The 288,358-nt window shown below is 43.0% G+C and overlaps 1 protein-coding gene across 1 annotated transcript; it reads right to left on the bottom strand.

Annotated features, from left to right (window-relative positions):
* Positions 1-83,952: 83,952 nt before the first annotated feature.
* On the bottom strand, positions 83,953-212,826 carry LOC124002170 (leucine-rich repeat-containing protein 4C-like). The gene is made up of 3 exons (XM_046309507.1): positions 211,246-212,826; positions 120,298-120,370; positions 83,953-88,502 (listed from the first exon to the last, which is right to left on the bottom strand). The coding sequence occupies exon 3, from the start codon at positions 88,444-88,446 to the stop codon at positions 86,509-86,511; it is 1,938 nt and encodes a 645-aa protein (XP_046165463.1). The 5' UTR covers positions 88,447-88,502; positions 120,298-120,370; positions 211,246-212,826; the 3' UTR covers positions 83,953-86,508.
* Between the last annotated feature and the right edge of the window lie 75,532 nt (positions 212,827-288,358).

The raw sequence follows: 288,358 nt of genomic DNA, 5'->3' as shown, positions 1-288,358 counted from the left end.
CCTCTTGCAACGAGCAATCCCGTGTCCGGGAGCGTAATCATAGCCTCAAATGCATTAGCATAACGCAGCGGACATAAATACCCCTAGAAACTTTTCCTATTCATGAAAATCGCAAATTAAATTAAATAAATATATTGAAACACAAGCTTAGCCTTTTGTTAAAAACACTGTCATCTCAGATTTTCAAAATATGCGTTACAGCCAACGCTAGACAAGCATTTGTGTAAGTTTATCATGGCATAATGCTATCCTAGCTCTGCCGGCAGCAGGCAACATTTTCATGAAAATAAGAAAAGCAACCAAATTAAATAATTTACCTTTGAAGAAATGTGGATGCTTTCACTCAGGAGACTCCCAGTTAGATAGCAAATGTTCCTTTTTTCCAAAAATATTATTTTTGTAGGCGAAATAGCTCCCGTTTCTTCATCATACTTGGCTGAGAAATCGACCGGAAAATGCTACAACTATAACGCCAAACTTTTTTCAAAGTTTGCTCCATAATATCGACAGAAACACGGCAAACTTTGTTTAGGATCCATCCTCAAGGTGTTTTTAACATATATATTCCCAAATATATCCGTCGAGGCAATTGGTTTCTCATAAGAAGCGATTGGAAAAATGGCTACCTCAGTATTTTACGCAAGATTTTCTGCGGGAGACACCATGTGACCACATGCTATATATGGTCCCTTACGGCCATTCTTCAATGGAAATGCCTAAAAAGATGTCACAATGCTGTCGACACCTTGGGGAATACGTGGGAAATGTAAGATCATTCGTAGCTCATTTACAGCCATATAAGGAGTCATTGGCATGAGGCGGTTTAAAAAATGTGGCACTTCCTGGTTGGATTTTTATCTGGGTTTCGCCTGTAACATCAGTTCTGTGGCACTCACAGACAATATCTTTGCAGTTTTGGAAATGGCAGAGTGTTTTCTTTCCAAAGCTGTCAATTAAATGAATAGTCGAGCATCTTTTCGTGACAAAATATCTTGTTTAAAACGGGAACGTTTTTCATCCCAAAATTTTAATAGCGCTCCCTAATGCATAACTGGTTATTAAGTGCCCCGTGTGAGCTGCAGAAATACCTGGCAGAGGTTATATCTGTGAGATGTGAGAGTGATCAGGGAACATTTATTATGTTTTACTGTTTTTTTTTGCATTAAACAGTCTCCATATATACTTTCAGAATTTCTTTCAACTGGTTCCCGGGGATCTTTGTGAGAGTCTAATTTTTCAATATAGGGGTCAGAATTGTTTGTGGGCCAAACCTTTCGGAGGCTACATACGATTTTGTGAGAAGACCAATTTTCACGATGTCTCATAGTCTGACAAACATCATTCTAGCACTGTCACCTTTCACCGCAGACGTGGAAATGTGACGTAGGCAGATGCGGTGGATTGAGACTCATCCAAATAAACCATATCTCTATCTTAAACTTGAGATTTGATTTATACCGCTAATTATATTTCCGCAGGCTCAGATATCAACCTTGTTTTTTTCAAAACCTATCCAAACCTATGTCCTGGCATGAAGTTGTATAGAGTCCTCTAGTGGCCAAAAGTCAATGTTAGCATGGGCATCACCATTGAGGACCCACCATTTTGATTTAGTGAACTGGGTGAGACTTCCAATTGCGGCTAAAGGGGGGCACCAGCTTCAGTGGTGTCCAGTGGTTACCAATCCAAGGTCCACTGGGGCAGAGGGGCGGCCCCGTGCTCATATATCTCCCAAGGTAGGCTTGAGTATTCCATCAACATCGTTCTCCACCAAACCCTTTGTGGTTTCCATTTCACCCTCTGGGTGTCCCTCAGGTGTTGTCTCTATAGCTCTAGTGGACACCGGTGCCGCAGGGAATTTCATAGACTAGGAACCTCGTACCCGCACTACTCTCCCAGCTCTGCTCTCCCAGTCCAAGCCCTGGTAATCGACAATTTGGATACAGCAACATTGCACACATCACAGCACCACTCACATTTGGCCTCAAATGGCACCAAAGTCAAAACTCCACCATCTCCTGGTAGAGGATGAAAATCACCACCTGGGTACCAGGATGCTGGAGGACCTACTTTCCCTTACCCTGTGATTCCTGCTACCTGCCCTCCCGAGAGCATCTACGTCCATATTGGGGTAAGGGATTGGCTGTTGACTTGGGTGTCCTCACCGCTGGACACCCAGATATCACCCGCACCTTTCAATTCATCTACGCTAAGTACTGGTGGCCAACCTTGACGCAGGATTTCACTCGCTATGTCAACTCCTGTTCCATATCTGCCCAAGCCAAATCTCCCCATCACACTCCAGCAGGAAAACTCCTTCCCCTTCCCATGCCTCAACGGCCTTGGTCCCATCTGTCTGTGAATTTAGTTACTGATCTCGCTCCGTGTGATGGTTTCACCACTATTATGGTTGTTGTGGACAGATTCTTGAAATCGTGCTGTTTTATCCCTCTCTGGTCTCCTACCACTCTCCAGTTCACTGAGCCACTGTTCCAGCAAGTCTTCCCGGGGGACATTGTTTCCGACCGTGGCCCCAAATTCAAGTTGCGGGTATGGAGAGCCTTCATGGAGAAGCTGGGGGCCAAGGCCAGCATCACGTCTAGGTACCGGCCTCAGTCCAACAGGCAGGTGGAGAGGACCAACTAGGAGCTTGGGAGATTCCCTACCTGGGCGGAGAAAGCCAAGAATTCACTTAGCCTGGTGGAGGATTGACTAACTCCCTTCCAGTGCGTCCTAGGACCTCAGCTGGCCTTGGCCCTGTGGACCCCGGGTCAGATCGAAGCCCCTGCGGTGGACGAGTGGTTACGGCATGCAGAGGAAGTTTGGAGCAGTGCCCATGTGAGGCTGCAGTGCACCGTCCACAGCCAAAAGTAGCAAGTGGACCGCCACCACAGTGAGAATCCCGTTTTCTATCCTGGCTCTCCACCAGGAACCTTCTGCTCCACCTGACCTGCCGGAAGCTGAGCCCCCAGCTCGGCCTTTCAAGGTCAATGAGGTAACATTGTTTACAACTCCCCACCAACTACTGGATCTCATCCTCTTTTCATGTTTCCCTCCTCAGGCCGTCAGTTCCTGGTCCCTTGTCTTATGCCATCCCCCGCGACAACCATTCACCTCCCCTCAATATCGATGGGATCTCTGCCTATGCCGTCAGGTCCCTGCTGTACTCCCAATGTTGTGGGTGTTGGATTTAGTACCTGATGGACTGGGAAGGGTACGGTCCAGAGGAGCGCTGTTGGGTTCCGGTGGCCGACATACTGGATCCCAACATCATCTGGGATTTCCATCTACTTCATCCAGACCGGGCCGCTCCTTTCGCTCGGGGCTGTACTACTGACTGGCATCGTCCTTCGGCTGGCATCATTATTTCACAATCCTCCTCCCCATCATGACGCACACCTGCTCCCCATCATAACACACACCTGGACCTCATCATCACCTTGATTACTCTCCCTTTATTTATACCTCCCTTTATTTAGACATTTATCCTCAGTGATCAGGCAGTATTGGTTTTGTCTGGTTCAGTACGCTTCTCCTGTTTTGTTTATCTGCCTTTTTATTATTATTATTATTCTTAAACTCACCTTCTGCATCTGCTTCCTGACTCCCATCGCAATCATTACAATTATCAACTAATGATGTTGGAGTTATAATATATTATTAAAAACCAAAAACTACGTTAAGTGAGAAGTAGGCATTTGAAGACGAAAAATAAAGGAAATTCACGAGCACCATAACACCTACTCCACCGATGCTCTACCAAGGTTTAACAGCACATAGCTTTGACCTACTGCAGTAGCTGTGATGGTCTATTAGACTGCAAACAATGTGTATGCAGGTTGTTTAGGATTCAAACCTTTTCAACGTTCTTAATGGAGGTGATCCCACAATAATGTGATTTGTATCGCTTACAAGTATTTGATTCTTCACACACCACACTAATCCCATTTCACTACCTTTTCAAGCTTTTTAACCAGAAGGGGACTAGGGTTCCAATTTGGGAACACCCCCCCCCCCACGTTCAGCTGGAAGGTGGCGCATGGAACGCAAAAATATTCCTAAAAATATTTAACCTCCACACATTAACAAGTCCAATGGCTGAAATGAAAGATAAACACCTTGTTTATCTACCCAGCAAGTCAGATTTCTAAAATGTTTTACGGCGAAAACATAGCACATATTTATGTCAAACCACCACCGAAGACACAGCTAATTTGCATAGCCAAGTTGAAAAAAATATGCAATCAACAAACGCAGGATTAAAAGAAAAATAATGCACTAACCTTTTGAAATCTTCATCAGATGACAGTAATATAACATGTTACACAGTACATTTATGTTTTTTTCAATAATATGCTATATATATCCATAAATCTCTGTTTACAATGATGCATCGTTCAAAAAATGCTACTCAAATGTCCTGAGAAATGACGATAGCTCCGGCAGATAACGTCAGCTAACAAGGAATACACATCATAAACTTTGACTAAATATGCATGTTCTACATATATATAGTTAGATACACTTCTTCTGAATGCAATCGCTGTGTTACATTTATTTTTAACGTTACAGGTTTCGTTCACTAGGCTATACTATGAGTCGGCGCTCAAAAAGTAGCATTATGGCTCCTCTATCTTGGAGTCCACATAAACCCAAATTTACCACATAAATATTCCCTTACCTTTGCTGTTCTTCCATCAGAAGACCTGGAAGGAATTATACTTACCAAAAACAGCGTTTAGTTTTGCAGTCTGTGTCTTTCGGTTCTCAAACACGACACATTTCGGTTGAAATGTAGCCAAAAGTCAAGTGGATGCGCACCAAAACGTTGAACTTACATATTATATGTCGACTAAACTTGTCAAACTAAGTTCATAATCAAGCTTTAACATGTTATAAAGGTGTACAGCAATCGTGAGGACGAACAGAAACGCATGCATTGTATAATCGATCTTGGAAAAAAGACAGGACCGGTGCAGAGCGCGCATGAGAGTGACCTGTTTTTTCGCGTGACCGAAAGGTTTCGGCCAGCCAAAACTCTCGTGAGCGCGCGATTCTCACAATGAGAATCCCCATTGAAAGCTGAGATCGCGCTGAAGACAAAGAGACTGTTCCCAGACCTGTAGGTGCTTGGGAAGGGTGGGAGCAATGACGTCAAAGTTGGGCCAACTTTTCTGATGACAAGAGAGAGTTTGGGAGAATGACTGCCCTGAGAGTTCTGCTTTACATACAGACATAATTTAAACCGTTTTAGAAGCTTTAGAGTGTTTTCTATTCAATAATATTTTTTATTTGCATATATTCGCAACTTTTGACAAAAAAAATTATGTTTACTATGGGCACGCAATTACTCCAGCGGGGGCAGTAAACAGCCCTATCCCCAACAGGTTTTAACCTGTCAATCCTACCCACTACTTTTTCGAACATTCTGTTAAAAATCGCGCAACATTTCAGCGCCCTGCTACTCATGCCAGGAATATAGTATATGCACATGATTAGTATGTGTGGATAGAAAACACTCAGACGTTTATAAAACTGGTTAAATCACGGCTGTGACTATAACAGAATGTGTGTTTCATCGAAAAGCGCAGGAAAATCTGATCACTGAAAATGGAAATATATATCCATGCGCGACTTGAACCCATTGATAAAGGTGAACCACATTTAACCTGTTAAGCCTAGCCCTGTTTACTGCCCCTTCTGGAGGAATTGGGTACCCATATAAAACAGGATACATTTTTGTCAAAAGTTGCTAATATATGCATATAAAAAATATTATCGAATAGAAAACACTCTAAAGCTTCTAAAACCGTTTAAATTCTGTCTCTATGTAAAGCAGAAGTCTCAGGGCATGCATTCTCCCAAAGTCTCTCTTGTCATGGAAAAGGTTGGCCCAACTTTGACGTCATCCTATAGGCCTTCCCAAACAACTACCGCTCTGGGAACAGTCTGTACGTGTTCAGCGCGAAGCCTGCTTTCAATGGGGCTTCTCATTGTGAGAATCGCGCGCTCACGAGACGTTGAGCGTGCCGAAAGGTCTCGGTCACGCGAAAAAAAAGTGTTCGTTTATGCGCGCTCTGCTCCCGCTCTCTCTTTTCTTCAGGATCAATTAAAAGACGTGTGTGTTTCGCTTCGTCCTCACAATTGCTGTACACCTTTATAATATGTTAAAGCTTAATTATGAACATAGTTTGACAAGTTTACTCGACATATAATATATATTTTTGACGTTTTGGTGCGCATCCACTTGAATTTTGCCTACATTTCGACCGAAATGGGGCTATTTTGAGAACCGAAAGACGCAGACTTGAAAACTAAACGCTGTTTTGGTAAGTATAATCCTTTCCAGGTCTTTTGATGGAAGAACAGCAAAGGTAAGGGAATATTTATGTGTTAATTTTGGGTTTCTGTCGACACCAAGATAGAGGAGGCATTATGATACATTTGGAGCGCCGACTCCTAGTATAGCCTAGTGAACTCAACCTGTAACGTTAAAAATAAATGTAACACAGCGATTGTATTTAGAAGAAGGGTATCTTCCTATACATATGTAAAACATGCATATTTAGTCAAAGTTTATGATGTGTATTCCTTGTTAGCTGACGTTATCTGCCGGAGCTATTTCATTTCTCCTGACAATTTAGCAGCATTTTTTGAACGATGCGTCATTGTAAACATAGATTTATGGTTATATATTGCAGATTAATGAAAACATTTTTTTTTTATCCCGCGTTTGTTGATTGCATATTTTTTCCTACTTGGCTATGCAAATGAGCTATGTCTGCGGTGGTGGTTTGACATAAATATGTGCTATGTTTTCGCCGTAAAACATTTTAGAAATCTGACTTGTTGCCTGGATTCACAACGAGTGTAGCTTTAATTCAATACCCTGCATGTGTATTTTAATGAACGTTTGAGTTTTAACTAATACTATTAGCATTTAGCGTAGTGCATTTGCATTTCCAGAGCTCTAGATGGGACGCCTGCGTGCCAGGTAGGAGCAAGAGGTTAATGGGGCTGAGGTTGCAATACCAACAGCTTCCACACGTTGTCTAGAGTCTTGTCATTTGCCTAGGCTTTGTTTCTTGGTCAAACAGACGCAAGGCAACGCCGACCGGATATTTTGGTTGAGAATTACCCGGACATTTTTTCCAGACGGACAGCTAAAGAATATACTTCGCCGTCATGATCAATTTGTTCGCTTATAAACGTTTAATAATACCTAAAGTTGCATTACAAAATTATTTTGAAGTGTTTTGTGAAAGTTTATCGTCAACTTTTTTAATTAAAAAAAATGACGTTACGTTATAAGACGCTATTTTTTTCGGTTTATCACACAGTCTTCATAGATCGATATCTAGGCTATATATGGACCGATTTAATTGAAAAAAAGACCCAATAGTGATTATGGGACATCTAGGAGTGCCAACAAAGAAGATGGTCAAAGGTAATGAATGTTTTATATTTTATTTGTGCGGTTTGTGTAGCGACGACTATGCTAATTATTTTGTTTACGTCCCCTGCGGGTCTTTTGGGGTGTTACATGCTATCAGATAATAGCTTCTCATGCTTTCGCCGAAAAGCATTTTAAAAATCTGACTTGTTGCCTGGATTCACAACGAGTGTAGCTTTAATTCAATACCCTGCATGTGTATTTTAATGAACGTTTGAGTTTTAACTAGTACAATTAGCATTTAGCGTAGCGCATTTGCATTTCCAGATGTCTAGATGGGACGCCTGCGTGCCAGGTTAATTATATGAAAGCAAGCTTTACTTTTATACTTACTAGACCATCATGATTGATTGAACAAGCTGTTTTATCTTGTAGTACTGTAGTGCCTGCCTGTATATACTTAAACATTTTATTTTAGCAATACATACTGTACATATAATAGCATTTTTGGGGGGTCAGTAGGTGCCCAACATATCAACCGTTGGTGGTGTGTTGAACTCAGTCACTCATATACAAAGTGCTATGGAGTCTGTCTCCATTCCTGATTTCTGTAACTGTTATCTTACCTGTGTAATATTGACATAAACTCGGAAACACTATGGTCAATATGGTCCTGTTTTAATAATTGCTGTGCTGATCATTGGGAAGTTCATAACATCTGTCAAATAAATGTAGCTTAAGGTTTTGTATATTTGTACAATAATGCACATTTACAATAGGCTTATTTAAAAAAATACATACAACCTAATGATATTAGCTAAGTTTACAAAACATTAAGAACACCTGCTCATTCTATGACAGACTGACCAGGTGAACGATATGATCCCTTATTGATGTTAAATCCACTTCAATCAGTGTGGTTGAAGAGGAGGAGAGAGGATAAAGAAGGATTTTTAATCCTTGAGACAACTGAAACGTAGATCGTTTATGTGTGCCATTCAGAGGATAAAATGGCAAGAAAAAATATTGAAGTGCCTTTGATTGTGGTATTGTGGTATGGTAGTAGGTGCCAAGTGCACTGATTTTTGTCAAGAACTGCAACGATGCCGAGTTTTTCACGCTCAACAGTTTCCCGTGTGTATCAAGAATGGTCTACCACCCACAGGGCATAAAGCTAACTTGACAGTTGACACAACTGTGGGAAGCATTGCAGTCAACATGGGCCATCATCCCTGTGGAATGCTTTCGACACCTTGTATAGTCCATGTCCCAACAAACATTTTTGGGGGATACCTAAAGCGGTCCTAAATTTCCAAATCGAATAGCTAAATGATCCTTGGTATGACCATCTTAAACAATTTCCATATGGGGGTTTTAATGGACATCAATTATCAAAATGAGAGCGATAAATTATACATTATACTATTGCACCTACAAACTTTGTCAATCTGATATATTTTACATTTAATGATCACTTCATGGTATAGTTATAGTCTTGTTTTAATCTGACGTATACAATTTGAGCTAGGTAGGCGCAGGAAATACACTCAAAACGTTATTGCTAATAACGCTGTTAAACTCCATTACGTGGTTCTCGGTAACTGCTGGACGGCTCACGACGAGAGGCGGTGAGTGTATTGTGTACCTCCAAGTTGATTTGCTATCGCACCCACAATAATGACGATAATGATGTAATTACAAGAATGTATGGTTTACAATCTGTTCTGCTATGTTAGGTTCTGCAGCATGTTATAAATAATCCATTTGAAGTACATTGCGGCTGAAATCAAACTTCAACGTGACAAGGTTTAAGATACTACATGAATTATGATGTACATGTTTAATCAATTAGATATGTTTTGCTTGAGTAACTCAGTCAACATAGGGACCAGAGTCAATTGCACGCTTCATTATATACACTCATACATGTTTATATATGCCATTGTTTACATGTCAGATTAACACTAGTTACGGTTAAATCACTACTCAGGGCTCAATTCAATCAGACATACACTGCAGTATTTACATGATAGATTTTTGGGGTAAATTGAATTCGAGCCGAGCCTGATCTTATTAAGTTGAACCTTTTCGTCGGTGAAACTGTGTATAGAGCCCATCAGCATTGAAAACATGTAGGTGGAGGAATGTTACTTTTGCAGCAAAGAGAGGCAAAGTGAGAGTCAGATTTGTACGCAACACTGGATTTAATATTTAGAGAGGAAGCAATTTTCTTCTCTCAGACTGTTCTGAAGGTTACTAGCTACTTACAGTGCGGGAAATACAGGGCAGTATTCCATTACTTACTGTAGCATGCATGTTGTGAGGATAGCTATTTATCTGATATACAGGACCACTGATACAGGCTCTATGCATGAATAAGGAAGCAGAATAGAGGGCTGCACAGTCCTATGGAAGTTGCGTAAGGATACAAGCCTTCACATCCCTGAGAAATGCACACATCCCTGAGAAATGCACACATTGCCAATATGTAATTGGCCACAGGAACACCAAAAGATACTTATCATGGGAATGAATAAGTCAAGCACGCACCATTTCACGCAGTTGCCCTGTGTTTAGCTCCATTCACCTGTACAGACACTCAATCATTTAGATTGACTGATGTGTGGGCATTGAATGGATTTGATATTGCACAATTTCATCATTGCTTATCTTAATAATGAAACGACACGTCTGCTGATGCTGCGTGCAATGGACAAAGCACTCTATCAACTCTCCTACAGGTCAGTTAGCATAAATAATATATACAGAGACCCTCAAAGGCTATCTAAATAATGCAGATCTATGGAGCAGGAATGGTAGAACTGAGGGTGTGCAGAACACATGAGAGAGAGCATGCTATGTCTAGAAGATGAATAGAGCTGGGACTGCACACTGAGTAGCAAAATATAGGCTAAAGAAACAAAGGCTTAATGCTATGATATCCATGTCAACATGGATGCAATTGTTTAACTAAGTGCAGTCATGTCGATCGGGTTCTCTGAAAAGAGGTTTATCTGTGTCATTAATGTTAGAGTCATTATTTGTATGATGGGTCATAGCAATTGTCTCACATTATGCAATCTGTTTTGATAAACATTGCTCATGTATTTGTTGACATTAAGACACTGCTGCTTATCTATTTGCATTCATATGTAATACCTTGCTTACGTCCACTACCAACCACTTGATCAATTGGTCTCAACTGTAATCAACCTGTTTGATTGTACACTGCTTTTTATCTTCCACATCCCCCCCAAAATACGGATGAAGATTGTCATGCAATCACCTAAAGGTGCTTACAAGTTGATTGTGGAATGGTTGTGCCACTTGATTAGTGCATTAGCCCTCAGGCTTACATCATTTCATTTATCTAAAACTGCTTAAATATTGTTTCTAAAAAAACACCTCATTAATTAAGTCTAATCCTCAAGTGTATGTTATTTACTTTGTTCTCCCCTGAGGAGCAGGGGGAGTGGTTTATACTCTCTGAAGACTCCAACTGCAATGAGAAAAGTGCAGCAAATGAATCACAGATACCCAGGGACCTGATCAAAGCCGACAGTGCGCTTGGTCTAATAAAGCTAATGAATAGGTATTATCCTCAACCCTGAGATACTGTTGTGCATGGAATTAAATCAAATGTGTGCTAAAAGACTATTGCTTTAGCACACATCTATACTAACATATACAGTGGGGAGAACAAGTATTTGAAACACTGCCGATTTTGCAAATTTTTCTACTTACAAACCGTGTAGAGGTCTGTAATTTTTATCATAGGTACACTTCAACTGTGAGAGACGGAATCTAAAACAAAAATCCAGAAAATCACATTGTATGATTTTTAAGTAATTAATTTGCATTTTATTGCATGATATAAGTATTTGATCACCTACCAACCAGTAAGAATTCCGGCTCTCACAGACCTGTTCATTTTTCTTTAAGAATCCCTCCTGTTCTCCACTCATTACCTGTATTAACTGCACCTGTTTGAATTCGTTACCTGTATAAAAGACACCTGTCCACACACTCAATCAAACAGACTCCAACCTCTCCACAATGGCGAAGGCTAGAGAGCTGTGTAAGGACATCAGGGATAAAATTGTAGACCTGCACAAGGATGGGATGGGCTACAGGACAATAGGCAAGCAGCTTGGTGAGAAGGCAACAACTTTTGGTGCAATTATTTGAAAATTGAAGAAGTTCAAGATGACGTTCAATCACCCTCGGTCTAGGGCTCCATGAAAGATCTCACATCGTGGGGCATCAATGATCATGAGGAAGGTGAGGGATCAGCCCAGACCTACACGGCAGGACCTGGTCAATGACCTAAAGAAAGCTGGGACCACAGTCTCAAAGAAAACCATTAACAACACACTACGCCGTCATGGATTAAAATCCTGCAGTGCACGCAAAGGTCCCCCTGTTAAGCCAGTGCATGTCCATGCCCATCTGAAGTTTGCCAATGACCATCTGGATGATCCAGAGGAGGAATGGGAGAAGGCCATGTGGTCTGATGAGACAAAAATATAGCTTTTTGGTCTAAACTCCACTCGCTGTGTTTGGAGGAAGAAGAAGGATGAATACAACCCCAAGAACACCCTCCCAACCGTGAAGCATGGTGGTGGAAACATCATTCTTAGGGGATGCTTTTCTGCAAAGGGGACAGGACGACTACACCGTTTGGAGGGGAGGATGGATTGGGCCATGTATCGCGAGATCTTGGCCAACAACCTCCTTCCCTCAGTAAGAGCATTGAAGATGGGTCGTGGCTGGGTCTCCAGCATGACAATGACCCGAAACACACAGCCAGGGCAAATACGGAGTGGCTCTGTAAGAAGCATCTCAAGGTCCTGGAATGGCCTAGCCAGTCTCCAGACCTGAACCCAATAGAAAATCTTTGGAGGGAGCTGAAAGTCTGTATTGCCCAGCGACAGCCCCAAAACCTGAAGGATCTGGAGAATGTCTGTATGGAGGAGTGGGCCAAAATCCCTGCTGCAGTGTGTGCAAACCTGGTCAAGAACTACAGGACATGTATGATCTCTGTATTTGCAAACAAAGGTTTCTCTACCAAATATTAAGTTCTGCTTTTCTGATGTATCAAATACTTATGTCATGCAATAAAATGCAATTAATTACTTAAAATTCATACAATGTGATTTTCTGAATTTTTGTTTTAGATTCCGTCTCACTGTTGAAGTGTACCTATGATAAAAATTACAGACCTCTACATGCTTTGTAAGTAGGAAAACCTGCTAAATCGGCAGTGTATCAAAAACTTGTTCTCCTCACTGTATATTAATCAACCAGTAATTATATTGTATATTGCATAACACATACAATTGCTTCATCTTTAACCTTAAAAATGTATAATGACACGTACACCTTGCCCTGTTTAATCTTGAACTTACTCTATCACTTTTTGAACATACATTTTCTTCGATATTGTGGTTCTTTCTTTCTTTCTAGCATTGCGCTTTAAGGAGGTTATTGTCATGTTTTGTCTTATATTGTCTTGTCATTATGCTTTCCCTTCTGTTCGTTTTCCCCCTGCTGGTCTTATTAGGTTCGTTCCCTTTTTTCTCTCTCCCTCCCTCTCTCTCTTCTCTCTATCGTTCCGTTCCTGCTCCCAGCTGTTCCTATTCCCCTAATCAATCATCTAATCTTTTCACACCTGTTCCGTATCTTGCCCTCTGATTAGAGTCCCTATTTCTCCCCTTGTCTTCCGTTTCTGTCCTGTCGGATCCTTGTATATTGTTCGCCGTGCTGTGTCTTTGTCTCGCCCTGTCGTGTCTTGTTTCCCTCAGATGCTGCGTGTGAGCAGGTGTCTGAGTCTGCTACGGTCGGTGCCTTCCCGAGGCAACCTACAGTTTATGGTCGAGTCTCCAGTCTGTCCTCGTCACTACGAGTGGAATTAGTTTTTTATGTTTTGTTTTCTGCTCCGATTTGTCTAGGAGTATTGCCTATTTTCCTTTACTGGAATAAAGACTCTGTTTTCGCCAAGTCGCTTTTGGGTCCTCATTCACCTGCATAACAGTTATAATGGTTATACTCACAATCACCAAGCTAAGTGGTTGATTTACCTCCTTTGTGGGAACAGATTTACAGTAAAGATGATATCTTAATTAAACAAGAAAAAAAGGTGTTAAAAAACATATGAGATTACTGCCCACTAACATTTAAGTATAATTTGAATTGTGATTGAAATCATAGTTACACATTGATCTTGTGTCACGAATATTACCGACGGTGACTCCCCTTCTTGTTCGGGTGGCGCTCGGCGGTCGTCGTCGCCGGTCTACTAGCTATCGCCGATCCGTTGTTCTGTGTTCGTTTAGTTTTGTCTAATTGGTAGCACCTGTTTCTAGTTTGGTTGTTAGGATAGGGTTATATATAGTCTGTTTAGCCCGCTTCTGTTTCGTGCGGGCTTGTTCGTCTGTTTTGTTGTTTGAGTGTATTTTTGTTGGCATTTGGGTTTCACGCTGTCCGTTTATATTTCTGTTCATTTGTGTTTTCACTTTTGTACATGTTATGTTTCCGGGACATTAAAGCGTGTTGTTTTTCCCACATCTTTTGCTCTCTGCGCCTGACTCCACACCTCTTCACTCATTACCGTAACATCTTGGTTTTTGCTTTAATGGCTTGAACCTGGAAATGTGTAAAATGGTATCATAACAAACACTGCCGGCTGACTAGTTTATATAGTGTCAAAGGACATACACATGTGTCTGTAATTATGGCTGGGTGTGGCCTGATATCATTGGTTAATTCTTAGATATAAAAAATGTAATGCCTCTAGCTACCTCCATAAACATAGACATCATAATTTAGGTTTGAAAACAGTTCATTTAGTCTTACCACTGGCGCTGATTTACTCAGTAGATACTTCAAGTAGAAATGTCCTGACATCTAAAACACACAAAATATTTGCTGGCCAGGTTAATATGCCTGAAATTAGAAAGTGTCTGAAAATGTCCTTGCAACATTGATATTTATGCTCTCAAACAAATTGTTCACCAATCACACACCTTTCAATGTCTGGGGATAATTAGCTGTAATGCACCCTCCTTTGGCCATTAGCTTAGAGTAGAAGAGCTGCTCTTAATTATAGGAAGCTAAGTTCACCATTAATGTCAGTCACCAAGTTGTCATTTATGCCACATAGCCTATTAGCTTTCTTCATTTAACATTTTGGGGAAAATTTGCCTTAACAATGGAACTATTGTAAATTGAATTAAGATATAGACTCTCTGTCACTAAGCCGATCATCACTTACAGAGTACCATAGCTGATTTACCGCTTCAAATGTATATCGGTCAAAACTATAGTTCACTTCTTGACAGCCACATTTAGTCAATTGGAGCATTTTAGTCATGGCGGCAGCTGTTAATAACACCACATGACCAATATGTGAGGGTGACATGCAATTGGCTCATCAACTAGTCTGACAGCACCACTGTATGATTGCCAGCCTTGGGCTCCGTGGACAGATTGAGAGTTATAGTCTTTGAGTGTGTTGTGTGCATGTGTAGTTTGGGTGTTATTAGAGTATTACTACACATTATGGAGCCTTATCAAGATGAGCATGTGGCATATTAGATACACGGAGGAAGGGAAAATAATTACCCCCACGTTGACAGAATAACATTAAAATGCATGTGTAGGAGGGATGTGAGTGTCAGGTGGGTAAGCTTTGTCTGAGTGTGTGTGTGTGCGTGCGTGCGAGCGTTTGTTTGTGTGTGTGTCGCAACCAATTTATGCGAGTAAACTACGTGTTGGATATAAAAATGTCACGACAGGTCAACTAACGGTTAGAGCATTGGGCCAGTAACCGAAAGTTTGCTTGTTCGAATCCCCAAGCCGACAAGTTGACAAATCGTGACAAAACCATCAGTTGCAAATGAGATGGAAACACAATTTCACATGGGAATTTGACTGAAAAAGTTATTTTTAGGTGCACTATGTCATCACACCTGTGTGACACTTTTTATCCACAACAAGTCAATTTGATGGAAATACATATTTGGTGGAAAAAAACGCATATATGCTGATTTAAGAATATTTGAATTTTAGAATATTAGAATATTCACAATGAAAATCTGTCGCCAACTGGATGGAAACTTGTGACTCTGTGGATATGTGCAGACTTGCTGATGTCTGAGGGAAAGAACGAGGTACAAGAAGAAGAGGGAGCCGATGCAATCAACCCACTGGGCAATCAACCCAATTTCAATAAAATTACGTTGAACCAACGTGGAATAGACATTGAATTGATGTCTGTGCCCAATGGGAACCCACTCCCACTCAACTTGCTCCAACAGTTTTGTGAAGTGGATGTTCTTTTGCACATGTCTGTGTCTGTCACCTAAAAATATTCATAGTGGGGATAATTCAGTCACAGTTCTGCATGGAGAAATGAAGTGTGGTGATTACTCCAAATACACTACATACTAACCCGATAATTTCAAATTGATTTCAAGTGCTCAGGTGAATGAATAATCACATTTTCACACATAGCATGCACATAAGTGCAGGCAAGGCAGACCCGCTGTGTGGTCAGGGAAGCCTGCCACAGGGAGGACATGACTAGAATAGAGTGGAGGGGTTTGAGATGAGAACGGAGGTTCAGGTGTTAGAGGTATTGAGATCCCCGTGAACTTAGCCTCTGATCGAAGGCAACAGAGAATACTCTTGATTTAATTCATGAATCAGCCATACCCAGACATGGACACACAACCAAGTAGTAGTGCTGAGTGATTAGTGCTTTTTGAGTTCGGTCAAAATATACTAATCATGGTTTTTGATGACTGCTGAATACAATCTATCAATCACTTAGATCATGACTTTCAGGCCGAGATACCTTGCAAAATAACTGCACTCTATCCCTCTTCATCATGCATTCTTAAGTCTGTTCTCTCTGTCCCACACAGCGGCGGTCAGTGACGTTTAACATGAGGGAGGACAGCGGCGGTCTGTGCCATTTAACATAAGGGAGGACAGCGGCGGTCTGTGCCGTTTAACATGAGGCAGGACAGTGGCGGTCAGTGACGTTTAACATGAGGGAGGACAGCGGCGGTCTGTGCCATTTAACATAAGGGAGGACAGCGGTGGTCTGTGCCGTTTAACATGAGGCAGGACAGTGGCGGTCAGTGACGTTTAACATGAGGCAGGACGAGTTGTTTTGTTAACGCGCATTGCCTTATTTCTATTACAGCATATTGGAAGACTGTCGATCATATTCCATTCACCCAGTTCAATGTAACATCGAATTATCCCTATACCCATCATGAGGTTGCTACAACCCAGCCTTTGAATGTAAGTTTACAACGTAGGTGCACGCTCTTGCCAGCATGTAGCTGATCTAGGGTGTAATCAATAGTCCAACAGTTGCAAACGAGAGTTTCGATTGGACAAATTCAGGTATGTTCATCCCTGTTTTGTTCCGTTTGCTTCTGTTTAAGAAATCCCTGATCACTTTCATTGCAGCCATGTTGTGTTCCTTCTAGCATCTATGCACTCTCCTCCTCTCACCTTTTCCCTTTGCGTGTGGACTTCAATGCATAACACATCAGCTATGTGACCAGGCGAAAAAAGCTTTCCAAGCCAAACCATATCATAACTACTACACACAGCCTACATTGTTCTCACCGTATTAGCTAAATTAACATAATAGTAAACATAGCTAATAGAGCTAACACGTTAGTAAACCTGGTACAATCATCCAGTAACATTACATTGTCAGTAAGCAGTTTACCTTGACTTGGAAGAGTTCCATTTTTGTGTTGGATAGTTATAGCCAATACAAATCAAATTGTATTTGTCACATGTACCGAACACAAAAGGTGAAGACCTTAGAGTGAAATGCTTACTTATAAGCCCTAAACCAGTGATGCAATTTTAAGAAAATCCCTACAAAATGTAAGTAAAAAAAGTAAGAGATGAGAAAAACAAATAATTAAAGATCAGCAGTAAACAACAATAGTGGGGTACCGGTACAGAGTCAATGTGTCCATATGCGGGGGCACCAGTGTCGAGGTAATTAAGATAATTATGTACATGCAGGTAGGGTTGATAAAGTGACTATGCATAGATAAAAACAGGGAGTAGTAGCAGGGTGGGGGGGGGGGTGCAAACAGTCCCAGTAGCCATTTGATTAGCTGTTCAGGAGTCTTATGCCTTGGGATAGAAACTGTTTAGAAGCCTCTAGGACCTAGACTTGGCGCTCCGGTACCTCTTGTCGTGCGGTGGCAGAGAGAACAGTCTATGACTAGGGTGGCTGGAGTCTTTGATGATTTTTAGGGCCTTCCTCTGACACCGACTGGTATAGAGGTCCTGGATGGCAGGAAGGAAGGCCCCAGTGATGTACTGGGCCATATGCACGACCCTCTATAGTGCTTTGCGCTTGGAGGCGGAGCAGTTTCCATACCAGGCAGTGATGCAACCAATCATGCAGCTGTAAAAAATAATTGAGGATCTGAGGACCCATGCCAAATCGTTTCAATCTCCTGATGGGGAATAGGTTTTGTTGTGCCCTCTTCACGTCTTGGTGTGCTTGGACCATGTTAGTTTGTTGTTGATGTGAACGCTAAGGAGCTTAATTTAAGCTCTCAACCTGCTCCACTACAACCAGTCGATGATAAAGGGGGTGTGCTCGGTACTATTTTTCCTGTAGTCCACAATCAGCTCCTTTGTCTTGATCATTTTGAGGGAGATGTTGTTGTCCTTGTACAACATGGTGAGGACTCAACCTCCTACCTATTGGCTGTCTCATCATTGTCGGTGATCAGGCCTACCACTGTTGTGTCATCAGCAAACTTAATGATGGTGTTGGAGTTGTGCCTGGCCATGCAGTAATGAGTGAACAGGGAGTACAAGAAGGAACTGAGCATGCACCCCTGAGGGGCCCCCATATTGAGGCGCGGCATGGTGGATGTGTTGGTTCCTACACTTACCACCAGGGGCGGCCCGTCAGGAAGTCTAGAATCCAGTTGCAGAGGGCGGTGTTTAGTCCCAGGGTCCTGAGCTGTAGTGAATGAATAGCATTCTCATATAAGTGTTCCTTTTGTCCTGGTGGGATCTGTTGGTACGGTATGCAAATTGGTGTGTGTCTAGGGTTTTTGAGATAATGGTGTTGATGTGAGCCATGATCAGCCTTTCAATGTATTTCATGGGTACAGGTGTGAGTGCAAGTCATTTTGGCAGGTTACTTTAGTGTTCTTGGGCACAGGGCCTATGGAGGTCTGCTTGAAACAGACTCAGACAGGGAGAGGTTGAAAATGTCAGTGAAGACAGTTGCCAGTTGGTCAGCACATGCTCGAAGTACACGTCCTGGTAATCCGTCTGGCGCAACGGCCTTGTGAATGTTGACCTGTTTAACTTCTCTAGGGAAGGGGGCAGCATTTGGAATTTTGGATGAAAAGCGTGCCCAAATTAAACTACTCAGGCCCAGAAGATAGGATATGTATATAATTGGTAGATTTGGATAGAAAACACTCTAAAGTTTCCAAAACTGTTACAATTGTGTATGAGTTTAACAGAGCTGATTTGACAGGTGAAAAACTGAGAAAAAATCTGAGATGTAAGACTGGAAGCAGGGAACAGAGTCAGAGGGGGATTTGTTTTATTTTTGTAGATGTCTATTCAATGCCATTACAGTATCCATTGACTTAGGACTCAAATTGCAGTTCCTATATGCCTTCCACTAGATGTCAACTCTCTTTAGAAATGGTTTCAGGCTTGTATTCTGAAAAATTAAGGAGTAAGAGCAGTCTGAATGAGTGGACCCTGCCGTGTCACAGAGCTTTTTCATGCCCGCGACTAAGAGAGTGCCTTTCTTGTTTACCTTTCATATTGACGACGTTATTGTCCGGTTTAAATATTATCGATTATTTAGACAAAAAAAAACTGAGGATTGAATATAAACATCGTTTGACATGTTTCTATGAACTTTACGGATACAATTTGACTTTTTAATCTGCATGTTGTGACTGCGTTTGAGCCTGTGGATTACTGAAGAAAACACGTGAACAAAAGGGAGGTTTTTGGATATAAAGAGAGACTTTATCGAACAAAAGGAACATTTATTGAATAAATTCATGTCTTCTGAGTGCAACCAAATGATGATCATCAAAGGTAAGTGATTCATTTTATCTCTATTTCTGACTTGTGTAACTCTTCTACTTGACTGCTTACTGTTCGTAATGATTTGTCTGCTGGGCGATGTTCTCAAATTATCATAAGTTATGCTTTCGCCGTAAAGCATTTTTTAAATCTGACACCGTGGTTGAATTCACAAGAAGTTCATCTTTAAACCTATGTATAATAGTTATTTATTTTCTAAATTTTATAATGAGTATTTCTGTATTTGAATTTGGCGCTCTGGAATCTCACTGGATGTTGGCCAGGTGGGACGCTCCGACATACCCTAGAGAAGTAAAGGTCTTACTCACATCGGCTGTGGAGAGCGTGATCACACAGTCTTCTGGAATGCTCTCATGTTGATGCTCTCATGCATGTTTCAGTGTTACTTTCCTCGAAGCGAGCATATTAGTTTTTTAGCTCCTCTTGTAGGCTCGTGTCACTGGGCAGCTCTCAGGTGTGCTTCACTTTGCAGTCTGTAGTAGTTTCCAAGCCCTGCCACATCCATTGAGCGTCGGAGCCTGTGTTGTACAATTCGATCTTAGTCCTGTATTGATGCTTTGCCTGTTTGATGGTTCGTCAGAGGGCATAGCGGGATTTCTAATCAGCTTCCGGGTTAGAGTCCTGCTCCTTTAGCTCAGTGTGAATGTTGCCTGTAATCCATGGCTTCTAATTGGGGTATGTACGTATAGTCATTGTGGGGACAATATCCTCGATGCACTTATTGATAAAGCATGTGCCTGAAGTAGTTTACTCCTCAAAGCCATCGGAAGAATCCCGGAACACATTCCAGTCTGTGCTAGCAAAACAGTCCTGTAGTTTAGCATCTTCTTCATCTGACCACTTTTTTTATAGACCGAGTCAATGGTGCTTCCTGCTTTAATTTTAGCTTGTAAGCAGGAATCAGGAGGAAAGAATATGGTCAGATTTGCCAAATTGAGAGCTTTGTACACGTCTCTGTGTGTGGAGCAAAGGTGGTTTAGAATTGTTTTTACCTCTGGTTGCACATTTAATTGGGATAGGGGGCAGCATTTTCACATTTGGATGAATAGCGTGCCCAGAGTGAACTGCCTCCTACTCTGTCCCAGATGCTAATATATGCATATTATTATTAGTATTGGATAGAAAACACTCTGAAGTTTCTAAAACTGTTTGAATGATGTCTGTGAGTATAACGGAACTCATATGGCAGGTGAAAACCTGAGAAAAATTCAACCAGGAAGTGGGACATCTGAGATTTGTAGTTTTTCAAAGCTTGGCCTACCGAATACACATTGAGATATGGATACGCTGGCACTTGCTACGGCTTCCACTAGATGTCAACCGTCTTTTGAAATTTGAATGAGGATTCTACTATAAAGGAGGGGCTCATGAGACCTCGTTGAGTCAATGGTCTGGCAGAGAGCCTTGGTCTCCCAACAGAGTTACCTCTCGTTCTAGTGCTTTTTCTGAAGATAAAGGAATTCTCCGGTTGGAACATTATTGATGTTGGACTGGAGGCAGGGACCAGAGTCAGAGGGAGCAAATCTGTAGCGGAGAGGAAATCAGAATCAGGCAAGGAAAACAGACACAACAGGATAACAGGCTCTGAATAGTAACAAACGGCTAGATCTGTAGACTGACTGAGCAGCGACTACGATCTGGCAGTGTGGAAGTGGCAAGGTGTTGGAGGAAATTATGGTTGAAATGACTAATTATGTATACATTCCAATCAGAACTGACTAGTCCAAATGCTATAATGTACTGTACATATTAATTTTCTCTCTTGCTCCCATTCCCAATTGTATATAATGTAGTCAGGAGTTTAGAAACAATGACGGTCTGTTCCTTGTACAAATGAATGTACTATCACCAGGTGGCAGGAACGGACTATCTCCAGACTGTCTAGAATGCTGATTTATACTGACTGACCTTGACTTCAGGCGTGGACCGACGTCATTTTCAGTTTATAACCTGTGGGAAAATGTGTATGTGCCAGTACTCTCTTGTAATAAACGCTGTTACCTGAATTTAAGACTGGTCTCGATCTACTTCATGCATAATTAATGAATTTACATCTCATTAATGAAATAGAAAGAGTGCGAATTTGGTTTTGGCTACAAAACATATAGGAATTTAGAATTCCACTACCACAAGGCTGAGTATTTGTAGAGGTCTTTATTATGGAACAGGTTGCAGCTGGTGGTGATCTGCTCTGACACCAGCACACCTGTCTCCGCCCACACAATCGCACACACACAGAGAGTGAGAGAAGGAGGGGGAGAGAGTACTTGGGGGAGAGGCGACAGGTCAAGGAGACACAGGATGAGCAGTAGATGGCATTGCAGGAGCAGATGTGACAATTGTCTGCATTTGGAGAAGAAAAAAATAAATTTAGCCGAACATCCAAAATGAGGTATAATACTAGAAAAATACATGTAAATTGGCCTAAACATAACAAAATATTGCTATAATCCTATCTCGTGGTCTCACAAACTCTCTGATGTAGGGTCCAGCATGATTTATTCCTCAATGAAATCTCGAGCCATGATACCTGAAAAAGGAGGGAACAGTGAATTATTGTGGAACACATAGCTGTCCGTGAGGTGTAGGCTACAATATTTTATGCACCTTTTGCTTTTGTAAACGTACCATAAAAAATCAAATATGGGGCTGGGCCCTGGCTAGAAATTTCCCCCCAAATAATGGAGTTTGAGGGGATGCTTGGACCTCGGCTTGCTTGATCTTCTTCCTTTTTTTCTGTAGCAGTTTTGAGCAAATTGCTCAAGGGCCACGGTTGATTCATCTGTGAAGATGACGTCATTGAATGTCTCTCCAGCTTTGATACATGTCTGGGCCTGCAGGACGCAAAGTCATTGTTTTGTCAGACAAATCATTGGGTCGAAACTACAGAACAATACAAAACAAGAAAACACACATGGTTAATGTTCTGAAAAAAATGTATATATACACTACCGCTCAAAAGTTTGGGGTCACATAGAAATGTCCTTGTTTTGAAAGAAAAGCTATTTTTTTGTCCATTAAATAACATTCAATTGATCAGAATTTAATTTACAGTGTAGACTTTGTTAATGTTTTAATGACTATTGTAGCTGGAAACTGCAGATTTGTAATGGAATAACTACATAGGCCTACAGAGGCCCATGTTCAGCAACCATCACTCATGTTTTCCAATGGCACGTTGTGTTAGCTAATCCAATATTATTATTTTTAAAAGATAATTGATCATTAGAAAACCCTTTTGCATTTATATTAGCACAGCGTAAAACTGTAGTTGTGATTAAAGAAGCAATAAAACGGGCCTTCTTTAGACTAGTTGCGTGTCTGGAGCATCAGCATTTGTGGGTTAGTTTACAGGCTCAAAATGACCAGAAACAAAGACTTTCTTCTGAAACTCATAGGTCTATTCGTGTTCTGAGAAATGAAGGCTATACCATGCGAGAAATAGCCAAGACACTGAAGATCTCATACAACGCTGTGTACTACTCCCTTCACAGAACAACACAAATTGTCTCTAACCAGAATAGAAAGATGGGTGGGTTGTCCCTGTGCACAACTGAGCAAGAGCACAAATACATTAGAGTGTCTAGTTTGAGAAACAGATGCCTCACAACTGGCAGCTTCATTAAATAGTACCCCCCAAAAAACTCAAAGTCAACAGTCTCAAAGTCAACAGTGATAAGGCAACTCTGGGATGCTGGCCTTCTAGGTAGAGTTGCAAAGAAAAAGCCATATCTCAGACTGGCCAATAAAAATAAAATATTAACTTATTGACGCACCCATCCCGTTAGCGGGATCATTTTATTCAACACCCGCTGAATTGCAGCACCCCAAATTCAAATAAAATTACTAAACATATTTAATTTTCATGAAATCACAAGTGCAATATAGCAAAACACAGCTTAGCTTGTTGTTAATCCACCAGGCGTGTCAGATTTCAATACAGCTTTTTGGCGAAAGCATAACAAGCGTTTATGTAAGAACATCTCTCTCAGTAGACAAAATATTACATACACCTAGCAAACAAGTAGATTGGTCACGAAAGTCAGAAAAGCAATAGATTAAATCGCTTACCTTTGATGATCTTCAGATTTTTGCACTCACGAGACTCCCAGTTACACAATAAAAGTTCCTTTTGTTCCATAAAGATTATTTTTAAAACCAAAATCCCTCCATTTGTTTGGCACGTTATGTTCAGAAATCCACATTCTCGAGCGGTCACGACATCGCAGATGAAAATTCCAAATAGTATCCGTAAAGTTCGTAGAAACATGTCAAACGTTTTTTATAATCAATCCTCAGGTTGTTTTTACAATATATAATCAATAATATTTCAACCGGGACTGTAGCTTCTTCAATAGGAGAGAGAGAGAGAAAATGTCTGCTCCAAGCTGTTGTGCATGGAAAAAAACGCTGCTGGCACCCAGCCATACAATGATGCGATGTAATATAATACTAATATATGCCATTTAGCAGACGCTTTTATCCAAAGCGACTTACAGTCATGTGTGCATCCATTCTACATATGGGTGGTCCCGGGGATCGAACCCAATACCCTGGTGTTACAAGCGCCATGCTCTACCAACAGAGCTACAGAAGGACCACAGTGCAGTATTTTGATGTTTGGATGAAAAACGTACCCAAATGAAACTGCCTATTTCTAAGGCCCAGAATCTAGAATATGCATATAATTGTCAGATTAGGATAGAAAAGACTCTAAAGTTTACAAAACGGTCAAAATATTGTCTATGAATTGATATTGCAGGTGAAAACCTGAGGAAAGCTGAGAGCTCTCTGTTTCATTGTCTGCCTTCACTCCATTTAAAGGGATATCAACCAGATTCCTTTTCCTATGGCTTCCCCATGGTGTGTACAGTCTTTAGACATAGTTTCAGGCTTTTATTTTGGAAAAATGAGCGAGACATCATAAACTGTGTGTGAGTAATGGAGGAGCATAGTTCTCACTTGGTCTTCCCTACAGGGTTGGTAACCTCTCCGAGGAGACATACTGCTGGTGAACGCTGCTTCTCCTCTTCCATCTCCGCCAGTGTCTCACTGTCTTTAAACAATTACTCTGCTCGCCCCAAGAGGATCAACCAAACGCTGGGAAGTGGAGGGAGACAAAATATGGATGAAATAGCGTTGGTCGGACACATATTCGGGCCTTTCCAGCTATAGCAGTGATCTCATCTCTAAGAAGTTAATCTGTTTTGGGCTTAATTGCCATGTATCTTCATGTCCTTTTTATCCTCATTGGGCCCAGAAGTTGCTTCTGCCTTTATCACTATGCAACGATAAACTCTGACCGTCTTATATTATATCATAAAATATTATATTATACACAATGAATCATTTCAAAGGATTTGAATGTCCTTGATAATGTAATGACATGCTAATATGATATATCTACATTCATGCAGGCACAGTTTGCTATAGATGAAGGATGGGCATATAGTGGGATTGGTCAGTAAATCATGGGGGAGATACTGTACAGTATGTGTATAGTTTCTTAGTTAACCTCTTGCTCCTACCTGGCACGCAGGCGTCCCATCTAGAGCTCTGGAAATGCAAATGCGCTACGCTAAATGCTAATAGTATTAGTTAAAACTCAAACGTTCATTAAAATACACATGCAGGGTATTGAATTAAAGCTACACTCGTTGTGAATCCAGGCAACAAGTCAGATTTTTAAAATGCTTTTCGGCGAAAGCATGAGAAGCTATTATCTGATAGCATGTAACACCACAAAAGACCCGCAGGGGACGTAAACAAAATAATTAGCATATTCGACGCTACACAAACCGCACAATAAAATATAAAACATTCATTACCTTTGACCATCTTCTTTGTTGGCACTCCTAGATGTCCCATAATCACTATTGGGTCTTTTTTTTCGATTAAATCGGTCCATATATAGCCTAGATATCGTTCTATGTAGACTGTGTGATAAACTAAAAAAAATAGCGTTTCATAACGTAACGTAATTTTTAAAAATTCAAAAAGTCGACGATAAACTTTCACAAAACACTTCGAAATACTTTTGTAATGCAACTTTAGGTATTAGTACACGTTAATAAGTGATAAAATTCATCAGGAGGCGATGTAAATTTTATAGGTGTCGTCTGGAAAAAACATGGCCCGAGAGAGCTCGACCAAAACATCCGGTTGGAGACTGGAGGGAAGGAGTTCCCTTGAACCGGTTAGACCAAGAATCAAAGCTGAATCAAATGACAAGACTCTAGACAACGTGTGGTAGCTGTAGGCGCTGAAACCTCGGTCTCATGTAATTCGGTTCACTTTAAACAATTCCTGGAAGTAGCGCAAGGATATTTATTTCCATTTTCAGTGATCAGGTTTTCCTGCGCTATTCGATGAAACTCACGTTCTGGTATAGTCACAGCCGTGATTTAACCAGTTTTATAAACGTCTGAGTGTTTTCTATCCACACATACTAATCATATGCATATACTATATTCCTGGCATTAGTAGCAGGGCGCTGAAATGTTGCGCGATTTTTAACAGAATGTTCGAAAAATTAGGGGGTAGAAGGAAGAGGATAATAGGCAAACATTTACTGGAAATAAAAGACAATGACTCTCAACCACTCCTCAATTGATGCAATTGGTGTCGATTGAAGCACACTGAAAATAAACATTTAAGATTAAATTCAACTCTGGCAAGAAATTGTAATCAATATTAACACTTTTACATGGAGCCACAGTGATAATATGGTTAAGATGCCATGGTTCCTTTCTGTTACAAAGCCAGTGCCAGCTACCTCAGCAGTGCCCGCGGGAAGAGAGATCCATCCAAGTAGTGGCATTAATCTAACAGCAGGTTTCTGGTGCAGACCCACAGCTGTCTGACTGTCTGTGATGACTAAACATATCAGTGTTTCTACCACGGGGGGTGGGGCAATAACAATAACCCTCCAACACCCACACACCCACCCACACACAAGCTCTGGAGGACTCACCTTGGGATGGGACAAAGAGAGGGTTTTTCAAAGTCACCCACCTTCTGCTTTCAATTAGTATTACATAACCTTCTTACTTTTCACACTCTCTCTCTATGTACACATTTTCTCTCTCCAGACAAAAATAGATTGATAAATATGTTCCCCAGTGTAATCTAGCATGGTGACAAAGTGTCACCAATCAGGACAGTTTTACAACTTAAAAGCATTATGTACTGTATGCATAGCACATACGGATGTGTGAAACTTACTCCTCAGCCTGAGTGTGTCCCCACTTGCGTCACCGAATAGCTAGCTTTTCGGGTAGCACCGACTGCGATCATGTGTGGGGATATGTGAAACACTCATGAGGAAGAGGTGGGACTCGCTAAGCAAGCAGCGTGACATTCTTTACATATGCACGTAAAAAAGGAGCGTTTCTATTAAGTTGATTTGACACATTTGACCAGTTTCTGACAGCAGAAATATTATCCTACAGCAACAGGAAATGGGTTTGATACATTTAGTTTGGGAAAATCAAGTCTGACATTTTTAAGTGGAAATTACAAACTGTAGAAGCCTTTTTAAACATCAAATACACTACAAGTTTGCAACAACAGGGCGATCAAATGAAGATCCTACATTTATAAACAAGAATACAGAAACAATGCATGCACATGAGTTACTTCAAGGCAAGAAAAGGGTTTACCTCAGGGCAAGAGGGAATGAGAAAGGTGTAGATAATGGGTTGCAGACTCCTACTCCCATTGCTTCCACCTCATCACTTTGCATTTCATGTATACCATGTATGCTCAGGTCCAACATTACTGGCACCCTTTAAATAAATTAGCAAGAATATTGTATAAATCCTCTCTGGGATAAGGGGCAGTATTTTCACATCCAGATGAAAAGCCTGCCCAAAGTAAACTGCCTGCTACTCAGGACCAGAAGCTAGGATATGCATATTATTCGTGCGTTTGATAGAAAACACCCTGGAGTTTCTGAAACTGTTTAAATGATGTCTGTGAGTATAACATAACTGATTTGGCAGGCAAAATCCCGAGCACAATCATTCCAGGGATATTTCTTCTTTAGGTCAATCTGTTTTCCATTATTTTTCTATGGCAAGCCCGTTTTAATAGAAATATGCTTGCAGTTCCTATGGCTTCCACTAGATGTCAAGAGTCTTTAGAAATTGGTTGATGTTTCTTCTTTGAGTAATGAAGAAATAGCCCTTTCCTTTCTGGGAGTCGAGCCAAGTGGACTCTTTTGTTTGGCGTTCGCGACCTGAAGCTTGCTCCACTTTGATTTTATCCGCTATTGAATACAGTTTATTCCGTCTTAAATTTGATCAATTATTTATGTTTTAAAATACCTAAAGTTGGATGAGGAAAGTTGTTTGAAATGTTTGGACCAAGATTACAGGTAACTAATTTGTAGTCATGTTTGGCATCATGTTGGGCAAGTTGGAACCGGCGTTTTCTGAATCAAACGCGCCAAATAAATGGACATTTTGGGAATTAATCAAACAAAAGGACCATTTGTGAAGTTTATGGGACATATTGGAGTGCCACCAGAAGAAGATCTTCAAAGGTAAGACATGAATTATATCGTTATTTCAGAGTTTTGTCTTGCGCCTGGCGGGTTGAAATATAATTGTCATGTGTTTGTTTGATGGGGTGCTGTCCTCAGATAATAGCATGGTTTGCTTTCGCCGTAAAGCCTTTTTGAAATCTGACACGGTGGCTGGATTAACAAGAGGTTAAGCTTATTTTGGTGTATTGCACTTGTGATTATATTAAAGTTAAATATTTCTAATAATTTAATTTGAATTTGGCGCTCTGCCATTTCACCGGATGTTGTCAAATCGATTCCGCTAACGGGATTTGATCCATAAGAAGATCAAATAAATAACACAAATAGTGAGCTACATTTTATTCTACAAAAAATGAACATTAACAAACACTATTCCTCAGAGTAATTTATTTTTTTAGCAAGAAATACTTGTTTTCTCTCAAAAAGAGGATCTCATAATGTTATACCTTATCCTGCGAGGAAAACGGCAGAGTCTATTTCACAAATGTTTCACGAGAACACATTGTAACGGATTTCTTCGTCGGATGAGGAAGAGTGGTCGGACCAAAGCACAGCGTGGTAAGGGTTCATGTTTTTTTATTGTACTGAACACTAATACAAAATAACAAGAGAATAAATTAAACTGAAACAGTCCTGTAAGGTGCAAACACTAAACAGAAAATAACTACCCACAATTCCCATTTGGGAAAAAGCTACCTAAATATGGTTCCCAAACAGAGACAACAATAGATAGCTGTCCCTGATTGAGAGCCATACCTGGCCAAAATAAAGAAATACAAAACATAGAAAAAGGACATAGAATTCCCACACAAATCACACCCTGACCAAACCAAAATAGAGACATAAAAAGCTCATCACGGTCAGGGTGTGACAGTACCCCGCCCCAAAGGTGCGGACACCGGCCGCAAATCCTGGACCTATAGGGGAGGGTCTGGGTGGACATTTCTCCGCGGTGGCGGCTCTGGTGAGGGACGTAGACCCCGCTCCACCTCAGGCTTGGCCCACTTAGGGGACCCTCGCCGCCGACCCTTGACTGGGGACCCTCGTAGAGAGCCCCGGACTGGAGGACGCCGCTGGAAGCTCCGGACCGAAGGGCGCCTCTGGACTGAAGGGCGCCTCTGGACGCTCTAGACTGAAGGACGCCTCTGGACGCTCCGGACTGGCGGGCGACACAGGAGGCTCTGGACTGGAGGGCGTCACTGGAAGCTCCTGACTGGAGGGCGACACTGGAGGCTCCGGTCTGGAGGGCGACTCTGGAGGAAGGAAACGCAGAGAAAGCCTGGTGCGTGGGGCTGCCACAGGGCCCACCAGGCTGGGGAGACCTACAGGAGGCCTGGTGTCTGGAGGAGGCACCGGATGAACCGGGCTGTGGGGAGCACTGGAGCTCTGGTGCGCAGCCTTGGCACCACTCTCCAGGCTGAATGCCCACTTTAGTCCGGCCCCTCCAGAGTCCAGGTACAGGTCGAACCGGGCTGTGGGGGAGCACTGGAGATCTGGTGCCTACCACTCACACCTCTCCCTTAGGCTCAATGCCCACTTTCGCCCGGTACAGGCGAAACACAGGCATAGGGCAAACTGAACCCTTGCAGCGCCCCGTAGACACAATACGCAGAGCCGGCGCAGGATACCTTGGGCCGAAACGGTGCCCTTGAGACCAAACGCGCTGAGCTGGCACAATCCGCCCTGGCTGGATGCCCACTCTCGCATGGCACTTGCGGGGGGCTGGCATATAGCGCTCCGGGCTATGAGTGCGCACTAGAGACACTGTGCATTTCACCGCATAACACGGTGCCTGACCAGTACCACTCTGCTTCCGGTAAGTACGGGGAGTTGGCTCAGGTCTCTCGCCTGACTCCGCCAATCTCCCTGTGTCCCCCCCCCCAAAAAATATTTTGGGGCTGCCTCTCGTGCCTGCTGCGCTGCCTTGCCTCATATCGCTGCCTCTCAGTTTTAGCTGCCTCCAGTTCTTCTTGCGGGCGGCGATATTCACCAGCCTGTCTCCAGGGTCCTCGTCCGTCCAATATCTCCTTCCATGTGCAGGAGTCCTGATCCCTCTGCTCCTCATTACCACGCTGCTTGGTCCGTTTATGGTGGGAAGTTCTATAGCGGTTTTCGTCGTCGGATGAGGAAGAGTAGTCGGACCAAAGCACAGCGTGGTAAGTGTTCATTGTTTTTTTATTGTACTGAACACTAATACAAAATAACAACAGAATAAATGAAACCGAAACAGTCCTGTAAGGTGCAAACACTAAACAGAAATGAATTACCCACAAAACCCATGTGGGAAAAAGCTCCCTAAGTATGGTTCCCAATCAGAGACAACAATAGACAGCTGTCCCTGCTTGAGAACCATACCCGGCCAAAACAAAGAAAAAGGACAGAAAAAGGACATAGAGAAGAAGAAAAGGACAGAAAAAGGACATAGAATTCCCACCCAAATCATACCCTGACCAAACCAAAATAGAGACGTAAAAAGCTCTCTGTGGTCAGGGTGTGACACACATTGGGAGGGATCTTAAACCATTTCTCCAAACATAATAATTCCAGATCCTTGGTTGGCACCCCAGATCGGTGCCATTTTCCTTGCAAGGTGATGTATTAAAAGGTACTGAAAACAAGGTTGCCAATCATTTTGAAACCTATTACTTATCATTTGATACAGTCTGTTTTGCTCGTCTTTATCTTTACCTTTGAGCTATGGAGAATGCAGAACTGACTGTGAACTGGCAAACTTGCTCCGAATTTAGATAAATACTTTTGCTAGGATGAAGCAGTTTTAAGAAAAGAGCAACATAAGAAGCATATTTTGGGGTTGAAAAATTAGCACATCCATCAATGTCATCAACTTTCTGCCAGTTTAATTTCACCACAACTTAAATATGGATTACTTTGCAAAATGTTCACTTGCTGACATAAACAATTCATCAAAACAGCCATATTGTGTTCTTGTAGACAGTCAGACGGCACTGTCTGGACAAAAAAGCATGGAAAATATTTCAATAAGATGGATATACACTGGGTGTACAAAACATTTAGAACACATGCTCTTTCCCTGACATAAACTGACCAGGTGAAAGCAATGATCACTTATTATTACAATTCCATATTGATTGGTAGTTTTAATACTTTGTTATAGGTTTAGATTACATAACTAGATATTTTTGCTTATTTGACCATCTTTCTCCTCATAGCGTAGCATGATGTTATCCCTCTCATTTACCAGCATTGCATCTTCAAGCAAAGCACACTGTGGGAAAAGTATGCAACTCCTGAGTTTTATGAAGATGCACATGTCTAGGGCCCAGATTTGAGAGGAGACCTGTGATTTGCACACCAATGCTATCAGCACTACAGAACACAATTTACATTAAATGAATTACTATACAGTATATTGTATGTTATCTTTTTTAAATTCTCAAAATAAGGCTCTATAGTTAGCATGTGTACCCAGAGGTCATAGTGAGAATTAGACTAGATTCCCAGCAACTATCTGCAGACTGGCATACATTAACTTAATTCTTAATGTACACTTGTCTATTTCCTCAATTAGATGGTGTACTGGACATACTAATAACATGTCAGGATGAGGATTTTTGATTGACAGACAAAATCTTGGATGGGAGGGGCTTACTAAGCTAACATTTGGATTTGTTTTAAAGTAGTCATACTATGGATCATTTAGCTATTTGAATTGGAATTTTAGAACCCCTTAGGTATCAAATAGAGACAAAATTATTTGATAAAATATTGAATTTGACCTTTATTGCCAACACATTCGTGAATGGAAAAACATACAGTCCAAAAATATCTCATAAGGAATAAGGTTTTGAAGTGTCTGTTGTATATTTAGGAGATACAAGAAAGCTCAGGAATTATATATCATACTTTTTTCAATACATGTAACCCCTTATTTTTGTTGCCACGAAACTACCTTCATGAGAGGGTCATACTAGTTTGTAGCTCAAACTGTTCAGACACTACAGAAGTGTGCACATCAGCATTACAGACTTCAGATGAGACCCGTGACACTTGTGCGGGTTGTAGAGCAAAATGGAGAATATCATTTTTTTCGAGAGAGTCTCCCCTTTCCATAGAGTGGTTTGGACACTATAGACTTATTTGGTGATAATACACATCTTTAGGGATGTCTCATAGTCTGACAAACAGCCACCTTTCACCGCAGATGCGGAAGGTCGACATAGGCGGATACGGTGGATGAGAAAGCCCATGCAAAATAAACTTGTTGTATTTATTTTTTACTATTATGTTACTTAGATTGGCACACGGGTGCATCAATAGACTCTTAAGGATTAAATGTCAACCACTCTACAACATATGACATGATGTCTTCTAAGGGAGAATCTTTTTTGGATGTAAAAGGTTTTGGCACAACTTGAGACTGACCGGGTATACACCCTTTGAGGTAAAGCCTAGGGCATTAGCTCTGGGAGTGAAGACAAGTATTCAGGTGTAAGGCAAGGTTATTCATCAGCATGTGAATTTATTCTACTTTGGCACCTCCACTATAAGCTGATCATTCTCCCAGAAGCTTTACTATGTCAAATCATATCAAATCTAATTTTATTTGTCACGTGTCGAATACAACAGGTGTAGACTTACCATGAAATTACTAACAAGTCCTTAACCAACAACACAGTTTGAGAAATAGAGTTAAGAAAATATTTACTGAATAAACTAAAGTTAAACATTTATTAAAAATTAACACAATAAATAACAATAACGAGGAAATATACTGGACGTACCGCTACCGAGTCAATGTGCGAGGGTACAGGTTAGTCGAGGTAATTTGGACATGTTCTATTATTTTGGTTTGGTCAGGGTATGATATGGGTGGGCATTCTATGTTCCTTTTTCTATGTTTGGTTCTCAATCAGGGACAGCTATCGTTCTTTGTCTCTGATTGACAACCATACTTAGGTAGCTTTTTTCCACAGGGTTTTTGTGGGTAGTTATTTTCTGTTTTGTGTTTCTGCACCTGAGACAGGACTGTTTCGGTTTTGTTATTTTTGTTATTTATTGTTCAGCTGAAATAAAAGTATGAACACTTACCACGCTGTGCTTTGATCCACACCTTCTTCACCTTCTTCAACAATCGTTACATGTTCAGCTGCTGCTGCTATGCTTGTAAAAAATGAATAATAATATTTTTTCCCCCTTTCCACATGTTAAAGATTCCAATTGATAAAGTGTTTTTAGCCACAATCGGCCCCACACCAATTAATACATTTGGGCACAGTCGATTGCGTGCTGGACTTAGAATGTTGAGGGTTCGAAACCTTCTCTCTGCTTTGTTTCATTACATTAGTATGCCGGTCTCAGAGCAAATAGCCTGGATTGTTACTCTCATCTCGTTCCTCGCTCTCTTCCACGCGTAATTCTCTGCCTGAGTGGCTCGCTTGTGGGCGTGCTGGCAGGATGTTTTGTTTTTTATTCTGTACATATGAATCAGCGTCATTCAAAGAATGGAGTTTGATACACCTGGTATTGGATATGATTTTCGTAAATTAACTTTATGACAAAAAAATATGCACAATTGTTTGTCTCTACATTAACTAACATATTCCTCTCAATTGTAAAAAAAAATATTATTGACTCGTTATGACGTTATAATTACTTACATTTGCTTCCACCATAATGTTTTGTCAGCCATCTTTGCTGACGAAAGTCACTAGGGACGGGTGTCTCTCGTCAAATTCGTCGTTGGAACCACTCAAAATGATTGGTCATATAAAAACCTTGGGACAAAAATGCATAATGAGTGCTCTAACTCCCCTTTGCGGTAGTCTGGAGCAATGAAGCCGTGACGCTGGGTACCTCTAAGTCCCACAGTGGAAGCTTTCACCTTTTAAGGGAGCAAACACTGTAGGTAGGGGTGAAGTGACTATTCATTGATAATAAACAGTGAATAGCAGCAGTGTAAAAACAAAGCGGGGGTGGGGGGGTAAATTTAAATAGTCTGGGTGGCCATTTGATAAATTGTTCAGCAGTCTTATGGCTTAGGGGTAGAAGCTGTTAAAACCTCTTTGGGCTAGGCGTGCCGCTAGCAGCACACCTTGACAACATCCGGTGAAATTGCAGGGCGACAAATACAAACTACAGAATTGTAAATATTTAACATTCATGAAAATACACATGCAATACATCAAAATAAAGATGAACTTCTTGTTAATCCAGCCGCGGTGTCAGATTTCAAAAAGGCTTTACGGCAAAAGCATACCATGCGATTATCTGAGGACAGCGCTCCGCACACAAATGCATGAAAATTATTTTGAACCAGGCAGTTGCGACACGTAAGTCAGAAATAGCGTAATAAAATATGCCTTACCTTTGAAGATCTTCTGTTGGCACTCCAAAAGGTCCCAGTTACATACAAATGGTCCTTTCGTTCGATAAAGTCCTTCTTTATATCCATAGAAACTCAGTTTAGCTGGTGCGCTTCAGTCAATAATCCACTGTTTTCCCTCCCTGAAAATGCATACAAAATGAATCCCCAACGTTACTAATAAACATACCCAACAAGTCAAACAATGTTTATAATCAAACCTAATATGTAAATAAACAATATAATTTTAAGACGAAGAATCGTTATTGTCTTTACTGGAGATAAACAAAAATAATGCGCACTTGTCCATGCGCATGGAAACACTACTTGCCAAAATGGGAGCAACTTAGAAAAACTACAACTTCTACCTCATTTTTCCAAAAACCAGCCTGAAACTCTTTCTAAAGACTGTTGACATCTAGTGGAAGCCCTAGGAATTGCAATCGGGGAGGATTTTGCCTCATAAAAGTGACAGCCATTGAAATCAGTGGTAGGATTAACTGTTTGGGTGGTTGGTTTGTCCTCAGGGTTTCACCTGCCATTTCAGTTCTGTTATACTCACAGACATTATTGTAACAGTTTTAGAAATGGTAGTGTTTCTTCCATCCAAATCTACCAATTATATGCATATCCTAGCTTCCTGGCCTGAGTAACAGGCAGTTTACTTTGGGCACACTTTTTATCTGGACGTGAAAATACTGCCCCCTAGCCCAAATAGGTTACTAAGGAGCCTTTTGGACCTAGATTTGGCGCTCAGGTACTGCTTGCCATGCGGTAGCAGAGAGAGCAGTCTATGACTCTGACAATTTTTGGGGCCTTCCTCTCATTCTATCTCTAAGGTTTCCAGCTGTACACCTAAGGACTAGTACTGTACATTATGTTTATCCTCAGCATGGTCCATATGCACAGGTAACAAATGGCCTATAGAGTAATGTAATAAATGTAATAAGTAATGTAATAAAAAGCCACGCCATTGATGGCTAAATTAATTGGAGGACAATATATTATTAGCCTACCAATGACATGTATATATATATATATATGTGTATATTTGTAGCTCAGCGCTTCCTCCTCCAAAGTCAAAATTAAAATGTTTTGCGGAGAGTAGGTCATTAATCTCTCATAACAAATGTGCGCTGTTACCTCCGTCATTTCTAAGTGTTCACCAGCACTTAGTCATTCCTGTCCCTCAGACGGTTTGCTGCTTCTCTCATTAATCTGTCCCTGTCTGGTTGCTTGGCTGCGGAAGCAGCACGTCCAATTGTCTGCGATAGAGCTATGTTTGAAGACTATGCTCATTTCTGCAGTTGGGTCACCTGATAATCTCCTCCCTTCCACTGGCATACTGCTATGTTCAGCTGATTTTTCTTTCTCTTTCTGTTTTCTTTCTTTCTCTCTCTGGACAACCCCTCATTCTCTCTCTTCCTCTCTCTCTGTCTCTCATCAATTAATGTCACCCTTCCAGCTCTTACTGACACCTACCCATGAGCCCCCTCTCTTTCCATTTGCTGTAACCAGCATCCTCAGCCACTGAGCACCGGCCAACACAGGACTTTTTAAAGTAGTTGAAATTTGGTCAGTCAGCCCTGGCCTTGATTTCATTGATGTCTATGATTGGTTCAGATTTGGTCCGGTCTGAATTTGGTCTTGTTTGGTGACGCAACTCATTAAGATAATAGGAAGTGTCTAGAATAACACCCCAAAATGCAAAGAGGATATTGCATATTTCTATCTTTGTGTACCCATTTAGGATACATCACCATTCATATCCATAATTATGCATTTCTATGTAGTACAGCTCAGGGACCCATGATGGAATTCCATTCCCACAATTCTGTTACCAGATGTAAATCGACTTCACTTACAGTAGTTCAATAAACAAAATAAATGTTTCCAAAAGTTAAGGTGTCATGTCATAGCTGACACCCCATTCTTTCTGCGGACATCTTTGAGTCTTAATTTGGAGCAGATATTTAATTAACAGAGTTTTTGGAAATAAAAAACTGAGGGAGATTTTACCTACATTATGCAACCAAATGTTGCATTTTGCACAGTTCTTCCAGTAAATGTGTTTTTGTAAAACATTCTGCATAATTTGTTAATTATTAAAGGTAGTCCATGTATGGTTTGTTAAATAACACTTTATTTGGATAGTCCATCTGTAGCTGCTCTACAGACCACAGGAGGTTGGTGGCACCTTAATTGGGGATAACAGGCTCATGGTAATGGCTGGAGCGAAATGAGTGGAATGGGATCAAATACATCAAAGATATGGTTTCCATGTGTTTGTGGCAATTTCATTTGCTCTGTTTCGGCCATTATTATGATTCAACCAGTGTGTAACAAGTGGGTAGCTTCCCCTTTTTCCATGGTTATTGAAAATGTATAGCCCACTATAAATGCAGAGTAGAGTTCAGTACAGCACAATAAAGTGAATTACACTCTACTATACTGTTGTTGTGAAGGGTTATGGCACCCCAACAGGACTCCAATTGCATCCAATTACCATAGGCAACACCCCTTCACTCCACCCCTGTTTCCAATCTCTAATTGCCTCCTCTCCACCTTGTTCAACCCTGTCATTCCCCATATAAACTCGACGCTCCTTCCTACCTATCAGTTCAGTTTATGCTTGGTGATACCTTGTCTTTCCATTGTGAATGTAAGATGAAGGGCCGATGGTTATTATATCATTTGGAGAATGTAAGTCCTAAATAATATATACTTGGTACATTTGAAGTCAGAAGTTTACATAGACCTTAGCCAAGTATATTTAATGTCAGTTTTTCACAATCCTGAAATTTAATCCTAGTAAAAATTCCCTGTGTTAGGTCAGTTAGTTTAGTTATTTTAAGAATGAGAAATGTCAGAATAATAGTAGAGAATTATTTATTTCAGCTTTTATCTCTTTCATCACATTCCCAGTGGGTCAGAAGTTTAAATACACTCGATTAGTATTTGGTAGAATTGCCTTTAAATTGTTTAACTTGGGTCAAATGTTTAGGGTAGCCTTCCACAAGCTTCCCACAATAAACTGGCTGAATTTTGTTCCATTCCTCCTGACAGAGCTGGTGGAACTGAGTCAGGTTTGTAGGACACCTTGCTCGCACACACATTTTGAGTTCTGCCGACACCATTCTTTATAAGATTGAGGCCAGGGCTTTGTGATGACCACTCCAATACCTTGACTTTGTTGACCTTTTTGCCACAACTTTGGAAGCATGCTTGGGGTCATTGTCCATTTGGAAGACCCATTTGCAACCAAGCTTTAACTTCCTCACTGATGTCTTGAGATGTTGCTTCAATATATCCACGTAATTTACTTCCTCATTATGCCATCAATTTTCTGAGGTGCACCAGTCCCTCCTGCAGCAAAGCACTCCCACAACATGATGCTGCCACCCGTGTTGCTTCACATTTCGAAAGGAGAACTTCAACTTGCAAGCCTCCTGTCATGCAGGTGAAAGAGGACCCAAAAGCGACTTAACAGAAACAGAGTTTATTCAAGTCCAAACAGAAAACGACAAATCCTGAATCCTTAACAGGAAATGTCCAAACAGGGAATAACAGAAATCCTCTAGTCTGTAGAGGGGAATAACAGGAGAAGCGGCCACAGACTGCAGGTCGCTTCGGGTAGGCGCAGGCCGTAGCTGACAGAGACACCTGCTCACACGCAGCATCTGATGAAGGCAAAAACACGACAGGACAGGGCGATACACAATCACAGCACGGTGAATTCTAAACAAGGAACCGACAGGACAGGAACGGAACACAAAGGAAGAAATAGGGACTCTAATCAGGGGAAAGGATCGGGAACAGGTGTGGGAAGACTAAATGATGATTAGGGAATAGGAACAGCTGGGAGCAGGAACGGAACGATAGAGAGAAGAGAGAGCGAGAGAGTGAGAGAGGGAGGGGAGAGAGAGGGATAGAAAGAGGGAAAGAACCTAATAAGACCAGCAGAGGGAAACGAATAGAATGGGAGCACAGGGACAAGACATGATAATAAATGACAAACATGACAGTACCCCCCACTCACCGAGCGCCTCCTGGCGCACTCGAGGAGGAATCCTGGCGGCAACGGAGGAAATCATCGATGAGTGAACGGTCCAGCACGTCCCGAGACGGAACCCAACTCCTCTCCTCAGGACCGTAACCCTCCCAATCCACTAAGTATTGGTGACCCCGTCCCCGAGAACGCATGTCCATGATCTTATGTACCTTGTAAATAGGTGCGCTCTCGACAAGGACGGGAGGGGGGGAGGGAAGACGAACGGGGTGCGAAGAAAGGGCTTAACACAGGAGACATGGAAGACAGGATGGACGCGACGAAGATGTAGTCGCACAGCGACAGGATTGACGACCTGGGAGACACGGAACGGACCAATGAACCGCGGAGTCAACTTACGAGAAGCTGTCGTAAGAGGAAGGTTGCGAGTGGAAAGCCACACTCTCTGGCCGCAACAATACCTTGGACTCTTAATCCTGCGTTTATTGGCGGCTCTCACAGTCTTCCCCGCAGACAAAGGCAGACCGGTAATGAAGTCTAAGGCGATGTGAGACCATGGTCGAGAAGGAATGGGGAGCGGTCTGAGACGACCGGCAGGAGGAGAGTTACCCGACTTAGTCTGCGCGCAGTCCGAACAAGCAGCCACGAAACGGCGCGTGTCACGCTCCTGAGTCGGCCACCAAAAGCGCTGGCGAATAGACGCAAGAGTGCCTCGAACACCGGGATGACCAGCTAACTTGGCAGAGTGAGCCCACTGAAGAACAGCCAGACGAGTGGAAACAGGAACGAAAAGGAGGTTACTAGGACAAGCGCGCGGCGACGCAGTGTGCGTGAGTGCTTGCTTAACCTGTCTTTCAATTCCCCAGACTGTTAACCCGACAACACGCCCATAAGGAAGAATCCCCTCGGGATCAGTAGAAGCCACAGAAGAACTAAACAGACGGGATAAGGCATCAGGCTTGGTGTTCTTGCTACCCGGACGGTAAGAAATCACAAACTCGAAACGAGCGAAAAACAACGCCCAACGAGCTTGACGGGCATTAAGTCGTTTGGCAGAACGGATGTACTCAAGGTTCTTATGGTCTGTCCAAACGACAAAAGGAACGGTCGCCCCCTCCAACCACTGTCGCCATTCGCCTAGGGCTAAGCGGATGGCGAGCAGTTCACGGTTACCCACATCATAGTTGCGCTCAGATGGCGACAGGCGATGAGAAAAATAAGCGCAAGGATGAACCTTATCGTCAGACTGGAAGCGCTGGGATAGAATGGCTCCCACGCCTACCTCTGAAGCGTCAACCTCGACAATGAATTGTCTAGTGACGTCAGGAGTAACGAGGATAGGAGCGGACGTAAAACGTTCTTTTAGAAGATCAAAAGCTCCCTGGGCGGAACCGGACCACTTAAAACACGTCTTGACAGAAGTAAGAGCTGTGAGAGGGGCAGCAACTTGACCGAAATTACGAATGAAACGCCGATAGAAATTAGCGAAACCTAAAAAGCGCTGCAACTCGACACGTGACCTTGGAACGGGCCAATCACTGACAGCTTGGACCTTAGCGGAATCCATCTGAATGCCTTCAGCGGAAATAACGGAACCGAGAAAAGTAACGGAGGAGACATGAAAAGAGCACTTCTCAGCCTTTACGTAGAGACAATTCTCTAAAAGGCGCTGTAGAACACGTCGAACGTGCTGAACATGAATCTCGAGTGACGGAGAAAAAATCAGGATATCGTCAAGATAGACAAAAACAAAGATGTTCAGCATGTCTCTCAGAACATCATTAACTAATGCCTGAAAAACAGCTGGCGCATTGGCGAGACCGAACGGCAGAACCCGGTACTCAAAATGCCCTAACGGAGTGTTAAACGCCGTTTTCCACTCGTCCCCCTCTCTGATGCGCACGAGATGGTAAGCGTTACGAAGGTCCAACTTAGTAAAGCACCTGGCTCCCTGCAGAATCTCGAAGGCTGATGACATAAGGGGAAGCGGATAACGATTCTTAACCGTTATGTCATTCAGCCCTCGATAATCCACGCAGGGGCGCAGAGTACCGTCCTTCTTCTTAACAAAAAAGAACCCCGCCCCGGCCGGAGAAGAAGAAGGCACTATGGTACCGGCGTCAAGAGACACAGACAAATAATCCTCGAGAGCCTTACGTTCGGGAGCCGACAGAGAGTATAGTCTACCTCGAGGAGGAGTGGTCCCCGGAAGGAGATCAATACTACAATCATACGACCGGTGAGGAGGAAGGGAGTTGGCACGGGACCGACTGAAGACCGTGCGCAGATCATGATATTCCTCCGGCACTCCTGTCAAATCGCCAGGTTCCTCCTGAGAAGTAGGGACAGAAGAAACGGGAGGGATGGCAGACATTAAACACTTCACATGACAAGAAACGTTCCAGGATAGGATAGAATTACTAGACCAATTAATAGAAGGATTATGACATACTAGCCAGGGATGACCCAAAACAACAGGTGTAAACGGTGAACGGAAAATCAAAAAGAAATAGTCTCACTGTGGTTACCAGATACTGTGAGAGTTAAAGGTAGTGTCTCAAATTTGATACTGGGAAGATGACTACCATCTAAGGCAAACATGGGCGTAGGCTTGTCTAACGGTCTGAAAGGAATGTTATGTTTCCGAACCCATGCTTCGTCCATGAAACAACCCTCAGCCCCAGAGTCAATCAAGGCACTGCATGTAGCACCCGAACCGGTCCAGCGTAGATGGACCGACATAGTAGTACAAGATCTAGATGAAGAGACCTGAGTAGTAGCGCTCACCAGTAGCCCTCCGCTTACTGATGGGCTCTGGCCTCTTACTGGACATGAATTAACAAAATGTCCAGCAACTCCGCAATAGAGGCACAGGCGGTTGGTGATCCTCCGTTCCCTCTCCTTAGTCGAGATGCGAATCCCTCCCAGCTGCATGGGCTCAGTCTCAAAGCCAGAGGAGGGAGATGGTTGCGATGCGGAGCAGGGAAACACCGTTGATGCGAGCTCTCTTCCACGAGCCCGGTGACGAAGATCTACCCGTCGTTCTATGCGGATGGCGAGAGCAATCAAAGAGTCCACATCTGAAGGAACCTCCCGGGAGAGAATCTCATCCTTAACCACTGCGTGGAGTCCCTCCAGAAAACGAGCGAGCAGCGCCGGCTCGTTCCACTCACTAGAGGCAGCAAGAGTGCGAAACTCAATAGAATAATCCGTTATGGACCGTTCACCTTGGCATAAGGAAGCCAGGGCCCTAGAAGCCTCCCTACCAAAAACTGAACGGTCAAAAACCCGAATCATCTCCTCTTTAAAGTTCTGGAACTTGTTAGAGCAATCAGCCCTTGCCTCCCAGATAGCTGTGCCCCATTCTCGAGCCCGGCCAGTAAGGAGTGAAATGACGTAAGCAACCCGAGCTCTCTCTCTAGAGTATGTGTTGGGTTGGAGAGAGAACACAATCTCACACTGCGTGAGAAAGGAGCGGCACTCAGTGGGCTGCCCGGAGTAGCAAGGTGGGTTATTAACCCTAGGTTCTGGAGGCTCGGCAGGCCAGGAAGTAACAGGTGGCACGAGACGTAGACTCTGGAACTGTCCAGAGAGGTCGGAAACCTGAGCGGCCAGGTTCTCCACGGCATGGCGAGCAGCAGACAATTCCTGCTCGTGTCTGCCGAGCATGGCTCCTTGGATCTTGACGGCAGTGTAACGAGCGTCTGAAGTCGCTGGGTCCATTCCTTGGTCGGTTCCTTCTGTCATGCAGGTGAAAGAGGACCCAAAAGCGACTTAACAGAAACAGAGTTTATTCAAGTCCAAACAGAAAACGACAAATCCTGAATCCTTAACAGGAAATGTCCAAACAGGGAATAACAGAAATCCTCTAGTCTGTAGAGGGGAATAACAGGAGAAGCGGCCACAGACTGCAGGTCGCTTCGGGTAGGCGCAGGCCGTAGCTGACAGAGACACCTGCTCACACGCAGCATCTGATGAAGGCAAAAACACGACAGGACAGGGCGATACACAATCACAGCACGGTGAATTCTAAACAAGGAACCGACAGGACAGGAACGGAACACAAAGGAAGAAATAGGGACTCTAATCAGGGGAAAGGATCGGGAACAGGTGTGGGAAGACTAAATGATGATTAGGGGAATAGGAACAGCTGGGAGCAGGAACGGAACGATAGAGAGAAGAGAGAGCGAGAGAGTGAGAGAGGGAGGGGGAGAGAGAGGGATAGAAAGAGGGAAAGAACCTAATAAGACCAGCAGAGGGAAACGAATAGAATGGGGAGCACAGGGACAAGACATGATAATAAATGACAAACATGACACCTCCCCCTTTTTCCTCCAAACATAATGATGGTAATTATGCCCAAACAGTTAAATTTTTGTTTCATCAGACCAAAGAACATTACTCCAAAAAGTACTAGCTTTGTCCCCACGTGCAGTTGCAAACCATAGTCTAGCTTTTTTATGGCTGTTTTGGAGCAGTGGTTTCTTCCTTGTTGAGCGGCCTTTCAGGTTATGTCGATATAGGACTGGTTTTACTGTGGCTATAGATACTTTTGTACCTGTTTCCTCCAGCATCTTCACAAGGTCCTTTGCTGTTGTTCTGGGATCGATTTGCACTTTTCGCACCAAAGTACATTAGTCTCTAGGAGACAGAACGCGTCACCTTCCTGAGCGGTAGGACGGTCCCATGGTGTTTATACTTGCATACTATTGTTTGTACAGAATAACGTGGTACCTTCAGGCGTTGGAAATTGCGCCCAAGGATGAACCAGACCTGTGGAGGTCTACAAAAAAAATCTGAGGTCTTGGCTGATTCTTTGGATTTTCCCATGATATCAAGAAAAGAGGCACTGAGTTTGAAGGTTGGCCTTGAAATACATCCACAGCTACACCTCCAATTGACTCAAATGATGTCAATTAGCCTATCAGAAGCTTCTAATGCCATAAAATAATTTTCTGGAATGTTCCAAGCTGTTTAAAGGCACAGTCTACTTAGTGTATGTAAACTTCTGATCCACTAGAATTGTGATACAGTGAATTATTGTAACGGCGTTCGTCTGTTGAAAGAGGAGCAGACCAAAATGCAGCGTGGTGGTTACTCATGTTCTTTAATGAAAATTTGAACGATACATGAAATAACTAAATATACAAAAACAACAAACGGAACGTGAAAACCTATACAGCCTATCTTGTGAAAACAAACACAGAGACAGGAACAATCACCCACAAAACACACAGTGAAACCCAGGCTACCTAAATATGGTTCCCAATCAGAGACAACGAGAATCACCTGACTCTGATTGAGAACCGCCTCAGGCAGCCATAGCCTATGCTAGACACCCCTACTCAGCCACAATACCAATGCCTACTAAAACCCCAATACGAAAACAGAACAAAATAAACCCATGTCACACCCTGGCCTGACCAAATAAATATATAAACACAAAATACTAAGACCAGGGCGTGACAATTATAAGTGAAATGATCTGTCTGTAAACAACTATTGGAGAAATTACTTGTGTCATGCCCAAAGTAGATGTCCTAACTGACTTGACAAAACTGTAGTTTGTTAACCAGAAATGTGTGGAGTGGTTGAAAAACAGTTAGGTTGGAGTCATTAAAACTCGTATGTAAACTTCCGACTTCAACTGTGTATCCATGCCCTCATTTTGCAAATCATGCTAAATGCTATGGCACCTTTGTTCTAGTTACTGTATGTATGTGTGTGTATATATACAGTACCAGTCAAAAGTTTGGACACACCTACTCATTCAATGGTTTTTCTTTATTGGTACTATTTTTAACATTGTAGAATAAAAGTAAAGACAAACTATGAAATAACACATATGGCATCATGTAGTAACCAAAAAAGTGTATTTTAGATTCTTCAATGTAGCCACCCTTTGCCTTGATGACAGCTTTGCACACTCTTGCCATTCTCTCAACCAGCTTCATGAGGAATGTTTTTCCCCAACACTTTAGAAGGAGTTCCCACATGTGCTGAGCACTTGTTGGCTGCTTTTCCTTCACTCTGCGGTCCAACTCATTCCAAAACATCTCAATTGGGTTGAGGTTGGGTGATTGTGGAGGCAAGGTCATCTCATGCAGCACTCCATTACTCTCCTTCTTGGTCAAATAGCCTTTACACTGCCAGGAGGTGTGTTTTGGGTCATTTTCCTGTTGAAATGTTCCTGTTTATCACTGCGGAATGTTGTGGTAGCCATGCTGGTTCAGTATTTCCTCAATTCTAAATAAAGTCACTGACAGTGTCAACAGCAAAGCACCATTAAAACTCCATCATGCTTCATGGTGGGAACCGTACATGCAGAGATCATCCAATCACCTACTCTGCGTCTCACAAAGACACGGCAGTTGGAACCAAAAATCTAAAATTAGGAGTGTCACAAAAAAATGCGATTCGGTCCCCCCCAAAATATAGTCCCTTCCAAGGATAGCTTTTCCACTCCCTATTTAATTGTGTCTTGTGACTGACTGGGTTAGAACCAGTTGAGGCATTGTTGGAGAGAAGTTATTATTGAAGAACAGTTCCTCTTGTGGTTAATGATGGTTAATTCATCTTTCAGCAGGACAATAACCTAAAACACAAGGCCAAATCTACACTGGAGTTGCTTACCAAGAAGACAGTGAATGTTCCTGAGTGGCCGAGTTACAGTTTTGACTACTTACAGTTAAAACCTGTTGGGGACACCCGTTCCCAGCTGGGACCTCCCCCCCCACACCCTCAGCTGGAATGAACGCAAAAATATTCCTAAAAATATTTAACCTCCACACATTAACAAGTCCAATAGCTCAAATGAAAGATAAACAAGTTGTTTATCTACCCAGCAAGTCAGATTTCTAAAATGTTTTACGGCGAAAACATAGCACATATTTATGTCAAACCACCACCGCAGACATAGCTCATTTGCATAGCCAAGTAGGAAAAAATATGCAATCAACAAACGCAGGATTAAAAGAAAAATCATTTTGCTAACCTTTTGAAATCTTCATCAGATGACAGTAATATAACATGTTACACAGTATGTTCATTTTTTTCAATAATCTGCAATATATATCCATAAATCTCTGTTTACAATGACGCATCGTTCAAAAAATGCTACTAAAATGTCAGGAGAAATGACGATAGCTCCGGCAGATAACGTCAGCTAACAAGGAATACACATCATAAACTTTGACTAAATATGCATGTTCTACATATGTATAGGAAGATACACTTCTTCTAAATGCAATCGCTGTGTTACATTTATTTTTAACGTTACAGGTTGCGTTCACTAGGCTATACTAGGAGTCGGCGCTCCAAAAGTAGCATTCTGGCTCCTCTATCTTGGAGTCCACAGAAACCCAAATTTACCACATAAATATTCCCTTACCTTTGCTGTTCTTCCATCAAAAGACCTGGAAGGGATTATACTTACCAAAACAGCATTTAGTTTACAAGTCTGCGTCTTTCGGTTCTCAAAAACTACACATTTCGGTCAAAATGTAGCCAAAAGTCAAGTGGATGCGCACCAAAACGTTGAACTTACATATTATATGTCGAGTAAACTTGTCAAACTAACTTCATAATCAAGCTTTAACATGTTATAAAGGTGTACAGCAATCGTGAGGATGAACAGAAACACATGCACCGTTCATTCGATCTTGGAAAAAAGACAGGACTTGACCAGAGCGCACATAAAAGTGACCTGTTTTCGCGTGACCGAGAGCTTTCAGCACGTCAAACTCTCGTGAGCGCGCGATTCTCATAATGAGAATCCCCATTGAAAGCAGGGATCGCGCTGAACACGTAGGAACTGTTCCCAGAGCTGTAACTGTTTGGGAAGGGTATTTGCGATGACGTCAAAGTTGGGCCAACTTTTATCATGACAAGAGATAGTTTGGGAGAATGCATGCCCTGACAGTTCTGCTTTACATAGAGACAAAATGTATACGGTTTTAGAAGCTTTAGAGTGTTTCTATTCGATAATATTTTTTATATGCATATATTAGCAACTTTTGACAAAAATTTATCCTGTTTAATAAGGGCACCAAATTCCTCCAGTAGGGGCAGTAAACAGCCCTAGCACTGACAGGTTAAATCTACTTGAAAATCTATGGCAAGACCTGAAAATGGTTGTCTGGCAATGATTAACAACCAATTTGACAGAGCTTGAATATAAAAAAAAATACTGGGCAAATGTTGCACAATCCATGTGTGGAAAGCTTTTAGAGACTGACAAATGTTTTTCTATAAAGCATTGACTCACTGGTGTGACTAGTATTGTTACATTTCATTTGCTCTATTAAACTTACCCTTTGGAATTACTTTGAAAGCAGCAGTGGTTATATTTTTATTATTAAGAGATCTCTCAATAATCATTCTCATGATAAAACATTGGTATTAGTCAGTGACAAATATCGAAGCTAAGCAAGGGTGGGCTTGGTTAAAACATTGGATCTAAGACCAAATGACTAGCTGTAGATAGATCAACAGTCAAAGAGAAGGTGCTGCCCAGCCTATAGTTTTTTTCTGATAGGGGTTATAGCATTGAAGATCTGATAATGTTTCAAAGGTACAAATTAAACATGTTCTATACAAGGTTTGTCTATTATGACGGCCCTGAATTTGTCTGAACCGTCTCTGTGCTTCTCCTCCCCCATGGGGCACTTCCCCTTCACTTCCCAATTTAATAGCCAGCATCAGCTGCGCAAAGGGGGTGCCAGTGGTGTGAATGAGGAAGTGTTTAACCCTCATTTCCAGAGCTCATTGACCCTGTTTTTATTATGTTGTATTTAAAATCGTGTATTGAACCGTATCGCAAGATCAACAAGGATCGAATCTACTAATGACTATTGTTGTACTATGTATCTCAGTTGGGCTCTGTGGCCTTTCTGTTCTTGGTGGATTGGATTGACTGACTGACAACTTTTTCCAACCGGTATTTCATTTATTTGATCGTGATTTACACCATGTTGGTTTACGTGTTCAGTTGCTGTGGGGGGTGCTACCTGGATGGATGATACAACACTGTGGTCACGGACCATTCCTCCCTTGTGTGGGCATTGACGACCAACAAACCAAGACCGCCTTCAAATGCATTTCATTTCAATGATAACCAGCTAGCTGAACATTTGTCTCGTTTCAGGAAACTAGGCGTATGTCGCGCGTCACTACTTCACAGGAGACCTATTTGAATGTAAACATGTTTTTTTACCAATGTATTGTTGGACATACATGCCTTCTGGAACATGTGAACTTAATAATAACAAACATGTATTCCAACCTTAAATAATAATACAATTGTTAAATTACGAGCCTAGGTGGTTAAGCCACAGAAAAGACAACATTCCCGCTAGCCATGATTGGCTGAGTTAATGTAGGGGCTGAACATGCCGGGAGATTGGTTTCGATTGGACTGCCATGTAGCATGCTTGTGTCTATAAATATGAGCTGCTTAATATATGTCGATTGTTATTTCTGAAAGATAAAATGTTAGCCATCAAGAACTACAAAAGTTTTATGGCTTTTCTGAACAACATTGATGCCGTGAATTTAGCAGGCGCTAATCGACAGATCAGTTGGAAAAACTGATGGGCTACATTCTGCACATGCCACAGTCAGTGTGAACTGGAGTGACTTGAGACAACGCTGACTAAACAAGATGTAGCTACAAACAAAACACAGTTAAATGGTTCCATTCTGCCGTGAAGCACTCATCCATGTATACGGGTAAGAGTCTAATTACATTTTCAGATATTGTACATTTAAAATTTTGTCAAAAAGACATTTTCCTTACAAGTTAAAGCGTAGTGTTAGCTAGCTAGTGAACATTAGCTTGCTGGCTTGCTAGCTGACGTTACGTGTATGATATTTTCAATAATATTATTCTAATCAGAATTCCATTTGCATTGCTATCTATAGCCTAAAATTTGTTAAAACCTCTTAAGGATCCGCCCCTTTTTTTCAATTTTCACATAAAATGACATAGCAAAATCTAACTGCCTGTAGCTCAGGACCTGAAGCAAGGATATGCATATTCTTAATATCATTTGAAAGGAAACACTTTGAAGTTTGTGGAAATATAAAATGAATGTGGGAAAATAACACATTCACTCTGGTAAAACATAATACAAAGAAAAAAGTATGCGTTTACAAAAAATGTTTCCATCATATTTGAAATGTAAGAGAAAGGTCAATATGTGACTTAGGAATCTAGGCACAATTTAGATGTTGGCCACCAGATGGCAGCAGTGTAAGTGAAACGTTTTAGACCGAGCCAATGAACCATTGCATCTCTGTTCAAAATGCTGTATCAAGACTGCCCAAATGTGCCTAATTGGATTATTAATCATTTTTGAAGTTCATAACTGTGCACTCTCCTAAAACAATAGCATGGTATTCTTCAATGTAATAGCTACTGTAAATTGGACAGTGCAGTAAAATGAACAACAATTTAAGCTTTCTGCCAATATCAGATATGTCTATGTCCTGGGAAATGTTCTTGTTACTTACAACATCATGCTAATTGCATTAGCCTACGTTAGCGCGACTGTCCAGCCGGGGGATCTAATGATCCCATAGAGGCTAGCTGACATTGAACCTAGTTGTTCGCTTTCGCTACCTGCAGATTCATACTACAGCTAAGACAATGTTTGTGTTGGTAATAGTATGAGTTGGGATTATGCCGGTTTGTTGTTTAGCTAGCTACATGTTTAATATCCCAGTATCTGGTGGAAAGCAGACTGAAATAGGTTTTCCTCTAGGATTTTGCCTGTGTTTAGCCCCATTCTGTTTATTTATTTTCCTGAAAAACTCCCCAGTCCATAAAGATTACTAGCATACCCTTAACATGATGCAGTCACGACTATGCTTGAAAATATAGGGCGGTACTCCTTGAATTGGATTTGTCCCAATAATAACACTTTGTATTCAGGACAAAAAGTGAACTGCTTTGCCACGCTTTCGCATTATTACTGTAGTGCATGTGTTGGAAACAGGAGGCATGTTTTGGAATATGTGTATTCTGTACTGGCTTCCTTATCACTCTGTCAATAAGGTTGTTATTGGAGTAACTACAACTCTGTAACTGTTTTAATGGTGAAATCCCTGGGTGGTTTCCTTCCTCTCCGGGAAGTGAAAAATGATGCCTGTATCTTTCCAATGACTGGGTGCATTGATACACCATCCAAAGTGTAATTACAGTTTTGTTTGAATGCTTAAACACTAACAATGATTCTTGAAGCACTATCTCTGAAACCATTAACACTTGTAGCCAATGCATTTACCAGTGCATTTACCAAGTGTACCAAGTTTATCAGTTTTCAATTTAGTAACACACTTCTAGCAAAACTGTAAACATTAGTCTCTGCATTGCTACACTATTTCACCAATTGCCTTTCCACATTGACACGTGAAAACACTTAGATAATGAGTTCCCTTACAAATCAGAGCTTGAGCGCTATAAATAGGCCACAAGTAAACATTGTGTTTGGACAACAGTGAAGGCCAATATTGGACAGAGAATATGAGGGGTGTGAACTAGAGGCGGACGAGGAGGGGGACAAAGAGGACGAGGTGGTTAAGAAGTAAGTGGAGGAGGAAGAGGTAAAGTAGGATGGGGGAGAAGGAGAGGGTGAGGAAGATGAGTCAGGAACACAATAACTGGGATGAGCATGAGGGAGGCTGGACAACGGCTTCAACCAAATCTGAGCCGCTATTATGTTGCAGGTATCATCCGGATATTTCTAAATGAGAACCGTAACTGTAAGTGCTGTAGTCTTACTGGTACAGTAATATGTACTGTACTTTCATAATGAGAAGGCTCTATCACTATAACCATTCAAATGTTTTTACAGAACTTCAAGAAAACCAGTATATGGTGGAAAAGGTTGACTGTTCACCCCAGAGCAGGAGACCCACACTGTAAATATGGTCATTGCAAATAACTGCATCAGACCACATAATGCAGATAACACCATATTCCAAAATGTCAACAACGTGAGTCTCTCTGCACTGTCTCGTCTACTGAAATGCAATAGAATTAGGATGAAACAGCTGTACAGAGTCCCATTCGAAAGAAACTCAGACCATGTAAAACAACTGAGATATGAATATGTGCAGGTAAGCTATATTATCCTATCATTGGTACTGGATCAGGAACTGTATGGTGCTACATCATGCTGACTGATCCCTGTCTTTTCGTACTGTGCTACATTGTTTTGTCTTGTCTCTTTCAGAGAGTCATGGAGCTAGAAGCAGATGCAGTGCATCATGAGCTAATATATGTGGACGAGACTGGTTTCAACCTTGCAAAAACATGGAGCCATGGCCGAAATATTACTGGACACCGTGCCATCATCAGCATCCTGGGACAACGTGGTGGCAACATAACAATGTGAGCGGCTATTAGTCAAAATGCCGTCTTCCACCATCATGCAGTCCTAGGCCCATACAACACTGCACAAATAATCACATTTCTGGACACTCAGTAAAACAGACTAATCTCTAATGACCAGGGGCCAGAGCAGCCCAGGTACGTTATCATCTGGGACAATGTTAGTTTCCACCGGGCTGCTGTGGTCTGCAATTGGTTCACAGGTCACCCACTTTCCATCGCACTCAATCACACCCCATACTCTCTGTTCTTAACTCCAATTGAATAATTATTCTCTGCATGGCGTTGGAAGGTATATAATCGCCAGACACACCAACGCATACCCCTTCAACAGGCAATGAAGGAGGCTTGTGGAGACATCGATCAGGGGACATGCCAGGCTTAAATATGACACTCCAGGCGATACTTCAAACGTTGCCTAACTCAAGACAACATCGCATGTGATGTGGATGAAGTCTTATGGCGAGACCCACAAATAAGGCGAGATGTAGCCTACTTTTTTTCTATTTTCTTTCTAACTGCACAGCGGGACAAAGATGGTACTTTTTGGAGAAAGGTCCTCTGGTCTGATGAAATAAAAATAGAATTGTTTGTTCATGATAACCATTGTAATGTTAGGATATATAAAGGGGGTGGTTTGCAAGCTGAAGAACACCATCCCAAGTGTGAAACACGGGGGTGGCAGCATCATGTTGTGGGGGTGATTAACTGCAGGAGAAACTGGTGTACTTCACAAAATAGATGCAATGATGAGGGTGGAAAATGTTGTGGATATATTGAAGCAACATCTCAACATCAGTCAGGAAGTTAAAGCTTGGTCGCAAATGGATCTCCCAAATGGACAATGACACCAAGTGTACTTCCAAAGTTGTGGCAAAATGGCTTAAGGACAACAAAGTAAAGGTATTGGAGTGGCCATCACTAAGCTCTGACCTCGATACTATACAAAATTTGTGGGCAGAACTGAAAAAGTGTGTGCGAGCAAGGAGGCCCTCAAACCTGACTCAGTTACACCAGCTCTGTCAGGAGGAATGTGCCAAAATTTACCCAACTTATTGTGGGAAGCTTGTGGAAGGCTACCCGAAGAATTTGACCCAAGTTTAACAATTAAAAGGCAATTCTATCAAATACTAATTAAGTGTATGCTAACTTCTGACCCACTGGGAATGTGATGAAAGAAATCAAATCTGAAATAAATAATTATCTTTACTATTATTCTGGCATTTCACATTCTTCAAAAAAGTTATAATCCTAACTGACCTAAAACAGGGAATTTTTACTTGGATTAAATGTCAGAAATTGGGAAAATCTGAGTTTAAATGTATTTGGCTACGGTGTATGTAAACTTCTGACTTCAAATGCATCTTAGAGTATAAGTCGGGAGGTAAAAAACCTTTCCCGTGGTGCCCCAAATTCTTTGAGTTAATAATTACATGATTAATGTAATCTAATTACAATTCAATCAAATGTATTCATGAAGCCCTTCTTACATCAGCTGATGTCACAAAGTGCTGTACAGAAACCCAGCCTAAAACCCCAAATTGCAAGCAATGCAGGTGTAGAAGCACGGTGGCTAGGAAAAACTTTCTAGAAAGACCGTAGCCTACAGAGGAACCAGGTTATGAAGGGTTGCCAGTCCTCTTCTGGCTGTGCCGGGTGGAGATTATAACAGAGCATGGCCAAGATGTTCAAATGTTTATAGATGACCAGCAGGGTCAATTAGTAATAATCACAGTGGTTGTAGAGGGTCAGGTCAGCACCTTAGGAGTAAATGTCAGTTAACTTTTCATAGCCGATCATTCAGAATATCTTTTCCGCTTCTGCTGTCTCTAGAGAGTTGAAAACAGCAGGTCTGGGACAAGTTAGCACATCTGGTGAACAGGTCAGGGTTCCATCGCCACAGGCAGAACAGTTGAAACTGGAGCAGCAGCACAACCAGGTGGACCGGGGACAGCAAGGAATCATCAGGCCAGGTAGACCTGAGGCTCAGGTCCACAGACAGACAGACAGACAGACAGACAGACAGACAGACAGACAGACAGACAGACAGACAGACAGACAGACAGACAGACAGACAGACAGACAGACAGACAGACAGACAGACAGACAGACAGACAGACAGACAGACAGACAGACAGACAGACAGACAGACAGGCAGGCAGGCAGGCAGGCAGGCAGGCAAGCAGGCAGGCAGGACACCGGATAAGACGGGAGAAATACTCCATATGTAACAGACTGACCCTAGCCACCCCCTGACACATAAACTATTGCAGCATAAATACTGGAGGCTGAGACAGGAGGGGTCGGGAGACACAGTGGCCCCCTCCGGCGATACCCCTGGACAGGGCCAAAAAGGCAGGATATAACATATGACATATGACAACTCCATTGTGTCCTCCTCCCAGAGCGCTAAGAACCTTGGCGTGATCCTGGACAACACCCTGTCGTTCTCAACTAACATCAGGCGGTGGCCCGTTCCTGTAGGTTCATGCCTACAACATCCGCTAGACCCTGCCTCACACAGGAAGCGGCACAGGTCCTAATCCAGGCACTTGTCATCTCCCGTCTGGATTACTGCAACTCGCTGTTGGCTGGGCTCCCTGCCTGTGCCATTAAACCCCTACAACTCATCCAGAACGCAGGTCTGGTGTTCAACTTTCCCAAGTTCTCTCACGTCACCCCGCTCCTCCACTTTCTCCACTGGCTTCCAGTTGAAGCTCGCATCCGCTACAAGACCATGGTGCTTGCCACCGGCACCTCAGTACCTCCAGGCTCTTCAGGCCCTACACCCAAATAAGGGCACTGCGTTCATCCACCTCTGGCCTGCTCGCCTCCCTACCACTGAGGAAGTACAGTTCCCAGCTCAGCCCAGTCAAAACTGTTCGCTGCATGGTGGAACAAACCCCCTCACACGCCAGGACAGCGGAATCAAGATGGAGACACCTGAAATATCTGACTTAAATGTAAATGTAAATAACCCCACCCACTTTACCAAAGCACAGCCCCCACAACACTAGATGGATATCTTCAACCACCAATATACTATCCTGAGACAAGGCTGAGTATAGCCCACGAAGATCTCCCCCATGGCATGTAGGTAATTATTAGCTAAATAACAGTCATTACATTAATAATAGTCACATCACGACATCTTGGAGCCCTGTGTGCAGAATATAAGAATTGAATGAGGCCTTCGTGTTGAATTCAGCCAATATGAAATTGGGCATCAGATTATGTTATACACCCAGATTACGTTAGACACTATTAGAGCTGTAGAAAGGAATTGTTGAGGTGTGTGGGTTTCCATTTGAACGCGATACGTAGAGATTGCCTCCTGCTGTTGTTTCTCTGACAAAGTCAGTGTGTAGGTCCATTTGCTGAATGCTTTGAGCCAGGACATACTATATGGGCCGGCCGACATAGGTATTCTGAGAAATAGACTAGCTGGGCCAAACGTAGTACATTTTCTGTCTCTCGCGTTTCAGGAGCGACTGGACTCTGTCATTTTAAATTTCTTGAGGACATATAAGCCAGCCTTTTATATAGAAATTTGAGTAGATAAATTAGCTTAACCGAAGTGAGTAAGTATCTCTCCATCTCTTGTGTTTCAGAAATGTGAGTAGATCAAGGAATATTTCTATACGTTTCCGCACGTTCCGGTAAACATCGTGAAAAATAGCGCCTTAAAGGGTGAACGTGAGACGTCATTAGTAAACCCAAGTAGCTTTCCACTAGAGGTTACACTTATGATATTCAGCCAATCTCAACTGATTGGATATCATTGTCTTACTCAATTTAATAAGAAAGTTAAATTGCTGGACAAACCTTTTCAAGTCGATCATTTGGATACAGTCCAAATTGATTTGTTTCAACAAAGGAGACATGTTAAACTTTTCCGCATTAACCTAGATACAGCAATGCTTTCAGGTTAATTAAGGTTTACATTCCCAGATAGCCTATATTGGTATGATTTATCATTAACATTGATTAATCAATTACATTTGTTTAGCCAGCTCATTGGAGCCAACTCCCACAGGATTCATCCAGTATTGCCTCCGCCTGAATAGCTTGTAATTTCATCTTTCACCCCTGGTGGTATATTTGGTTTATGATAGTCACATCACAAAACAATAATTTGACACATAATAACTCACATTTCCTGTTGCTGCAGAATTATTTTCCTGTTGTAGCAAAATGGCTCAAATTAAGATCCTTAAACTGTAGAAGTGAATGCACTCGCAGACAACACTGCAACCTTGTGATGCTCAAACCTGGAAATTCAGATTCAGGAGAGGACATTATGATATTCGTACTCTGGAAGGAAAGGCAGTGGAAGGAGGAATTGGCTTTGGGGGTGACCAGTGAAATATACCTGCTGGAGCACGTGCTGCGGGTAGGTGCTGCTATGGTGACCAGTGAGCTTAGATAAGGTGGGGCTTTACCGAGCAACGACTTATAGATGACCTGGAGCCAGTGGGTTTGGTGACGGATATGAAGCAAGGGCCAGCCAACGAGATCATACAGGTTGCAGTGGTGGGTAGTATCTGGGGCTTTGGTGACAAAACGGATGTCACTGTGATAGACTGCATCCAGTTTGCTGAGTAGAGTGTTGGAGGCTATTTTGTAAATGACATCGCCAAAGTCAAGGATCGGTAGGATAGTCAGGTTTACTAGGGTATGTTTGGCAGCACGCGTGAAGGATGCTTGTTGCGAAATAGGAAGCCGATTCTAGATTTAATTTTGGATTGGAGATGCTTAATGTGTGTCTGGAAGGAGAGTTTATAGTCTAACCAGACACCTAGGTATTTGTAGTTGTCCACATATTCTAAGTCAGAACAGTGCAGAGTAGTGATGCTGGATGGGTGGGTAGGTGTGGGCAGCGATCGGTTGAAGAGCATGCATTTAGTTTTGCTTTCATTTAAGAGCAATTGGAAGGCCACGGAAGGAGAGATGTATGGCATTGAAGCTCGTCTGGAGGTTAGTTAATTAACACAGTGTCCAAAGAAGAGTCAGAAGTATACAGAATGGTGTTGTCTGCATATAGATGGATCTGTTATGCAGGTGAATGAGGACCCAAAAGCGACTTGGCGAAAACAGAGTCTTTATTCCAGTAAAGGAAATAGGCAATACTCCTAGACAAATCGGAGCAGAAAACAAAGCATAAAAAACTAATTCCACTCGTAGTGACGAGGACAGACTGGAGACTCGACCATAAACTGTAGGTTGCCTCGGGAAGGCACCGACCGTAGCAGACTCAGACACCTGCTCACACGCAGCATCTGAGGGAAACAAGACACGACAGGGCGAGACAAAGACACAGCACGGTGAACAATATACAAGGATCCGACAGGACAGAAACGGAAGACAAGGGGAGAAATAGGGACTCTAATCAGAGGGCAAGATACGGAACAGGTGTGAAAAGATTAGATGATTGATTAGGGGAATAGGAACAGCTGGGAGCAGGAACGGAACGATAGAGAGAAGAGAGAGAGGGAGGGAGAGAGAAAAAAGGGAATGAACCTAATAAGACCAGCAGGGGGAAAACGAACAGAAGGGAAAGCAAAATGACAAGACAATATAAGACAAAACATGACAGGATCAGAGAATCACCAGCAATAAGAGCAACATCATTGATGTATGCAGAGAAAATAGTCGGCCTGAGGATTGAACCCTGTGGAACCCCCATAGAGACTGCCAGAGGTCCGCACAACAGGCCCTCCGATTTGCCACACTGAACTCTGTCTGAGAAGTAGTTGGTGAACCAGGCGAGGCAGTCATTTGAGAAACCAAGGCTGTTGAGTCTGTAGATAAGAATGTGCTGATTGATAGAGTCGAAATGTGCTGATTGATAGAGCCTTGGCCAGGTCGATAAATACAGCTGCACAGTATTGTCTCTTATCGATGGCGATTATGATAGCGATTATGATATCGTTTAGGACCTTGAGCATGGCTGAGTTACACCCATTACCTGATTGCATAGTGGAGAAGGTATGGTGGGATTCAAAATGGTCGGGGATCTGTTTGTTAACTTGGTTTTCAAAGATCTTAGAAAGGGAGGTTAGGATAGATATACAGTAGGTCTGTAGCAGTTTGGGTCTAGGGGGGATGACCGCGGCAGCTTTCCAATCTTTGGGGATCTGAAACGATATGAAAGAGAGGTTGAACAGGATAGTAATAGGGGTTGCAACAATTTTGGTGGAAAATTTTTTGAAAGAGAGGGTCCAGATTGTCTAGCCCTGCTGATTTGTAAGGGTCCATATTTTGCAGCTCTTTCAGAACATCAGCTATCTGGATTTGGGTTGAAGGAGAAATGGGGGAGGCTTGGGCAAGTTCCAGTGAGGGGTCCAGGGCTGGGGTAGGTTTAGCCAGGTGAAAAGCATGGCCAGCCTTAGAAAAATGCTTATTGAAATTCTCGATTATCGCAAATTTATCAGTGGTGACAGTGTTTCCTAGCCTCTGTGCAGTGGGCAGCTAGGAGCAGATACTCTTATTCTCCATGGACCTTACATTGTCCCATAACTGTTTGGAGTTAGTGCTACAGGATGCAAATTTCTGTTTGAACAAGCTAGCCTTTGCTTTCCTAACTGCCTGTGTATATTTGTTCCCAACGTCCCTGAAAAGTTGTATATCGCGGGCGCTATTCGATGCTAATTAACCAAGGGCTATATCTGTTCCTGGTTCTACATTTTTTGAATTGGGCATGCTTATTTAAGATGGTGAAGAAAGCACATTTAAAGAATAAGCAGGCATCCTCTACTGACGGAATGAGGTCAATATCCTTCCAGGAAACCCAGGCAATGTCGATTAGAAAGGACTGCTCGCTGAAGTGTTTTAGGGAGCTTTTGACAGTGATGAGGGGTGGCCGCTTGACCGCAGACTCATTACGGATGCAGGCAATGAGGCAGTGATCACTGAGATCCTGGTTGAAGACAACAGAGGTGTATTTGGAGGGCAGGTTGGTTAGGATGATATCTAAAATCAAATCAAATCAAATTGTATTTGTCATATACACATGGTTAGCAGATGTTAATGCGAGTGTAGCGAAATGCTTGTGCTTCTAGTTCCGACAATGCAGTGATAACCAACAAGTAATCTAACTAACAATTCCAAAACTACTGTCTTACACACAGTGTAAGGGGATAAGGAATATGTACATAAGGATATATGAATGAGTGATGGTACAGAGCAGCATACAGTAGATGGTATCGAGTACAGTATATACATATGAGATGAGTGTGTAGACAAAGTAAACAAAGTGGCATAGTTAAAGTGGCTAGTGATACATGTATTACATAAGGATGCAGTCGATGATGTAGAGTACAGTATATACATATGCATATGAGATGAATAATGTAGGGTAAGTAACATTATATAAGGTAGCATTGTTTAAAGTGGCTAGTGATATATTTACATCATTTCCCATCAATTCCCATTATTAAAGTGGCTGGAGTTGGGTCAGTGTCAATGACAGTGTGTTGGCAGCAGCCACTCAATGTTAGTGGTGGCTGTTTAACAGTCTGATGGCCTTGAGATAGAAGCTGTTTTTCAGTCTCTTGGTCCCAGCTTTGATGCACCTGTACTGACCTCGCCTTCTGGATGATAGCGGGGTGAACAGGCAGTGGTTCGGGTGGTTGATGTCCTTGATGATCTTTATGGCCTTCCTGTAACATCGGGTGGTGTAGGTGTCCTGGAGGGCAGGTAGTTTGCCCCCGGTGATGCGTTGTGCAGTCCTCACTACCCTCTGGAGAGCCTTACGGTTGAGGGCGGAGCAGTTGCCGTACCAGGCGGTGATACAGCCCACCAGGATGCTCTCGATTGTGCATCTGTAGAAGTTTGTGAGTGCTTTTGGTGACAAGCCGAATTTCTTCAGCCTCCTGAGGTTGAAGAGGCGCTGCTGCGCCTTCTTCACGACGCTGTCAGTGTGAGTGGACCAATTCAGTTTGTCTGTGATGTGTAAGCCGAGGAACTTAAAACTTGCTACCCTCTCCACTACTGTTCCATCGATGTGGATAGGGGGGTGTTCCCTCTGCTGTTTCCTGAAGTCCACAATCATCTCCTTAGTTTTGTTGACGTTGAGTGTGAGGTTATTTTCCTGACACCACACTCTGAGGGCCCTCACCTCCTCCCTGTAGGCCGTCTCGTCGTTGTTGGTAATCAAGCCTACCACTGTTGTGTCGTCCGCAAACTTGATGATTGAGTTGGAGGCGTGCGTGGCCACGCAGTCGTGGGTGAACAGGGAGTACAGGAGAGGGCTCAGAACGCACCCTTGTGGGGCCCCCGTGTTGAGGATCAGCGGGGAGGAGATGTTGTTGCCTACCCTCACCACCTGGGGGCGGCCCGTCAGGAAGTCCAGTACCCAGTTGCACAGGGCGGGGTCGAGACCCAGGGTCTCGAGCTTGATGACGAGCTTGGAGGGTACTATGGTGTTGAATGCCGAGCTGTAGTCGATGAACAGCATTCTCACATAGGTATTCCTCTTGTCCAGGTGGGTTAGGGCAGTGTGCAGTGTGGTTGAGATTGTATCGTCTGTGGACCTATTTGGGCAGTAAGCAAATTGGAGTGGGTCTAGGCCCTAGGGTGTCAGGTAGGTGATATGTGTCAGGTAGGTGATATGGTCCTTGACTAGTCTCTCAAAGCACTTCATGATGACGGAAGTGAGTGCTACGGGGCGGTAGTCGTTTAGCTCAGTTACCTTAGCTTTCTTGGGAACAGGAACAATGGTGGCCCTCTTGAAGCATGTGGGAACAGCAGACTGGTATAGGGATTGATTGAATATGTTCGTAAACACACCGGCCAGCTGGTGTGTTTAAAAGTGATTCCACTTTGTCTCTGTACTGACGCTTAGCTTGTTTAATAGCCTTGCGGAGGGAATAGCTGCATTGTTCATATTCGGACATGTTACCAGACACCTTGCCCTGATTAAAAGCAGTGGTTCGCGCTTTCAGTTTCAAGCGAATGCTGCCATCAATCCACGGTTTCTGGTTTGGGAATGTTTTTATCGTTGCTATGGGAACGACATCTTCGACGCACGTTCTAATGAACTCGCACACCGAATCAGCGTATTCGTCAATATTATCATCTGACGCAATACGAAACATGTCCCAGTCCACGTGATGGAAGCAGTCTTGGAGTGTAGAGTCAGCTTAGTCTGACCAGCGTTGGACAGACCTCAGCGTGGGAGCCTCTTGTTTTAGCTTCTGCCTGTAGGCAGGGATCAGCAAAATGGAGTCGTGGTCAGCTTTCCCAAAAGGGGGGCGGGGTAGGGCCTTATATGCGTCGCGGAAGTTAGAGTAACAATGATCCAAGGTTTTACCACCTCAGTCGGCGCCGGAAATCAGAAAAGCAATCAAATTAAATCGTTTACCTTGGATGAGCTTCGAATGTTTTCACTCACGAGAATCCCAGTTAGATAGGAAATGTTCCTTTTTCCAAAAATATTATTTTTGAATGTGAAATAGCTCCGTTTGTTCTTCACGTTTGGCAAAAGATATCGCCCGGAAATTGCAGTCACGAAAACGGCGAAAAATATTCCAAATTAGCTCCATAATATCTACAGAAACATGGCAAACGTTGTTTATAATCAATCCTCAAGGTGTTTTTCAAATATCGATTCGATAATATATCCATCGGGACAATTTGTTTTTCAATAGGACCGATTGGAGTAATGGTTCTTGCTTTGGGACAGGGATGAGGAGTGGCCAGGAGTGGCCACTTGGATAGCAGCTAACCAGCTGCGATGATCCAAGTGAAAAAGGTTCAGAGCTTGCAATAGATATCCGGAGATATGGTGGTAGCTGATGACCGCTAGCAGTTGCTAGCTGACTACAAGCTAGTAGCTGGCTAGCTTCTGTTGTGGATTCTGGTTCAGAGGACGGATCAGCAGGGCTCTGTGTGGTAAACCAGGACAATTTGTCATGTTTTGTCATATATTGTCATGTCTTGTCCTTGTGCTTCCCCTTCTGTTCGTTTCCCCCTGCTGGTCTTATTAGGTTCTTTCCCTCTTTCTATCCCTCTCTCCCTCTCTCTCTCTCTCTCTCTATCGTTCCGTTCCTGCTCCCAGCTGTTCCTCATTCTCCTAACTACCTCATTTACTCTTTTCACACCTGTCCCCTATTTTGCCCTCTGATTAGAGCCCCTATTTCTCCCCCTGTTTTCCGCTTCTGTCCTTGTCGGATCCTTGTATGATGTTCGCTGTTCTGTGTCCTTGTTACGCCCTGTCGTGTTTTACCTTCTTCAGATGCTGCGTGTGAGCAGGTGTCAGTGTCAGCTACGGCCGGTGCCTTCCCGAAACAACATGCAGTCTGTGGTCGAGTCTCCAGTCATTCCTCTCTACTGACGAGTGGATTTCAGTTTTCCTGTTTTGTTTTCACCTTGATAATATCCAGGATTATCACTTTTGTCTAGAACTGGAATAAAGACTCTGTTTTCGTTAAGTCGCTTTTGGGTCCTCATTCACCAGCATAACACAATTGGCAAAATTGGTATAGTGGCCAAAGAATTTGTCCGATGGGTCTCTTAAGCTAACAGTCCGATGTGCTCAAGACAGCTAGCATCTAGACATTCAGGGACGTCGCGACAGAGGAGCCAGTTGAAAAACCCCCATTGACCCCCAAAAACCCCCATTGACGGATTGGTAGTCCAGTTGTGATGGGCCGGCGGAGGTTCATTCCAATTGGCAAAGTAGGTATTGTAGCCAGAGGAGTGGCTGATGGACCTCTTCGGCTAGCCGGGAGATGGGCCTGGCAGATGGGCCTAGCAATGGCTAACTGACTACTAGCTAGTAGGCAGCTAGCTTTTGATGGGGGTTCCGGTTCTTAAGTATACAAATAGCAGATCCGTACCTCATTGGGTGAAGCGGGTTGCAGGAGAGTATATTCAGTCCGTAGATGGAAAGTGATGTTAAAATATATATGAAATATGTAAGAAAAAACTATTTTTACACTGGACAGGACGGGACAAGACAAAACAAACGTCTGACTGCTACGCCATCTTGGAATCATTTAGAACTTCTTCTGTATAACTGGTTCAAGGACATACATCTGGTGTATTAAAAGCAAATATTGTTTCCATGATTGTCTTCTAATTTTTTTTTACATGAAGATTGACCCCAAAAATTGCCATTTTCCCATTTACTATAATGGGGATCCTGTTATCTGAACAGGAAGCCACTTCTGTGGCTTCAATGAGAGGGGGCAGTCGTTCTCCACTGGGTTTGTTCTCATTTCTTGAATTGATATTCATTAACATTTAGCATTGGTCATTTTCTAGGTTGCTATACCAGGGTTGCATTCAATACAACAGAAAGGAGTGCATTGTTGAATTCAACGGAAACAGTACTGTAGTGAATAACCAGTTGAAAAACGTAATTATAGTGGCCTAGAGTGAAATTACTTTAATTAATATTACAAGCAGTGGGAAATAGACACAGCTCGAATTTAGGACATTCCTAAGCAATGAAAATATTTGATAGTTTGTTTCAAGGGTGAAATGTTATTTTACTCTAATAATAATTTATTTTTTATCCATCATCACACTAGACTACTAGGGCCCAGAGTGTTCCTCATCAGGAGATGTGGTTTTGAAACTCAGGACCCTATCCCTATCCATCATGAATCCTTTCAATGCCCTCAATTTGGCATACTGTAACTCTCCAAATCCTGTACATGTACTGTATGTGGTGTATGGGTTTGTTTATCAGGCTGACTCCAGCTTGGGAAAGATCACTATCCAAATGCACAGCAAGCGGATGATGGCTGTCTGTCAGTCCCCTGGGAAAGAGACTGCTTCTTCTTTTATAGATTGTTTTAAATTTCACCTTTATTTAACCAGGTAGGCAAGTTGAGAACAAGTTCTCATTTACAATTGCGACCTGGCCAAGATAAAGCAAAGCAGTTCGACGCATACAACGACACACAGTTACACATGGAGTAAAACAAATATACAGTCAATAATACAGTAGAAACAAGTCTATATACGATGTGAGCAAATGAGGTGAGATAAGTGAGGTAAAGGCAAAAAAAGGCCATGATGGCGAAGTAAATACAATATAGCAAGTAAAACACTGGAATGGCAGATTTGCAATGGAAGAATGTGCAAAGTAGAAATAAAAATAATGGGGTGCAAAGGAGCAAAATAAATAAATTAATTAAATACTGTAGGGAAAGAGGTAGTTGTTTGGGCTAAATTATAGGTGGGCTATGTACAGGTGCAGTAATCTGTGAGCTGCTCTGACAGTTGGTGCTTAAAGCTAGTGAGGGAGATAAGTGTTTCCAGTTTCTGAGATTTTTGTAGTTCGTTCCAGTCATTTGTCATGTTTGTCATTTATTGTCATGTCTTGTCCCTGTGCTCCCCATGCTATTCGTTTCCCTCTGCTGGTCTTATTTGGTTCTTTCCCTCCTTCTATCTCTCTCCCCCTCCCTCTCTCACTCTCTCGCTCTCTCTTCTCTCTATCGTTCCGTTCCTGCTCCCAGCTGTTCCTATTCCCCTAATCATCATTTAGTCTTCCCACACCTGTTCCCGATCCTTTCCCCTGATTAGAGTCCCTATTTATTCCTTTGTGATCCGTTCCTGTCCCGTCGGTTCCTTGTATTGTATTCACCATGCTGTGATTGCGTTTCGCCCTGTCCTGTCGTGTTTTTGCCGTGATTGTGTATCACCCTGTCCTGTCGTGTTTTGTGCCTTCATCAGATGCTGCGTGTGAGCAGGTGTCTCAGTCGACTACGGCCTGCGCCTACCCGGCGACCTGCAGTCTGTGGCCGCTTCTCCAGTTGTTTCCCCTCTACAAGTCTAGAGGATTTCTGTTATTCCGTTTTTGGACTTTAATAAACTCTGTTTCTGTTAAGTCGCGTTTGGGTCCTCTTTCACCTGCATGACAGAAGGAACCGACCAAGGAATGGACCCAGCGACTTCAGACGCTCGTTACACTGCCGTCGAGATCCAAGGAGCCATGCTCGGCAGACACGAGCAGGAATTGTCTGCTGCTCGCCATGCCGTGGAGAACCTGGCCGCTCAGGTTTCCGACCTCTCTGGACAGTTCCAGAGTCTACGTCTCGTGCCACCTGTTACTTCCTGGCCTGCCGAGCCTCCAGAACCTAGGGTTAATAACCCACCTTGCTACTCCGGGCAGCCCACTGAGTGCCGCTCCTTTCTCACGCAGTGTGAGATTGTGTTCTCTCTCCAACCCAACACATACTCTAGAGAGAGAGCTCGGGTTGCTTACGTCATTTCGCTCCTTACTGGCCGGGCTCGAGAATGGGGCACAGCTATCTGGGAGGCAAGGGCTGATTGCTCTAACGATTTCCAGAACTTTAAAGAGGAGATGATTCGGGTTTTTGACCGTTCAGTTTTTGGTGGGGAGGCTTCTAGGGCCCTGGCTTCCTTATGCCAAGGTGAACGGTCCATAACGGATTATTCCATTGAGTTTCGCACTCTTGCTGCCTCTAGTGAGTGGAACGAGCCGGCGCTGCTCGCTCGTTTTCTGGAGGGACTCCACGCAGTGGTTAAGGATGAGATTCTCTCCCGGGAGGTTCCATCAGATGTGGATTCTTTGATTGCTCTCGCCATCCGCATAGAACGACGGGTAGATCTTCGTCACCGGGCTCGTGGAAGAGAGCTCGCATCAACGGTGTTTCCTGCTCCGCATCGCAACCATCTCCCTCCTCTGGCTTTGAGACTGAGCCCATGCAGCTGGGAGGGATTCGCATCTCGAATAAGGAGAGGGAACGGAGGATCACCAACCGCCTGTGCCTCTATTGCGGAGTTGCTGGACATTTTGTTAATTCATGTCCAGTAAGAGGCCAGAGCCCATCAGTAAGCGGAGGACTACTGGTGAGCGCTACTACTCAGGTCCCTTCATCTAGATCTTGTACTACTATGTCGGTCCATCTACGCTGGACCGGTTCGGGTGCTACATGCAGTGCTTTGATTGACTCTGGGGCTGAGGGTTGTTTCATGGACGAAGCATGGGCTCGGAAACATAACATTCCTTTCAGACCGTTAGACAGGCCTACGCCCATGTTTGCCTTAGATGGTAGTCATCTTCCCAGTATCAAATTTGAGACACTACCTTTAACTCTCACAGTATCTGGTAACCACAGTGAGACTATTTCTTTTTTGATTTTCCGTTCACCGTTTACACCTGTTGTTTTGGGTCATCCCTGGCTAGTATGTCATAATCCTTCTATTAATTGGTCTAGTAATTCTATCCTATCCTGGAACGTTTCTTGTCATGTGAAGTGTTTAATGTCTGCCATCCCTCCCGTTTCTTCTGTCCCTACTTCTCAGGAGGAACCTGGCGATTTGACAGGAGTGCCGGAGGAATATCATGATCTGCGCACGGTCTTCAGTCGGTCCCGAGCCAACTCCCTTCCTCCTCACCGGTCGTATGATTGTAGTATTGATCTCCTTCCGGGGACCACTCCTCCTCGAGGTAGACTATACTCTCTGTCGGCTCCCGAACGTAAGGCTCTCGAGGATTATTTGTCTGTGTCTCTTGACGCCGGTACCATAGTGCCTTCTTCTTCTCCGGCCGGGGCGGGGTTCTTTTTGTTAAAAAGAAGGACGGTACTCTGCGCCCCTGCGTGGATTATCGAGGGCTGAATGACATAACGGTTAAGAATCGTTATCCGCTTCCCCTTATGTCATCAGCCTTCGAGATTCTGCAGGGAGCCAGGTGCTTTACTAAGTTGGACCTTCGTAACGCTTACCATCTCGTGCGCATCAGAGAGGGGGGGGACGAGTGGAAAACGGCGTTTAACACTCCGTTAGGGCATTTTGAGTACCGGGTTCTGCCGTTCGGTCTCGCCAATGCGCCAGCTGTTTTTCAGGCATTAGTTAATGATGTTCTGAGAGACATGCTGAACATTTTTGTTTTTGTCTATCTTGACGATATCCTGATTTTTTCTCCGTCACTCGAGATTCATGTTCAGCACGTTCGACGTGTTCTACAGCGCCTTTTAGAGAATTGTCTCTACGTAAAGGCTGAGAAGTGCTCTTTTCATGTCTCCTCCGTTACTTTTCTCGGTTCCGTTATTTCCGCTGAAGGCATTCAGATGGATTCCGCTAAGGTCCAAGCTGTCAGTGATTGGCCCGTTCCAAGGTCACGTGTCGAGTTGCAGCGCTTTTAGGTTTCGCTAATTTCTATCGGCGTTTCATTCGTAATTTCGGTCAAGTTGCTGCCCCTCTCACAGCTCTTACTTCTGTCAAGACGTGTTTTAAGTGGTCCGGTTCCGCCCAGGAGCTTTTGATCTTCTAAAAGAACGCTTTACGTCCGCTCCTATCCTCGTTACTCCTGACGTCACTAGACAATTCATTGTCGAGGTTGACGCTTCAGAGGTAGGCGTGGGAGCCATCCTATCCCAGCGCTTCCAGTCTGACGATAAGGTTCATCCTTGCGCTTATTTTTCTCATCGCCTGTCGCCATCTGAGCGCAACTATGATGTGGGTAACCGTGAACTGCTCGCCATCCGCTTAGCCCTAGGCGAATGGCGACAGTGGTTGGAGGGGGCGACCGTTCCTTTTGTCGTTTGGACAGACCATAAGAACCTTGAGTACATCCGTTCTGCCAAACGACTTAATGCCCGTCAAGCTCGTTGGGCGTTGTTTTTCGCTCGTTTCGAGTTTGTGATTTCTTACCGTCCGGGTAGCAAGAACACCAAGCCTGATGCCTTATCCCGTCTGTTTAGTTCTTCTGTGGCTTCTACTGATCCCGAGGGGATTCTTCCTTATGGGCGTGTTGTCGGGTTAACAGTCTGGGGAATTGAAAGACAGGTTAAGCAAGCACTCACGCACACTGCGTCGCCGCGCGCTTGTCCTAGTAACCTCCTTTTCGTTCCTGTTTCCACTCGTCTGGCTGTTCTTCAGTGGGCTCACTCTGCCAAGTTAGCGGGTCATCCCGGTGTTCGAGGCACTCTTGCGTCTATTCGCCAGCGCTTTTGGTGGCCGACTCAGGAGCGTGACACGCGCCGTTTCGTGGCTGCTTGTTCGGACTGCGCGCAGACTAAGTCGGGTAACTCTCCTCCTGCCGGTCGTCTCAGACCGCTCCCCATTCCTTCTCGACCATGGTCTCACATTGCCTTAGACTTCATTACCGGTCTGCCTTTGTCTGCGGGGAAGACTGTGATTCTGACGGTTGTCGATAGGTTCTCTAAGGCGGCACATTTCATTCCCCTCGCTAAACTTCCTTCCGCTAAGGAGACGGCACAAATCATTATTGAGAATGTATTCAGAATTCATGGCCTCCCGTTAGACGCCGTTTCAGACAGAGGCCCGCAATTCACGTCACAGTTTTGGAGGGAGTTCTGTCGTTTGATTGGTGCGTCCGTCAGTCTCTCTTCCGGGTTTCATCCCCAGTCTAACGGTCAAGCAGAGAGGGCCAATCAGACGATTGGTCGCATACTACGCAGCCTTTCTTTCAGAAACCCTGCGTCTTGGGCAGAACAGCTCCCTGGGCAGAATACGCTCACAATTCGCTTCCTTCGTCTGCTACCGGGTTATCTCCGTTTCAGAGTAGTCTGGGTTACCAGCCTCCTCTGTTCTCATCCCAGCTTGCCGAGTCCAGCGTTCCCTCCGCTCAAGCGTTTGTCCAACGTTGTGAGCGCACCTGGAGGAGGGTGAGGTCTGCACTTTGCCGTTACAGGGCACAGACGGTGAGAGCCGCCAATAAACGCAGGATTAAGAGTCCAAGGTATTGTTGCGGCCAGAGAGTGTGGCTTTCCACTCGCAACCTTCCTCTTACGACAGCTTCTCGTAAGTTGACTCCGCGGTTCATTGGTCCGTTCCGTGTCTCCCAGGTCGTCAATCCTGTCGCTGTGCGACTGCTTCTTCCGCGACATCTTCGTCGCGTCCATCCTGTCTTCCATGTCTCCTGTGTTAAGCCCTTTCTTCGCACCCCGTTCGTCTTCCCTCCCCCTCCCGTCCTTGTCGAGAGCGCACCTATTTACAAGGTACATAAGATTATGGACATGCGTTCTCGGGGACGGGGTCACCAATACCTAGTGGATTGGGAGGGTTACGGTCCTGAGGAGAGGAGTTGGGTTCCGTCTCGGGACGTGCTGGACCGTTCGCTCATCGATGATTTCCTCCGTTGCCGCCAGGATTCCTCCTCGAGTGCGCCAGGAGGCGCTCGGTGAGTGGGGGGGTACTGTCATGTTTGTCATTTATTGTCATGTCTTGTCCCTGTGCTCCCCATGCTATTCGTTTCCCTCTGCTGGTCTTATTTGGTTCTTTCCCTCCTTCTATCTCTCTCCCCCTCCCTCTCTCACTCTCTCGCTCTCTCTTCTCTCTATCGTTCCGTTCCTGCTCCCAGCTGTTCCTATTCCCCTAATCATCATTTAGTCTTCCCACACCTGTTCCCGATCCTTTCCCCTGATTAGAGTCCCTATTTATTCCTTTGTGATCCGTTCCTGTCCCGTCGGTTCCTTGTATTGTATTCACCATGCTGTGATTGCGTTTCGCCCTGTCCTGTCGTGTTTTTGCCGTGATTGTGTATCACCCTGTCCTGTCGTGTTTTGTGCCTTCATCAGATGCTGCGTGTGAGCAGGTGTCTCAGTCGACTACGGCCTGCGCCTACCCGAAGCGACCTGCAGTCTGTGGCCGCTTCTCCAGTTGTTTCCCCTCTACAAGTCTAGAGGATTTCTGTTATTCCGTTTTGGACTTTAATAAACTCTGTTTCTGTTAAGTCGCGTTTGGGTCCTCTTTCACCTGCATGACATCATTGGCAGCAGAGAACTGGAAGGAGAGGCGGCCAAAGAAATAATTGGTTTTGGGGGTGACTAGAGAGATATACCTGCTGGAGCGTGTGCTACAGGTGGGAGATGCTATGGTGAACAGCGAGCTGAGATAAGGGGGGACTTTACCTAGCAGGGTCTTGTAGATGACATGGAGCCAGTGGGTTTGGAGACGAGTGTAAAGCGAGGGCTTCATACTTCATTCATACTTCTGGTGATTCTTCTTCTGATTCTCTGTCCACCTTCACCGCCCACCCAATGTTGCAGCGTATTCAACACAGAATTCCAGTTAAATATTGGTTCTCCTAATTAGAAGCAGAAATGGGTTCTAACTATATGAGCTATTCTTTACATTGCATTGTGCAAATCCTCTGGCTTGTTGATGAATTGTTGAATACTGGTGACTGCTTTGATCAATGTTAGGAACAGTAAATTGATTTTCAAGTGTTTTTTAAAATCAATTTAAAGATAATTAATGGGATTATGGGAACACAATACAATAGAGAGTACCTTGCTTTTTGCAACTGACTTCTGCCCAGCATGGTCTCAGAGGCATGTTGGGTTTTTAAGAGCAAGGCTAACTAAGCAGTCCTTCAGCTCAGTAATTAGCTGGCTATGCTTGGGCAGTAGTGAACTCAGCTCCACCATGGATCACCACTGTTACTGTATAACCACACTGGAGGAGAGAGGTAAACAATAAGATGGAAACAGAGCTTTGGAAGACATGCTGAGCAATCACAGAAATAAAGATATACAGGTACTGTACATACATATGCAGATCTTTGTATACAATAGTTCATACTGCAGATTGTACTTAGACTGTACTGTTACCTGAAGCTGCTTTTTTATGTCATCATATCCCCACTCTCTTCAATAGCAAAGCAAACGTATTAATATCTGACGACTTACAGTAGTGTCATGCTGTTTTGAGAGCTCAAACATGAGAATAAAATGATTGGGTACATTTAAACATTTCTAACAGCACATTAGCCTGCTGTGTTGTAAGGCAGCTAGCTGTAAGCTCTCCTTGCAGGCTCAGACAGCAGCTCACGCAGTGCTTACTGATGCACTGGTCTCGCATTCAACAATGCCTCCAGAATGTAGTCAAGGTGTTAGATTACAAAATCTGGTCACAGGCTGGTAGGCACCACGTGTATGGCTTCGTGTGAGCGAGCGGTTTGCTGATGTCAACATTATGAACAGAGTGCCCCATGGTAAGGTTATAGTATGGGCAGGCAGGCATTAGCTATGCACAACTAACACAGTTGCATTTTATCGATGGCAATTTGAATGCACAAAAATACAATGACGAGATCCTGAGGCACATTGTGAGGCCCATTTGTTTTTAAGGTATCTGACCAACAGATGCATATCTGTATTTCCAGTCAATTTAAATACATAGTTTAGGACCTAATGAATATTTAAATTGACTGATTTCATCATGTGAACTGTAACTCAGTAAAATCAATGAAATTGTTGCATGTTGAGTTTATATTTTTGTTCAGTATATATAGTGGATTCGGAAAGTATTCAGACACCTTCCTTTTATGCACATTTTGTTACATTACAGCTTTATTCTAAAATGGATTAAATAAGTAAAAAATCCTCATCAGTCTACACACTATACCCCATAAAGACAAAGCAAAAACAGGTTTTTAGAAATTTAAATACCTTATTTACATAAGTATTCAGGATGTTTGCTGTGAGATGTCATGTTTTGTCTTAGATTGTCTTGTCATTTTGCTTTTCCTTCTGTTCGTTTTCCCCCTGCTGGTCTTTTTAGGTTCGTTCCCCTTTTTCTCTCTCCCTTCCTCTCTCTCTTCTCTCTATCGTTCCGTTCCTGCTCCCAGCTGTTCCTATTCCCCTAATCAATCATTTAGTCTTCCCACACCTGTTCCCTATCTTTTCCCTGATTAGAGTCCCTATTTCTCCCCTTGTTTTCCGTTCCTGCCCTGTCGGATCCTTGTCTATTGTTCACCGTGCTGTGTCTGTGTATCGCCCTGTCGTGTCGTGTTTCCCTCAGATGCTGCGTGGTGAGCAGGTGTCTGAGTCTGCTACGTTCAAGTGCCTTCCCGAGGCAACCTGCAGTTCATGATCGAGTCTCCAGTCTGTTCTCGTCATTACGAGTGGAATTATGCTTTATGATTGTAGATTTACTTTACTGGATTAAAGACTCTGTTTTCGCCAAGTTGCTTTTGGGTCCTCATTCACCTGCATAACAGAAGGATCCGACCAAGAATGGACCCAGCGACTATGGATTCTCTCTACTCTACTCTCGAGTTCCAGGGAGCGATGCTCGGCAGACACGAGCAGGAGTTGTCTGCTGCTCGGCATGCCGTTGAGACCCTGGCCGCTCAGGTCTCCGACCTCTCAGGACAGTGTCAGAGTCTTCGTCTCGTGCCACCAGCTACTTCCGGGTCTTCCGAGCCTCCGGAACCTAGGGTTAATAACCCACCATGTTATTCTGGGCAGCCCACTGAGTGCCGCTCCTTTCTCACCCAGTGTGATATAGTGTTCTCTCTCCAACCCAACACATACTCAAGAGAGAGAGCTCGGATTGCCTACGTCATATCACTCCTTACTGGTCGGGCTCGGCAGTGGGGCACAGCTATCTGGGAGGCAAGCGCTGAGTGTACTAACAATTATCTGAACTTTAAAGAGGAGATGATAAGGGTTTTTGATCGTTCAGTTTTTGGGAAAGAAGCTTCCTGGTCCCTGTCTTCCCTATGTCAAGGTAATCGATCCATAACGGATTACTCTATAGAGTTTCGCACTCTTGCTGCCTCCAGTAACTGGAACGAGCAGGCGTTGCTCGCTCGTTTTCTGGAGGGACTCCACGCTAAGGTTAAGGATGAGATTCTCTCTCGGGAGGTTCCATCCAGCGTGGATTCTTTGATTGAACTCGCTATTCGCATTGAACGACGGGTAGATCTTCGTCACCGAGCTCATAGAAGAGAGCTCGCGTTAACTGTGTCTCCCTCTCTCCGACACTACCATCTTCCCCCACTGACTCAGGTGTTGAGCCCATGCAGCTGGGGGTATTCGCATTTCGACTAAGGAGAGGGAACGGAGAATCACCAACCGCCTCTCTCTCTATTGCGGTTCCGCTGGTCATTTTGTCATTTCATGTCCAGTTAAAGGCCAGAGCTCATCAGTAAGCGGAGGGCGACTGATAAGCGCTACTAGACGGTCCTCTCCGTCAAGTACCTGTACTACCGTACCGGTCCATCTACGCTGGACCGGATCGGCAGCTTCCTGCAGTGCATTAATAGACTCTGGGGCGGAGGGCTGTTTTATGGACGAAGCCTGGGCTCGGGAACATGACATTCCTCTCAGACAGTTAGGGAGCCCACGGTCATGTTTGCCTTGGATGGTAGTCCTCTCCCCAGTATATTATATGAAACACTACCTTTAACCCTCACTGTATCTGGTAACCATAGTGAGACCATTTCTTTTTGATTTTATGTTCACCTTTTACACCTGTTGTTTTGGGTCATCCCTGGCTAGTGTGTCATAATCCTTCTTTTGATTGGTCTAGTAATTCTATCCTTTCCTGGAACGTTTCTTGTCAAGTGAAGTGTTTAATGTCTGCTATTTCTCCTGTTTGTTCTGTCCCCTCTTCTCAGGAGGAACCTGGTGATTTGACAGGAGTGCCGGAGGATTATCATGGTCTGCGCACGGTCTTCAGTCGGTCCATAACCAACTCCCTTCCTCCTCTCCGGTTGTATGATTGTTGTCCTGATCTCTTCAAGAAGCGTTTTGCATCCGCTCCTATCCTTGTTGCACCTGACGTCACTAAACCGTTTATTGTTGAGGTTGACGCGTCGGGGGTGGGCGTGGGAGCCATTCTGTCCCAGCGCTCCGATACTGACGATGGGGTCCACCCTTGTACGTATTTTTCTCATCGCCTGTCACCGTCGGAACGTAACTATGATGTGGCTAACCGCGAACTGCTCGCCATCCGTTTAGCCCTAGGCAAATGGCGACAGTGGTTGGAGGGGGCGACCGTTCCTTTTGTCGTTTGGACTGACCAAAAGAACCTTGAGTACATCCGTTCTGCCAAACGACTGAATGCGCGTCATGCTCGTTGGGCGTTGTTTTTCGCTCGTTTCGAATTCGTTATTTCTTATTGCCCGGGTACTAAGAACACCAAGCCTCATGCTTTATCCCGTCTCTTTAGTTCTTCTGTGGCTTCTACCGATCCCGAGGGGATCCTTCCTGTTGGGCGTGTTGTCGGGTTGACTGTCTGGGGAATTGAGAGACAGGTTAAGCAAGCACTCACGCACACTGCGTCGCGCGCGCTTGCCCTAGTAACCTTCTTTTCGTTCCTGTTTCTACTCGTCTGGCTGTTCTTCAGTGGGCTCACTCTGCCAAGTTAGCTGGCCATCCCGGCGTTCGGGGTACGCTTGCTTCTATTCGCCAGCGGTTTTGGTGGCCTACTCAGGAGCGTGACACGCGCCGTTTCGTGGCTGCGTGTTCGGACTGCGCGCAGAAGAAGTCTGGTAATTTTTTTCTGCTTCTGCTCCTGGTCTTGCTGGGTCTCAGTCTGTTCCCTGCCATCGCATCTCTCCTGTTCTTGTTCCTGCCCTTGCTGTGTCTCAGTCTGTCCCTAGTTGTTACTCTCCTGGCCTGTTTGGTCCTGTTTGCTCTAAAGCTTTCAGTTCTCTACCCGTGTCTCATTTTTTTTTTTAGAGTAGTACCCTAGTTTCCCTTTTTTTAGTTTTTCCGTTACGGTCCTGAGGAGAGGAGTTGGGTTCTTTCTCGGGACGTGCTGGACCGGTTGTGATCTATGATTTCCTTCGTTGCCGCCAGTGTTCCTCCTCGAGAGCGCCAGGAGGCGCTCGGTGAGTGGGGGGTACTGTCATGTTTTGTCTTAGATTGTCTTGTCATTTTGCTTTTCCTTCTGTTCGTTTTCCCCCTGCTGGTCTTTTTAGGTTCGTTCCCCTTTTTCTCTCTCCCTTCCTCTCTCTCTTCTCTCTATCGTTCCGTTCCTGCTCCCAGCTGTTCCTATTCCCCTAATCAATCATTTAGTCTTCCCACACCTGTTCCCTATCTTTTCCCTGATTAGAGTCCCTATTTCTCCCCTTGTTTTCCGTTCCTGCCCTGTCGGATCCTTGTCTATTGTTCACCGTGCTGTGTCTGTGTATCGCCCTGTCGTGTCGTGTTTCCCTCAGATGCTGCGTGGTGAGCAGGTGTCTGAGTCTGCTACGTTCAAGTGCCTTCCCGAGGCAACCTGCAGTTCATGATCGAGTCTCCAGTCTGTTCTCGTCATTACGAGTGGAATTATGCTTTATGATTGTAGATTTACTTTACTGGATTAAAGACTCTGTTTTCGCCAAGTTGCTTTTGGGTCCTCATTCACCTGCATAACAGAAGGATCCGACCAAGAATGGACCCAGCGACTATGGATTCTCTCTACTCTACTCTCGAGTTCCAGGGAGCGATGCTCGGCAGACACGAGCAGGAGTTGTCTGCTGCTCGGCATGCCGTTGAGACCCTGGCCGCTCAGGTCTCCGACCTCTCAGGACAGTGTCAGAGTCTTCGTCTCGTGCCACCAGCTACTTCCGGGTCTTCCGAGCCTCCGGAACCTAGGGTTAATAACCCACCATGTTATTCTGGGCAGCCCACTGAGTGCCGCTCCTTTCTCACCCAGTGTGATATAGTGTTCTCTCTCCAACCCAACACATACTCAAGAGAGAGAGCTCGGATTGCCTACGTCATATCACTCCTTACTGGTTGGGCTCGGCAGTGGGGCACAGCTATCTGGGAGGCAAGCGCTGAGTGTACTAACAATTATCTGAACTTTAAAGAGGAGATGATAAGGGTTTTTGATCGTTCAGTTTTTGGGAAAGAAGCTTCCTGGTCCCTGTCTTCCCTATGTCAAGGTAATCGATCCATAACGGATTACTCTATAGAGTTTCGCACTCTTGCTGCCTCCAGTAACTGGAACGAGCAGGCGTTGCTCGCTCGTTTTCTGGAGGGACTCCACGCTAAGGTTAAGGATGAGATTCTCTCTCGGGAGGTTCCATCCAGCGTGGATTCTTTGATTGAACTCGCTATTCGCATTGAACGACGGGTAGATCTTCGTCACCGAGCTCATAGAAGAGAGCTCGCGTTAACTGTGTCTCCCCTCTCTCCGACACTACCATCTTCCCCCACTGACTCAGGTGTTGAGCCCATGCAGCTGGGGGGTATTCGCATTTCGACTAAGGAGAGGGAACGGAGAATCACCAACCGCCTCTCTCTCTATTGCGGTTCCGCTGGTCATTTTGTCATTTCATGTCCAGTTAAAGGCCAGAGCTCATCAGTAAGCGGAGGGCGACTGATAAGCGCTACTAGACGGTCCTCTCCGTCAAGTACCTGTACTACCGTACCGGTCCATCTACGCTGGACCGGATCGGCAGCTTCCTGCAGTGCATTAATAGACTCTGGGGCGGAGGGCTGTTTTATGGACGAAGCCTGGGCTCGGGAACATGACATTCCTCTCAGACAGTTAGGGGAGCCCACGGTCATGTTTGCCTTGGATGGTAGTCCTCTCCCCAGTATATTATATGAAACACTACCTTTAACCCTCACTGTATCTGGTAACCATAGTGAGACCATTTCTTTTTTGATTTTATGTTCACCTTTTACACCTGTTGTTTTGGGTCATCCCTGGCTAGTGTGTCATAATCCTTCTTTTGATTGGTCTAGTAATTCTATCCTTTCCTGGAACGTTTCTTGTCAAGTGAAGTGTTTAATGTCTGCTATTTCTCCTGTTTGTTCTGTCCCCTCTTCTCAGGAGGAACCTGGTGATTTGACAGGAGTGCCGGAGGATTATCATGGTCTGCGCACGGTCTTCAGTCGGTCCATAACCAACTCCCTTCCTCCTCTCCGGTTGTATGATTGTTGTCCTGATCTCTTCAAGAAGCGTTTTGCATCCGCTCCTATCCTTGTTGCACCTGACGTCACTAAACCGTTTATTGTTGAGGTTGACGCGTCGGGGGTGGGCGTGGGAGCCATTCTGTCCCAGCGCTCCGATACTGACGATGGGGTCCACCCTTGTGCGTATTTTTCTCATCGCCTGTCACCGTCGGAACGTAACTATGATGTGGCTAACCGCGAACTGCTCGCCATCCGTTTAGCCCTAGGCAAATGGCGACAGTGGTTGGAGGGGGCGACCGTTCCTTTTGTCGTTTGGACTGACCAAAAGAACCTTGAGTACATCCGTTCTGCCAAACGACTGAATGCGCGTCATGCTCGTTGGGCGTTGTTTTTCGCTCGTTTCGAATTCGTTATTTCTTATTGCCCGGGTACTAAGAACACCAAGCCTCATGCTTTATCCCGTCTCTTTAGTTCTTCTGTGGCTTCTACCGATCCCGAGGGGATCCTTCCTGTTGGGCGTGTTGTCGGGTTGACTGTCTGGGGAATTGAGAGACAGGTTAAGCAAGCACTCACGCACACTGCGTCGCCGCGCGCTTGCCCTAGTAACCTTCTTTTCGTTCCTGTTTCTACTCGTCTGGCTGTTCTTCAGTGGGCTCACTCTGCCAAGTTAGCTGGCCATCCCGGCGTTCGGGGTACGCTTGCTTCTATTCGCCAGCGGTTTTGGTGGCCTACTCAGGAGCGTGACACGCGCCGTTTCGTGGCTGCGTGTTCGGACTGCGCGCAGAAGAAGTCTGGTAATTTTTTTTCTGCTTCTGCTCCTGGTCTTGCTGGGTCTCAGTCTGTTCCCTGCCATCGCATCTCTCCTGTTCTTGTTCCTGCCCTTGCTGTGTCTCAGTCTGTCCCTAGTTGTTACTCTCCTGGCCTGTTTGGTCCTGTTTGCTCTAAAGCTTTCAGTTCTCTACCCGTGTCTCATTTTTTTTTTTTTTTAGAGTAGTACCCTAGTTTCCCTTTTTTTAGTTTTTCCGTTACGGTCCTGAGGAGAGGAGTTGGGTTCTTTCTCGGGACGTGCTGGACCGTTTGTGATCTATGATTTCCTCCGTTGCCGCCAGTGTTCCTCCTCGAGAGCGCCAGGAGGCGCTCGGTGAGTGGGGGGGTACTGTCATGTTTTGTCTTAGATTGTCTTGTCATTTTGCTTTTCCTTCTGTTCGTTTTCCCCCTGCTGGTCTTTTTAGGTTCGTTCCCCTTTTTCTCTCTCCCTTCCTCTCTCTCTTCTCTCTATCGTTCCGTTCCTGCTCCCAGCTGTTCCTATTCCCCTAATCAATCATTTAGTCTTCCCACACCTGTTCCCTATCTTTTTCCCTGATTAGAGTCCCTATTTCTCCCCTTGTTTTCCGTTCCTGCCCTGTCGGATCCTTGTCTATTGTTCACCGTGCTGTGTCTGTGTATCGCCCTGTCGTGTCGTGTTTCCCTCAGATGCTGCGTGGTGAGCAGGTGTCTGAGTCTGCTACGTTCAAGTGCCTTCCCGAGGCAACCTGCAGTTCATGATCGAGTCTCCAGTCTGTTCTCGTCATTACGAGTGGAATTATGCTTTATGATTGTAGATTTACTTTACTGGATTAAAGACTCTGTTTTCGCCAAGTTGCTTTTGGGTCCTCATTCACCTGCATAACATGAGATGCGAAATTGAGCTCAGTTGCATCCTGTTTACATTTATCATCCTTGACATGTTTCTACAACTTAATTGGAGTCCACCTGTGGTAAATTCAACTGATTGGACATGATTTGGAAAGGCACCCACCTGTCTATATAAGGTCCCAGTTGACAGTGCATGTCAGAGTGAAAACCAAGCCATGAGGTTGAAGGAATTGTCCGTAGAGCTCTGAGACAGGATTGTGTCGAGGCACAGATCTAGGGAAAGGTGTCAAAAAATGTCTGCAGCATTGAAGGTCCCCAAGAACACAGTGGCCTCCATCATTTTTAAATTGAAGAAGTTTGGAATCACCAAGATTTCCTAGAGCGGGCCGCCCAGCCAAAATGAGCAATCGAGGGAGAAGGGCCTTGGTCAGGGAGGTGACCAAGAACCCGATGGTCACTCTGACAGAGCTCAAGATGTCCTCTGTGGAGATGGGAGATCCTTCCAGAAGGACAACCATCTCTGCAGCACTCAGGCCTTTTTTGTAGAGTGGCCAGACGGAAGCCACTCCTCAGTAAAAGGCGCATGACAGCCCGTTTGGAGTTTGCCAAAGGGCACTTAAAGACTCTCAGACCATGAGAAACAAGATTCTTTGGTCTGACGAAACCAAGATTGAACTCTTTGGCCTGAATGCCAAGTGTCACATCTGCAGGAAACCTGGCACCATCCCTACGGTGAAGTATGGTTGTGGCAGGGACTGGGCGACTAGTCAGGATCAAGGAAAAGATGAAGGGAGCAAAGTACAGAAAGATCCTTGATGAAAACCTGCTCAGGACCACAGACTGATGCGAAGGTTCACCTTCCAACAGGACAACGACCCTAAGCACACATCCAAGACAACACAGGTGTGCCTTCAGGACAAGTCTATGAATGTCCTTGTTTAGCCCAGCCAGAGCCCGGACAGACCTGAAAATATCTGTACAGAGACGCTCCACATCTGACCTGACAGATCTTGAGAGGATATGCAAAGAAAATGGGAGAAACTCCCCAAATACAGGTGTACCAAGATTGCAGCGTCATTCCCAAGAAGACCCGAGGCCGTAATCACTGCCAAATGTGCTTCAACAAACTAAAGGATCTGCATACTGTACTTATGTAAATGTGATATTTCAAAAAATGTTTTCTTTGTCAAAGGGTATTGTGTGTAGATTGATGAGGGAAAAAAACTATGTAATCCATTTTAGAATAATGCTGTAATGTAACAAAATGAGTAAAAAGTTAAATGGGTATGAATAGTTTCTGAATGCCCTGTAATTCCTTCTCAAATATGCTACGCTTTCTCCTTCTCTCACCTTTTCCTTTCGCTTGTGGACTTCATGTGCAACACATCAGCGGTCTGTGACCAGGCAAAAAAACATTCAGAGCCAAACCTTCATATCATGACCGCTATCCAGTCAACATAGCTACTAGAACTAACACATTAGTAAACCCGCTACAATCATGCAGTACAGTGTACAGTCAGTAAGCAGTTTAGCAGTTACACCAGTGGGCCCCGGTGGCAATAAATTAATTATACCCACAGCTTACCTTGACTTGGAAAAGCTACAGTGTTGGATAGCAATGCCAGCTAACATAGCATCCCTATTTGTTTGAGCTGGGTGTTTGAGTAGGCTAAACAAGCTAACTGCATTCAATGATAACTAAGTTAGTGAAAGTGAACAAAAATATAATACAAAATATAGCTATCTCTCTCTCTTGCTTCTCCTTAATTTTGGAAGAAATTCATTTGTTCGGAACTGTTCAACTATTGTATTTCTCTCTCTTTGAGTCAACTAATCACCATGTGTTATGCATTACAGTGCTAGCTAGCTGTAGCGTATGCTTTCAGTAGTAGATTCATTATCTGATCCTTTGAATGGGTAGACAACATGTCAATTCATGCTGCAAGAGCTCTTTGTATGGAGGAAGTCCTCCGGAAGTTGTCATAATTACTGTGTGAGTCTATGGAAGGGGGTGAGAACCATGAACCTCCTAGGTTTTGTATTGAAGTCAATGTACCCAGATGAGGACAGAAACTCGCTGTCCTCCGGCTACACCATGGTGTTACCCTACAGTGCTGTTGAGGCTACTGCAGACCTTCATTGCAAAACAATGTGATTTATTACATTTTTGGGTGACAAGTGAATATACATTGGGGAGAACAAGTATTTGATACACTGCCGATTTTGCAGGTTTTCCTACTTACAAAGCATGTAGAGGTCTGTCATTTTTATCATAGGTACACTTCAACTGTGAGAGACGGATTCTAAATCAAAAATCCAGAAAATCACATTGTATGATTTTTAAGTAATTAATTTGCATTTTATTGCATGACATAAGTATTTGATCACCTACCAACCAGTAAGAATTCCGGGTCTCTCACAGACCTGTTAGTTTTTCTTAAAGAATCTCTCTTGTTCTCCACTCATTACCTGTATTAACTGCACCTGTTTGAACTGTGCACACACTCAATCAAACATACTCCAACCTCTCCACAATGGCCAAGACCAGAGAGCTGTGTAAGGATATCAGGGATAAAATTGTAGACCTGCACAAGGCTGGGATGGGCTACAGGATAATAGGCAATCAGCTTGGTGAGAAGGCAACAACTATTGGCGCTTTTATTAGAAAATGGAAGAAGTTCAGGATAACGGTCAATCACACTTAGTCTGGGGCTCCATGCAAGATCTCACCTCGTGGGGCATCAATGATCATTAGGAAGGTGAGGGATCAGCCCAGAACAACACATCAGGACCTGGTCAATGACCTGAAGAGAGCGGGAGACCACAGTCTCAAAGAAAACCATTAGTAACACACTACGCCGTCATGGATTCAAATCCTGCAGGTCCCCCTGCACAAGCCAGCGCATGTCCAGGCCCGTCTGAACTTTGCCAATCTGGATGATCCAGAGGGGGAATGGGAGAAGGTCATGTGGTCTGATGAGACAAAAATATAGTTTTTGGTCTAAACTCCACTCGCCGTGTTTGGAGGAAGTAGAAGGATGAGTACAACCCCAAGAACACCATCCCAACTGTGAAGCATGGAGGTGGAAACATCATTCTTTGGGGATGCTTTTCTGTAAAGGGGACAGGACGACTGCACCGTTTTGAGGGGAGGATGGATAGGGCCATGTATCGCGAGATCTTGGCCAACAACCTCCTTCCCTCAGTAAGAGCATTGAAGATGGGTCATGGCTGGGTCTCCAGCATGACAACGACCCGAAACACACAGCCAGGGCAACTAAGGAGTGGCTCTGTAAGAAGCATCTCAAGGTCCTGGAATGGCCTAGCCAGTCTCCAGACGTGAAGCCAATAGGAAATCTTTGGAGGGAGCTGAAAGTCCTTATTTTCCAGCGACAGCCCCGAAACCTGAAGGATCTGGAAAAGGTCTGTATCGAGGAGTGGGCCAAAATCCCAGCTGTAGTGTGTGCAAACCTGGTCAAGAACTACAGGAAACGTATGATCTCTGTAATTGCAAACAAAGGTTTCTGTACCAAATATTATGTTCTGCTTTTTTGATGTATCAAATACTTATGTCATGCAATAAAATGCAAATTAATTACTTAAAAATCATACAATGTGATTTTCTGGATTTTTGTTTGAGATTTCGTCTCTCACGGTTTAAGTGTACCTATGATAAAAATGTCAGACCTCTACATGCTTTGTAAGTAGGAAAACATGCAAAATCAGCAGTGTATCAAATATTGTTCTCCCCACTATATTTATTGTAGTTGTATCTAAATATGATAACTTTCTTTATGTTTCAGCATTTTTATTTTTATGAAATTCAGTGAGGAGGATGGTCCTCTCCTTCTTCCTCTGAGGAGCCTCCACTGTTGTACACCCTGTTATTACAGAAACAATCACACACACACAAAAATACGCCGCAGCCCATCTAGTGTTCAACCTTCCCAAGTTCTCTCACGTCACCCCGCTCCTCCGCTCTCTCCACTGGCTTCCAGTTGAAGCTCGCATCCGCTACAAGACCATGGTGCTTGCCTACGGAGCTGTGAGGGGAACGGCACCTCAGTACCTCCAGGCTCTGATCAGGCCCTACACCCAAATAAGGGCACTGCGTTCATCCACCTCTGGCCTGCTCGCCTCCCTACCACTGAGGAAGTACAGTTCCCGCTCAGCTCAGTCAAAACTGTTCGCTGCTCTGGCTCCCCAATGGTGGAACAAACTCCCTCACGACGCCAGGACAGCAGTCAATCACCACCTTCCGGAGACACCTGAAACCCCACCTCTTTAAGGAATACCTAGGATAGGATAAAGTAATCCTTCTCACCCCCCCCTTAAAATATTTAGATGCACTATTGTAAAGTGGTTGTTCCACTGGATGTCATAAGGTGAATGCACCAATTTGTAAGTCGCTCTGGATAAGAGCGTCTGCTAAATGACTTAAATGTAATGTAAATGTAACAAAAATCCATCCATGTTGCAGAACATTTTAAAATGCATTGACTTTCATTGCTAATGCTTCTTCTCCTCCCCCGAAGTATCTGAATCTCCAGTTATGTAACATGTGCTAACATTAGACTCGCCTCGATTATCTGGAATTACAATCAGATTCTGTGATTAATTTAATCCTAATCTCATAAACCTTGGTGTGAAAAAGTCAAGAGCAGTTGGAAATCCAGATCTTCTCTCCGCCCATTAGAGTAGTGTAAGGACATGTGCTCACTAATTGCTGATGGTGTGGGTTTTAGGGGAATGGTAACAATGTTTTCACTATTATGGTTGCTAAATCAGAGTTCATTATTAAAGTAACACCACAAGCCTTTTATTTTGAGAGGCACCTTGTATCATTTTTACCTTGTTACATTTTCCTGTTCCTCAGCAGATTGTACAATAATTCAACCATCATCAGTCACACTTTCCAGGTCTTTAAAATGACACTTAGCAAAGACAAAAGCTTGTGGTAATTTGATAATCATTCCCACTGTAGATAATCAACCATTTACAATAACATTAGTCATTGTGGTAACCTGCTGACAATCTCCTTAATTATAGGCTGAGACTGTGATCCTATATGCAATGAATAGTAGGAGGAAAGGCAATTATCAGTCTGTACTCATCTGTCAGATTCACTTCCTTATAGTGTAACATCAACGGATGACCTTCTTTGCATATAAAACACTTCTGGGTGGTATGTGTTGTGTTGTGTTGTGTTATGTCACTACTATGAAAAGAAACAATAAAAAAACAGTACTACTATCGAGAAAAAAAACTATGTTAAAAAACAAAAAAACTAGCATTGAAAAAAACGATGTAAAACATTTTTGTAAATAAGAACCAGACCATACATAAAAAAGAACAATAGTTTATTTGTAACATATATGAACTACAAACTCCTGGTTTATAATCGATCTTCATATATTTTTTTAAGGTCATGAAAGTATGCTAACATGAAAATCAATGTCTTACTATTTTACAGTATGTTTCTATTTTTCACTTTAATAAACAGGTTGTTGGCACATGTAAAATTAAAATTTAAAACGTTTTTATTTTTTATTTTTATTTTAAAAATGTGTTTTTATAGAAATCTACCACTAGAACAGTATTCCTTCTCAGAGAAAATAATGTGGAGCTAAAAGAATCTTGTCCCTCCTATCCAACCAAAACATTGAGATACAATACATAAAGAATGATAGATTTACTAAATTGCATTAAATGCACCATAAAAGTCTCCAAATGATTTACCAACCAAATGAAAGAGAAGGGATGATGGACAAACTCTCTTACTTAAAAATGTGAGATCCAGATCCCACCATGATCACCCCAAACACATTGTCAATGACTCACAACAGAGATGGTTTACGTCTGTGCTAAACTCCATGTAAACATCTTTAGTTATTGTATTGGCAGAGATGCCACACTGATGAACATGTTTGTTTCATGTTGACTAAAACTGTGTTGAAGAAGCTCATGTAAGATGGAGTTACCTGAATTATAATTAGGTCATAACGTGCCACATGACATTAAAACAAGTTATTCATTCATCTTTGAGGAGTTAGTCTTTCTGTCCAAGTATACAGTAGAAGTGACGTTTAAAACTGATGACGGGATTTCTATTCCCCGATTCTGCATCCTTTACTGTCTGGGTTTAAGTGGAAAAGCAACAAGGGTGACGCTACATATCATTATAATCTGTGACAACCTCCATACTCTGCTGTTTAATACCAAACACTGGTCAAGTACAAGGGGATGAAATGCTACTACATCACTGTAAGCATATTGTTTCATAGTTGAGGTGCATTTCAAATAACACTATCCACAGACATACCATTTTCAATTGACTCTGAATAATGTTAAAGCATCTAGCTAGCCAATGGCCTGAGCCCTAGGACCATGCCACAGGACTACCTGACATGATGACTCCTTGCTGTCCCCAGTCCACCTGGCCATGCTGCTGCTCCAGTTTCAACTGTTCTGCCTTACTATTATTCGACCATGCTGGTCATTTATGAACATTTGAACATCTTGGCCATGTTCTGTTATAATCTCCACCCGGCACAGCCAGAAGAGGACTGGCCACCCCACATATGCTCTCTCTAATTCTCTCTTTCTTTCTCTCTCTCGGAGGACCTGAGCCCTAGGACCGTGCCCCAGGACTACCTGACATGATGACTCCTTGCTGTCCCCAGTCCACCTGACTGTGCTGCTGCTCCAGTTTTAACTGTTTTGCCTTATTATTATTCGACCAAGCTGGTCATTTATGAACATTTGAACATCTTGGCCATGTTCTGTTATAATCTCCACCCGGCACAGCGAGAAGAGGACTGGCCACCCCTCATAGCCTGGTTCCTCTCTAGGTTTCTTCCTAGGTTTTGGCCTTTCTAGGGAGTTTTTCCTAGCCACCGTGCTTCTACACCTGCATGGCTTGCTGTTTGGGGTTTTAGGCTGGGTTTCTGTACAGCACTTTGAGATATCAGCTGATGTACGAAGGGCTATATAAATACATTTGATTTGATTTGATTTGAATGGGAGCTCTGATAGCGCATGCCTTTCTGCTTAAGGTCATGGTTTCCATGGTGACTGAGTCAGCCCACTCCTGTATTTGACATCATATCATTAATAGTGCTTCCTCCCAGAAAATAACTAGATGACATCTGTGTACCCTCATTCTTCTGGAGAATTTAAAATAGAACACAATCATTTATTTCTCAGAAACAAAATGGACCCGAAAAAGAAAAAGCACTGTTGCATAACCTTTCTTAGATGTTTAACATTATGGAGGGAGTGGAGACCAAAAAGAAAAGCAGGGGGGGTGCTATGCTGACAAATGGAATTGTTTTAAGATGGTCATACTATGGAGCATTTAGCCATTTGATTTAGAATTTTAGGACCACTTTAGGTAGCAAAGAAATATATTTAAAAAACGATTTAATAAAATATTGATTTTGGCCTATAGATACGCATTGAATAACACATTCAAAAAGGACAGTCAAAAAAGAAATCATAAGAAACAAGGTTTTGAAGTGTATGTCCTAAATCTCGTCTATCATTTTTTTAAACTCAGGAAATATATGTACTGAATATATATATTTTTTATAGATATTGAACCCCTTTTTTTGGGTAGGCACAAAACTACCTTAATACTTCCATTCGTTTTTTAAACCGTTTACCTTCAGATGAGTTCCGTGACATTTGTTGGGGTATCCACTTTCCATAGAGTGGTTAAATTAGTCAAACCGTTCTGGCGCTTCAGACACAAAAAACTGATATCTCTAGCTTAAACTGGTGGATTTTGATGGGAATTTTTTGGTTTAGTAACTTAGATTGATGCACAATCTATAAAAAGACTCCTGGGGTATGTGGCTAAGCCTTGGATGTGAAGGGTATTTGCTTGGCCTCTTTATTTATGGCACCATATTTTACTGTGGGGCATTTTTAATGTTTTTCCAGGGAGCAGGTGCCTGTGAAGCACTGTCCACCCAAAGCCCTGAGGGTATGTCGATTAAAATAGAAATGGTGTCATGGTTGAGGCAGAGAGATGCAGGTGTGACCTGAACATCTGCTCGAAGCCACACACCTCATCCCTAAACCCTCTCTCTCTCTGCATGAACCCTGGCACTCTGTCCTCTATCCCTCGTCCTGAGCTTGGCAGGGGCATGTTATGAATCTGGGCCTGTCGTGCCTATGTGCCCAATGTTTGAACAGACAATAAATAGGCAATGTGCTAGGACAGCTATGTTCGGTGTCCTTAGCCACCGTTCCCACTCACCAGTCTGCTCCTTGCTGCCCTGGTTGAAGTCAGGGGTCATAGAGAGTTAACACAGGAGAATCATCAGTATCCTTGGTGGTGTTCCAGGGCTCTTTTTTAAAATCAAGTCACACAAATCAGTATTTCTCTTAACACCTGGAAAAGTATTTGTGTCAGGAACCACATTAATATCATATAGCACGTTTCAGAGATTTGCATTGAGACTGCAGATAAGATGACCTTGAATAGCAACCATATCTGTGATGATATGGTAAACCATCATAACAGCTGATGTGGGATGGGAAAAGGCGGTATGACATTCAGGGAGCTCTCATATGCCTGACTGTATTTGCCAATGCGATCTCCATGACTCACAAAGTTATGATGGATCAGAGCAAGTGGAATAGAGAAGGAATCACAAATGGTATGAATACACAATGTGTAAATGAGACAAACACTGTGTGAAACATGATTTTCTGGCGTAATACACACAGTGAGATAACTATGAATCACTTGTTGCTAACAGTTGGCCATGGTATAGTTTGGATCACACTTCCGTCGTTTAACGTCCCTAATCTATTGATGGCAGAGCCAAGAGCACATCTGTATCTAATTTGAGTGGCAGATTTAATGAAATAATGTGTTATCAGATTTCATCACTGAGAGTCCCAGCATTCACCCTCAGATAACGACCAAGCTTTTAATCCATCTAAACTAACAGATTTTCACAAAATATTTAATCAATTAATTTGTGGCAGGAGGAAATCTCTAATGTGATCTAGAAATTATCTAAGTATGTGGGGTAAAAAGAGGTTGCCAACTTGCCATCACTTACATATTGGGGGAAACCAGAACATGGTTAGCTTGAGATTCACATAGAGTTTGTAAGCATATTAGTAAACCATCCTCCCTCAAATTAAGAAAACTAAACATCTGATGAAATAAGTTCTGAAAAAATAATTGCAGAATACAGTTTTTTCTTGATTTAGCCACAATAGATGTTTTCTTAAATAAATAACTTCTTTTTTGTAAAGACATTTTTTGAAACATTAGACATACCCTAGTTCCCAATGTCATTGAATAAACATCATCAACCACTGATTCGCTGGACAGACAGTGAGTCAAGTCCTCCACTTCACATCCATAATCCTCATAACTAATATCCAATAATGTCCCTTTTGTAATTTCATCAGTTCGTCTCATTATGAAAAAATTGTTAGATCTGAGTCTCTTGTACATTGTCTTTCGAACTGGCCCGGATTAACAAAGGTTCGTGCGCCGAGCTGTGTATGGAGTTGATAGTGGAGACGTGGTTGTACGCAGACTTATAGGTGTTGTAGTGGTTCAGGTGCTCATGCTCCAGCGGGGGCAGATTCAGGTGGCCCTCCATGGCCGGCCCGCCTGTCACACAGTCCTCGTCTACATTGATGATCTCAATGGTGCGCTGTGGCGCATGGTGGTTCTGCTGGTGGTGCTGCTTCCTCATCTTGTAGAAGATGATTAGCATAACGGCGGCCATGAGGGTGATGGCCACGAAGCAGCCGATGATGATTTTGGTGGTCTTCATCACCTCATCCAGGCCGGTCATGGAGCTGTCGTTCAGGTCCGTGACAGGGATGGTAAAGGTCTTCTCTGTGGCCCGGGTGGAGAGGGGCGTCCGGGCCGTTGTGGTGGTGGTGGAGGTGGACGACACAGTCTCCCAGGATCCGGCGGAGGGGGTGGGGCCCAACTTCTGCCACACGGTGGAGCGCCCCTCGTCGTGCACTGGCTCGATGGTCTCCACTGTTACTGTGGTAAAGTAGCTGAGGACGTTCTCTGTGGAAGACACGTTGAGAGTGGCAGATGCTGTGGTATTGCCTGCTGAGTTGCTTACCATGCAGGTGTAGGTTCCCGTGTCTTGCATGGTGACATTGGTGAAGTTGAGCGTGCCGTCGTTGAGCACAGAAATGCGGATCTTGTATGCACCGTGGGTCATGATGGAGCCATTGGGCGTAATCCAACTGACTGAGGTCAGAGAGCTGGCCCTGCACTTCAGCTCTGCAGCCATACCCTCTGTCACGTTCAGGTCCGCTGGTGGCTCCACAATAACAGGTGCGTAACAGTGGAAATAGTTCTGGTCCAGCTCACCTATGTAGCGTCCCTTGTGGCTGGCTGGGGAACTGCAGCGGGCACAGCAGCTGGTGTTGGCTGGCACCATCTCTTTGAGCCACCAGCTGAGCCACAGGATGTCACAGTTGCAGTTCCAGGGGTTGTGATGGAGGTGGACTCTCTCCAGGTGGTGCAGGGGGGTGAAGAGATCATGGGGCAGCAGGGTGAGGTTGTTGTGGGCCAGGTTGAGCTCCACCAGCGACTGCAGGTCGTCAAAGGAGTTCCTTTCAATGGTTTTGATCTGGGCATGCATCATCCACAGCTTCTGCAGATGGATCAACCCTTTGAAGGAGCCAGGTCTGATGACCGTCAGCTGGTTCCCTGACATCTCTAGCTCGTCCAGCTTGACCAGTGGGATGAGGTTGGGGATCTCCTTCAGATTGCACATGCCCAGGTTCAGGTAGCGCAGGTTGCCGAGGCCCTCGAAAGCCCCCTCTGAGATATATGAGAGGCGTTTGAGTTCCCCTAAATCCAGCCGCCGTAGTGAGGGCACCCTGTTGAACGCATACGAGGGAATGCTCTCGATGGGGTTGTTCCTCAGCCACAGCTCCTTGAGCTTGGAGAGGTACTCAAAGGCCCCATTGGGGATTGTGGTGAGGCGGTTGTCAAACAGCTCCAGAGTGTTGAGACTAGCCAGGCCGTTGAAGGCCCCGATCTCAATGTTTCGGATGTGGTTCTTGCTCAGCTGCAGGATCTCCAGGTGCCGCAGGTGCTTGAAGCTGTCCACCTTGATCACCTGGATAAGGTTCTCCTGCAGGTTCAGGTAGCGTGTGTTGGTGGATATGCCATCGGGGACCTCACGGAGCCCCCGCCGCGTGCAGATCACCTTGCTGAACTGGTTGCTGCAGGAGCAGACAGAGGGGCAGGTCTGAGCGCGCACCAGGCCTGCCACCGCCAGGAGCTGGAGGGCTAGAAGCAGCACAAATAAAGGGTCGGACAGGGCCCGGTTCCACCTAGGACCTCTCATCGTCTGCTGCTGCCGAGAAGAGGTCATCTTGTTCAACATTCATAATTCATTGGCTGGGTTGTCCACTTTTCGGGAAGAGGCGGTGTTGGAGTTGGCTGAAATGAGAAAAGAAAAGAGAGAGGAAGGATGGGTTAGAAGGGAGGAATGTAAATGCAAGACCATCATGTATTATAATTTGTTTACAAGATATAAACATCACGTGTATATTGGTTTTTAAGTGATGACATATATTCATTGTAGCCTGTTAATGTGTTTATTGTGCAAGGAGACATTACAAGGATAAACCATATATAATCTGTCTGAAAAAAAGGCTTCAGAAATCAATAGAGATACACACACACACACACACACACACACACACACACACACACACACACACACACACACACACACACACACACACACACACACACACACACACACACACACACACACACACACACACACACACACACACACACACACACACACACACACTAAAACTCACGTATTAACACCATCACTGTGTGCCACAATATGAATAAGCGATGATCTTGGCAGTGTGTTTTATATTGTTTTCTGTTTCTGAGTGTGTCGCCCCCTACACTCTCAATCTTAGTCACATAAAACAAAATCACAATATTGCCTCCAACTTCTGTGCTGTATCTCTACATTAGTTGGGAGGAGTGGGGGCAGGCACAGTCATGTCTGAGGCTGTGGTGTGAATTATATTTCAGACTGGGGGGACATAAATAACAGGATGCTTGCCACCCATCAGTCCTTCAATCAAGCTGCCATATCAGGAAACTTTGGATTGCATCTCGTAGTGATGCTCAGATGTATGTATGTGGCTGGACTGTGAAAAGGCAGAGGCACAAAGATAGCAGGGAATGATGATTTGTCTGTATCATATGTCATGCTGTTAGGTGATGTGTGTGCTGTACTATGCTGTAGAACCCTTTAAGGAACAATTTTTGGAATCCAGGTTGAACAATTTGGTTCCAGGTATGATCCTTTTTGGTTCCATGTTGAACCCTGTCAACAGAGGGTAGTACATGGAACCCACAAGGTGTCTACCTGGAACCAAAAAAGTTTCTCATTTGGGGACAGCCAAAGAACCATCCTGACACCCTTTTTTCTAACTTCAATGACACTTGACTTCAGTGGTGCAACCTACAGCATTTATGAGGGAGCCATACTAGTGCACTTAAAGAATCAAAAATTGTATTTGTCACATGCGCCAAATACAACAGATGTAGGCATTACCGTGAAATTCTAACTTACAAGCACATAACTTCTTATGGCTGGGGGCAGTATTGAGTAGCTTGGATGAATAAGGTGCTCAGATGTGCCCAGAGTAAACTGCCTGCTACTTAGTCCCAGTTGCTAATATATGCATATATTTGGATAGAAAACACTCGGAAGTTTCTAAAACAGTTTGAATGATGCCTGTGAGTATAACAGAACTCATATGGCAGGCAAAAACCTGAGAAAAAAATCTAACCTGATCTGGGAAATCTGAGGGTGGTCGTTTTTCAACTCATTCCCTATTGAAGATACAATGGGATATTGGTCATGTTGCACTTCCTAAGGCTTCCATTAGATGTCAAAAGTCTTTAGAACCGTGTTTGATGCTTCTACTGTGAAGTGGGGGCGAATGAGAGGGGAATGAGTCAGAGGTCAGCCAGAATGCATTGAGCTCGTGACGCTCGTTCACGTGAGAGCGAGCTCTGTTCCATTGCTTTTCTACAGACAAAGGACTAAGCATGCAACCCTGCGTTTCCCCAATGTTGAGGATCAGTAAGGCAGATGTGTTGCTGACTAACCTTACCACCTAGGATTGGCCCGTCAGGAAGTTCAGGATCCAGTTGCAGAGGGAGGTGTTTAGTCCCAGAGTTCTTAGCTTAGTGATGAGCTTTGTGGGCACTATGGTCTAGAATGCTGAGCTGTTGTCAATAAACAGCATTCTCATATACAGTTTAAATCGGAACTTTACATACACCTTTTCCAAGTACATTTAAACTCAGTTTTTCACAATTCCTGACATTTAATCATAGTAAAAATTCCCTGTTTTGGGTCAGTTAGGATCACCACTTTATTTTAAGAATGTGAAATGTCAGAATAATAGCAGAGATAATGATTTTGGCCCATGCCTCCTGACAGAGCTAGTGTAACTGAGTCAGGTTTGTATGCCTCCTTGCTCGCACAAGCTTTTTCAGTTCTTCCCACAAATTTTCTCGATTGAGGTCGTGGCTTTGTGAAGGCCACTCCAATAGCTTGACTTTGTTGTCCTTACACAATTTAGCCTGAACTTTGGAAGTATGCTTGGGGTCAATATCCATTTGGAAGACCCATTTGCGACCACGCTTTAACTTCCTGCCGAATGTCTTGAGATGTTGCTTCAATATATCCACATAATTTTCCTTTCCTTCATGATGTCATGTATTTTGTAAAGTGCACCAGTTCCTCCTGCTGCAAAGCAACCCCACAACATGATGCTGCCACCCGCGTGCTCCACGGTTGGGATGGTGCTCTTCAGCTTGCAAGCATCCCCCTTTTTCCTCCAAACATAACGATGGTCATTATGGCCAGACAGTTCTATTTTTGTTTCATCAGACCAGAGGACATTTCTCCAAAAAGTACGATCTTTGACCCCATGTGCAGTTACAAACCGTAGTCTGGCTTTTTTATGGCGGTTTTGGAGCAGTGGATTTTTCCTTTCTGAGCAGCCTTTCAGGTTATGTCGATATAGTACTTGTCTTACTGTGGATATAGATACGTTGTACCTGTTTCCTCCAGCGTCTTCAGAAGGTCCTTCGCTGTTGTTCTGGGATTGATTTGCACTTTTCGCACCAAAGTACGTTCATCTCTAGGAGACAGAACACATCTCCCTCCTGAGCGGTATAACGGCTGCGTGGTCCCATGGTGTTTATACTTGCACACTATTGTTTGTAGAGATGAACGTGGTACCTTCAGGCGTTTGGAAATTGCTCCCGAGGATGAACCAGACTTGTGGAGGTCTACAATTTTCTTTCTGAGGTCTTGGCTGATTTCTTCTGATTTTCCCATGATGTCAAACAGAGGCACTGAGTCTGAAGGTAGGCCTTGAAATACGTTCACAGGTACACTTCCAATTGACTCAAATTATGTCAATTAGCACATCAGCATCTTCTAAATCCATGACATAATTTCTGGAATTTTCCAAGTTGTTTAAAGTCACAGTCAACTTAGTGTATGTAAACTGCTGACCCACTGGAATTCTGATACAGTGAATTATAAGTGAAATAATCGGTCTGTAAACAATTATTGGAAAAATTACTTGTGTCATAAACAAAGTAGATGGCCTAACCGACTTGCCAAATCTTTAGTTTGTTAACTAGAAATGTGTGGAGAGGATGAACAATGAGTTTTGATGACTCCAACCTAACTGTATGTAAACTTCTGACTTCAACTGTAAATATGTGTAACAACCCTCAGCACGTGAATGTGTAATTACACATTCCTGGTTCCAATTGCTTAATAACTGATTTCAAAACAACCCTATTACCATGTAAGTAGAGTACAACCTATGTAACAACTATGTTGTTGTAACATAGTAATAGTGGCAACTTAATTTAAAGTGTTACCCAAATCAAATAATAGATAAATAATAATTTGTTATATTATTAATAATATATAATCTCCAGGTTCATCTGCTGTAAATAATTGGTGTCTAGTAACATATTGTCCAATGAAGACAGCAAACATTCGCATAAACATGTTTGGGAAAGTAGTCCCTCTTTCAGAAATACAGAATTATAGTAGCATAAAACAATATTTACAACAGAATACAATATTGTTATTTCAGAGAAGAACGTGGCTCGATCCAGTGCAGCATAAGCATTCCATTTTGTGATCTAGATTTGAGGATATAAATCAGATGGATTGTTGCCCCAATGGTAGCGGGGGGCGTGAGTAAATTACATTTCCTATTGAGTCACTGGACAGTGAGTCACTTTGTTATTTTAATTCAGAATCAGGGGAGAAAGAAGCAGAGGAGGAGAGGAAAGAAACCACTAAAAAGATTGATGTCTGACAAGTATTTTCTCTCCTCTGACTTTGAGGAGGTGGTGAGTTATATAACCATAGTCTCTACTGGTGAATAAAATAAAATACAAGTATAAAGTGTACACTGGCTTGCGAATGTAATCACCACCCTTGGCATTTTTCCTATTACAACCTGAAATTAAAATATATTTTTGGGAGGTTTGTATCATTTGATTTACACAACATGCCTACCACTTTGACGATGCTAAATGTTTTCTATTGTGAAACAAACAAGAAATAAGACAAAAAAAAACAGAAAACTTGAGCGTGTATAACTATTCACCCCCCCCCAAAGTCAATACTTTGTAGAGACAACTTTTGCAGCAATTACAGCTGCAAGTCTCTTGGTATATGTCTATTTAAGCTTGGCACATCAAGCTGCTGGGATTTTGACCATTCTTCAAGGCAAAACTGCTCCAACTCCTTCAAGTTGGATGGGTTCTGCTGGTGTACAGCAATCTTGTTCCACATATTCTCAATTGGATTGAGTATTGTTTCCTCTAGCATTTTCACAAGGTCCTTTACTGAACACGTCTCCTTCCTGAGCGGTATGGCGGCTGTGTGGTGCCACGGTGTTTATACTTGCATACTATTGTTTGTAAAGATGAACGTGGAAGCTTCAGGCGTGTGGAAATTGATCCCAGGGTTGAACCAGACTTGTGGAGGTCTACAATTTTTTTCTGATGTCATGGCTGATTTCTTTTGATTTTCCAATGATATCAAGCAAAAAGGAGTTTGAAGGTAGGTGTAATGATCTTCTTCATCTGATGAGGAGTATGAAAGATCAGACCAAAACGCAGCGTGGTAAGTGTCCATTTTAATGAAATATACTGAACACTAAATAGAAAAGAACAAGAGGAATAAATAAATAAATAAAAACCGAAACTGTCCCATATGGTGCAAACACTGAAACGGAAAACAACTACCCACAAACACCAGGTGGGAACAGGCTACCTAAGTATGGTTCTCAATCAGAGACAACGATTGACAGCTGCCTCTGATGGAGAACCATACGAGGGCAAAACACATACAACTATAACACATAGAACAAAAACATAGAATGCGCACCCCAAATCACGCCCTGAACAAACTAAAATATAGATATAAAAAGGAACTAAGATCAGGATGTAACAGTAGATGTCCTAACCGACTTGCCAAAAATATAGTTTGTTAAAAACCTCTTTGGGCTGCAATCCCGTTAACGGGATGATAAGACAACAGCCAGTGAAAGTGCAGGGCGCCAAATTCAAAACAACAGAAATCTCATAATTAAAATTCCTCAAACATACATGTATCTTATACCGTTTTAAAGGATGTCTTGTTGTTAATCCCACCACAGTGTCCGATTTCAAATATGCTTTTCAGGGAAAGCACCACAAAACCACAATAAACACAGCCATTTTTCCAGGCAAAGAGAGGAGTCACAAAAAGCACAAATAGAGATAAAATTAATCACTAACCTTTGATGATCTTCACCAGAATGCACTCCCAGGAATTCCAGGTCCACAATAAATGCTTTATTTGTTCAATAATGTCCATTATTTCTATCCAATTAGCTAGTTTTGTTAGCGCGTTTGGTACACCTATCCAAACGCTGGTGCTGGTCGACCATTTTTTCAGACAAAAACTTCAAAAAGTTATATTACAGGTCGAAGAAACATTTCAAACTAAGTACAGAATCAATCATTAGGAGGTTTTTATCATAAATCCTCAATAAAGTTCCAACTGGAGAATTCCTTTGTGTCTTGAGGTGGAACGGAACGCAGGAAGATATCATGCGGTATGCGCGTGACCTGGAACTGGCTCTCTGCCAGTAGTCAGACTCATGCCCCTCTTATTCAGTCCCACAACACCGTAGAAGCATCATTCCAATTTCCATAGATGGTGACATCTAGTGGAAGCCCTAGGAAGTGAATCTTCATTCATATTGCAATGGGATTTCAATAGGGAATGGTTCGAAAATATACCAATCTCAGATTTCTCACTTCCTGTTTGGATTTCTTCTCAGATTCTTGGCTGCCATATGAGTTCTGTTATACTCACAGACATCATTCAAACAGTTTCAGAAACTTCAGAGTGTTTTCTATCCAATACCAATAATATGCATATATTAGCAACTGAGACTGATGAGCAGGCCGTTTACTCTGGGCACCTTTCATCCAAGCTACTCAATAGTGCCCCTGCAGCCTTAACAAGACATTTGTGGAGTGGTTGAAAAACAAGTTTTAATGAATCCAATCTAAGTGTATGTAAACTTATGACTTCAACTGTAGGTGTAGGTGTTCCTTTTGTCCAAATCAATCAAATCAAAAAGTTCATTTGCACGTGCGCCGATGATTACTTACAGGCTCTAACCAATAGTGCAAAAAAAGTATTAGGTGAACAATAGGTAGGTAAAGAAATAAAACAACAGTAAAAAGACAGGCTATATACAGTAGCGAGGCTACATACAGACACCGGTTAGTCAGGCTGATTGAGGTAGTATGTACAGTACATGTAGATATGGTAAAAGTGACTATCCATATATGATGAGCAGAGAGTAGCAGTAGCGTAAAAGAGGGGGTTGGCAGGCGGTGGGTGGGACACAATGCAGATAGCCCGGTTAGCCAATGTGCGGAAGCACTGGTTGGTCGGCCCAATTGAGGTAATATGTACATGAATATATAGTTAAAGTGGCTCTGCATATATGATAAACATAGAGTAGCAGCAGCGTAAAAAGAGGGGTTGGGGGGGCGTTGGGGGGAACACAATCCAAATAGTCCATGTAGCCATTTGATTATCTGTTCAGGAGTCTTATGGCTTGGGGGTAAAAACTGTTGAGTAGCCTTCTTGTCCTAGACTTGGCTCTACGATACCGATGTGGTAGTAGAGAGAACAGTCTATGACTGGGGTGGCTGAGGTCACTCTAGTTTGTTTTTAATGTGGACACCAAGGAACCTGAAGCTCTCCACCTGCTCAACTACAGCCCCATCGATGAGAATGGGGATGTGCTCGGTCCTCCTTTCCTGTAGTCCTCAATCATCTCCTTAGTCTTGGTTACGTTGAGGGATAGGTTGTTATTCTGGCACCACCCGGCCAGGTCTCGTCGTTGTCGGTGAACAGGCCTACCGCTGTTGTGTCATCTGCAAACTTAATGTTGGAGTTGTGTCTGGCCATGCAGTCATGGGTGAACAGGGAGTACAGGAGGGGACTGAGTACACACCAGTACACTGGGAGCTCCAGTGTTGAGGATCAGTGTGGCAGATGTGTCGCTACCTACGCTCACCACCTGGGGGCTGCCCGTCAGGAAGTCCAGGATCCAGTTGCAGAGGGAGGTGTTTAGTCCAGTGGTCCTTAGCTTGGTGATGAGCTTTGAGGGCACTATGGTGTTGAACGCTGAACTTTAGTCACATTCTCACATCGGTGTTTCTTTTGTCCAGGTGGGAAAGGGCAGTGTGGGAAAGGGCATTGTGTAGTGCAATAGAGATTGCATCATCTGTTGGGCGGTATGCAAATTGGAGTGGGTTTAGGATTTCTGGGATAACGGTGTTGATGTGAGCCATTACCAACCTTTCAAAGCCCTTCATGGCTACGGACGTGAGTGCTACAGGTCTGTAGTCATTTAGGCAGTTTGCCTTTGCGTTCTTGGGCACAGGGACTATGGTGGTCTGCTTGAACCACGTTGGTATTACAGACTCAATCAGGGACATGTGGAAAATGTCAGTGAAGACACCTGCAAGTTGGTCAGCACATGCCCGGAACACACGTCCTGGTAATCCGTCTGGCCCGGCAGCCTTGTGTATGTTTGTCTTATTTAAAGGTATTACTCACATCGGCTACTGAGGGCGTGATTACACAGTCATCCAGAACAGCTGATGCTCTCATGCATGCCTCAGCGTTGCTTGCCTCAAAGCGACCATTGAAGTGATTTAGCTCGTTGGGTAGGCTTGTGTCATTGGGCAGCTCGCAGCTGTGCCTCCCTTTGTCGTCTGTAATACTTTGTAAGCTCTGCCACATAAGACGAGCGATGGAGCCGTGTAGTATGATTCAATCTTAGCCCTGTTTTGACGCTTTGCCTGTTTGATGGTTCGTTTGAGGGCATAGCAGGATTTTTTGTAAGCTTCCGCGTTAGAATCCCACACCTTGAAAACGGCAGCTCTACCCTTTAGCTCAATGCGAATGTTGCCTGTAATCCATGGATTCTGGTTAGGGTATGTACGTACTGTCACTGTGGGGATGACATCCTCGATGCACTTATTGATAAACCAGTGACTGACTCCTCAATGCCATCAGAAGAATCCCGGAACATGTTCCAATCTGTGATAGAAAAACAGTCCTGTAATTTAGCATCTGCTTTATCTGACCACTTTTATATAGACCGAGTCACTGGTGCTTCCTGCTTTAATTTTTGCTTGTAAGCAGGAATCAGGAGGATAGAGTTGTGGTCGGATTTACCAAATGGAGGGCGAGGGAGAGCTTTGTACGGGTCTCTATGTGTGGAGTACAGGTGATCTAGAATTTTTTTCTCTGATTGCACACTTAACATGTTGATGGAAATTTGGTAGAACTGCATTAAAGTCTCCGGCCTCGAGGATCACCGCCTCTGAGTGAGTGGTTTCCTGTTTGCTTATTTCCTTATACAGCTGACTGAGTGCGGTCTTAGTGCCAGCATCTGTCTATGGTGATAAATAAACAGCCACGAAAAGTATAGATGAAAACTCTCTAGGCAAGTAGTGTGGCCTGCTATTTATAACAACATACTATACTTCAGGCGAGCAAAATCTAGAGATTTCCTTAGATTTCGTGCACCAGCTGTTGTTTACAAATAACGGCAGCTTTCCCATCCTGACCAGGCATCAGGCATCATCTTTGTCGTCTATACCTGCATCTCTTCCTCTTGCAAATACCCCCTTGATGTCGGTCCTGTGGGGTGTTTGGAGAATGTCTCGTGTGTCTTGCTTGAAGAAAATAAATAATATTAGCTTTTTTTTGCCGTAAGATACGGTTGCAGAAACATTATTTACAAAATAAGTTAGAAATAAAGTGAAAAACAACACACAATTGAATGGGCGCCCGTAAAACTGCTGCAATTTCTGCTGCCAGTGAGTGCTATGGGGAGGTAGACATTTAGGGAGATTACCTTGACTTTCTTGTGCACAGGGACTATGGCAGTCTGCTTGAAACATGTAGGTATTACAGACTCGGTCAGGGAGAGGTTGACAATGTCAGTGAAGACACTTGCAGATGGTGCTCTAAGTATACATCCTGCTCTGAGTTTTTTACAATTTTTTAGTTTTACTAGGCAGGTCAGTTAAGAACAAATTCTTATTTTCAATGACAGCCTAGGAACAGTGGGTTAACTGCCTGTTCAGGGGCAGAATGACAGATTTGTACCTTGTCAGCTCAGGGATTCGAACTTGCAACCTTTCGGTTACTAGTCCAACACTCTAACCACTAGGCTACCCTGCCGCCCCTCAGCTACACTGCATTCTCCACTGTGTGTGTCCAGCCATAGGGCTAGCTCTGGAACAAAATACTTCCGTTTTTTGCTGGAGGATGGGTGGGCTATTACTGTAACTACCAATTAATTGCATGATTACCAAGACCAATAATGATTTAATTACCAAACTCCAATTCTGATCAGCCCAAAGCCTGAGGGTGGACATAGTGGTTTTTCTGTGCAGGGAACCAGGCAAATGTGACAGGGATCACACACAAGACTGAAAATCACATTCCATTAAAGCTAATGGATCTAATTTGTTGGAATAAATGCCATGCAGAAAGGAATTGACCATGGGTAGAATTTAGTGTGACTTTATTTTGGGTCGCCTGGTTTCTCTCTCAGAACTTATTGGTTACCATGGCCCGTGGATTGACAGTGTATTGGAGGTGAATATTGGGGGGATAATTTCAGTGCAATACATTATTATGTAAGCTTTTTTTCCAATAGATACATTAAGACTCACTTCCTACACACCACAATTTAAATTAGTAGCTACTTTAAAATCACCCCATAGACAGCTATGTCCTTTATATCCTTATGCAATGACATTCTCCACTTTTTTCCTCATCCCCACATTATCCACCAATAGAGAATTGAAATAAATTAAACAAAGAAATCAGAGGTACACAATCCAATTCATGACAAGGGAGAAAATAAGATGAAGTTGATTTACGAAGCAATCCATCTCCTCGCTGACAATGCAAGCAGTGAAATTGGATTTAGAGCAAGGAGGGAATTAGATGGAGAGCAGGGGAAACGGCTAAATCGTGACTCAGGTCGGCACCGATATCTGTTAATTTCCTGTGTAGCTGACAATAGGGAGAACATACCAACAAAGGCTTTCAGGAGTTGAAAACATGACATTTCTGTCATGAATGGAAAAGGGCTCCATAATGTCAACAATGAGGCCATTCCAGAGAGATATGATACGAAGCAAGCTAGATCAACGCAGGGTTTTCTAAATCTAACCAGTTTCAGTTGACTTCACATTCCAGCTCAGGCTTCATTGGTAATACGATGGTAGATATTCTTCTTCCACCTGCCGCTAACTCTAGGAGGCTTGTAACTGCACGTGCCCATCGCACATTGCTAGTCGAATGCCAAACTCTTCATTGAGACAATATGAAACAATAATCCATGGGGCGAGCCAGTGCCACATTTTCAGTTATGCTGAAATCAAAATGAAAGAAATGTTATCTTACAAATTCAGCAAACTATGGTGTGAAATAGACTTTTAGAAGTGCAGTCTTTATTTTATTAATCCTCGTTAATGACGTCTTTGGTGTGCTTTGGTGTGTTTATCAATGCACAAGCATCTTTTTTCTCAAGTCGTACAAAAGTGTTACATTGCGTGAAGTTTAAAATTCATTCTGTCATTACTATACTGAACAAAAATATAAATCCAACATGTAAAGTGTTGGTCCCATGTTTCATGAGCTTAAATAAAAGAACCTAGTAATGTTCCATACGTACAAAATATGTATTCCTCTACATGTTTTTACAGAACTTTGTTTACATCCCCGTTACTGAGCATTTATCCTTTGCAAAGATAATCCATCCACCTGAAGGTGTGGCATATCAAGAAGCGGATTAAATAACATAATCATTACACAGGTGCACCTTGTGCTGGGGTCAAAAAAAGTGCAGTTTTGTTACACAATGCAACAGATGTCTCAAGTTTTGAGGGAGCTGCTTGAAACATGTAGGTATTACAGACTCGGTCAGGGAGAGGTTGACAATGTCAGTGAAGAAAGCTGATGACACTGTGGGTTTGCACAACCAAATAATTTCTGCACAAACTGTCAGAAACCGTCTGCCTCAAGGAAGCTCATATGTGTGCTCGTCATCCTAACAAGGCCTGATCCATTATTTATTTTAACTGGTCTAAAGAAGTATGATATGAAGAAAATGTAGTCGTTTTCAGAGAACAGAATGGCATACTCTGAGTTTTCCGAAGATCGAATCGTACTACACCAGCTCCAGAGAAACACAGTCGAGAGCTGCCCAGTGACACGAGCCTACCAGACGAGCTAAACTTCTCCTATGCTCGCTTCGAGACAAATAACACCGAAAAGTGCACGAGAGCACAAGCTGTTCCGGACGACTGTGTGATCACGCTCTCCGCAGCCGATTTGAGTAAGACCTTTAAACAGGTCAACATTCACAAGGCCGCAGGGACAGACGGATTACCAGGATGTGTATTGTGAACATGCACTGACCAACTGGCAAGAGTCTTCACTGACATTTACATCCTCTCACCGTCTGAGTCTGTAATACCAACATGTTTTAAGCAGACCACCATAGTCCCTGTGACCAAGAACACCAAGGCAACGTGCCTAAATGACTACCGACCCGATGCACTCATGTCTGGAGCCATGAAGTACTTTAAAGGCTGGTAATAGCTCCCATCAACACCATCATCCCAGAAACCGTAGACCCACTCCAATTTGCATAGTGCCCAAACAGATCCTCAGATGATGCAATCTCTATTGCACTCCACACTGCCCTTTCCCACCTGTAAAAAAATAACACCTATGTGAGAACGCTATTCATTGACTACAGCTCAGCGTTCAACACCATAGTGCCCTCAAAACTCATCAATAAGCTTAGGACCGTGCGACTAATCATCTACCTGCAACTGGATGCTGGACTTACTGACGGGCCGCCTCAGGTGGTAAGGGTATTTAACAACACATCTGCCATGCGGATCTCAACACAGGGGCCCCTCAGGGGTGCATGCTCAGTCCCCTCCTGTACTTCCTGTTCACTTATGACTGCAAAGCCAGGCACAACTCCAACACCATCAGTAAATTTGCCGCTGCAACAACGGTGTTAGGCCTGATCACTGACAAAGATGAGACAGCTTATAGGGAGGAGGTCAGAGACTTGGCCGTGTGGTGACAGGACAACGACCTCTCTCTCAACGTGATCAAGACAAAGGAGATGATTGTGGATTACAGGAAAAAGGGGACCGAGCAAGCCCCCATTCTCATTGATGGGGCTGCAGTGGAGCAAGTTGAGAGCTTCAAGTTCCTTGGTGTCCACATCATCAACAAACTAACATGGCCCAAGCACACCAAGACAGTCATGAAGAGGGCACGGCAACCTATTCCCCTCAGAAAACTGAAAAGATTTGGCATGGGTCCTCAGATCCTCAAAAGGTTCTAGAGCTGCACCATCGAGAGCATCTTGACTGGTTGCATCACTGTCTGGTATGGCAACTGCTCGGCCTCCGACCGCAAGGCACTACAGAGGGTAGTGCGAACGGCTCATGACCTCACTGGGGCCAAGCTTCCTGCCATCCAGGACCTCTATACCAGGCGGTGTCAGAGGAAGGCCCTAACATTTGTCAAAAACCCTAATCACCCTAGTCATAGACTCTTCTCTCTGCTACTGCATGACAAGCGATACCAGAGCGCCAAGTCTAGGTCCAAGAGGCTTCTGAACAGCTTCTACCCCCAAGCCATAAGACTCCTGAAGATCAAGTCAAATGGCTACCCAGACTATTTGCAGTGCCCACCCCTCACCCCCTCTTTACACCACTGCTACTCTGTTGTCATCTATAACTCTATAATCTATAACTCTTTAATAACTCTACCTACATGTACATACTAATATATATAATATAATATAATAGAAAGGATATTTCCTCCAAACGATTTGAGGGAGACAATATTGAAACATCAATCCATGGGCGAGTCAGTGCCACATTTTCTGCTGAAATCAAAACTAAAGAAATGTTATCTTGTAAAATTCAGCTATGGTGTGAAATAGACTTTTAGAAGTGCCGTCAGCCCACATAGGGCTATTCTGTGTTGAGCGGTTAACAAATAAATAGGTATTCCTATACGCTTAATTTAGAGTTATTAATGTAACTTTAGTTGTTCGACAATCATTGGGCTATATGTTTTGATTTTTAATACATTTTAAGGCTGCATGATGCGACAAATAATGATTTGAAAAAAGTTGGTTGAAAGGCATGAGCTCTGCTTTGTTTCTTTGCGCAGGCTCTACACACTACATCAGTCACTCTGTAACCGCAGAGTTCCTCCTCTTCGTCTACGCAGCGTGGTAAGTGTCCATATGGTTTATTATAAAGCATAATCTGAACACTAAGAAAAACAAAACAATAAAAGTGAACATGAACGAAAACCAAACCCAAACAGTCCCGTGTGGTGACAGACACAGAAACAAACACCCAAAATCCAACAGTGAAACCCAGGCTACCTAAATATGGTTCTCAATCAGGGACAACGATAAACAGCTGCCTCTGATTGAGAAACATATCAGGCCAAACAGAGAAATAGAAAAACATACATAGACTGCCCACCCCAACTCACACCCTGACCATACCAAATAAAGACAAAACAAAGGAAAATAAAGGTCAGAATGTGACACACTCATTCACAATTTGACAGTCACTTGACTATGCCTAGAATTTCACAGCGGCATCTCCTTTGTGTGGCCTTAACGCAATGCCTTTTTTGGCCAGTGTGCCCTTCTCCCTGAGTGCTGCGCGCTCAGTATCACCTCTCACTCACATGGCTCTCCATCACATGATCGGGTCTTTCTCACAGACTACATGTTAAGACAGACACATCCGGGACGCAACTGCGTATTGTCCTTATCATAATTCCAAGGTGCATGTTGAAGATTTTGGATGAACTGACTAAATTTACACTATGTTCAAATGTTTGGGGTCACTTAGAAATGTCCTTGTTTTTGAAAGAAAAGCAAATTTTTTTGTCCATTAAAATAACAATTGATCAGAAATACAGTGTCGACATCTTTAATGTGGTAAATGATCATTGTAGCTGGAAACGGCAGATTTTTTAATGAAATATCTACATACAGAGGACTATTATCAGGTCACGTTGTGTTAGCTAATCCAAGTTTATAATTTTAAAAGGCTAATTGATCATTAGAAAATCCTTTTGCAATTATGTTAGCACAGCTGAAAACTGTCCTTCTTTAGACAAGTTGAGAATCTGAAGCATCAGCATTTGTGGGTTCGATTACGGGCTCAAAATCACCAGAAACAAAGTCCTTTCTTCTGAAACTCATCAGTCTATTCGTGTTCTGAGAAATGAAGACTATTCCATGTGAGGAAATGGTGTGAAGCTAAATATCTGGTACAGAGCTGTGTACTACTCCCTTCACAGAACAGCGCAAACTGCCTCTAACCAGAACAGAAAGAGGAGTGGGAGGCCCCGGTGCACAACTGAGCAAGAGGCCAAGTACATTAGAGTGTATAGTTTGAAAAACAGATGCCTCACAGGTCCTCAACTGGCAGCTTTATTAAATAGTAACCGCAAAACACAAAGTTCCTCTGTCCAGTGTTGAGTTATTTTGCTCATCTTAATATTTTTTTTTTAGTTGGCCTGTCTGAGATATGGCTTTTTGTTTGCAAACCTGCCTAGAAGGCCAGCATCCCGGATTCGCCTCTTCACTGTTGACGTTGAGAATTTGGCAATTTCTTGAATAGCCTTCATTTCTCAGAAGAAGAATAGACTGACGAGTTTCAGAAGAAGGTATTTGTTTCTAGCAAGTTTGGTAGGTACCTGTCTTCCGTTCTGCATCATAACCAACTTCAGTAGGAAAATGCTCACCTTCGATGATCAATGGTTCACTGTAGTTTGGTTTGGTCTTCACGGATGAATCCCATTTTCAACTGTACCGGGCAGATGGCAGACAGAGTCTATGGCGTTGTGAGCGTTTTGCTGATGTCAACATTATGAACAGATTGCTCCATGGTGGCCGTGTGGTTATGGTATGGGGAGGCATAAACACACACAATTGCATTATATCTATGGCAGTAATCTACCTCCATCACCTTATGTCAACCATTAAGCATGTTTGGGATGCTCTTGATTGACGTGTATTGACAGTGTGTTCCAGTTCCTGACAATATCCAGCAACTTCGCACAGCCATTGAAGAGGAGTGGGTCAACATTCCACAGTCCCTCAATCAACAGCTTGATCAACTCTGTGTCACGCTGCATGAGGCAAATGGTGGTCACACCAGATACTGACTGGTTTTCTGATTCTCAGTCATGTGGAATCCATAGATTAGGGCCTCATTTATTTAAATTGACTATTGTCCTTATAGCAACTGTACCTCAGTCAAATCTTTGAAATTGTTGCTTGTTGCGTTGTTCCGTGTAAATGTGTAATGTGATATATTTTAACATTACAATTTTTTTAACACAAAAAAAACATTTGATTAATAAATGATTTAATCTGTCATCTTCCTCAAATTAAGGGGATGGTGAAATATTTGAAAGAAGGAGGGAATCTGATTTCTTTGGTTCTCAACTCACGATAAAACCATCTGATTCCTAGAGCTGGACTGCAGAGGCCAATTTGAAAGTCGAATAAAAACAGTGTCTCTTTGTACTGATATTATGGCCTAGGATCATGGCCTAGCTTCATGCAGTCGCGCTCCTTGGGAGTCCTCTGGCCACACTGCACAGTGGGTGTGATGGCACATACAGTCTATGTGCCATCAGGCAGCAGGGGAAGAGGCCATCAATGTAGCAATGTCATGGTCATGGCTGTAGGGAACCATGCTAGGCACCATGGCTGACGGAGCTATGGGATTGCTCATGCTGTTGCTCAGTCTCTTTATTTTGGGGATTTACAGTATATGCCCATTGGAATGGCAAAACCAAATGTAGCCAAAGGCTTCATATGTTTTTTGACTAAATCACATGCCATCAGACAGCAGGAAAAAGGAACAGCTTGGCAATGGAGAACTAGTTCAGAGCAATGATTGCATAGTATTTTGAGGTTAGGGATCAGAAAATGTACATAGCATCAGACAGGAATACAAATACTAGGGTAAAAAAGGTCAATCTTTTATATAAGGAGTAACCACTGGAATACATGTTTTACTGAAATAATAGCAAAAGCACAGGTCACTAGATTGCACTCCTAGTTGGTCTCATGCATTGAAAATAGAAATGTGACTCAAATAGACTGGGCTAGATTGAGCAGATTTCAAAGCACTGGTCACTTCTATCTGTATCCAGACACTACTATTACAAATAAAAACAGGACCACACATCATCAGCCAGTGGAACAGATCTAGCAACATTCATTGTTGTTTATTATATTTAACGAGGGAAGTCAGTTAAGAACACATTCTTATTTACCACGATGGTCTACACCAGCCAAACCCAGACGACGCTGGGCCAATTGGGTGCCACCCTATGGGACTCCCAATCACGGATGGATGTGATACAGCCTGGGTGATGCCTCTTGCACTGAGATGCAGTGCCTTAGACCACTGCGCAACTCGTGACCCCAAAATTCAAAGAGCAAAGACTTGAAAATGGGCACCTGGGAGCCAACAACACCTGCAGATTGAAAAAAAAAACACATCGCTAGATAAAGCTAGTATGAGGTCTAAAAGACAGCTCATAGGATTAGCCTAGAGTCAAAGCATAGCATGTATATACAGATCTTTGAGGAAATTAGCCCACATACAGCTGCACCAGGAAGGCTGCGTTTGTTCATTAGGGGATATACGCGATCAAGCTTTTGATCTATTTTCAGATGAGCCTGATGTTTAACATGGAAGCTGATTATGCAGTTTCAAATATGTAGTTCTAACCAAATGTTTAGGAATGTGTTATCTTCTTCATCCTGTTGTTGGAGTACCTCATAGTAATTTCTAATAATTTCTAATAATTTGTAACTGTATGTTTTTCAATGGTTGAGGCAGCAAATTAAATGCTGCAAAGTAAGAAAAGTGGTGGTGAAGATATATTATCCGCTATCATTTGAACCCATGTCCATTTAACATTTGATATAGTCTTTACTTAAGGAGCAGAGTAACACATAACTACTGTCCATAGGAGCATGCATACAGTGTCTGAAAACACTGCCATTTATATTACATCATACAGGACACGGCACAACTACTCACAGCATCCTGGTATGAACCCGCTTCACACCCACTCCCTCTCTCTTTCTCTTTCTTCCCTCTCTCATTCGTTTTCTCTTTCTCCCTCTCTCTCTCTCTCTCTCTCTGGGTCTCTCTCTGTGTCTGTCTCTTTTTTTCTCTCTTTCTCTCTCTGTCTCTGTCTCGGTCTCACTCTTTCGCTCTCTCCCCCTCTTTCTCTCACTCTCTCTTTCTCCCCCTCATCTCTCTACCCATCATTGTGCTTTCTCTTTTGGACATGTTAGGAGGCAAAATGAGGACCTGTCAACCAAGCACCTGAAGGTAACCAAGAGGAAATAGACTTTGGCAGCAGCAGAAACAAAAGGCCCATCTTTTGCATGATACACCAAATCAATATCGCTCCAGTGGAGGGTCTCATACTGTGCAAACACAAAAGATAGCTCAGCCTGCCCTGGCTTGTCAGATACCCTCCTCGATGAGCCTGAGAAATAAGGAAACACACACACACACACACACAGACAGACAAACGCACACAAACACACTAATTCACACACATCCTCTCCAGCCCCCACAACAGCCGAACATAAAAGTGTCAGGGGTGTCTGCTTCTACCCCAGGCGAAAAGCACAAAGTAGAATGGCTTTTTATTTTTTTTGCCCACAAACGTTCCCTTTCTCCCTTCGCTGCAGCCACATTCACAGCTTCCATGGAGCAGGGAGAAAAGGAGAGAAAAATCTGGCAAAGAAACGTTGCTGAGTCTTCTTTCACTTGGTTATCGCTTCAGTGCGCAATCATTATGAGTTTTTTGTGATGGCTGCCAGTCACATGGTGGGGCTTTGACAGAGCTTGGCATGTGATATGGATGGCATGGGGGGATGGGAGAAGGCGGACGTTGGGAACCTTCAGGCAGGGGCTGGTGGATGGTGGAAGGGAATGACATAATGCCAGTCTGTGAGGGAGCTACAGAAAGACACACAATAATGAGATGCAGAACGGAATCAGGTCAGCTCCTGGCAGAGGCTTGAGTTTTAGACAAAGCTCCAATTAAGAGGAAGAGAGAACGGGACCAAAAAGACCCAATCAATCAAATCCTCAATGCAGTATATATGCAGGAGCTGTTTTTCTCATGGTCAAAAAAACACCAGGTAACATTGTGTAAACATTGCTGTGGTGAATTTGATTGAATTGCAACTGCAGGCAAACTAGTCGCTCAATGTCTGTTTTCTGGGTGGGATAGCCTCTGAGAAGGATTGCTACTAGAAGTGTGGTAGCTGATGTACATACTTGCACCACTCCCACTCTTCATCTCCCATAACTGTGAGTAGAAGCTGAACATGAGCAACAACAAACTGTGACCAATGCAATGAATGGGATTACCATAGATGTTATCGCTGGCATTGGTTTGCTGCTGTTAATCTTAAACATGTTTATGGAGAGCATCTGACTGGTGGAAAGAGAGGGCACACTTTTCCTTCACTACAAAGTCTACAGATTAAAAAACAACCCAGGTTATTGCTGTTGAGCAAATCCAGAGAACTCGTTTTCTGCATGACTACAGCAAGCATAGCAACAGTGCTGGAATTTTGCTATTTGTTCAAGCACAGTGAATGATTTGGAGAAACCATAGCAGATGACTAAAGGTAAACAGCACCAACCCATTCAAAAAATGTTTATAGTTTACTTATAGATTGTCAGATATGAGAACAAAGAGACATTGAAAACAGTACAAAATAAATGACTTAAATGTAAATGTAAACATCACCAGTCCCTCATCCCTAACACCCGCCCCACCAAAAAAGTAAATTAAATAAAAATTAAATAAAAATAGACAATGATAGAAACATGAACAAAATAAAAACTATGGTAATGATAGTAATTGCTGACACTAAGAATTCTGGACGGAATGTTGTACTCTAACAGTAGCACCAACAACACTGTTCTCTCCTCTCTGCACAGACCATACAAACGCTCCTCACCGCGTGGCCGCGGCCACCCTACTCTGGTGGTCCCAGCGCGCACGACCCACGTGGAGTTCCAGGTCTCCGGTAGCCTCTGGAACTGCCAATCTGCGGTCAACAAGGCAGAGTTCATCTCAGCCTATGCCTCCCTCCAGTCCCTCGACTTCTTGGCACTGACGGAAACATGGATCACCACAGACAACACTGCTACTCCTACTGCTCTCTCTTCGTCCGCCCACGTGTTCTTGCACACCCCGAGAGCGTCTGGTCAGCGGGGTGGTGGCACCGGGATCCTCATCTCTCCCAAGTGGTCATTCTCTCTTTCTCCCCTTACCCATCTGTCTATCGCCTCCTTTGAATTCCATGCTGTCACAGTTACTAGCCCTTTCAAGCTTAACATCCTTATCATTTATCGCCCCCCAGGTTCCCTCGGAGAGTTCATCAATGAGCTTGATGCCTTGATAAGCTCCTTTCCTGAGGACGGCTCACCTCTCACAGTTCTGGGCGACTTTAACCTCCCCACGTCTAGCTTTGACTCATTCCTCTCTGCCTCCTTCTTTCCACTCCTCTCCTCTTTTGACCTCACCCTCTCACCTTCCCCCCCCTACTCACAAGGCAGGCAATACGCTCGACCTCATCTTTACTAGATGCTGTTCTTCCACTAACCTCATTGCAACTCCCCTCCAAGTCTCCGACCACTGCCTTGTATCCTTTTCCCTCTCGCTCTCATCCAACACCTCCCACACTGCCCCTACTCGGATGGTATCGCGCCGTCCCAACCTTCGCTCTCTCTCCCCGCTACTCTCTCCTCTTCCATCCTATCATCTCTTCCCTCCGCTCAAACCTTCTCCCACCTATCTCCTGATTCTGCCTCCTCAACCCTCCTCTCCTCCCTCTCTGCATCCCTTGACTCTCTATGTCCCCTATCCTCCAGGCCGGCTCGGTCCTCCCCTCCCGCTCCGTGGCTCGATGACTCATTGCGAGCTCACAGAACAGGGCTCCGGGCAGCCGAGCGGAAATGGAGGAAAACTCGCCTCCCTGCGGACCTGGCATCCTTTCACTCCCTCCTCTCTACATTTTCCTCCTCTGTCTCTGCTGCTAAAGCCACTTTCTACCACGCTAAATTCCAAGCATCTGCCTCTAACCCTAGGAAGCTCTTTGCCACCTTCTCCTCCCTCCTGAATCCTCCGCCCCCTCCCCCCCTCCTCCCTCTCTGCAGATGACTTCGTCAACCATTTTGAAAAGAAGGTCGACGACATCCGATCCTCGTTTGCTAAGTCAAACGACACCGCTGGTTCTGCTCACACTGCCCTACCCTGTGCTCTGACCTCTTTCTCCCCTCTCTCTCCAGATGAAATCTCGCGTCTTGTGACGGCCGGCCGCCCAACAACCTGCCCGCTTGACCCTATCCCCTCCTCTCTTCTCCAGACCATTTCCGGAGACCTTCTCCCTTACCTCACCTCGCTCATCAACTCATCCCTGACCGTTGGCTACGTCCCTTCCGTCTTCAAGAGAGCGAGAGTTGCACCCCTTCTGAAAAAACCTACACTCGATCCCTCCGATGTCAACAATTACAGACCAGTATCCCTTCTTTCTTTTCTCTCCAAAACTCTTGAACGTGCCGTCCTTGGCCAGCTCTCCCGCTATCTCTCTCTGAATGACCTTCTTGATCCAAATCAGTCAGGTTTCAAGACTAGTCATTCAACTGAGACTGCTCTCCTCTGTATCACGGAGGCGCTCCGCACTGCTAAAGCTAACTCTCTCTCCTCTGCTCTCATCCTTCTAGATCTATCGGCTGCCTTCGATACTGTGAACCATCAGATCCTCCTCTCCACCCTCTCCGAGTTGGGCATCTCCGGCGCGGCCCACGCTTGGATTGCGTCCTACCTGACAGGTCGCTCCTACCAGGTGGCGTGGCGAGAATCTGTCTCCTCACCACGCGCTCTCACCACTGGTGTCCCCCAGGGCTCTGTTCTTGGCCCTCTCCTATTCTCGCTATACACCAAGTCACTTGGCTCTGTCATAACCTCACATGGTCTCTCTTATCATTGCTATGCAGACGACACACAATTAATCTTCTCCTTTCCCCCTTCTGATGACCAGGTGGCGAATCGCATCTCTGCATGTCTGGCAGACATATCAGTGTGGATGACGGATCACCACCTCAAGCTGAACCTCGGCAAGACGGAGCTGCTCTTCCTCCCGGGGAAGGACTGCCCGTTCCATGATCTCGCCATCACGGTTGACAACTCCATTGTGTCCTTCTCCCAGAGCGCCAAGAACCTTGGCGTGATCCTGGACAACACCCTGTCGTTCTCAACTAACATCAAGGCGGTGGCCCGTTCCTGTAGGTTCATGCTCTACAACATCCGCAGAGTACGACCCTGCCTCACACAGGAAGCGGCGCAGGTCCTAATCCAGGCACTTGTCATCTCCCGTCTGGATTACTGCAACTCGCTGTTGGCTGGGCTCCCTGCCTGTGCCATTAAACCCCTTCAACTCATCCAGAACGCCGCAGCCCGTCTGGTGTTCAACCTTCCCAAGTTCTCTCACGTCACCCCGCTCCTCCGTTCTCTCCACTGGCTTCCAGTTGAAGCTCGCATCCGCTACAAGACCATGGTGCTTGCCTACGGAGCTGTGAGGGGAACGGCACCTCAGTACCTCCAGGCTCTGATCAGGCCCTACACCCAAACAAGGGCACTGCGTTCATCCACCTCTGGCCTGCTCGCCTCCCTACCACTGAGGAAGTACAGCTCCCGCTCAGCCCAGTCAAAACTGTTCGCTGCCCTGGCCCCCCCAATGGTGGAACAAACTCCCTCACGACGCCAGGACAGCGGAGTCAATCACCACCTTCCGGAGACACCTGAAACCCCACCTCTTTAAGGAATACCTAGGATAGGTTAAGTAATCCCTCTCACCCCACCCCCCCTAAGTTTTAGATGCACTATTGTTAAGTGACTGTCCCACTGGATGTCATAAGGTGAATGCACCAATTTGTAAGTCGCTCTGGATAAGAGCGTCTGCTAAATGACTTAAATGTAAATGTAAATGTAACACCAGCAGCACCAACAACATCTACTTTATATCAGCGCCCCCCAACCCTGGTCCCCGGGGACCAAAATGGGCACACACCCCGACCCCAGCCACCACATCCGATTTCAATCAAAGGCTTGATAATGATTTGGTAAGTTGAGTAGAGTTCACTATTGCGAAGGAAAGAACAAAGATGTGCACCCTCCGGGCCCCCAGGACCAGGACTGAGATGCATAGGCCGACACGGCAGGCTACAGAAAACAGTAAGGCAGCATCGGAAGACACGGTCGAAAAATAATTATAGAGCATAACATTAAACATAAAAAAAACAGGGATCATACATTTAGTGTAATCTTCTCAGCACAATATGGCCACTAGATCAGACATGACCGCTTACTGTGTGCACAGGGACCAGGTCAAGTCAAACTTGTACCTAATATTTTCTAGGGGCAGAGATGACTTCCCCTCCTTAACCCACTGAATAAAGTATGGTGGTTTTGACTACTTCCAATAAAAGTGGACAAGACAGCAAGCTAGCAGCGAGGCAAATGATATTGCACTCACCTGATGAGTGGGAATATTATGATCTAGGGGGAAGTAATAGCAGTGAACGGGTTGTGGCTAATAGTTTTGTCACACGTGTGAGAATTGTAGTGGCCAATCGATTCAAACATGACACGACCAAGAACTTGGAATTCAATGATAGACTTTTAATACACCCGTATCATAAGTCGGAGAGCCCCGCGGGACTCACGGGACGCACACCTTTTCCAGAGCCCTGGCTCCAGTATTTATCCACATATTACATATAAGCCCATCCCACATGTAAATTGCGTTACATTCCAATCCGTGCATCCTGCTTGTTCAGCCCAGTAACGCCCACATCTGCTTTCGGCCAGATTATATGATGTCAAGACCCTTCCTTTGACCTAAAGATAATATACATCCCCCCTTCCTGTGGCCTGTGCTCAGATCCTGTAATTAACCCCATGTGTCCTTTAATTCTAGTTTTTAGTGTGTTCAGTTGCCCTGGTCGCCTTCTCTCCATATGTTTGTCTAAGATGAAACAGACTTGTTTCCCCTGTGATGCAATTTATGTCTGTAATCCATCAGTTGGTCATTTGGCTGACCCCGTCCTTAGAAATCCTCCAATCTTTGTATGTCCAGCTGGTCTAGGAATGTTTCTCAGCTATCCTGGCAGCTATGTCACCTTTCCTTCATGTAGTCTGTTTTTAGTGTTCAACTATTCCATATATCTTATGCATTTGTCTATGTGTTATACCTGCAACCACAGAATGCATCAAAAATGGGGTGCCAAAAGTCACTCAAAGATTGGAACGACTCCCTCCCCCGAAAAATCGCTGGAAGATATTTTGGGGGTTACAATCTTTTATTTGTTTCTTTTTTAAACAATACAACAGACACATACAAAAGACAACATACAGATCCACACAAACATCAACGACATCACACCTGCCCAAACCCACCTGTGATATGAAAGTCTGCATTGGTCAGTCCAAAATTGGTTATAATTCTGTCATGGAAACAAATGTATTTCCTATTACTAAGTAATTTATGGTTCCTATACCTTTAGCTTTCCATGTGGACCAATTTATCACTCCCTTCTGAAAATCTATCCAAGGATTTTTCCATTGGGTTGTATTTTTGGGTAATTATATTGGTTCTTTTAGAATCCATAACATTTTCTTCCATATTGTTTTAGTGTTCATAACTATGAAGTTGTTAATGTTCTTAGCTTTATCCTTTATGAGGGTGAACATGCACATCTTCAAAAATTACCCATTGTTCCTATTTAGGGAATTTAACAAGATGTTGCAAATAAAAGCCTTGGGTGGCGAGTTGATAGAATTCCACCCTCAGACTTAGGGAGGTGTAAAATGTTCATTTTTATTCCATGAGTTTTATTTGCACATATAAAGTCTGTTATGGCCAAGTATACTTATTAAATAATGTCTTCAGCGGGGTAATTGGTATTTCCAAGAATAAATATAAAAACTTTGAGAGCCATGCCATTCATTCTACCTGTAAGATTCATGGGAGGATTGTTCCATTTAAATAGAGCTGCTATATTATTGTTGAGTAATGGGATAATGTTATTTTGTATATATGTATTGTTTTTTGTCACTTATTAAGCATCCTACGTTTTTGAAATGTTTTGTGTTCCACTTAAAGGATTGCTGTAGATTATGAGTTATAATTTGTATTTTTCCTCCTGACATTATTTCAGTTCATTCTAAGATAATTGTATATACTGAGAATCTAGAGTATTCAGAAAATATTTTTAGCTAGGAGGGCTTTCCATATTGATCAGGTATATCAGGAGATCAAATACGTTTAGTTGCTATTCATGTTTACCAATACTAATACCTGTTACATTTGGGTCCTGACTAATTCTTTCTGCAAGTGTTTCAATTGCCAGTGCAAACAGGAGGGGAGAGAAAAGACATCCCTGTCTTGTGCCCTGTTCTAAAGCAATTTAATCAGATTATGTATTATTTGTGTATATTTTTGCTTTAGGATATTTCTATCCTTCTAAATCACTGACCTTTTTTTCCAATTTTCACCTAAAATGACATACCGAAATCTAACTGTCTGTAGCTCAGGCCCTGAAGCAAGGATATGCATATTCTTGATTCCATTTGAAAGGAAAAACTGAAGTTTGTGGAAATTAGAAATTATTGTAGGAGAATAAAACACATTAGATCTGGTAAAAGATAAGAACAAAAAACATGAATTGATTTTGTGCTGCATTCTTTATTATTCCCTTTTTCCCAAATATTTTGGTATCCAATTGGTAGTCACTGTCTTGTCCCATCACTGCAACTCCTGTATGGAGACGGAAGGTCGAGAGCCATGCGTCCTCCGAAACAACAACCCAGCCAAGCCGCACTGCTTCTTGACACAATGCCCACTTAACCTGGAAGCCAGCCACACCAATGTGACAGATGAAACACCGCACACCTGGTGACTGTGTCAGCGTACATGTGCCTGGCCCGCTACAGAAGTCACTAGAGCGCGATGGGATATGGACAGCCCGGCCGGCCAAACCCTCCCCTAATGATGCTGGGCCAATTGTGTGCCACCCCATAGGTCTCCTGGTAGCGGGCTGCTGCTTCAGACCCTGGACTCGAACCAGGAACTCTAGTGGCACAATTAGCACTGTGATGCAGTGCCTTAGACCACTACGTCACTCAGGAGGCCCTATTCTATCCTCTTTGAAATGCAAGAGAAAGGCCACAATATATGCTTCCAGATTAGGCACAATTTAGATTTTGCTGCTGTAAATTTGACAGTAGAGTTAGATTAATAAGAAAATACACTATGCAGTAACAAGTCTGGTAAGACTTTTGCCATTCTATTGCTTATGAGCTTTGTTATTATTTTCTTTACACAATTTATTAAACTGTAATATTAATTGAATTCAAGATTTTCCTGATTTTAATATAATTGAAAAAACTGTTTGATACATGGAACTAGGAAGTACTGAATTGAGTGAAGTGTGTTGTCATTTGTGTAAATAAGGGTGCTACTTTGTTCCAAAATGTTAAATGAGGATGCCACTTGGTCCCAAAATGTTAAATAGAATTCTATGGATGGGAAAGCTGTCCATTCCTGGTGCTTTTCTCCAAGCAAATGTTTTAATGGTGTCCAATATACATTTTTTTGGTGATCTCTATTTTTAGCGGTTGTTTTCCTAACTGAGTCAGGTTTGTAGGCCTGCTTTCTTGCAAATATTTTTTCAGTTCTGCCCACAAATTTTCTATGGGCTTTGTGATGGCCAATCCAATACCTTGACTTTGTTGTCATTAAGCCATTTCGCCACAACTTTATGCTTGGTGTCATTGGTGTCATCACACTATTTGGAAGACCCATTTGCGACCCAGCTTTAACTTCCTGACTGATGTCTTGAGATGTTGCTTCAATATATCCACATAATTTTCCATCCTCATGATATCATGTATTTTGTGAAGTGCACCAGTCCCTCATGCAGCAAAGCACCCCCACAACATGATGCTGACACCCCCGTGCTTCACAGGAGTGGCTATGGAACAAGTCTCTGAATGTCCTTGATTATCCCAGCCAAAGCCCAGACTTTAACCCGATTGAACATCTATGGAGAGACCTGAAATTAGCGATGCAGCGACACTCCCCACCCAACCTGACAGAGCTTGAGAGGATCTGCAGAGAAGAATGGGAGAAACTTCCCAAAATACACATGTGCCAAGCTTGTAATGTCATACCCAAGAAGACTTGAGGCTGTAATCACTGCCAAAGGTGCTTTAACAAAGTACTGAGTAAAGGGTCTGAATACTTGGGATAAATGTGATTTGAGTTTTTGTTTTTGATTCGTCATTATGGGGTATTCTGTGTAGATTGAGTTTGTGTAGATTGATTTAATGAATTTTAGAATAAGTCTAATGTAACAAAATGTGGAAAAGGTCAAGGGGCCTGAATACTTTCGAGATGCACTGTAGGTATTCACTCCCTTTGGATTTTTGTTCCCATTTTGATCCATTACAAAATGGGATTAAAATACAGTGCCTTCAGAAAATGTTCACACCCCTTTACTTTTTCCACATTGTGCTGTCTTACAGCCTGAATTTCAAATCGATTCACTAAACACTAAACAGATGAGCCAGGATCATATCCATGGGCAATGTCTACAGCTCTGAGCCAACCACAGAGCCGGAACACTCGGGTGATTCCCCCAAGCTACACATTTTCCTGAGAAATGAGGCGCAGTAATTCCGATTGGTCTCTTCATACACGAGTGTGGACCGAGAGCTCATTTTTGACAGCTGGCCCTGAAACACATGCAGGGCTACAGCGACATGCACATGCATGCACACATGCACGCATACACTCATGAAATATACGAATATACAGATACACTGACACACCGACACACACACAAACAGAAGGCAAAAAGATTTGTGTCAAGATAAGTTCACATTCTGCTCACACACAGGCTGATTCAAACCGACATTACACACACATAAACTTTCTGTCAATATTGCCCTTTCTTTCACTTGCACACATTTTCTTTGTCATTGCTATTGTGTATATCTCTCCCATTTCCCGCCCAATTTCTGTTGTTGTAGTCTGATGTCCTTTCATCCCGCTGGGAACACCATGTCATTTCAACTTGGAAATGTCGATCATTTTTGGTTGAGACATTGATCAATGAGATTTCAACCTTTTTCCACCAACTTCAAAAGAAATCCAGAAGTTTGTTGAATTCCCAATTCCCACTCCACTTTAAACCATTTAAAAGCACAAAAAGTTAAAATGGGAATACAATGTCAGATATTTTGTATTTATACAACAACTTAATGTGTTATTACTCTACTTCATCTAATAGCAAAGCCAGATCACATGGAATGTAGTTGAGATTACATTAACGTACGTACAGTGCCTTCAGAAAGTATTCATACCCCTTGACTTATTCCACATTTTGTTGTGTTGCGGCCTGAATTCAACATGGATTATATTGTTTTTCACACATCTACACACAATACCCCATAATGACAAAGTGGAAAAATAGTTTTAGACATTTATGCTAAATTATTGACAACAAATAAAATACAGAAATATCTCCTTTAAATAACTATTCACACCCCCTGACTCAATACTTTGTAGAAACACTACTGGCAGTGTTTATAATTAAAGTGTAGCAGTAAAATAACAATAGCGAGACTGTATAGAGTGGGGTACCGAAACAGAGTCAATGTGCAGGGGCACCGGATAGTTGAGGTGGTATGTACATGTAGGTAGAGTTATTAAAACGAATATGCATAGATGACAACAGAGAGTAGCAGTGGTGTAAAGAGGGGGTGGTGGGAGGGAACTGCAAATAGTCTTGGTAGCCATTTGACTTGATCGTCAGGAGTCTTATGGCTTGGGGGTAGAAGCTGTTTAGAAGCCTCTTGGAATTAGACTTGGCGCTCCGGTACGGCTTGCCATGCGGTAGCAGAGAGAACAGTCTATGGTCTCTGGAGATTTTGACTATTTTTAGGGCCTTCCTCTGACACCGCCTGGTATAGAGGTCCTGGATGGCAGGAAGCTTGGCCCCAGTGAGCTAGAATGGGGGCGTGCTCTGTCCTCTTTTTCCTGTAATCAAGAATCATCTCCTTTGTCTTGATCACGTTGAGGGAGATGTTGTTATCCTGGCACCACACGGCCAGGTCTCTGACCTCCTCCCTATAGGCGGTATCATCATCATCGGTGATCAGACCTACCACTGTTGTGTCATCGGCATTCTTAATGATGGTATTGGACTCGTGCCTGGTCGTGCATTCATGAGTGAAAAAGGAGTGCAGGAGGGGACTGTGCACGCACAGCTGAGGGGCTCCCTTGTTGAGGATCAACATGGCAGATGTGTTGTTACCTACCCTTACCACCTGGGGGCGACCCTTCAGGAAATCCAGGATCCAGTTGCACAGGGAGGTGTTTAGTCCCAGGATCCATAGCTTAGTGATGAGCTTTGAGGGCACTATGGTGTTGAACACTGATCTGTAGTCAATGAATGGCATTCTCACATAGGTGTTGCTATTGTCCAGGTGGGAAAGGGCAGTGTGGAGTGCAATAGAGATTGCATCATCTGTGGATCAAATTGGAGTAGGTCTAGGGTTTCTGGGATAATGGTGTTGATGTGAGCCATGACCAGCCTTTCAAAGTACTTCATGGCTACAGACATGAGTGCTACGGGTCGGTAGTCATTTAGGCAGGTTACCTTAGTGTTCTTGGGCATTGGGACTATGGGGGTCTTCTTGAAACATGTTGATATTACAGATTCAGACAGGGAGAGGATGATCTTAGTCCTGCATTGATGCTTTACCTGTTTGATGGTTCATCGGAGGGCATAGCAGGATTTCTTATAAGCTTCCTTGTTAGAACTTCACCATGCACAAAATATATTCAATATCAGCTTTTTTTATTTTCACCCATCACCAATAGGTGCTCTTGTTTGCAAGGCATTGGAAAACTTCCCTGGTCTTTGTGGTTGAATCTGTGTTTGAAATTCTCTCCTCGACTGAGGGACCCTACAGATATGTGTGGGGTACAGAGATGAGATAGTCATTCAAAAATCATGTTAAACACTATTATTCCACACAGAGTGAGTCCATGCAACTTATTATGTGACTTGTTAAGCAATGCTTTACTTCTGAACCTATTTAGGCTTGTCGTAAATAAGGGGTTGAATAGTTATTGACTCAAGACATTTCAGCTTTTCATTTTTAAATATAATTGCACTTTGACTTTATGGGGTATTGTGTGTGGGACAGTTCAGATTATATGTATCGGTATAAATCAATCACCCTATACAGTTAATTTCACAATCAATATCAAAAGCTCTATCACATAGGCAAGGACAGAAGCCCCAAGTGTGTCCTGTGTGCATCCTTGCGTGTGTTTGTGTGTGTGTGTGTGGATTAGCATGGTACAATAACAACTACATGCATTTCTGTTTTAGAATATAAACCAGAGGCATTTTTTTCATGGTTGTTTTCATCTTGAAGTGTCCGTTGGTGAGCTTAATGACTCATGCTGAATGAGCTACAATACACCTTTAGAGGAGTGGACGATGACAAAAAGAGAACGAGAGACGCATTACAGTTAACTGAGAAATCCAGACACCAAGCCTGTGGCCTTGTGGGGATGGAGGAGTGTCATTCCCACAATAGAGTGCCTTTATTAAGTTAATAACAACTAAATGAGCTCTCTCATGCCCTGTTCAGTATGCACCGGTGCTATTGTTTGTGTTCTGCCAGGTTTACCTTTCGAACGCGCTGGGGGACATTAAAGCAATGACACTGATGTTTGTTATTGCGCTACAGCTGAGCTCATGGTGGTTCTGGATTTAGCCAATCAGTAACACACAAGAGGAGCACACAGACACACATATACTGAAACATGCACACACTCAAACACACACTTCAACTACAAAAAAATGAACAAAAACATGGGTGATCAGAAATGATGCAAGACATGTTACTATTCTGTCTGCTAGTTTCATAGCTGATCAATCAACTCAGACAAACAATTCAAATAACATGCTAATTACCTTCAATCCATCAGGATCTGGTGTACAAATGAGAATTGTCTGAGGGTGGTGCCATAGAAACTAAGATGAGCCTCTCAGAGGATGTGTACTAAGTCTTACTTGTAACATTTAAGAAAGTCAGCTTAATTTACTTGCTTTAGTCAACACCACATCAAGAAGGCTAAGACAGCTTCCCACCTAGCACAGACGTCAGTTCAATGTCTAGTTTTGATTTACATTTGGTTGTTGTCAACTAACGTGAATTCAATGTGAAACCAACAAAGAAAGTACACCTTGTCATTTTATTTAGGTAAAAAGTTGGGTTAAAAAAAAGATCTTACATTGATTACTTTTTCAGTGTTCAGTGTTCAATGCTGATTCAATATCATCCCATATCATTTTGTTGTTTATATGACATGTAAACCAGTTTTTGCACAGTTTGTTGGGATGGGAGCATTCTCGATTCAATGTCGCAATCTGCCATTTATAAATATGACTCCCTCACGGGGTCTGGAGGAAAAGGACACATATTGCAGAGGAAAACAAACATCTATTAAACCAATTCGTTATCTTTTTAATCTGCTGACCTGAGCTGTGTCCCAGGGAACTGCAGAGCTGGGGTGAGTCTAGAACCCTTGCTAGCTATTATTCACCTGTCAAACACAGCAGCACCATTACAGAGGGGACAACACAGACAATGAGGAGAAATGTATTGCTATCAAAGAGCTAAGGAGTGTTACCCATCAAGGGGCTAACTATAGACAACATTAACTTGCTTAGTAAACAAAAGTAGAATACTTGAATATGATACAAATGTTTTCTGTTGCAAGAGTTGTTACAGAATCATACTTCCACAATGAGTAACTAATTAGAGGACCTTTGGTGTTACTGTATGCTTTGCTAGGAAGATTTTTGGAACTAAGATATCCATTTCATTGTGATAAGATGCCACTACGCTCCTAGAAAAATGGTTCCAAGAGTTATGCAGCTGTCCCCATAAGAGAACCCTCTTTGGTTCCAGGTAGAACACTTTTAGGTTCCATGTAACCCTGTGTGGAAAGGGTTATATATGGAACCCAAAAGAGTTCTACATGAAGCCAAAAGGGATTCAAATGGGTCTCATATGGGGACAGCCAAATAACCCAGATAATGTTTTGGTTCAGATAGCACGTTTGTTTACGAGTGTACTTGGCAAAGACCATCCCAAAACCCAGTCCTAGTTTCTAAGCCTTAACATTGAACATGCCATGGCAATGAAGGAATATCACTGTAACTCAAACTCCCATCCTCATCTGATAGAGCAGAATCAGGCCCTGAGGATCAGGATGATCAAGCATCAGCCTGTAGCCCTGGTTGTCTCTTTCTCTCATTTTGCTCTCACCTGCCAACTCATTCGCAATCCCTCTGGTTTCTCCCCATCCTCAAGTTTGCTCGTTTTCGGCTGCTGGCTCACCCTGAAAAGAGAAGAGAGGAAAAAATTACTCAATATGAATACTTTAAAAAATGTGTTTACAATGACAAGCTGCTTGGATGACACTCAGTTTTGTTGTTTCCTCACTTGGCAATGGCGGCTAGCGGAGGGCATTGATATCGAGGAGAGTGTGCCAAGGTCTTTGTTGAAGCGGGGCGAGTGTAGCCCGCCAAAGCAAGGGCTTAGCAAATGAAAATGTTCTACCAGATAGGCATGGAATCGCAATGAATCATATTAGTACACCCCACTCCAGCTATAGACCGACACAGAATACAGTCTAGGCCTATATCGACTATGGCTGCAGACGATGTTGGCAGACTGAACCAGTTTTCATCAAAATCATGCTCCTGAACTTTGGGGTCAAGTAAGTATTTTTTAACCACCTGCTTTTGGGCTGGGTGTGTCAATGTGTAGTTAATACAGTACATGCATAATCTGTGAGCAGAATTAGTCTTACCTAGCCACAAAATCATTGGTATTGAAAGCAACTTTTTTTCTGGATTCTAGGGCCAGCCCCCTAGCAATTTGAGTTTTAGCCAATGAGCTTCATACCCTCGCCATTTGAGTGACAGCTAGCAAGATGCACAAACAGCAGAACGAGAGAAAGAGCAATAAAGTGGTGCACATATCTGCAAAAGTGTGATGTGGCACGCAATTCTTGGAGAACACTTGGCTCGTCAGCGCTACTTTTAGTACAACTGGCAAAAAAGTGTACAAAACTACCGGAGAATCTCTCACCTCCCAAGTGGCGCATTGGTCAAAGGCACTGCATCACAGTGTTGCAGCGTCACTACAGCCTGGGGTTTGATCGGATAGGATGTTTAGAAGAGTGGTTTGTCGGGTCATGTTTCGGAGGACGCATGACTCAACCTTCGCCTCTCCCGAGCCCGTTGGGGAGTTGCAGCCACATCGTAATCATGAAATTTGGGAGAAAAAAGGTGGTAAAAATTACGAAAATATATAAATAAAAGCCAGGCCTCGAGGGACCCCCCTTTGAGCCAATGAGGAGTCATTTTGACTTAAACACTATAACCGTCTAATATACGTATATATTTCACATTTTCTATAAGAATACTTATCATTTGGTTGGGTTTATGAAGGTCTTGGGTAACATCAGAATATGAGAAAAAATATAAATAATCTAAGATCACAGTAGCATTTTCATTAGTTTATGTCACTGTAGGTTATCTGTTGTCACATTCTCACGTGTGGAGCATGGAACAGTGGTTATTTGCTGTGCTTGAGTAGCGTCACCTCAAATGTTCTACTGCTTTAGCTCGTTCCCCTCTTATAGAATATTGTCTCAAGTATTGTGGAACTGCTCCACCTAAATGTAAACAGTACTGTAACCCAAAATGAGTTCCGGCACCTTTTTCAGCCCAAGTCAAGGACTAATTCTTGGAAAAAGTAATATTCTAAAATAGAGTTAATCTCTTCAATATTGAATTACTTGGAAATGGTAAGGGTTTTGGAACCTCCCAATCTGATCTTTCTGATACTATACTGAACAAAATTATAAATGCAACATGTAATGTCCTGGTCCCATGTTTCATGAGCTGAAATAAAAGATCCCAGAAATTGCCCATACGCACAAAAATCTTCCTTCTCTAAAATGTTGTGCACACATTTGTTTACGTTCCTTTTAGTGAGCATTTCTCCTTTGCCAAAATAAAGTAATCCATCCATCTGAAATGTGTTCTATGTCAAGAAAATGATTGAAAAGCATGATCATTACATAGGTGCGCCTTGTGCTGGGGACAATAACAGGCCACTCTAAAATGTGAAGTTTTGTCACACAACACAATGCAACGGATTTCTCATGTTTTGAGGGAGTGTGCAATTGGAATGCTGACTGCAGAAATGTCCACCAGAGCTATTGCCAGATAATTTTAAAGTTAATTTCTCTACAACTTTCTTTTAGAGAATTTGGCAGTACATCCAATCGGCCTCACAACTGCAGACCATGTGTAACAACGTCAACCCAGGACCTCCACATCCGGCTTCTCCACCTACATTTACATTTACATTACATTACATTTAAGTCATTTAGCAGACGCTCTTATCCAGAGCGGGATATGGTCAGCTGATGAAACTGTGGAGTATTTCCACGTATAATAAAACTCTTTGGTGTGGAAAAATTCCTTCTGATTGGCTGGGCCTGGCTCCCAAGTGGATGGGCCTGCCTGCCTCCCAAGTGGATGGGCCTGCCTGGCTTCCAAGTGGATGGGCCTGCCTGGCTCCCAAGTGGATGGGCCTATACCTCCCAGGCCCACCCATAGCTGTGCCCCTGCCCAGTCATGTGAAATCCATAGATGTGCTGGCTGGAGTCGTGTAAAGCTTGCCACCATTGGAGCAGTGGAAATGCATTCTCTGGAGTGATGAATCACGCTTCACCATATGGCAGGAGAACGCTACCTGCCCCAATGCATAGTGCCAACTGTAAAGTTAGGTGGAGAATGAGAAATGGTCTGGGAATGGCCCGCTAGGCCAGTACTTCCAGTGAAGGGAAATCTCAACAGTACAGCATACAATGTTATTCTAGAGATTCTATGCTTCCAACTTTGTGGCAACAGTTTGGGGAAGGCAATTTCCTGTTTCAGCATGACTATGCCTCAGTGCACAAAGCGAGGTCCATAGAGAAATGGTTTTGACGAGATTGGTGTGGAAGAACTTGCCTGGCCTGCACAGAGCCCTAACCTCAACCCCATCGGACACCTTTGGGATGAATTGGAATGCCTACTGCATATCAGTCCTAATTGTCTAACATCAGTTCTCGACCTCACTAATGCTTTTGTGGCTGAATGGAATCAGGTCCCTGCAGAAATGTCCCAACATCTAGTGGAAAGCCTTCCCAGATTAGTGGGGGCTGTTAGAGCAGCAAAGGGGTGACCAACTATATATTAATGCCTAAGATTTTAGAATGAGATTTTTCGAGGAGCAGTGTGCACATACTTTTGCTCATGTAGTGTACCTCTCCAAACCACTTCCTTCTCTCATCATTGCTCTCTACATTCCTGGTTCTCCTGCCCCCTCCTCCTCTCCCTCTCCTCTCTGCTGAGGCAGGTTTCGTGCTTTTGAGGAAAAAAGCTTTACAAAACTGCTTAACTGGGATAGTAACCGTCCAGCTGGACCAAAAAGCAGGCTTTCTACTCAGTGGACGGTGGTCTACTCCACATACCCCAGGGACAAGGGACAGCCACAACCAACCACACACAGAGAGAGGAGAGGGAAAGAGGATTTGCCCAATTAATAAATTATGGAGGGGAAAACCCCCCCAGATAAAGCCCTCTATCTATCCATTAGTGCTAAGGGGTGAGTGTAAATAAGGGAGTATTTGATCCTCAGGAACAGTGGTTCCCAAACTTTTTATAGTCCCATACCCCTTCAAACATTCAACCTCCAGCTCTAGCACCAGGGTCAGTGCACTCTCAAATGTTGTTTTTTGCCATCATTGTAAGCCTGCCACACACACTCTTTACAATACATTTATTAAACATAAGAATGAGTGTGAGTTGTCGCAACCTGACTTGTGGGAAGTAACAAAGAGCTCTTTTTGGACCAGGGCACAATAATAATCAATAATTTTTCTTTTTGTTTAGCCATCTTACATATAAAACCTTCTTTGTTCGTTGAAAATTGTGAATAACTGACCACAGGTTAATGAGAAGGGTATGCTTGAAAGGATGCACATAACTCTGCAATGTTGGGTTGTATTGGAGGGAGTCTCAGTTTAAATAATTTCCACACACAATCTGTGCCTGTATTTAGTATTCATGCTAGTGAGGGCCGAGAATCCACTCTCACATGGGTACATGGTTGCAAATGGCATCAGTGTCTTAACAGCGCAATTTTCCAAGTCAGGATCTCTGAGCGCAGCCCATTCCAGAAATCTGGCAGTGGCTTCTGATTTAAATTCATTTTTCACAGAACCGCTTGTTGCAATTTCCATGAGGCTCTCTTGTTCAGATATCGGTAAGTGGACTGGGGGCAGGGCATGAAAGGGATAACGAATCCAGTTGTTTGTGTCATCCGTTTCGGGAAAGTACCTGCGTAATTGTGCATCCATCTCACTCAGGTGATTCGCTATATCACATTTGACATTGTCCGTAAGCTTGAGTTCATTTGCACACAACAAAAATCATACAATCATGGAAAGACGTGTTTTGTCCTTGTTAATACAGACAGAGAAGAGCTCCAACTTCTTTATCATAGACTCAGTTTTGTCCAGCACATTGAATATAGTTGAGGAGAGTCCTGTAATCCTAGATTCAGATCATTCAGGCGAGAAAAAACATCACCCAGATAGGCCAGTCATGTGAGAAACGTCATCATCATGCAAGCGGTCAGACAAGTGAAAATGATGGTCAATAAAAAAAAACTTTAAGCGTCTTTCAATTTTAAAAAACATGTCAATACTTTGCCCCTTGATAACCAGTGCACTTCTACATGTTGTAAAAGCATTACATGGTCGCTGCCCATATCATTACATAGTGCAGAAAAAACATGAGAGTTCAGGATCCTTGCTTTAACAATTTTACAGTTTACTTTAACAATTTTCACAGTAGTGTCCAAAATGCTGCAAGAGCCTCTGAGTGGATGCTGCAGTGTTCTCAAGTGGCGTCACTTGAGTTACCCCTCCACTATGTCTCCCTGTCATGGGTTTTGCGCCATCAGTACAGATACCAACACATCTTGACCATCAAAGTCCATTTGATGTCACAAAGCTGTACTTTAAAAACATCCTCTCCTGTTGTACTGGTTTCCAGAAGAGGATGTCTTCCTTAATTGACCCCCCATGAATGTAACGGACATATACAGTACCAATCGGTAACTCACCATATAAGAGGCTTCTAGCCCCTTCTTATTAATGGTATCTGTTGCTTTTATACATATCTTACTACTCGAAAGCCGTCTTAATTATCGCTCAAAAAACTCCCGTGGCTAATTTTTCAAATTGGCATGTTTTGTTTCTAAATGTCTGCGCAAGTGTGAAGGTTTCATCGAGTTGTGAGATAGTCCTTTTGTACATATAACACACTGTGGCTGAGGAAAGGCACCACTCCCAATATAAGTAAACCCCAAATAAATGTCGTACTCATCATATTTGTGCCTCTTCGATGGTCCAACGTCCCTGTCTGTTGTTCAGTGCTTTCCCGGGTAAGGGGGCAGTAGCTCTTCGGCTGCATCAGATTCACAACTGTCAGTGTCAGTGCTAGCTGGGCAAACAACAAATGTAGAATTACCGATGCAAGCATTGGATGTGCTCGTTGAAGCAGAACAACTTATGTCATTGACATGTGCAGGTGTAGTACTGCTGGTTTTAGCAGTATGACCAGTAGAGCTGGTATGTGTCTCTATGAACGCGGGCCTTACCATTTTCGAGCAAACGGAATGAGCAGCAGCTACGTTTGGCTACATACGGACGGTTAGTGTAATTCCCTGCGAGGGAGTGGTGGCAGGTAGCCTAGTGGTTAGAGTGTTGTGCCAGTAACCGAAAGGTTGCTAGATCAAATCCCCAGCTGACAAGGTAAAAATCGGTCTTTCTGCCCCTGAACAAGGCAGTTAACCCACTGTTCCTAGGCCATCATTGAAAGTAATAATTTTTCTTACTGACTTGCCTAGTAAAAAACAAAAAGCACAACGGTTAATGTGATTGCATGTTAATTATTTGGTTACGAGGTAACCTGTATTTGACATTGTCTTGAAATTTCCCTGAACACGAGATGGTTTAACTTTATTTCTAGTAGTGAAACGAGGTTAGCCTGGCAAGAAACAAATCTTACCCAAATGTATAGCCCCGTTGGAAAATATAAATGGACTGATTGAAAAAAGTACATATATGTACAGTTGAAGTCGGAAGTTTACATACACCTTAGCCAAACACATTTAAAATTCAGTTTTTCACAATTCCTGGCCTTTAATCATAGTAAAAATGTACTGTCTTAGGTCAGTTAGGATTTTGTAACATTGCCTTTAAATTATTTAACTTGGGTCAAACATTTCGGGAAGCTTTCCACAAGCTTCTCACAATAAGTTGGGTAAATTTTGGCCCATTCCTCCTGACAGAGCTGGTGTAACTGAGTCAGGTTTTAGGCCTCCTTGCTCGCAGACGCTTTTTCAGTTCTGCCCACACATTTTCTATAGGATTCAGGTCAGGGCTTTGCAGTGGCCATTCCAATACCTTGACTTTGTTGTCCTTAAGCAATTTTGTCATAACTTTGGAAGTGGGCTTGGGGTCATTGTCCATTTGGAAGAATTATTTGCGACCAAGCTGTGACTTACTGATTGATGTCTTGAGATGTTGCTTCAATATATCCACATCATTTTCCTTTCCTCATGATGCCATCTATTTTCTGAAGTGCACCAGTTCCTCAGCAAAGCACCCCCACAACATGATACTGCCACCCCCATGATTCACGGTTGGGATGGTGTTCTTCTTGCAAGCCTCCCCCTTTGTCCTCCAAACAACAACAATTATGGCCAAACAGTTCTATTTTTTATTTCATCAGAACAGAGGGCATTTCTCCAAAAAGTGTGAACTTTGTCCCCATGTGCAGTTGAAAACCGTACTCTAGCATTTTTATAGCGGTTTTGGAGCAGTGGCTTCTTCCTTGCTGACCGACCTTACAGGTTATGTCGATATAGTACTCGTTGTACTGTGGACAGAACGTGTCTTCTTCCTGAGCGGTATTACAGTCCCATGGTGTTTATACTTGCATACTATTGTTTTTACAGATGAACGTGGTACCTTCAGGCATTTGGAAATTGCTCCCAAGAATGAACCAGACTTGTGGAGGTCTACAATTTCTTTTTCTGAGGTCTTGGCTGATTTCTTCTGATTTTCCCATGTTGTCAAGCAAAGAGGTACTGAGTTTGAAGGTAGGCCTTGACATACATCCACGGGTACACCTCCATTTGACTCAAATGATGCCAATTAGCCTATCAGAAGCTTCTAAAGCATTGACATCATTTTCTAGAATTTTCCAAGCTGTTTAAAGGTACAGTCAACTTAGTGTATGTCAACTTCTGACCCACTAGAATTGTGATACAGTGAATTATAAGTAAAATAATATGTATGTAAACAATTGTTTAAAAAATTACTTGTGTCATTGACAACGTAAATGTCCTAACCGACTTGACCAAACTACAGTTTGTTAACAAGAAATGTGTGGAGTGGTTGAAAAATGAGTTTTAGTGATTCCAACCTAAGAGTATGTAAACTTCGGACTTCAACTGTATTTTTTAAAACAAATTCCCCCGACAGCATTGTGCATACCCCAGTTTGGGAATTACTGCTCATAAAAAAATAAAAGCGGAGCCCCCGACTGACCCTTGTCTTTGTGTTCAGACGGGGGGGGGGGTTGTATCTCAATAGTCTACAGTGGCTTCCTCTCCTAGTCTTCTCACTATCATCTGCACTATTCTGTTCTGAAAACACATAACAGATGATAGCAATATGGTTAACCTTACAAGGCAGACGAACAGATGAAGGCAAAGAGACCCGGAGAGGAAGCTACTGTAGACTATTGAGATGGAGCCATGGTCAGGATTTTCTCAAATTCTCTCCTCCATGCTCCATCTCCTCCATGCTGCACAGCCCAGCGAGTTCTGTTTCACATTATTGTTGCATTATATGCAGGTCCTGCCAGCTAATGGCTGTAAGATCGTGGGTAAACACATCCCAGAGCACAGTGTCTCGTGTGTAGATGTGTGCGAGTGTATGTTTGTGTGTGTGTGTGAGAGAGAGAGACAGAGAGAGAGACAAGAAAGAAAATATGTGTGTTAGTGTGTACAACAAAGAACTCAATACACTCCCTGAGGGCCCGATAATTGTATCTCTGCCTCTGGTGCTAGCTGACGCTGCAAAGCTAATACTTAACTGAGTGACTAATTATACTCACAAAGAAGATGATGGATATGGACATTGCCACCCTAATCATCATCATCACCATCATCAACAATGATATTTCTATAGCACACACACACACCTCCTACTTTGACAAAAGACTGCATCACTTGAATTTTATTAGGATCCCCATTATCTTTGCGAAAGCCTCAGCTACATTTCCTGTGGTCCACACAGAACATGAAACATGACATACTACAGAACATTAATAGACAAGAACAGCTCAGGGACAGAACTACAAACATTTTAAAAATATATTAATATATACAGACAAATTAACTAAGTCAAATAGGGGAGAGGTGTTGTGCCATGCGGTGTTGCTATATCATTTTTAAAAAACAATGTTTGCTGTTTGAGCAATTTGAGATGGGAGTTCGATGAAATAATGGCTTTACTTATATAATACTGTATGCTTTCTTGAATATGTTCTGGATTTGGGGACTATGAAAAGACTATGCCTCTGGTGGGGTAAGTGTGTGTCAGAGCTGTGCATAATAAGTTGACAATTCAAACAATTTGGAATTTTCAACACATTAATGCTTCTTATAAAAAGCAGAAGTGATGCAGTCGGTCTCTCCTCAACTCTTAACCTAGAGAGACTGTCATGCACAGTATTTATATTAGCCCTATTGATTACAATGAAGAGAAAGATGTGCCACTCTGTTCTGCGCCAGCTGCAGCTTAACTACGTATTTTTTAGCAATACTTGACCACATGGCTGGACAACAATCAAAATAAGACCAAACTAGGTATTGAGGTGTCAAAAAAGCACAACATCTCTTTATTGCAGACATACACTACCAGCAAAAAGTTGGGACACACCTTTTCATTCAAGGGTCTATTTTTCTTTCTACATAATAGAACAATAGTGAACACATCAAAACTATGAAATACCACACATGGAATCATTTAGTAACCAAAAAAATGTTTGTTATAATTTAGATTCTTCAAAGTAGCCACCCTCTTCCTTGATGACAGCTTTGAACACTCTTGGCATTCTCTCAACCAACTTCACCTGGAATGCTTTTCCAACAGTCTTAAAGGAGTTCCCCACATATGCTGAGCACTTGTTGGATGCTTTTCTTTTAATCTGTGGTCCAACTCATCTCAAACCATCTCAATTGGGTTGAGGTCAGGTGATTGTGGAGATCAGGTCATATGATGCAGCACTCCATCACTCTTCTCCGTGGTCAAATAGCTCTTACTCAGCCTGGAGGTGTATTGGGTCATTATTCTGTTAAAAAACGAATGAGGGCAAACCAGATGGGATGGCTTATTGCTGCAAAATGCTGTGGTAGCCATGCCGGTTAAGTGTGCCTTGAATTCTAAAAAAATGAATGACAGTGTCATCAGCAAAGCACCCCCACACCATCACTCCTCCTCCATGCGTCACGGTCGGAACAACACATGCGGAGATGATCCTTTTACCTACTCTGCGTCTCACAAAGCCATGGCGGTTGGAACCAAAAATCTCAAATTTGGATTTCCACCGGTCTAATGTCCATTGCTCGTGAGTGTTGGCCCAAGCAAGTCTCTTCTTATTATTGGTGTCTTTTAGTTGTGGTTTCTTTGCAGCAATAAAGAAAAAACCTGGAATGAGTAGATGTGTCCAAACTTTGACTGGTACTGTACCTCTCCCCATTTTTACAACCATTGAATCTATAAATTTTGACCATGACAATTTACAATCTAAGGTAACACCAAGTAATTTAGTCTCGTCGACTTGTTCAACAGCAACACCATTCATTACCAGATTCAGCTGAGGTCTAGAGCATAGGGAATGATTTGTACCAAACACAAAGCTCTTAGTTTTAGAGATATTCAGGACCAGTTTATTACTGGCCACCCATTCCAAAATTGACTGCAACTACTTGTTAAGGGTTTCAGTGACTTCATTAGCTGTCGTTGCTGGTATGTATATGGTTGAATCAGCAGCATACATGGACACATAGGCTTTGTTTAATGCCAGTGGCATGTCATTGGTAAAAACATTTGTTTTAAGTAGAGGGCCTACAGAACTGCCCTGCGGTACACCACACCCTAACACAATCCATGATATGACAGAGGTTGAAAAGCCATAAAACCGATTACAGTCAATGTTCTGAAAGGCTGCTCTGTACAGCTCCCACCACATTCTTACTATCAATTACTTTCAACCAGTCATCAGTGATTTGTGTCAGTGCAGTAAATGTTGAGTGCCCTTCTCTATAAGCATGCTGAGTCTGTTGTCAATTTGTGTACAGAGAAATAGCATTGTGTTTGGTCAACAACAAAAAAATCTGCTGTTAGAAAAAGGCCGCTTTACCACACTTCGGTAGCGGATTGACTGGCTTCCCTCCAGGCCTGAGGAAAAACACCTTTCTCTAGACTCAGATTAATGACATGACAGATAGGAGTTGCCAAAGAGTCAGCTAGCATCCTCAGTAGCTATATAAGTTGTCAATGCATGAAGGTTTGTCATTATTGATCAATAACAGTAATTATACAACCTGTCCCACACTAACATAAACATTTTAACTATTATTTTCTTCCATTATTTGTTTTGTTCTACATGAATACGATGGCTCACTGTTTGTTGTTGGCATTACCGCCTTAACCCTAGTGTTGTCTTAATAAGTGTTAAAAATGACCCGCCACTATGTTTAACATCAGAGAAAACCCCCTAAATTATATTTTTTAAACTTGAAATTTGATGACTTTTCCTAGAATGATCCCAACATTAGAAAAAGTTAAACATCGCTTTTGTTCATATTTCCATGAAAGATGTACACCACCAGGGTCCAGGGATTGTCTATGGGTCATTTTTTGACGTGGCAGTAATACAATCATTTACACTCCACAAAAACCAGAAAGACACACACACACACACACAATGAGACATTTATATTATTTGTGCTACTGATTGAACTCAGCCAGCAGCTCCTGAAGAGGAAGGTCACCATGGTTGGCACAGTTATAAAGAACAAGCCTGAGCTCCTCACTGCACTGCTCGCAACAATGGGGAGAGAGGCCTTCTCATCAAAGTTTTCCTTCACCCCCACTACCACTCAAGTTTCTAACCTCCCAAAAAAGAACAAGAATGTGGTCCCCCTGAGCACAGTGCTGAGATCAGAGATTGTGAGAACAGGAAGCCAGCCATCATCTGGACTACAACCACAACAATGGAGGCAAGGACAACCTGGACAAGGTGATTGGAACTTACAGCTGCAGGGGGATGACTGCCCGCTGGCCCCTGGTCATCTTCCATAACATCATTGATGTATCCTCATACAATGCCTTGTGATATGGAACAAGATCAACCCTACCTGGATGCCTGATAAGCGGAACAAGAGGAGCGTGTTCCTGGAGCAGCTGGAAAAGCCACTTATAACCCCACACATTCAAAGAAGGGAGCGCTTCCCCCGCACAGCGGCCTCTGTAGCGCTTGTGAAAGCTGTTCAGGGGGCTGAATCTTGTCCTGATTCACCTGAGGCTGCAGCTGCAATAGTATGAAATGCTAATTCCTGCCCCCGAAAGAAGAACTGTCAAATAAATACTGTGTGGTGCACATGTGAGAATTGGCATGTACTAATAAGAGTTGATTGATTTATGTTCTTCAAATGTTTTGTTTTGTTCCTTATTGTACAGTATATAACAATATATCACCATGTTGCCAAAAAACCTCAAGACTGTTATTTTTTCAATAAAATGCATACCAAACTACTTTCTGCACATTTCTGCTACATTCCTAGACTATACAAGTGCTATCTCTTACTAAAAACGAATGTTTACAGCTATGCAGTACCTTTAGCAATAATAATAATAAAACTCTACTTTAGTAAAGAAAACGATTATGACAGGTCTGTTGTAATAAAAGTGAGTGGTGTCCACTGATTAAATGCAGACTTTCTGCATTGTGAAGAGGGAAAACCCAGATATTCACAAAGTTTGTGAAGAATGACAGATTGTTTTTTCATGCAAAATTGATTTGGGGTTTAAAATTAAATTAAGCTGCTATATTTTAGGGGTTAAGTGAAGGTGGGTCATCTTTTACCCTTAGTACAAGGAGAGTATACAGAAAGTTAAGACTACACAAGAGTTACATTTGGGAACATCAAATGGCTTTGTTATGAATAAGCCATGTGATTTGCTGAAAGATGGAGTTGAATTTGTCTTTCTGCCCATAATTTATTTTAAAGTAAACAAAGTTTTCTTCTATCATTCTTTCTGTTATTGATCTTGGCTTCATAAAAGTTTACTCTCATAATTTCTCAATTTGCTGTAAATCAGCCAGTCAGATTTGCAGCCAGACCTATTAGCCAGTCCTTTTGCTCCATCTTTTCCATTCCACGGAGCCTTAAAAATTCTAACAGTCAGTTTCTTAGGTGCATGTGTATCAATAATTGGGAGAAGCAATTTCATAAATGCATCAAGTGCAGTGTCTGGATGCTCCTTATTAATCACATCAGACCAACAAATATGTTTTACCTCATCCACATAAGAGTCATAGCAAAAACCTTTTAGATGATCTTTTACACTATTTTATGCCCAGCTTTCGGGAACCTAGATATAGGCACTATATTGTGATCACTGCATCCAATGGGTATGGATACAGATTTATGACATAGTTCTACAGTATTAGTGTCACGACTGTCACCAAAAGGTGGCTCCCCTGCCTGTTCGGGCGGCGCTCGGCGGTCGGCGTCGCCGGTCTACTAGCCGCCACCAATCCCCTTTTGTTTGGTCTTATTGGTTGCATCTGTCTCTTATATTGTTTTTTGATTCAGTCTATTTAAGCCTGAAGTCTCGCCTGTATTTGTGCTGGCTTGTTTTCTTTTAGTCAGGTTGTGCGTGTTGTGTTCCTGTCCGTTTGTGCCCTGTGTTGGGTTGGAGAATTTTGTGACTGTTGTTTTGGGCGTTAGCTTTGGAAACCTAAAAAAGTCAGGTTTCCTCAATATCCTCTGCTCTCTGCGTTTGACTCCGCACCCACCACTCCAGGCGTTGTGATATTTATCAATACATGTGGATGATCTTGTTCCTGTAGTGTTTGTAAACCCCCTGGTACGTTGATTAATAATAACCTGAACCAGATTACAGGCACTGGTTACAGTGAGAAGCTTCCTCTTGATGAAAACCAGTCAATATTCAGGTTCCCAAGAAAGTAGACCTCTCTCACATACACTATCTAGCACTTCAAACACATTATTAAGATACTAACTGTTAGCACTTGGTGGCCTATAGCAACACCCCAAAACAAAAGGCTTTAGATGAGGCAGGTGAACCTTTAGCCACAGTACTTCAATAACACTTGACATGAGATTTTCGCTAAGAATTACTGGGATATGGCTCTCAATATATATATATATATATATATATATATATATATATATATATATATATATATATATATATATATATATTGAAGTCAATCAAACTTCTGTGAAATCAAACTGTCCACTTAGGAAGCAACAATGATTGACAATAAATGTCACATGCTGTTGTGCAAATGGAATAGACAACAGGTGGAAATTATAGGCAATTAGCAAGACACCCCCAATTAAGGAGCGGTTCTGCAAGTGGAGACCACAGACCACTTCTCAGTACCTATGCTTCCTGGCTGATGTTTTAGTCACTTTTGAATGCTGGCGGTGCTTTCACTCTAGTGGTGGCATGAGACGGAGTCTACAACCCACACAAGTGGCTCAGGTAGTGCAGCTCATCCAGGATGGCACATCAATGCGAGCTGTGGCAATAAGGTTTGCTGTGTCTGCCAATGTAGTGTCCAGAGCATGGAGGCGCAACCAGGAGGCCAGTATATCAGGAGACGAGGAGGAGGCCGTAGGAGGGAAACAACCCAGCAGCAGGACCGCTACCTCCGCCTTTGTGCAAGGAGGAGCAGGAGGAGCACTGCCAGAGCCCTGCAAAATGACCTCCAGCAGGCCACAAATGTGCATGTGTCTGCTCAAACGGTCAGAAACAGACTCATGAGGGTGGTATGAGGGCCCGACATCCACAGGTGGGGGTTGTGCTTACAGCCCAACACCGTGCAGGACATTTGGCATTTGCCAGAGAACACCAAGATTGGCAAATTCACCACTGGCGCCCTGTGCTCTTCACAGATGAAAGCAGGTTCACACTGAGCACATGTGACAGACGTGACAGAGTCTGGAGACGCCGTGGAGAACGTTCTGCTGCCTGCAACATCCTCCAGCATGACCGGTTTGGCGGTGGGTCAGCCATGGTGTGGGGTGGCATTTCTTTGGGGGTTCGCACACCTTCCATGTGCTCGCCAGAGGTAGCCTGACTGCCATTAGGTACCGAGATGAGATCCTTAGACCCCTTGTGAGACGATATGCTGGTGCGGTTGGCCCTGGGTTCCTCCTAATGCAAGACAATGCTAGACCTCATGTGGCTGGAGTGTGTCAGCAGTTCCTGCAAGAGGAAGGCATTGATGCTATGGACTGGCCCGCCCGTTCCCCCGACCTGAATCCAATTGAGCACATCTGGGACATCATGTCTCACTCCATCCACCAACGCCACGTTGCACCACAGACTGTCCAGGAGTTGGCGGATGCTATAGTCCAGGTCTGGGAAGAGATCCCTCAGGAGACCATCCACCACCTCATTAGGAGCATGCCCAGGCATTGTAGGGAGGTCATACAGGCACGTGGAGGCCACACACACTACTGAGCCTCATTTTGACTTGTTTTAAGGACATTACATCAAAGTTGGATCAGCCTGTAGTGTGGTTTTCCACTTTAATTTTGAGTGTGACTCAAAATCCAGACCTCCATGGGTTGATAAATTTGATTTCCATTGATCATTTTTGTGTGATTTTGTTGTCAGCACATTCAACTATGTAAAGAAAAAAGTATTTAATAAGAATATTTTATTCATTCAGATCTAGGATGTGTTATTTTAGTGTTCCCTTTATTTTTTTGAGCAGTGTATCCTCTCCGATAAGCAATCCTTTCTATTCTATAGATGTTATATCCTTGTATTGCTACTGCTGTATCATCAAATTAATTATCTAAGTGAATCTCAGAAATGGCTGATATGTGAATGCTATCTGATGTTAGCAAGTTATTGATTTCATGATCCTTATATCTAAGGTTTCATGTACCAATTTGTGCTATTTTCAGCCCTTTCCTGTGTAGCTTCTCAGAGATAGACATAATATGGAAAGAACAAACAAAGCAAGAGAAAAAAAAACATACATTTAGCAGTTCATTGATCAGAGTGTGTGTGTGTGTGTGTGTGTGTGTGTGTGTGTGTGTGTGTGTGTGTGTGTGTGTGTGTGTGTGTGTGTGTGTGTGTGTGTGTGTGTGTGTGTGTGTGTGTGTGTGTGTGTGTGTGTGTGTGTGTGTGTGTGTGTGTGTGTGTGTGTGTGTGTGTGTGTGTGTGTGTGTGTGTGTGTGTGTGTGTGTGTGTGTGTGTGAGTGCATGTAAGAGAGAGAGGGAGAGAAAACAACAAAGCTAAAGAAAAATACGAAATAAGCACTTGCACAACACTTCTTACTTTTCTTTCAGATCATTTCCCTCACTTTGTCCTCAGACTCTGTCCAGGTCTCATGTGGAGATTCTTCAATTCCATCTACAATAATGTTGTTCTGCCTTGATTGTCTCGCAAGATAATCTGATTTGTTATTGTTATCGTGTATTCACAAACATAAATACATGTCCTCTCTCAATGATTTACAGATTGTTGTCATCTTGCCGTTTTCCTGTTTAAACTCATCCAGCTGACCCCGGGAGAACCGCAAACTGTTCTTTAGGTCCTGGACCTCTCTGGTCCATTATTTTATTAGCTCCACCAGTATTTGGACACAACACTTGAAGCTATTTTCTTGTTGTTTTAACAGCTGCTTGTAAAACTATATATATATTTTTAAATATCCTTCACCTGTGATAGAAAGACACTGCTGTCTTCAATGGTACTCCCACCGGCTTTGGTCTTTGTCATGGTAGAAACATAGCCTACGCTGTTACTCTCTGCAATTCCAGAAAGGGTAGGTCGCAGGGAAGATGGAAACAGCAACAAACAGTAGGGATCTAGACAGCCACAAGCCCGGGACAATCCACAGTCCCAGCCACAAGGGCAATATTAATTAGCTGTCATGGCAACATCGCTGAACACTGATAAAGAAAATCACAACCGAAAAGTACTGAAATGGCATTAAAGGCACCAATTAAATAAAAAGAACATAACATAATCAACACTAATTAATTAAGCAATTACCTATTCAAAGCCTACATTTTCCATTCAGCTAAACATACTAAATTATATACATTGCAACACGTTTTTCATGACACAATATACCAATATAACATTTACAAAATCACATCACTACTGACATGGTGTCTTTCAATATACCCATTTACATGAATGAGCCATGCGGGACAGACGCTACAAAGTTAGCCCGATTGCCTTTGCTCGGGTCCTTATCCCAGAAGCTACAGAGATGGAGAGAGGAACGGAACCAAACAAACGACACACTCATCCTTAACATTGATAAGTACAATAAACGTTGCTTAAATTAAACATGAACACTGTCTATATATTCCTAATACCATAACCTGTTACTGACGGGAGGTAAGTGTGAAATGTATGAACTAAGATAGGGACGTTAACTTGTGTGTAGACCCACATTGATAATGGAGCAGGGAGGCGCGATGAATGTGTGTGTGTGTTAATGTACCAAATGCTGCCCGCGGCCAGTGATGGACTTCTCCGCCACACAAGCAGACCACCATAATCCCTATGCCCAAGAAAGCAAAGGAAACCTGCCTAAATGACTTCCGACCCAAAGCACTCACGTCAGTAAACATGAAGTGCTTTGAAAGGGTGGTCAGGGCTCACATTAACACCATCATCTAGACCCACTCTAATTAGCATACCACCCCAACAGATCCACAGATGATCGAATCTCAATCTCACTAGACAGTGTCAGAGGAAGGCCCCAAAAATTTTAAAGACTCCAGTCACCCAAGTCATAGACTGTTCTCTCTGCTACCGCAAGGCAGCGGTTCTGGAGCGCCAAGTCTAGGTTCAAAAGGCTCCTTAACTGCTACTACCCCAAGCCATAAAACTGCTGAACAATTAATCAAATGGCCACCCAGACTTTATACATTCACCACCCCATTTGTTTCTACACTGCTGCTACTCGCTGTTTATTATCTAAGCATAGTCAATTTACCCCTACCTGTCACGTTCTGACCTTTATTTCCTTTGTTTTGTATTTATTTAGTATGGTCAGGGCGTGAGTTGGGTGGGCAGTCTATGTTTGTTTTTCTAGGTTTTGGGTATGTCTATGTTTCGGCCTAGTATGGTTCTCAATCAGAGGCAGGTGTCATTAGTTGTCTCTGATTGAGAATCATACTTAGGTAGCCTGGGTTTCACTGTGTGTTTGTGGGTGATTGTTCCTGTCTCTGTGTTTGCACCAGATAGGACTGTTTAGGTTTTCACACATTTATTGTTTTGTTAGTTATTTCATGTCTAGTTCCTTTATTAAAGAACATGAATAACCACCACGCTGCATTTTAGTCCGCTTCTCCTTCACCATACAGAAAACCATTACAGAATCACCCACCACAACAGGACCAAGCGGCGTGGTAACGGGCAATGGCAAAAGCAGCAGCAGGAGAAGCAACAGAGGCAGCATCAGCAGGGCCAGCAGCAGCAGTGGGAGAGGCTGCACTATTTGGAGAGATGGACTTGGGAGGAGATCCTTGACGGGAAAGGACCCTGGGCAGAGCCAGGGGAATATTGCCGCCCCAAAGCCGAGCTGGAGGCAGCGAAGGCAGAGAGGCGGCATTATGAGGAGCTAGCACGGCAGAGCGGCTGGAAGCCCGAGAGGCACGCCCAAAAATTTATTGGGGGGGGGAACAGGGAGAGTGTCGCAGAGTCAGGAGCCAGACCTGAGCCAACTCCCCTTGTTTACCGTAAGGAGCCATGGATGTTATCGGAGCTGTCGGCGAAGCTGAGGGCTGAGTCTGAGAGGGTCTAGGAGTTATTGGACAGAATGGAGGAGAGTGAACGGATGGGAGATGAGGAGACACTCGAGGAGGTGTTAATAGAATTGGGGGAGTGTGAAGAGAGAGAGCAGTTGGCGTAGTATGCAAGGCATTCGCCCTGAGGTGTGTGTCCCCAACCCGGTACCACCAGTGCCGGCACCCCGCACCAGGCTGTCTCTCCGTCCCATCAACACAGGTGTTCCCGCCTGTCCGGCGCTACCAGAGTTTCCCGCCTGCCCGGCGCTGCCAGAGCTCCCGCCCCTCATTCCAGAGGTGCCAGAGCCCCTCATTCCAGAGTGATTGTTCCTGTCTCTGTGTTTGCACCAGATAGGACTGATTAGGTTTTCACACATTTATTGTTTTGTTAGTTATTTCATGCCTAGTTCCTTTATTAAAGAACATGAATAACCACCACGCTGCATTTTGGTCCGCTTCTCCTTCACCACAGGAAAACCCTTACACTACCTACATATACAAATGACGTTGACTAACCGTAACCCCCGCACATTCACTCAGTACCATTACCCCCTGTATATAGCCTCGTTATTGTTATTTTATTGTGGTACTTTTGATTCAACTTTTTACTTTAGTTTATTTAGTAAATATTGTTTTAACTATACTCCTTGAACTGCAATGATGGTTAAGGACTTGTAGCATTTCACGGTAAGGTTGTATTTGGCGCATGTGACAAAAAACTTGATTTGATTTGAATGGCACTCCTATTGATTGTATCAAATGGTGGGTCCCATGTATGGGATAAGTACAGCAATAACTGGTTGATTTTGGTCTACTGATATCAACCTCTGAATTTACCAACCCATTAAGTAATTTCCCACACAATATTCAATGTTAATATGAGCCCAATAAACATAGAGATCCCAATACCTCCTCCAAGTCTCAAGAGATGGACAGTTTGCTTGTTAGCTACACAATCCCCACTACAGCAGCGATGCTAACATACCAGGCTCATATCTCTCCCTCTCTTATCTCTCCTGAACTCATGGACACAAGGTGCCTATTTCCAGGAGTAGTAGTCCAACATATCAAGAGATGTCAGCAACCTGTGCTCCAGCTACTTCCCTGGCCACACTATCACTGTCTGACCCACAGGTCACCCTCCATCACCCTGTGGAAATGACCAGAAAGCCTAGTCAGGCCCAATCAATGGAGCACACGGCTGCTTGTTCAATTAATGCCTGGGGTGGGGGGGATCGAAGGCTGTGGTGGCCCACATGGTCAGGAACAGGAGGTCCCAGAAGGTTGGTGAGTGCTGAAATCAGATGGGCCGGGCCTCCCATTAGTCATCACCTAATGGTAAATCCATCTGTGTCTGGACCAGCGCTCTCACCAGGCCAGCACACACACTGACCTCGTCACCAAGTAACAGGAGAGAAGGAGGTAGAGAGCAAGGAAGGGTAGAGGAGGAGGTAAGTGAAAGAGAGACAGAGAAAGAATGGGGAAAAACTGAAAAAGGAAGAGAGAAATCTATAGAGAAAGATAAGAAAAATACAATAATATAGATAGATGGAAATGAGTAAGGTTGGGGTAGACAAAATATTGAACCCAGCTAGGACAAAACCTTCTGAGAACCATATTTTTCTTAGTGTTTGATGAAAGCTTGATTGTCCTATGGTTATTTTGCATACAACCTTCCCACAACTCTCTGGGAATGATGCAGGATAGTTGCTTGGCTTTGGAACATTCTCAGCACATTAAAGGAACTTTACCATTTTCTTTTACATTAACATAGAGTTTCCTCAAAGTTCAAACGTGGTTACATTTAATGGTAATGGTAATGTTATGGTAATGTTTTTGTAATGTTCCCCAACTGGTTTGACATTGGGAATGTTCTCAGATTGTTCCAAGAACAAGAAAAAAACAAAGCCCTTCTGTGGGAATTTCAGCACTTCAGTATAATGTTTCTTACAGGTTTCCTCGTGTTTCTATTTCCAGTAATATTCTCAAATTGTTCAGAGAACATTAAAACCTTTCATATGAAACAAGAAAACTTTAGTAATGTTCAGAGAACATTCAAAGAAGGTTATTAAAATGCATACATTTCGTTCTCAGAATGTGAAGACAACTTTCCATAAAAACCACAGGAAAACTTTAGAAACGTACATTGTAAAATATATACCGTTCTCAGCATCAACAAAACTTTCTCTATCCTTTACCTTGTTACGTGTGTTCAGGTGTATTGGCCATGCCCACTAATTGGCCACACCTATTCTTAATGAGTACTTGTTTCCTTTGAAATGAAGTCTGTTGGAATACAATGAACAACACTGTATGCATATAAAACATTGTATGCTAGCTCCATCCTGATGGTGTAGTCGACTAATTCCATGGCTAGAGAACAGAAGATTATAGGTCTTAATCTCACTGATGCTGTGTCACAATAAAAAATGTACAGTTGAAGATGGAAGTTTACATACACTTAGACTGGAGTCATTAAAACAAATTTTCAATCACTCCACAAAGTATAGTTTTGGCAAGTCGGTTAGGACATCTACATTGTGCATGACACAAGTCATTGTTCCCAACAATTGTTTACAGACATGTTATTTCACTTATAATTCACTGTATCACAAGTCCAGTGGATCAGAAGTTTACATTCACTAAGTTGACTGTGCCTTTAACACAGCTTGGAAAATTCCAGAAAATTATGTTATGACTTTAGAAACTTCTGATTCAATTGGAGGTGTACCTGTGAATGTATTTCAAGGCCTACCTTAAAACTCAGTGCCTCTTTGCTTGACATCATGGGAAAATCAGAAGAAAACAGCCAAGACCTCAGAAAAAAATTGTAGACCTACACAATAACCTGTGTGTGTGTGTGTGTGTGTGTGTGTGTGTGTGTGTGTGTGTGTGTGTGTGTGTGTGTGTGTGTGTGTGTGTGTGTGTGTGTGTGTGTGTGTGTGTGTGTGTGTGTGTGTGTGTGTGTGTGTGTGTGTGTGTGTGTGTGTGTGTGTGTGTGTGTGTGTGTGTGTGTGTGTGTGTGTGTGTGTGTGTGTGTGTGTGTGTGTGTGTGTGTGTGTGTGCGTGCGTGTGTGTGCGTGCGTGTGAGAGATATTTGAAACTTGATGTGTTTACATATTTCATGTCATCACTGCTACTGACAACCACCAGACACCCTGCATGTAATACAGACAAATACGACACCATTATTTTTACACAGACAGGCTAACACAGAAGAATTGCCATGGCGCTTTAGCCAGATGTCCTTCTCAGTCATTGAAAATGAACATCTGCTTATTCTAATGTAATTGACAAGCCTACTGCATCTGGTCTCTCTCAACATCTCACCAGACCTCAGACATTTCTACCATTCCAATGAAAACAATAACAAGAGGTATAATTACCAACAAAAATGAATGATGAACATTACCTTCCATGTTCTATTAGCCATATAGTAACTGCCCCAATGTACAACCACAGACATGGAGTCTATTTAATGGTTTAGCCAGCCAGCGCTAATACACTGTATTAACACACTGTGTAATGCAGCTACAGACGGAGGGAGGGATCCTTATCTGCCTATCTGATATCTATATTTGTTTACTCTCTGCCGAGTAGAATTAACTCGGGAGAGATATGGGATTAATATGTCTGATTAAGTGGCTGACTGTCTTCAACTGTATATTTAGATAATACCCTTATGATAATATATAATATAATATATATATGAAATACAATAATGTAAGAAGACTGGAATGCCATTTGTTTAAAAGTTCGGCAACTTCATCTAATACATTACACATGAATATTAGCGGAACATTTCAGTGTTGTTTTCAGAATGACTTGCATTATTGTTTAAAGGCTGTATTCATAACAATTATGGATCATCATGGCATAACCTTACAGTATCACAGGAATGTTTGTTGTTTGTTGTTGTGGTATCGTAGAAATGTTTGCGGTTTGTTGTTAACGAGAGCATCCTGACGGGTTATATCAGTGCCTAGTATGGCAACTGCTCAGCTTCCGACCGCAAGGCACTAGAGAGGGTAGTGCGTATGGCCCAATACATCACCGGGGCCAAGCTTTCTGCCATCCAGGACCTCTATACCAGGCGGTCAGAGGAAGGCCCTAAAAATCATCAAAGACCACCCTAGTCATAGACTGTTCTCTCTGCTACCGCACGGCAAGCAGTACCGGAGCGCCAAGTCTGGGTCCAAGAGGCTTCTAAACAGCTCCTACCCCCAAGCCATAAGACTCCTGAACAGCTAATCAAATGACTACCCAGACTATCTTCACCAACCTATGCAGCTACTACTCTCTGTTATTATCTATGCATAGCCACTTTAACAACCCTACCTGTATGTACATAATTATCTCAATTACCTGGACACCGGTGCCCCCGCACATTGACACATTGGCTCTGTACCTGTACCCCCTGTATATAGCCCCGTTATTGTTATTTTTCTGCTGCTCTGTAATTATTTGTTTTTCTTATCTCTTTTTTTAACGGTATTTTCTTAAAACTGTGTTTTTGGGCTTGTAACTAAGCGTTTCACTGTAAGATCTACCTGTTGTATTTGGCGCATGTGACATATACCATTTGTTTTGATGTGATTCTGTACAGTAGGGTTCACTGTTGTATTCGGCACATTTGACATATAAAGAATATTTTGATTTGAGATGCTTATACCCATCCGACGTCCTCAGCCATGGATGGATGTTGAATACTGATTTGTATCATGGGTGACTTGGCTGGATTTTCAGACGGAGATAAATATGGGTGATCAATATTTCTTTAGAGGTAATGTATAAACTATAGCCTTAAAATAATTATGAATTAAATTTCCTTGAACGATAACTACCCTGTGCTTCTCCGTCCATGCACAGGCTATCGCCTACTCTATTTAATTGAGACCACACATGCACCTGGTCTTGCAATTATGGCTGCTTAACTTGAAATAGCAAGGATGATGAGAGTGGATACTTGCACTTTTTCTTGAGCTACATTTTTCAGATAGGATATAGCCTACCTTTTAGGTGGATGATTTGTAGGCAGAGACAAATAAATAAATGGGTAATTGAAAATGTATTGAAAATGAAAAGACGCAATGCTCACTCACCATGGTAGCCTTTGCACACTTTGAGCATTTTCCTCTTTAAAGATAATGCAATTTTTGTATTGCACCTTGACTCACGTTGGTTCAATGCCCTCCACTTCTTTCCATTATCAATATTTATTTACAGACACTGTAGTACTATAGTTTCATCATATTTCATTTAATTTCCTTGGAAAGATAACTGCCATGTGATTCTCCGCCCATGCATAGGAAGCCTACTCTATTTCATTGAGACCACACATACACGAGTGTACAAAGCAATAGGAACATGTGCTCTTTCAATCACATAGAATTACCAGGTGAAAAAAAGCTACGATCCATTATTGATGTCACCTGTTAAATCCACCTAATTTAGTGTAGATGAAGGGGAGGACAGGTTAAATAATTATTTTTACGACTTAAGATAATTGAGACATGGATTGTGTACGTGTGCCATTCAGAGGGTTAATAGGCAAGACAGGAGATTTAAGTGCCGTTGAACGGGGTATGGTAGGATCCAGGCACACCAGTTTGAGTGTGTCAAGAACTGCAAAGCTGATGGGTTTTTCCTGCTCATCAGTTTCCCCTGTATATCAAGAATGATCCACCACCCAAAGGACATCCAGCCAACTTGACACATTGGAGAGCATTGGAGTCAGTATGGGCCAGCATCCCTGTCAAATGCTTTCCACACATTGTAAAGTTTATGCCCTGACGAATTGAGGTTGTACTGAGGGCAAAAGGGGTGCAATTCAATTTTAGGAAGGTGTTCCTAAAGTTGTGTACATTCAGTGTATACTAGGCACACTTGATCTTGCACAACCGACTGGGAGTGGAGAGGAAGGCTACTTAACTTGAAGCATCAAATTCTGAGAGTGTGTGAATAACGCAACAAAGATGTGCTTTTAATACAGTAGGCCGGCTAACGCATACAAAGCAGAAAGGTGGCTGTTTCCACATTTTTCTGAGGGCCAACAAAAATATTTTCATTTCAAAGTACTCTGCCTGACTGCCCGCTCCCAATCGCAGCCCGCCCCGCGTCAAATTGCTCGTCATGATCAATTAACTTCATAGCACAACCTGCTCAAAATTATTTAAAAAATCTAATTTCACTTCTTCAAACCTGTATTCAAAAATCATAAAGTCTTAATATTTTGAATTGCCCACAAACCTCTAAAAACTGAATGACATGAAGTATTCATAGATTGCAAAAAAAAATATATATCAACACAACACAGCACACACATGATGTCATGCCCTGGCCTTAGAGAGTCGTTTTATTTCTCTATTTGGTTAGGTCAGGGTGTGATTTGGGGTGGGCATTCTATGTTGTCTATTTCTTTGTTTTTGGCCGAGTATGGTTCCCAATCAGAGGCAGCTGTCTATCGTCTCTGATTGGGGCTCATACTCAGGCAGCCTTTTTGCCTACTTTCTGTTGTGGTATCTTGTTTTTGTTAGTTGCTGGTTTAGTGCTACAATACTTTACGTGTTGTATATCTTTCTTGTTTTTTTTTTGGTTTTCATTTAATAAATTCAAAATGTCGCCTACCACGCTGCACCTTGGTCTCATTCTGACGACAGCCATAACATAAAGGAAGGGTTTTCTACTACTACTTTATTTTATGTAAAGATGTAAAACATAATAGTATCAAGTAAAAACAACGTATTTAATAAATTATTAATTTACTTTTAAATATTAAATAATAATATTTTGCAAGTTCAATAACTTTAGAATATCAGAACACCAATAAAGTTATATTTACTCAATAACCTAATATGTGTTAACAGTGCTCAAAAACATTAAGTGATAAGAAATGTAATTGACAATTTGAGTTAGTACCACTTTTATGATTTGAGTTCTACTGACCATTGGAGATTTTTGAGTAGCCACTACTCAATTTCTTTAATGAGTTGGTGCAGTTACTTTTTACAGTGCACTACCTTCTAAAAACATTACTGCTACTGGTGTTTTTACATTACCTGGAAAAAATGAGAACATTCGGGGAATTCTGTCGTGGTTGTTACAGATGTTCAACACAGTATTTGAATGACCATTAGGAGAACATTTCAATTATATTTTGGGGGGAATTTTTGTATTTTTTAGCATCCTAACAAAATTGTATCATCCTAAAGTTAGGTACAACCCAAAACTAGAACTTAATAAGAATCTTAGATAATGTTATGGGAATGTTCCTGGTTCGCTAGGAGTGTTACCATGTAAAGCTTATTCACAGTTTTAGAAGGTTGTTTTCTCTCTTCCCAACCCTAACCTCATCACTTGAGAGGACATTTACAACATGAAGTTACAGCATCTGTTTTGTACGACTATCCCTCCTCGGGTCTACATGTATTGGGTGTGTTATAAATATTTTGGTTGAGTCTCTAAACAGTGCCCATGGGGGGACCCAGCTGCCCAGGTTTCTGATGACAGACTGGCTGCTCTCAGGGGTTCAGACATTTCCTCCTACTCCTCTGGCTGTTCCTCAATCTGGATCTGGGCTTGTTATTTTGACCATTTGTGAGTGTCTCAGGCTAGGCAGATAAACCCCCCCCACACACACACACACACACACACACACACACACACACACACACACACACACACACACACACACACACACACACACACACACACACACACACACACACACACACACACACACACACACACAAACAAACAAACAAACAAACAAACAAACAAACAAACACACTCACACACTGAGCCTGATCAAACCCTACTGGACTTCTTTCAATATGTAAATGCAGCCATAACTGTGTAGAGAGAGGTGCTTGTTTGCACTACATATATGGATATAATCTGTAATGGGATATTTGTTCCTGTTTGAACAGTAACAAGATCTTTCTCATGAGAAAATCTGAAATAAAGCCCTGTGCTCTGTTCTTTTGATCTGAGCTTTGGATGCCAAATTAAACGCACAAGCTTCAAACTCCCGGGACAACACGGCATCTGAAACCACAGAGGAGGCCAAGACGCTAGTAATGTGTGTCTTCGGTTAATTTGACATTCTCCCTCTTCTCTCCCTCTCCTGCGCCTTACATTTTTTCATTTAAACTTGATTTATTCAGGTTTAATCACAATAAGATAAAATCGCTTTTCCTTCCTCTCCCTCTCTCTCTCTGTTTCCACTCTTCTCTCCCTCATTCTGAAAATAGTATTACAGACCTGCTTATTGTTGTTTGTCTGTCCCAGGCGGGAGCAGAGGAGAACAGCGGGAGAGCGTTACTGCGTTTGTTCTATTACTAAATACTGCTTATGCAAACTGCCAAGACACTAATGAAAGACAATGATCCACCCACTGTTTTCTATAATTGTATAACAGGTCTAGATAAATGTGTTACTGAGTATTCCTGATATGGATTTGTGCCAGGATGACCCCAAGTAGTAAAGCTGTGATCAAGAGGGAGGGGTGTGTGCACGTGTGTGTGAGCGAGTACAGAAATCTGTGTTTTTGTGTTTGTGTGTACCTGGGGCCTGTTCTACTGCAGTGTAGCCTCGTCCATGACATGTGTATCTGACACCGGAGAGTGAATGAAGCACCTTTGGCCCTGATATGTCAGACTAGTCTTCCAGACGTTCACATAATCAATGACTACTTACTACTTCAGCAGATCACTATAGCTTCCCCGTTTCTCACCTGTCTATTCTAACCTTGTTCAAGAGGTGAAGCTCTGGAGGGTGAATCAGTCTACAAATACAAACACATGATGGCATGGATGCTTTACATGGATGCACACACACGCACACACATAATCACCCCTTCCTCAATCTTATCGACCTGAGTTTCTCTTGTTTCATTTGTTTGCCACTGCATCTCTTGTTTCCAACTGAATTATCAAAGTCGTTTACTACTTTGCTCTATTATATTATGCACATGCAAATCAATCCAAAAAAGAGAGGAAATAGAACAAAAAAATAAACAATGGGGGCTCTTGACAAGGCTGAGCCACTGCTGCTACTCTAGCTGCCAGTTCTTTATTTCCTCATCCATTCACACATTATTCAATTGTTTTCAGGATTATTAGAATATATCATTGTTATTCGTGGTGTAACATTCCTCTCACATCCATTCTTCAGTATAAATAATTAGGACAGGTTGCTGTTGCTGGGACGAGGAATGTTATGAAATAATTAAGAGTGTGAAGTCTTGCCTGGCTCCTGGAGTGTGTGTGCGTGTGTGTTTGTGTTTGGGGGTGGTGGAAGATGGAAGGAAGTCAACCGTGTTTGCAGGCAAGCGTGATTTTGGAAATACACAAACATTACACCTAACCAGGACACAAGCCTATGGGATGTCATGATAGACAGATGTTTTGAATATTGTCATAACATAAACAAGGTCTTTGTGCATGTGAGGCTATTTTATAGCAGACTGTGTGGTATGGTGCCATCCCACATAATTCCACTGGGGTAAGGGTAATCACTGACCCATGTTTAGGGCTATTTTAAACGTGGACTTAATTTATTCTCCATTGCGCTTATATTCATTTATGATGTAATTTAATTGGTCAGGAGAGGACCAAAACAAAGTGCACTTTAAAGTCTAATTGATGCTGGTTCTCCTGAGTCTGCACCCTCAGCATTGTTCTCCCCTCACCAAGGAAGTGAACTAGGTGGGGGAGGGAGGGTGGACACAGGAGGGATGGAGGAAGGAAAAGAGGAGGAAGGAAGGAGTGGTGAGTCAGAGTGTGTGTGTGTGTGTGTGTGTATGCGTGCTTGTGTGCTTGCAGGTAAATAAGAGGGTGTTAGGCGGGAGGTGCACATTTGATTTCCTTCCTTTCTGTCCATTGTTATCCAGGGCTTTGAAAGGCAGTGAAAGCGGAGCTCCATTTTCTGGGCTCTGTGAGAGAGATTAGCTGAGGCTGGGCTTGTTTCTATTTTGAGGAATAATGAAGAGAGTCTTTACAAACCCTGCTCTACTCTGCTCTGCTCTCTCTCACAGTGGTCTCTCTCTCTCACACTCTCTCTTTCTCAATCTATTCTCTCTTTCTCAATCTCTTCCCTCTTCCCATCCTCTCTCTTTCTCCAGCTCTTCTCTCCATTCTCTCCCTCTCTTTCTTTCTCAATCTCTTCTCTCTCTCAAGATCCTCTCTCTTTCTCAATCTCTTATCTCTCTCTCACCATCCTCTCTCTTTCTCAATCTCTTCTCTCTCTCCAGCTCCTCTCTTTTTCAATATCCATTTATCTTTTTCCTTTTTCTCCATCCGTTCTTGATCTTTCACCCTCTATGACAAATCACAATAGGGCTATGTGTGACATTCTTCCCTCTTTCTCTTCTGGTGTCCCTCACAGCACACGAGTAAAAGGAGGAGGGTTGTTTGTGTGCTCTGGGTCAGGTGGTCAGAGTGATAAAGCCAGTGATGCGTAAACAGGAAACAGTCATGCTGTGTAAACTCACAGGGCACCACACTCTAGTTTGGTGAGGATATTCAGGAAGGCTGGCTGCATGGGACAACTTTACCAGAGCCACAGTTTGGCTCACCTTAATTATGTGGTTTCTCCAAACCTCCAGCGATGGAAGGGAGGGTCCTCGAACTTTCCTAGAACCATCCCTAAATTACTGCAAAGAGAGGGGGGATGAGGGTAATCCCGCATCGACCAGGGAAGAGCATGTTTATTCGTAGCTCTCTACGAGTGACACCTCAGCTCATTATTAGCAGGTATGAGGCAGAGATGCAGTGTATCACTGGGATCCCCGAAGGCACAAATAATCCCAGAGCATATCTGGGAGACCCAGCATTACCCTGCTCTATGCAGCCTTGTTTCACTCCCCAAGTGTAACTCACAGCAGCCCTGACAAAATGAAGGTGTCAGCAGAACCGCCATCTACATTTGCAGACCTCGTCCTACCCCAGAAATGGATGAAAGGAAAACACAAGGGGGTACGGAGGGATAAGGTTTTTTAATGACTGGAGTTGGATGGGGTGCCATTAATGAGCAGGGCTGTGATAAAAGTGTGTGTGTAGACATGCATGTAGACAAATTCCTTTCACATTTCCACAAAGTCCCACGATTCCAAGAATATGCATATCCTTGCATCAGAGCCTAAGTTACAGGCTATTCGATTTGGGTATGTCATTTTAGGCAAAAATGTGAAGGGAAAAAAAGGGGTGGATCCATCCTGTTATGGCTGTGGGCAGTATTGAGTAACTTGTATGAATAAGGTGCCCAGAGTAAACTGCCTGCTACTCAGGCTTAGTTGGTAATATATGCATATTATTACTAGATTTGGATAGAAAACACTCTGAAGTTTCTAAAACTGAATGATGTCTGTGAGTATAACAGAACTCATATGGCAGGCAAAAACCTGGAGAGAGAAAAAAAGCTGAGAGGGAAAGAGAGACCCAAGAGTGTACATCCTTAGTCAATAATTCCACTGGGGCTCCCAACACAGCTATTCAGTTTCCAGCTCCAGATGAAAAAATAAATAGCCTCTTCAGACACCCTGCTTCTCCAGAGACAGAGAATAGAGAGAGCTACTCACTTTCTATCTGCCTCTCATACTCACTTTGCCCAGCCTCTCATCTTTATCCTTCCACATGCCTACTCTCAGACACATGTAGACTCTGTCTGGCCAAACCTGTTGACACACACCTACACACACACACACTGAATACTGATGACTAACTTGGCTGGGTATAAACCTTTCTATAGTCCCTCTATTATAGCTGCTTTTCCAATCTTAGGTGTCTCGGTTGTTAATATACACCGACATGCCTCCTATAGCCATCCATTCCTAAAAGCCCAGTGCAAGCATAGCTGGTTTCACTGAAATATGGCCTTTATCCCGCTCTTACGCAAATAGATGTGGCCCATTGCCATACATCAGATGTCCCCACCTGCATACATGAGCAGAACTAGCAGACCTATTCTGTCTTGATAACCATGTTTATAGAATATTCACACTGTACTGTAGCTTTTTAAGTTTCTCTTCAGATCTATTCTTCACACTTTTCTTCATCCCCCCATGTATCTCTTTCTCTCGCATGCACATGTTCTCATTCACGTTGTCTCTCTACATCTCTCTTTTACCTATATCTCTTGCTGACCCGCTTACCTCCTCACATCTCTAACCCAACCTTTGTTAAAGCTGCAACCTACTCATTCAGAATGTTAAACACAACATCCAATCCTACACTCCGCACTGTAAATCTCTCTGCTTTGTTTCGGTGTCAGGAAAACTGCATGGCAGAAAGTGTTACTACAGTATTTGACTGTAGTGCCCTGGCAATTCTCTGATGCTTTGGTGCATACACTCTCTGGATGGGGAGGGCTGGCGGGAGATGGCAGCTGGTGCTGGCATTGAGGCTATGGTGTAGAGACTAGAGCGTGATTGTTCCGGAAAGCTGATGTTCTGAGTGAGACAGAGACACATGGCTGATGCTGTGTGGCCTGTACTCCTCATCATCAGCTGCCTCTCGCTCTCCCCCTATATCCCCCACCCTCTCTTTCTCTCCACGGTCCGTTATGTAATAGATGATCAGAGAATAGGCAACGATGCCTCCCTGCAGTGCACTTTCTCTAGCGTTGCTCTCCAAATCAAATCAAATGTTATTAGTCACATCCGCCGAATACAGCAGGTGTGGATCTTACCGTGAATTTGTAACGAGTGTGCTGGGAGTCGGGAAGCAAGTTCAGGGAGTGCATAATTTAATAAACAAATGAACAAAACACGAACAACGTACAGACAGGAAACCAAAGGGAGTGACACAAATAGGGAAGGTAATCATGGAAATGATGGAGTCCAGGTGAATTAGATGACGCACAGGTGCCAGTAATGATGGTGACAGGTGTGTGCCATAACGAGCAGCCTGGTGACCTAGAGGCCGGAGAAGGAGCACACATGACAGAAATGCTTGCTTACAAGCCCTTAACCAACAATGGGTTCAAGACAGAGTTAAGAAAATATTTACTAAATAAACTAAAGTAAAAAAAATGTAATCAAATCAAAAAGTAACACAAGAAAATTACATAACAATTACGAGGCTATATTCAGGGGTACTGGTATCAAGTCAATGTGTGGGGGTACAGGTTAGTCAAGGTAATTTGTAAAGTGACTATGCATAGATAATAAACAGCGAGCAGCAGCAGTGTAAACACAAAGTCTGGGTGGCCATTTGATTAATTGTTCAGCAGTCTTATGGCTTCGGTGATATAGCAGAGAGAACAGTCTATGTCTTGGGTGATTGGAGTCTTTGGCATGTTACCTTCACTTTCTTGGTCACAGAGACTATGGAGGTCTATTTGAAACATGTAGGTATTACAGACTTGGTCAGGGAGACATCGGCTACGGAGAGCGTGATCACACAGTTGTCCGGAACAGCTGGTGCTCTCAAGCATGCTTCAGTGTTGCTTTCCTCGAAGCGAGCATATGATCCATTTAGCTCATCTAGTACGCTGTCATTGGGCAGCTCGTGTTGGGTTTTCCTTTGTAGTCCATAATATTTTTCAAGCCCTGCCACATCCGATGAGCGTCAGAGCAGGAGTGATAGGATTCAATCTTAGTCCTGTATTGACGCTTTGCCTGTTTGATGGTTCGTTTGAGGGCATAGCGGGATTTCTTATAAGGGTCCGGATTAGTGTCCCGCTCCTTGAATGTGGCAGCTCTAGCCTTTAGTTCTGTGCAGATGTTGCCTGTAATACATGGCTTCTGGTTGGAATATATGTACGAGGATCAACATGGGGGCGACGTCATCGATGCATTGGTTGATGAAGCTCAGGTGGTATACTCCTCAATGCCATTGGATGAATCCCGAAACATATTCCAGTCCTGTAGCGTAGAATCCGCGTTATCTGACCATTTCCGTAATGAGCTTTCTGCTTTAGTTTTTGTTTGTTAGCAGGAATCATGAGGATATAATTATAGTCATATACACAAAATGGAGGGGGAGGGAGAGCTTTGAATGTGTCTCTGTGTGTGGAGTAAAGGTGGTCTAGAGGTTTTTTTCTTCTGGTTGCAAATGTGACATGCTGGTAGAAATTAGGTAAAACAGATCTAAGTTTGCCTGCATTAAAGTCCCTGGTCACTCGGAGTGCCGTTTCTCGATGAGCATTTTTTGGTTTGCTTATGGCCTAATAAAGCTTGTTGATTGCGGCCTTAGTGCCAGCATTGGTTTGTGGTGGTAAATAGGCATCTACGAATAATATAGATTAAAACTCTCTTGGTAGATAGAATATCTGTTGATAAGCTGTAGACTACTCTAACTCAGGCGAGCGATACATCGTCTCCGTCTCCCTTTCCGTCTGACTGTTTCTGTCTCTTGGATTTGTTTGCTTCATATTTAGTAATCTATCTCCCTCTCTTTCTCTCTTACTTCTCTGTTCTCCGCCTTATTTTGTCTCAAGTTTAGAAGCTAATCAATTTGATTGATGTCATCTGACTACATTATGGGTCTTGGTTTTGCATGTTGCCATTGTTGTTGATGCATAACAGCTGTTATCAACCACATCATTGTCAGCATCATCATTTGTGTCAACATTTCAAGCGAAACAATGATTATCGTGCATATTCAAGTGGCAATGATAGTACTTCTTATCATTCATGCTTTGTTTAACCGACATATTTGTAAGATAACCAATTAGCATATTGTTGGCACAGTCCCAGCAAACATGCCCCCCTTGGCACGATGTGTTCTCAATGCGGGCTAAAATATCGGTCCCATGTAGACTGCCCACAATGGACCAATGCGCCTTTGCTCTTCGGCTCCACGTTGGCCCCCAAGGCCTTTGCCTGCCCAGTGTGGGCAGATCATATCTGGTTAGGTCAGCACTCACTTCACCTGAAATAAACTGATCTTTTCGCATCAAACATGCCCACCAATGATGTAGGCCCAGTGCGGGCTGATGTGCCATTGCTATTTAATAGGAATTTATGTATTGACTATTTATTTATTTGAATGCTACATTGTATCAGGAAGACAACCAAATGGTTACTATCATACATACAGTATACTCTATATATACAAAGTATGAGGACACCCCTTTAAATTAGTGGATTCGGCTATTTCAGCCACACCCGTTTCTGACATGTAATCTCCATAGACAACACTTGGCAGTAGAATGGCCTTACTGAAGAGCTCAGTGACTTTCAACATGAAATGCTTTATAATGTATGTGATATCAACAGAGAGGTATATTTTGGGGGTAATTTAAGTAGTGACTGGTTTTCATCACACTGCCCAGTCAAAACAAAAAGCTTCATACTGCAACCAGTGCCTGTGTCACGTTCTGACCTTAGTTCCTTTTTTATGTCTCTATTTTTGGTTTGGTCAGGGTGTGAGTTGGGTTGGGCATCTTATGTATTTGTTCTATGTTTTGTATTTCTGTGTTTGGCCTGGTATGGTTCCCAATCTGAGGCAGCTGTCTATCGTTGTCTCTGATTGAGGACCATACTTAGGTAGCCTGTTCCCACCTGTGTTTGTGGGTAGTTGTTTCCTGTTTTGTCACCTGATAGGACTGTTTCGTTCTTTCATTGTTTCTCCCTTGTTATTTTGTGTTCAGATTAATAAAGTTAACATGGACATGTACCACGCTGCATTTTGCTCCGATCCTTCATATTCCTCATCAGACGAGGACGAGAATCGTTACAGCCTGCAAGCTTTGGAGCACCTTAAATTACATTTTGGGCATAAAGGCAAACTATGCTCCATCATTCATTGAATCAGATGGCTCATTCATCAGCAAATCTATTGAGATTGCCAATTACGTTAATGATTCTTTCTTTGGCAAGATTAGCAAATTTAGGCATGACATGCCAGCACCAAACGCTGACACTACACATCCAAGTATAACCAAGTCAAACCAAGTATATCCAAGTCAAATTAAGAAAGACAAGCATTGTCATTTTGAATACCATAAAGTGATTGTCGAAGAGGTCATTTTGTTTTTTGCCTATCACCAATGACAAGCCACCAGGGTCTGACAACTTGGGTGGGAAATTATTGACGATAATAGGGGACGATATTGCCACTGCTTTTTGACATATATTCAATCTAAGCTTACTGGAAATATGTGCCCTCTGGCCTGGAGGGAAGCAAAAGAAAATACGCTACCCAATCAATTTAAAAGCCCCCTTTACTGGATCAAATAGCCAACCAATCAGACTGCTTCCAATCCTTATTAAACCTTTGGAAAAAATAGGGTTTGACCAGATATAGTGCTATTTTACAGTAAACACACTGACAACAGACTTTCCGCACGCTTATATGGAAGGACAGTCAACAAGCACCCCTCTTGCACAAATTACTGATGATTGGCTGAGAGAAATTGATGATAAAAAGATTGTCAGAGCTGTTTTGTTAAGGACAATGTGGGGAACAGTGGGCACATATGTACATATACTAATCAGGGGGAATGGTAACCAGGTGTGCGTAATGAGACAAGACAGTCCGGGGTTGGTGGTGATGATCCAGTTCAGTTCAGTGACACAGTGATGTAGACCTCCGGAGCTGGTGAACAGAATGAGCAGCAGTACTGGGGGAATCCATAAAAATAGGGTGTTCTTTAATGGAAGCCTCTCCAACATAATCCAGGTAAAATCAAGAATTCCCCAGGGCAGCTGGAGACCCCTTACTTTTTTCAATCTTTACTAATGACCGCCTGCTTTGAGTAAAGTCGGTGTGTCTATGTATGCGGACGACTCAACACTATATTCCTCAGCTACTACAGTGAGTGAAATCACTGCAACACTTAACAAATAGCTGCAGTTAGTTTCAGAATGGGTGGCAAGTAATACGTTAGTCCTAAATATTTCAAAAACTAAAAGCATTGTATTTGGGACACATCGTTCACTAAACCCTAAACCCCAACTAAATATTGTAATAATGTGGAAATTGAGCTGACTAGCCTGCTTGGAGTGACCCTTGATTGTAAACTGTCAAGGTCAAAACATATTGATACAACAGTAGCTAAGATAGGGAGAAGTCTGTCCATAATAAAGTGCTGCTCTGCCACAACACTGTCAACAAGGCATGTCCTACAGATCCTAGTTCTGTCCCACCTGGACTACTGTTCAGTTGTCTGGTCAGGTGCCACAAAGAGGGACCTCGGAAAATTACAGTTGGCTCAGAACAGGGCAGCACGGCTGGCCCTTAAATTTACACAGACAGCTAATATTAATAATATGCATGTACATCTCTCATGGCTCAAAGTGGAGGTGAGATTGACTTCATCAATACTTGTTTTTATAAGAAGTGTTGACATGCTGAATGCACCGAGTTGTCTGTCATGCATACCCAAGACATATCACCAAAGGTCTCTTCAAAATCCCTAAGTCAAGAACAGACTATGGGAAGTGCACAGTACTACATAGAGCCATGGCTACATGGAAATCTATTCCACATCAGGTAAATGATGCAAGCAGTAGAATCAGATAAAAAAATACACCTTACGGAACAGCAGGGACTGTGAAGAAACACACAGGCACAGACACATGATAAGACAAGCACTCTACACACACGTACACGTGGATTTTGTTTTGTATTGTAGGTATGTGATAATAATAAGGGCACAGGGTGAGACCCAGATGCAGACAAGGGAGGCAGATCGTTAGTCTCTCTGATATTTATTATATTTCAATGGGCAGGCAAGAGAATGGTTGTGGACAGGCAAAATATCATAAACATGGTCAGAGTCCAGGAGGTACAGAGTGGCAGGCAGGCATGAGGTCAGGGCAAGCAGTATGGTCAAGCAGGCAGGTTCAGAGTCAAGGCAGGCAAGGGTCAAAATTGGGAGTACTAGCAAAAGAGAGATAATAAAAAGCAGGAGCACGGAAAACCACGCTGGTTGACTTGACATAACAAGAAGAGCTGGCAACAGACAAACAGGGAACACCGGAATAAATACCCAGGAAGTAATGGGGAAATCGGGTGACACCTGGAGGTGGGTGGAGAAATCACAAAGACAGGTGAAACAGATCAGGGAATGACAGATAGTAGAGTTATAGCCTGAGGGCACACACTTAAATGTGTTGTGAAACGTGTTATGAAATCTAATGTCCTGTAATGTTTAAATTGTATATAACTGCCTTAATATTGCTAGAACCCAGGAACAGTAGCTGCAGTGGGGATCATTAATAAATACAAATGCAAACGTGGCACCGTCATAGGATGCCACATTCCATCAAGTCAGTTCGTCATATTTCTGACCTGCTAGAGCTGCCCCGGTAAACTGTAAGTGCTGATTTTGTGAAGTGGAAATGTCTAGGAGCAACAACCTTTCAGCTGTGAAGAGGTAGGCCACACAAGCTCACAGAAAGGGACCTTTGTGTGCTGAAGAGTGTAGCGTTTAAAAATTGTCTGTCCTCGGTTGCAACACTCACAGCCGATATTGCAAACTGCCTCTGGAAGCAACGTCAGCACAAGAACTGTTCGTCGGGAGCTTCATGAAATGGGTTTCCATGTCCAAGCAGCCGCACACAAGCCTAAGATCACCATGAGCAATGGCAAGCGTCGGCTGGAGTGGTGTAAAGCTTGACACTATCGGACTCTGGAGCAGTGGAACCACGTTATCTGGAGTGATGAATCCCGCTTCACCATCTGGCAGTACAACGGACAAATCTGGGTTTGGCAGATGCCGGGAGAACGCTAACTGCCCCAATGCATAGTGCCAACTGTAAAGTTTGGTGTCGGAGGAATAATGGTCTGGGGCTGTTTTTAATTAGTTCCTGTACAGGGAAATCTTAACGCTACAGCATACAATGTCATTGTAGACAATTCTTTGCTTACAACTTCGTGGCAACAGTTGGGGGAAGACCCTTTCCTGTTGATTAGCCTGTGATGGGCTAGTGTGGGCTAGCCCGTGCCAATCTTGCACACTGAATAGCCACATGGGGCCAATGGGCTCATGTTTTCTGGGGTGTGTTATCATTAAACTTCTAGATGTCATGTTTGTCATTTATTATCATGTCTTGTCCCTGTGCTCCCCATTCTATTCGTTTCCCTCTGCTGGTCTTATTAGGTTCTTTCCCTCTTTCTATCCCTCTCTCTCCCCCTCCCTCTCTCACTCTCTCGCTCTCTCTTCTCTCTATCGTTCCGTTCCTGCTCCCAGCTGTTCCTATTCCCCTAATCATCATTTAGTCTTCCCACACCTGTTCCCGATCCTTTCCCCTGATTAGAGTCCCTATTTCTTCCTTTGTGTTCCGTCCCTGTCCTGTCGGTTCCTTGTTTAGAATTCACCGTGCTGTGATTGTGTATCGCCCTGTCCTGTCGTGTTTTTGCCTTCATCAGATGCTGCGTGTGAGCAGGTGGTCAGCTACGGCCTTACCCGAAGCGACCTGCAGTCTGTGGCCGCTTCTCCTGTTATTCCCCTCTACAGACTAGAGGATTTCTGTTATTCCCTGTTTGGACATTTCCTGTTAAGGATTCAGGATTTGTCGTTTTCTGTTTGGACTTGAATAAACTCTGTTTCTGTTAAGTCGCTTTTGGGTCCTCTTTCACCTGCATGACACTAGAGCATTTGTGTGTGTGGTATTATTGCTCCCAGCTGATTCGAGGCAGTCTTCTAATCTGGCCTATAGATGGTACATTACACTCTGCTCTAGTACCACGTCAGCACTCTCTTAACTCCACTACCTGTAATGAATGCTCTGCTTAGCACTGATATCTGAAATCCTTTTAAGGAAGTAGCAACGACAGCAGGACCTATCCCCACCAAGCTCTCTTTATCTGGCTGAGAGTTTTCCTCATCGTGTGTCTTATGCTCTGCTCGACAAGACTTGTGCGTGATGTCAGACTTTCTGGTGAGACGTATCCATGAGGATTTGGAGATAAGGCTGAGGAGGAGTAGAGGGGTGTAAGCAGGGTGTGAGCGTGTGAAAAACACATGGCTTACATGCTCTGAGAGACATTGCGTGGGTTGAGACACTCAGTCTCCCAAATACTGGCTGCTCCCAACCGAGACAGAGCATGCAGATTGAGGAACTTGGTGTGTGTGTGTGTGTGTGTGTGTGTGTGTGTGTGTGTGTGTGTGTGTGTGTGTGTGTGTGTGTGTGTGTGTGTGTGTGTGTGTGTGTGTGTGTGTGTGTGTGTGTGTGTGTGTGTGTGTGTGTGTGTGTGTGTGTGTGTGTGTGTGTGTGTGTGTGTGTGTGTGTGTGTGTGTGTGTGTGTGCGTGCGTGCGTGCGTGCGTGCGTGCGTGCGTGCGTGCGTGCGTGCGTGTGTGTGTGTGTGTGCTAGTGACCCATAGAAGTGGGTGGAAATTGCTTTTTGATGGTCATTTGTATGAGTTGGGAGAGACAGAGTGATGCTTTGGGAGCAGAGGCAACTAGAAGAAGACAGCTCTGTTAGGGGTGACAGAATGTTAGTTCACACTCAGTGACATCCCAATCCATAAACTATTTTATGCAGTTGGTTTAATAAAAAAATCCCCATCAAAATACGTCAGTTTAAACTCAATCCACCGCATCCAATGCCTTGTTCAGGGGCAGCAGGTAGCCTAGTGGTTAGAGCGTTAGGCCAGTAACCGAAAGGTTGGTAGATTGAATCCCTGAGCTGACAACGTTAAAATCTGTTGTTCTGCCCCTGAACAAGGCAGTTAACCCACTGTTCCTAGGACGTCATTGTAAATAAGAATTTTTTCTTAACTGACTTTCCTGGTTAAATAATAATGTTTTTTTTTTTTATTAAGAAAATCTGCCGCATCCGAAGGTGGCCGAGCTACAGCGGTGTTTGTCAGACCCTGAGACGTCCCGAAAATCGGGTCTTCTCACAAAAACGTCTGTAGTATCCTAACGGTTTGGCCCCCACACGTCCCACAGGAATCGTCTGAAGTTGGTAACTTTGATGTGCCAACTTCTGTTTGTCGTGTACGAACCGTTTGGGCTACAAACTAATATGATTCGCACAAACACAATGGTATTTGCTCTACGACCCCCACAAGTGTCAAGGGACTCGTCTGAAAGTAACCCATTCAAATGAATGGAAGTATTGAGGTAGTTTTGCACCAATAAAAACAAGAGATGGGTTAAATATGAGTCCAAAAAAACTAATATTTCCTGATCATTCTTATATCTCCTTGATATAGGACGACCTTATTCCTTATGAATATTTTTTTGGACTGTCCTTTTTGCCATTTATAAATGTTATTCAATGTGATTCTATGGGCTATAACATTGTTTTATAAAACCATTTTTATATATATATATTTTTTTTAAAATATACATTTAGAGGAGTCCTAAAATTCCAAATCAAATAGCCAAATGAAACAATTCCATATGTTAGCTTAGTAGAACCCACCTCCCAACGGCTTAGACTTTTAGAGGTTAAACATTGTCATTGATTCTAAGAACAGCTTAAGTGACTATGTTATATGTAGAATAACTACACAAGCCAGCCTGTGAATCAGCTGAGGAATCAACAGCAGCAATCCCTGGAGGAGTGAAAGAGGGGACATCAGAGGTGCTGCTCTAATTTGTAATCACCCAGTACTGTGATGGCAGACCTGGAACCTGAGTCATCATGGCCCTATGTGTCAATGTGTATGTGTGTGTGTGTGCGTACGCTGTGATCACTTCCCCCGGACTCAGAGAGCCAGACTGACATCATGCCCAGTGACTCACCCAGACTAGCCTCAGTGGGCGACAGATGAGTACTGAATCATCAAGAGCCAATCACTCTACTCTACTACTCTCTCATCACACTCTATGCCCCTCATTTCTTATTTTTCCCGTTTACTCTTTGCCCTCACTTCTCTTTCACTCACTTCTCTCCTTTACTCTACTCCTCACTCATTACACTCTCTCGTCTGCTTTCCGTTTTACTATTTTGTCCTCTCCACTTTTCCTAACCCCTTTCCACCCCCATAGGTCCATAGGAAATAACTGTCATAAAAGTGTCATTTGAGACCAGTTAAAAAAAAAACATTTATATGGGTTTTATGCAACTCAGCTGGAATTCTCCGTTAAAAGGTTTTAAATTAATAATTTGAAATGTGCATGTAATGTGTCTTCAGACTCCCTAAGAGTCATGCTTAAAGCCCCAAACCCTCCTATGTTCCAGTGTTGTAGACATTCTCTGAAGCTTTTGGCAGGCTTTCATTTGAGACTCAGACATTCTGAAGGGTGTGTGATTCCATATATTGGTAATTTACTCCTCTCCCCTGGGCGTCGCCACTTAGTGCTTTCATCTTCACGACTTTCTGCTTTTTCACAAACTACTTTTCCCAAACTTTCTTGCTCTGCCTTTTGAGTTTTTGGAATTGTCTCCTTTTTTCTTTCTGAGAAGATTTCTCTTTGTGCCTCCTTTGATGTCTCTTCTCTCCAGCTAAGCACCTTCATAACGCCCTCTCTTGTTCAATACCAGTGTCTCTCTCAGTAAAAATAGATCATAATGAATTTGGTGAATATGCAGTTTTCAAGGGGCCAAACCAATTACCTTCTCCTTCATGAAGAAATGACAGCTGGTATGTGTACTATTCAAAACCTAAGACAGAAGGGTGAATAGGAATCCATTTCACAGTCAGATAAACTGGAGGAACATTTCCTTGTCAAAAAAAAATAATTAAAGAGAAGAGACTGACCCCACTGAAACTAGAAGACAACATAAAATATGATATTCTCAATGGGAAGCTGTCCATCTGTAACGCCATCTTTATTTTTCTTATCCCTTCCTCACTCTCTCATTCCCTCTCTCACCGTCCCTTTTAACTTCCCCCCTTCAAAACCCTCTTAAGACTCCCCATGCCAATTCAGTCAGCCACTTAATCAGACATATTAATGCCATATCTCTCCTGAGTCAATTCTACTCGGCAGAGAGTAAACAAATATATATGTCAGATAGGCAGATAAGGATCCCTCCCTCCTTCTGGAGCTGCATTACAGTGTGTTAAGTAACCACCATTAAATAGGCTCCATGTCTGTAGTTGTACATTGGGGCAGTTAGCAACAGTTAGCATATGGCTAATATAACATGGAAGGTAATGTCCATCATGTATAATAATATATGCCATTTAGCAGACGCTTTTATCCAAAGCGACTTACAGTCATGTGTGCATACATTCTACGTATGGGTGGTCCTGGGATTCGAACCCACTACCCTGGCGTTACAAGCTCCATGCTCTACCAACTGAGCTACAGTTGGTTTTATAGGAATGGCAGCCATTTCTGAGGTCCGGTGAGATGGTGAGAGAGCAGATGCAGCAGGCCTGTCAATTACATTAGAATAAGCAGGTGTTCATTTTCAATGACTGAGAATGACATCTGGCTAAAGCGCCATGGCAATTATTCTGTGTTAGCCTGTCTGTGTGAAAAATAATGGTGTCGTATTTGTCTGTATTACATGTAGGGTGTCTGGTGGTTGTCAGTAGCAGTGATGACATGGAATATGTAAACACATCAAGTTGCAAATATCTCTCACACGCACACACACACACACACACACACACACACACACACACACACACACACACACACACACACACACACACACACACACACACACACACACACACACACACACACACACACACACACACACACACACACACACACACACACACACACACACACACACACACACACACACACAAAAACCTTTGCCAGTTTCACTAAATAGCCTATAAGCACTCCAATTGTCTACAAACAAATGATGTACATGGCTGGGAAACGTATTAATTACAAATCACATTAAATTAGACATTTTGCTGTATTTTAATTTCATTAAGTCACTGATCCTGTAACATAGAGAATTACCAAATCATATTATTTGTTACAGAAAAAAATGAAATCCATCTCAATTCCAACCTTAAAGTCCCTAATTTGTTTATCTCATCACCATCATCTCCCCAGACGTATTTATTAAAATAAACCAGCTTTGCTTATGAATCCCTGTCTGTATTTGTGTCAAGATAGAAATAAAGCAGAACTCATAAATGCTATGGATGACCGTCAGCTCCTAGTTATGACTCCTCTGTGATCACTATCATTGTCAGCTGGTAAAAGCTGTCTGTTTCTCCCGAACCTCTTAATCAACCTCAAGTTCATAGAGATGGATGAAGTACATGCGATGCACAGCCGTTCAGATACAAGTCTTTCCAATGTTTCATTGACTGATTTTCCATTGGAGTTTGCCAATTGTTGTTTGGTCTTCAGATATTGTACTCACACAGAGCAAACATTCTTTATTGGCTGGATTACAAACAGTATGTTATTCCCTCTTCTTTCTTCCATATATTTATCTCATTCTTGTCCCAGCTAGCACATTTACTTACTTACTTACTTACTGACTTTATTGTCCCCATGGGGAAATTTTGTTGCAGTGTCATGTACACATTTAAAGTGGCATTGAAATACAAAACAACATTGACAATACAACTTTCATAACAGTTACATACCAATAAAATATTTTAAAGAAATACAAGTAAAATAAATAAAGACTAGCCTGCTGGCCTTATTGAGTCGATAGGAACATTAGCCCCAGCTATTTAGGAGGGATATCACACCTGGCACAAATGATTGTCTGGTTCTGTTTTTCCTGCTGAGGGGTACCCTATACCTGTGCCCAGGGGGGAGTATTTAAAAGTCCGGGTACAGGGGTTGGCTTGGGTATAAAATTATTTTGTGAGCCTTGCGGAGGGCCCTGACCTTAAAGATCTCAACCAGGACTGTCTGTTTGACTCCAAGTACCTGGCTTGCTGTGGTGATAATCCTTCTCAGCATATTTCTCTGGCTGACAGTGGCATTGCCAAACCAACAAACAATATAAAAAGTTAAAATACTCTCTATGAAATATGTATAAAACAGAGTCAGTATAGTACAGTCCAGATTAAAAGATCCCAGCTCTTTTTGTAGATCGGGTCTGTTACATTTACTCCACTGAAGCTTATCGTCCAAGAGGACACCCAGGTATTTGTATTCCTCTACAATCTCTTTATCCGGACCTCTGATAGATGTTGCAGAGGTAGGTGTTGTACACTTCAAGAAGTCTATGCACATCTATTTGGCCTTGTTGGTATTGAGTACCAAGTGTGATTCCTCACACCACTCTACAAAGTCATCCAGGACCAGGCCATGATGTTCCTCGTCATCATACAACAGGCTGATCAAGGCAGTGTCATCAGCAAACTTTACCAGGTGTCTTACATGGGAACTAGTACAACTATTAGTGTACAAGATGTACAGGAGAGAGGACAAAACACATCACTGAGGACAGCCTGTGTTGGTTTTGCGTATGTCCGACACGTGGGGACCAATTTTACTCGCTGTGAGCGTTGGCTCAGGAAGTCCAACAGCCACAAAACCAGCCCCACATCTAAGGAGAAGTACTGAATGTGTCTCTGTGACAGAATGTAGGGCTGGATTGTGTTGAAGGCAGAAGAAAAGTCAACCCTAACATGGGATTTGGCACCCTCTAAATGTCTGTAGACCATGTTAAGGAGGGTAAGAATGGCATCATCAACTCTTCTGCTAAGCTGATAGGCCAACTGAAATGGGTCGAGAAGCTTCTGGGTGACGCAGAGAATATGACTTTTCACAAGCTTCTCAAGGCCATTTCATTACGAAGGATGTCAACGTGACAGGGTGGTAGTCGTTCAGCACAGAGGGATTAGATACTTTAGGAATTGGTATAATTATTGAGTTTTTCCACAATACTGGCACGTGTTGCTGGTCGAGTGAGGATTTGGAAACATCTGTAAAAACACCAACCAATTGTTCAGCACAGTGCTTCAACACTTGTCCACTTATTTTGTCTGGGCCTGGGCTTTTGTATGGGTTACATCCCCTGAACAACTTTAAAACATCAGACTGTTTAACAACAATTCTCTCAAACATTTGTAAGGATGCTCCCATTTGTTTTACCTCTGACACAAAGTTGTCTGATTCAAATCTAGAGCAGAAAACATCCAGTTCATTGGCCATATTCCGGCCCTCATATCTCCCACAGTTTCCGATTTCAAATATGATTTACAGTGAAAGCACCACAAACGTTTCTGTTAGGCGAGTGCCTATTCACAGAAAAACAGCCATTTTTCCAGCCAAAGAGAGGAGTCACAAAAAGCAGTAATAGAGATAAATGAATCACTAACCTTTGATGATCTTCATCAGATGACACTCATAGGACTTCATGTTACACAATACATGTATGTTTTGTTCGATAAAGTTAATATTTATATAAAACAATCTCAGTATACATTGGCGCGTTATGTTCAGAAGTTCCAAAAACATCCAGTCATTTTACAGAGAGCCACTTCAATTTACAGAAATACTCATCATAAATTTTGATGAAAATACAATTATTATACATCTAACTTTAGATAAACTTCTCCGAAAATAAACTGATAGATAAACTGTACCGAAAAAGCAAACCATGCAATAATCTGAGTACGGTGCTCAGAGCCCAAAACAACATCCGGCACATTGGAGTCAACAGAAGTCAGAAATTGCATTATAAATATTCACTTACCTTTGATGATCTTCATCTGAATGCACTGCCAGGAATCCCAGTTCCACAATAAATGTGTGTTTTGTTCGAGAATGTCCATCATTTACGTCCAAATAGCTCCTTTTGTTAGTGCGTTCAGTTCACAAATCAAAATTCATGACGCACGTTCACTAGGAGCAGACGAAATGTAAAAAAGTTCCGTTACAGTCCCTTGAAACATGTCAAACGATGTACAGAATCAACCTTTAGGATGTTTTTAACATAAATCTTCAACAATGTTCCAACCGGAGAATTCCTTTGTCTTCAGAAATGCAATGGAACAGAGCTTGCTCTCACGTGAATGAGCGTCACGAGCTCATGGCATTCTGCCAGAACCCTTACTCATTCCCATCTCATTCGCCCCCACCTCACAGTAGAAGCATCAAACAAGGTTCTAAAGACTGTTGACATCTAGTGAAAGCCTTAGGAAGTGCAACATGACCAATATCCCACTGTATCATCAATAGAGAATGAGTTGAAAAACGACCAACCACAGATTTCCCACTCTCTGTTTGGATTTTTTCCTCAGGTTTTTGCCTGCCATATGAGTTCTGTTATACTCACAGACATCTAGGACCGATTGGAATAATGGCTACCTCTGTATTTTACGCGAGAATCTCTCCCGGAGCCACCATGTGACCACTTACGCAATGAGGCCACCTATGGCTATTCTTCAACAGAAATGCGTAAAACTACGTCACAATGTTATAGACACCTACGTGTCTAGGGAATACATAGAAAGCGTAAGCTCGTTGATGGTACATTCACAGCTGCATAGGGAGTCATTGGAACGCAGCGCTTTCAAAACCTGGGGTACTTCCGGATTGGATTTTTTCTCAGGCTTTCGCCTGCAACATCAGTTCTGTTATACTCACAGGCAATATCTTTACAGTTTTGGAAACAGAGTGTTTTCTATCCAAAGCTGTCAATTATATGCATATTCTAGCGTTTTTCCCTGACAAAATATCCCGTTCATAATGGGAACGTTTTTTTTCCAGAAATGAAAATACTGCCCCCTAACACCAAGAGGTTTTAACATTTGTGGAGAGGTTGAAAAAAGTGTTTTAATGACTCCAACCTAAGTGTATGTGAACTTCCGATTTGAACTGTAGCTATAGCTTTTTAAAGAATGGTAATAAAGTACATTTGAACCCCTGATCTGGCATCTTCAAGCCCTGTAGGCCCCTTTGTACTGAAATCCTTAAATTATGATCCAAACTATAGTTTTAAGTCTTAATACATATGCTCATATATGTAAACCTCACCGCAATCACCGCAATCTGCCAGACAATAATTTAACATTTCTGCAATTAAGTTGGTTGGGAAAATAAATGTAAAAACATCCCAACTTGACAGTATATAAAGAAGATTAGTAGATATTTAGTCATCCTCTCTTTTGCAAAGACAAAGACCTCAACCTTGAAGTCAGAGCAAATGTCTGAGCAACTGTATATTTGTGTTTCTCTCATCCCGGTGGCACAGTGGATTAATTTCAGGAATAACCATACAAAGTTCCCATATTCAATCTCCACTTGTGACTATAAAACAAAATATTCTTAAACTATGTTTGTACAATATATGTCTAATAAATTGTGTATTTTCATATGGATTGTTTATATGGATTGTAAACTAGCACAAGAAAGAAACCTCCATGAACTTTTCAAAACAGAATTGTATCATTCTGGGAATATAGGAAGAACATTGAGTGAATGTTTTGTGCACCACGATACAAACAATGTAAGAATGTCATAACAACTGGACAGATGTTGTCTTTTGGGAACCTCTTGTCGTATCCCCACAATATTTCCCAAACCTAAATAACTTTTAAAGAACATAAAAACATTAAATTCTGTGAACGTTCTTGTAACAGGCAAATTTTTCAGCCTAATTAACATTGTAATGATCAGCAGAACTGGACAGTTTTTGTGTTTTGGGAACATATATTTAGTGATTTCCCCACAATTCTCCCGCCAGACTGTTCCCACAACCTAATGAAACATTCTGGGAACCTTTAAAGAAGAGATTAAATGTGTTCTGAGAACGTTCTTGCAACATCAGGCGAATGTTTTATACAAACACTGAATAATCATCAGCACAACTGGAAAGTTTTTGTGTTCAGAGAACATTAGCTGCAACCTAACGAATGTTCTGGGAACTTTCACATAGCCAATTTGGATTTGCTGGGCTGTGACTCCCAAATCCATTTCATCACTGGTACACAAATGATAGGGTTTCAACTGGGGACGAACAAAGCTCAACTGAGGGGACACGTTCAGCTGGCTAGGTTTCAACTAAAGCCCGAGGATCCAGAGAGAGAGGGAGAGAGAGGGAGAGAGAGAGAGAGAGAGAAAGAGAGAATGAGTGCATAGAGAAACAGATGGAAAAAGGGAGAGAAGCTTAAGTGAGGAGTAGAGATTACAGTGAGAGAGAGGGACAAACAGGATCAAGTAGTTTAGTAAAACTAAAGTAAATAGTGAGAGGTGTGGGAGAAAAATGTAGCTCTCCATCTTCTCTGACTGTAGCAGTGGTTGGATTCTATAAGAAAGGGGGCGTTGGGATCTGACTTTACACAGATGTGTGTCATGACAGTGTTGTTGGGCTGCCGTCCTCTAGGAATGATTAGGCCAGAAGAGCTTAATATAGACAAGGAAGGAATAAGAGAGAGAGAGAGAGAGAGAGAGAGAGAGAGAGAGAGAGAGAGAGAGAGAGAGAGAGAGAGAGAGAGAGAGAGAGAGAGAGAGAGAGAGAGAGAGAGAGAGAGAGGAGGGTTTTCATCTCCACGGAGACTCTTTACGTCAGACCGTGAACGCAGGCATTTAGCAATCTGTCTCCTAATTAATCATGCACTTTAATCAGTCAGAGCTGCTGCATCTGAGTGTGTGTGTGGTAGTGTAAGTGTGTGGTAGTGTGAGTGTGTGTGCACTCTTATAAAACCCTTCCATTCTTTGGCTGTCCACATAGGTCAGGAGAACCCTTTTTGGTTTCAGGTAGAACTGGAAAGGGTTCTACATTGAACCCAATGGATTATTCAAAGGGTTATCCTATGGGGACAGCCGAAGAACCCTTTTAGGTTCTGGATTTCACCATTTTTGTCTAAGAGAGTGGGTGGGTGTATGGGTATGAGTATGAGTCGGTGTAAGTGTGGAGTGTGTTAATGTGTTTTCACTTGTGTGTGTGTTCATGTGTAGGCATGGGGTCAACGTATAACCTGGTTCTTTGACCTGGTTTTCGCAGGCTTCCAGGAAAACATTATAAAAACACATGTTGATGAGAGAAATAAGTGCTCATCTATTCTATTTCTCTATTCCAAGACCACAAGTACTGTTTTTGCAGGGCCGGCGGCAGACTTCTTTAGCTCTCTCCCATTAGCTGTAGGAAGACAGTAGAGAAATCAGCCAAGGCATTGTTGCTCCCTGGAATGGCTGTCTGATTGAAGCCATGCAGGGGAGCGGATTTGGTGTGGCGCGAGTGGGGAAGTGTGGGGGCCTTGGATAAACACTTCTCTAAACCAATTACTGAGCATAGAAAACAGCACATTAAGATTAGCCAGCCAGAAGAATACTGAGTCAGGATGGGGTAAATAAAGATGGGAGAGAAATAGACTCACTGTGTGTTTGTGTGTGACAGATAGGGGGAGATTGTAATAGAGAATGAGAGAGGGAGTTGTGTGTGTGGGCTCTAATGCTAGTGTCTAATGTGTGTGTGCGCATGTGTATACGAGGAAGAGTGAGAGAAAATAAATAGGCCTGGGTATCAGACACACGCACACGCCCACACACGCCCACACGCCCACACGCCCACACACACACACACACACACACACACACACACACACACACACACACACACACACACACACACACACACACACACACACACACACACACACACACACACACACACACACACACACACACACACACACACACAGAAACGTGTGCCAGACAGAAACAGAGACATATCTACAGTACATATACCGCCACAGTCTCTCTGAGAAAGACAAACCCTACTCTCCATTCTCAGTATTTTTGTATTCCTGGATGTATCTATAAAACTCTATTCCATGCTCAGTTTGTCTCTGTATCCATGCCTGTACTCTGCAGGAGCCTCATATGGACTCAACCTGAGGTGGCAGGCTACCTGACTCTGTACACCCCTGCTACTGAATGCCATAACCGCGGGAAGTAGAGTTGCTTCATATTTCTGGTGTAGTGAAATCTGATAGGATGTATAGACATTATGGACAGTATGTGGATAGAATATTTAGTATAACTGTAGAATCTCTATTGTTATTTTTTGAAACTGCACTCTCAGTTAGGGGCTCGTAAGTAAGCATTTCACTGTAAGGTTGTATTCGGCGCATGTGACTAATAACATTTGATTTGAATATGCAGGATAGAATAGTATATGTACAGCAATAGTTAAATAGAATAGCATTGACTAAACTATAGTATTAACATATGAAATTAGTAAAACAGTATGTCAGCGTTATTAACCTCTTGCTCCTATCTGACACGCAGGCGTCCCATCTAGACATCTGGAAATGCAAATGCGCTACGCTAAATGCTAATAGTACTAGTTAAAACTCAAACGTTCATTAAAATACACATGCAGGGTATTGAATTAAAGCTACACTCGTTGTGAATCCAGGCAACGAGTTAGATTTTTTAAATGCTTTTCGGCGAAAGCATGAGAAGCTATTATCTGATAGCATGTAACACCCCAAAAGATCCGCAAGGGGACGTAAACAAAATAATTAGCATAGTCGTCGCTACACAAACCGCACAAATAAAATATAAAACATTCATTACCTTTGACCATCTTCTTTGTTGGCACTCCTAGATGACCCATAATCACATATGAGTCTTTTTTTCAATTAAATCGGTCCATATATAGCCTTGATATCGATCTATGAAGACTGTGTGATAAACGGGAAAAAATAGCGTCTTATAACGTAACGTCATTTTTTTAAATTAAAAAAGTCGACGATAAACTTTCACAAAACACTTCGAAATACTTTTGTAATGCAACTTTAGGTATTAGTAAACATTAATAAGTGATCAAATTGATCACGAGGCGAAGTATATTCTTTAGCTGTCCGTCTGGAAATAATGTCCGGGTAAATCTCAACCAAAATATCCGGTCTGGGACCTGAACAAATGGCTTGTCTCTTCTTCGTTTGACCAAGAAACAAAGCCTAGGCAAATACAAGACTGTTGACATTGTGTGGAAGCTGTAGGTATTGCAACCTCAGCCCCATTTATTGTGGTTCGCCTTTATCAATGGGTTGAAGTGGCGGATGGATATATATTTCAATTTTCAGTGATCAGATTTTCCTGCGCTTTTCGATGAAACGCACGTTCTGTTATAGTCACAGCCGTGATTTAACCAGTTTTATAAACGTCTGAGTGTTTTCTATCCACACATACTAATCATATGCATATACTATATTCCTGGCATGAGCAGCAGGGTGCTGAAATGTTGCGCGATTTTTAACAAAATGTTCGAAAAAGTAGGGGGTAGGAGTAACAGGTTAAAGTGACCAGTGATCCATTATTAAATTGACCAATAATTCTATGTCTATGTACATATGGCACCAGCCTAAGGTGCAGGGTTGAGTAACCGGGTAGTAACCCGCTAGTGACAGTGACAAAATTAGGTGGAGAATGCATGGTGATGGCTATTTAACAGTCTGATGGCCTTGAGATAAAATCGTTTTTTCAGTCTTCCGGTCAAAGCTTTGATACAACTGTACTGACCTCGCCTTCTGGATGACAGCGGGATTTTTATTTATTTATTTTTTTTAACCTTTATTTTACTAGGCAAGTCAGTTGAGAACAAATTCTTATTTTCAATGACGGTCTAGGAACAGTGGGTTAACTGCCTGTTCAGGGGCAGAACGACAGATTTTGTACCTTGTCAGTTCGGGGATTTGAACTTGCAACCTTTCGGTTACTAGGCCAATGCTCTATGAACAGGAAGTGGCTTGGTTGGTTGTTGTCCTTGATGATCTTTCTGGCTTTTCTGTGACATTGGGTGCTGTATGCGTCCTGGAGGGCAGGCAGTGTGCCCCTGGTGATGGGTTGGGCAGACCGCACCACCACCTGGAGAGCCGGTGATACAGCTTGACAGGATGTTCTCAATGATGAATATTTAAAGGTTTGTGAGGGTCTTTGGGGCCAAGCCAAATTTCTTTAGCCTCCTAAGGTTGAAGAGGCGCTATTGCGCCTTCTTCACCATACTGTCTGTGCGGGTTGACCATTTCAGATTGTCAGTGATGTGTAAGCCGGGGAACTAGAAGCTTTACACTTCCACTGTGGCCCCGTCAATGTGATTTGGGGCGTGTTCCCTCTGCTGTCTCCTGAAGTCCACGATCAGCTGCTTTGTTTTGTTTGACTTTGGGGGAGAGGTTATTTTCCTGGCACCACTCCGCCAGGGCCCTCCCCTCCTTCCTGTAGGCTGTTTCGTCATTGTTGGTAATCAGGCTTACTACGGTTGTGCCGTCTACAAACTTGATGATTGAGTTGGAGGCATGAGTGGCCACACAATGATGGGTGAATAGGGAGAACATGAAGGGGCTGAGCATGCACCCATGTGTTGAGGAAGAGCATAGTGGGGATGTTGTTTCCTACCTTCACCACCTAGGGGCAGCCCATCAGGAAGTCCAGGATCCAGTTCCACAGGGCGGGGTTCAGACCCAGGGCCCCGAGCTTAATGATGAGCTTGGAGGACACTAATGTGTTGAAGGCTGAGCTGTAGTCAAATATCAGTATTCTTACATAGGTATTCCTCTTGTCCAGATGGGATAGGGCAACGTGCAGTGCGAGGGCAGAATTCATCGTCTGTGGATCTTTTGGGGGCAGTAAGCAAATTGAGTGAGTCTAATGTGTCAGGTAAAGTGGAGGTGATATGATCATTAACTAGCCTCTCAAAGCACTTCATGATGACAGGAGTGCTGTGGGGCGATAGTCATTTAGTTCAGTTATCTTTGCCTTCTTGGGTACAAGAACAATGGTGGACATCTTGAAGCAAGTGGGGAGAGCAGACTCGGATATGGAGAGATTGAATATGTCCGTAAACACTCCAGCGAGCAGGTCTGGGCATGCTCCGTAGCCGACAACCTTGCAGGGGATGACATACTTAATGTCTTACTCACGTCGGCCATGGAAAATGAGAGCCCACAGTCGTTGGGAGCGGCCCACGTCGGTGGCACTATGTTATCCTCAAAGAGGTCATGGAAGGTGTTTAGCTTGTCTAGGAGAAAGATATCGGTGTCTGCGACGTGGCTGGTTTTCCCTTTGTAATCCGTGATTGTCTAGAGTCCCTGCCACATACGTTTCGTATCTGAGCCATTGAATTGTGACTCCACTTTTCTCTGTACTGACGTTTTGCCTGTTTAAAACTTCTTCGGGATCGGTGTCCCTTCCACTGGACAGTTGAGCTAATGTAGGCTAATGCGATTAGCATGAGATTCTAGGAATGAGATTCCAGGAAATAGACGTATCTGAAGCATGGATTTTGATTTGCCAGAACACTGTTGAATAGACTTTAGCATAGTGTCATGTTTTGTCTTATATTGTCTTGTCATTTTGCTTTTCCCTCTGTTCGTTTTCCCCCTGCTGGTCTTTTTAGGTTCGTTCCCCTTTTTCTCTCTCCCTTCCTCTCTCTCTTCTCTCTATCGTTCCGTTCCTGCTCCCAGCTGTTCCTATTCCCCTAATCAATCATTTAGTCTTCCCACACCTGTTCCCTATCTTTTTCCCTGATTAGAGTCCCTATTTCTCCCCTTGTTTTCCGTTTCTGCCCTGTCGGATCCTTGTCTATTGTTCACCGTGCTGTGTCTGTGTATCGCCCTGTCGTGTCGTGTTTCCCTCAGATGCTGCGTGGTGAGCAGGTGTCTGAGTCTGCTACGTTCAAGTGCCTTCCCGAGGCAACCTGCAGTTCATGATCGAGTCTCCAGTCTGTTCTCGTCATTACGAGTGGAGTTGTGCTTTATGTTTGTATATTTACTTTACTGGATTAAAGACTCTGTTTTCGCCAAGTCGCTTTTGGGTCCTCATTCACCTGCATAACACATAGGTCCTCCCCGTTTGATTTTCTGCCAATTGGAAGGGAGTAACAGAATGGTCGTGATCTGATTTGCCGAAGGGAGGGCGGGGGAGGGCCTTGTAGCCATTCTGGAAGGGAGAGTAACAATGGTCAAGAGTTTTTAAAGCATAAGTATTAGAGGCAATGTGTTGACAGAACTTTAGTAGTTTTTACCTCAGATCTGCTTGATTAAAATCCCCAGCTACAATAAATGCGGCCTCAAGATATTTGGTTTTTCAGTCCATTGTAGTTCTTTGAGGGCCCTTCGTGATATCGGCTTGAGGGTGAAAATACATGGCTGTAACTATAACGGAAGATAATTCTCAGGAAGTAATATGGTCAGCATTTGATTTTGAGGTATTCTAGGAAGGGTGAACAAAAGGACTTGAGTCATTGTACGTTATCACAATAACATCATGAGTAGCTAATCATAAAACATACACCTAGGCCTTTCTTCTTCTGGAAAGTTCTTTAGTCCTTTTTGCGCAATGTACTGAGAACCCAGCTGGCTGTATGGACCGGGACAGTATATCTGAAGAGAGGCATGATTTTGTGAAACAGAGTGTCACACCCTGACCATAGTTTGCTTTGTATGTTTCTATGTTTTGTTTGGTCAGGGTGTGATCTGAGTGGTCATTCTATGTTGTATGTCTAATAATAATATAATAATATATGCCATTTAGTTTGTCTGTTTCTGTGTTTGGCCTGATATGGTTCTCAATCAGAGGCAGGTGTTAGTCTTATTTAGGTAGCCTGTTTGGTGTTGGGGTTTGTGGGTGATTGTTCCTGTCTTTGTGTTTGTTACACCAGACAGGGCTGTTTTCGGTTTTTTCACGGTTTCTTGTTTTTTGTATATTGTTCTATTTTCATCTTTATTAAATATGTATCACAATAACCACGCTGCGTTTTGGTCTGCCTCTCTTTAACAGAAGAATCCTGTTACACAGAGTATGTTACAGTCCCTGATGTCTCTCTGGAAGGAGATCCTAGCCCTGTGCTCGTCCACTTTATTGTCCAGGGACTGAACATTAGCGAGTAATATACATGGATGTTGTGGATGGTGTGCCCCCTGAGTCAGACTAGATGTCCACTCCAAATATCACTTCTCCACTGGTGGTGTCTTGAAGCAGCCTCTGGGATAAATAAAATTGCCTTGGGGGGTACAAACAAAGGATATAATTCGAGAAAGTCTGATTTCTGGTCCGAATGCTGGTGAGTTACCACCACCCTGATATTCAAATGTTTTTTCTGGCTGTATGTAATAACACAAAAATGTTTCTTAGGAGCTAGAAGCAGAGCTGCTATCTCTGTCGGCGCCATCATTTGAGCTGCAACTCGTGTTACCGAAACAGGTGCGTCTTTCTCATCAATATCACTGTTCACTCCCTTTTAACATGGTGTAATTTGCCTAATATTGCTAGTTTTAACATACAGTTAACATCATTAGAAAGCAAAGATTCTTTCTTTTTTAGCCGTTACATACCTGCATATTGTGGATGTTTTGTTTTGCCGTGTTTTAGATTTGTGAGCTTAAAATTGATATGATGGCTTGATGACTAATGAATATGCTATTTACCTTCATCAAAACAATCATTTTTGTTGCATATTGTAGTCTGGAGCCTGCCTAGGTTTAGAGGGAGTTGTAACCTCTTCTAAATGGCACTCTAGCATTTGCAGCTCGTGGATGAACACATATTTCCCTAATTTAATCAACCAGTACATTTCGAATCTCTCATAAAACTGTTGTGATTTGGCAAGGAATGTAGCTTGTCTTGTTTGTGTATCCCATCAGTTCGATATGTTTTATAGTCAGTAATTTATGTAAGCCTAATGGGATAACGTGTGTATGCGTGTACGGGAGTGGTCGGATCGAAATTGAGGACACAGAGGGAAAAGAAAATATAGGGAAAAAACTAAAAAACACCCCACCGCCACGGTCAGCACCCCCTACTCAAAACATATTCCTGTGGGTATGCTAAGAGACAGATTTTTCTGCACTAGCAGGAGGTCTTTCAAAGCAGAGCCTGTGGTCTAGCTAGCATAGCACATAGTTATTTGATAGCAACACCTTATGGAAGCCTGCCAGGGCCCTGGGGAATGCAGTGAATAAAACATGGCAAGTGACATTGGTCCACATCTTCACTTAAAAGAGCGCTTACCACAGAGTAGGTACTTCAGTACATGCAGACACACACACATAGTCACAAACACTGCCACACACATTTATTTTACTATCATTGTGGGAATTAAACAATTGATTCCCATTCAAAATACTATTTTCCCTAAACCTAACTCTAACCCTTAAACTAACACCAAACTAAACCCTAAACCTATCCTTTAACCCTAATTTTAAACCTAACCGCAACCCTAAACATAAACCTAACCTTTAAGCCTAAAATAGCCTTCTTCCTTGTCAGGACCGGCAATTTTCCTTGTGAGGACTTATGTTCCCCGGAAGGATAGAACACCACGCACGCACGCACACACACACACACACACACACACACACACACACACACACACACACACACACACACACACACACACACACACACACACACACACACACACACACACACACACACACACACACACACACACACACACACACAAACGCAAACGCAAACACAAACACACCAAACAGACTAAGTAATCTATCCCTGGGTGTGTGTTTGTGTAGTGTTGTGTGGGTGGCTATTTGTATTTATTAGGGATCCCCATGCAGTAAATGTGTGAGCTTTAGACACCGCAAACGGCAGTCTCCTGCAATCCTAAATTCTGCCCACTCAATTAGAAAAAGCCAGTGCATCATTACTTAATGTACTTGAGGAATAAGGTAAATACTTTGGAAATGATCTTTATCTGATGAAGTTGAATGGCAGCCAAAGGGATGGATATTTAGTATTTATTAGGATCCCTGTTAGCTGCTGTCAAGGCAGCAGCTACTCTTCCTGAGGTCCAAACAGGAATAAAGCAATACATCATAATAAAACAATAGTCTACATCATAAATAAATCATTACATTATACAACACATTGTGATTTATACAAATGTACATTACTCCATTATTCCAAATGTACAATATAAAGTGTACAATATTACAATATGTGGGTGTGTGTAGAGTGTGTTAGAATGTGTGTGTGTGTGTGTGTGTGTGTGTGCATGTGTGTGTGTGTGTGTGTGTGTGTGCATGTGTGTGTGTCTTCACAGTCCATGTTGTTGCATGAGGTGTTGTTTTATCTGTTTTTTTAAATCTGATTTTACTGCTAGCTTGAGTTACCTGAGGTGTAAGAAATGCTCATGTATTCATGGCTCAGAAAGCCTTCAGAAACTACACTTTGTTGTTTTACAGCCTGATTTTATTTTATTTTAAATACCCCATAATGAAAAAGTGAAAACATGTTTCCATACATTTTTTAAAATGTATTCAAAATTAAATACAGAAAAAAATCTACTATTCACACCCTTGAGTCAAAACCTTCTAGAAGCACATTTGGCAGCAATTACAGCTGTGAGTCTTTCTGGGTAAGTCTCTAAGAGCATTCAACACCTGAATTGCACAATATTTGCATATTTAAAAAAATATTCAAACTCTGTCAAGTTGGTGGTCGATCATTTCTATGCAGTCATTTTCAGGTCTTTCCATATAGTTTCAAGCAGATGGAGTTAAATCAAAACTGTGGCCACTCAGGAACATTTTTATGTTGTCTTGGTATGCAACTCCAGTGTATATTTGGCCTTGTGTTTTAGGTTATTGTCCTGCTGAAAGGTGAATTTGTCTCCCAGTGTCTGTTGGATAGCAGACTGAACCAGGTTTTCCTCTAGGATTTTCCCTGAACTTAGCTCTTTTCCATAAATTTGTATCCTCAAAACTCCCTAGTTCTTACCAATTCCAAGCATACCCATAACATGAATCAGCCACCCCAATGCTTGAACATATGAAGAGCTGTACTCAATGATATGTTGTGTTGGATTTACCCCAAACATAATACTTTGAATTCAGGACATACAGTAAATGACATTAATTTGCAACCTTTTTTACAGTTTTACTTTAGTGTCTTATTGCAAAAAGGATGCATGTCTTGGAATATTTTTTATTCTGTACAGGCTTCCTTCTTTTCACTCTGTCATTTAGGTTAGTATTGTGGAGTAACTACAATGTTGTTTATCCATCCTCAGTTTTCTTCTGTCACAGGTATTAAACTCTGTAAAATGTTTCAAAGACACCCTTGGCTGAGCGGTTTGCTTGCTCTCCAGCAACTGAGTTAGGAAGGATGCCTGTATTTTTGTAGTGACTCATACACCATCTGAAGTGCAATTAATAACTTCACCATAGGGGATATTCAATGTCTGCTTTTTTTACCCATCTACCAAAAGGTGCCCTTCTTTGCGAGGCATTGGAAAACCACCCTGGTCTTTGTGGTTAACTCTGTGTTTGAAATTCACAGCTCGACTGAGACCTCACAGATAATTGTATGTGTTGGGTACAGAGATGAGGTAGTCATTCAAAAATCATGTTAAACACTATTATTGCACACCGAGTGAGTCCATGCAAATTACTACGTGACTTGTTAAGCATATTTTTACTCCTGAACTTATTTAGGCTTTCCATAACAAAGGGGCTGAATACGTACGGACTCAAGACATTTCACCATTTCATGTTTTCTTAATTTGTCAAAATTTTTCAAGTCATAATTCAACTTTGACTTCATGGGGTTTTGTGTGTAGGCCACTGACCAAAGATCTAAATGTAACAAATCTTCATTTCAGGCTATGACACAACAAAATGTGGAAAAAGTCAACAGGTGTGAATACATTCTGAAGGCACTATAGTACTGTGCGTTTCCAATCTAGGGTAACAGGACTGTGGGAGCCAAACGGATAGGTATAGTTCTTGAGTGTATCTGTATTTTGTCTTTTTTTTCTCTTATATTGCATATTTATATTTTGTAAAATGCATATAATTGTAAAATGCACTGCTCCCTTCAGAAAGAGGCATTGGTCTCAATGGGACTCCATGTGGAAGTAAAAGTAAATAATAATAATAATAATAATAAATGGGGCTGCAGTGGCTTGAGACAGGAGACCAACCCTCCTAGTCAAGTCAGCATAAGTTAGTAGGTAATTGACTTTGGCTTGGAGTCTGAAATCACTACCCAGCCTTACTGGAGTCTCACTGCTACAACCAAAATACATGGAAAGTGCTGAACCACCAATAAACTAAAGTAAGTGTGAATGATAAAGTGTCTGTTTATATTATTCATGTTCAAACTAATCAAATAAATCAACTCAAATCAAATGTTATTGGGTCACATACACATATTTACCAGATGTTTTTGCGGGTGTAGCGCAATGCTTGTGCTTCTAATTCCAACAGTGCAGCAATATCTTTATACATTTAACAGTTTGATGGCCTTGAGATAGAAGATGTTTTTCTGTCTCTCGGTCCCAGTTTTGATGCACCTGTACTGACCTCGCCTACTGGATGATAGCGGACTGAACAGGCAGTGGCTCGGTGGTTGTTGTCCTTGACTATCTTTTTGGCCTTCCTGTGAGATCGGGTGCTGTAGGTGTCCAGGAGGGCAGGTAGTTTCTCCCTGGCGATGCGCTGTTCAGACTGCACCACCCTCTGGAGAGCCCTGCGGTTGTGGGTGGTACAGTTGCTGTACCAGGCAGTGATACAGCCTGACAGGATGCTCTCAATTGTGCATCTGTAAAAATATATATATAGTATACAGCATATACAGTAGTACTAAGTAATCTATTGATCCAGAGACCCAGGGACAAAAATGTACCTTAATTCACTTACCCACAGTTTTGTATGTAAAAACCAAGGAAATGGAACAACCCTTGTTAGCGTTCTCCAAATAGCATGGCTAAATCAACCAATTAGGTGAACTATTCCTTCAATAAGGATCTAAAATCAGAGCCGTCCAGGTCTTTGATGATACATGAACTTGAACCAAAATTGCTGATGCAGTATTTTAAAGATGTGCCCCTATGCTCCCCCATTGATATATCTGAGGATCTCTGTTCCCGGATTGGAAACTCTATTATCACTTTAACAGTCGATGAGGGAGAACTATAGCTATAGCCATCCGCCCAGTCAACCATTAAAATCCATTTGCATTTTGATACTTATGGACAGGCTTTCGTCAGAATTTATATGATTTTTATGACTCCGTTACGGATTGACAGCTTGTCATTACAAAATGGGTATAATGAGTGTCTCATCAACATGTCTAAGTAAGTGTGCTGGATCAGACGCTACGGGTAATACTCCACAGAGAAACTCTCATTCTTTATTAAATTCTCATTTGTCTTTGGGTAGGCAGCGGCTCTCAAATATTTTTCCACACATATTATATTATAAAATTTTTATGCATAATTTCACTCTGTACAAGGAAACACCATTTTGCATTAAGGTTAATCTCCTGATTCTGAGGAGTGAAATCAAACAGACAAGGAGATGATCTTATCCCAATTAGCCAACAGTGCCTGGGAGACCTGAGGGAAGAGAGCTGAGGGGTGTGCATAGGACGACAGTGGAGGGGTCAGCTCATGGTCCGTATAGCAGTTGTAATGGTTTTCCTCCTCTTCGTCCAAAGAGGAGAGGCGAGAAGAATCGGAGGACCAATATGCGGCGTGGTAAGTGTCCATGGTTGTTTATTTAAACACATAAACTGAACACTCCATACAAAAACAATAAACGTAACGTGAATAACCGAAACCGAAAACAGTACCGTGTGGTGTAAAACACAGACACGGAAACAATCACCCACAAACAAACAGTGAAACCCAGGCTACCTAAGTATGATTCTCAATCAGAGACAACTAACGACACCTGCCTCTGAGAACCATACTATGCCGAACACAGAAAACCAACCTAGAAACACAAAACATAGAATGCCCACCCAACTCACGTCCTGACCAATTCAAACAAAGAAATAACACAAATACTAGGGTCAGAACATGACAGTACCCCCCTCCCAAGGCGCGGACTCGGGCCGCAAAACCTGAACCTATAGGGGAGGGTCTGTCCGCGGTGGCGGCTCTGGAGCTGGACGTGGACCCCACTCCACCATAGTCTTAGTCCGCCTCTGTGGTATCCTAGGAACGGCGACCCTTGCCGCCGACCCTGACCTGGGAACGCTAAACAACAGGCCCACCGGACTGAGGGACACCTCTGGACTTAAGGGGTAGCTCAGGACTGATGGGTAGCTCAGGACTGAGGGGTAGCTCAGGACTGAGGGGTAGCTCAGGACTGAGAGGCAGCTCAGGCTGGTTGATGGCTCTTGCAGCTCCTGGCTGGCTGACGGCTCTGGCAGCTCCTGGCTGGCTGACGGCTCTGGCAGCTCCCGGCTGGCTGACGGCTCTGGCAGCTCCTGGCTGGCTGACGGCTCTGGCAGCTCCTGGCTGGCTGACGGCTCTGGCAGCTCCTGGCTGGCTGATGGCTCTGGCAGCTCCTGGCTGGCTGACGGCGCTGGCAGCTCCTGGCTGGCTGATGGCTCTGGCAGCTCCTGACTGGCGGGCGGCTCTGGCAACTCCTGACTGGCGGGCGGGTCTGGCAGCTCCTGACTGGCGGGCGGCTCTGGCGGCTCCTGACTGACGGGCGGCTCTGACGGCACTGGGCAGACGGGCGGCTCAGACGGCGCTGGGCAGACGGGCGGCTCAGATGGCGCTGGGCAGACGGGCGGCTCAGACGGCGCTGGGCAGACAGGCGGCTCAGACGGCGCTGGGCAGACAGGCGGCTCAGACGGCGCAGGGCAGACGGGCAGCTCAGGCGGCACTGGGCAGACGGGCGGCGCTGGGCAGACGGGCAGCTCAGGTGGCGCTGGGCAGAAGGGCGACTGGAGACTCCGGCAGCGCTGGAGAGGAGGAAGGCTTTGGCAGCGCTGGACAGAGGGGCTCTGGCGCCTCTGAACTGAGGGGCTCTGGCGCCTCTGGACTGAGGGGCGGAGGGGTGGAAGCTCTGGCATCGCCGGACAGGCGGGAGACTCCGGCAGCGCTGGAGAGGAGAAAGGCTCTGGCGCCACTGGACCGAGGGGCGGAAACTCTGGTAGCGCCGGACAGGCAGAAGCACCTGTATTGATGGGACGGAGAGACAGCCTGGTGTGGGGTGCTGGCACTGGTGGTACCGGGCTGGGGACACGCACATCAGGGCGAATGCCTTGCATACTATGCCAAATCAACAGCTCTCTCTCTCTTCACTCTTCTCCAATTCTATTAACACCTCCTCGAGTGTCTCCTCATCTCCCATCCGTTCACTCTCCTCCAATCTGTCAAATAACTCCTCGACCCTCTCAGACTCAGCCCTCAGCTTAGCCAACTGCTTTGATTCCATCCATGGCTCCTTATGGAAAAACAGGGGCAGTTGGCTCAGGTCTGACTCCTGACTCTGCCACACTCTCCCTGTTCCCCGACCCCATAATACATTTTTGGGGCTGTCTCTCGGGCTTCCTACCACGCCGCCGTGCTCATTTCGCCAACCTCATTCTCCCGTAACCCTCCTCACACTGCTTCAGCGAATCCCAGGCGGGCTCTGGGACTCTCCCTGGGTCGACCTGTCTATCTCTTCCCAAGTTGTATAGTCCAGATAATGCTGCCTCTCCTGCTGCTGCTGCTGCTGCTTCTTCTGCTGCTGCCGCTTCCTCTGCTGCTTCTGTTGCTTTCCTGCTGCTGCTTTTGCTGCTGCTGCTGCTGCTGCTCCTGCTGCTGCTGTTTCTCCTGCTGCGCCTTGGGACGGCGACACTCCCCTGGCTTTGCCCAGGGTCCTCTCCCATCGAGGATTTCCTCCCACGTCCAGGAGTCTTGTGTCTTCAGCCACTGTTACTGCTCATTACCACGCCGCTTGGTCCTTGTTTGGTGGATGATTCTGTAATGGTTTCGTCTGAAGAGGAGAGGCGAGAAGGATCGGAGGACCAATATGCGGCGTGGTAAGTGTCCATGGTTGTTTATTTAAACACATAAACTGAACACTCCACACAAAAACAATAAACATAACGTGAATAAACGAAACCCAAAAGAGTACCGTGTGGTGTAAAACACAGACACGGAAACAATCACCCACAAACAAACAGTGAAACCCAGGCTACCTAAGTATGATTCTCAATCAGAGACAACTAACGACACCTGCCTCTGATTGAGAACCATACTAGGCCGAACACAGAAAACCAACCTAGAAACTCAAAACATAGAATGCCCACCCAACTCACGTCCTGACCAATTCAAACAAACAAATAACACAAATACTAGTGTCAGAACGTGACAGCAGTCAAAATGTCAAGGTGAATCAAGGGAAGTAGTCTTATTAGGGATAATAATGCAGATCCCTGTGTGACGGAGGAGGATAGGCATAAACCCTGTGTCTCTGACAGTGTGCTATGATACAATTTCCTTGAACACATCCTTTGAGCTGTCGTTCAACAAAACCTACCCTCTATGACCACCTCATTGGAATGGGCCTCAGCTCCTCAAAAAGGACAGGGGCTTCTCTGAAACCATATTGTTGAGAGTAAAACTCCCCTTTCTTAATGTGTTTACACCTCTACCCCTAAGGGACACCTCGCATTGACATGACCCTTTTAACCTGAGACTCTCTTTTCAATTCAAAAGCAAAGAAAAATAAATAGCACATCGGATGTGTGCCTTAGAGCGTAGTGCAGAAAAGGCAATGTGATAGCCAGGCTGTGATTGTGCCCTGCTGGAATAAAATGAAACACCTCAAGATTAAACTAATGGATGTAGAAGGACTCAGAGTCTTTTTCATGCTCCCATCAGTGTTATGCTAATACACACCACACCGGTAGGGAGGGAATAGGGGAGGGGGGGGGAAGGGGGATAGCAAAGTACGCCAGCAACTGAGGCTGTTCCACCTATTCCATCAGAGGCTTAGGATCCTTTTACCCTGGCAGCAACACACACTTTCCAACAGGGAGGGGCTACCCTGTCTGATCCTGCAGCCTAAAAACCAACTCCAGTTTGATTTACATTTGAAACTGATGGCGTAACATGCACAACCTGGTTTCTGTTTTTTTTTTTGTGTCTTTTTTTACATCCCTGTGTTCATACATTGTGAGACAAAGAGATGCATGTTTTTCTATAATGCATGTCCACAGGGATAAAACAAACAAACCCACCCAGAAAACCTACACACATCTTTTCATTTCAGTAGAGATGGCATAAAAAAACATGATGCAGAGACTACAAGCTTTGTAACTGCTTTTTCAGAAAGACAAAACACATAAATCAAAGCAGAGCAGTGAACAGTGCATAGGCTCCCGAGTCTAACACACACACAACCACACAGAGTCACAGAGAAACACACGTGCACGCACACACGCACACATGCACACACCTCTGCAGTCCCATAGCAAAGGCAAGCCTCCCAGCTCATGAATATGCCGATGTGATGCATCTGGGCCATTAATATGACACAGGCATGACACGGGAGGCCAATTAGTAGTCGACATAGTACCTACTCTGTTCCCCTGTTACTAAACATCATCTCTTTTATTATTCAATACAGCATTCTATGCGGTATGGATCAAACCAGCCAGATTTTCCCTTTTCGATACATTCCTGAAGGGCTATACCTGGCAAGAATATCAAACATGCGTTCATGTAGACTCTCTAATCACGATCAACCATAAAGTATAGTGAGTGTATAGTGGTATTAATCAGGGATGTGTATGAATACAGTGGAATCAACCATATGTTACTAGCTATCTTTACTTCATCTAACTGTTGTATGTTTTTATAGATATAAATATACATGTGTGCATGAATAAAATACTAGGCTGTATTGCAGCATTACCAGAGGATGAAGTACTAAATGTGGCCAGGCCTTGACGATTGCGTGACAGTGTTGGTCTGTTCAGATGGGCCTGTCGCAGCCAAACATTGTGCCCCTCATGGTGATGGGTCTGGCAAAGGCTGCAGGAGGCGTGCCATGGGGTAACAACACACCCCACACAGGTTACGCTCCAACGGCATCCTATCATCTGCTACCTCTCTCGGGACCACCTCAAACAGACACAAGCATACGCAAACACACACGCACAAGCACACAAACAGCGAGATTGCGAGAGGGAGCCACAATAACCTCCTATCACCTGCTGCCACTCAAAGTGACCAATCACACCATTCTTCCTAAATCCTGTTGGGATGGTAGATCTGGGAATGGGTGACCGTGGATGAGAGGAGAGGTGAGAGGACAGGGCAATATACAGAATAACTGACAGGATAGGCACACAACACCACTCCATCTGTGTATAAAAAGTTTCCATGTGCTGAGGTGGGAGTGGTGGCTATATTTAAGGTGTGTCCTTAAAAACAAGCGCATCAGGGACAATTTCATGCAGTGCTAATGGGAAGTTTTAAAACCCATAAAAAGCAGGTGTTAACGGTAACGTAGTTGATAGTGGCATAGATTTTGAGAGCAGAAGTGCAGCCTATCCAGCCATGACGCACAGTGCCCATGAAGAGAGATATATCTTCTGTGCCGGTGAATCTCATATTTAGAAACATAAAAAATGTGGTTCCCCCACCCCCTCACATATGTTCATCTTTTTACTTTTTATCCTGGACATAAGTCTAGCAGCCTATTTTAGCCTGGCTAGTAGCCTAAGGGTTTTGTCTACTGAGAGTGCCTTGAAAAAGTATTTTTCTTGATTCACTATTCACAAATGGATTACAATTATACTCTGTCTTTTTATGCTTCATCAATAGCCTAGTGAATTTAATCTTGCTTATTGGCTACATTTGGCATGTCCAGACTGCAATTTACAATAAGGTTAGCCCCTATATCAGTGTGAATGCTCTAGTCTATGTTTAACAATCTACTTCCATATTGAAGGAATGCAATTAGAACAATGTGGACTACAAACATGTTCAACATATTAGAAAATATGGGGCAGGATATTTATAACGGACTAACATTCTAATTGGAGTTCATGACAACGCAATTTATAAAAGAAATGCACAACTTGAAGCAGTCGCATATTTAGCCATGAAGCACGTTCTGATTTGTCAGTGAGGGGCCAAGACTCAGCAAACCCAGAACTTGTTTATTAATCAGAACGCATCCCTTTTGCGTAACCATCAGCTAATGTGCGCATAATTATGGTTGTGAAAATATATTTCTGACACACCTCGTACCTATTATGTCACTGCCAGCGTTAAGATGTGCCATTACATTAGGTTTGTTAAAATGTAGCCCTAATTTCTAATTACAAATACATTGGATATGTCAAATGTGAATTTGCAATTCTGGCGAGGCACATGGAAGATTATCCGATACTCAGTTAGAACCATATTAAATGGTTTGTACTGAAACCAATAGCAAGATTCTTCAAGGTGGGTTTCACTTTACACCATATCATTCCTTCTCTGTCCTCTATTTTGTCTGGGAGTGAGTTGGCAGTCTCTGTCACAGGGCCCTGACCTTACCAGACAGACACTAGTACATCAGTAGAGTCGCCAGAGACATGCAGGATTACATCAAGTTCAAGTCTATTCCTGTCAGATCTAAACACCCCTCATAGGGCAAATCCAGTCCACACACAAATGGCTGAATGACTGACAGAAACAGAGAAACAGAGAAACAGAGAAACAGAGAAACAGAGAAACAGAGAGAGAGAGAGAGAGAGAGAGAGAGAGAGAGAGAGAGAGAGAGAGAGAGAGAGAGAGAGAGAGAGAGAGAGAGAGAGAGAGAGAGAGAGAGAGATCTGCACCAAATATTCCAGTTCCAGTTGTCAGGATGAAAAGGGGTAGATTGATAGAGATGAAGAAAGTGATGAATAGAAAAATGAGGTAGAGAAGACAGACACAGAGATAAGGGGAGAAACAAGGATTGTAGAAGGTCAAAGTGTATGTACAGTCTTCACCATTCCACTCTTTTCGTCTCGCATCGGTCATCCAAGGAGAGTGCCTAGGCACTCTTCAGCCCTGAAAGGCGCTAGAGTAGAGAGGAAGACATTAGCACATTGTGTACTGTGCTGTACTCTTATATTAAGTAACTGACAGGCAGGCCAGGTTCTTCCTGCTGAGCAGAGTGGTGCTAGCTGTGTGCTAGCTGCGCTAGTGTCTGAGTCCTGCCAGGCTGATTGGGTCTGGGAGTTAAAGAGAGGCTCAGGGAGACAGACGGAGCAGCTCTCCCCAGCTGTCCAGATCCCAGACGCTCATCCTACACCCCTGGGTCTACAGAAGGCCAACATACACACATCCAGGGAGGGAATGTGGGAAGGAAATTGCAGCCATTACATGATTCACCTTAGTGTTTTTAATCTTTGATGATTGCTTTAATTAAACATGTTTGCACTGGGCTGAAGAAGAAAAAAAATTGAAGGACAAGGCTTGAAGAACACTGCCTCATTGAGATAGTAGGGAAACTCATCATATATATATTTTTTTTACACCCTTTTTCTCCCCAACATCGTGGAATCCAATTGTTAGTCGTTACTGTCTTGTCTAATCGCTACAACTCCCGTACGGGCTTGGGAGAGACGAAGGTCGAGAGCCATGCGTTCTCCGAAACACAACTCAACCAAGCCGCACTGCTTCTTAACACAGTGCGCATCCAACCCGGAAGCCAGATGGCACCAATGTGTCAGAGGAAACACCGTACGCCAAGCGACCTGGCCAGCGTGCACTGGGCCAGGCCCACCACAGGAGTCGCTAGTGCGCGATGAGACAAGGATGTCCCTACTGGCCAAACCCTCCCTAACCCAGACGATGCTAGGCCAATTGTGCGTTGCCCCATGGACCTCCCGGTCGCGGGCGGCTGCAACAGAGCCTGGGCTCGAACCCAGAGTCTCTGGTGGCTTAGCTAGCAGTGCGATGCAGTGCCTTAGACCACTGCGCCACCCGGGAGGCCCCAAACTCATCAATATTCATCATGAGACACTGCAGTGCAGGTGAGACACACCTAGGTAAACACAGGACAAAACAAACATAACACATGAATAGTCTAATCTATAACCTCAAAGATGACCCATACGAGAGACTGATCCCAGCTGTGTTTGCATTATCACATCACATGACAGCAGGACATGAGCGTAAAAATGCTCAAAGTGGTGTCCAACTACATGATCATATCACAGAAAACAAAACTGATTACATTACATACTATGAATATGGGGTGATTATATTAGGCTCTGTAATCACGTTGGTGAGTTTTCTGCAGCCCCTGATGAATGTAAATGTGAGGTAATAGACATGTGGGAGTTTGAGTCATCAGCAAAGCAAGCTTATCTCTCTCCCTTCTCTCTCTGCATTGCACTGCCATCTGCATAGTAAGATGTAATAGCAACAGAGGTTTGTCCATGATTATGATACAGCTTCAAAACACAGAGCAAAGGTTCTTGGCTCCAAGGAATGACACACTCATAAATATAAAATGTAACTTAATATGGCTATGATTTTTACTTATGAACCGTGGAACGGAGCATTTTGATTTAACCTTAGATTCTATAATGAGGCACCTTGACCTTTCCAGATGGTAGACTGAACAGGTACATTGTGCATACCAATCACTGGCTGACCAACAGTAAAAGAGCTTCCAGACACAGTAGAACTTAAACAATTCAAACACCTGGTTGTCAGTTACATTTTCAATGCATGTGCTTGACTCAAGCACTGTTGCCCTATTTTCTTAGCCAACGGTGATGAATAATGACGTCTCCAGACAACCCATGAAAGACGAAACTCTCTGAGGTTAATGCATACACACCGTTGATATATTATGCCTGTCCTCATACTGAGTGTTGGGTTCAACCATTACCATTCTCCCTCCAGACTGCTATACAGTTTGACTTTGAAAGGGAGAGGACTGCAGAGGATAGGACTGCGGAACCCAGAGAAATAAGCACAATCTCTCCCCAGTAATAGGTCAGGTCACCCAGCCATAGCACCACCAGGGCCCACTTCACACACAGTCCTTCCATCTCAATCTTGTTGAGAGGAGATACAGTCTGTGTACGTACGTGTGCAGTGTAGCATGTGTGTGTGCATGTCCGACTGTGTGTGTGCATGTGCATGCGTGCAAAAGTGTGTGAGTGTGTGTGTTAGAGGTATTTTATTTTATTTTATTTTATTAGGATCTCTTTTAGTCCCCATTTGGACTAATCTTCCAAGAGTCCTTAACATTAAAATACAGTTTATAATACAAACACACTTTCACATATAACACACTATTACAAACATACATAATACACTAGCATAAGGTATTCATGGGTCCCGATTACCCAGGGCCGGACCCTGGGTACCCTCGAATTTGGGTCGGATCTGATTGTCACGGGTTTTGGGTATGTGTAATTGATTTACCGGTAAGGACTTGTACAGACCCAAACGCAACTGCTGCGAGAGAGAGAGAGGCATGTAGCTTGTCGTTTCTGTCACCTAGTCACAAGTAATCAAAGTGTCACTAGCCTCTGGCTCTGTGTGTTGTGACAATCAACTGAGCAGATCAATGTAAGACTGAATTAAAATGACGGACTTAAAAGTTCATGAGAAGGAATTGTTATTGTGTAGGATGAGGGAAAGCACAGCATATGTCGCTATGATTCGCCAACCCAGCTAGCTCCACTACCTGGCCAAAAGTAAGTGGACACCTGCTCACGAACATCTCATTCCAAAATCATGGCCATTAATATGGACTTGGTCCCCCCTTTGCTGCTATAACAGCATCCACTCTTCTGGGAAGGATTTCCACTAGATGTTGGAACATTGTTGCTGGAACTTGCTTCATTCAGCCACAAGAGCATTAGTGAGGTCAGGGCACTGATGTTGGACAATTAGGACTGGCTCTCAGTCGGTGTTCCGATTCATCCCAAAATTGTTCGACACTTGAGGTCAGGGCTCTGTGCATTCCAGTCAAGTTATTTTACACCGATCTCGACAAACCATTTCTGTATGGACCACGCTTTGTGCATGGGTGCATTGTCATGCTGAAACAGGAAAGGGCCTTCCCCAAACTGTTGCTACAAAGTTGGAAGCCCAGAGTCTTCGAGAATGTCATTGTAGGCTGTCGCGTTACGATTTCCCTTCACTGGAACTACAGGGCATAGCCCGAACCATGAAAAACAGCCCCCGACCATTATTCCTCCTCCACCAATCTTCTATGCATTCGGGCAGGTAGCGTTCTCCCGGCAACCGCCAAACCCAGATTCGTCCGTCGGACTGCCAGATGGTGAAGTGTGATTCATCACTCCAGAGAATGTGTTTCCAGTGCTCCAGAGTCCAATGGTGGCGTGCTTTACATCACTCCAGCTGATGCTTGGCATTGCGCATGATGATCTTATGCTTGTGTGTGGCTACTCAGCCATAGAAACCCATTTAATTAAGCTCCTGAAGAACAGTTGTGCTGACGTTGCTTCGGTGTTGAAACCGAGGACAAATGATTTTTACCCACTATGCTATTCAGCACTCGGCAGTCCTGTTCTGTGAGCTTTTGTGGCCTACCACTTCGCAGCTGAGCCGTTGTTGCTCCTAGACGTTTCCACTTCACAATAACAGCACTTACAGTTGACCGGAGCAGCTCTAGTATGGCAGAAATTTGACGAGCTGACTGAGCTCTTCGGTATGGGCCATTCTACTGCCAATGCTTTATCTTTGCTGTGTTCTCCATTTCATACACCTGTCAGTAACAGGTCTGGCTGAAATAGCCAAATCGGTAAAAAGGTTAAAGCTACACTACTTTTGGCCATGTTGTGTAGCTTTAACCATTTACTTCAGTGGGTTAAATCAGGGTCATACAGAGTTTCTTGGTAGTCAAATCTACTTTGAAACAAATGTATTCACTTCCAACACACAGTTATGGGCTGAAAAAGAAGCAAACACCTATACCATGTCAGATATAGAGTTGAAATGTATCCAATTTTGAGTTTGCATTCCAATACTATACTTTATATACATCACAGAAGACTGAAATATAACAAAACCATTTGATGTAGAAATACCAGATATTTGGTGGGTTTTTAAGACAATATTAATTCATTATGAAAAATATGAATAACATTCCAACCCATGAGACCACTAGGTAATTTGACTGCAGGCAAGGGCTATCGAGCTTCTCTTCTTGGTTTGATGCAGTCGAAACAGGTACTATGTAATCAGATTAGATGACAAATATCCTACAGTCGCTTTGGTAGCTAGAAGTTAATAACTGGTGTGAGTCGGCTTGGTTGCTTCCGTCTCTCTCGTCCTCCTCCTAGCGCCTCACACAGTGACAAACACATATGACGGCCCCTCCCCAGCCGACTGCTAGCTCCGTTCCCCTCTCCCTCAGTGTGTGCAGTAACAGCTTCAGTTAATAACGTAGCTACTAATATATATTTTCTGCTGCTTCCTCCACTCGGATCGGATCAGACTGGTTCTGGACTCGGCCGGGTCTATACCACTGGTCTATACGGGGCCGTGTCTGGTTGTCCTCGGGTCCGTTCGAACCGGGTCTCCATAATTAAAACATGAATTTATCTGGTTAGGGTTCGGGGATGAAAGCCCTGTGTACATTTTGTAACGGGTCCAACTTTTTGGACCCGAGAACACCTCTAGTGTGTGTGGGTGTTTGTGAGAGTGCATGCATATGTGCATGCCATGACATTGTCTTTTCTAGAGCACATAGGCCAAGTCTCCCTGGCTGATTTTGTCATTACTTTATCTTGAAAGGCTCTGCACGGGCTCTTTGAGAAGAAATTGCATTAATGAACTCAGATAAGAACAATCAACTCCAGCAGCCTTTTTGTGCATTTTCAAATAACCTATTAAATGCATATTCTTCCTGCTCCCATCATTAACATTTCCCTCTGTTTTCCCCTCCTATTCTGTCTGTTTCTTTTTTGTTCTTTTCTCATGGAAGGGAACTATAGGCTCACCTTCAGTAGAAGGCTTGAGAGTTGGAGGGAAGAGGTCCTTAGCCCATTTAACCTTTCATTTAGCAGCGGGAATTAATGTGGCGAACTGGGCCACTATCACGTTTAGCAGACACTGCCACTCTGCCCTGGAGGCAAGAGGATTGGCTTTTCTGGACACATGTGTCGGTGGTGTGTTGCTTTGTGTGTGTGTGCCTGCGCGTGTGCATGTGCTTCCCTCACCCCTGCTGTCAAGTCAGCAGAACCCAGAACCTTATCTCAGATCCCATCACTCTCTCAAATCTGCACCTTGTAGAATTCATGTTTGGTGTAGGGGGGAAGGAGAAAGGAATGTCATTAAGTTGAAAAGGCCCTCTCGTTCTACCTTGGAAAGACTGGCAAGGTGGGTGACGTAAGGCCAGTGGTGACTAACAAGGCAGCTTGAATCCAGGTCACTGCTTTTAGTTGAGTTTTGGGGAGGGAGAGAGGACAGGAAAAGGAGAATGGACATCGTTGAGTCACAACACAACAACAATAGCTTGTTTTTGATTAAAGCCATTAATTAAACAGAGCTGTTATGGGCTGAACTACTTGAACACAACTGCAACCCTCTCATAAATATACACACACAACAGCTGCAGTCACACAAACCTTACTAGCCCCAAACTCCCTTCCCATCAGTAGTACAATTTGCAGTAGACTAAATGACAGTATTTGGAGCAGTGCACACCGGCCTCCAGTGTGACAGAGTGGAGCTTTTATGATGTCTCACAGATTATTCCCTGAGATTGATGGGAAGAGCGGGAGCACCATTGATTCATCCATTGACTGGAGGAATGTAGTGCTGCCTTCTTTTGGATGTGCTGTCCTTTCGCGGGATGGCACATTCAGAGACAAGCTAGAGACAATGACTAATGATGAGCGAGCCCACTACAACCACTGTGTGTGCGTGTGTGTGTGTGTGTGTGTGTGTGTGTGTGTGTGTGTGTGTGTGTGTGTGTGTGTGTGTGTGTGTGTGTGTGTGTGTGTGTGTGTGTGTGTGTGTGTGTGTGTGTGTGTGTGTGTGTGTGTGTGTGTGTGTGTGTGCGTGCGTGCGTGCGTGCGTGCGTGCGTGCGTGCGTGCGTGCGTGCGTTGATCGTGAGTGTGTGTGCATGTTGATCATGAGTGTGTGTGTTAGAGGCCTTCACGTGTCCGAAAATTTGGGAAGATTCCAAAATGGACGTGGGGATTTCCCATCCGGACCCGATATGCATCAATTATTTAGTAAAATATAGAGACCCATTCCGAACAGAACCAAGGACAACTACACCCGTTCTGTATAGACCCGGTCAGATCCAGACCTGATCCGATCCGAGTGAGGGAAGCAGCAGAAAAGTCGATTTTTCAACAACTTTATTAAACGGAGCTGACAAAGCACAAGGGAGAGGAAGTACAGAGAGGCGATGCTCTAGTAGGGATCATGCTGTGTGTGTAGGCAACTGTGACTGTGAGCGAGTGACATGGGAAGAGGGAGGAGGGAGAGAGACGAGAGAGCAACCAGCAAGCCGACTCTCACTATACAGTGCCTTGCAAAAGTGTTCACCCCCTTTGGCATTTTTCCTATTTTGTTGTATTACAACCTGTTATGTAAATGGCTTTTTATTTTGATTTCATGTAACGGACATACACAAAATAGGTCAAATTGGTGAAGGGAAATGAAAAAAAAGAAAAGAAAAAGGTGGTGCGTGCATATGTATTCACCTCCTTCACTATGAAGCCCCCAAATAAGATCTGGTGCAACCAATTACCTTCAGAAGTCACATTATTAGTTAAATAAAGTCCACCTGTGTGCAATCTAAGTGTAAAATGACCTGTCACATTATCTCAGTATATATACACCTGTTCTGAAAAGCCCCAGAGTCTGCAACACCACTAAGCCAGGGGCACCACCAAGGAAGTGGCCCACCAAAACTCATGGACCAGGCAAGGAGGGCATTAACCAGAGAGGCAACAAAGAGACCAAAAATTACCCGGAAGGAGCTACAAAGTGCCACAGCGGAGACTGGAGTATCTGTCCATAAGACCACTTTAAGCAGTACACTCCACAGAGCTGGGCTTTATAGAAGAGTGGCCAGAACAAAAGCCATTGCTCAAAGAAAAAAAGAAGCAAACAAGTTTTGTGTTCGCCAAAAGGCATGTGGGAGACTCCCCAAACATATGGAAGAAGGTACTCTGGTTAGATGAGACTAAAATTTCATTTTTTTGGTCATCAAGGAAAACATAATGTCTGTCGCAAACCCAACACCTCTCATCACCCCAAGAACACCATCCGAACAGTGAAGCATGGTGGTGGCAGATTTATGCTGTTGGGATGTTTTTCATGGGCATGGACTGAGAAACTGGTCAGAATTAAAGGAATGATGGATGGCACTAAATACAGGAAAATTCTTGAGGGAAATCTGTTTCAGTCGTCCAGAGATTTGAGACTGGGATGGAGGTTCACCTTCCAGCAGGACAATGACCCTAAGCATACTGCTAATGCAACACTCAAGTGGTTTAAAGGGAAACATTTAAATGTCTTGGAATGTCCTAGTCAAATAAAATAAAATGTTCTTTGTCACATACACATGGTTAGCAGATGTTAATGTGAGTGTAGCGAAATGCTTATGCTTCTAGTTCCGACAATGCAGTAATAACCAACAAGTAATCTAGCTAACAATTCCAAAACTACTACCTTATAGACGCAAGTGTAAGGGGATAAAGAATATGTACATAAAGATATATGAATGAGTGATGGTACAGAGCGGCATAGGCAAGATACAGTAGATGGTATTGAGTACAGTATATACATATGAGATGAGTATGTAAACAAAGTGGCATAGTTAAAGTGGCTAGTGATACATGTATTACATAAAGATGCAGTAGATGATATAGAGTACAGTATATACGTATATATATGAGATGAATAATGTAGGGTATGTAAACATTATATAAGGTAGCATTGTTTAAAGTGGTTAGTGATATATTTTACATCATTTCCTATCAATTCCCATTATTAAAGTGGCTTTAGTTGAATCATTGTGTTGGCAGCAGCCACTCAATGTTAGTGGTGGCTGTTTAACAGTCTGATGGCCTTGAGATAGAAGCTGTTTTTCAGTCTCTCGGTCCCAGCTTTGATGCACCTGTACTGACCTCGCCTTCTGGATGATATCGGGGTGAACAGGCAGTGGCTCGGGTGGTTGTTGTCCTTGATGATCTTTATGGCCTTCCTGTGACATCGGGTGGTGTAGGTGTCCTGGAGGGAAGGTAGTTTGCCCCCGGTGATGCATTGTGCAGACCTCACTACCCTCTGGAGAGCCTTACGGTTGTGGGCGGAGCAGTTGCCGTACCAGGCGGTGATACAGCCCGACAGGATGCTCTCGATTGTGCAACTGTAGAAGTTTGTGAGTGCTTTTGGTAACAAGCCAAATTTCTTCAGCCTCCTGAGGTTGAAGAGGTGCTGCTGCGCCTTCTTCACGATGCTGTCTGTGTGGGTGGACCAATTCAGTTTGTCTGTGATGTGTACGCCGAGGAACTTAAAACTTACTACCCTCTCCACTACTGTTCCATCAATGTGGAAAAGGGGTGTTCCCTCGGCTGTTTCCTGAAGTCCACAATCATCTCCTTAGTTTTGTTGATGTTGAGTGTGAGGTTATTTTCCTGACACCACACTCCGAGGGCCCTCACCTCCTCCCTGTAGGCCATCTCGTCGTTGTTGGTAATAGTCAAAGCCCAGACCTCAATCCAATTGAGAATTTGTGGTATGACTAAAAGATGACTGTACACCAGCGGAACCCATCCAACTTGAAGGAGCTGGAGCAGTTTTGCCTTGAAGAATGGGCAAAAATCCCAGTGGCTAGATGTGCCAAGCTTATAGAGACATACCCCATGAGACTTGCAGCAGTAATTCTTGCAAAAGGTGGATCTACAAAGTATTGACTTTAGGGGGGGTTGAATAGTTATGCACGATCATGTTTTATGTTGTTTTGTCTTATTTCTTGTTTGTTTCACAATAAAAAATATTTTGAATCTTCAAAGTGGTAGGCATGTTGTGTAAATCAAATGATACAAACCCCCCAAAATACATTTTAATTCCAGGTTATAAGGCAAAAAAATAGGAAAAATGCCAAGGGGGGTGAATACTTTCGCAATCCATTGTCGTTGAATAATAGTTGCCATAGCTAGGGTATGTATCATCCAATGTGATTCCGTGGTAACTTTATTGACTGCATCACACCGGGAAAAGCTAGTTAAGCTAGTTACACTAACTAGCTAGCGGCTAGCAATGGCTAATTGAGGCTGCATGCAATTTCTCGTCTTACACAGTTACAAACAACTCCATTCAGAATATAAAGAAGCAGCATACCGGTTGGCACTTTGTCATTGCAGCCCATTCTTATCCCTGAATTTTTTATTTCATAATTTTAATTGAATCTTCCATTGATTAGATATCTCCAAAATTTTGTCCCACATGGAGGCTATTTGACTGTAGCCTATTGCCGCTTTGATGACTTACGATTGGCCAACAACAGCAACATCAATTTACAAGTGCCACTCTCGTGAAAAGCAAACAGCAGCAGAATAAATTAAACATTTTAAAAAATGGATTTCGCTCTACTGCAATAGTCCCGTTTGGATCTGTATGGGTCCTTCCGAACAAATCAGTTAAAATTACACATACCTGAGACCCTTGGCAATCATATCAAATCTGACCCTGACCTGTGACTTTATTTAGAATTCTGCATCCGGACCTCTAGGGTATGTGTTGTGTGTGTGTGTGAGTGTGAGTGTGAGTGTGAGTGTGAGTGTGAGTGTGAGTGTGTGAGTGTGTGTGTGTGTGTGTGTGTGTGTGTGTGTGTGTGTGTGTGTGTGTGTGTGTGTGTGTGTGTGTGTGTGTGTGTGTGTGTGTGTGTGTGTGTGTGTGTGTGTGTGTGTGTTGATGGCTGCATCTGTGGGCTGTGTGTGTGTCCAGAGAGCCTGGGTGTGTGTGCACACTAGTGCGTGCTGCATTCATATGTGCCTGCAAGATTGCTTGTATTTCTGCGCATGTGTGTGCAGGATGTCTGTACGTGTCTGTCGAGTTAGTGTATTTTAGAAGCCAGTGCGTTTGTCCAGAGCTGGCTGAAGTCTTCAGTCTTGTCATGATTCAAATATTAACTCTGGTCCTTAACAGGAATCTAGATCAATGTCAGCAGTGCCTGAACTGAGCTCTTTGAAGACTACATTGATTACAATTTCTACTAAAAACATGAATGAAAGCAAATTGCTGTTCCTAATTACTCAAGTGGAAGTCTATTGCACAGGGTTGCTAATTGTGTTCAGAACTACAATTAATAACCATGCCACTGATTTAGCATTGATGTGCATTGCTCTAACAATGAGTGTAGATCATAACTAGGTCATTGTAGTGTTGCATAATTAGCTTGAGGTGACAAAGCAATAATAAACACTAAGAAAACAGTTTTCCACAAAATGGTCTAATCTAAGCTCAGACATTCTACAACCAAAGAATGACTCAACATTTCATCCACAGATAATAATAGATATGTGCCATTTACCAGACGCTTTTATCCAAAGCGACTTACAGTAGTGCTTGCATACATTTTACATATGGGTGGTCCCAGGAATCAAACCCACCACCCTGGTGTTACAAGCGCCATGTTGTACCAACTGAGCTTCAAAGGACCACTACGAAAAGAAACAAACCAATACAAAGATAAATTGACCGAAAAGAATGTGCAAGGACAGCTCACAATTCCAACATCCTGTGTAGGCTTTCTGTATGTTGGTTTGAGTGTCGGCTTCTTTCAGGGGTAAAAATACATATTTCTAAGGTCAATTTGTTCTGAGGTGACTCAACCGCTGCCTACCTCAGCATCTAGGAGTGGGAAGTCATCGAGGGACTGACCTCATGCAACAAAGCACCAAACATCTAAGATGATACATTCAGTTTGAGCTTATACTCACAGCACCGAAGGCTCTGCCTTGACCTGAAAACTATATTATTTCTCTCTCTCTCTCTCTCTCTCTCTCTCTCTCTCTCTCTCTCTCTCTCTCTCTCTCTCTCTCTCTCTCTCTCTCTCTCTCTCTCTCTCTCTCTCTCTCTCTCTCTCTCTCTCTCTCTCTCTCTCTCTCTCTCTCTCTCTCTCTCTCTCTCTCTCTCTCTCTCTCTCTCTCTCTCTCTCTCTCTCTCTCTCTCTCTCTCTCTCTCTCTCTCTCTCTCTCTCTCTCTCTCTCTCTCTCTCTGAAGTAACGTAAGATAATCAGAACCTTTACACCTCAAAGAGAGGATATGGATCCTAAATAATACAATAGATTCCAAATAAGGCAAACATGGATGAAAACATCAAATACAAAGCGAAGACATACTACATGACAGGGCATTATTCTTCCTCAGGTTTACGCTTACACCGTCTCTACATAGCCTTATCGACAGCACCCCCTCCTCTTCTCCAACACCGCCATGGCGTCTCTATCTGCTGCTCTAGCAGCCAGGGACTTGCTGTACGGCTCTGTAAAACAGCTAGACAAAAGAGTCAGAGAGTAGATAACACAGATCTGCCTGACTGTTTAATTTCCCTTTAATGCCCAATCCAATCCCGAGAGAACATTTCTACCCAGAGAAGATGGAACATTTACGGGTGATTCCATTATTGATAGAAGTCCCCAGCAGTCAGAGAAATGAATTCTAATGGTGTCCTTGTCCGATTTACCAAATTAACATTTATTGTATGGCACAAAGTGACGGACCTAATCTAAACTGAGTCACAGTCTGAAAAAAATAAACACAATTACAAAGGAGGTTGTGGGAAAAAGGACATGGGCATATGTTCTGTCATTTCACAAGGGGCTGACACCTCATCGCAATTATACCTTTTCTAAATGACAAGTTAATACATTTCTGACAGAGCTGCTTGGCACCATTTTCAACGGAAAACTGAGACGGCAACGAGGGGAGAAATTGGACATGAAACAGACGTTTGCAGAGGCGACAATGTAATCAAATGAAGGCTGGCTTTTTGCTGGCAGCAGCAAGTTGTTTCCCTTGGTCCAGTATCAACATTGCACCTGCTCTAAGACTACTTCTCCACACTGCTGAGCATGCCTGAGACACACTGGGGATTGATGTTGTCACCAGAAGCATAACAAAAATAATTTAAGACCATTAGCACCAGTCAAATATTTGTACACACCTACTCATTCAAGGGTTTTTCTTTATTTTTTTACTATTTTCAACATTGTATAATAATATATTTATATATTCTTAATTCCATTCCTTTCAGGATTTGTGTTTATTGGGTATATTTTGTGAAACTGTTAGATATTACTTGTTAGATATTACTGCACCATTGGAGCTGGAAGCACAAGCATTTCGCTACACCCACAATAACATCTGCTAAATGTGTATGTCACCAATATAATTTGATTTGGATTGATTTGAGAGACAGTTTCATCATAGCGCTTGATCGTTCTGCGGCTGCACTTACAGAAACTTTAGTTCTTGACATTTTCCAGTTCTTGACATTTTCCAGACTGAATGATCTTCATGTCTAAAAGTAATAAAGAAAAGCCCTTGAATGAATAGTTGTGTCCAAACTTTTGACTGGTACTGTGGGTGCATACGCCTTTAGGAGAATATGGAAGTTGTCATTGTATCATTGACGTTTAATGGAGCATGGACCTATAACTATGACGAAGGCACTACATTCTGAAATGTTGTCCATTTTACTGCAATAGTAACAAACAGGAATCCAGGTGTACAACATGACTGGTCTTTTATATAAAATGTACTTGAAAGTTTCAATTTAACAAAAAAAACTGTAAAACTGTAATGCCTTGGTACATCAGCGTGACCGACTTGGGATGAGTCCTGTGACACTTGTGGGAGTCGTAGAGCAAAACGGAGAACACATTCAATAGAGTGGTCGTGATAGTTTGTAGGCCAAACTGTTAGGGTGCTACAGATGTTTGAGTGAGTGAGTGAGTGAGTGAGTGAGTGAGTGAGTGAGTGAGTGAGTGAGTGAGTGAGTGAGTGAGTGAGTGAGTGAGTGAGTGAGTGAGTGAGTGAGTGAGTGAGCGAGACTTTTTAAACTTCTTGTCTTTCTTTAATGAAACATTCTTATTTCATTAAAACCTCACCCCCCCAAAATAAAATACCAAAATATATCCTGTACCGCATACATGTACCATACTCAACTTGCCCTCTACCACACGATAAAAAACAACAACACACATCACAATAACCCCCCAAAACCACTTCTACAACCGTATATCCAAAACAACTTCCCAAGCTATACAGACAGGCCCCACACCATATCTCCTGAAACATCTCTACTCTTTTTATCATTTCAAACAACTCAAATTCGACCCTATGCACGCAGAGACCATCCCATTAAATCATTGTAAAGGGTATGTTATTCCCCCACCTTTGACCCTGTTCCTTTGACCCTGTTCCTCCTTGTTATCCAAATAGCCAACTTTGCCTGAGCAAACAGAAAATTCAACAAAACACATTTGGCCTTTTCCTCATTTGAATAACCCATTATAAACAACCCAACACTAAAAACCACCCCCAACCTCTCGCACAGACATTCCAACAGAGACATGAATGGCATTAACCTGGCGGACACAGAAAATACATGAATCACAGTTTCTCTCATAACACAGAAAGGACACCCCTGCCCGACTCCCGGTTCAACCAGTGCCAACCAGCTGTTAGTGGCCAGGGCTCCATGTAGAACCCTCCACTGGAGGTCCCCTGACCTCTTTGGTGCTGGGGGTTTGTAGAGCCCCCTCCATCTAAAACACACCATACCCTCTTCCCCACATCCCCTGCCACTGATGTGCCTTCACTCATGTTAGGCTCCTAATGTTCCTCACCTTAATGCAGAGATTGTAGAGGGCTTACCTCTCACCACTCCAAACTCCCCCAGGCTTGGAGTGTTAAAATCTAACAAGTCCTCCAGACCCCCTTGCCAGTCCCCTGTCTCTGCCGTTACCTGCAGTGGCAGAAACATTGGTCGCTCAAACACCCCCCTTACCAGCTCTCAAAGGGATAGCTTGGATGTGGAAGATAGGCTCCTCCCACACCCACAGGCCAGGCTCCACACCCCCTTCTAGTGTAGTCCTTAGCAGCTGCTAGGCCCTCAGCACTGCAGAGTAAAAATCAGAGATACCTGCTATACTCAGCCTCTCCAGCCTATATGAGGAACAGCTGCCGGTCCAACTCTAAACTGCCAGCTCTCCTCAGCAGTGCGCATGCTGGGTCCCTCCAGCCAACATCAGTATGGTACAGCAGGCTCTGCACCGCCTTTAGTCGGAATGCAGCCACCCTGCTCTCCAGTTCCACCAGGCCCTGTCCTCCTTCGTGGACAGTCATGTACAACACTGCCGGCCTCAGCCAGTGATGGCCCGACCTGAAAAGTTCCACCAAGCTTGCGTTGCAGGTTTGCGAGCAGACCGGCGGGTGGGTTGAGGACAGACAGTTTATGCCAATGGGAAGATGCCACCAGATTGTTGATTATCAGCACCCTCCCTCTATATGACACTTGGGACAGGAGCCACCTCCACCTGGCCAATCTTGACACCACTGCCTGTGACAGCCCCTCCCAGTTCTTACTGACCCACCTCTCCACGCCCAGGTACACCCCCAACATTTTAAGCCCTTCACAACCCCACTGCAAACCCCCTGGAAGCAGAGGAGGGGCCCTATCCCCCATGCCCCAAATAACAGAGCTTTGCTCTTGCCCCAGACCTTCAGACTGGTCTCTAGTGCCTGCATATCCTGCCCATCTCCGACCATTACAGATATGTTATCTGCATACGCTGACACTGCTATGCCTGTCACCACACCCATGCCTGTCCAGCACACTCCCTGCAGTCTCCTGCGTAGCAGGCCCAAAAAAGGGCTCAATGGCTAGTGTATATAACTGCCCCGATAGAGGGCATCCTTCTCTAATGCCCAGTCTCACCCAGACTGGCCTACTGAGCCGCTCTCCCACCTTGACCATACATGACGCCCCAGCATACAACAGCTTCACACAGGTCAAAAAACTCTTCCCAAACACAGACGTCACATTAAAGAGATACTCATGGTCCACTCTATCAAAAGCCTTCTCTTGATCTAAAGAGACCAGTTCAACGTTGATAAGTCCAACATGTCACTGATTAAGAACAAGTTGTCCGTGATTGAGCATCCCGGAACACAGTATGTTTGGTCTTTATGTACTATCGAGTCCAGATGGGACTTCAGTCTGTTAGAGACCTTGGCAAATATCTTGTAGTCCACAGAGCAATGCCACAGGCCTCCAGTTCTTAATAACTTGTTACGGCTAGACGTTCCGCTAACGGAACCCCTCGACAACACCCATATTCAAATTAAATTACTAGAAATATTAAACTTTCTTGAAATCACACATGCAATACACCAAATTAAAGCTACACTTATTAATCCAGCCAACGTGTCAGATTTCAATAAAGCTTTACGGCGAAAGCGAGGATAGCACCCCACCAAACAAACACATGACATTCATATTTCAACCCGCCAGGCGCGACACAAAACGCAGAAATAACATTATAATTTATGCCTTACCTTTGAAGATCTTCTTTTGTTGGCACTCCAATATGTCCCATAAACATCACAAACGGTCCTTTTGTTCGATTAATTTCCTCATTATATCTCCAAAATGTCAATTTATTTGCCGAGTTTGATCCAGAAAAACACCGGTTCCAACTCGCGCAACATGACTAGGAAATGTCTAATAAGTTACCTGTAAACTTGTTCCAAACATTTCAAACAACTTTCCTAATACAACTTTAGGTATTCTTTAACGTAAAAAAAATCGATAAAATTTAACAAGGGATAAACTGTGTTCAATAGCGGATAAAAACAAAGTGGAGCAAGCTTTCAGGTCGCACGCCCCTAACAAATAGTACACTACACTCGACCCTTGTTCTGAACTGCCCTACTTCTTCATTTCTCAAAGGAAAAACATTAACTAATTTCTAAAGACTGTTGACATCCAGTGGAAGCAATAGGAACTGCAAGCAAGTGCCACAGAAATCTAAATCCCCATAGAAACGCATTGAAAAGAGAGTGAACTCAATTTATTTTCCTGGGTGGATTTTTCTCAGGTTTTTGCCTGCCATATCAGTTCTGTTATACTCACAGACATTATTCAAACAGTTTTAGAAACTGTAGAGTGATTTATAACTACATCTACCTGTCACGCCCTGACCTGAGTATTCTTTGTTTTCTTTATATATTTTGGTTAGGTCAGGGTGTGACGAGGGTGGTATGTGTGTTTTTGTCTCATCTAGGGTTTTTTGTATGTCTAGGTGTGTGTGTCTAGTCTAGACATATTGTAGGTCTATGGTTGCCTGGATTGGTTCCCAATCAGAGGCAGCTGTTTATCGTTGTCTCTGATTGGGGATCCTATTTAGGTTGTCATTTTCCAGTTTGGGTTCGTGGGTTATTGTCTATGTGATGTTGCATGTTTGCACTCAGTTTTGATAGCGATCATGGTCGTCTTGTTATTTTGTTTGTTTAGTGTACTTCGTGTTTTTTTGTCTTTCATTAAAAAGATGTATTCACATCACACTACGCTTTGGTCTCCTCACTACGACAATCTTGACACTACCAATTATAGGCATATCCTAGCTTCTAGGCTTGAGTAGCAGGCAGTTTACTTTGGGCACGCTTTTCATCCGGACGTGAAAATACTGCCTCCTAGCCCAAAAAGGTTAAGTCCCTTGTTTGGGGCAGGAGAGTCAGAGCCGCCCAACGGCAGTACATCGGCAACTCTCCTACCCCGACGCATTCACGCAACATGTAAAAGAAGTCCAGTCCAATTATTCCTGAGGAATTTTTTATAAAACTCCACTGGGACTCCATCGACCCCCAGTGCACGACTGGGGGGGACATCTGGGTTATGGCCTCTGCCAGTTCATTGGACAACAGAGGAATTTCCATTTCATCCATCTGTGCCAGAGACCTTCGGGAGTTCTGCGAACAAGACCTGAGCACACATAGGATCACACATTTCTGCCCTACACAACTCCACAGTTCGCTCCTGCATCTCCCCCACACAGAGGTCACTTGACCATCAGACAACCGTAGACAATGCATACCCTGAGCTTCACTGCTCTGTCTTTCCAAACCAAAGAAGAAGGAGCTGGGAGCATCCATCTCTTTGAGCATGGAGATCCTACCTCTTACAAGTGCTCCCTTAGCTCTAACCTGGAAAAAACTGCCCAGGTCCCTACGTAATTCAGCTAAATTAGCCTGGATGCCTATATTGCATTGCCCCACCATCTCTACCTCCATCTCACTAATACTACGCTCTAGTTCCCCCAATACTCTCATAGCCTCTGAGGATGAGAGAGCTGTATACTGTTGACAGAAAAGACGAATTTGGATTTTCCCCACATCCCACCATTGACTCAGAAACTCATACTCCTCTCTTCGCAAACTCCACATATCCCAAAAGGTCTGGATACCTGAGCAAAAAGTGGCACCTTGTAAGAGCTTTACATTAAAATTCCAATAGGATGCCTGCCGGGGCCCTGGTGAAATAGACAGCCAAGCCAAGGTTATGTGGTGATCCAAAAAACCCACCGGGAGAATGTTAGCACCCAACAGCCTATTGCTCTGATTCCTGGACATGTAAAAACAATGAAGTCGGGCTGCACTCACCTTAGCCCCAAAAACCTTCACCCATGTATACTGTCTTGTGTTGGGATGTAAAGTTCTCCAAACATCCACTAGGTCGAACGGATTAATTATGTCCCTTAACACTCCCACTGACACTGAATGAGGCTCTTCCCCATTTCTGTCTTTCGTAAAATCCATTGTACAGTTCCAGTCCTCGGCAACCACCAGCCTAAGGCGCTACCTGTGAGAGTTCCTGTCTAAGACACCCAAATAGAACCCCCCCCCTCTCTCCATGTGTTAGGCATCCCTTTCCACCAGAGCCCCTAATCGACTTAATTCACCACATCACTATGCATCTCTTGCAGAATCAACACCTGTACTTTTTTTAGTTTTACATATTCACCCAACACACTCCTCTTTCCCACATCTCTGGTGGCATTTATATTGAGCGAGCCTACCCGAAGAGTATCCATAAGAATTGGGAGAAAAGCCAGCAAAGAAAGAAACCAATAGCAAAGCTCAAAAAGCCCCAGTGCCAGAAAGAAACTATACATCTAAACAGTGTCTGAAGCTAAACCCTTATGCACTGTTGTGACCCACTTCCTCAACCTAAAACGTTTCCTGGGTGAAAGGACGCCATGGCCCTCATTTTTCATAGCATATTGTATTGATCTTACAAACGTTCTCAGATCAGAAAAAAAGCTTCAAGATGAATTTTTTTCCACTCGGTCTTATTCAGGAACTTTGTTAGTTCCCTCAATGTGTATTTTGACGCCTCTGCTTGACTGGCTGTCACCTCCGGGCCCAATGAATAGGAGTCTGAAAAAAATCCTCATCATCATCTTCCTCAGACTCACTTTCCTCCTCATCTCCCATCCTGACCACATGCCCTTCCTCTCTGTTCAGGGCCTCCCCCAGCATCAGGCAAAGGTTCCATGGTGCCTTTGGTCACACCAGCCTCTCCCCTCCCACCTCCTTAATAATACCCATTTTTCCTTTTCCACTTGACACCCTCCTCCTCCCCCCTAGTCTCTTACACTTCCCCACTATACTCTTCTCATCCACTAGCATAACCTGACTAGACCCAGCCTCATCTACACCACCCTCCATAGCATGACTAGGGCCAGCCTCATCTACACCACCATCCATAGCATGACTAGGCCCAGCCTCAGCTACCCCACCATCTCTAGCCTGACTTGACCCAGCCTCCGCTACACCACCATCCATAGCATGACTAGACCCAGTCTCAGCTATACTACCATCTCTAGCCTGACTATGCCCAGCCTCATCTACACCACCATATCTGGCATGACTAGGCCCAGCCTCATCTACACCACCATCACTTGCATGAGTAGGCCCAGCCTCTTGCGATCACTGCTCCAGATCACTTGATATTCACCACAAGAGGGAGAGAAAGAAGGGGAAAGGCAGGGCAATAGGCAATTTAATTCAAAGTAAAATTGCCAACATTATTTAATTACTCCTGTCTATACAGAAGAAAATGTATAATTCAAAATAGGCTAGTTGGCCCAGTATGATCGTTAGCTTCTTTTAAAAAAAGTTGTAATTCTCATGTGCATAGCCTGCAGTTGGAAGGCCCGCAACTTGGGCAACATATGCTGCAAATAACAAATCGATGACTGTTGAGTTGTGAATGTCAGTGGAAAGCAGCTAAAATAGGGCAAAGCAGAACACAATATAAAAAATGAAATCACGGGAAAACATAATTGGGAAAACAAAGAGACGAAAATGAAAACACAAATCTGTTTTTCAGTTATCAAAATTATCAACTTGAGCAAATAGTAGTATATCTTATTTGAACGAGTGGTGAGCATCATCCATCTCTCAGGTGAGTGGACACATTCACTATTAATCTTTGGGTCAGTCAGTGCCACTTGAAACTTTGTGTTTGGACGATCATTTCCTACTCCAGGTTAGAAAGATGTCATATTGTACAATTTGTGTCTCCCTTTCCACATGCCTAGATTAGATGGTTGCATACAAGCAGTATCACTGCAGCCTAAGTTAATTTAGCTCATGGCTGTTTGTAAAAAAAGCCTGCAAAAAAGCCTGTTGTGAACAGCGTGCACATTTCTTTGTAGGCACGGCATATTTACAATTGGTATGTGTATGAGAGTGTGTGTCTGTGTGTGTGTGTGAGAGACTGAGTGAGTGAGTGAGTGAGTGAGTGAGTGAGTGAGTGAGTGAGTGAGTGAGTGAGTGAGTGAGTGAGTGAGTGAGTGAGTGAGTGAGTGAGTGAGTGAGTGAGTGAGTGAGTGAGTGAGTGAGTGAGTGAGTGAGCATCTGAAGGCATCACTGAGCCTTCTTCGCGGTCAGAAGGTACAGTGACGCCGAAACGTTGGTGTATTACCCAATAAATTACTAGGAGTTTATACATATGGAGTGTGTGACTCTCTTTGTTTTTATAGCTTACAGTTTATTATCGTTAGTCAGCACCTCTACACTAAATACTTTTCTCCGGGTGTGTGCCAGCCCATGCTTTTTATGTAACGAAATTAGCAAACACAAGATTGTGGCAAATAAAACTGAGCACATAAAGAAACGATTTAAGGACCATGGACAGCGATGCGAGCCATTGCTGAGAAAAGCGCTCACCTTGATGCAGCACTGGTGGGTGGAAAGCTCCTCTCGCTGTGCCGCGCCCAGCACTGTGTTGCTTTGTGGGCTAGTACGCCTACATGTTTGACATTAGCAGGAACATGCCTGCAAGCCGAGGGTGAGAGAATTCCATGTTATTAATGTAATATTGTTCCCATTCCCCGTTCTCAAAGTTTCGATTTTTAAACGAATAAAAAATCCTCTTAGTCATACAGGATATACAGTATCTTAATATCCTGTGTTTTCTCTCTCCTCTACCCCCCATTTCATTGTGAGAAATCATAGTTTGGAAAGCAAATGGCTGCTGTAAAGAGAAGACATTAAAAGAGTAAAATCTATCTTTTGGTTATCAAAATTCTCAACTTGAGCGAACAGTAACTTATCTTATTGGCACCAGCGGAGAGCATCATCCATAACCCTGATGAGTGTGCTGTGCACATATGTGACTCATTTCAGGAAACTAGGCATATGTTGCGGGCCACTACTTTTTAATCAAAATGTGTTTTTTGGCAGAAATGTCTTCTGGAACATGTACACTTGCATGTACCTTAATAACAAAATGTTATGCCATCTGTAAATACAAATACAATTCTTAAATTATGGGCCTAGTTGGTTTAGCCACAGAAAAAGCAAACATCCTTAATTGGCTGAGATAATGAGTGTGTCGGACATGCCGAAAGATGAGTTTCTGGAGGACCGAGTTTTGAAATCAGTGGAATTAGAGTATGATAGCAAAGGAGATGGAGAAAAGACCTGTTTCCGGATTACATCTTCAACCAAACTACGGGCAATGAAGCTTCCGTGACAGGGAGAAGCATCCATCCATGATGTGTACAAGTAAGTAAGTCTAAATAGTTACATTTTCAGATATCACATGTTTCTAATTTTGACAGAAAGTCATTTTAATTTCAAGTTAAAGTGTGATATTTAATTTCAAGTTAAAGCTAGCTAGCTGGCTGGCTTGCTAGCTAACATTACTTGTATGATCTGTGTAGTAATATGATTTGTATCTCAGAGCCATTTGCTTTGATAGTTCTAGCCTAACGTTAGCTAGCTAACATTAAACCTGGTTGGTTAGCTACCTGCAGATGAATGCAGGGTAGTAATGTCATGAGTTGGGATTATGGTTCATTGTTTACCTAGCTAGCTAGCTACATGCATTAACAAAAGACTCTACTATGCAAGTAAACATTTCAATGTTACTGCAACAACTGTTGATTGACACCCATTGAATATGTTCGGTACCAGTAAACGTTGGCCATAAAAAGTGTAAATTGTTGCCTGCAGCACTGTTGCAGTCACCAACGCTCTGGATAACATAAAAACAGCCTAACAATCTCTGCTAGGGCGAGTAAATTGGTCAGTGAGCTGTTTTCTCATTTGTGTCTAGAAGTAGCTAGCAAGCTAGCCAACGTTAGCCAGATCACTTTGGTGCTTGACTGCTGTTGTTAGGACAGAACGCTCAGATCAACCATTAAATAGATAAGTGGGGCTTAAGGTTAAGAGGGTGTGAAGGATGCTGAATGGGTGGAGACAAAGAGGAGCTCTCCAGTAGGTACCAAAAACATTCAAAGGCCATTTTCTTAAAAATCAGGTTATGAAGGCCAGGCTTAGAACTTGTGCTAATCTAATTTGGTTCTGTTTATGAAGGTCTTAGGAAGCATTAGAATATCAAATGTCAATATTGGAAAGAACATAACACACTTGTCATGTGTTTATGTTACTGTAGGCTATATGTAAAACCAAAAAAACACTAAAAACAGAATTTCTATTTGTGGAGTGCCTTTGTTTCAACTATGAATTGTGCATTGAAACAAAACAAAATACCCAAACCGCAAGACACGCGTTCAATTATTATTTGACCCTGTTGGTCATCTATGAAGTTTTGAACATCTTGAAGAACAATTTGGCCTTAAATTCCCATGTACTCTTAGAATCTCCAACCGGCACAGCCAAAAGAGGACTGGACACCTCTCAGAGCCTGGTTCAGCTTTTTCCGAACCCTTTTTACATCTGTGATTCTGTATAGCACTTTGTGGCATCTACAGATGTAAAAATGCCTTTATAAATACATTTGATTGATTGAATTAAGAACATATCAGTAGCCTAAATATCAGTATAGGCGTCAAGCATGCTTGTGAATAGTGAAAATCAACAAAAAGCAATAATGGCATTACAATGAATGTAAGTGTCGATATGACGGCGGTAAAAAATGGTATATTATTGTCAGTTATTGGACACATTATTTGTGGTCTCGCTCGTGCTTGCAGTATGGTGTGCATTTTCACACAATAATTGATTTCATTATTCTGTTATCCCTTGTCCTAACAGTCACCACAAATCTTTGTCACTTTTAGTTGATTTCAACACTTCCAACAAACAAGTCACCTGCAGCTGAAACAGGTGTCCGGTTTCTGTTGGATTGCATCTGCCCACCTTGCAGCTTCTCCATCCTGGTAGCTGTGCACAATTTGGCTCATGTAATAGCTCACGTGGAATCTTTGCTGCTGCCTTGGCCCTCATATGTCTCTCACGTAGCCCGTGTGCCAGACTCATGATGAAGTTTCTTCTGCTCATGGGTGTTGTTCATGCACTGCTTGAAAAACACATGCGTTGATAGCAGCCAAGTCAAGCATGTTGTAGGACACAGCAACAGGCCAGCCGGGAGTTCCTCATTTCACCTAGCACAGCCATTATCCGACACTTGCTCACCTGCTGTCCGATATGGATCCTTTCCCAGATATGGTAAGCCGTTCAGCATGAATCAGAATAATAGAGATGTCATGATCCATTTCTTCCCCGCCATTTGAGTCGTTTTCATTCAGATATTGTAACGCTTACGCAGCATGTGCATCCATTCGTCTTGGTCTTGCCATTGTAAATGATGCACGCTCTCACTGTGTAGCCTACTCCATTTAGGCCTAAAGGAGACAAATACATCTGCTTAAATTCGGTGGACTGATATAGGCTACACCGTTTTGGGATTATAATTAGAATAGATTAATACAATAGAATGGCCCACCCTGTTCTTCATGCACAATTGATGAATACATAATTATGCATTGTTCGCTTCTCCTCACTCATCAACTCACACATTCTCCCCTTTTCTCCCCATCATACTATACTTCATTTTTTTAAATCTGGTGTTACAGTATATGTGTGAAATTAGTTTCAGTATAGTTTAGGTTCAGTTTTGAGGCAATTATCGGGGTGAATATCAACTGGGAATGTCACATTCAACTATGGGAGAAGGAGCGGAGCAGGCTGGGGGAAAATCATTCAGGCAATTACATCCCCTTCTAAAACTCGTTATAACTCCAATTCTGTTTGTGATATTTCGATTCTAACAACAACAGTGTTATATAGATTTATTTCGGAAAAGTCAAGGACGAGGGAGACATTATTTAAACATGGCAGAGTAATTAAACATTTACATTTATTAGATATAAACGAATCCCCATCTACATCCGTCAGTTTGAGCTAGAGGGGGGGATCATCTTCCGCGTCTGCAGTGAAATGTGGAAAAGCGATTTTTGTCAGACCGTGAGACAGCCTCCGAACGGTTTGACCTACACACTCTGTTTTGCTCTATGCCCCCCAAGTGTCAGGAGACTCGTCTGAAGTTGGTACCGTTGATGGGCCAACATCTGTTTGGTAGCATCGGAACCGTTTGGGTTATACACTAATGGGACCCCACTGTGGAAAGGAGCGATTCTCAGGAACACAATGGAATTCTCCGTTTTGCTACAACCCCCACAAGTGTCACCAGAATACCGGTTAAAAACTAATGGAAATATTAAGGTAATTTGTTCCTACCCCCCTCCAAAAAAAAGGGAGGTTGAATGTGTAAAAAAATAAATATATTTCTAGAGTTTAAACAAATCTCCTACATTTAGGACATACACTTCAAAACCGAGTTTCTTATTAAACCGCCCTTTTTTCTATTTATGAATGCGTTATCAAATGCGTTTCTATGGGCTTTAGTAGTAAAGAGCTAAATTTGTCATAAAATTCTAATTCAAATAGGCGAATGATCCATAGTATGACCATCTACAAACAATTCAACATGTCAGTTTAGTACCTCCCCCCCCCACACACACACACAACGTCGGTATTAATCATAAGGTATTAACCTGTCTCCTCCCCTTTATCTACTCTGATTGAAGAGGATTTAACAATTGACTTCAGTAAGGGATCATAACCTTCACCTGGTTTCACCTGGTCAGTCTATGTCATGGAAAGAGCAGGTGTACTTAATGTTTTGTACACAGTGTATACCACACATTATGCTACTTTCTTTCTTGCCAACAGACTGCATAGCGGCCTAAAGGAGCAGACGAAGCTTGTAATTTCAGCTCCCTCAATGCCAGCACTGAGCGAACTGCAGCGCGGTCGGCAAAGGCGAGCCAACTAGTCTTTACTCGAGCATACATTAGAGCGCAGCACCTCAGCATTAAAAAAAGACACTACACCTTTGTGGTTAGGCCTAAATTAAAGTGCATAAGCTGCAGCCCTATAGTGGTCTTGCAACATCATTCATATGGCGGTGCTCATATGTTGAGTTTTTCTCCAGGGCGCATGCGGTGAGCCTTAGAAATACAACAGTTTAAAGTCCATTGCTCTGCATTGTGCTCTGCAAATAGCTTTGGTGGGCTTCCTACCGTTATTCTAATCGGCAAAAAAAAATATTAAACTTTATAGAACCAATGTTAGAACCGATGTTATTAGGCCTCAGGTATAGATGCTGAAGTGCAACGGTCCGAATACAGCATGGGATGCTGCAACATACTGCATCACCACTACTCAACACGACTGAGTCAACCAGCCGCTTCACACATTATGATCAGTAGCCTGTCAGCATCGTATCAGCATCGTATGAACAGATATTGCAGTCTTTATGTTCAAGGTTAGTCAAATAAAGGCAGAATCGACACGCAGTTCTACGGCCCTCCACATATGCACACACACACGCCAAATCGAATGGTCCATTCATTCATCACATCACACAAAAAATGAGCTTTTTTTGTCCGATGACGTCAGATGAAGCTTTCAGGCTATGCCCTCGTTGAAGTGCTATTGGTTGCTTGTAGTAAGATAATAAGGCAAAGTGGGATAGAGCAGCAAAGGAACGCTGATTTGAAATAGTATATAAGGTTACAAATAGGCTTCAGCTAGAACCGTAACACACTGTGGGCAAGGTGTCGGTGCCATGTAGGAATCAATTCAATTAAACAAATAAACACATATAACTTACTTGTCACCAAAGATGCTGATGTTAGCAGATCTGATTCAAACAACGACAGTTCCCTCTTCAGCTCCTTGCCCTCTAAAACTGCATCGAAAATAGGCTACATCCGCAATTCTCAAGCATCCTGAAACCTAGACTCCGTGGTGATACTTTCACACAGTTTATCCGGTCCCCACATTGTAAACGATGTTGCGTTTAATCCATCAATTAGAATCAATCGGTTAGGTGTTAGGACTTGCACAACGACGATAGAGTCAATTTATCCATCCCCCATTCAAATGTTTCAAGACGCAAATATACGAAGTGCCACCGTTGAAACTAATGGTTAAATACAGAGTGATACCAAGGCAAAAATGCTATATGTGTCACAGTCCGGTGACATTTCGTTTATCAGTTAGGAATTTAGGAGAAATCTGAACTCTTCCCAGATCCATCCTTCATGTTTTAATTTTCAATAAAACAACCAACCAACCTCTTCAGAGCCAGACTACTAACGACACAGTCTCACGCAGCCGTGGACCCGCAGATTGATAACATCCTGAAACCTCGTCATAATCTACCGCTCATCCACATATTGAGCAAACATGAAGTGGCTGATGGTTGTCATTCCGGTGTCACACTTTTAGCTAGAACTTTTTTTCTCCCTCTTCAGTTCCTTGCTACTCTGCAACCCCCCAGGGATCTGATTAGATTTCAACTCACAACCCAGTGCGGATTTCAATATTCTTATTTGTCTTTGCCTCCGTATTGATTGTCGTTGGATTGGATCTCGGAGATGCTAGCATATGAATTCGTCAGGTGGACGAGGCGAATAATGATAAAGTCGCCAGGTTTATCTTTGTCTTCTGATAGATTCTTCTATCGATTTTCATCGGCTACTGTATGTTTGATGTAGGAACTACTACTGCGCGTCAGGTGGGAAATCCAGCAGGTCTCCTCATAGAAGTAGCCTATAAAGACCACATAGATGCGTTAAAGAATTGTTCACCACGAACACATCCTTCCTTGATCCGTGACTCTTCAATCAAATGCAAAATGTCATAGCATACGCTATAGTATTCTTATAGTCCCAAATGTTTCGTGTCCCGACTTCTCATCGCATCTCGAGAGCCGTTTGTTCAACAAGCTACATCTGTCAGTTTTCATCCACAGCAATCATCGACTCCTCTCTTTGCGCTTTGGCTCTATACACATCTCAGAGACTCCCCAGTACAGCCAATTCACTGATATCTCACAAGAGGGAACGAATATCCACCCTGATGATCCTCGGCGCGCGCTCCTCAGCAACTGAAATTGCGCGTTTAAGATGATGGGCAATACTGACCACAAATCACCAGGCTAAGAATACGTTTACATCCACCAAACTCCAACTTCAAATACGCAATGCATTTGTGAACTCTCATATAAATCATATGCATGATCAAGTTTGGAGCTAGACACTAGACAGTGGGCAGTGCTGGGAAGTATTTTTTTCTTAAATTGCAGCGAGATGACAGCCTCACACCCACACCGGACTGGCTTCCTCCCTAACTCAGAACAAGACTATCTGTATTCCGCCAGTCAGTGCTGGTGGATTGATGCTGCTATCAGAGGCGCGAATGCTGCAGTTAATGCCAGAAATACTCCCTCTAGACTGGCTCAACATATCTCCTTTAAAGCGCATTCATGTGTGGCGTCCCCCTATATTTTCCCCACGCACCCGTTCTTACTTTTGATGGGTGAAATACAATTATCACGTTTCCTGCCATCATCTACCCACTGATTGGTCAATTGCATTATCAGTTGATGTCATAAGGAGCGATGCGTCTGGTGGTAATATGGGTGCGTGTAAGCGCGTTTATGCTCCAGTGCGTGTAAGACCTAGGAATGTGTGTGTGTGTGTGTGTGTGTGTGTGTGTGTGTGTGTGTGTGTGTGTGTGTGTGTGTGTGTGTGTGTGTGTGTGTGTGTGTGTGTGTGTGTGTGTGTGTGTGTGTGTGTGTGTGTGTGTGTGTGTGTGTGTGTGTGTGTGTGTGTGTGTGTGTGTGTGTGTGTTAGAGAGCGAGAGAGAGAGATGGGACATGACTGCCACCTACCGACTCCCCCTTCCCCTCTATGACACCATCAGAGCCACGGGCTACGAGCAGCCGGGTAGACTACGTTCCATTTTTGGAAGCAAGAATTTCGCCATCTGAATGTCCTGCATGGTTATAGCCATATTATTCCATATTATGCACACAGACACGACTCAAGATCGAACCCATTTTAGCCAACATAATTCAGCAACGTGGAGTCATCAAAACGAACACACTCACAATATTTGAGGCATCTGACCAGCTAGCTACACTTGAATAGACAGTCCATATTTTGGGCCTCTGAGTTGGGCCTTTGAGTCTACAATTCCATTCACATTGGGATGCGCAACTGTTTGGAAACATTCAATGAACGGGCAACTAAGGTACCGAATTATAAGAAATCATCATTGCAATGACTGTTAACCAGCGCTTTTGTCTAGTTCACTCAATAAATATTATGCACTTCATCATCAAGCAGTGAAAGAGGCTAATGCATGGTACTGGCTAATTGTTGTGTCATGGTGATTTCTCAACACTAGAATGGAATTACTGTCAATACAGTGCAGAACAAACAGAAGGCCTAGATAATTGTCTAACATGTTACAATTATGATACAATATTTATTTAGTCTATTCAACTGACAATACTGAAAGTAGTCTAAGTCCTCTGGGATTGCTTTATATGATTGTATAAAATATGCATTTGCTATGAGTCCTGAGGTCTCAGACAAGGTTACTCATCATGTGACTTTAGCCCACCGAACTCCCTCTGCTACACATAGGACTACTTAAACAATAAACTGAATATGATAGTTTGACAGTGGCTACAATAAGCAGCAGTGAGTGACATACAGCAGAGTTGAAGTTGGAAGTTTGCATACACCTTAGCCAAATACATTTAAACTCAGTTTTTCACAATTCCTGACATTTAATCCTAGTGAAATGTCCCTGTCTTGGGTCAGTTAGGATCACCAATTTATTTTAAGAATGTGAAATGTCAGAAAAGTAGTAGAGAGATTGATTTATTTCAGCTTTTATTTCTTTCATCACATTCCCAGTGGGTCAGAAGTTTACATACACTCAATTTGTATTTAGTAGCATTGCCTTTTAATTGTTTAACTTGGGTCAAACATTTCGGGTAGACTTCCACAAACTTCCCACATCATTTTCGTGCCTCATGATGCCATCTATTTTGTGAAGTGCACCATGCCCTCCTGGAGCAAAGCACCCCCACAACATGATGCTGCCACCTCCATGCTTCACGGTTGGGATGGTGTTTTTCGGCTTGCAAGCCTTCCCCTTTTCCCTCCAAACATAGAGATGGTCATTACGGCCAAACAGTTCTATTTTTGTTTCATCAGACCAGAGGACATTTCTCCAAAAAGTATGATCTTTGTCCCCATCTGCAGTTGCAAACAGTAGTTTGGCTTTTCTTTGGAGCAGTGTCTTCTTCCTCGCTGAGCGGCCTTTCAGTCGGCCTTTATGTTGATACAGGACTCGTTTTACTATGGCTATAGATACTTTTGTACCCGTTTCCCCCAGCATCTTCTCAAGGTCCTTTGCTGTTGTTCTGGGATTGATTTGCACTTTTCGCACCGAGGTACATTCATCTCTAGGAGACAGAACGCATCTCCTTCCTGAGTAGTATGACGGCTGTTTGGTCCCATGGTGTTTATACTTGCGTACTATTGTTTGTACAGATGAAAGTGGTACCTTCAGGCATTTGGAAATTGGTCTACATTTCTCTTTCTGAGGTCTTGGCTGATTTCTTTTGATTTTCCCATGATGTCAAACAAAGAGGCACTGTGTTTGAAGGTAGGCCTTGAAATACACCCACAGGTACACCTCAAATTGACTCAAATGATGTCAATCAGCCTATCAGAATCTTCTAAAGCCATGACATAATTTTCTGGAATTTTCCAAGCTATTTTAAAGTTACGTGTACTTAGTGTATGTACTTAGTGTATGCACTTAGTGACGCACTGGAATTGTGATACATTGAATTATAAATTAAATAATCTGTCTGTAAACAATTGTTGGAAAAATTACTTGTGTCATGCACAAAGCAGATGTCCTAACCAACTTTCCAAAACTATAGTTTGTTATCAAGAACATTTTGGAGTGGTTGAAAAACTAGTGGTAATGACTCCAACCTAAGTGTATGTAAACTTCTGACTTCAACTGTATATACTTGTAACGGCGTTCTTCGTTTGTAGAATGAGAGTCGGACTGAAATGCAGCGTAGTGGTTACTCATATCTTTAATGAAAGGAAAAAAGCGATACATGAAATAACTATACAAATTTGAAAACAACAAACGGAACGTGAAACCTATTACAGCCTATCTGGTGAACTACACAGAGACAGGAACAATCACCCACAAAATACAAAGCGAAACCAGGCTACCTAAATACGGTTCCCAATCAGAGACAACGAGAATCACCTGACTCTGATTGAGAAGCGCCTCAGGCAGCCAAGCCCATACAACACCCCTACTCAGCCGCAATCGCAATAATACAAAAACTCCAATACGAAATACAACAACATAAACCCATGTCACACCCTGGCCTGACCAAATATATAACGAAAACACAAAATACAATGACCAAGGCGTGACAGAACCCCCCCCCCCCCCACTAAGGAGGGACTCTGGACGCACCTCAAAACCATAGGGAGGGTCCGAGTGGGCGTCTGTCCATGGTGGCGGTTCCGGCTCGGGACGTGGACCCCACTCCATTAAAGTCATAGTTCCTCCCCTTCGCGTCCTGGGATAATCCACCCTTGCCGCCGACCATGGCCTAATAGTCCTCACCCAGAACCCCACTGAACTGAGGAGCAGTTCGTGACTGAGGGGCATCTCGCAGCTCGGGACTGAGAGGCAGCTCGAGACTGAGGGGCAGCTCAGGACTGAGGGGTAGCTCGGGACTGAGGGGCAGCCTGGGACTGAGGGGCAGCCCGGAACTGAGGGGTAGCCCGGAACTGAGAGAATGCCCAGTACTGAGTGAAAGCCCAGTACTGAGAGGAAGCCCAGTACTGAGATGAAGCTCAGGCAGGTAGTAGGCTCCGGTAGATCCTGGCTGGCTGGCGGAACTGGAAGATTCTGGTTGACTAGCAGATCTGGAAGATTCTGGTTGACTGGCAGATCTGGAAGAGACTGGTTGACTGGCAGATCTGGAAGAGACTGGTTGACTGGCAGATCTGGAAGAGACTGGTTGACTGGCAGATCTGGAAGAGACTGGTTGACTGGCAGATCTGGAAGAGACTGGTTGACTGGCAGATCTGGAAGAGACTGGTTGTCTGGCAGATCTAGAAGATCATGGCTGACTGGCGGATCTAGCTGCTCTATGCAGACTGACAGCTCTGGCTGCTTCTTACAGACTGACAGCTCTGGCTGCTTCATGCAGACTGACAGCTCTGACTGCTCCATGCAGGCTGACAGCTCTGACTGCTCCATGCAGGCTGACAGCTCCATGCAGGCTGGCAGCACCTTGCAGACTAGCAGCTCCTTGCAGACTGGCAGCTCTGGCTGCTTTATGCAGACTGACAGCTCTGGCTGATTCATACAGACTGACAGCTCTGGCTGCTTCATGCAGACTGACAGCACCTTGCAGGCTGACAGCTCCCTGCAGACTGGCAGCTCAGGCTGCTCCATGCAGACTGACAGCTCAGGCTGCTCTGAACAGGCAGGAGGCTCCGGCAGCGCTGTAGAGGAGGAAGGCTCTGATAGCACTGAACAGGCAGGAGACTCCGACAGCGCAGGAAGGAAGGAAGGCTCTGGCTGCGCTGAACAGGCGGGAGACTCCAACAGCGCAGGAGGGAAGGAAGGCTCTGGCTGTGCTGAACAGGCGGGAGACTCCGACAGCGCAGGAGAGAAGGAAGGCTCAGGTTGTGCTGAACAGGCGAGGCGCACAGAAGGCCTGGTGCGTGGTGCTGGAACTGGTGCTACAGGATCGAGGACACGGACAGGAAGCCTGGTGCGGGGAGCTGCTACCGGAGGACTGGTGTGTGGAGGTGGCTCTGGATAGACCGGACCGTGCAGGCGCACTGGAGCTCTTGAGCACTGAGCCTGCCCAAGCTTACCTGGCTCGATGCCCACTCTAGCCTGGCCAATACGAAGGGCTGGTATGTGCCGCACCGGGCTATGCACCCGCACTGGAAACACCGTGCGCTCCATAGCATAACACGGTGCCTGCCCGGTCTCTCTAGCCCAATGGTGAGCACAGGGAGTTTGCGTAGGTCTCCTACCTGGCATAGCCATACTCCCATTTAGCCTCCCCCCAATAATTTTTTGGGACTGCTTTTCGGGCTTCCAACCGCGTCGCCGTGCTGCCTCCTCATCCCAGCGCCTCTCCGCTTTAGCCGCCTCTATTTCTTCCTTGGGACGGCGATATTCTCCAGGCTGAGCCCAGGGTTCTTTTCCGTCTAATTCCTCCTCCCATGTCCAATTCTCCAAGTGGTGCAGCCTCTCCCACTGCAACTGTTCTTCACGATTAACAGGGAGAGTTGGCTCAGGTCTGAACCCTGACTCAGCCACTCTCTCTCTGCGCCCTTCCCCAATAAATATTTGGGGGTTACTTTCGGTTTTCGCTCTGCGCCGACGTGTCTTTCTTTTTGACTCCATTCGCCTATAGCCCTCTTCGCATTGCTCTAGGAAATCCCAGGCGGGCACCTGCACTCTCTCTGGGTCGGCCGCCCACATGTCGATTTCTTCCCACGTCGTATACTCCATGCCTCTGCTATCCATAACGTCCTCCTTTCTCTGCTCCTGCTGTCGCTGCCTGTTAACACGCTGCTCAGTCCGAGTGTGGTGGGTGATTCTGTAACAGCGTTCTTCGTTTGTAGAATGAGAGTCGGACCGAAATGCAGCGTAGTGGTTACTCATGTCTTTAATGAAAGGAAAAAAGCGATACATGAAATAACTATACAAATTCGAAAACAACAAACGGAACGTGAAACCTATTACAGCCTATCTGGTGAACTACACAGAGACAGGAACAATCACCCACAAAATACAAAGCGAAACCAGGCTACCTAAATACGGTTCCCAATCAGAGACAACGAGAATCACCTGACTCTGATTGAGAAGCGCCTCAGGCAGCCAAGCCCATACAACACCCCTACTCAGCCGCAATCCCAATAATACAAAAACTCCAATACGAAATACAACAACATAAACCCATGTCACACCCTGGCCTGACCAAATATATAACGAAAACACAAAATACAATGACCAAGGCATGACAATACTGACTAGAATTGTGCTAAAACTGGACATTATAATATGGATATAACTATTTGCTTATATGAGAGGGGATGAGACATTTCACTTGCAGTGGTTGCAGTCCTTTTGCCTGGTCCTTTTAAAATGCCAGAGCAAGGGTCTGTCCAGCTGTCAACGTCTCATCACATTTCCCTCAACTGTGAAAGTGTTGCATCATTCATCAGTCTTCATAACTGTTGTCATGCCTCCAGTTGTTGACCATTCATCTCTCAAAGTGCACTGCTGCCATCCTGCATCCTTCGCCTACGATTGAGCCATTTTAATTGTTTGACATTAAAGGGTCTCTCTCTCACCCTCTTTCTCATCCCTCCACGCACATATGCTGCCCATTCATTCTCTCAGAATGACTGTGCAAATGTAACCTATTACAATTGTACACAGCCACAGCCAACCACTCTCCACCGAGGCAAAGTAGTAACCTTTTCCAATAATCGCTCCCTTGCCCCCGCACAGCAGATTCATGCTGTTCACATGTTTTTTTCAATCCACTTCCATTGAGCACTCTGCAATAATAACAGTAATGTTATAACAGCCATGCCTAATGGTTCGGATTTAAGGCTTTCATTTTACTACTCTCCTGTGATTCTCTGGTGACCACTTCTAAAAGGGGTCTTGTCTTATTTCTGTGAACTATGTGTCCTTGTACTCTGAAAGGGCAAGACCCATGCCCTTGGGATCATCATTAGAATCAAATACAATTCAAATCCAATTGTATTTGTCAAATACTTTGTAAACTACAGGTGTAGACTAACAGTGAAATGCTTACTTACGGGCCCTTCCCAATGATGCAGAGAGAGAAAAGAGAAAAAAATATAATAATATTGAATAAATACACAATGAGTAACAATAACTTGGCTATATATATACACAGGGTACCAGTACTGAGTCGATGTGAACAGGTATGAGGTAGATACTGTATGTACATATAGGTAAGAATAAAGTGAGGGGGAGAAGCTGTTCAGGGTCCTGTTGGTTCCAGTGCATTGGTACCACTTGCTGTGCAGTAGCAGAGATAATAGTCTATGACTTTGGTGACTGGAGTCTTTGTCAATTTTAGGGCCTTCCTCTGACACTGCCTGGTAGAAAAGTCCTGATGGCAGGGAGCTCGGCCCGAGTGATGTACTGGTTCCGTACACACTGCCCTCTGTAGCTCCTTGCAGGCGGATGCCAGGCAGTTGCCTTACCAAGCGGCGAGGCAACCAGTCAAGATGCCCTCAGTGGTGCAGTTGTAGAACTTTTTGAGGATTTGAGGACCCATGTCAAATCAATTCAGTCTCCTGAGGGGGAAGAGGTGTTGTCGTGCCTTCTTCAAGAGTGTGTTAGTATGTATCAGCATACTTTGTTGTGTTGGCGTGTGTTACGATGTGTTGGTGTATGTTAGGATATTAGGATACTCAGAATGAGTGTAAAGTGTCTACAAAAGTAACATTATAGTTTCAGGTTAGGTGAAATACACAAAGCCAAGATTAACTTTAAGTAGGCTTACTGTTATGTTATTGAATCTTAGTATATTTATTATTGATCATACTGTACCATGGGTACAAAAGGGTAAGACAGATACAGGCAGTACAGTAAACACATCAATGACATACAGACTAATTGAATTACACTAAACATCTGCGTTGGCTGGAAATGTTTATTTTTACCACTGCCACATATTATTTAATGTCCCTTTAGATAGTCAGCTCAGAAAATACATTGTTATGACGGGAGAAGATGATCGCAGTAAGACAGTATTCAGAAAGTGCTTTAGGCATATAGCCCTCTTCCTCTCCCTGGGACTATTGCGTTGTCAGGCCTTGAATAAAACATGTGTTGGGATGTTAGAATTAGATAATGTAATAATCATGGTGGGGATATCACATATGATTCAGTCAACGATCAAAAGCAATGTGCTACACATTGCTCAGCTGTATCTGCTCTGCTCAACATCCTCTTTTGTTGGAAGAAAATTTGACAAAATATGGGGGATGATATTGAGTTCCCATTAAGAGAGATCAAAGTATACAAACTTCCAGCTGTGTGATTATTATTACTTGATGCCAGACAGTATAAGCTAGCATTAGATATATACTGAAGGACAAATAATCATCAAATCATTGTTCATTCCATGTCTCTGTAGGTCCAGCTGACACTCTTCACTTGAACATTGCTCAAATTACTGTTGTCGATGATGTCATGTCAGTTTTGATAAAATTGGTTTCATGGTCAGGCAGGACCTTAATCTAAGATTAACCTGCACAATAATATGAGGCAAGCCACAGCAAACAGGAAAAGGCTTGGTACAGAAGCACGTACTGGACATGGATCTAACAGAGTATGTGCATCTCTTGACTTGCCCCACTTCCACATCTCCCTCCAAAACAACACCCATGCTCTCATTATTTATGGTGTTGTTTTTGGAGGTTATGCAGTAGCGCCACTTCTCTATTCCTCCTGGGACTCGGAGACAAATAGAATAATGTGGGAAATGAAGAGGCAGCTGTTGAGAGGCAAGAGCCTGAATTTGTGTCTCTCTGAGAGTGCCACTCGTCATTGGCTTCAAATTTGCTCCAGCAGGCCTGGTGGCAGCTGGGATTACAGTGGTGAGGGGGATACCTCTCTCACTCATCTCTTCTCTCTGTCTTTTTCTCTTTGATCTATCATCCTTTGTTTCACTTTGTTTTCACTGCCATGTCTAACAGTAAATCTAACAGTAAATGTTAAGCCACAGTTGTTGAGAAAGGTAGCATTTGACAGCTCCTCTTGTCTGCTACAGTAATGCTTTTAGTTCCTCCAACCTAATATTAGCTAGCAGCACAACAAGGACTCTGGTGATACATATTGTATACACTGTACTTCCCTACAGTGGTTGAAAAACATGTTGCCATACAAAATAGTGGAAAACTCAATGAGTAAAATCCCCACAAACAACTCAGCGGCATCTTTGCGATTTATAGGGGTTCAGCAAATTTCAAAGCCTTTATAATTAAGCGCATCAATGTATTTGCCATCCTGTTTAATCTCCACTTTGATCCACACTTATCTCTCACTGTACTCCTTATCCAAGGATTCCTTTGGCCCAAAGGGCTCATGATCGAAGGGCAGCAGCACACTCCTAATTCTTAACTCACTGCCAGTAGCCACCCGTCGCTGCCTTGATTCCTCTATTCCACCCCTTCATCTGGCCGCATTTAAATAATTTAAAGCCGGGCCCACCCTAATAGCATCCTCCACCTTGCTTCAATTTCACTATATGATAGGTAAAGGAGGGCTTAATGACTGGCAGGGTTATTGGATTTTGGCTGCAGCACAGAACAGTAAGGAGAAAGGAGAAGGGCAGTATAATGTACATGGACGGATGACAGGATGTATGATGATCATGATAACCATAATCACTATCATCACATTCATCCTTATTATTCATCCTCAGCAGCAGCAGTAGCAGCAGGCCCACAGGCGGAAGCACTACCATTAGTAACAAACAGGAGAATCCACATAAAAAACACAGCAATCTCATCTTAGTACAATCACTATGTTGCCCACATAATGTAGGACTGACAACTCCTGATGATATGCAATCATCATGCATGGAGTATGTAAAAGTCTCCATCAAGAAGAATTTATTCATTATAAGTGGAGTTAAAGAACGAGTTTGCACTTATACAATGTGCATGTATTAGGGGACTGGAGTCAACTCCATTTTTAGGGAAGTGTTCACTAATTGGAAGATAACATTTAATACTTCCAATGAGGGAAAGTGCATATCTGTACTCTCTTCCGCACTGCGCCAGTGACATTATGCCATCACTAACAGAGATGCTCCGAAGTGGACTAGGTGGGGGCACATTGTGTAGTCTATTCTGTCAAGTGGTTCAAGATGCTGGGCATGTCCTAAAATGCGTAAAGATTGTTATATGTATTTTGAATTGATTAAATAGAAAACTGGGAAGCTTTCTTCTGTGAGATAAAGAGGAACTACTATGTGACACATTTTTACTATGTGACTAATTTATCAACCATTCAGGCATTTTTATTTTTTATTTAAAATGTTCAAACCATTTTTTAAAGTGATCCAGCCCATTCTTTTGATTTCCTCAAATGACAAAATATGGAACAAATCAACATATGCAAACTGACCAAGACAGCAACGGTTACTCTCATTAAATCTAAACAATACAGTCGCTTATAAAATGTTCCCTCTAATTGTGAAATCTTCATTTGTGAGGGGAGGAATTGTTGTTTTGAAATTATAGTGGTACATATTATGGTTTGTCCTCATGGAACCCTGGCTCGAACACTGCCTTTTGCACAGCTCTCAGGGATTTTGCTCTTCCGTCCTATTTATCACAACTTCCTCAGTCAGAAATGTTTCAATGGCACCAGGCAAGCAATTCTCAAAGGATATATCACCCTGTAATGTGCTCAGCTGTTGTGAGTCAAACATAGCCAGCTGTTTCTTCTGCAGGTGAACAAAATCCCGGAGAAGGAGTTTATGCATGAGAAACCACCAGCAGTTCTCTACCCTTTCTCCTCAGTCTGTAATGGGCACTCGTATTCATTCACCCATTCTATTGTGTGAAGTGTTTTGGTATGTCTGTTACACAAAATGATGCACAAATACTGAATGTAAATGTGTACACTGGAATTGGTTTTCAATTACAATTTAATTAAAATATGCAGAGTGCGTATTTGCAGTATTTCAGATAACAGAGTTATATTAATGCAATATGAATTCAGTTCTAAATGTCTACTGAATGGTGAGTTCAAATTAGGGTCATGCTACCTGAGGGCCATCCTATAAGGAGAAAAGGGTGAAATCACTCAGACATTATATTAATTAAGCAGACCCTTACAAAAAACAGGTCAACTTAGTAGTTTCACATGTGAAATCCATACATTTCCACATGTGAAACAGCTGTTACCATATGTTGAACTTACATTTCACATGTGAAACCATAATATATATTTACATGTATTAAATTTAGAGTTCACATGTTAACACCGCCTGTTCACGTGAGGAGAAGAACATGTGTGTCACCCTCCCATGTGAATTGCAGTATTACATGTGAAAATTGGATATGCAGTTTAACACTTGAAAAACATTCACATAGGAAAATCTGACTTTCACATGTATACATGTGAAATTGTATGTTCACGTTTTTTTTTAAATCAGGTGAAAATCACATTTGTCGCTTCACATGTACCAAAAAACTCTAATTGAAAATCTCACCTTCACATGTGGAATTGCAGATTGAAATAATATTATTCTCTTCACATGTTGCAGTAGCAATGTTTCCACCGGTGGAATTAGGGTGACCACATCTAAAAAGCCCAATTGCAGGACAAGGGAACGATTTTGCAAGACATTGAACCGTGGACAGAATAATATTTTTGGGAGCAGGTTAATGGATCTTGTTCAAATGGTGACATTGTTCTGCTGTATAAATATCAAGGAAGTTGAGAACACAATTCTTAGTATAGCATACAAAAATAATGATATTGAAAGCATAACCCCAAAAGTATTGATAGCAAAACTAATGTAAAAACGCCCCCCAATTTCTTTTTCAAATGGATTAATTATTATTATTTTTCTTTTTATGATAACACAATTAAATAAAATACCTCCCTCTTTCCTATAATAATCTGGCCTTTGATTTCACTGCCTTTTTTGCAGTTGCAAGTTTTGTCACATTCATTCCAGCAACATACCACCCTGCATCCCGTTGCTGGACCCCGGACGGGAGACCAGATGTAGCTGGAAGTGGTGAAATTAAAATGTTTTTTTTTTTACATGAGGGGAAAACACATGAAACTTCACACATGCCTGAAAACCACGTGTTTTTTCATGTGGTTTTGTAACGATAGGGGATACTCTAATGCTCTATACTTGCACATAAACTGAAGCTCTATATCTTGACTTAACATCAGGGTACGGTTCTTTAAGCATGGAGTAAACCCTATCACAGCGGACTTCGAATGGCCTAAACCCAGATCTGGGCCTGTTTTCTCCCTTGGCTGCGTCTCTGACTGTGGCAAAACCAAGCAGCGCTCCAAATAATGGCGTACCTTTTCAGTCGTGAGGAGTGGAGGAGCAGATTTGTGGCCTCTGTGAGATGGATGGCGATACCCTTTCTTATCCTCTGTGCAGCAGTGTCTGTTCAGACGTGTTGGAGGTGGAGTGAGCAGCCCTCCATCCTCATTGACCCTGCCATGGAACACAAAGAGAGAAACTATTAAAGATACATGGTTCTGAGAAGAACACAGCCTTGCAAAACAGCAGACCTTACAGAAGAGATAATGGTTTGGAAGAGTGCATGTTTGATTCTGCATTTGGTAGGAACATTGGCATTGTCTCATGAGGACATGTGTTGTTGTTGAAGCTGAAAGCTCATGGGAGACAGCGTGCTATGCCATTTAATGAGGTATTGAGAGACATGTGTTAGTGCGCTTACACTGTGCAATACAGTTAGTACAATATTTACACCTTGAGAAAGTACCGAAGTCGGGAGTTACTGCAGTATGACAGTCTGTAGAATCATCCTTTACAATACATGTTTCCCTAAAAATGCACTCAGTTTTCTACTGCTGGCATCATAAGAACCCCAAGGATATTCAAGAGTTGGCTTGAAGTGACTAGAATAGAAATATCTCTCCTAATTCAATGTAGAAACAACACTAAGTCATGTGTGGGTCAAATTAGAAGAGTGGGGTTCAGAACATGACAGAGATCGAGTTCCCAGTTGAAAAGGTATGGCAATCCACTTAGAGACATCACACAAGTCATGATTACTTTCATCCTTCCCAGAGAAAGGAAGTTCGACAGTCTAGTTAACGAGTCGATGACTGGCAACCGATGGCATTCATAACTATATATTCCCCAGGACCACAGATGATGAGTAAGGTAACATCTCTTAGAGGGATTAGACTAGAGGTGAAGAATGAAGTGGGTGCCAAATGTGACTTGACATAACCATTAAACACAGTGGAATGGAAATGAAAGTCATTTAACTCCAACCTTACTACAGTAATCATGTTAACTGGGAACATGTGCATTTTCACCATTCCAATCAAATATGACTAATAGAAATTATGACATTTCACAGTTTTGACCTGCTAATTAGATATCAGGCCATGCAATAATGGAATTCTTTGGAACTGTGAAGTTAGCACCTATTGATTGCTGAATGTTGGATTGTTATAGGATGAGTGTACTTGAAATCATAGACTTAATGTAATAGAAAGGAACATTGTTAGGATTCAGCAGATCATTCATTTATTGTTAATTAATTAATTAATTAAATGTATTCACTTATGATTGATTATTTATCTGGCCCTTCTTTGGACACTGTGTTAACAACCCTCCAGGCAAGCTTCAATGCCATACAACTCTACTTCCGTGGCCTCCAATTGCTCTTAAATCCAAGTAAAACTAAATGCATGCTCTTCAACCGATCGCTGCCTGCACCTGCCCGCCTGTCCAACATCACTACTCTGGTCGGCTCTAACTTAGAATACGTGGACAACTACAAATACCTAGGTGTCTGGTTAGACTGTAAACTCTCTTTCCAGACCCACATCAAACATCTCCAATCCAAAGTTAAATCTAGAATTGGCTTCCTATTTCGCAACAAAGCATCCTTCACTCATGCTGCCAAACATACCCTTGTAAAACTGACCATCCTACCAATCCTCGACTTCGGCGATGTCATTTACAAAGTAGCCTCCAATACCCTACTCAATAAATTGGATGCAGTCTATCACAGTGCCATCCGTTTTGTCACCAAAGCCCCATATACTACCTACCATTGCCACCTGTTTGCTTTCGTTGGCTGGCCCTCGCTTCATACTCGTCGCCAAACCCACTGGCTCCATGTCATCTACAAGACCCTGCTGGGTAAAGTCCCCCCTTATCTCAGCTCGCTGGTCATCATAGCATCACCCACCTGTAGCACGCGCTCCAGCAGGTATATCTCTCTGGTCACCCCCCAAACCAATTCTTTCTTTGGCCGCCTCTCCTTCCAGTTCTCTGCTGCCAATGACTGGAACGAACTACAAAAATCTCTGAAACTGGAAACACTTATCTCCCTCACTAGCTTTAAGCACCAGCTGTCAGAGCAGCTCACATATTACTGTACCTGTACATAGCCCATCTATAATTTAGCCCAAACAACTACCTCTTTCCCTACTGTATTTATTTTATATTATTTATTTATTTGTTTTGCTCTTTGTGTAACTCTGTGTTGTTGTATGTGTCAAACTGCTTTGCTTTATCTTGGCCAGGTCACAATTGTAAATGAGAACTTGTTCTCAACTTGCCTACCTGGTTAAAAAAGGGGAAATAAAAACTACAATTAAAAAATTGTCCTAATGATGTGTTCAGCGGAGGGCCTGAGGAATCAATTGTTAGTGAACGTCCTATGCAATGACATGATGTTATTGCATATGTCACAACAATGTTCTTCACCACCTCGATGGGAGTGCTGTGGCTGTGAGTGTGTAATGGTTATCATTGTCCCTCCTAGATCCTCTGGCCCGCCACATGAAATCATCTTTGTTGAGTCCACCTGCCCTTGACCCCGTCCTTCCTCCGCACTGGAGAGTGACTGTATTCTCAGCACCGCCTGGCAACTCAAAGTCATCTGGACGCTCGTGACACGGTGCACGACACTGGTTGTTTATAAAAGAGATTGACATATAGAATATATATTTCCCTTTCGTTTGTCTTCTTTTCACTGATATTACATTTCATAACTCATAATAGTCAATGAACTGCACATTCGTACGAACTATTCAAAAGCTCTGTCATTGCCAATATATTGCCAATATTTTATTGTGAAAATACTGTATCAAAGAGACAGTGGCCGATAACAACACATCCTACAAACCCCCTTGTAGTAATAATCATCAGTCAAATAAAAAACACATTACAGCTGTGAAGTTTGCATATGTGGGAGATATTATTGAAGTCTAGGCTGAGGGCTCTATAACTCCCTGAAATGCCATGGACATTGTCCAGTGCATAGCATGAAATGCAGAGATAGCTTTTAGGCATTTCTCTTTTAGCATCAGTTTAAGAGCTGCATCACTAGCTACATTGCCAGAGAAAAAAACTGCTGGCAGAAAGACACTTGATCTCTGGCCACTCACAGTATAAATAAAAAATCTATATTAGAACCCTGCATTTCTGCTTGGGAGAGGCATAGAGTAGGTCGGGTAAACACAACCTTGTGCCAGAAAAATATTTAGCAAATGTGTGGAGTGGGAACAGATGCAAAGTGGAAAGTGCAGAGTGGAAAATGTGTGCTATTTTAGCAGTTCTGTAACCACAATCATACTGAATTGCAACTACTTTTCAACAGGAGATATTTGCTGTGACTGCCTCACTGAGAAGGTCCTTGTTAAATCCTTGTTCAAAATTCCATAATTCCACAACTCAGCTAATCCCTGTACGTTTTCATCATCAGTGTGATTAGTAAACATTTCTGTAAGTTGAAGCTGAAGCTACCGAATTTCTGTACAAACAGTCAATCAAAATGAGAATGTAGATAATTCCTTCCAGTAGCTGTCATTATAGTAGGAATGCATCATCACTGGATTTTTGAAATATTTTTAGCAAACTTTTGTTAAGTTCTAGTTGGGAATGTAGCATATTGTGCAATGTTGATAAAACAATACATGAATGGTGTTTTGAACCCACACCTACATAAAGGAAACAATGCACACTTACTTGGAAACAAAGACTTGGCTAAAGTCCAAACCAGCATCATATCTCAGGTTGTTCTTCATTTGAATCGTTGATTTGTAGGCTACAGTATTTTCTGTGCTTACATACAGTGCATTCGTAAAGTATTCAGACCCCTTGACTTTTTCAACATTTTCTTACATTACAGCCTTTTTCTAAAAATGATTAAATAGTTGGTCTACATCATCCATCTCCACAGAATACCCCATAATGACAAAGCAAAACCATGGTTTAAAAAAAATTGTGCAAATGTTTAAAAAAAGTATTCAGACCCTTTACTCAGTACTTCGTTGAAGCACCTCTGGCAGTGATTACAGCCTTGAGTCCTTTTGGGTATGACGTTATACGCTTGCCACACCTGTATTTGGGGAGTTTCTCCCATTCTTTTCTGCAGATCATCTCAAGCTCTGTAAGGGTGGATGGGGAGCGTTGCTGCACAGCTAATTTCAGATCTCTCCAGAGATGTTTGATCGGGTTCAAGTCCAGGCTCTGGCTGGGCCACTCAAGGACATTCAGAGAATTGTCCTGAAGCCACTCCTGCATTGTCTTGGCTGTGTGCATTGTCCTGTTGGAAGGTGAACCTTCGCCCCCATCTGATGTCCTGAGTGCTCTCGGGCAGGTTTTAATCAAGGATCTCTCTGTACTTTGCTTCGTTCATTTTTTCCTTGATCCTGACTAGTCTGCCAGTTCCTGCCACTGAAAAACATCCCCACAGAATGATGCTGCCACCACCAGGCTACGCCCTAAGGATGGTGCCAGGTTTCCTCCACACATATATTCCTCCACATCTACCATTCCAGTTTTACTTGCTATATTGTATTTACTTTGCCACCATGGCCTTTTTTTGCCTTTATCTCACCTCATTTGCTCACATCGTATATAGACTTGTTTCTACTGTATTATTGACTGTGTGTTTGTTTTACTCCACGTGTAACTCTGTGTTGTTGTATGTGTCGAACTGCTTTGCTTTATCTTGGCCAGGTCACAATTGTAAATGAGAACTTGTTCTCAACTTGCCTACCTGGTTAAATAAAGGCGAAATAAATAAATAAAATATGGCGCTTGGCATTCAGGCCATAGAGTTCAATCTTGGTTTCCTTAGACCAAGATTGGTTTCTTATTTATCATTGTCTGAGAGTCTTTGACTGTGGAGCGACTTCCGTCTGTCCACTCTACCATAAAGGCCTGATTGGTGTAGTGCTGCACCGATGGTTGTCCTTCTGGAAAGTTCTCCACAGAGGAACTCTGGATCTCTTTCGGGTTCTTGGTCATCTCCCTGACCAAGGCCTTTTTCCCCCGATTGCTCAGTTTGGCTGGGCAGCCAGCTCTAGGAAGAGTTTTGGTGGTTCCAAACATCTTCCATTTAAGAATGATGGAGGACACTACGTACTTGGGGACCTTCAACGATGCAGACATTTTTTGATACCTTTCTCCGTATCTGTGCCTTGACACAATACTATCTCTGAGCTCTACGGACAATTCCTTCGACCTCATGACTTGGTTTTGTCTCTGATACGCATTGTCAACTGCTTTTTGGTCTTAATTTAAGGTTAGGTTTAATGTTAGCAATGTGGTTAAGGTTATGGTGAAGATATGGGTTATGTTTAAAATAATATTTTAAGAAGATAAATTATAGAACTATGCAGGGTTTAGACATAATTATGATTTTGTTGCTGTGGTATCTAGTGACGAGCATCATATCAAGCTAAAATCAAATTCCTGATCTTCAAATGCTATCATATGATAGCAACATGTGTAGAATTGCAGGAAATTAGCATTAGAATGGCAAAATTCTCTCTCAGCCTTATGGCAAAATTGGTAAAATAGCAGGAAATTTGCTTTAAAACTGAAACATTGTTTCTCAGAGTTATGGCAAAATGTTATCATGAGATGGGCATAAAACAGCACATCTTTCTCTCTGACCCATGGCAAAATATGTAGAATTTCAGGAAATTAGCTTTCAAACTGCAACATTTTCTCTTAGCCTCATGACAAAATGTGTCGAATAGCATTATAAAACTCCATTTATTTTCCAACACAGGATGTGTTTGAATTCAGGCAGTTAGCTGTTTTCTCCCACAAAAAAAATGTTGGTGCCCCAGGGCCCCATATGCGGTAGTCCGGCCCTGGTTGTGTGAGTCAGATAGTGTGTCACTTTGAATATTTCGCAAAATGGTTCAAAGAGGGTCAACACACAAAGAGCACAGGTGACCATGATAGCATGATTCCTTTTTGTTGTGGGTCAGTGGTCCACTGTGGTTCTGTATAACCCTGCTCACTGAGCTATGTTTACCACCCAACCTTTATAGATGCTTTAATGTTTATGCAGCACTTACCCCCACCCGGCCCCCACCCAACATAAATGATGGTGCTTTGAATAATTGCATGGTTTCAGTAGGAATATACATTTCAGTAGACACTCTTATCCAAGGTGGCTTACAAGAGCAATTAGGGTTTCGTGCCTTGCTCAAGGGCACATCAACAGATTTTTTTTATCTGGTCAGCTCTGGGTTTCGAACGAGCAACCTTTCAGTTACTGGCTCAACACCCTTAAGCCGCTAGGCTACCTGCCACCCTACACTGATTACACCAACCATCGGGAAAGCCTTTTTAATACTGAGTTGCAACCATAGCCGTGGCAAGTAGGGGTGCACCCCCTGAAAAATTTAAATAAAAATAATAATATTTTTGGGGGAAATAATATTTAGTGCACTGGGCCTTTACTAGTCCCGTAGCGTGGGTTAAATAATAATTAGGCAAAGTAATTGTAGCACCCCCAAACATGGGTTGATGTTCCATGTTAACTACAATGCTTCCCATATTTGTGTCAAGTTGGCTGGATGCCTTTTGGGTGGTGGACCATTCTTGATACACATGGGAAACTGTTGCGTGTGAAAAAACCCAGCAGTGTTGCAGTTCTTGACACAAACTACCAAAACCCCATTCAATAGGACTTAAATATTTAGTTTTGCCAATTCACCCTCTGAATAGCACACATGCACAATCCATGTCTCACTCATCTCAAGACATAAAAATCCTTCTTTAAGCTGTCTCTTCCCTTTCATCTACTGATGGAAGTGGTTGTAGCAAGTGACATCAATAAGGGATCATAGCTTTTGCCTGGATTCAACTGATCAGTCTCATGTCAAAGAGCAGGTGTTCTTAATGTTTTGTATACTGAGTGTAGATTTTTAGTTGGAGGTGGTTCATGAGTCTATGATTACTAGCGCAGAAAATGAATATGCAACATAGCTATATAAACAAGTAACTGTGGAATATTCCTGTCCGAGAAATAAAAAGCTTTGTGTGTGGCAGCTTGTGTGTGAGACATGAAAGCGGTCACAGAGAACTAATCATGTTAACCCACCCCAAGCTCTAACAGTGACCTCAAATGCACTTCACAACCAATAGGGAGGGATAAGATGTGTTAGTGCTTAGATAGAACAATTATGTGTGAGAGAGGGAGCAAGAGAAAAAGCGACAAACAGAGAAGGAAAGATGGACAGAAGTCAGCGAGCAAAAGCCATGCTCCCAGGTCTCATGATAATCCTATGTTTTGGGTGATAACCAGGCAATGACATACATCGGCACGCAATAGCACACCGCAGGCCAATTTCTGAACCCCAGCGCCACTGCCTCTTACTGGGATTGCTTAGAAAGACCCTGTATCAACGGCACAGGGAACTAACCCAGCCAACTGTCATAATCTTTGCTCCAAAAACTCTGCCTTCCATTAAATCCTTCCTTTCCCACTCATAACTAATCCCTCCCAGTCTCACTCCTGGCTGGAGAGGAACATGCAGAGGATAGAAGATCCCCCTGAAGGATTCACTAGCCCCACACTCTTGATTAATCTAAACTGAACAAAAATATAAACTTAACATATAAAGTGCTGGTCCCATGTTTCATGAGTTGAAATAAAACATCCCAATGTTCCATACGCACAAAAACCGGAGGAGTATTTCTGTCTGTAATAAAGCCTTTTGTGTGGAAAAAGTCATTCTGAATGACTGAGCACGGCTCCCTCGTGTGTTGGCCTGGCTCCCAAGTGGGTGGACCTATGCCCTCCCAGGTCCACCTATGGCTGTGCCCCTGCCAGTCATGTGAAATCCCGAGATTAGGGCCTAATACATTTATTTCAATTGATTGATTATATTTTACATTATATTTTTGAATGGAATATACTGTATGGTCCCTACAGCAAACCAGCATCTCAATTTCAACTTATCTCTCTCTACCCCATGGCAGGTTGGCACACACACAATGTCTGTATCATATGACAAACTCACCAATTGTCTCTCACTCCCTCTGTCTTTCCATTTCACCTTCTCTCTATCTTTCCCTCCCTCCTAAACAGTAACTGTGCACACACACACACACACACACACACACACACACACACACACACACACACACACACACACACACACACACACACACACACACACACACACACACACACACACACACACACACACACACACACACACACACACACACTTCCCTTCGTTAGTGTTGGCAGCATGGACGGGTCTCTTCCTAATCTCATGCCCCATGTTGTTAGATGAGAAAGGTCACATATTGTAGACTAGTGGGCAAATCACAAGTGAGCAAAAGAGCAAAGATCTTGTTTTAATGGCTGATACACTGTACAGATGAATTGGTGAGAGTCAGTCTGTACTGTTAGTGTCTGTATTTTCTCCTGAACTGTGATATAAAATATCAGCATTTTCATCTATCTCCATCAATCACTTTTTCTGAAATCAATTTCCCTTTTTTTGTGGCATATAGGCTGACTCTGCTTCCTCCAGTATTTGCACTTGGACATTGATACAGCCCTCAGTGAAGTACACTATCCCGAAAATTATGTGACACATGAAACCGGCCTTTTGACTGTGTGTCACAAGAATTCAATCATGTCTCTTTCTTTGTCTCCAGCTTCAGATTGATGGAAACGAATGATAAAAAAATAGTTTCTGGCTACAAGCCTCAATATCCCCGGCCTGAGAATTAGGACCAGCCAGCAGAGTTGAGATACGGACAAGAATTTAAAAAACACACCAACAACTTAACACGTTACCATCAACTGTCATTTGAAAAATGCAAGGAGAGCTGCACACTATGAGCTCAGATGCAATAATTGAATAACCTAATATCCAAAGTCTCAACAGACAACCTGTATTCATCAGGGTGTAATGACAAACACTGCAGGGTGATTAGTTTATATACTGTCAAAGGACTCACACAGGTGTCTGTAATTATGGCCGGGAGTGGCCTGAAATCATTGGTTAATTCTCAGATATAAAAAGAACATACCAAAAACATAAATGGATAGCATCATAGATACTAATTTGGCTACATAGGCCTACAAACATTTACAATGAATAGCAAAATCCCAATAATCACAAGAATGGCTTCAGATCAAAGGCTACATTGAGACCGAAGGGAGCAAGGGTCTTTAAATTAAAGATCCAAACAGCCTCTCGTTTTAACAATAAATTGTCAATTTCACCCCCTCTTAATACAACTCTGATAAGTGCCATAAGTGCCATTATCTAGACACTTGCAAGTAAGAGCACAAACAGCCACACTGAGGTCATCATAGACATCATAGACATGAACAACAACTTGTTTATATACAGTGTATCTATAGACGTCATCAGCACATTATTAAAGGCACTCAGATGTTCCTAGTAATTCAGCACAGGAAATGGATGTGAAATTTAGAGGTTATAAAACAGTGTACTGCATGCCCCATGCAGCCTCAGCCTCAGAGTGGGTGTTGAGAGTGGGGTGACAAACTGTTTTGCTATTTCTCTGTGAGCATCTCTCCTCCCTGAGTTTGTCATAGTGCATCGCTCAGCTCTGAGGTCTGGTGTCATGGGACAGAAAGCACACTGCTCCCTCCGAACACAACAACACACTGACTACCCTGCTACTGCTCTGATCCCAACACACTGACTACCGTGCTCCTTCTCTGATTCCAACAACACACTCTGACTACCCTGCCACTGCTACTGCTACTGCAGCCTCAGCCTCCCATATCACTGCATTATCTGCGGCCTTTAAATCATTTATACGTGTGGTTGACAGGTGTCACTGTCGCAGTAACACCCCCCGATCTGCAGGCCGCTTCTGTAGGTCAACCTGAAGTTCAACTATGTCACACACATCAAACTAAAGGAGGTGGGAGATTAGTGGAGGAATTAAAGTATGTGTCACTTTTGTAATAATATAAAAGTTCAGTAGTTACTGCACTCCAAGTAGTTTCGTTCTTACCATTTCATGGTGACCAAAGCAGTACCTGAACAAAAGAAAAGATAACTTAAAATAAGTCTTAGTTGGTATTTGTGTACAGGAAGAAAAGGTAAAGGCCCAGTACAGTTAAAAACTAGATTTTGCTTTGTTCAAGAGCTGTTGGTGAGTTGGAGTTTTGGCCTTCATTGGTGTCACGTTCGTCGTAAGGATCGTACCAGGGCGCAGCGTGAGTAGAGATCCACATAATTTTAATAAATCGAAACTCACTGAACAAAACAACCAAACGAACCGTGAAGCTACTGATGTGCACTAAGCCAACTATACATAGACAAGATCCCACAACACAAATTAGGAAAATCGCTACCTAAATATGATCCCCAATCAGAGACAACGCTAAACAGCTGTCTCTGATTGGGAACAATATCAGGCCAACATAGACATACAAAACCCCCTAGACATACAAAACCCTAGACATACAAAACTAGAGTACACACCCTAGTCACACCCTGACCTAACCGAAATATATAGAAAAACAGAGATATCTAAGGTCAGGGCGTGACAATTGGTGACATCACCATGTATAGCGTCACCATTTCAAGGATAGCCCTGCACGGGCATACATTTTAAGCCCTAGTCCTACCCTACCCATGCCCTACCCATTTCTTCTACCAAATTTATGGCCCGGCCCGGCCCTGCCCGAAACCCAAAAACTGAAATAACTTCCCGTTAGTAAATCCATTAGCTGCTCCTCTGTCTCTCACTCGCTCCTGCGCTCTGCATGCGCTCTGCTCATGGTGGCTTTAGGTCTGTGATTATACATAGCAATGGCCCAGCTTGGACTGCTCTGCTCAATGACGATATTTTAGAGAGCCGTTAGCTGTTAGCTACTCGTCACTCAAAACTCCAACAAAACTGAAGGTACATTATTATTTTCTGTGAAATAATCTCTCCTATTATATATTTGATGAGATTCAAGCAGTTCTGACACACATTGGTGACCCGTCATTCAGGGCAGATGGGGCAGAGCCTGTTTAGCATGCTATTTTGTTATTAATATGTGTCACATATAATTTTGCAAACAATGTAAAAAAACAAAAAAAAATATATATATATAAATATATATATATATATATATATTATGTATATATATATATTATATATATATACATTTTCCGCTGGGGCAGCCAGGTAATGCCATGATTGGCTCAGTGTTCTGTCACTTATGGGGATACTACGTCACCGCAAAATCTACAGGTTTAGCTCGAAAAATCAAGCCCCTTGGGTGCTGCCATAGATTTACATGAGAAGTGCCCATCCAAGAAGGCTCAAGGACATTGCCAACAGATATAATGACGTAAAATCCCGTTATATCTACCGTAGATTTGATTGGACTAATCATGTCAACATCATACTATCAAAATCTTAGCTAGCAAGCTAGACAAGCAGTCATCCTCATGAATCAAGTCACAATCTACTGGCAAATCCTTTTCAATCCTTATCATATGAACATAAATTATAGATAAAACGAATCAGTGCTCATTGGCCATTGGCAATAAACATTACACAACAAGTTGGAAATTGCAAATAAATTATGTCATATGCCAGGGAGATACGTAAAATGTAGCTAAAAAGTGATACTAAGTCTATGTTTTGTAGTAACCTGTTAGTAGCCCATGTGCCTCACCCTAATAACTGTGTCCCTTTCCCCCTCATAACTTAGCCTACTGTTCTGACTTGGAGGTGCACATGTAGCCTATAGCCTGCTTTAGAGAAATGTCATCATCGAATATTGTAAGAGCTTTCATTGTCTGCTTAAATGCCCCCTTTATTTATCCTACCGTTCTGATTTGGTGTACAGGGAGAACGGCCCATGTTCTGAATTCTGTCGCTGTAATGTACATTTCTAAAGTGCTGGACAAATAGTTATATTGACTATGTCTGTTTTAGCTCGCTCGTTGTCTTAATCTAAATTACGGATTGTCTCTAATCCACTCATTTTTCCTTTATGCCAAAGTTTGTACATATCAATTGTCAGTAGATGCGGATGACACACAGCTGTACATTTCAATGAAACATGGTGAAGCCCCAAAATTGCCCTCGCTAGAAGCATGTGTTTTAGACATAAGGAAGTGGATGGCTGCAAACGTTCTACTTTTAAACTCGGACAAAACAGAAATGCTTGTTCTAGGTCCCAAGAAACAACGAGATCTTCTGTTGAATCTGACAATTATAATCTTAATGGTTGTACAGTCGTCTCAAATAAAACTGTGAAGGACCTCGGCGTTACTCTGGACCCCGATCTCTCTTTTGAAGAACATATCAAGACCATTTCAAGGACAGCTTTTTTCCATCTACGTAACATTGCAAAAATCAGAAACGTTCTGCCCAAAAATGATGCAGAAAAATTCATCCATGCTTTTGTCACTTCTAGGTTAGACTACTGCACTGCTCTACTTTCCGGCTACCCGGATAAAGCACAAAATAAACTTCAGTTAGTGCTAAATACGGCTGCTAGAATCCTGACTAGAACCCAAAATTTGATCATATTACTCCAGTGCTAGCCTCCCTACACTGGCTTCCTGTCAAGGCAAAGGCTGATTTCAAGGTCTTACTGCTAACCTACAAAGCATTACATGGGCTTGCTCCTACCTATCTCTCTGATTTGGTCCTGCCGTACATACCTACACGTACGCTACGGTCACAAGACGCAGGCCTCCTAATTGTCCCTAGAATTTCTAAGCAAACAGCTGGAGGCAGGGCTTTCTCCTATAGAGCTCCATTTTTATGGAATGGTCTGCCTACCCATGTAAGAGACGCAAACTCGGACTCAACATTTAAGTCTTTACTGAAGACTCATCTCTTCAGTGGGTCATATGATTGAGTGTAGTCTGGCCCAGGAGTGGGAAAGTGAATGGAAAGGCTCTGGAGCAACGAACCACCCTTGCTGTCTCTGCCTGGCCGGTTCCCCTCTTTCCACTGGGATTCTCTGCCTCTAACCCTATTACAGGGGCTGAGTCACTGGCTTACTGGGGCTCTTTCATACCGTCCCTAGGGAGGGGTGCATCACTTGAGTGGGCTGAGTCACTGTTGTGATCTTCCTGTCTGGGTTAACGTCCCCCCTTGGGTTGTGCCGTGGCGGAGCTCTTTGTGGGCTATACTCGGCCTTGTCTCAGGATGGTACGTTGGTGGTTGAAGATATCCCTCTAGTGGTGTGGGGGGCTGTGCTTTGGCAAAGTGGGTGGGGTTATCCTTCCTGTTTGGCCCTGTCCGGGGGTGTCATTGGATGGAGCCACAGTGTCTCCTGACCCTCCTGTCTCAGCCTCCAGTATTTATGCTGCAGTAGTTTATATGTTGGGGGGCTAGGGTCAGTTTGTTATATCTGGAGTACTTCTCCTGTCCTATTCGGTGTGCTGTGTGAATTTAAGTGTGCTCTCTCTAATTCTCTCTTTCGCTCTTTCTTTCTCTCTCTCGGAGGACCTGAGCCCTAGGACCATGCCTCAGGACTACCTGACATGATGACTCCTTGCTGTCCCCAGTCCACCTGGCCGTGCTGCTGCTCCATGCTGGTCATTTATGCACATTTGAACATCTTGGCCATGTTCTGTTATAATCTCCACCCGGCACAGCCAGAAGAGGACTGGCCACCCCACATAGCCTGGTTCCTCTCTAGGTTTCTTCCTAGGTTTTGGCCTTTCTAGGGAGTTTTCCTAGCCACCGTGCTTCTACACCTGCATTGCTTGCTGTTTGGGGTTTTAGGCTGGGTTTCTGTACAACACTTTGAGATATCAGCTGATGTACGAATGGCTATATAAATAAATTTGATTTGATTTGATTTGTTTCTCACGCTATAGTGCAATTAATGTGTTCTTCAGTGTTGTGTAGTGGATTTGCTGGCATGCATCAACAACAACAAAAAAGTGTTGAGTTTGCCCCACTAAGATTTACATGCTAAAATCGCCACTGCTGACACTGTTATGGTTCAGCTTCAAAATGTAAATGACAATTTAGTGATACCCAAGCTCTGCTCTGAAAATATGATATTTGTGGTTATTGAAAAGTTATTTCACAGCTGTTTAGATGGGATATTGATTCTCTACATTATACATTGCTTGTTTTGCAGAGAGATTTCTGCATATTGCACCTTTAATAGTGTCACGCCCTGACCGTAGAGAGACGCTTTATTTCTCTATTTCGTTAGGTCAGGGTGTGATTTGCGGTGGGCATTCTATGTTGTTTGTTTCTATGTTTTGGCCGGGTATGGTTCTCAATCAGGGAAAGTTGTCTATCGTTGTCTCTGATTGGGAATCATACTTAGGCAGCCTTTTTTCCTTTTGGTAGTTGTGGGTAGTTGTCTTCGTTTGTGCATGTATAGCCTTATGGAGCTTCACATTCGTTTTTGTTGTATTATTGTTTTGTAGGCAACATTTGCAATTAAAGAAGAATGTACGCTCACAGCGCTGCACCTTGGTCCATTCCATACGACGATCGTGACAAATAGACCAAAAGAAGCAGAGAGTTCCAAACCTCAGCTAATTTTCAGTTTTCCCCTCCCCAACTAGATAGTCCTAGCAAAATTATTGCTTGAGAAATTGTCCTTTGCTAAGAAGCATTTTTTTATTACTGTATTGCAAACAATACAATCAAATCAAATTGTAATGGTCACATACACATGGTTAGCAGATGTCATTATGAGTGTAGCGAAATGCTTGTGCCTCCAGTTCCGACAGTGCAGTAATATTTAACAAGTAATCTAACAATTCCACAACCACATAATACACACACATTTAAGTCAAGGGATGGAATAAGACTATATACATATAAATATATGGATGAGGGATGACCGAGCGGCATAGGCAAGTTGCAATAGATGGTATAAAATACAGTATATACATATGAGATGAGTAATGCAAGATATGTAAACATTATTAAAGTGGCATTATTAAAGTGACTAGTGATCCATTAATTAAAGTGGCCAATGATTTCAAGTCTGTATGTAGGCAGCAGCCTCTCTGTGTTAGTGATGGCTGTTTAATGATCTGATGGCCTTGAGATTTAAGCTCTTTTTCAGTCTCTCGGTCCCAGATTTGATGCACCTGTACTGTCCTCGCCTTCTTGGTGGTAGTGAGGTGAACAGGCAGTGGCTCGGGTGGTTGTTGTCCTCAATGATATTTTTGGCCTTCTTGTGAAGGTGTGCTGTAGGTGTCCTGGAGGGCAGGTAGTTTTCCCCACGTTTTGCCCCACGGTGATCCGTTGTTCAGACCGCGCCACCCTCTGGAGAGCCTTGCGGTTGTGGGCGGTGCAGTTGCCGTACCAGCTAGTGATAGAGCCCAATAGGATGCTCTCAATTGTGCATCTGTAAAGGTTTGTGAAGGTTTTAGGTGACAGGCTAAATGTCTGTTGTGCCTGCTTCATCACAATGTCTGTGTGGGTGGACCATTTCATTTTGTCCATTATGTGTACGCTGAGGAGCTTAAATCCTACCACCTTCTCCACTGCTGTCCCATCAATGTGGATAGGGGGGTGCTCCCTCTGCTATTTCCACGATCATCTCCTTTGTCAACAAAACAATCACAGTTAGGTACTTAATTGTTTCGCAGCAATGATTTTCCCAGCAATGATTTGATATTGAGATAAAAGTGGCTGCATTGGAGCGTTAAGATAAATAGAACACAGGAAGTGTGTGACACTCTGGAATATGATCCCTTATGAAACCCACAGGAAAAACGAGTCAGGCATGCCCATTAGAGTTCATAGTCCTGCCAGCTTTGCTGTTTAAATCCTGTTCTATGCCCTTTCCGAGCTGTCATATTCCACCATGCTAATTACCTCAACAAACACAGGGCCTCCCAGCCACACAGGTTAGCCATTGTACTTGTTTATAGAGTTGGCCTAACCACATCCAGCATTTTCACTAGAGCTTTATGGGCTCAACAAAGCTAGACTATTAACTTTGAGAGGGGATGTATGACTCAGATTTACACAAGAGGATCAGGGGACAAACCAAGTGCCTTTGGCCTGATTTTCAAAATAATGATGATGATTCTCTTATCACTCAGCTGCCACCACTAGGCCCTAGATGTAGGGACTGTTTTGCAGTGTAATACAGTACCCAGTCATTCTCTCTTTTCTTTTTTCTCAGAAACAAAACTTGCTTTGCCATTTATTATAAGAAAAACATTATTTACACATTTACTTTACACAACATGTGCCCGTAGGCTGCAACTTAAAAAAAATACATACAGAGAAATTATCATATTTATCACAAAGGATTGAGTGATAATTAAATTGGAGTATATAGAAAAGAAAAACAAACTCTCCTTCCCATTCGCCCCCAGCCCAACATGTCTCAATTCTCAATCCAACCCCCCTGCATGGGAGAGAGTGGGGTGGATTGCCATCTAAGAACCAACATATATTTATTTAGCGCAGTGCCTCCTGCCAGTAGTAATCGTCTCTGATTGATTGAGAGATTCAAGGAGCTATTATTGTTAAGTAACATAGTAGTTGCAACACACTGAATATTTAAATTCATGCACTTTAAAATGAATTGTGTAACTTTGTCCCAGAAGCATTTAACTGCAGGGATCTCCCACATATGTAGATTTGTGCCTACCTGATTTAGGGGATACAGTGAGCCAATTTCCTCGTAACCAATTTCACTGGCTAAATCTATGATGTTAAAATATCTATTTACTCGGTTCCATCTGACTGCAAAATCCACTGTCTCATCAGCCCAGCCAAGCAACTTATAAATGTTATCTCCACTATAAAAAACATGACATTATCTCACATTTCTTTTAGACTAACATTAGTTTTCAACAGCGAAGATTTGTATAAACTTTGCTGTCAGTCTCTCCGACATTTACAACATTGTTTCAAGATTCAAATGTGATCTTCAGCTGATCTATAGTAATGAACGTGTTGGGACTCAGGACGAGACAGACAGGCAGGCAGGCAGTGTTTCTCAGCCAGTTCGAAATCATGAATCAGCTGGCATCATTTTTATGGATATATACAAAGAAATGTCAATTGAAAAAAGGTAAGAACTAAATTAAGTGCAGCTAGTTTGCAGTCTTTCCAGCTTCAGTTGAACTGATTGTTTTAGCTTTGTTGTTGGCTATCTTTTCTGAACAACAGTGTCCTGACTAGTGAACACATTTTCTATACCAGGCGAAATTACGCATCATTAACTAATTGTTATGTAGGTACTAAATAAATGTCACTAGAAAACAGCTTAAACAAATATAAATACAGCTACTTTGCTGTTATTATGGCCTTATTTCTCTCAACCATGGGGGAAAAGAATCATGTCTATGCCTATTTTGGATGGGATGACATGCTAATTTTGTATCAAGACTTCCCAAATGTGCCTAATTAGTTTACTTTTCATGTTCAAAACTGTGCACTCTCCTCAAACAATAGCATTTCACTGTAATAGCTACTGTAAATTGAACAATGCAGTTAGATTAACAATAATTTAAGCTTTCTGCCAATATCCGATATGTCTATGTCCTAGGAAACGTTCTTGTTACTTGCAACCTCATGCTACTCACATTAGCCTACGTTAGCTCAACCGTCTCGCAGGGGACCCACCAATCCTGAAGAAGTTCAAGAGAATTGACGCTTCCCTGTCTGAAAAATGTGTTTGTTGATAACACTCTGTCATTTACATCTTTTCAAATTCTGATATCTTCTATAATTCTGATTTATTCAGCCCAGATGCAAATTCAGTTGCATTGTATTTAATAAAACCTTTAATGGCATCCAATAAAATCTGGGGATCATCAACGGAATTGTTGTTAATCATTATGAATTAATTCAATTCAGTTTCAAATTGTTCACAAAAAATAGGATTTTGCTGTAAGGAAACATTAAAGCGCCATTTTGTGGCTCTAAGCTTATCTGGCATCAATGAGGTTGTAATCAGAGAGTATATGTTGAAGAACCTTGGTTGCCTGTGGATAACTATATGCTATTCGGAGAGTCAAAAAACGTAGGATCATATGAATTTGGTGCATACACATTAATAAAGGTGGTTTTCTTTCCATTATGTTTGATCCTGCATTCTTGATCTTCGCTTTTAACAAGGATGGTGAATTTGAGATTCTTATCTATCATTATCATTACACTCTTAGCTTTATTTGGGGCTGATGAAAAAGCAGACAGTTTGTACACATTCTCTATTCTATGTACATCCATTTGGAACAGGTGTGTTTCTTGGAGCATTGCTGTATCATAGTGCTTCCCAAACTCGTTCCTTGGGACCCCAAGGAGTGCACTTTTTTTTCTCCTAGAACTACACAGCTGATTCAAATAATCAACTCGTCATTAAGCTTTGATTATTGGAATCAGCTGTATAGTGCTAGGGCAAAAACCAAAATGTGCACCCCATTGGGTACACAGGACCAAGCTTGAGAAACACTGCTATATCAATATGATTTCTTGCTAGAATATCAAGACAGCTGGAACATTTGAAAGGTATATAAAGTCCTTTCAAATTCCATGAGAGAAAAGCTAGTGTTGCCATTGTTGTTCTAAAATGTACTTTTTATCTTTAGTGTTTATAATCCCATAGATGTAAAATAAAAAGCAGGACCCACAGGGAAACCCACCAATTGGTCACTCCCCACCCTGAAGACCCTCTATATAAACTGTTCCCCCTCCACCCTTCCCTGCCCCCATTTCTCCAGTTACAGAGTTGCAGCATAAAGGCGAGTGGCAGCCTTACATATGAAATCTCTGAAGCACCATATATTTGGTCTTAAGGTATTAAACATTTTTATAATAATGAAGTAAAACAAAATAAGTAACCAATTCAGACATTTACAATTAATTTGACACGGGTGGGTAATGAAAAACAAAACAAACAAACATGAAAACAAAAAAAGAAGATATGACAGACATGCAAGCCTAATGCCTAAACAGTCAACTAAGATAGATGTAGGATCCATATATTGTCCTTTGTTCATAAATTAGCATGGAGTCATCACAGTGTAAATGTAATGGACCATAGGCTGTTCTTGTACCCAAACATGAGGGGTGGCTGACGGCTCTGGTAGCTCCTGGCTGGCTAATGGCTCTGGAGGCTCCTGGCTGACTGGCGGATCCTGGCTGACTGGCGGCTCTGGCAGCTTCTGGCTGACCGACGGCTCTGGCAGCTCCTGGCTGGCTGATGGCTCTGGAGGCTCCTGGCTGACTGGCAGCTCAGGACAGACTGGCGGCTCTGGCGGCTCAGGACAGACGGGAGACTCTGGCGGCTCAGGACAGACGGGAGACTCTGGGGGCTCAGGACAGACGGGAGACTCTGGTGGCTCAGGACAGACAGGAGACTCTGACAGCGCTGGGCAGGAGGAAGGCTCTGGCAGAGCTGGACAGGCGGGAGCACCTTTAGGGAGAAAACTGAGAGACAGCCTGGTGCGGGGGGGTGCCACCGGAGGGCTGGTGCGTGGAGGTGGCACCGGATAGACCGGACCATGCAGGCACACTGAGCTCTTGAGGGCCGAGCCTGCCCAACCTTACCTGGTTGAATGCTCCCCGTAGCCAGGCCAGTGCAGTGAGGTGGAATTGCCCGCACTGGGCTGTGCTGGCGAACTGGGGACACCATGCGTAAGGCTGGTGCCATGTACTCCGGACCGAGGGGATGCACTGGAGACCAGATGCGTAGAGCCGGCTTCATGGCACCTAGCTCGATGCCCACTCTAGCCCGGCCGATACGAGGACCTGGAATGTACCGCACCGGGCTATGTACACCTCATTTGGCCGCCTTTCGTTCCAGTTCTCTGCTGCCTGTGACTGGAATGAATTGCAAAAATCGCTGATTTCTAGACAACCATTTTCAGGTCTTGCCATAGATTTTCAAGGAGATGTAATTAAAACGTACAATTTGGCAAAAATTCACTGTCTTTTTGATAAGCAACCCCGGTTGAATCCAAGATGGCGTAGCAGTCAACCATGGTTGAATCCAAGATGGCGTAGCAGTCAGACGTCTTGTCGTGTCGTGTCCCTTGTATATATATATATATTTTCTTCTTTTTTTTACATATTTTTCTTCGCATATCTTTTAAAACATTTTGCTAAACCTCAACTTCTAAATACTCTCCTGCAACCCGCCTCAACCAATGTAGCTATTTTTTCTAAAGTATTTATATTTACTTCGGATCCGGAACCCCTCAACTGAAGCTAGCCAACTAACTACCAGCTATCACTACCAGCTATCAGTCAGCAAACCATTGCTAGCGGTCTTCAGCTAACCGGTCATCAGCTAACCTTTAGCTTGGAAAGCTCTCGCCAGTTCGAACAACGCGACTCTAACCAGAGCATAACGGACCTATTATTTTTTTTTATCCCCGGATTCCCACCGGATTCCCACCGCAAACGGAACATTTTCAGCTGGATCTTCACAACTACGCAACCACGGATGATTACTCCTGACTTGCGTTTCCACCTACATAGCTTGAAGCTAGCCCGGCCAGAGCTCCTGTGCTACCACCGAAGCATACTCCTGGGCTACAATATCCGGACCCACGACCGGTCTACCGATGTCACCGCATGAAGAGGCATAAACAGACTCACCCCATCGCGACGCCCCCCAAAGGCTAACTTTCTAGCCCTTGCTATCTCCTTGCTTGCTAATTCGGCCTGCTAACTACTAGCTTGTTTAGCCCCGTTCCGCTAACTGCTACCTTGTTTAGCCCCGGTCCGCTAACTGCTACCTTGTTTAGCCCCGGCCTACTAACTGTTAGCTTGATAGCACAGGCCTGCTAACCGTCTGAATCGCCGCGTCCCAAACACTCACTGGACCCATATTTACTTTCAATCTCTTTTCAATTTTTAATTTGTTTATACCTTCCGGTCACGATGGCAAAACCCATCCGTAGCACGCGCTCCAGCAGGTGTATCTCACTGATCATCCCTAAAGCCAACACCTCATTCGGCCGCCTTTCGTTCCAGTACTCTGCTGCCTGTGACTGGAACGAATTGCAAAAATCGCTGAAGTTGGAGACTTTTATCTCCCTCACCAACTTCAAACATCTGCTATCTGAGCAGCTAACCGATCCCTGCAGCTGTAGATAGTCTATCGGTAAATAGCCCACCCATTTTTACCTACCTCATCCCCATACTGTTTTTATTTATTTACTTTTCTGCTCTTTTGCACACCAATATCTCTACCTGTACATGACCATCTGATCATGTATCACTGCAGTGTTAATCTGCAAAATTGTAATTATTTGTCTACCTCCTCATGCCTTTTGCACACAATGTATATAGACTCCCCTTTTTTTCTACTGTGTTATTGACTTGTTAATTGTTTACTCCTTGTGTAACTCTGTGTTGTCTGTTCACACTGCTATGCTTTATCTTGGCCAGGTCGCAGTTGCAAATGAGAACTTGTTCTCAACTAGCCTACCTGGTTAAATAAAGGTGAAATAAAAAATAAAAAATTAAATAAAAATTATAACAAAAGGGGAAGGCAAAAGGCAGGTTGGGGACATGCAAGAGTTCAGAAACCAGGTCAGAGTCCAAACCGTACCAGGCGAAAGGCGGTCTTGAGGTCAGGACAGGCAGGGGTTCAGTGATCAGGTCAGAGTCCAAACAGTAAAAGGGGATAGGCAGGCTCGAGGTCAGAACAGGCAGAGTGGTCAAGCAGGTGGGTTAGGCATCAGGACAGACAAAGGTCAAAACCAGTAGGGCTAGGAAAAAAACAAAAAAAACAGAGACTGGGAAAAATAGGATCTAAGAAAAACGCTGGTTGACTTGGAAAAACAAGACAAACTGGCACAGAGAGACAGGAAACACAGGGATCAATACACTGGGGATAATAAGCTACACCAGGCGGGGGGTGGAGACAAGGACCGGTGAAACAGATCAGGGCGTGACAACCGGTTTACCTGTTTTAAAGTTTGAATGGCATTTCTAACTTTAGTAAATTGAAAACAACAGTAGTGAAGATGGAAATGTTTATAATTCAAGTCTACAGCCATTGAAATGCATTATGATTAATGCAAATATGGCTGTAGTGTGAAAGTATAAGTAGTATCATAAAAATGTATTCATTCAACAGTACCAGTGCCAATCTGCATTTATAAAAAATGTTTTAGTGTTGGGTAGCTTTTAAGGTTTTGGTGCTACAGGTGGCGCAGCAAAGCAACTAAGAAATATGAATAATTTCTGGAGTTGTTCTTGTTTTAAGCAAGTAAATCTAATGAGCAAGTCACACAACACTATATATGTAATGTTTTTAGAATGTATTCAAATCCCTTAACTTTTTCCACATTTTGACGTGTTACAAAGTGGGATTAAAACTGAATTAATTCAACATTTCTGTCAACGATCGACACAAAATATTGTGTAATGTCAAAGTTGATTATTAGTTTTGTACTAATGGAAAATAAAACACTATTACATTGCGATTAGATCAGTATTCAACCCCCTGAGCCAATACATGTTAGAATGAACTTTCACAGCGATTACAGCGGTGAGTGTTTCTGGGTAAGCCTCTAAGAGCTTTGCACACCTGGATTGTACAAGATCTGCCAGTTATTCTTTAAAATAATTTGTCAAGCTCTGTCAAGTTGGTTGTTGATAATTGCTAGACAGCCATTTTACAGTCTTGCCCTATATTTTCAAGCCGATTTAACTCAAAACTGTAACTAGGACACTCAGGACCATTCAATTCCAGTCTATATTTGACATTATGTTTTGAGTTATTGTCTTGCTGAAAGGTGAACTGAACCAGGTTTTCCTCTAGTAATTTGCTTGTGTTTAGCTCAAATCCATTTATTTTTCCCCTAGAGACTCCCTAGTCCTTGCCGATGATGGATCCACCACCATTCATGAAAATATAAAGCGTTGTACTCAGTGATATGTTTTGTTGGATTTACCCCAAACATTAAAAGTTCATTTCTTTGCCACATTTTATGCAGTATTACTTTAGAGCCTTATTGCAAACAGGATGCATGTTTTGGAATATTTTTTATTCTGTACAGGCGTCTTTTTTTTCACTTTGTCAATTAGATTAGTAACTACAATGTTGTTGATCCATCCTTAGTTATCTCCTATCACAGCCATTAAACTATGAAACTGTTTTAAAATGACCATTGGCCTCATGGTGAAATCCCTGAGCGATGTCCATATTCTCTGGCAACTGTTTTAGGAAGGGCTCCTGTATCTTTTTCGTGACTGGATGTATTGATACTCTATCCAAAGTGTAAAAATAATAACTGCACCATGGTCAAAGAGATGTTCATTGTTTACTTTTTTTTGACCCATCTACCAATAGGTACCCTTCTTTGTGAACTGTAGGAAAACCTCCTTGTTCTTTATGGTTGAATCTGTGATTGAAATTCACTGCTCGACTTAAGGATACAGATAATTGCATGTGTGGGGTCCAGAGATGAGGTAGTCATTTAAAAATCATGTTAAACACAATTATTTCACATAGATCGCAACTTATATACACTTATTATGTGTACATTTTTACTCTTGAAATTACTTTGGCTTGCCATAAAAAAAGGGTTGAGTACTTACTAACTCAAGGCACTTCAGCTATTCATTTTTTATTCATTCTAAACATTTCTAAAAACACAATTCCACTTTGACATTACGGAGTATTGTGTGTAGATCAGTGACCCAAAATCTCAATGTACAACATTTTAAATTCAGGCTGTAACAACAAAATATGGAAATGTCATGTGGTGTGAATACTTTTTGTAGGCACTGTTGATACTCAGCAAATATTCATTATCACTTTTATTAAAAACATAAACATACACATTCAAATGAATCACAGTGTAAAGAATGGGCTTTTCACTGGTGGGAAGTTGATTGCTGATGGTGATTTTAACCACAGTCAGTTGTTCTATTTCTGCCTCTTCTCCCAGTTATAGAGCTGGAGGAACAAATGTGACCAGAGTTGCGTGAAAGAGCTGCACTGGGGCGCACTGACAATCTCCTAGGCTGATAGTGGAGGGTGAGTCAGAGCAAGGCCTGCAATACACACACGTATGCACACAGACAAGAGTATACACATACACACAAACACACAAACACACTTACAAAAAACACAATACACTTGCTGCAGTCTTTTAAGCTGATAGCCCTTCCATCCATCCAGTTTGTATGATGCGACCATACAGGGGTTGAATACTAATAGTTTCACAAATTGTCCCCTTACACTGTAGCTCTAGCCTTGTGGCCTTGCCCCAGCCTCAGCCAGCATTTAATGTGACCATCAGGCTGTGCACATCTGCATATGTTCCACAAAGAATTTGATTGATTCATGAAATATTCAACGTGAATATCATGTATGAAATGCAGGAAATCTGGTTTATTCGGGCGAAACATTCAGTGAAATGTTATGTACACTACCATTCAAAAGTTTGGGGTCACATAGAATTGTCATTGTTTTGAAAGAAAAGCACATGAAGGCTATACCATGCGAGAAACTACCAAGAAACTGAAGAACTCATACAACCCTGTACTACTCCTTTCAAAGAACCCAATAATATATGCCATTTAGCAGACGCTTTTATCCAAAGCAACTTACAGTCATGTGTGCATACATTCTACGTATGGGTGGTCCCGGGGATCGAACCCACTACCCTGGCGTTACAAGCGCCATGCTCTACCAACTGAGCTACAGAAGGACTACAGTGCAAACTGGCTCTAACCAGAATCAAAAGAGGAGTGGGAGGTCCCAGTGCACAACTGAGCAAGAGAACAAGTACGTTAGTGTGTCTCGTTTGAGAAACAGACGCCTCACAAGTCCCCAACTGGCAGCTTCATTAAATTGTACCCGTAAAACACCAGTCTCAAATGTCAACAGTGAAGAAGCAACTCCGGGATGCTGGCCTTCTAGGCAGAGTTGCAAAGAAAAAGCCATATCTCAGACTGGCCAATAAAAATAAAAGACTAAGATGGGCTAAAGAACACAGACACTGGACATAGGAAGATTGGAAAAAAGTCTTATGGACTTACAAATCTAAGTTTGAGGTGTTCCGATCACAAAGAATAACATTCGTGAGATTTAGAAAAAATGAAAAGATGCGGGAGGAGTGCTTGACGCCATCTGTCAAGCATGGTGGAGTCAATGTGATGGTCTGAAGGTGCTTTGGTGGTGACAAAGTGAGAGAATCGTACAGGGTAAAAGGGATCTTGAAGTAGGAAGGCTATCACTCCATTTCGCAATGCCATGCCATACCCTGTGGACAGTGCTTAATTGGAGCTAATTTCCTCCTACAATAGCACAATGACCCAAAGCACAGCTCCTAACTATGCAAGAACTATTTAGGAAAGAAGCAGTCAGCTGATAATCTGTCTATAATGGAGTGGCCAGCACAGTCACCGTACATCCTGAAAATTTCAAGAACTGAAAGTTTCTTCAAGTGCAGTCACAAAAGCCATCAAGCGCAATGATGAAGCTGGCTCTCAGGAGGACTGCCACAGGAAAGGAAGACCCAGAGTTACCTCTGCTGCAGAGGATAAATTCATTAGAGTTACCAGCCTCAGAAATTGCATCCCAAATAAATGCTTCACTGAGTTCAAGTAACAGACACATCTCAACATCAACTGTTCAGAGGAGACTGCGTGAATCAGGCCATCATGGTTGAATTGCTGCAAAAATACTCCTACTAAAGGACCCCAGAAGAAAATACATCATTGGGCCAAGAAACACGAGCACTGGACATTAGACAGGTGGAAATATGTCCTTTGGTTTGATGAGTCCAAATTTGAGATTTTTGGTTCCAACGGACGTGTCTTTGTGAGACGCAGAGTAGGTGAACGGATGATCTCCGCAAGTGTGGTTCCCACCGTGAAGCATGGAGGAGGAGGTGTATTGGTGTGGGGGTGCTTTGCTGGTGACACTGTCAGTGATGTATTTACAATTCAAACCACACTTAACCAGCATGGCTACCACAGCATTCTGCAGCGATACGCCATCCCATCTCATTTGTTTAGTGGTGCTATCATTTGTTTTTTAACAGGACAATGACCCAGCCCACCTCCAGGCTTTGTATGGGCTATTTAACCAAGAAGAAGATTGATGGAGTGCTGCATCAGATGACTTGGCCTCCACAATCACCAAATCTGAACCCAATTGAGATGGTTAGGGATGAGTAGGACCACAAAGTAAAGGAAAAGCAGCTAATAAGTGCTCAACATAAGAGGGAACTCATTCATGACTGTTGGAAAGCATTCCATGTCACGTCTGCTCCCGCTCTCCTCCCCTCCGGGCGCTTGAGGGCGCCAGGCTGCCCTGCATCATGCACTCCTATCATCCATTACACATTCCTGCCTTCCAACGTCATGCGCATCAGCAATATTTGACTCACCTGGACTCACTAATTACCTGTTATTACCTCCCCTATATTTGTCAGTTCCCCAGCTCTGTTTCCCGCTTCTGCATTGATTATTTTTTGTCTTTGATTTCTTGTATTCTGACGCTGTTCCTGTCTCGTTCCATCTATGTTCCTTATTAAATGTTGGACTCCCCATACCAGCATCAACTCATGTGACAGAATGCAGATGCCTTCACACGAATAATCGGGGAGTACTAGCATTCCGGTTGGTATGGTGGCATCAGCTCTGGGTCGCCACCGATTTAACCGGGGGTGCCTAGCCAGCTCGTCTGCCTTCCACGCCCTAGCTGGCTCTAGAGGTTTCCTTGCCCTGGTTGGTTTGGATGACGCCTATCCCCACGTCGGGCCTCAGCCTGATCGTCACTTCTTGTTTGCCCAGCCAGTCCAGGAGTTTATTTGTTTTGTTGGTGACGTTGGGGTGGATTCCACCACCGATCGAACCGGGGTTGCCTAAGCCAGCCCATCGGGCTTTCACGCCCTGGCTGGCTCAAGAGGTTTCATTGCCTCGGTTGGCTCGGCGGCTTCCCATCCCACGTCACACTCCACCGGATCTTTGGGCTCCCTCTATGCAGCCGGATCGTCTGGCTTGCCTCAACTGGCTCGCCAGGCTCTCACGTTCCTGCCAGTTCATCGGGTTTCCACGCTCCAACTGGCTTGCCCAGCGCCCATTTCTCGGCCAGTTCGCCCAGGTGGGATGCCGGGTGGCACCCCTAGAGGGGGGGTGGGTACTGTCACGTCTGCTCCTGCTCTCCCCCCCGAGACTTGCGAGAGCCCGGCTGCCCTGCATCACGCACTCCTATCATCCATCACGCACACTTGCCTTCCCTCGTCACGCGCATCAGTGATATTGGACTCACTCATCACCTGTTATTACATCCCCTATAATTGTCAGTTCCCCAGCTCTGTTCCCCACTTCTGCATTGATTGATTGTTTTTTGTCTTTGTTTTCTTGTATGCTCACGCTGTTCCTGTCTCGTTCCATGTCCGTTCCATGTTAAATGTTTGACTCCCCATACCTGCTACGTCACTCCAGTGTCAACTCATGTGACATTTCAGGTGAAGCTGGTTGAGATAATGCCAAGAGGGTAGCTACTTTGAAGAATCACAAATATAAAAAATACTGGTTACTACAAGCTTCCATTTGTGTTATTTCATAGTTTTGAAGTCTTCACTATTATTCTACAATGTAGAAAATAGTAAAAATAAAGAAAAACCCTTGAATGAGTAGGGCTGTCCAAACTTTTGACTCGTACTCTATGTAAAGAAGTATATCAAACTCTGAGAAACCGTTAATAATTATTATCACTTGTCAAATATATGTATTTGTGGTACATATCAGATGAACTTGGTGTTGGAGTTCAGAAGGAAGTGAATGACTCGGAAAAACTTTTTTTTACAGACATGCTTGTTCCCTTTGTGTCACAGTGCCTGGTCAGTGTGACTGTTGAAGTAGGTTACATTTCCCTTCCATTCTAGGGGAGCCTGTTGACAGTGCTGCTCATGTACTGGATTAAAGCTTAAAGCCTACCCAGAGACGGATATAATTACAGCATGGGATATGGGATATGATATAACATGAGACCATGGCAGTTCTTCTCTTTCTTAAGCAGCTCTTATACTCCCCTGCCCCCTCTCTATCTCTCTCTTTGTATCTTTCTCTGTGAAGTTCTTGGTGACTTCTGTGTCTCTTAGAGGAGTAGGATAGCCTCACTGCATAACAGGATAGATGATTTAGTCATTTGTCACTGAGAACGTCAGTGGAACTTCTCCCTTATTTCTTATCTCTGTGTAGACTGTTTCTCAACCGACTGAATATGGTCATGCTTTATCATCATGTTGACATGGTTCAATTCTTGGGCCGACTCTCTTCTCTGTATATATCAATGAGGTCGCTCTTGCTGCTGGTGAGTCTCTGATCCACCTCTACGCAGACTACACCACTCTGTATACTTCTGGCCCTATCTTGGACACTGTATTAACAACCCTCCAGGCAAGCTTCAATGCCAGACAACTCTCCTTCCGTGGCCTCCAATTGCTCTTAAATACAAGTAAAACTAAATGCATGCTCTTCAACCGATCGCTACCTGCACCTGCCCGCCTGTCCAACATCACTACTCTGGACGGCTCTGACTTAGAACACGTGGACAACTACAAATACTTAGGTGTCTGGTTAGACTGTAAACTCTCTTTCCAGACCCATATCAAACATCTCCAATCCAAAGTTAAATCTAGAATTGGCTTCCTATTTCGCAACAAAGCATCCTTCACTCATGCTGCCAAACATACCCTTGTAAATCTGAGCATCCTACCAATCCTCGAATTCGGCGATATCATTTACAAAATAGCCTCCAATACCCTACTCAACAAATTGGATGCAGTCTATAAGAGTGCAATCCGTTTTGTCACCAAAGCCACATATACTACCCACCATTGCGACATGTACGCACTCGTTGGCTGGCCCTCGCTTCATACTCATCGCCAAACCCACTGGCTCCATGTCATCTACAAGACCCTGCTAGGTAAAGACCCCCTTATCTCAGCTCGCTGGTCACCATAGCATCTCCCACCTGTAGCACATGCTTCAGCAGGTATATCTCTCTAGTCACCCCCAAAACCAATTCTTTCTTTGGCCGCCTCTCCTTCCAGTTCTCTGCTGCCAATGACTGGAACGAACTACAACAATCTCTGAAACTGGAAACACTTATCTCCCTCACTAGCTTTAAGCACCAACTGCCAGAGCAGCTCACAGATTACTGCACCTGTACATAGCCCACCTATAATCTAGCCCAAACAACTACCTTTTTCCCTACTGTATTTAATTAATTAATTTTGCTCCTTTGCACCCCATTATTTTTATTTCTACTTTGCACATTCTTCCACTGCAAATCTACCATTCCAGTGTTTTACTTGCTATATTGTATTTACTTTGCCACCATGGCCTTTTTTGCCTTTACCTCCCTTATCTCAACTCATTTGCTCACATCGTATATAGACTTGTTTCTACTGTATTATTGACTGTATGTTTGTTTTACTCCATGTGTAACTCTGTGTCATTGTATGTGTCGAACTGCTTTGCTTTATCTTGGCCAGGTCGCAATTGTAAATGATAACTTGTTCTCAACTTGCCAACCTGGTTAAATATAGGTGAAATAAAAAAAATGTGTCGTCTCCGCTTTTCTTATGAAGACATCTTAACATAAAGCCTCTATTAATACGTACTTGCATACCCCTATCTAGTTTCTACTTCAATTCAAGTACAAGATGTGAACAGTCGCTAGAGTAACACTTCAGTTTAAGGGGTCCGTCGTAATACATTGTAATTACATATGTAGAGCTAGATACACTGTAACAAGTATTGAAATGGCAATAATTCATAGTTACACTGTACTAACAACATGTAACCGGTGGTAATCGCAGTCTGCAATTACAGAGGTGTCACAACAAATGCTTGTTACCATACATGCCACAATTGTTCAAGTTTCCAATACCATCCGACACACAATTTTTTAGACTGAACAAAACAAGTTAAAGGTGTCAGCCAATTTTAGTACATTCAATTGATTGAACATGATTTTTAAAGGCACACACCTGTCTATGTAAGGTCCCACAGTTGACAGTGCATGTCAGAGCAAAAACCAAGTCATTAGGTCAAAGGAGGAACAGATCTGGGAAAGGGTACCAAAACAATTCTGCAGCATTGAAGGTCCTCAAGAACATTGGCCTCCATCATATTAAATGGAAGAAGTTTGGAACCACCAATACTTTTCCGAGAGCTGGCCGCCTAGCCAAAATGAGCAATCAGGGGAAAAGGCCCTTGGACAGGGAGGTGACCAAGAACCCGATGGTCACTCTGACAGAGTTACATAGTTCTATGTGTAGATGGGACTGCCATCTCTGCAGCACTCCACCAATCAGGCCATTATGGTAGAGTGGCAAGACAGAAACCACTCCTCAGTGAAAGGCACATGACAGCATGCTTGGAGTTTGCCAAAAGCCACCTAAAGGACTCTCAGACCATGAAAATCAAGATACTCTGGTCTGATGAAACCAAGATTGGCCTGAATGCCAAGTGTCACGTCTGGAGGAAACCTGGCGCCAATCATACGGTGAAGCATGATGTTGACAGCATCATGCTGTGGGGATGTTTTTCAGCTGTCGTGACTGGAAGACTAGTCAGGATCAAGGGAAAGATGAACGCAGCAAAGTACAAAGAGATCATTGATGAAATCCTACTCCAGAGGACTCAGGACCTCAGACTGGGGTGAAGGTTCACCTTCCAACAGGCAATGACCCTAAGCACACCGACAAGACAACGCAGGAGTTGCTTCGGGACAAGTCTCTGAATGTCGTTGAGTGGCCCAGCCAGAGCCCGGACTTGAACACGATGGAACATCTCTGGAGAGACCTGAAAATAGCTGTGCAGTGACAGTACCCATTCATCCTGATAGAGCTTGAGAAAATCTACAGAGAAGAATGGGAGAAACTCTCCAAATACAGGTGTGCCAAGCTTGTGGCATCATAGCCAAGAATACTCGAGGCTGTAATCACTGCCAAAGGTGCTTCGACAAAGTACTGAGTAATGGGTCTGAGTACTTATATGTAAATGGAATATATCTTTTTTTAATATAAATTTGCAAACATTTCTACAAAATTGTTTTTGTTTTTTCATTACTGGGCATGTGTAGAATAATGGGGGGAAAACTCTTTAAATACATTTTAGAATAAGGCTGTAACTTAACAAAATGTGGAAATGTCAAGGGTCTGAATACTTTCCGAATGCACTGAATATATTTATTCTTAAATTATTTAACAGTGAATTTGACCTGGAAACAAATGGTGGACAGGGATTGACAATGGGTGAATTACATGATGATTCATGTATTAGGGTTTGGGGCCTGGATCAGAAAACCAGTCAATATCTGGTGTGACCTCTATTTGCCTCATGCAGGGCAACACATCTTGTTCGCATAGAGTTGATCAGGCTGTTGATTGTGGCCTGTGGAATGTTGTCCCACTCCTCTTCAATGGCTGTGCAAAGTTGTTGAATATAGGTGGGAACTGGAACATGCTGTCGTACACGTCGATCCAGAGCATCCCAAACATGCTTAATTAGTGACATATCTGGTGAGTATGAAGGCCATGGAAGACCTGGGACATTTTTAGCTTCCATGAATTGTGTACAGATCCTTGTGACATGGGGTCTTTCATTCTCGTGCTGAAACATGAGGATATGGCCACTGATGCATGGCACGACAATGGGCCTCAGGATTTTGTTTACATAGTATCTCTGTGCATTCAAATTGCCATTGATAAAATGCAAATGAGTTTGTTGTCCACAGCTTTTGCCTGCCCATACCATAACCCCACCACGGGGCACCCTGTTCACAATGTTAACATCAGCAAACTGCCCGCTCACACAACTCCAGACATGTGGTCTGTGGTTGTGAGGCCGATTGGACATACTGTCCAAAAAAAGCTTTTTGTGTGTACGGAATATTTCTGGGATCTTTTAGTTCAGCTCATGAAACATGGGAACAACACTTTACATTTTAGTGTTCATTTTAGTTTACAGCACTTTGCGTACCTGCAGCCCTCTATAACGGGCCATCCACTATGAGAGCCCTCCCACTTAAGAGCTGTTTGACACCCTCTTTGTTTCTTTCTTTCTTTCTTCTTTCTTTTTCTTTGTTTGTTTGTTTGTTTGTTTGTTTGTTTCTTTCTTTCTTTCTTTCTTTCTTTCTTTCTTTATTCATTCTTTATCCATCACACTCTCTTTCTCTCCATCCCTTTTTCACTCTGCAGGTCTGTCAGAGCTGACAGAGGCTTGGTGATAAGGTTAGGGCAATTCCTCTGACACAGCACATTCTGATTTTGTATGCTCATACAGTACAGCAGGACATTAAAAAGATGGATAGGCAAAGTTGATTTCACAAAACAAACACAAAGCAATGTTTATTACAGTACCAATCAAAAGTTTGTACACACCTACTCATTCAAGGGCTTTTCTTTATTTTCCTATTTTCCACATTGTAGAATAATAGTTAAGACATCACAACTATGAAATAACACATATAGAATCATGTAGTAAACAAAAAGGTGTTAAACAAATCAAAACATACTTAATATTTGAAAAGTAGCCAAAAGTAAAGTAGCCACCCTTTGCCTTGATGACAGCTTTGCACACTCTTGGCATTCTCTCAACCAGATTCCTGAGGTAGTCACCTGGAATCCATTTCAATTAACATGTGTGTCTTGTTAATATTTTTTTTCCTTCCTAATATGTTTGAGCCAAACAATTGTGTTGTGACAAGATAGCGGTGGTATACAAAAGATAGCCCTATTTAGTAAAAGACCAAGTCCATATTATGGCAAGAACAGCTCAAATAAGCAAAGTGAAACAACATTCCATCATTACATTACGACATAAAGGTCAGTTAATCCGGAATATTTCAAGAGCTTTGAAAGTTTGCTTCAAGTGCAGTCACCAAAAGCATAAAGCGCTATGATGAAGCTGGCTCTCATGAGGTCCGCCACAGGAAAGGAAGACCCAGACCTACCTCTGCTACAGAGGATAAGTTCATTAGAGTTACCAGCCTCAGAAATTGCAGCCCAAGTAAATGCTTCACAGAGTTCAAGTAACAAACACATCTTAACATCAACTGTTCAGAGGAGACTGAGTGAATGGTCAAATTGCTGCAAAGAAACCACTACTAAAGGAAACCAAATAAGAAGATGAGACTTGCTTGGGCCAAGAAACATGAGCAATGGACATTAGACAGGTGGAAATCTGTCCTTTGGTCTAATGGGTCCAAATTTGAGATTTTTGGTTCCAACCGCCGTGTCTTTGTGAGACACAGAGTAGGTGAACAGATGATCTCCGCATGTGTGGTTTCCACCATGAGGCATGGAGGAGGAGTTGTGATGGTGCGAGGGTGCGAGGGTGCATTGCTAGTGACACTGTCAGTGACATATTTAGAATTCAAGGCACACTTCACCAGCATGGCTACCACAGCATTCTGCAGCGATATGCCATCCCATTTGGTTTGCGCTTAGTGCAGGGGTGGGCAATTCCTAACTGGTGTCACAATTTTCCCCAGTCCCAGCTAACATACCTGACTCCAATAATTACCTAATCCTGATCTTCAGTTTAGAACGCAATTTGATTAATCAGCTGTGTTTGTTAGGGATGGAGAAAAAGTGTGACACCAATCAGGGCTCTGAGGACTGGAGTTTCCCGACCCTGGCTTTGAGTAATTGTCCTTGTTTTTCAACAGGACAATTATCCAAAACACATATCCTGGCTGTGTAAGGGCTATTTTATGAAAAAGGAGAGTGATGGAGTGCTGTATCAGTCGACCTGGCCTCCACAATCACCTGACCTCAACCCAATTGAGATTGTTTGGATGAGTTGGACCGCAGAGGGAAGGAAAAGCAGCCAACAAGTGCTCAGCATATGTGGGAACTCTTCAAGACTGTTGAAAAAGCATTCCAGGTGAACCTGGTTGAGAGAATTCCAAGGGTGTGCAAAGCTGTCAGCAAGGCAAAGGGTGGCTACTTTGAAGAATCTGAAATATAAAATATATTTTGATTTGTTTAACACTTGTGATTACTGCATGATTCCATATATGCGGTTTCATAGTTGTGATGTCTTCACTATAATTCAACAATGTAGAAAATAGTTCAAATAAAGAAAAAACCCTTGAATGAGTACGTGTCCAAACTTTTTACTGGTACTGTATATTACAGGCATCAGATGTCCCTGAAAAAGGATGGCTCTACAGAATAGGTCGTTCTGGTATAAATCCGCCTTGTCTATGATGATCAGATTCATCTGACAGGTTCAATGGGAGGAAATAAATCTCTCTTTGCCCAAGCACGACGAGAAGAAAGCCAGACTCGCATTTATAACACTTTCGTTTCCCATTGCAATAATGCCCTTTAGAGTAAATTAGCTTCATGTCTCAAATGTGACAAGCAGGTTTCCAGCTGAAGTATTGACTATTCTCTCTTTCATTATTCCATTCTTATTCTCAGCGGCTACTGTCCCTGATTCCTACCAGTGTCCCTGACCATGTCCTTTTTGGGATTGATATTTGATTCTCAGTTCGGACATGTAAAGTTTGTATGTGAAAACTACTTCTAAGACGTATACATTTAGCTGTTCCAAAATCACTTTACTCACTCTAAAGAGGGAGGCTCTAGGCTGGTGGTAGCACATGAGCTGATCAAATACACCGCTGGAATGCTGATTAAGGTGTTTACGTGTCCTAATAATTAAAAACATTGCTCAGAAAAACAGATGTTTTAATTAGTGTATGCTTACTTCGATTTTGACCTGAAGTCGACTAAGATAAGCAGAGTAGGGTGTTTACATGACTATTGCATAATCTTCCTACTGCCATAATCAGTTTAATAACAAATTATGAATATGCTTGTGAACATACTCAATGTGTAATTAATCAGATTTACCACAGGAGAGGTTGCCATGGAATTGATGTGACCATAATAATGTATTTTGGGCCTTGTATGTACTCTACCCTCCCAAATGTTCATTAGCAGCCCAATGACAATACAGAGGTGAGCTCTACACTTAGTATACCAAACATTAGGAACACCACCTCTTCACCGCTCACCCTATCCCTCGCTCTCTCTCTCTTTCTGAGCTGTGGGAGTTGGTCTGAGAGATGTCATTAATGGAGCCATAATAAAGGAAGTGTTTAGACAGAACCACAGCCAGCTCTCTGAAGGCAATATATTAAATGATGCATCCTAGGGCCACAATCACTATAGATCACACCACCTTCTGAGCTGTATTTATTTTTCATGGAATGTTTATTCTTTGAATGTTTGGATCAATTCCTGAGAAGTCATGGACTGATCTAAAGTCAATGGAAAAATTTAATCTGTTTTGATTCATCTGGGCCCAAGAGGTAATGCATTGCAATACACTGCTCTCCAAGCCTCACATAACATCTAGATTAAGTAAATTCGTTGATGGATTGATGGGTTGAAGGACAGCGGCGAGCTAGATTGAGCCGCTAGACAAATAAAACCACTACTTGGTCATTTTTATTCAAGCATGTCAGAGCACTTATCTGTGTTAATATCTGTTTGTTGTAGATTATTTGATTTATTATATAAATACAGTACCTGATTCTTTCCACATTTTGTCGTGTTACAGTCTGAATGTTTAAATAATTAAATGAAGATTGCCACTGGTCTACATGCAATACCCCATAATGTCAAAGTGGAATTATGTTTTTACAAATTGTTACAGATTTTTTTATTTATGAAAAGCTGAAATATCTTCAGTCAATAAGTATTCAACCTATTTGTTATGACAATCCTAAACATGTTTAGAAGTAAAACATTTCTTAACAAGTCACATAATACGTTTGTGGATTGGATTGTGTGCAATAATAATTTTAACTGTTTAACTGTTGAGCGATTAACATGACGTTTTAAGTAACAAGACCATTTCTCAGGACATAGACATATCTGATATGGGCAGAAGCTTAAATTCTTGTTAATCAAACTGCACTGTCCAATTTACGGTAGCTATTACATTGAAATAATACCATGCTATTGTTTGAAGAGAGTGCACAGTTATGAACTTGAAAAGTTATTAATAAACCAAAAAGGCACATTTGGGCAGTCTTGATACAACATTTTGAACAGAAATGCATTTCAAAGATGATGGAACAAACACAAAAAAACAACAACAAAAAAAGACCATGTTTTTTTCTTTGTATTATCTTTTACCAGATCTAATGTGTACAGGGGTCTTTCCTAACTCAGTTGTTTGAGAGGAAAGAAACCACTTAGGGATTTCACCATGAGCCACATGGGGACTTTAAACAGTTATAGAGTTTAATGGATGTGCTTGAAGAAAACTGATGATATATCAACAACATTGTAGTAACTCCACAATGTTAACCTAAATAACAGAGTGAAAATAAAGAAGCCTGTACAGAATAAAGAATATTATAAAACATGCATCTTGTTTGCAACAAGCACTAAAGTAATGCTGCAAAAAATGTGGCAAAGTGTTATGCTTGGGGAAAATCCAATACAACACATTACTGAGTACTGCTCTCCAAATGTTCAAGCATAGTGTGGCTGCATCATGTTATGGGTATGCTTTTAATAGTTAAGGACTGGGGATGTTAACAGGATAAAAAAATACATGGAATGGAGCACAGGCAAAATTCTAAAGGAAAACGTGGTTCAGTCTGCTTTCCGCTAGACACTGGGAAATTAATTCACCTTTCAGCAGGACAATAACTAAAACACAATGCCAAATCTTTATTTTTTTATTTTTTTATTTCACCTTAATTGAACCAGGTAGGCTAGTTGAGAACAAGTTGTCATTTGCAACTGCGACCTGGCCAAGCTAAAGCATAGCAGTGTGAACAGACAACACAGAGTTACACATGGAGTAAACAATTAACAAGTCAATAACACAGTAGAAAAAAGGGGAGTCTATATACATTGTGTGCAAAAGGCATGAGGAGGTAGGCGAATAATTACAATTTTGCAGATTAACACTGGAGTGATACATGATCAGATGGTCATGTACAGGTAGAGATATTGGTGTACAAAAGAGAAGAAAAGTAAATAAATAAAAACAGTATGGGGATGAGGTAGGTAAAAATGGGTGGGCTATTTACCGATAGACTATGTACAGCTGCAGCGATCGGTTAGCTGCTCAGATAGCAGAAGTTTGAAGTTGGTGAGGGAGATAAAAGTCTGCAAAAGTTTGCAATTCGTTCCAGTCACAGGCAGCAGAGAACTGGAAGGAAAGGCGGCCAAATGAGGTGTTGGCTTTAGGGATGATCAGTGAGATACACCTGCTGGAGCGCGTGCTATGGATGGGTGTTGCCATCGTGACCAGTGAACTGAGATAAGGCGGAGCTTTACCTAGCATGGACTTGTAGATGACCTGGAGCCAGTGGGTCTGGCGACGAATATGTAGCGAGGGCCAGCCAGCAGTGGTGGGTGGTATAAGGTGCTTTAGTGACAAAACGGATGGCACTGTGATAAACTGCATCCAGTTTGCTGAGTAGAGTGTTGGAAGCAATTTTGTAAATGACATCGCCGAAGTCGAGGATCGGTAGGATAGTCAGTTTTACTAGGGTAAGTTTGGCGGCGTGAGTGAAGGAGGATTTGTGGGGCAATAGAAAGCTGACTCTTGATTTGATTTTCGATTGGAGATGTTTGATATGAGTCTGGAAGGAGAGTTTACAGTCTAGCCAGACACCTAGGTACTTATAGATGTCCACATATTCAAGGTCGGAACCATCCAGGGTGGTGATGCTGGTCAGGCGTGCGGGTGCAGGCAGCGAACGGTTGAAAAGCATGCATTTGGTTTTACTAGCGTTTAAGAGCAGTTGGAGGCCACGGAAGGAGTGTTGTATGGCATTGAAGCTCGTTTGGAGGTTAGATAGCACAGTGTCCAAAGACGGGCCGGAAGTATATAGAATGGTGTCGTCTGCGTAGAGGTGGATCAGGGAATCGCCCGCAGCAAGAGCAACATCATTGATATATACAGAGAAAAGAGTTGGCCCGAGGATTGAACCCTGTGGCACCCCCATAGAGACTGCCAGAGGACGGGACAGCATGCCCTCCGATTTGACACACTGAACTCTGTCTGCAAAGTAATTGGTGAACCAGGCAAGGCAGTCATCCGAAAAACCGAGGCTACTGAGTCTGCCAATAAGAATATGGTGATTGACAGAGTCAAAAGCCTTGGCAAGGTCGATGAAGACGGCTGTACAGTACTTTTATCGATGGCGGTTATGATAGCGTTTAGTACCTTGAGCGTGGCTGAGGTGCACCTGTGACCGTCTCAGAAACCAGATTGCACAAAGGAGAAGGTACTGAGGGATTCGAGATGGTCAGTGACCTGTTTGTTGACTTGGCTTTCGAAGACTTTAGATAGGCAGGGCAGGATGGATATAGGTCTGTAACAGTTTGGGTCCAGGGTGTCTCCCCTTTTGAAGAGGGGGATGACTGTGGCAGCTTTCCAATCCTTGGGGATCTCAGACAATATGAAAGAGAGGTTGAACAGGCTGGTAATTGGGGTTCCGACAATGGCGGCGGATAGTTTCAGAAATAGAGGGTCCAGATTGTCAAGCCCAGCTGACTTGTATGGGTCCAGGTTTTGCAGCTCTTTCAGAACATCTGCTATCTGGATTTGGGTAAAGGAGAACCTGGAGAGGCTTGGTCGAGTAGCTGCGGGGGGGAAGGGGGGCGGCGGAGCTGTTGGTCGAGGTTGGAGTAGCCAGGCGGAAGGCATGGCCAGCCGTTGAGAAATACTTGTTGAAGTTTTCAATTATCATGGGTTTATCGGTGGTGACCGTGTTACCTAGCCTCAGTGCAGTGGGCAGCTGGGAGGAGGGGCTCTTGTTCTCCATGGACTTCATAGTGTCCCAGGAGTTTTGGAGTTGGAGCTACAGGATGCAAACTTCTGCCTGAAGAAGCTGGCCTTAGCTTTCCTGACTGACTGCGTGTATTGGTTCCTGACTTCCCTGAACAGTTGCATATCGAGGGGACTATTCGATGCTATTGCAGTCCGCCACAGGATGTTTTTGTGCTGGTCGAGGGCAGTCAGGTCTGGAGGGAACCAAGGGCTATATCTGTTCTTAGTTCTGCATTTTTGGAACGGAGCATGCTTATCTAAAATGGTGAGGAAGTTACTTTTAAAGAATGACCAGGCATCCTCACCTGACGGGATGAGGTCAATATCCTTTCAGGATACTTGGGCCAGGTCGTTTAGAAATGCCTGCTCACAGAAGTGTTTTAGGGAGCGTTTAACAGTGATGAGGGGTGGTCGTTTGACTGCGGCTCCGTAGCGGATACAGGCAATGAGGCAGTGATCGCTGAGATCCTGGTTGAAGAGAGTGGAGGTGTATTTGGAGGGCCAGTTGGTCAGGATGACGTCTATGAGGGTGCCCTTGTTTACAGATTTAGGGTTGTACCTGGTGGGTTCCTTGATGATTTGTGTGAGATTGAGGGCATCTAGCTTAAATTGTAGGACTGCCGGGGTGTTAAGCATATCCCAGTTTAGGTCACCTAACAGAACAAACTCTGAAGCTAGATGGGGGGTGATCAATTCACAAATGGTGTCCAGGGCACAGCTGGGAGCTGAGGGGTTCGGTAGCAGGCGGCAACAATGAGAGACTTATTTCTGGAGAGAGTCATTTTCAAAATGAGTAGTTCGAACTGTTTGGGTATGGACCTGGAAAGTATGACATTACTTTGCAGGCTATCTCTGCAGTAGACTGCAACTCCTCCCCCTTTGGCAGTTCTATCTTGACGGAAAATGTTATAGTTGGGTATGGAAATCTCAGAATTTTTGGTGGCCTTTCTGAGCCAGGATTCAGACACGGCAAGGACAACAGGGTTAGCAGAGTGTGCTAAAGCAGTGAGTAAAACAAACTTAGGGAGGAGGCTTCTGATGTTGACATGCATGAAACCAAGGCTTTTTCGATCACAGAAGTCAACAAATGAGGGTGCCTGGGGACATGCAGGGCCTGGGTTTATCTCCACATCACCCGTGGACAGAGGAGGAGTAGAATGAGGGTGCGGCTAAAGGCTATCAAAACTGGTCGCCTAGAGCATTGGGGACAGAGAATAAAAGGAGCAGATTTCTGGGCATGGTAGAATATATTCAGGGCATAATGTGCAGACAGGGGTATGGTGGGGTGCGGGTACAGCGGAGGTAAGCCCAGGCACTGGGTGATGATGAGAGAGGTTGTATCACTGGACATGCTGGTTGTAATGGGTGAGGTGACCGCATGTGTGGGAGGTGGGACAAAGGAGGTATCAGGGGTATGAAGAGTGGAACTAGGGGCTCCATTGTAAACTAAAACAATGATAACTAACCTGAACAACAGTATACAAGGCATATTGACATTTGAGAGAGACATACAGCGAGGCATACAGTAATCACAGGTGTTGAATTGGGAGAGCTAGCTAAAACAGTAGCTAAAACAGTAGGTGAGACAACAACAGCTAATCAGCTAGCACAACAACAGCAGGTAAAATGGCGTTGACTAGGCAGGGAGGGTCGGATTAACTACACACAGAGCCTGAGTGCGGCTGGGGCCGACAGATAAAACATAAACAAGCAGAATGGAGTACCGTGATTAATGGACAGTCCAGCATGCATCAGCTATGTAGTCAAGTGATCAGTGTCCAGGGGGCAGCGGTGGATGCGGCAGGGAAGCTGGACTGGCGAGTATTATCCAGGTTAAAAAAAACTGGCTGGCTGTGCCAAAAAAAAAGCCGCTAGCAGTGGCTAACAATGACTAAATAGCTTGTAGCTAGCTAGCTGGTTAGCTTCTGGAGGTTCTTGAGTGTGTTCTAAAAACTAAAAATAATAGCGATTCCGTATCACATTGGGTGAGGCAGGTTTTTTTTTTTTATTTTATTTCACCTTTATTTAACCAGGTAGGCTAGTTGAAAACAAGTTCTCATTTGCAACTGCGACCTGGCCAAGATAAAGCATAGCAGTGTGAACAGACAACACAGAGTTACACATGGAGTAAACAATTAACAAGTCAATAACACAGTAGAAAAAAGGGGAGTCTATATACAATGTGTGCAAAAGGCATGAGGAGGTAGGCGAATAATTACAATATTGCAGATTAACACTGGAGTGATAAATGATCAGATGATCATGTACAGGTAGAGATATTGGTGTGCAAAAGAGCAGAAAAGTAAATAAATAAAAACTGTGGGGATGAGGTAGGTGAAAATGGGTGGGCTATTTACCAATAGATTATGTACAGCTGCAGAGATCGGTTAGCTGCTCAGATAGCTGATGTTTGAAGTTGGTGAGGGAGATAAAAGTCTCCAACTTCAGAGATTTTTGCAATTCGTTCCAGTCACAGGCAGCAGAGTACTGGAACGAAAGGCGGCCGAATGAGGTGTTGGCTTTAGGGATGATCAGTGAGATACACCTGCTGGAGCGCGTGCTACGGATGGGTGTTGCCATCGTGACCGGAAGGTATAAACAAATTAAAAATCGAAAAGAGATTGAAAGTAAATATGGGTCCAGTGAGTGTTTGGGATGCGGCGATTCAGACGGTTAGCAGGCCTGTGCTAACAAGCTAACAGTTAGTAGGCCAGGGCTAAACAAGGTAGCAGTTAGCGGACTGGGGCTAAACAAGGTAGCAGTTAGCGGAATGGGGCTAAACAAGCTAGTAGTTAGCAGGCCGAATTAGCAAGCAAGGAGATAGCAAGGGCTAGAAAGTTAGCCTTTGGGGGGCGTCGCGATGGGGTGAGTCTGTTTATGCCTCTTCATGCGGTGACATCGATAGACCGGTCGTGGGTCCGGATATTGTAGCCCAGGAGTATGCTTCGGTGGTAGCACAGGAGCTCTGGCCGGGCTAGCTTCAAGCTATGTAGGTGGAAACTAGCCAGGAGTAATCATCGGTGGTTGCGGTTAGCTAGTTAGCTAGTTGTGAAGATCCAGCTGAAAATGTTCCGTTTGCGGTGGGAATCCGGTGGGAATCCGGGAATAAAAAAAATAATAGGTCCGTTATGCTCTGGTTAGAGTCGCGTTGTTCGAACTGGTGAGCGCTTTCCGAGCTAAAGGTTAGCTGATGACCGGTTAGCTGAAGACCGCTAGCAATGGTTTGCTGACTGATAGCTGGTAGTGATAGCTGGTAGTTAGTTGGCTAGCTTCAGTTGAGGGGTTCCGGATCCGAAGTAAATATAAATACTTTAGAAAAAATAGCTACATTGGTTGAGGCGGGTTGCAGGAGAGTATTTAGAAGTTGAGGTTTAGCAAAATGTTTTAAAAGATATGCGAAGAAAAATATGTTAAAAAAAAGAAAAAAAAACTATATATACAAGGGACACGACACGACAAGACGTCTGACTGCTACGCCATCTTGGATTCAACCGGGGTTGCTTATCAAAAAGACCGTGAATTTTTGCCAAATTGTACGTTTTAATTACATCTGCTTGAAAATCTATGGCAAGACCTGAAAATGGTTGTCTAGAAATGATCAACAACCATTTTGGCAGAGCTTGAATCATTTGTTAAAGAATAATGGCCAAATGTTGCTGAATCCAGTTGTGGAAAGCTCTGAGAGACTTACCCAGAAAGACTCACAGCTGAAATCAATGCCAAAGAGGTGATTCTAACATGTATTGCCTCAGGTTGTTGAATACTTATCTAATTCGTGTTTTATTTTTTATTATGTTTTACAATTGTTAGAATTGTTCTTCCACTTTGACATTACAGTGTATTTTGTGTATATCTTTGAAAAAAATAGTATTATTATAAACATTTTAATCACACTTAGTAACACAACAAAATGTGGAAAAAGTAAAGGGGTGTGAATAATTTCTGAAGGCACTCTATATAAGTCTGTAATGTCTGTCTATGTTAATGTTTTAAATGTATGCAAATTGTAAAGTAATTTCTTCAGTCATGTATTTTGTGTTGGACCCCAGGAACCTAATAATATTTTTTTTAAACACTCCTTCGATGCTTCTCTCTACCCTGAGCTTGGTGGAAGGAATTTGACCTTGCCTGAAAGATATTTTTTGCCAGGGGAGGAGACCAATATTGTGGGAGGGAGTGTTGTTGCTAGACAGGATGTGCTGTGAGGGCCGAGGATCCACTGCCTGCCACAGGATGCAGCCTGACAGTGGAAGGATGTGGCTCTTAATAAAGCAACAACACACATGATTCATGGGATGCATAATGTTGGTATATATTTTTTTTTAAGATGGCAGTGGGAGTGATTGTCATACCAGGTTAATTATTTACTGAGACAGTCTGTGGATGGCTGCAGCAGTGTGTACACACACACACAAACATGGGCACGAACACAGGCACATACACACACACTCACACACAGACCGTGTTTATCTGGGCCCCGCATGGAGCCCCTCCTTGTTCAGTAAGACTCAGCACTATACATTCTAGTACAGAACTGAACTAGACGATGCACAATTAATGAAGTAAAGTTCTAACATTCTGCTTACTGTAGCACAGATTCATTATCTCTGATGCAATAAGGTCAGCTTCAACTACTCTACACTGAGTGTAAAAAACATTAGAAACACCTTCCTAATTTTGAGTTGCACCCTCTCAGAACAACCTCAATTCATCGGGGCATGGACTTTACAAGGTGTCGAAAGCATTGTTGACTCCAATGCTTTCAACTGTTGTGTCATGTTGGAGTGATGTCCTTTGTATGGTGGACCATTCCTTATACACACGAGAAACTGTTGAGGGTGAAAAATCCAGCAGCATTGCAGTTCTTGCCCGTTCACCCTCTGAATGGCACACATATACAATCCATATCTCCACTGTCTCAAGACTTAAAAATCCTTCTTTAACCTGTCTCTTCCCCTTGATCTACACTGATTGAAGTGGATTTAACAAGTGACATCAACAGGGATCATATTTTTCACCTGGATTGTCTGTCATGTTCAACCTTTCTTTCGCTGTTCAACCTCTCTTTCGTATCGTCTGAGATTCCTAAAGTTGGTAAAACGGCCGCGGTCTTCCCCCTCTTCAAAGTGGGAGACACTCTAGACCCAAACTGTTACAGACCTATATCCATCCTGCCCTGCCTTTTTAAGGTCTTCGAAAGCCAAGTGAACAAACAGATCACTGACCATTTCGAATCCCACCGAATCTTTTCCTCTATGCAATCCAGTTTCCGAGCTGGTCAGGGGTGCACCTCAGCCATGCTCAAGGTCCTAAACGATATTATATCCGCCATCGATAAAAGACAGTACTGTGCAGCCGTCTTCATCGACCTGGCCAATGCTTTCGACTCTGTCAATCATCGTATTCTTATCGGCAGACTCATCAGCCTTGGTTTCTCTAATTACTGACTTGCCTGGTTCACTACTTCTCAGATAGAGTTCAGTGTGTTGAATTGGAGGGCCTGTTGTCCGGACCTCTGACAGTCTCTATGGGGGAGCCACAGGGTTCAATTCTCGGGCCGACTCCTTTCTCTGTATAAATCAATGATGTTGCTCTTGCTGCTGGTAATTCTCTGATCGACCTCTATGCGGAGGACACCATTCTGTATACATCTGGCCCTTCTTTGGACAAACACATCATCTGCACATCTATCACTCGTGTTAATTGCTAACTTGTAATTACTTTGCCACTTTGGTCTATTTATTGCCTTACCTCCTTACCATTACCATTTGCACACACTGTATACAGATTTTTCTATTGTGTTATTGACTGTACTTTTGTTCATCCCATTTGTAACTCTGTGTTGTTGTTTTTGTTGCACTGCTTTGCTTTATCTTGGCCAGGTCGCAGTTGTAAATGAGAACGTATTCTCAACTGGCCTATCTTGTTAATTAAATAAAGGTGAAATAAAATAAGTTTTTTTAAAAATGTATGATGCACCACATTGATGTGGCCAGAAGCTGTGCAGTGTTGTGATTCTGAACCGTCAGTTAGCTTGAAACAATGATAAGAAGCTGCCAGGTGGGCAATCAGAGGTAGATTGTTTCAGCTAGTTGTATCTTGTTATTGATACCATGGCTTGTTTTGAGGTGTTTTGACTCATGCCTGTTTTGCCCAATTGATGCGCACAAGTTGGTTTTGTTTATAACCCATCTATTGGTCGAAAGGAGTGGTCAAAAGATTTTCTAAAGATTTGCACAGGAGCTAGATGGAAATAAGAGCCCACTATATCAAGCAAACATTGAGCTGAAATTGCTTTTTCTCTCTATCGTGTATACAGAAGGTCATCATGCTTGATAAGGAACAGCAAAACAAGAAAGTGGACTGCTCATAATGTTGACATTATCATTTTCAATTGCACATATTTGTGACAAATCACAAGAAATTAGGTATAGAAGTGATTTATACGAGGGCCATTTAAAACCAGACCAAAAGCTTAACTACAAGGAGAGCTTTAGCCAATGGATAAATCTGTTTTTTCCACCGATATAAAAACAGCCCGGCAGGGCAAGGCAGGCTGCTCTCCCTCTTGTCTGAGACTCCACTGCACTCAGAACAGCTCAGGGGAAAACCCCAGCTAAGGTGTCCACCGAAGTCTGAATCATTGCAACCCTGTTGGCATTGAGAGCCAAAATAACACGCGGGCCATGGGCCTAAACACACATACATTGCTTGTGGGAGTCTGAACTGCAGCGGTCTGGCACCAGCCATTTCGTTCAAGATTGACATCGAAATTGGATGTCTATCCATGTTCTGAGGACATTGAGAAATGCCATTTAAACCAGCTACTAGGGACAACAGTGAGTTCTATTACCATCACGTAGGCTAGGGTTATGCGTGTTGGGTGTTGTGGACGGTGGTGTCAGATGGACGAAATCCCATGTCTCTGGATCATAACATTGCATGTTTCGATACCATTTATGGAGTTTTAGCCTTATCCCAAATCTTAACATTTACATGATCCATTCAGAATTAGTGCGTAAACTGAAGCATTAACTTAATAAATGGAACAATAAAGAGCAGAAGGGGCAACAAAAACTCTTTGAAATTTGATGCTTGGAGCAACTTCCAAATTTTACGTTTAGAGAATGTTGTTGAATCACTAATTCTGCAGTGAGACTGTGAGAGCTTGTTGCTGGCACATCCTGGCTGTGAGTACTCAAACCACTTTCAGCTTTAATCACTCTGCCTTGATGACTCCAGGCATGTGTGCCATTTATAGTCTATCCACCCGCGATCTCATCAATATAGTATAGCCTCTAACAATCATGAAGCCATCTACAGAGAAATAACTTTGTCTTACAGAAGTGTCTGTCAGGAATCTTATTGCAGGCATGATACATTCCTATCTTCTTCACTGTGATAGCTGTTGTGTTGTTAGCTTCTTTATACCAAATGGCTGCTGTGGCATTGTCACCCTGGTGGAGATTGCACATTGGTAGTGGATGAGATGAGTTTTCCAACCACCCCGTTTACAATGTAGAAAACTTTGAGAATGGGTCATATCAAATCTATGTTCCTTATCAATGGTGTTTTGATTATAGTCTCAAAGTATGCCTCCTGTTGTTGGTGTGTCACCAAGGTAATCAATGTAAAACATCCTCCCAGTGTTCTCTAACCAAGCTGAGCTCCCACCTGTCACTTGTCGTTAGGCAGTGGGAGGATGCTCATGGGTTGTGACAGAGCATGATTTGATTGGAATAACACTGGTGAAAACTGAGAACCCCCACTCTGTTCGTCTGGAGGGACATGGACCCACAGCCTTGTTACTTAGATTCAATATGGCTCGTAATTAGAGAGGGTAAAATTTCAACAAAATGTCCACGGTTTTGTGTTACTAGGAGCGCATTGTCACTGTGATGCTAATTTCTTGTTTCTAAGAGATGATGACAGTGCACTTGATTTATTCTCCCACATACACAGACTGTGGTGATCCAAGCCATTTTAAGAAAGTTGGGGGAATCCAATACATGTTCAAGGAAGTTGAAGCTTTTGTACTGCACATCTATGCAATTTAAAAACTCTAGAATGTTATTTAGACAACAGCAAAAACAAGCAAACATGAACCCAGCCATTATCACATTGGATGCTGTAGCTTGATTCACTTCAGCTGATCTACAAACACATAGTTTATTAGCTATACAACTAATTAAGCACCGGATTGAAAAACTGGAATTTAACATGTAGCGAGGGATCTGCTTGCAGAAAAAAGCATTTTATTAACAGAAGCTAAACAAATAACGTTTGCATTTACATAACTGTTTTTTGTTTTGCAGTTTAACATCAAATGTCCTACAATTCTACACATTTTGCCCTGGTGTGGGGAGATTTTTTTGCTGTTTTAAAAGCACATTTTCTACAATGCTAAACATTTTGCCATGACTTACGGTACCTGTCAAAAGTTTGGACACACCTACTCATATTTAAAATTACAATTCTCTACACTCTAGAATAATAGTGAAGACATCACAACTATGAAATAACACATATGCAATCATTTAGTAACCCAAAAAAGTTTTAAAAAAAATCAAAATATATTTTATAATTGAGATTTTTCAAACTACCCACCCTTTGACTTGATGACAGCTTTGCACACTCTTTACATTCTCTCAACCAGCTTCATGAGGTAGTGACCTGGAGTGCTTTTCAATTCATACCTTTGAAGTCAGAAGTTTACATACACCTTAGCCAAATACATTTAAACTCCGTTTTTCACAATGTAATACGGTGCGTGCTGGTGGCAGAGAAGTTAGGAGCAGCAGAATGAAGTTGATAAAAATAGAGCTGTTTAAAAAACATTCAAAAAACCTCTGAAAACAAAAGTATACAAAAATATCATAATATGGTGCAAAACCTGTCACACACCAGAACAAAAAAAACACACCTACATACAACAAGCAATCTCTGACAAGGACATGAGGGGAAACAGTGGGTTAAATACACAACATGTAATGAATGGGATTGGAACCAGGTGTGTAGGAAGACAAGACAAAACCAATAGAAAATGAAAAATGGATCAATGATGACTAGAAGGTTGGTGACTTCGAACGCCGAACACCACCCGAACAAGGAGAGGGACCGACTTCGGTGAAAGTCGTGACACACAATTCCTGGCATTTAATCCCAGTAAAGATTCCCTGTTTTAGGTCAGTTAGGATCACCAAATTATTTTAAGAATGTGAAATGTCAGAATAATAGTAGAGACTGTAATGTTGTTCGTCTGCTGTTTGAAGAGAGTCAGACCGAAATGCAGCGTGTAGGTTACTCATGAGTTTTAATGAAGAAAATAGCGGTACATGAAATAACTGAAAACACGAAAACAACAAACGAGTGAAACTAATACAGCCTATCTGGTGACTAACACAAAGACAGGTACAATCACCCACGAATTACAACGCGCACTCATGCTGCCTAAATACGGTTCCCAATCTGAGACAACGAGAATCAGCTGACTCCAATTAGGAATCGCCTCAGGCAGCCAAGCCTAACTAGACACACCCCTAATAATACACACTCCCAATTAATACAAACCCCAATACAAAATACAACATATAAACCCATGTCACACCCTGGCCTGCCCAAACAATTAACAAAACACAAGATACAATGACCAAGGCGTGACAGAACCACCCCCCCTAAGGTGCGGACTCCGGGACGCACCTCAAGAGCATAGGGAGGGTCCGGGTGGGCGTCTGTCCATGGTGGCGGTTCTGGCTCGGGACGTGGACCCCACTCCATAAATGTCCTAGTTCCTCCCCTTCGCGTCCTAGGATAATCCACCTTCTCCGCCGACCATGGCCTAATAGTCCTCACCCTGATCCCCACATAACTGAGGGGCAGCTCGGGACCGAGGGGCAGCTCGGGACAGAGGGGCAGCTCGGGACAGAGGGGCAGCTCGGGACAGAGGGGCAGCTTGGGACAGAGGGGCAGCTCAGGATAGAGGGGCAACTCAGGATAGAGGGGCAACTCAGGATAGAGGGGCAACTCAGGACAGCAGGGCAGCTCGGGACAGAGGGGCAGCCCGGGACCGAAGCAGCCCAGTACTGAGGGGAAGCCCAGTACTGAGAGGGAGCCCAGTACAGAGAGGAAGCCTAGTACTGAAAGGAAGCTCAGGCAGGTAGTAGGCTCCGGTAAATCCTGGCTGGCTGGCGGACCTGGATGATTCAGGTTGTCTGGCCGATCTAGAAGATCTTGGCAGACTGGCACTTCTGGCGGATCCTGGCAGACTGGCACTTCTGGCGGATCCTGGCAGACTGGTGACGCTGGGCCGACTGGCGGCGCTGGGCAGACAGGAGACTCCGGCAGTGCAGGAGAGGAGAAAGGCTCTGGCTGAGCTGAACAGGCGGGAGACTCCAACAGTGCAGGAGAGGAGAAAAGCTCTGGTTGCGCTGAACAGGCGAGGCGCACTGGACGCGCTGGGAGACTAATTTATGTCAGCTTTGATTTCTTTCATCACATTCCCAGTGGGTGAGAAGTTTACATACACTCAATTAGTATTTGGAAGCATTGCCTTTAAATTATTTAACTTGGGTCAAACGTTTCGGGTAGCCATCCACAAGCTTCCCACAATAAGTTGAGTGAATTTTGTCCCATTCCTCCTTATAGAGCTAGTGTAAATGAGTCAGGTTTGTAGGCCTCCGTGCTAGCACACGCTTGTTCAGTTCTGCCGACAAATGATCTACAGGATTGAGGTCAGGGCTTTGGGATGGCCATTCCAATACCTTGACTTTGTTGTCCTTAAGCCATTTAGCCAAAACTTTGGAAGTATGCTTGGGGTCATTGTGTATTTGGAAGACCCATTTGCTACCAATCTTTAACTTCCTGACTAATGTCTTGAGATGTTGTTTCAATATATCCACATAATTTTCCTCCTTATGAAGCCATCTATTTTGTGAAGTGCACCAGTTCCTCATGCAGCAAAGCACCCCCACAACATGATACTGCCACCCCCGTGCTTCACGGTTGGGATGGAGTTCTTCGGCTTGCAAGCATCCCCCTTTTCCCTCCAAACATAACGATGGTCATTATGGCCAAACAGTTCTATCTTTTATTTAATCAGACCAGAGGACATTTCTCCAGAAAGAACACTCTTTGTCCCCATGTGCAGTTGCAAACTGTAGTCTGGCTTTTTTATGGCGTTTTTCTGAGCAGTGGCTTCTTCCTTGCTGAGTGGCCTTTCAGGTTGTGTCAATACAGGACTCGTTTTACTGTGGATATAGATACTTTTGTACCTGTTTCCTCCAGCATCTTCACAAGGTCCTTTGCTGTTGTTCTGGGATTGATTTGCATTTCTTGCACCAAAGTACATTCATCTCTAGGAGACAGAATGCGTCTCCTTCCTGATCGGTATCACGGCTGCGTGTTCCCATGGTGTTTATGATTGCGCACTATTGTTTGTACAGTGGTCACTTCAGGCATTTAGAAATTGCTCCCAAGGATGAACCAGACTTGTGGAGGTCTACATTTCTCTTTCTGAGGTCTTGGCTGATTTCTTTTGATTATCCCATGATGTCAAGCAAAGAGGCAAAGAGGCACTGAGTTTGAAGGTAGGCCTTGAAATAAATACACAGGTACACCTCAAATTGACCCAAATGATGTCAATTAGCCTATCAGAAGCTTCTAAAGCCATGACATAATTTTCTGGAATTTTCCAAGCTGTTTAAAGGTACAGTCAACTTAGTGTATGTAAACTTCTAACCCACTGGAATTGTGATACAATGAATTATAAGTGAAATCATCTGTCTATAAACAATTGTTGGAGAAATTACTTGTGTCATGCACAAAGTAGATGTACTAACAGACTTGCCAAAACTATAGTTTGCTAACAAGACTTTTGTGGAGTTGTTTAAGAACTAGTATTAATGACTCCAACCTAAGTGTATGTAAACTTCCGACTTTAACTGTAGGTGTGCCAAGTTAAATGTTCATTTGTGGAATTTCTTTCCATCGTAATGCGTTTGAACCAATCAGTTGTGTTGTGACAAGGTAGGGTGGTATACAGAAGATCGCCCTATTTGGTAAAATACATTGAGAAACAACAGTCCATTATTACTTTGAGACATTTAAAGAACTTTGAAAGTTTCTTCAAGTGCAGCAAAACCCATCAAGCACTATGACGATACTTGCTCTAATGATGACCAACCACAGGAAAGGAAGACCCAGAGTTACATCTGCTGCAGAGGATACAGACATTAGTGTCAAATACACCTCAGATTGCAGCCCAAATAAATGCTTCACAGAGTTCAGGTAACAGACACATCTCAACATCAACTGTTCGGAGGACACAGCTTGAATCAGGCCACCATGGTCAAATTGCTGCAAAGAATCCACTACTAAAGCACACCAATAATAAGAAGAGATTTCCTTGGGCCAAGAAACACAAGCAATGGCATTAGACCCATAAAAATCTGTCCTTTGGTCTGATGAGTCCAAATTTGAGATTTTTGGTTCCAACCGTCGTGTGTTAGATGCAGAGTTGTTGAACGAATGATCTTTGCATGTGTGATTCCCACCGTGAAGCATGGAGGAGGATGTATGATGGTGTGGTGATGCTTTGCTGGCGACACTGTCAGTGATTTACTTAGAATTCAAGGCAAACTTAACCAGCATGGATACCACAACATTCTGTAGCGATACTCCATCCCATCTGTTTTTCGCTTAGTGGGACTTACATTTGTTTTTCAACATGACAATGACCCAAAACACATCTCCAGGCTGTGTAAGGGCTGTTTGACCAATAAGAAGTGGAGTACTCTATCAGATGACCTGGCCTCAACAATCACCTGACCTCAACCCAGTTGAGATGGTTTCAGATGAGTTGGACCGCAGAGTGATTGAAAAGCTGTCAACAAGTGCTCAGCATATGTGGGTACTCCTTCAAGACTGTTGGGAAAGCATTCATGATGAAGCTGGTTGAGAAAATGCCAAGAGTGTGCAAATCTGTCATCAAGGCAAAGGGTGGCTACTTTGAAGAATCTAAAATCTAAAATATATTTAGATTTTCTTAACACTTTATTTGTTTCTACATGATTTATTCACTACTTTTCTACAATGTTAAACATAGCAAAAATATTGAAAAAGCCTTGTATGATTATGTGTGTCCAAACGTTTGACTTCTCTGTATATGCCATGTTAATTTGATATCTGAGTGCGAATGACTAACAAAATCAATGGGGTCACCTGGAGGTCATGGCCCCTGGTCACGGCTTAGTACATATTAGATAGCACTAATTTACAAAATAAAATACAAACAATAAAAAGACATTGGTAAATGTAATGACTTTCAGTGAGTTACATACAACAAGAGGAAAACTGCTGATGCACAACCAAGTTTGGAAATTGCACCATGTGTATTCTACTATTCTATTCTAACTCTCATTAGTAAATTGAGACCGCGACTGAGTTCCAAATTATTTTATTTATTTTAACGAGCGAGGTCCGAACCTCGGTGTTCTCATATCTAGCTATGGTCCTGGCTCTAGTACATGGTGTACTGTAGAGTGTTGCCAGCATATATCAATAGACAGCATGTCAGAGTCTGAACAACACGGGTCCCACTGGGCACAGATGTCAATTCAACCTCTAGTCGACATTGGTTTAATGCAATTTCATTGAAATGCCGTGGAAACAACGTTGATTCAACCAGTGCGTGTGTGGTGCAACCAGTGTGTGTGTGTGTTTGTGTGTGTGTGTGTGTGGGGGGGGGGGGACTTTGAATCTCGGGACTTTGATTAATCCGTCTCATTTGAAAGATTTCACATGTTCTATATTTATTTGATACACACAGCGAGCACTGAGGAACAGATGGTATCTGGGAGTGACACACGCTCATTAGGAGGTCCAGAATCTGCACTTCTGAGGAAAGGGAACGCTATAAAAGAAAGAGGGGGGCAAAAAATCCTCAGAGTTTTGGCAGCACTAGACGCTCTGACCTTCTGTCCAGTCTGCTGGCTGGCCGATGGGCAGCAATGAAAGGATGCAGCGGAGGAGAGGAACTGACAGAATGAAAGGATGCAGCGGAGGAGAGGAACTGACAGAATGAAAGGATGCAGCGGAGGAGAGGAACTGACAGAATGAAAGGATGCAGCGGAGGAGAGGAACTGACAGAATGAAAGGATGCAGCGGAGGAGAGGAACTGACAGAATGAAAGGATGCAGCGGAGGAGAGGAACTGACAGAATGAAAGGATGCAGCAGAGGAGAGGAACTGACAGAATGAAAGGATGCAGCGGAGGAGAGGAACTGACAGAATGAAAGGATGCAGCGGAGGAGAGGAACTGACAGAATGAAAGGATGCAGCAGAGGAGAGGAACTGACAGAATGAAAGGATGCAGCGGAGGAGAGGAACTGACAGAATGAAAGGATGCAGCGGAGGAGAGGAACTGACAGAATGAAAGGATGCAGCAGAGGAGAGGAACTGACAGAATGAAAGGATGCAGCGGAGGAGAGGAACTGACAGAATGAAAGGATGCAGCGGAGGAGAGGAACTGACAGAATGAAAGGATGCAGCAGAGGAGAGGAACTGACAGAATGAAAGGATGCAGCGGAGGAGAGGAACTGACAGAATGAAAGGATGCAGCAGAGAGCAGAAAGTGACAGGGAAAAGGTACATGGAGCTGTGATGGGATCTGAGCCAGGCCTAATCAGTAATCACTGTTAGCTGCGTCCACCTTTTACACTCCTTTGGCTAGAGAGAACAAATCAATAGACAGGAATACTGTTCATACAAATACAAAGGTTGAGCTGCTAGTAGGTAGGATGTACACTGTGCGTGTGTGTATGTGTGTCACCTTCCAAAAACCATTTCAACACAGCTCTATCTATGAAGGGAATATACACAGTGCTACTACAAAACACCATCAGTAAAACTGAAAGCCTCATGGACAATCTGAAGACCTTGGTATATCACAACACAATAACATTCTGAATCTCTTTTTTTTAACACAAACCAGAGGCTGTTTCTTTCTCTCTTTCCCTCTGTTTATTATTTTCTGTGATGCCATATAAGCATATCTCTTGAGAAGAGCCCTTTGCTGATCAGAAGTGACCCTGAACAGATTTCCCAAATCAAGTGGGACAAAATGAACAGAGAAAGGCCAACAGAAACGCATATGAATCACACTGAAAAAATGCAGTGATCAGTGCTGACATTGCTGCTCCATAAAACCGTTCAACGTGTGTCACCATTTCATTAGCCAAGGGTGAGCGATACTTCTCACATAAAAGGACCCACATTTTTTACATGCACACTGAAGTATCCCTCCACCAACAAACATAGCATAAGAGTTCAACTCAATTAATCAAGCAACTTATTGAAACCTTGATAAAACCAACTAATGGTATTACCTGGCAACTGAACACCATGCCAGGTAACTGGACTGATACGTGCCAAGCAGGCAGAGGTGTTGTCAGAACCGGTCAGGGTCTATATTTCATATCTATAGGATCCCTTACAGCACAGTTGAACCTGCTGACTCACCACTGAGACAGGGGACGGTGATGACCAATGTCAAAGCATAGAGAGTAGGCGAAAAACATGTCTCCTTTGAGTTTTCCTTTCTGAGTTCAAAGTGTAAGTAAATGTACTGCAGCACAGACTCCCATAGCCCTGGTTTGACGGTTATTTTCCTTACTGGCACCCCCTCTCTCTCCTTCATTTGTGGCTCAAACAGATGGGAGTCATTACCCTGGTCGCCCCTGTCAATTGTGTTTGATTCATCACTTGGTCAGTCCCCACTCCAAGAGAGAGCGAGAAAGAGAGCGAGAGAGAGCGAGAGAGACTCACACTCACCCAGCCCTGTCTGCTGCCTGCCACTGCCCCACTTAGGGACGCCACAGTAACTGAGGATAAAGGGGAAGAGCGTGGATGGGGAAGAAGGCCTGACAGTTTAATTGGAGGCAAAATAATGGAATTACAATGGCCAGGCATGGACAAGCTGAGTGATGGACTTTTTTTCTATCCAAGTGGATATTGTGAGTAAACAAAAGGATCTTGGGTACCCAGAACATACTTTTTGATACTGACAATATTCAGTCTACAGAGAATATCTCTTCTTCAGACTGACATTAAAGAGCTACATAGACTAAAGTAAGTGGCACACTTACGGAAATATATACACAAAGATAGATACATAGTGAGACTGAGAGAATGAGCAATAGAGAGTTCAAATGCTTCGAACCAGGTCCCCGCTATCCCCTCTCCGCTGCTTCCCTGTCCCTACTCCAGCTCTCCTACATATGCTCTGGGCAGGCTGAGTGATGTGGCTCCATGCCTCAGGGCCCACCAAAGGGGATGTGTCCTTGCACAGCCCAACGTCTGGCTCATCTACTGCCTCACAGGGCAGTAGATGAGCCCTCTGCCCTAGCCACAATTCCCAGGTCTCTCCAGGTGGATGCTGTGAAGCGGGGATCTCTGGAGCCGGCAGGGAGATGCACAGGCAGCTACCAAACACCTGTCTCTCACCGTGGGTGACGAGGCAGCCGCAGGACTGTCTCTACCGCCAGTCACCAAGACATGGGGGCTACAGGAGGAGCTGCTTTGATATCATTCTGCAGCAGCAGCCAGCCAACACATTGCACTGTAAATAACCATAGTGGATGCATCAAAACATGTGCAGATTTTTAAAAAAGGGCATGGTTTGGTTTGATTTCTGTAAAAGTACAGCAAAGACAAAAATGGCGGTGGCTTCAATAAATGCAGGTTTCAACTGACATCAATTGTAGTAAGTAATTGATTCATGTGTGTGTCCAAAATCCATTAATTTACTTGATTAACCACTGGACAAAATTAGAGGCCTGTTGTGTCCTGTGTAGACACCCCTGTGACATGTAATAAACACTAAAGGTCTATCCGGCACAATGTTAATTGAAACGATCATATGTAGCTTTAATTCTGCCCATGATCCGTGGTAGTTGCGTTGCCATTTATGAGCCAAAGGTGTGGAACAATAAAAACAAATGGAGCATGGTAGCACAGGTAATCAAATTCTATCCAGATACAGTGGCTTGCGAAAGAACCACCTTGTCATTTTTCCTATTTTGCTGCCTTACAACCTGGAATTAACTAGATTTATATAGACACAATATGCCTACCACTTTGAAGATGCAAAATATTTTCTATTGTGAAACAAACAAGAAATAAGACAAAAAACTGAAAACTAAAGTAAATACTTTGTAGAGCCACCTTATGCAGCAATTACAGCTGCAAGTCTCTTGTGGTATGTCTCTATAAGCTTGGAACATCAAGCCACTGGGATTGTTAACCATTCTTCAAGGAGAAACTGCTCCAGCTCCTTCAAGTTGGATGGGTTCCGCTGGTGTACAGCAATCTTTAAGTCATACCACAGATTCTCAATTGTATTGAGGTCTGGGCATTGACTAGGCCTTTCCAAGACATTTAAATGTTTCCCCTTAAACCACTCAAGTGTTGCTTTAGCGGTATGCTTAGGGTCATTGTCAAGGTGAACCTCCGTCCCAGTCTCAAATCTCTGGAAGACTGAAACAGGTTTCCCTCATGAATTTCCCTGTATTTAGCACCATCCATCATTCCTTAAATTCTGACCAGTTTCCCAGTCCCTGTTGATGAAAAATATCCGGGGATGGTGTTCTCGGGATGATGAGAGGTGTTGGGTTTGCGCCAGACATAGCGTTTTCAAAAAATGGAGTCTCATCTGACCAGCGTACCTTCTTCCATATGTTTGGGTAGTCTCCCATATGCCTTTTGGTGAACACCAAACGTTTTTGCTCATTTTTTTCTTTAAGCAATGGCTTTTTTATGGCCCCTCTTCCCTAAAGCCCAGCTCTGTGGAGTGCATGGCTTAAAGTCGTCCTATGGACAGATACTCCAATCTCCGCTTTGGTGCTTTGCAGCTCCTTCAGGGTTATCTTTATTCTCTTTGTTGCCTCTCAGATTAATGCCCTCCTTCCCTGGTCCGTGAGTTTCAGTGGGCGGCCCTCTCTTGTGGTGCCATGTTCTTTCCATTTTATAATAATGGATTTAATGGTGCTTCATGATATGTTCAAAGTTTCAGATATTTATTTTTAACCGAATCCCGATCTGTACTTCTCCACAACTTTGTCCCTGACCTGTTTGGAGAGCTCTTTGGTCTTCATGGTGCCGCTTGCTTGGTGGTGCCCTTTGCTTAGTGGTGTTGCAGACTCTGGGGCCTTTCAGAACACTACTGAGATCATGTGACAGATCATGTGACAGCCTGTAATAAGCATTTCACTGTAAGATCTAAACCTGTTGTATCAGCGCAAGTGACAAATAAAGTTTGATTAGATTTATATTGCAGACAGGTGGACTTTATTTAACTAATTATGTGACTTATTTGGTTGCACCAGATCTTATTTAGGGCCTTCATAGCAAAGAGGATTCATACATTTGCACACACAAGTAATTTTTTTCATTTAACTTCACCAATTTGGACATTTGTGTATGTCCATTACATTTAATCCAAATAGAAATCAATTTAAATTACAGGTTGTAATGCAATAAAATAGTTAAAATGCCAAGGGGGATGAATACTTTTGCAAGGCACTGTAAATGTATATTTACAGTAATAGTAGTGGTAGAGTTATTATATCATGAACAGCAATATGCACTTTGGAATGTGCACTTTCTGTGCAAAGGATGTGCAAGATCAATAACACCTTCTGAAAGTGATCCCTCTCCCCCTCCTCCCTGAAAAAAATACATATTTTTGGGGGTCCAATGCAGGATTTATACTTGTTTGTTTGGTTGCTGGAGCGTAAATACCACAAGAAAAGTAACGTCTAATGGAACAGTGAATTTTGTAAATACTCTTTCAAAGGTTTAGAAAACAAAATGGAAACCGTGGTGCATAATGCATACAAATGTATGGTTTCACTCATCTGTATTTTGTTTGTGTCTGATACATTGCAGACAACTAAAAGCAGAGAAATGGTTTTAAGTGTCTAGGAGTTTGAAGATTATTTGACATACTAATGTTTATCCGAAAGTGGTGCTATCAAGAGTGTTTCTCCAAATGGCTCATATGAGAGAACAAATGTTTTTGGTGCATCAGAGAGATGTAGTGTAAAAGCTTTCTTTCATTTTCGTCATACTATCTTTGCATGTTTTACTCACTAGGATATGGAGATCAGACAGCTATGAAGAAAACTGCAATCATACCAAACATAATTGCTATGAAATGATTGCATTCAAATGGGAAGGCGGGGCTACACACTGGAAGTATTATATGAATTGATCATGCAGTCAGAAGTGTATGTATTAAATCTACCTCCTGTTGAGTCTCATTGATTTGTCAGTTCTTAATGATATTGAGGATAACAGGTTTGTGCAAATCCTTCACATCTGTATTTGTGTGTGTGTGTGTGCGTGTGTGTGTGTGTGTGTGTGTGTGTGTGTGTGTGTGTGTGTGTGTGTGTGTGTGTGTGTGTGTGTGTGTGTGTGTGTGTGTGTGTGTGTGTGTGTGTGTGTGTGTGTGTGTGTGTGTGTGTGTGTGTGCGTGTGTGCGTGTGCGTGTGCGTGTGTGTGCGTGTGCGTGTGCGTGTGTGTGTGTGTGTGTGTGTGTGTGTGTGTGTGTGTGTGTGTGTGTGTGTGTGTGTGTGTGTGTGTGTGTGTGTGTGTGTGTGTGTGTGTGTGTGTGTGTGTGTGTGTGTGTGTGTGTGTGTGTGAGTGCATGTAAGAGAGAGAGAGAGAGAGAAAACAACAAAAGCTAAAGGAAAATACGAAATAAGCACTTTCACAACACTTCCCTCTCCTATGCCTGAGCACTTCAGCAGCACTTGCACATATGATATGGCTGGGTTGTACTGTCAGCTTTGGGGACCACAAATCACTGCTGGTAATGCAGCAATTAATAATGGCTGGGGGAAAACACTCTGAAACACGTAGGTTAGCAGCCTGCTCTGCCCTCCCAATTTCCCCTGCTCCCCATGTTGCTCTGGACCTCCCAGGCTCCAGGTGGAAGTCTTCCCCCATCCCCCACCCCTCTCCTCCCCAGGAGGCAGAGCACAATGTGGGGGCAATCATCTCAGCATCCACTGGGTCTGGAACCTTAGAGACCAGCAGGAGGTCCACAGACAGGACTATTATCTTAATGGTATGTCTTATCTAAAGGAGAGTAATATGTTCCTGGACAGAATCCCTTTGGAGAGAGCCTGTCTTTATATCCAAGGAACAAACACAGGCTTTAGATTGATCAAGGGTTAATCAAGGATCAGATTAATTATGTAATTGTGCCCTCATTACATTGCATTCTCAATGACCTGTATATACAGTTTAAGCAGATGTGTGTATGGATACCATGTTCTTCAAAATAATCAGATATAAATTCACATACAGTTGAAGTCGGAAGTTTACATATACTTAGGTTGGTGTCATTAAAACTCTTTTTTCAGCAACTCCACAAATTTCTTGTTAACAAACTATAGTTTTTGGCAAATATAGTTTGGTAACTTTGTGCATGACACAGGTAATTTTTCCAACAATTGTTTACAGACAGATTATTTCACTTATAATTCACTGTATCACAATTCCAGTTGCTCAGAAGTTTACATACACTAAGTAGACTGTGCATTTAAACAGTATGGGAAATTCCAGAAAATGATGTCATGGCTTTAGAAGATGCTGCTAGGCTAATTTACATAATTTGAGTCAATTGGAGGTGTACCTGTGGATTTATTTCAAGGCCTACCTTCAAACTCAGTTCCACTTTGCTTGACATCATGGGAAAATCAAAAGAAATCAGCCAAGACCTCAGAAGAAAAATTGTAGACCTCCACAAGTCTGGTTCATCCTTGGGAGACATTTCCAAACACCTGAAGGTACCACGTTCATCTGTACAAACAATAGTACCCAAGTATAAACACCGTGGGGCCACGCAGCCGTCATAACCGCTCAGAAAGGAGACGCGTTAGAAATGAACTTGCTTTGGTGTGAAATGTGCAAATCAATCCCAGAACAACAGCAAAGGACCTTGTGAAGATGCTGGTTTAACAAGTTCTATATCAACATAACCTGAAAGGACGCTCAGCAAGGAAGAAGCCACTGCTCAAAAAAACACAATAAAAAAGCTAGACTACGGTTTGCAACTGCACATGGAGACAAAGATTGTGTTCTGAAGTTCTGACTTTTATTTCCTTTGTTTTGTATTTATTTAGTATGGTCAGGGCGTGAGTTGGGTGGGCAGTCTATGTTTGTTTTTCTATGATTTGGGTATTTCTATGTTTCGGCCTAGTATGGTTCTCAATCAGAGGCAGGTGTCATTAGTTGTCTCTGACTGAGAATCATACTTAGGTAGCCTGGGTTGCACTGTTTGTTTGTGGGTGATTGTCTATGTTGATGGCTTGTTTCAGCGCAGCTCACATTAGCTTCACGGTTGTTATTTTGTTTACTGTTTTTGTATAGTGTTTCAGTGTTCCGTTCTTTCTTTAATTAAACATTCAACATGAACACATATCACGCTGCATATTGGTCCTCCGATCCTTCTCGCCTCTCCTCTTCAGACGAAGAGGAGGACGACCGTGACAGATTGTACTTTAAAAAAAATGTCCTCTAGTCTGATGAAATAAAAAATAGAACTGTTTGGCCATAATGACCATCATTATGTTTGGAGCAAAGAGGGGGAAGCTTGCAAGCTGAAGAACACCACCCCAACCATGAAGCACGGGGGTGGCAGTATCATGTTCTAGGGGTGCTTTACTGCAGGAGGGACTGGTGCACTTCTCAAAATAGACGGCATCATGAGGAAAGGAAAAGTAAGTGGATATTTTGAATCAACATCTCAAGACATCAGTCAGGAAGTGGATCTTCCCAATCGACAATGACCTCAAGCATACTTCCAAAGTTGTGGAAAAATGGCTTCATAAGGACAAGAAAGTCAAGGTATTGGAGTTGCCATCATAAAGCCCTGACCTCAATCCAATTGACATTTTTGGGCAGAACTGACAAAGCGTGGGCGAGCAAAGAGGCTTACAAACCTGACTCGGTTACACCAGCTCTGTCAGGAGGAAAGGGACAAAATTCACCCAATTTATTGTGGGAAGCTTGTGGATGGCTACCTGAAACGTTTGACCCAGGTTAAACAATTTAAAGGCAATGCTACCAAATACCAATTGAGTGTATGTAAACTTCTGACCCACTGGGAATGTGATGAAAGAAATAAAAGCTGAAATAAACCATTCTTTCTACTATTATTCTGACATTTAACATTCTTAAAATAAATGGATGATCCTAACTGACCTAAGACATGGAATTTTTACTCCAATTAAATGTCAGAAATTGTGAAAAACTGAGTTTAAATGTATTTGGCTAAGGTGTATGTAAACTTCCGACTTCAACTGTATACAGTACATGTACAATTAGCCCCTAACTACATACTATATGATTCGTAGTCTTCCAGTAAAGGGGAAAGTGATAGCAATTAAGTGTTCCAATTTCTACGCAAGCTTTTGGTGGTGGTAGCATACAGTACATACAGGTCACTGCCAAGATAGAGGAAACACTTGAGTAAATGAGGGATACAAAGTATTTAGTAGGTGCTTCCACACAGGTGTGGTTCCTGATTAGGTACAGCTTTTAACATCCCATCCTTCTTCGGGCCATGTCTCAAATGCCCCGTTGCCCAATATTTTGGATACAATTGCCAGAAAAAGAGATCTCAAAGGAGCATAGGAGGTTTTAAGGGTATGTGTGTGTTTCTTAGTCATCAGATCTCAACCCAATCGAACACGTATGGGAGATTCTGGAGTGGCGCCTGAAACACTGTTTACCGCCACCATCAACAACAAAACAAACGTTCAAATTTCTCCTGTAGTAATACAGATGTCTGCCTACAAGAACTGAATGTCATTTTTGACTGTCTGACTGCAGGCAGGACAGATGGAGGCTTGGGGACCTGGGGTGATATGTCCCAGTGGCCTGTGTGCCTCTCAGCCCTGAACCTCTGCCAACTCAGCCTCTACCCACCAATCCTCAGAAGGGTATATTACCATCCAGATAACCAGGCAGGAGCCCGGATAGAGAGGATCACCACTGCACTGCTATCCATCTACCTCTGCTCGCTAGTCAATAAGATAAGCGCCCACTATCCTCACCCACAATGCTCTCTGCTATTAGAGACATGGGCTGCGGTACCTGCTTAGCACTGTAAAAAAAGTTAAATGCTTTCAACAGCTTAATCCAAAGAGTATAGCCTGGCACCCCTGATTCTATTCAAGTACAAAAAATATTTTTGGGGAATGGAAAACAGCTTTTGCTGACCACAACCTGCTTAGGTATGATATATTTATTTCACTGTCAAGTTAACGCTGGCTCACCCTGATATTTTGACAGCAGCACTATTTGGAGCGTGACAAGTCATGCGGAGCAGGAATGCAAAAAAGAAGCATAATTTCAACGTTTGCACAGATGTAATCGAATGGTGTCGAGGCCAATATAAATGTGTTATGGCTGCACTTTCTTGATGCGATAATACGCACCATGAGAATATGGATACTGGATAGTGTCCTGAGGTGTTTAGATTCAACAGAATTATAGTAGTTTTGGACATATTCCGGCTTTGGCTAATTTCTGCCTCAGTGGAAAGGGAGGGAGGTGCTACAATAGGCCTGTCTGTGGTTCCATTACACATCCAGCAGCAGTAATGACATGCATTGGTGGCTGTTTGAAGCATGAGACGGGTATACACCAGTGGTGAGCCTTTGAATCCCTGTAGGGAAGACTTAAAGCTGACCTGTGTGGTATCTCTGATTTGGACATAACACCAGGGTTGACTGTTAAACATGTTGAATAGGAAGTGGCAGCCCTCTGTGTAGAAACATTTTCGATTTCTCAATTAGATTAGATGCTTAGGACATTACTCCATCCTTCTCTATGTAGTGGCATGTATGCATGGAGAGAAAGGGAGTAGAGAAAAACATGTAAAGTGTGTGTTCCATCACCCATAGTGCCCTTACATTTTGATCTATTTTTTACTCAAGGAGGAATATTGAATGCACTTTAAAACAACATTTTATGAAGGAACACAGGTGTGTGTGCGCAATCACTTGAATTTCCTTAAGTTGTTTTAAAGTGAGACCTGCCAATTTGGCAGTATCGGCAGCCAGCCCAGCCATTGTTGTGTAACCGACACCTGGGGAGAGGACTATGGCTCTGAACCTGGTCCAGGAATAATGTATATAGTAGTGTTTCCTGGATAATTACTTCCTGTGTGTGAGTTGTGTTACTTCCTGGCCTGCACGTGGCATCCTCTTCAGTCCCCACTGTGTAAGTCTCCAATAACATAATTAGGCAGCATGAGTAATAGCCACTCCAAAGACTCATGATTTTAGTGCTATTGATTAACTCTTCAATTATGTCCATGTCCTGATCTTTTTTTGAAGGGGTGACAAAGACTAGGACATGGCACATACCAACCGAACATACAGAACTGTACATTACATTTTATTTTCTAAATAATATATTGTACTGTCTACAATATACAGCATTTATATTCATTCTAAAATATTGTTATTTCTTGAATTATTATTTCGATTTTTGAATGACTTGTGTAGTTGTATTGCATTTGCATAACATTGTACTTCATAGTAACATAAACGTTTCACTGCACCTGCTATAACACCTGCAAATCTGTGTATGCGACCAATAAACTTTGATTTGATTTGAGGTAGCGGCAGGGCTGGCACGTTTGGCGTCCCACTGGGGGTTACTTTGAGTTGGGGACTGCAATTATCAGGTGACATACCGATCACCTGGAGATGTCAATTTAGAGACAGACTGGGAAATATTGCTATATTTATACACTATATACCTCCAGTTGTTCAGACATTATTCACTTCATGTAATAACCTCCTCTCATAATATTGTACCACTGTAGAATGCAGCTGCAGTGAATTAAACCACAAAACCTCATCATACATGATCAAAACATCTTTCTTGAGCTGGTGCATAATTCACTGTTCAATATGGAATGGAAATGTGAGTGCTTGAAATGATGGAAGAAT

This window comes from Oncorhynchus gorbuscha, linkage group LG02 (assembly GCF_021184085.1).
Source record: "Oncorhynchus gorbuscha isolate QuinsamMale2020 ecotype Even-year linkage group LG02, OgorEven_v1.0, whole genome shotgun sequence".
In the NCBI taxonomy this organism is placed as follows: domain Eukaryota; kingdom Metazoa; phylum Chordata; class Actinopteri; order Salmoniformes; family Salmonidae; genus Oncorhynchus; species Oncorhynchus gorbuscha.
This window is presented reverse-complemented; position numbering and strand designations above follow the sequence as displayed.

Coding starts and splice junctions, on each gene's coding strand:
- LOC124002170 (XM_046309507.1), bottom strand. CDS start 88,446: ATGTTGAACAAGATGACCTCTTCTCGGCAGCAGCAGACGATGAGAGGT.